The 288358-nt window shown below is 44.1% G+C and overlaps 6 protein-coding genes and 2 pseudogenes across 19 annotated transcripts; 2 read left to right on the forward strand and 6 right to left on the reverse strand.

Moving 5' to 3' along the window:
• Positions 1 to 4893: 4893 nt before the first annotated feature.
• LOC133250608 (zinc finger protein 709-like) lies at positions 4894 to 6157 on the forward strand (annotated as a pseudogene).
• A 4193-nt stretch (positions 6158 to 10350) lies between these two features.
• LOC133250606 (mucin-16-like) lies at positions 10351 to 132607 on the reverse strand. Of its 14 annotated transcripts, none has more exons than XM_061422028.1 (51): positions 132408 to 132603; positions 115933 to 118512; positions 111022 to 111114; positions 103052 to 103162; positions 93700 to 101652; positions 91640 to 91744; positions 81167 to 88813; positions 79394 to 79527; positions 79234 to 79301; positions 74802 to 74974; positions 71943 to 71978; positions 71662 to 71727; positions 69619 to 69749; positions 69455 to 69522; positions 68199 to 68371; positions 64842 to 64877; positions 64132 to 64197; positions 61370 to 61494; positions 61220 to 61287; positions 59105 to 59277; positions 56400 to 56435; positions 56112 to 56177; positions 51434 to 51558; positions 51186 to 51256; positions 49783 to 49955; positions 48233 to 48268; positions 46503 to 46627; positions 46282 to 46349; positions 45476 to 45648; positions 44241 to 44276; positions 40660 to 40784; positions 40501 to 40568; positions 39438 to 39610; positions 37726 to 37761; positions 34888 to 35012; positions 34727 to 34794; positions 31413 to 31585; positions 29543 to 29578; positions 28524 to 28589; positions 27079 to 27200; positions 26910 to 26977; positions 26580 to 26752; positions 24315 to 24445; positions 23535 to 23602; positions 22399 to 22547; positions 19523 to 19686; positions 18528 to 18595; positions 16922 to 17088; positions 14719 to 14760; positions 14406 to 14485; positions 10351 to 11120 (listed from the first exon to the last, which is right to left on the reverse strand). In XM_061422028.1, exons 1-51 carry the CDS (start codon positions 132487 to 132489, stop codon positions 11013 to 11015), a joined length of 23007 nt encoding a protein of 7668 aa, XP_061278012.1. In that variant the 5' UTR covers positions 132490 to 132603; the 3' UTR covers positions 10351 to 11012. The 14 variants fall into 14 exon arrangements, 13 of the variants coding, with proteins under 13 accessions (XP_061278012.1, XP_061278011.1, XP_061278010.1 ...); XM_061422027.1 differs by having other exon boundaries at positions 19523 to 19683; positions 26580 to 26797; XM_061422026.1 differs by having other exon boundaries at positions 26580 to 26797.
• Positions 132608 to 225875: 93268 nt separating this feature from the next.
• LOC133251961 (olfactory receptor 1M1) lies at positions 225876 to 226817 on the reverse strand. The gene has a single exon (XM_061424730.1). It carries the CDS (start codon positions 226815 to 226817, stop codon positions 225876 to 225878), a length of 942 nt encoding a protein of 313 aa, XP_061280714.1.
• Positions 226818 to 242362: 15545 nt separating this feature from the next.
• Positions 242363 to 243757, reverse strand: LOC133251879 (olfactory receptor 1M1-like; annotated as a pseudogene).
• An 11850-nt stretch (positions 243758 to 255607) lies between these two features.
• LOC133251962 (olfactory receptor 7G3-like) lies at positions 255608 to 256525 on the forward strand. The gene has a single exon (XM_061424731.1). It carries the CDS (start codon positions 255608 to 255610, stop codon positions 256523 to 256525), a length of 918 nt encoding a protein of 305 aa, XP_061280715.1.
• A 7393-nt stretch (positions 256526 to 263918) lies between these two features.
• Positions 263919 to 272991, reverse strand: LOC133251880 (olfactory receptor 7G1-like). The gene is made up of 3 exons (XM_061424630.1): positions 272671 to 272991; positions 269272 to 269276; positions 263919 to 264546 (listed from the first exon to the last, which is right to left on the reverse strand). Exons 1-3 carry the CDS (start codon positions 272989 to 272991, stop codon positions 263919 to 263921), a joined length of 954 nt encoding a protein of 317 aa, XP_061280614.1.
• A 6168-nt stretch (positions 272992 to 279159) lies between these two features.
• Positions 279160 to 280247, reverse strand: LOC133251963 (olfactory receptor 7G1-like). Its single transcript, XM_061424732.1, has one exon. The coding sequence runs from the start codon at positions 280245 to 280247 to the stop codon at positions 279309 to 279311; it is 939 nt and encodes a 312-aa protein (XP_061280716.1). The 3' UTR covers positions 279160 to 279308.
• Positions 280248 to 285961: 5714 nt separating this feature from the next.
• LOC133251881 (olfactory receptor 7G1-like) lies at positions 285962 to 286897 on the reverse strand. The gene has a single exon (XM_061424631.1). The coding sequence runs from the start codon at positions 286895 to 286897 to the stop codon at positions 285962 to 285964; it is 936 nt and encodes a 311-aa protein (XP_061280615.1).
• Between the last annotated feature and the right edge of the window lie 1461 nt (positions 286898 to 288358).

Raw genomic sequence — 288358 nt, forward strand, 5'->3', positions numbered from 1 at the left:
AAATGAAATTCCATGGTCCTTATGCCTTAGTTAAATTAGTGGTATGGTCCAGTACAAGTTAAAAAGGGCCTTTGAGGATTGAAAACTGTTGTTAGAAACCTTTAATTTGGGGATTATATAAATTTGCAATTATCCCCAGTGCTTCTACTTTGAACAGCCTCATTTGACCTGTTCTTAAGCCTAGAAAGAGTTACAGACACCTCACAGCGGAATGCCATGGTCTTGAGGCTGTTGTCCTACCAAGTAAACCCCTTATTCCCAGTCTCCAACGTTGTTGGAAATGACTGACTCCATCCACTCAGCAGCTGCTGAACATTCTGCTTTCACAGATTTGGCTAAGTCTGTTCTGTTCAGTGTCTATTTCAGCAGCCCCTCATCTGCATTTGGCCTTCTCCTCTGAAGGGACATGGATAGCTTTACTTGGTTACCCTGTGGGAACCTCAGCACCATTGCCACAGCACGCAGCCTCAGCGGGCAGGGTCTGTGCTGCATCCACTTCGGGCCATGAGCAGAGGGGTGCCGTGCCATTAATGACATCCCTTCTGAGGAAGTTCATTTGACATTTAGGACATACGATATTGAAAAAGGAGGGTTTTTAAAAAGTGGATGGGCATTGCTTCAAACATATGAGGCCTTTCCTCAAGCAACTTCACTTATATTGATATTTTTTATTTTCTCATAACCAGCAGTGCCAGGTAATCAGACAGGTTTCTGACCATAGGTAATATTTATGGGCTCCTTCCTCCAGAAAAACAAACAGACAAACATATGAGGCCTGCTGCTGCTGCTAAGTCGCTTCAGTCGTGTCCAACTCTGTGTGACCCCATGGACGGCAGCCTACCAGGCTCCCCTGTCCCTGGGATTCTCCAGGCAAGAACACTGGTGTGGGTTGCCATTTCCTTCTCCAATGCATGAAAGTGAAAAGTGAAAGGGAAGTCGCTCAGTTGTGTCTGACCCTCAGTGACCCCATGGACTGCAGCCTATCAGGCTCCTCCATCCATGGGATTTTCTAGGCAAGAGTACTGGAGTGGGGTGCCATTGGACATCCTTTAATGGATGCATTAAAAAAATAAATAAACAGAAGGCTTCCCCCTTCCTGATACCATGAAGAAATAGCAGTAGTCCCTCTCAGCACACACAACACTGTCTAGATTTCTTTGGTGTTTTGGAGGCAACAAATCCCTTGTTTACAAGTTTATTGGAGTGCATATGCTGTTACTTGCAAATTGGGCCACCTTGAACTGAAATCCCCTACTACAGAAGGCTCTAGGCTGTTTAATTTGCCTTACAAAAGGCACACCACAGGGCCTTCAGTACCTACCTCATATACCTCCTGGTTACCCATGATGCCTTACATTATAATTTCTGTCTCTCTTTTTTAAATTTTATGTATTTATTTTTGGCTGCACCGGGTCTACATTGCTGCATAAGTGGTTGTGGCAAATGGGGGTTACTGTCTAGTTGCAGTGGTCAGGCTTCTCATTGCAGTGCCTTCTCTTGTTGTGGAGCACAGGCTCAAGGGTGCGTAGGCTTCAGAAATTGTGGTGCAGGGGCTTAGTTACTCTGTGGCATGTGGAATCTTCCCAGACCAGGGATCAAACCTGTGTCCCTTGCATTGGCAGGCAGATTCTTAACCTACTGGACCACCTGAGAAGTCCTCTCTCTTATCTTAGTAATGATCACAAGATATTTATCAGTTTTATTAATCATGCCAGAGAACCAGAGAACCAACTCTCTAATTGCAGTGCACAGGCTTCTCACTGTGGTGGCTTCTCTCGTTTCAGAGCATGGGATCTAGGTGCATGGGCTTCCATAGTTGTGGCTCACGGGCTTAGTTACTCCATAGTATGTGGAGATTCCTGTTTTGGAGGAGTAAACCTTTTCATAGTCTATTGGGAGCATGTGATATCATCAGCTGAGGAATTCCTGTGCTCAGGGATTTAGCTGCTGTGTTGCATTTAGTCACTCAGTCGTGTCCAACTCTTTGTGACCTGGTGGACTGTAGCCTGCCAGGCTCCTCTGTCCATGGGATTTCCAGGCAAGAATACTGGAGTGGGTTGCCATTTCCTTCTCCAGGGGATTTTCCTGACCCAGGGTTTGAATCCAAGTCTCCTATGTCTCCTGCATTGCAGGTGGATTCTTTACCACTGAGCCATCAGGGAAGCCCAGGGATTGAGCTGTCATGCTTCTTTACTCCCTAGGGGAGCTTGGATGTAACTGTATGTAGGAAGGCAGCCTCTAGAGTGGCTACTCAGGAAACAGCTTCCTCCTGAATGGAAAATGATTTTTTGTTCTTTTGGAGGAAAGTACTGCTGACACCTTTATATGATGTATCACGGACAAATCCACCATCTGACCATTATGGACTGGAAGAAGCTCCCTTGCAATCTTCAGCTTCTTAACTTAAAAAAAAATTTGGCTGCATCGGGTCTCAGATGCAGCATGAGAGGCCCTTGTTGAGTCATGTGGGACACTTTGTTGCGGTGAATGGGCTCTCTTGTGGTGTTTGGGCTCCGGAGTACACAGGCTCAGTAGTTACAGTGTGAGCCCAGTTGCTTTGCAGCATGTGGGATCCTAGTTCCCTGACCAGGGATTGAACCCGCATCCCTTGCATTGGAAGACAGACTCTCAACCACTGGACCACCAGGGGAGTCTCACTGACTTTTGGAAAAGTGTCAGCAGGCCCCAGGAGAGATTGCTGTGGTTCTGTAGGAAAACACTTTTTTGGTATGTTGTTATCTCTGTGTGTGTACCAAAAATTGGCTGCAAACAGTCTTGATGTACACAAACATAGGGAGTTTATAATCTTAAGTTTTTATGCCTTCTTCCTCATGTCTGAGCTTGAAGTTACAAATAACTTTCTAACCTGTCAACTTGAACAGAGAGAAAAAGAAAGAACTGGGTTTGTGATAAATATTACACAAAGTAGAAGCTGTGCTTTTCTGCAAGAATATTTTCATTCTAAGTTGGCAGCATCTGATTACTTCTAAGGGCTTGGAATACTTTAGGACAAAATGGCCAGCTGGATCTTGTTAAAAGTTGGATGCCACAGGCCTCCTGAACTCTCATATTTGGAGATGGGAATAGAACGCTATGCTTTTATTCATTTTACCCTCATGCAGACTTGAGCCTCTCTCATGGAATGTATAAATGGTGGGTAGTAAAGAAGGAGAGGAAGGAGTTTTTCTCTCAAGAAGTGGGTGATCTTGAATTGATAATATTTGTTTCATTTGTATAGCATTTCTGTCATTTCTCAACATACTGTGGACCCTGCCACTAGATAGCAATAGATTTGTAATGCGGGGCTTCCCTGGTGGCTCAGCGGTAAAGAATCCGGCTGCCAAAGCAGGAGACACAAGTTTGATCTCTGATGCGGGAAGATCCCACATGCCTCGGAGCAGCTAAGCCCATGTGCCACCGCTGCTGAGCCCGTGTGCAGCAACTACTGAAGCCCATGGCCCTAGAAATGGGGCTCCACAAGAGAAGCCACCGCGGTGAGAAGCCCGAGCACTGCAACTAGAGAGCAGCCCCCACTTGCCACAGCTAGAGAAAAGCCCACACAGCAACGGAGACTTGCTGCTGCTACTGCTAAGTCGCTTCAGTTGTGTCCGACTCTGTGTGACCCCATAGACGGCGGCCCACCAGGCTCCTCCGTCCCTGGGATTCTCCAGGCAAGAACACTGGAGTGGGTTGCCATGTCCTTATCCAATGCATGAAAGGGAAAAATGAAAGTGAAGTTGCTCAGTCGCGTCCGACTCTTTTCGATCCCATGGTCTGCAGCCTTCCAGGCTCCTCCATCTATGGGATTTTCCAGGCAAGAGTACTGGAGTGGGGTGCCATCGCCTTAGTGTAGGCAAAAATAAATAAAACAGACTTGTAATGTGATCACAGTAAAACTATGTAAGTAGTTTTCACATGTTTATGATGCTGTTAAACTTATGAAGAAGCAAGCGTGGACAGAGAGTTTCTGATGAACAAGTCAAAAAATAAATGGGAAATAACAGAGTCATAAGTAACCCTCCTATAAGTGGAGTATGGATGTACAGGGCTGTCAGTCTCACTCATCCTATTGTACACATATTTGGGATGTTTTAGGACTCAGTGGTCTTTGAGGATGTGACTGTGAACTTCACCCTGGAAGAGTGGGCTTTACTGGATTTTTCACAGAAGAAACTCTACAGAGATGTGATGGGGGAAACATTTAGGAACCTGGCCTCAGTAGGTAAGGATGACAACTGACCTTCACCTTGTCAAAGGACAAGTTTTCTGCCCATCAGTATTTTTCTAAGAGGTGGAACGTGTAAAGGGAGGACATTGGTAAATAAATTAGGTATTGTCACAGCTTATTGTAGAACTAGAGTCTACTGATTTTTCTATAACTTCTAATACTTTGGAATAATTTTTATGTGTATTTTAGGAACAACATGGGAAGATCATGACATTGAAGATCAGTACAGAAATCAGGGGAGAAAACTAAGGTGAGTGGCATTCACAGGAGAAAGCAGTATTTCACATGAGAATTATGTTATTGTACCAGATTTTAAAAAGAAACAAGGTAACCCATGCTTCAAATGTATTGCTCCTCAAAATTTTCACTAAATTACTTTCTTATATATAATATAATGCGCAGTGTTTGCAAAATAGTTCACTTGTAAACAGTATTAATAAGCCCTATATGCAAATATCACCATTTTGGTGAGTTCTCTTGTGGAGTACTCGGTATATTCAATTTTGAACAATTCACACATGATAGAAAAAAACCTATGCTTTTGCTATAAATTGTAAAAGTGTAGTTGAAGCATTTTTAATAAATATAAAATCATTAACAAAGAGATCATTAATACTTCCTTCTTGTTTTTTTGCAGAAGTCAGAGGGGAGGGGGAATCTGAAGGTAAAGAGGATAGTCCCTGTGGAGAAAACATCAACCTTATTCCAAATCGCAATCCGAACAAGAAAACTCTTATCAGAGTAAGACCACGGGGACACAAAGTATGTAGAAAAGATCTCATGCATCGTTCTTCCCATAATAGGTCCACCAGAAGTCACATTGGACACAAGCCATATGAGTATCAGGAAAATGGAGAGAATAAATGCAATGTATGTGGGAAAGCCTTTAGTTACCTGCAGTGTTTTAAAAAACATTAAAATAAGTTACAGTGGAGGAAAAAACCTATAAATGTAAGAAATGTAGGAAAGCCTTCATATGGCTCAGAACTTTGCCTCTTATAAGTGTAAAAGCTGTGGGAAAACTTATAGTTTTTCAGCTTCACTTCAGATACATGAAAGAACCCACACTGGGGAGAAATCTTATAAATGTAAACATTGTGGAAAAGCCTATAGATATTATCAAGCTTTCCGAACACAAAAGAGGACTCACACAGGAGAAAAATCCTATGAATGTAGAAAATGCAGTAAAGCATTCAGTTGTCTCAGTTCACTCTGAATACAGGAAAAGACTCATACCAGAAAGAAACCTTATGACTGTAAACAATGTGGTAGAACCTCCAGATATTACCCCTCCTTCAAAACACAAGAGTTCACACAGGAGAGAAATCCTATGAATGTTAGTCATGTGGTAAGACTCAGTTCTAACACAAGTTTCCAAATACATAAAACAAATCACAATGGAGAAAAACCCTACCAATGAAAAACATGTGGTAATGCCTTCAGTTGTCCCAGTTCTTTTCGGAAACATCAAAGAATTCATACTGGGGAAAAACCTTATGAATGTAAGGAATGCGGAAAAGCCTTTAGAGCTGTTGTAAGCCTTCACGCGCACTTGATCACTCACACTGGAATTGGACCTTATAAGTGTAAGCAGTGTGGGAAAGTGTTACTGAGAGGGTAACAGGCAGGAAGGCCAGGGGTCTCCAAAGGGAGGAAATAGCCTGCAAGTGTCAGACATTTTTATCCCTCTTAAGTGGCAGGAGGAAACAAACTAGCGATTTTTTCCCCCTTTTTTATACACATTTAAAAGGTTTCTCTTAAAATACTGTGTTGCCATAATGACACCTGGTTTCACCTGAAGTTAACTATTCTCAAACCTTGAGATAACCAATGCATTTTTAATGGAAATGTTTGTCTTAAGCTATGCTAATGTGCTATGCATTTACCCCAAACTCTTGTCTTCAAGTCAATCCTGCCTAATGGGTCAGAACCTACTTGACAAACCAGTATGCTATACTCAGATATTGTTACCCTAATCTATGTAAGTGAAACTATTTGTATGGTAATCTGTCCTTCTGCAAGATTCAAGTTAATCATTTTATGGCTCAGGATGAACCATTTGGTGCCAAGATTATCCCCAAATGCATCTTATGGGTGAGGGGCCTGGTGCCATTCTGAGTTTTAAGACATTCCTTTCTTTCATTAACAGACTGCTGCTGCTGCTGCTGCTGCTAAGTCGCTTCAGTCATGTTGGACTCTGTGCGACCCCATAGACAGCAGCCCACCAGGCTTCCCCATCCCTGGGATTCTCCAGGCAAGAACACTGGAGTGGGTTGCCATTTCCTTCTCCAGTGTATGAAAATGAAAAGTGAAAGTGAAGTCGCTCAGTTGTGTCTGACTCTTAGCAACCCCATGGACTGCAGCCTACCAGGCTCCTCTGTCCATGGGATTTTCCAGGCAAGAGTACTGGAGTGGGGTGCATTGCCTTCTCCGAACAGACTGCTAGTGACTATATAACATCCAGCTGAAGACTAACAGGGGGGTACTCCCCTTCTGATGCCTATGTCAGAAGCTTTCTCTATCTCCTTTATACTTTAATAAAACTTTATTACACAAAGCTCTGAGTGATCAAGCCTCATCTCTGGCCCTGGATTAAATTCTTCTCTGGGGGCCAAAAATCCCGGTGTCTTTTTTTGTTCAACAACAACTTTTCATCTATTTCCCCCAGTTCATTTCAAATACACCAAAGAAGTCACACTGGAGAGAGACTTATGAATGTAAACGGTGTGGCAAAACCTTCAAGTGTTACCCCTCCTTTCAAAAACATGAAAACCCACACTGGAGAGGAACCCTATGAATATAGGGAGTGTGGAGGAGCTTTTAGCTGTTCAACCTCACTTTGAATACATGAAAGAAAACACACTGGAGAGAAACTCTATGAATGTAACCAGTGTGGAAAAACCTGCAGAGGTTATACTTCCTTAGAAATGCACAGAAGAATTCATATTCTACGAATGTAAACAATGGAAAGGCCCTTGGATGTTGTCAAAGTTTTCAAAGACATGAGAGCAATCACACTGGAGAAAAACCCTATGAATATAAAAAATGTCATAAAGTGTTCAGGTGTCCCAGTTATCTTTGAACATGTGAAAGAACTTACACTAGAGAAAAACCCTATGGATGTAAACAATGAGGTAAAGCCTACAGAGGATACAGTTCCTTACAAAACCATAAAAGGACTCACACAGGAGAGAAACCCTATGCATGTACAGAATGTGGAAAAACTTACAGGTGGCATCAGAGTTTTCGAAGACATGAGAGAACTCACACTGGAGAGAAACCCTATGAATGCAAAGAATGCGGGAAAACCTTCAATCATCCCACTTCCTTCCGAAGGCATGAAAGGACTCCCCTCATGGGGTAAAACCTTTTGACTGTAAAGAGTGTGGGAAAGACTTCAGTTGGTCTTCATAGTTAAATGTTAAAACTCCTACCATAAATAATTACAAATGTGAGTAACATGAGAACTCATAGCTTGATGAAAATTAATCTGGGTATAATGTTCCAGAGTGCCAAAGAATTGATGCTTTTGAACTGTGATGTTGGAGAAGACTCTCGGGAGTCCCTTGGACTGCAAGGAGATCCAACCTGTCCATTCTAAAGGAGATCAGTCCTGGGTGTTCATTGGAAGGACTGATGTTGAAGCTGAAACTCCAATACTTTGGCCACCTGATGCGAAGAGCTGACTCATTGGAAAAGGCCCTGATGCTGGGAAAGATTGAGGGCAGGAGAAGGGGATGACAGAGGATGAGATGGCTGGATGGCATCACTGACTCAATGGACATGGATTTGGGTGAACTCCGGGAGTTGGTGATGGACAGGGAGGCCTGGTGTGCTGCGGTTTGTGGGGTCACAAAGAGTTGGACATGACTGAGCAACTGAACTGAACTGAACTGAATGTTCCAGAAAACTTTCAACCACAAAAGAATTTTTTTAACAGGCTGTAAATATATTGGGTTTATCAAGCCTCTTTCTTAAATTACATCACTAGAGTGTGAGTTTCTACTAGTTAGTTTTATACATGAGTATTGGGGTTATATAATTCTGCAGGTCATCTTTCAACAGTAGTTGTTCAGTTCCTCATTCATGTCCAATTCTTTGCGACTGTAGCCCACTAGGCTCTTCTGTCCTTGGAATTTCCTAGGCAGGAATACTGGAGTGTGTTGCTCCAGGGGATCTTCCCGACCCAGCAATCGAACCTGTGTCTCCTGTGACTCCTGCACTGGCAGGTGTATTCTTTACCACTGGGCCACCCGGGAAGCCAGCCAACAGTAGTACATGAGATTAAAAAGTAGTGCTTTTCCTTTGAATCAGTTAATATTTTCTCTCTCCATCTGAAAGTCTATTGGATCCATGGGTGAATTGAAATGCATATCTGATGCATGTGTAGTCAGGTTTCATTTTTTATAATTTTATTCTGTATTAAGAAGCAACTGGAAAATGTGGTCATTTGTTGGGATATTCCTACAGGATATCTGGATTCTGGACAATTCCTGGATGTCTTTATAGTCTGTTTTCTGTGTTTTATCTTTAACAACAAAGCTCCTTTTTTGAGACTTTCATGTGAATAATTGTTTTTATGTTTGGACCTTTGCTTGTTGTCCTTCCTCTGACTGGTATTTGGTGAATAGATTTTGAGAAGAGAGACCTGTGATGGGACAGATATCTGATTCTCTGTGTATTGTTAGAAACAAAATTTTCTAGCATCCATCCTATTTATGGTTCTATGTTAGAATTCACTGATAGCCTTACTTGCCTGGGATTTGGAAAGCAGAAGCAAACAAGGCATTAGTCAGAGTTTGGAGGCACCATACATGAAGAGAGATGCCTATATATGGGCTTCCCTTGTGGCTCAGCCGGTAAAGAGTCCACCCGCAATGCGGGAGACCTGGGTTCAATCTCTGGGTTGGGAAGATCCCTTAGAGAAGGGAACGGATACCCACCCCAGTATTCTGGCCTGGAGAATTCCATAGACTCTATAGTCCATGGGGTCACATAGAGTTGGACACAACTGAGTGACTTTCACTTAAGGATACTATCTTTAGCCCATCATTTTGGATCCTTTGACCTTCCAATCAAGAGTACCTCAAAACCACCACCAGTGTTTGGTTTCCATTTTTGTAGAGCTGTAGGTTTCCATGATGTCTTCCTGATATCCACATCAAAGATCCATTGGAGTTGGGATTTTTCTGTCCGGCCTCTTGTGTCCACCAAGAAGCTACTTTGGATTTTACTGTTTGGGAGTATTGTCTGATTCTCGTTTTCTCTAGACTATATCCATTTAAAGTCTAAAGTGTTTAACAGACACCTTATGCTGTTAATGGTGCTAGCGAGTGTGTTTTCCTGATTCACCATGACATCTGCAGTGGTGCAGTAAAAAAACAAGGGAGTTTGTTTTGGCTGCCTTTGCCTGATCTTTTATTTATTTCTGAAAATAAACTCCTTCCTTGTGTTGGTGTGTCCTGTTCTTGTAGTTGACTATAATCTCTCACTATGTTTTAAATTATGTTTGTATGTAAGAAGTATGTGAGGTTTTTTGCCACAGGAATGCTTTGGTAGTTGTTTCATAGAAAGATTTTATTAACTATTCTCTAAACCATCATGTGCTAATAAACACTGTGTTTTTAATTTCTTGAGAGGTTATATGAAAATGACCCATTATAATTATCAATTTTCAGGTAAACTTTCTAATTTTCTTCCTTTGTTCACTATATTTTATGAGTCAAGATTATGTGCATATGAATCCAGGTGTTTTTTCTGCCAGGAAATTTTTCTTTTTTTTTTTTTTAGTTTTAATTTTGGTCATGTAGCTAATTTCTTAATTGTTCTTAATACCCAGAGGTTAAATCATGTGGGGTTTTTTTGTTTGTTTTTTGGCTGTGCTATAGAGCATGCAGGATCTTAGTTCCTGGACCAGGGATCGAACCTGGGCCTTCTGCACTGAGAGCATGTAGTCCTAGTCACTGGACCACCAGGCAAGCCTGGGATTTACAGTTTCTGAGAGTGAGGTATTAAACAGTAACAGAGAATCTACAGTATTAGCATCATGCCTGGGATGCTTTGAGCTGCATGTTGGGGAGTCTCTGCTTTAACCATTCAGTTAGATTCAGTGCAGAAAAAAATGAAAAAAGGGACTGTCTTTATTTTTTCTCTCAGATCTTTCCCCTGAGTTTTATTCATCTTTAAATTCGAAGTAGACTCTATCTCTCTAGAGTTTGCTGCCACTCTGGGATTCAGTCTTCCCAGACACCAAGACCCAGGGCTGACTGCAGAATCATGGCTGACCCACTCATTCCTCTTAGTCTATTTCCTACCTTAGAGGACCTGTGATGAAGGAAAGGAGTCAGTGAACATCCTGGTGAATCTGAACCTCAGAGAATAAAGTAGTTCACACGGAACTTGAGACTGCCAGGGCTTCGGGGAAGGGGGTGCAGAACATGGAGGAATAGAGATGGGGTGATGGCTGCCCAGGAGTCAAGGAGAGAGGTGTTCAGGGGGTGACTAGGAAGGTAAACCTCACTTAAGTGGGATGTCAATTTTGTTCTTTAGCCACGTCTGTGCCTATTTCACCAATCCTGGTGTCCCTGAGGGTGTGAACCCATCAGACAGAAGTTGCAGTTGTCTTCAGCGCAACGAAGGGGAGACCTTTTCTCTCAGTCCACTGTGAACCAGGTGGGGGCCAAGCCAAGAAAGGCCTGGAGGTTGTGTCCGACCAACGTGGTTTACTTCTGTTCCAGCCAACCTCCTCTGGAACCTGTCTGGGAAAAGGGGACTTGCGCAGGTCTCACTGCAGCTTCCTCAGGTCCAGATGTGGCAGGTAATAGCCCATGCTATCGGGCTGTAGCTGCTGAACCTCATAGTCTGCCTCCTTCTTCCGCTGGTGGACTCTGACCTGCGAGGGTGAACAGAGGGCTCAGAATGGACCAGTCGTCTAGCCAACTGTGGGAGGTTACAGGTGAAGGATACGGCCGCAACCACAGACACCTGCTGTGCCTGTGTTTTCTCTCAGCCTCTCCTTTTCCTGTCATTACCATAAATACCATAATTCTGCCATAGTATTATAAAATTTAGAACATTATTACTCAAATATTGCCATCACAGATGTCCTCATGAATATCTGGGGTACACAAAATTATTATGTATTATAAACTGTATATGATATTTTGAAAAAAAATGTTTAAAGTTTATTAGAATTAGACATCTTTCAAAGAATGAGAGTATGTAGTGGGGTTTTTTTGCCATTTACTTGAAATGTGATCAGTAATGTGCATGGTGGGTTCATTAGCTTTCAGCATCTGCTTGTAAATTTGGAATCAAATAACAGAAGGAATATATATTCCAAGTTATATATATATACATTTTAAATTATTGGATCATGGTGGTCTAGCTGCTAAGTCGTGTCTGACTCTTTCGACCCCATGGACTGTAGCCTGCCAGACTGCTCAGTCCGTGGTATTCTCCAGGCAAGAATACTGGAGTGGGTTGCCATTTCCTTCTCCAGGGGATCTTCCTGACCCAGGGATCGAACCTCAGTCTCCTGCATTGCGGGCAGATTCTTTACTGACTGAGCTACAAGGGAAGCCCCTTATTGGACCACAATTGTTCACAAATACTGGTTGTCTATATATTAGTTATTTTATCAGTCAGTTTTAGTAATATTAATACTGTCTTTAAAAATTTCCTGTACCTTTTTCATACTCTGATCATTTAGTAATATGTGACAGTACTTTGAAAAAATATTTATTTATGGCTGTGTTTTGTTACTGTGGTCTTTGTTACTATGCATGGGATTTCTCTAGTTGCGGTGAGTGGGAGTTAGGGCTGCTCTCTAATTGCAGTGCATGGGCTTCTCATTGCGGTGGCTTATCGTTGAAGCTCTTGAGCTCTAGAGCACAGACTGAGTAGTTGTGGTACATGGGCTTAGTTGCTCTGCGGCATCTGGGATCTTCCCTGACCAGGGGTTGGACCCATGTCCCCTGCATTGGCAGGCGGATTCTTAACCACTGGACCACCAGGAAAAGTCCTGCAGCATTACTTTTTTAATCAACTCACTTTACTAAAGAAAATAAAAATGCTGAATATTTTAGCTTTTGAACAAAATCATGTAAGCTTTTACATTATTATGAAAAATTGTATTATCCAATATTTTCTATTATTGTAAAGACTGTATAGACTCCAGAGAAGGTGATGGCACCCCACTCCAGTACTCTTGCCTGGAAAATCCCATGGATGGAGGAGCCTGATGGGCTGCTTTCACTTTTCACTGTCATGCATTGGAGAAGGAAATGGCAACCCACTCCAGTGTTCTTGCCTAGAGAATCCCAGGGACGGGGGAGCCTGGTGGGCTGCCGTCTATGGGGTCGTACAGAGTCCAACACGACTGAAGCTACTTAGCATATAGACTCCAGCTTCTAGTAATACATCATTGAGTGATTTGGACTAAATTTCTTATAAAGATAGGTAGAAAACTTAGATAGAATGAAAAAATGCCTATTTGAAACTTTTGGAGAACAAATAATGTTACTAGACTGGGATATATAAGATAATGGAGGCCCTGAGAAGGATCCTATTTGTAGGTAAACTGCATACATTTAAAGTGAATGATTTGATAAGTTTGGATTATAAACTTATTGAACCATTCCCTGTAATCAAAATTAGGAATGCTCATTATTCCCCCATTTTCCCTCATGTTCTTTTGTAATTCTTCCTCCCCTGCTATTTACAAACACATTCTTATTCCCAGACAACCACTGATCTGATTTCTATCCTCAGAGATTAATTAGTATTTTCCAGAGTTTGCTTATAAATGGAATCCTACAATAAGTATTCTTTTTCATCTAACTTCTTTCATTCAGCATATTCAAATTCAAATTATTTTGAGATTCATCATTGTATATGTTAATAATCCAGTATTATTGCTAAATAGTATTGAATTGTGTGAATATACCACACTTTGTTTACCCATTCACTTATTGATGGACTTCTTGGTTTGTTTTTTAGTTTTTGGCTAGCACCCCACTCCAGTACTCTTGCCTGGAAAATCCCATGGACGGAGGAGCCTGGTAGGCTGCAGTCCATGGGGTCGCTAAGGGTCGGACATGACTGAGCGACTTCACTTTCACGCATTGGAGAAGGAAATGGCAACCCACTCCAGTGTTCTTGCCTGGAGAATCCCAGGGACGGGGCAGCCTGGTGGGCTGCCGTCTATGGGGTCACACAGAGTTGGACACGACTGAGGTGACTTAGCAGCAGCAGCAGTGTAAATATTACTATGAACATTTGTGTACAAGTCTTTGTATAGATATGTGTTTTAATTTCTCTTAGACAAATTCCTAGGAGGGAATGGTTGCTCAGATATATGCAACTTTGAAAATTTATTTTTAATTGAAGTATAGTTGATTTACAATGTTGTGTTTGTTTCTGCTGTAGCAAAGTGACTTAGTTATACACACATATATACTTTAAAAATATTCTTTTTTATATTATGGTTTATCCCAGGATACTGGATATAGTTCCCTGTGTTAAAAAGTAGGATTTTGTTGTTTATCCATTCTATATGTAATACTGTGTGACTACTAACCCCAATGTGACATTTACTTATTTTTATTGTAATTGCTCTACAGTGCTATGTTACTTTCAGGCATGAGCAAAGTGAATCAACTACATGTATACATATATCCACTCTTTTTTAGATTTCCTTCCCATTTAGTGGAGAAGGGAATGGCAACCCACTCCAGTATTCTTGCCTGGAGAATTCCATGGACAGAGGAGCTTGGCGGGGCTACAGTCCATGGGGTCACAAAGAGTGGGACACGACTGAAGCAACTAACACTTTCACTTTCCCATTTAGGTCACCACAGAGCACCCAATGTAACTTTTAAAGATGCAGCCAAGCTATTTTCCACCAGCACTATAGGAGAGTTCCAGCTGCTTCATATCTTCACTGACACTTGTTAACGTCATTTTGATTTTAACCCTTCTCATGCATAATGGTATCTCATTATAACTTTCATTTACATTTCCCCAATGACAAATATTGTTAAGAAAAGGAAAAGGCAAACCCCTCACAGACTAAGAGAAAATATCTGCAAAACACATCCCTGCAGAGGACATATCCTTCTAATATATAAAAAGCTCTTACAACCTGATAGTAAGAGAACAACACCTCCTTGCTTACCAGGAAAAAGCTGATCAGGCCCATGATGAGCACCAGGAGTCCTGCCAGGCAGATGAGGATGATGGCCCAGAAGGGGAGGTCTGGGGAGACAAGTCCTGGTGTGAGACACCATCTATCATTCCTCCAGGGCCCTGCTTTTCCCTGCCCCCACGCTCCCCCGGCCCACCGACCCTGACTGTGCCTCAGAAATCCCAGTCTTGGGTTGACCAAGTTTCATCATCATCCAATACCCTGGGTATGTGGCTGTTTTCAATGAGGCAGAGAACCAGAATATTCCCTCTCCACCCTGGGCTACAGCATCTTTGAGGCTTACCAGAATTCTCAGTCACAACATCATTTCTGTTGGGAGAATACCCTGAAAGTGAATGAAATGGAGAATACATGTGAGTGTGTTTTACCCTTTTAAATAAAACTTTTCAAATATACAGACAAACAGAACCAAGTCATAAATATCCATCATCTAGAAGTAACAATATTTATTTCACACAGTTAAAACAATATTATTTGTTGTTTAGTCACTAAGTCGTGTCTGACTCTTTGTGATACCATGGACTGTAGCCCTCCAGGCTCCTATGGACAGAGAAGCCTGGTGGACTACAGTCCATGGGATTTTCTAGGCAAGAATACTGGAGTGCGTTGCCATTTCCTTCTCCAGGGGATCTTCCCCACCCAGGGATTGAACCTGTGTCTCTTCCATTGGCAGACAGATTCTTTACCACTAAGCTACCAAACAATATCATACCTAGTGTATAACTATTTGGCTTCCCAGGAAACGCTAGTGTAAAGAACCTGCCTGCCAATGCAGGAGATGGAAGTGATGGGGGTTTGATTCCTGCGTCAGGAAGATCCCTTGGAGAGGGGTACGACAACCCACTCCAGTATTCTTGGATGGAGAATCCCATTGATAGAGGAGCCTGGTGGGCTATAATCCACAGAGTCACAGAGTCGGACATGACTGACATGACTTAATAAGCACGCACGTATGTATAACTTATTAACACTTGCCACACTTGTTTCATCCCATAATTCCATTGAAATATTAAAGTCATGTCGACATAATGTTTCACCCCATTTTAGTTTGTATCACTGGAAAATGAGGATACTTTACTACATAATAACAAAGCCACAATCACACTACAAGAGTGTGATATTTCAAATCATACCTCTGGGAATGGATGGATGACTGGTGATGGACAGAACTATCTTATGCTAGTGAAGGGGAGAATGGGTCATAGGAGTTGACAAGACCATGGGCTCTCTCTAAATTTATAAATTCCTGCTCAAAAGCCTTCTGCCTATGAACACATTCACTCCCTTTTCCCTTTACTGAGTTTAATACTTATTTTCCAAGATTCACCTAGACTGTAATTTCCTCCAGGAAGCCTTCTGATTACCACTTCTAAGTGTGGATTGGTTCACATCAAATAATTCATTGTTTTCAACTGCCTATTCTTATTATTTCCAACTGTAACATAAACTATATGAGAAATGATTGGCACAGACTGGGGGAGGGTTGTAGGCCCCCCTTGCTGTACAACCTCTCCCTAGCCAAAATCTTTTTTCTTTTTAATTTTACTTATTTCTGATTTTAATTGAAGTATTCTTTTTAATTGGAGTAAAATTGCTTTACAATGTTGTATTAGTTTCTGCCTCACAACGAAATGAATCAACCATAAATATATGTATATGGCCCCCTCTCTCTTGGATCTTCCTTCCCATCTCTCCTCCCCAGGCAAATTCTTAAGATGTGCTGTGTGATATAAGCAGTGACAAGTGCCATTTTAAATTAAAATTAATTTTAATGAAGTAAAGTTTAAAAAAATCTGGTACTCTGTACTATTAAAATTCAGTAACCATAAAAGCCAGTCACAATAAGTGAAAGTGAAAGTCGCTCAGTTGTGTCTGACTCTGTGACTCCATGGCCTATACAGTCCATGGAATTCTCCAGGGCAGAATACAGGAGTGGGTAGCCTTTTCCTTCTCCAAGGGATCTTCCCAACCCAGGGATTGAACTCAGGTCTCCTGAATTGCGGGTGGATTCTTTACCAGCTGAGCCACCAGGGAAGTTCAAGAATACTGGAGTAGGTAGTCTACCCTACCCCTTCTCCAGCAGATCTTCCTGACCCGGGAATCAAACCAGGGTCTTCTGCATTGCAGGCAGATTCTTTACCAACTGAGCCATCAGGGAAGTCCTCAGTCACAATAACCATACTTCAAATATACTCAGGAGTCTCATGTGATGTATGCTCTGGGCAGCACAGGTATAGGACATTTCCATCATTAAGAAACTTCTACTGCATTATGCTGTCCAGGAGAGATGGCAAGTGTCTCCTGTGTCCCACTGGGTATTGTTTCTTCTCCCTCAGTGATGGGTAAAGTTTGGAAGACTGTGCCACCTCTGCCAGCCTGGGAAAGTTCAATGCTGACTCATCCTCAGGTCTCCAGACTCCCAGGAAAGCCCCTATGTGAGGAAGTTGGAAACCCTCACTCCTGCCCCCATGATCAGGGAGTCTTACCGTCCACAAGGAGACTGTTCCTGTCCAGGGTGAAATTCTGCAGCTGAGTACCATTCTTGGTCAGACGCAGGAATTCCTCATAGATGACAACTTGGTACGGACTCCGAGCCAAAAATGCGAAGTTACACTGAGCGTTTACCCCAGTGTGGTTGCTTGGAGAGACAGACCTGGAAGGACACCAGTATATGGAGTTCTACCCCCGTTCTAGGTTCTCTGCTGGCCCTGTCCAGGACAACTTTCTGCAATGATGTAAACATTTGTGTCTGCAGTATCCAGTCATTATTTGCCCCTTGTTACCAAGCACTTAAAATATGGCTACTGTGGGACTTCCCTGGTGGTCCAGTGGCTAAGACTCTGTGCTCCCAATGCAGGGGGCCTGAGTTCAATCCCGGGTCAGGGAATCAGATCCCATATGCCACAACTCAGAGTCTGCATGCCACAACTAAAACAGATTCCGCATGCTGCAATTAAGACACGGCAGTGGCTCAGATGGTGAGAATCTGCCTGCAATGTGGGAGACCCAGGTTCAGCCCCTGGGTCTGGAAGATCCCCTGGAGAAGGGAATGGCAACCCACTCCAGTATTCTTGCCCATGGAGAATTCCATGGACAGTCAAATAATAAATTTAAAAAAAAAAAAAAAGGGTGAATCTGCACATTATGAAAGCAAACCAGAAAGAAAGAAATCAAATTTGCCTCAAAAAGAAACATGACTAGTGTTAAGTGAGAAACTAAATGTCTCATTTTATTTAATTGGATTAATTTATAAATAAATAAGCACAACGAGAACATTTTGAAATGCTGGAGTAAGGACTCCCGAAAATCTGTAAAAGCAATGAGAACACTGGTAAACATGGCCAAAATCAACTTTTTCAGAAGTCTAGAAATTTACCAAAGGCTGGCAACAAGCCAAGCAGCATTCAGGTAAGAAAAAAATGTATCTTGGTAAACAGAGTCAATGTTATGGCATTATAGCTTGCACAGTTCTCATTCCACTCTCACAAGGGACTCAGTAACTGTGAAAGCCGGAAGGTTAGAACCAGTTGACTCATTAGCATGGATCTTCCTCATTCTTCCCTCACCCCCGCTAGCAAACAGTTTCCGTTCTCCCTCTAGGGATTTACTCTTCTGGACAATAGGCATTCCATTTTTATGAGAATCACATGCTGTGTGGTCTTTTGTGACTGATCTCTTTCATTAGAATAGTGTTCTTAAGAGGGAGATGAATATAGGCATAATTATGACTGATTTGCATTGTTATACAGCGGAAAACTGAAAGCATTAGTCGCTCAGTCGTGTCCAACTCCGCAAAACCTTGGACTGTAGCCTGCCAGGCTCCTCTGCCCATGGGATTTCCCAGGCAAGAATACTGGAGTGGGTTGCCATTTCCTCCTCCAGAGATCGAACGGGTGTCTCCTACAGCTCCTGCATTGCTAGGCAGATTCTTGACCACTGAGCCACCAGGGAAGCCCCAGTGTTTAGGTATCAGGTCTGTGTTCCTAGGGCTCTCTTCCATAACAGCTAGGAACTGAAAGACTGCAGCAGTGGGGACACTTCTAAAGGACAGTGCGAGTCTCCAAAGTGATCAGGTCCTGAGCTGGAACTCACCTGAATGCTGAAACTTCACAGTCAGAAAAATGAGTCTTGATGCTGCTGTTTCGGAAGAGCTGGTTGAGCTGAAAGATAGGGCAAAATTTCCTAGGTCAGAATCCATGACTCTGGCACTGGAGAATGCCAATTAGCCAATGAGTACACTGCCCCATTTATTTATTTTTCTGTTGGTCAAATGGTAAAGAATCTCCGCTGCCACTGCAGAGGGCACGGGTTCAATCCCTGGTCAGGGAACAGAGATCCTGCATGAGGCACAGTGCAACCAAGAAAACAAAAAATAAAAGAAAAACCAGCCCAGGTATGTACACCAAAGCATGTTCTGTTCCAGGATATTACTTGGGCTAGTAATTGAACTCGTCTATGGCTGTCTCTTCATTTGTCAAATGCGAATAAGAACCTATCTTTATGAACTATTAAAAAAAAAGAAGTCACCTTCTGGATAACCAACAAGGATCTACTGCATAGCACAGGGAAATACACATAATATTTTATAATAACCTACAATTGAAGATAATCTGAAGAAGGAGATATATATATATATATATATATATGAATTGCTATGCTGTATATCTGGAACTAACCCAATATTGTAAATCAACTATACTTCAATTAAAAAAATGTCCAGGGGACTTCCCCTGGTGGTCCAGTGGTTAAGAACTGCCTTCCAATGCAGGGGATACAGTTTTGATCCCTGGATGGGGAACTAAGATCCCATATGCTGCAGGGCAACAAAGCCCACAGGCTGCAACCGCTGAGCCCATGCACTCTGGAGCCCATGAGCCACAACTACAGACGTCTGTGTGCTACAATGAAGACCCAGCACCACCAAAATAAAATAAAAAATAAATAAAATTTAGAAATGTCCAGAGGCTAAACTGAAAAAAAATAAAGGTAAATGTGCACACTAAAATAAAAGGTCACCCTCTGACTCCTCGGTGTCCATAGGTCAGTCTCTGCAGAGGAACAGATTGGGCACAGAAGCCCATTCTTACCGCATCCTCAATATTTCTCTTGTTTGTCTGGTATTTGGGAGTGTCTGGCTGTTTCATGTCTTGAGAATAGAATAGGTTGGTGACAATGAAATTTAGCTGGACTTTCTGGAAACTGGGAGTGGTCGTTGGTTGGTCTGTGGGTAGGTGAATTGATGGCTCTGCTTCTAGAATAAAAGGAAAGTGAAAGTTCCCATTAGGGTAAGTTTTCAACAAAGAAGTCATTAGAGTCAGTCTACTTATTCCTGGCACTGTGGACTGAGCTAGGTTTTTAAAAGTGTGTAACAGGAACTTCTCTGGTCCCCGAGTGGTTAAAGATCTGCCTTGCAATGCAGGGGATGGGGATTTGACCCCTGGTAAGATCTCACATACCGTGGGGCAACGAAGCCCACTTGATGCAAAAGAGAAGCCAGTATGCTGCAACTAGAGAAAGCCTGCGTGTGCAGTGAAGACGACCCAGGGCAGCCCCGCCCCCGCCGCCAAAAAGAGTAGGCTATAATAAAAAAGAATGAAATAATACCATTTGCAGCAACATGGATGGCATAGAGATGATCATACTAAGTGAAGTAAGTCAAAAAAAGAAAGACAAATGCCATATGATACTACTTATATGTGGAATCTAAAATATGATATAAATCAACATATCTATTAAACAAAATCAGACTCACAGACATAGAAAACAGACTAGTAGCTGCCAAGGGGGAAGGAGATAGAGGAGGGAGGGAATGGAGTTTGGGATTAGCAGAGGCAAGCTATTATATATAAAATGGATAAACCGCAGGCCCTACTGTATAACAGGGAACTATTAATATATTCAATTGTCTGTGACAGACTCTAATGGAAAAGAATATGAAAAAGGAAAATACATATGTGTATATGTTCTTGTTGCTTAATCGCTATGTCATGTCCGATTCTTTTGCGATACCATGGACTGCAGCCTTTCCAGGCTCTTCTGTCCATGGGATATCCCAGGCAGGAATACAGGAGTGGGTTTTCATTTTCTTCTCCAGGGTCTTCCTAACCTGGGGATCAAACCCATGTCTCCTGCAATGGCAGGCAGATTCTTCATCACTGAGTCACCTGGAAAGCCCATATATAACTGAATCGTTTTACTGTATTGAAGAGGGTAACACAGCATTGTAAATCAACTGCACTTCAGGGAAATTTTTTTAAAAATTGGCTACTGAAGACCATCTGTCCACCTTGAGTCCATTCATCTGTCTGCCTGTCCAGCTGTCCACTAAGCATTGTGAGAGTTCACAAGGTTGGGGGGAAGAGGAGATTTCTCTGGAGCAGTTGGCAGGTGCTGACCATTCCAGTGGGCATCCATCATCTTTGCTGATCTAGGTCCCTAATATGTCTTTCTCCCCCTCCCCAATCATTGACCTGGTAGAGGAGAATCACCAGAGGACAAGCTTTCTAAAGTAGAACTCTGAGTGTGCCATGTTCCTCCCCAAACCATTCCAGTGCCCAGGAAAGTCTCTGCCCACATCTTTAGCCACAGTTGTCACCCATCTTATGTCAAGGTGTATGCTCCAGCCACACCAAACTCCTTATAGCCTCCTTCAATGACATGCTCTATCTTCTAGGTTACAGACACATGTGGCTCAACTCCCTATTTCTTCCCTTCAGCTAAGTCCTATTCTCCTTCAGATCTGTTTCTTCATCACTTCCTCTAGAAAACTTTCCAAGAGAAAGCGGTGTAATCCTTCTTTGGAATTCCCACAGACTTTCAAAATTCCTCTGTCATAGCAGCAATTACAATGTATCATCAGTGCCTATTTATTTTCATGATATATACATTTAATGAATAAATGAATGAATCAACCAATGTATGACTCATAACAGCCTAACAAGGAAACCCAGGATCCTTCCCATTTTGGGTTAGAAAAACTGACATGTGAAATAATCATTCTGTTGGTTACAATTGCTGGATTTTCTCTTCCTGTCTCCTGTTGGATGACATTGCCATGAGTCATCAGCATGGGCTTCCAGAAAGCCTCTCCTTTTTCCTCTGTAGCCTCTATCCATGTCGCTCATATCCAGAAGCCCTATCCTTCTTCATAAAACCATCTTTTGGACTTCCCTCATGGTCCAGTGGGTAAGATTCTGACTGCCAATGCAGGGACCCCTTGGTCTGGGAAGATCCCACATGCCGTGGGGCAACTAAGCCCGCGCACACATCACAACTACTGAGCCCATGCTCTGGAGCCTGACAGCTGCAACTACTGAAGTCCAGGTGCCTAGAGCATATGCTTTACAACGAGAGAAGCCACCACAAGGAGAAGCCTGCACATTGCCACTAAGAGTAGCCCCCGCTCGCTGCAACTAGAGAAAGCCCACTCAGCAATGAAGACCCAGCGCAGCCAAAAATAAATAAAATTTTTAAAAAGACTAAGAATATACAGTAGTCATGTACGGATGGAAGAATTGGACCATAAAGAACACTGAGCACCAAAGAATTGATGCTTTCGAACTGTGGTGCTGGAGAAGACTCTTGAGAGTCCTCTGGACAGCAAGGAAATCAAACCAGTCAACCCTACAGGAAATCAACCCTGAATATTCATTGGAAGAACTGATGCTGAAGCTGAAGCTCCAATACTTTGGCCACCTGATGCGAAGAGCTGACTCATTGGAAGAGACCCTGATGCTGGGAAAGATTGAGAGCAAGAGGAGAAGGGGGCAACAGAGGATGAGATGGTTGGATGGCATCACTGACTCAATGGACATGAGTTTGAGCAAACTCCGGGAGATGGTGAAGGATAGGGAAGCCTGAGGTCATAAAGAATCAGTTGGACATGACTTAGCGACTGAACAACAACAAAAGAATTTTTAAAAATACCTTTTCCAGCCATGACATATCCCCCTCTATGTCCCACCTGTCACATGCACATCTGTCAGCTGGTAGGTGGCACCCAGCCAGTGGGATGAGGCGTTCAGGGTCTTGTCTAGAAATACTTGCTTCACCATGCTGGAGTCCACTCTGGAGGAGAACTGGGCCTTGATGGTGACCGATATGGGATCCAACCTGGGAACAGAGACCATGGGATCTCAGCCAGCACCCAACACCAGCAGTGTGTCCTGAGTTCCTGCTTTGTAGACTCAAAGACCTAAGGGTAAGCACCGCAGTATCTGACTGCCTTCTTGCTCCAGGCAAGGGAAGAGACCCTGACCAAAAAGGGAAATGCTTCTAGGAGTTAGGAAGAGAAGCAATAACAGTAACAATAATGAATGTCTGTTGTGGACCTCTAAGAAGTGACTTCCACAGTCCTTCCCGGTCACTCTGGTAGAAGCTATAATTACAATCTGTTGTTTAGTCCTGTCCAACTCTTTGTGACCCCATGAACTGCAGCTCAATAGGCTCCTCTGTGGGATATTCCAAGCAAGAATACTGGAGTGGGTTGCCATGTCCTTCTCCAGGGGCTCTTCCTAACCCAGAGATTGAACCCAAGTCTCCTGCATTGGCAGGTGGATTCTTTACCACTGAGCCCCCAGGGAAGCCTATTTTTATCATTATCCCCATGTTAAAGACAAAGGAACTGAAATTACTAATTTTCAAAGTCAGCAGCATGTCCCATGATCCTCCCTCTCTCTAGTAGAGATGTCCTAGGCCTCTACTCATCCTTCAGAGATGTGAGTTCAAACCCAACTTCTGTGCCTCAGTTTTCCCATGCGAACGTGTGGGATGCACATATTGCATCTCTCATGCGAGAATGTTAAGAAAATGAAATGAGATGATCGTGCATGACAGTACTCAACAGGCAGCCTGGCCATGGTAAATATTATTAGATTACTATTAGCTGAAAGTTGAAGGAGGTGGGTGCAGGGAGATGGTGGGTCCATGAGGGTAAGCCTTTTCCTGTACCCCAAAGACCTATGGAAGGAGATGGTAAGCTGTCAGGGATGTGGGAAGAATGGGCACCATGTCAATGACTTCCAGTCCAAGGATGTGCCAGCCAGTGCTCAGAGCCTTGAGCTGCCATCTCAGCCAATGCTTTCAGTCTCCTCAACTTACGTCAAGTTGGTGACCAGGCAGGAGAGGAATACGCCTTGTAGCTGGCTGCTTCTGTAGAGTTTGGTGACCTAGAATAAAGGGGAGGGAGGCTGGGTGAGATGGAGGTCTCTTGGGGCTGGAGGGCGCCACTGGAGCCAGAGAGGAACAAACACAGGTCTTGAAGCAAGGGAGGCCTCAGTTCTGATCCTGGTTCTGCCCTTAACTCCATTGTGTGCCCTTAGGCACAATGTTCCCTTTTCTGAGCCTCAATTTTCCCATCTGAAAAGTGGGGCAGCCGCTAGGGTACCAACTCTGGAATCTGAAATAACCTAGAACATGTAGGTAAAGGGAAGAGTTGAAACAATCACTTAATAGATGCAGGGCAGGACTTGTCTGGTGGATAAGAATTCACCTGCCAATGCAAGGGATATGGATTCGATCCCCAGTTAGGGAAGATTGCATATGCTGCAGAGCAGCTAAGACTACGCCACAACTACTGAACCCGTGCTCTGGAGCCCAGGAGCCACAACTACTGAAGCCTGTACACCAAGAGCCTGTGCTCCACAACAAGAGAAGCCGCCGCAGTGAAAAGCCCGTGCACCATGACAATGAGTAACCCCCACCTGCCGCAACTAGAGAAAGCCCGAGTGCAGCGATGAAGACCTAGCACAACGAAAAATAAAATATAATAATAATAAACATGGAAGGGGAATAGCTTAGAAAAATAGATGCATGTCAGACTGAGGAATGAGAGGGGCACTCAGGGTAAGGAGAGATGGGAGGGGCGAGAAAGACCCCCACCTTGTCACTGATGTCCCACAGCAGGGCGATGTACTCTGATGATGTGGGGTCTTGGTTGCTGAGATTCCAGTTGATGATGTGGAAATTTAGCTGGTATTCCCTCTGGATAGATAAACTCTGGGGTGCATAGCCTGGAGCCACAGAGAGGAAGAAAAGACCGACAAAGACTCAACTTTTAGCATAGAGACATGTTGGCCCAGGGGACACCTTACCTACTACCATCATAATCAAAATCAGGTCCATGTGTTGGAGACCGTAGGGGTTCTTGAATGGAAAGTCACCCCATAGAGGAGGAAAACTGGAATTTTATAAGAAATCTCCTGAGCTGAGCTTTTCTGCTTGAGCTTATGCAGTTCCTGCTTCCTGGAATGCTCTTCCACCCTCCTCTTTTCCAGGAAAACTCCTATTCCTACTTCAGGAGCCCATTGAGATGGAGCTCAATAAGAGCAGGCACTCATCTGTCTTGTTCTTGTCATGTCCAGTGCCTAGTATAGTTTCAGGCACATAATATCCTCCTCCAGGAAGCACTCCTTGACTTGCCCTGCCTCTGCACTCCCATGGCACCCTGTTAATAATAGTGTCTCTGCCTTTTCTGTGTCCCCAAGTAGTATTTTTTTAAAGTTTATTTTATTGAAATGTAGTTGATTTAAAATATTGTGTTAACTTCTACTGTGCATGCGTGCGTGCTCAGTCGCCTCAGTCGTGTCTGACTTTTTGCGACCCTGTGAACTCTAGCCCACCAGGCTCCTCTGGCCATGGGATTCTCCAGGCAAGAATACTGGGTTGCCGTGCCCTCCTCCAGAGGATCATCCTGACCCAGGGATCGAACTCAGGTCTCCCGCATTGCAGGCAGATTCTTTACTGCTGAGCCACCAGGGAAGCCCAATTTCTGCTGTACAGCACAGTAATTCAGTTATATATATATCTTTCACATTCTTTTCTATTATGGTTTGTCCCAGGATATTGAATATAGTTCCCTGTGGTATAAACTAGGATCTTGTCGTTTACCCATTCGATATATGATAGTTTGCATCTGCGAACCAAACTCCCACTGGATCTCTCCCCCATTCCCCTCCCCTTGGCAACCGTAAGTCTGTCCCCTGGGAGTCTGTTTCTGTTTCATACATACTTTCATTTGTGTCCTATTTTAGATTTCACATATAAGTTATATCATATGGTATTTGCCTTTGTCTTTCTGACTTACCTTACTTGTGTCCCTAAGTAATCTTTAATTCCCTTGATTATGACTTTTTCAGGATTAGAACTTGTGTATTCTATCTCCATGCCCAGAATATGGCTTGGTACAGAATGGTCATGCATATGAGTTTGTTGAATGAATGAATGTGAATTGCAATGGATCCCCAAATATTAGGACTGAGATACTCAACTTGCATTTGTTCACTCATTCATTGGGTATTACAAGGTACCAACATATTAAGAATAGGATCCAGTGCCATGTTAAACAAACACTAATTCTGTAGAGTTTGAACCATTAAATAATTGCTGCAAAGTGTGATAAGTGTTGGGCTTCCTAGGTGGTGCTAGTCAAAGAACCCGCCTGCCAATGCATAAGAGCCCTGGGTTCAATCCCTGAGATGGGAAGATCCCCTGGAGGAGGGCATGGCAACCCACTCCAGTATTCTTGCCAGGAGAATCCCATGGACAGAAGAGCTTGGTGGGCTGCAGTCTATGGGGTTGCAAAGAGTCAGACGTGACTGAAGCAACTGAGCACGCATGCATGTGATAAGTGTTGGTTTGGTGCTCAGCTAGGAACAATGGGACCATGTCCAGCAGGGTTTCTCATCCTCAGAACCACTGAAATTTGAGGCTATATAATTCTTGGTGGTGAGGGTCTGCTGTGCATTGAAGGATATTGGTTACATTCTTGGCCTTTATCCACTAGATGCCAGGAGCACCCTCCCCTACTGTGGTAATCAAAAATGTCTCCAGACACTGCTGAGTATCTCTCAGTGGGGCAGAAATCACCTCCAGGTATGAACCACTGCCATGGAAGAACCTTGCATTGAACTTCAGTCCCAAGAGATCCCATGGGTTAGACATTTTGGTTTTGAATGAAAATTCATTGACATTCATTTGGTCAAAGAATGTCATGCTACTTTCCTGAACTGACAAGGAAGACCAATCCCATGGAGGTTTGGAAGGTGCTCCCCAGACAGAACTTGGGCTGACTTGTTCAAGAGGAAATAAAACAGAACAGGGACAAGTAGTGATCGCTGTTAATACAAATTCAGCATAAACACTCACCATTGATGAAGAGGCTGTCCTTGACCAAAGTGTAGAAGCCCAGCTGGGTGACACCATGGGTCAGTTGGCTCAGCTCCCAGTAAAGCTGCTCTATGTCCAGCCTGTGGCCCATGGGGTCAGGGTGGTAGGTGCAGACGACATACACGCTGGTGGCTGCACTATCCTTCTCAGGTCTAGGGAGAGGGAGGTGGGAACTCAAAAGACAAGTCTTGAAACCTCTGGGTGTGGGGCCCAGAAGAGGGAGAAGCAAATGAGAGGTCAGTGGGAAGACAGAGAGGGGTGGACACCAAAAGTGTTCTTTACTGGCAAATACTCAGGAAAAGGAATTACTTGAGGGAGATCAGTCTGCAACTTGAGTAGAAGGGGCCCAGGCTGCTCTTCTGGAACAAGGATCCAAGCTGGGGAGACAGGAGAAAGATGATGAGCAGAAAGGACAGGCACTGGGGCAGAGGATACATGGGAGTGATCCCACCAGTGGTTGCTGGGACCAGCATCTCACCAGGCGATGCAGGATCATCTTGGTGGAGTTGAACATGGCGAAACCACTGCTCATGTCTGATGAGTATGGAAGGTTGGTGATGGTGAAGTTAAGTGTGAGGGCCTTCAGGTTGTATCCCATAGCTGCGATAAGAGAGGGGGATAGATGGTTACCACTGAGAGCTGACCTGGAACCACATCAGAGTTCCATATTCATTGTAATTGGTTGTCTTCCAGTAGCACTACCACCCACCAAGTCAAAACCAGTGTTATCTGTTCAGCTCCTCCTCCCTCATCTCCAGTTAATACCAGTTGTACTTGCAGAACAGTTCCTGCATACATCCCCTCTCTCCATCCCTGTCGCAGCTCAGGTTTTATCTTCTCCGACCTGAACTGACACCCCAGCAGCCTCGCTGCATGCCCTTACTAACGGATGTTCTCTACACCGAACAGTAGAAGAAATTTTCTTAAATAAAAACCTGACTATTGTCACCACTGTTCTAGGACCACTTGTGGCTCCCTATGGCCTTCAGCACGAAGTTCAACTTTTTTGATCTGGCACTCAAAGTCCTTCTTAATCTGGTTCTTGCCAACCTTTTAGCTGAATGTGTCCATTTACTTCATCTACACCAGGGCTTCCCTGGTGGCTCAGACAGTAAAGAATCTGCCTGAAATGCAGGAAACCCAGGTTCAGTCCTTGAGTCTGGAATAACCCCTGGAGAAGGGATAGCTACCCACTCCAGTATTCTTGCCTGGAGAATTCCATGGACAGAGGAGCCTGGTGGGCTACAGTCCCTGGGGTCACAAAGAGTCAATGTGACTGAGCAACTAAGGGATCCATCTACTCCAGCTTAAGCTTTAAACTTCATGCAAACCAAATCCCTCTCAGTTCTCCCCATACGCTATGCTGTTTTTGACCACTGACATTTTTGCTCATGGAATCCCACCAGCCAGAAAAACTTCTCATTCCCTATTTGCCTGGATGGCTCTTACTTTTACTTAAAGACTCAGGTCATATGAAAGTTTCTCCAGAAACCCTTTCCCTTCTAAATACCAGTTGTACTTGCAGAACAGTTCCTGCATACATCCCCTCTCTCCATCCCTGTCACAGCTCAGGTTTTATCTTCTCTGACCTGAACTGACACCCCAGCAGCCTCACTGCATGCCCTTACTAACGGATGTTCTCTACACTGAACAGTAGAAGAAATTTTCTTAAATAAAAACCTGACTATTGTGCCAGGGGCCTTTCCCCAAGACATACATTATAACAGTCTGTTAGTCACAAGAGTGGGGGCTCCATGAGGGCCAGCATCAGACTGAATTGTTGGTATAATCTTTGAGATAAAAGCATGATTGCCCTAAAGCCAGAACTGCACACCCTGGCCTCCCAGCTCCTATGTTACAATTGGCCGGTGCATATGTGGGGCTGGAGAGCTTCTCTTGGGAAGGAAAAGGGGCCTCCGATACCTGTGGTGGATTCTGGTTGCACAGGTGATGGTGAAGTAGGAAGGAACGTGGTAGCTGGTGCAGGAGCTGTGGAAAGGGGAGGTATTAGGGAGGAACAGAGCCCACCCCCAGACTTGGAGAAGCCCCCCAGGCTCACCTGGGCTGTATAAATGGTTGTCCAAGCACAACCATTCATAGGTTTACCGTTAATGAGTGAGAGCAAAGGAATCATTGGGTAAGTAGAGGGATGAACAAACCTGTGAATGAAATGAACCCAAGAGAGTGGGTAAACAACAGAGAGACTGAACAAAGAGGACAGACAGATGGAAGGGCAGAAATATGGACAGATGGATGGGATACCTGGATGATCAGAAGAAGAATGGACAAAAGGAGGATCAAAGAGAAGGAAGGAAGGATAAACACAAGGAAGAAAAGTTGAGAGACAGATGGAAGTGCAGAAGGAAAGAAGGAAAAACAGGTGTATAGGCAGAAGGATGTTTGGATGGATGAATGGATAGATGGATGGATGGATGGATGGAAGGAAGAAAGGGAGGGAAGGGGGAAGGGAGGAAGAGGTCTGAGAGCAGGTATAACTGGGAGGATGGAAGAAAGGATTGGTGAAAAGATAGGTGAAGTGATCACTACAAGCGTGAATGGACCGATATGGCCAAACCGCTGAGTAGCCACTAGAGCTTGCACCTTGACACTATGACCCTTTCTGCCTCTCCTATAAAAGATTTTGTTATTAGGAGTCAGAGACTACAAGGTCATTATATAACCTCAGCCCTTATTACTGTAGGGAATGCTCATTCAATTTCTTCTTCCAACCCAGAAGGGTGTGGAAAATTTGGAAAGCCAATACCATGGCTGTGGGTCCCAAAAAGAGACCAAGGACTCATCATCCTTTCTCCCACTGACACTTTGTCCGCACTCAGGAGACGCAACCTGAGTTTGAGGCAAGCTCCCTTTGTCAGTGAGAAGAAAAGTTAGGTTCAAGACCACTGGAGGTTGAAATGGACAGTGGATGAAAAGATACCTACTTGTAGGAGGCTCATCTGGACCACGTTCATTATAACCTGGAAGCAAAAAAGCCACACGTTAAGGGGAGGTGGAGAAACAAGCCCGGGTATCCCTGCCTTTGTCCACATGGGGTTCCTTTCTGGATGCCATTCCTTCTGTACCAGGTGAGTATCCATGCATCTTCTAGGATCAGACTTAAATGTCATCTCCACAATTAAGGCTTTCCTGACCTTTGGATTAGAAATTAATTGTGGGACTTCCCTGGTGATCCAATGATTAAGACTCCATGCTTCCAATGCAGGGGGTGCTGGTTTGATTCCTGGTTGGGGAACCAAGATCCCACATATTGCACAGTATGGCCAAAAAGAAAAGAATAAAATGAGCGTCATAAAGGACCAGGATGTCTCCCTGCCTACCTGATGGGGCAATGGTGAAAAGAAAGTGTGTGTTGTCAAACTCTATTCCCAGGCCGGGGACAGACAAGGGAACCAGAGTATAATTTCAGTCAACTTCATCACAGCTGTGCACTGACCATCAGGGACCCCCTTAAGGGTCACCCTTTCAAATGCTGTTTCTTTCTGGATTTGAGGCTCATTCCCAGTGTGTCTGAAGCTTGGACCTCCTAGATGTTCAGAGTTCCTGCCTTCCTTCCTGGCTAGAGGCCCCATCCAAGAGAGAGGCCCATCTTGGTCAAAAGTGAGGAGTGGGACACAGGAAACTCTACTCAATACTCTGGAATGGTCTATATGGGAAAATAATTTTTTAAAAAGTGGACATATGTATATATATGTATAAATAAGCAAACTTTTTAATCATTCCAGTTGCACATTTAAATAAAATGATGGTGTTTTAAATCACTAAATAAAAGGAAGAAATAAAGGAGGTCAATGACTTAAAAAAAATTACCCCAAACTGATGTAGAATTTAGAATTAGATGCTATGTCATTTGTGAGTAGTGATGGTTTTGCTTCTTCCTTGCTGGTTTGTGTGTCTTTTGTTTCTTTTTCTTGTCTGATTGCTGTGGCCAGGAACTCCAGTGCTATGTTGGGTACAGGTGGTGAGGGTGGGCATCCTTGCGTTGTTTCTGGCACTGGGGGAAGGGCTTTCAGCCTTTCACCATTGACTGTGATGTTGGCTATAGGTTAGTCATAGATGGGTTTGCTGTGTTGGGATGTGTTCCCTCTGTACCCTTTGATGGGGTCTTCAGTTGTGAATGGGCGTTGAATTTTGTTGAGTGCCTTCTCTGCAGTTATGATCATGAATTGATCATGTGATTTTTATCCTTCCTTTGTTGGTATGTTATATTACATTGATTGACTTGTATATGTCGGACCATCTTTGTATTCCTGGAATTGATCTTATTTAAGCATGGTGTATTAAAAAAGAAAGTGAGAAGTGGGGAAAGGAAACAGATATGAGCTATTCTTTCTCTAAGTCTTCCCTAGAAAGATTTTTTTTTTTGTGGCCATGCCCCTCAGCATGTGGGATCTTAGTTCCCTGACCAGGGATGGAACCCATGACCCCTGTATTGGAAGCGTGGAGCCTTAACCACTGGACCACCAGGGAAGTCCCTAGAAAGATTCTTCTATGAGTTAAATGCATAGAATGGAGCATAATTTTGGATCCTGAAAATAGTCTTGTACCCTGACTCTGCCACTCTCAAGCCACACCCACTTGGAAATTACATAATCTTTCAGAACCTTGGTTTCTTTGCCTCTAAAATGGGTTTGATCAAGGACCAGGTTTGCAGGGTGGCTGTGTGAGTTCAGTGTGGAGTCAAGATTCACACCAGAGTCTGTCTCAAGGTTTCCCCTGGAGAACTGACTAGCTAATAGAGACTCTTCTGGAGTTAGGGTGTGGACCCAGTGAAGTGGACTGAGAACCACTCACCATTGAGGTACAGACTGTCCTTGTCCAGAGAATAGGGACCCAGCCGGGTGATGCCGTGGGTCTGTCTGCTCAGCTCATGGAACACCTGCTTGGCCAGCAGACCGGGGCCGCTGGGGGACTGCCGGTAGGTGCAGAGGATGTTCACACCTGTCTTGGCACCATTGTTCACAGACCTGCGGAAGGAGAGGTTGGCCTTTGGGAGATGCAGTCCACCTGGCACTTATTTATATGGTCACCACATATACCTCACTTTCTGTGTTCCAGCCTTTTGGAACCATTCTTAGTTTCTTCACCTAGTCATACTCTCTCACCCTAGGATCTTTGCACATGCAGTCCCTTCTGCCTGTAAGTTTCTCCCCTTCATTTTTTACTTATGTAATTTCTTGATCATCCTTCAGGTCGCCACTTACATACTTCATCCTCCTCCAAGAAGTCTCCCAGACTGGGTCAGCTTCCATTCAGGCTCCCACAATATCCCATGCTTGTCGAATCACAACCCTGGCTATCTTCTATGTGAGCATATGTTATTTGTCCCTATTCCCTCCGGATGGTGACCTCCATGAGGTCAGGGAAAGGACAGTCTAGTTCACTGTTGTCCTGTGGAGCCCCCCGTACCTAGCACACTGCCTGCTCTGTGTGAAAACACAAGTCCTGCTGAACGGATTTTCAAATATGGTTCATCCATACAGTGGGATGTTATCTGGCCTTAAAAAAGAAGGAAATTATGGCAAATGCTGAAGCACAGATGGACCTTGAGAACATTATGTTAAATGAATTAAGCCAGTCACACACACAAAAATACTGTATAATGTACAGTTTTATGAGGTACCCAGAGTCATCAAGTTCATAGAGACAAAATAGAATGGTGGTTGTCAACATTCAGGGGTAGATGGAAATGAAGAGCTGTTGTTTAATGTTTAATGGGGATAATTTCAGTTTTGTGAGTTCTGGAGCCTGTTTGCACAGCAATATGAATGTATGTAACACCACTGAGCTATATGGGCTTCCCTGGTGGCTGAGGAGTTAAGAATCCACCTGCCAGTGCAGGAGATGCAGGTTCAACCCCTGGTTTGGGAAGATCCCCGGAGAAGGAAATGGCAACCCACTCCAGTATTCTTGCCTAGGAAATCCCATGGGCAAAGGAACCTGGTGGGCTGCAGTCCATGGGGTCGCAAAAGAGTCGGACATGACTTATCAACTAAACAACAACGACTGAACTATACACTTAAAAATGGTTCAGATGTAAGTTTCATGTGATGTGTATTTTACAATTAAAAAAAATCAATTTGACATATGGTAGATATTCATTTAATAGGAACTTGGAGAAGGAAATGGCAACCCACTCCAGTGTTCTTGCCTGGAGAATCCCAGGGATGGGGGAGCCTGGCGGGCTGCCGTCTATGGGGTCGCACAGAGTCGGACACGACTGAAGCGACTTAGCAGCAACAGCTATGGTAGGGAGAGATTAGAAGGGTTTAGAGTTGTTTAGCCCCTGAATCCCTTGATCCTTGATGAGACCATTCCTACAAAGTGCGATACAATAGACCCTAAAAAAGGTTCTTGCAAAACCAGCACTTCAAAAATGCATGCATGTATACGTGGAATCGAGAGAGATGGTACTGATGAAGCTACTTGCAGGGCAGCAATGGAGATGCACACATAGACAACAGACGTAGAGTGGGAAGGAGAGGGTGGGATGACTGGAAAGAGTAGCGTGGAAACACACACATTACGATATGCAAAACAGATAGCCAGTGGAAATTTGCTGCATGACTCAGGGAGCTCAAACCAGTGCTCTGTGACTACCTAGAAGGGACATATGTATACCTATATACATATGTATACGTATACCTATGTATGTATACATATGTATATGTATACCTATGTATGGCTGATTCATGCTGATGTATGGCAGAAACCAGTGCAATATTGTAAAGCAATTATCCTTCAATTAAAAACCAACTTCTTAAAAAAAATGTATGCCTGCAGTGGCATTTACAGCTCCATAAATGCTGAGAACTAGGTGTCTAGTGCTAAAGAAAGACATGCTAAAAAAATGTTCTTGTGACAAGAAAAAAAATGTAATTATGTCTTGATGGGTGTTAACTAAATGTATTGTGGTAATAATTGTTTTACAATATACCAATATATCAAATCATTATGTTGTACACTTTATTAGTAATACAGTGCTATATATCAATTACAACTCAATAAAACTAGAAAAGATGAAAATAAAATGACACACAAAAGGAAAAAAGGAAAGAAAACATTCGTCTTCCTTAAAAGGACAGTATAAATTCATGTGTGTGTGTGTGTGTGTGCTAAGTCGCTTTAGTCGTGTCCGACTCTTTGAGACCCTATGGATCGCAGCCTGCCGGACTCCTCTGTCCATGGGATTTTCCAGGCAAGGATATTGGAGTAGGTTGCCATTTCCTGCTCCAGGGGATCTTCCCAACCCAGGGATTGAGCCTGTGTCTCCTGCTTGGCAGGAGGAGTCTTTACCACTGAGCCACCTGGAAAACTGCTCTCCCATTTCTATTTCTTTATGCTCTCACTGCCTTTGAAATCACCTTACTTAGATATTTATTCTGCTACTAGGTATCAGTTTTATTGACTAGATGTGGGCAGGTCTACTGCCTGCCACCCAGAGTACCACCTGCCTCAGAGGCTGTACCATCAGTGTCAGTTGAATGAAAATATGAATGAAAAGTACTTCACCCATACCAACAGGTCACAGACCGACCAGGAGAAGTGAGATTAACTGCTCAGTGGACACGGAGTTTCTGCTCAGGGTGATGAGAAGTTTTGGGAGTAGACAGTGATGATGTTAGCACACCATTGTGCATGTAATCAATAAGTGAATTGTACACTTAAAAATGGCCAAAAAGGCTAATTTTACATCTGTATTACTTATGTTATTGGGCTTCCCTGGTGGCTCAGTGGCAAAGAACCTGCCTGCCAAAGCACGAGACATGGGTTCCATCCCTGGGTTGGGAGGATCCCCTGGAGAAGGAAATGGCAACCCACTCTAGTAGTCTTGCCTGGAGAATCCCATGGACACAGGAGCCTGGAGGGCTATGGCCCATGAGGTCACAAAAGAGTTGGACATGACTTAGGGACTAAAACAATGATAACAACAACAAACAAAATTATGTTATCACAATTTTTAAAAATTAATAATGTAATGTGAAAAAAATGGATGTAGAATAGGACCCTCCAAGGATAGCCTGCTGCCTCTGGGAGCAGCTCCCACAGCCAGGAGTCCACGTCCTTAGGTGGCGTGCCAGTGGTGGGGATGGTGGGGGTGTTCTCACCTTAGGGAGATGACTCTGCAGCCCGCATACCGGGCACCCAGGCTGCTCCTCTGGAACAATGGGCTGAGCTGGAGAGAAAGGAGAGAGCCATTGGTGGTCACATGTGGGTGTCGGTCCACAGGAAGGGCACGATGGGGTGAACGGGAAAGGAGGCATCTCACCAGGTGCTGCATGAGGGTGTCTGTGATGTTGAACTTGTGGGAGCCTGGGTGACCCATGTCTGCAGAGTAGCGCAGGTTGTCGATGGTGAAGTTCAGCGTGAAGGGCTTCTCACTGACCTCCCCAGCTACAGTAGGTAGAGAGAGAGTCCAGGCTCACTGGGAGCTTGGGTCCCAGTGTCCACCCAGGTGGGGCTTCCAAGGGTCCTGTGTCTTCTTCCCAATCAACCTGAAGGTCACTTGCTGATGTGACAGCTCCAGCAACCATTGAGGGTTGGCTTAATGATTTGGGGACTCATTTTTTGCGCCCTTATGTAGGCGTGGAGGGCTCTGTAAAAACACTGGTGGCTTTGTCCTTTCCCAGGAGAAAAGGGCACTGATGACCTCAGACATCTGTCATAGTCTCTCTGCTCTCCAACTCTCTGTCTCTGTCTCTCTCTATGCACATATATTTATATTTAAATATAAATTTATAAGTGAATGTATACTATGTAAACATGTAGTTAATATATTATATATTATGTAATAGATAAATAAATATACATATCTTCCCATATATATGTGTGTGTGTGTGTGTGTGTGTGTATTTCTTTCTCTTTCTCCTCCCCTTACAGCCAGGTGTGCCAATCTTTTATGCATTGGTTAAAAAAACCCAACAGTCTAGCAGCTATAACCAACCTTTCAGCATCTCAGTGGACTGATGTGTAAGATAATATAATAATGACTCCTGCTTCAAAGGTTGTTATGAAGTTTCAACAAGTTAATTTTTGTAAGACATTTAAGCACAGTGCCTGGAACGGATGGATCAATAGTTGGGGTGACTTGTATACACCCCAAGAGGAGTAGAATAAAGGAATGTATGATGCAAGTGAGACGAGAGACCCCTTGACTTGACTCTAGACTAGATAAGCACAGCAGGAGCTAAGTGATTAAGCAAAAACTTTTCTCTGGGATAAAACTTTACTTCTCTCTCCTCCTTTCCCTCCACTCCTTTCTATGGATCACTACTTCCAGCTTTCCTTCTGCTCACCTTTCCTTCCATGTTTCTTCCCAAACATTTGTCCTTTCTTCTTCCTTCTATCCTTTCTTCCTTTTTTCCACCCACCTATCCATACACCTGTCCTTTTATCCTTCCTTTCTTCTATCCATCCACTTATCCATCCATCCACTCATCCATCCTTCTTTCCTACCTCACTCTTTCCCTTCCTTCTTCCCCTTCTTCTCTCCTTCTATGATCCTTCTGTCCTTCTTTCCTTCATTCCCTGCTTTCTTCCATCCATCTTTCCTTGCTTCCCCCTCCTTCAATCATTTCCTTTCTTCCATCCATCCATCCTTTCATTCCATTCATTCCTATTTCCCTCCTCACATCTGTTTATACATCCTCCCTCCTCCCCTTCACTTTCCCTTCTTCCATTCATCTTTCTGCCTTTCATCAGCTCATCCATCTTCTCTCTCTCTCTCCTTCCACTCATCACTTCTTTGATCAGTGACGGACCCAAGGACAGTTTGGGTGTGTTGAAATAACACACTCCTAAGGCAAGGGTGAGTTTCCCTGATGTGTTAATAGTAAAGAATCTGCCTGCCATGCAGGAGATGCAGGATACACGGATTTGATCCCTGGCTTGGGAAGATCCCCTGGAGGAGAAAATGACAATCCACTCTCATATTCTTGTCTGGAAAGTCTCATGGACAGAGGAGGCTGGCAGGCTACAGTCCACGGGGCACAAAAAGTTGGACATGACTTAGTGACTGAGAAAGACAAGGGCGGTAGATTCTTGAAAACCTACAAGGTCCTCATTACAGGATTTGCTGGGAATGCATTTTGGTGAACACCTATTATGTCTGGTCCATGAACTAGAACATAATAGGTGTGCACCAAAAATCAGCATGTCTTTTGAGATAAACTCACTATAAATAGCAAGAAATGACAACATGAGTTTTGGAATTGCATGAACTCTTGGTTTTCTTATTTATCTGCTGTGTAGCTTGGGATTCTGAGTCTAGTTTCCTCAACTGTAAAATGGAGCAAAATCACATGACTGTATGGAGAATTAAGGTATAGAGTGCATATACTTTAATGAATTGTCCCCCCATTCATATGTTGAAGTCCCAGTCTCAGTTCCTCAGAAGGTGACTGGAGACCTCCCTGGTGGTCCCGTGGCTAAGATTCCCAATGCGTGGGACCTGGGTTCGAGCCCTTGTCAGGGAACTAAGATCTCACATGCCAAAACTAGGAGTCTGCATGCTGCAACTAAAAAACGATCCTGCATATGCAACTTAAAAAAAGGTCCTGAATGCTACAACTAAAGATCCTGCATGCCATAACCAGCACCCGAAGCAGTCAAATAAATAAACAAAATATTAAAAAAAGAGTACTAGGGAGATGGTGTTAGGAGAATTAAAATGCAAGCCATATGAAGGTCAGAATATAGTGGGATAACACTTGTTTTTCAGTCACTCAATCATGTCCAACTCTTTGTGACCCCATGGACTGTAACCCACCAGGCTCCTCTGTCCATGGAATTCTCCAGCAAAGAACACTGGAGTGGGTTGCCATTTCCTTCTCCAGGGTGTATTTCTGACCCAGGGATTGACTTCACGAATCCTGCATTGCGGGCAGATTCTTTGCTGCTGAGCCACGAGGGAAGCCGGGTGGGAGAACATAAATGTGTCTAAAACCTCCTGGGCGGGAACTTCCCACCAGGAATCAGGAGAGAGAGAAGGGATAAAGTAGGGACCTTCCAGAAGCTTCCCTCATGTAGGACAGAGGGTGAAGGAGAAAAACTGCTTTCCAACCCCAAAGTGGAGGCGGGCCAGGAAATCCAGGCCAGGCATACTCACTGGTGGTAGTGGGGGCCAGGGCTGCATAGGTGTAACCTGCAGAGAGAAGATGAGAGAAGCTGAATCAGCATTGGGGTGAACATAAAAGATTAAGGGATATATGGTATTTATTCTTCTCTTTCAGACTGTCATATAGAATTAATTAAGTCAAAAAGAGTAAAACAAATATTGTATATAAACGCATATATGGGGAGTCTAGCAAATGGCCCTGATAAACCTATTTGCAGGGCAGGAATAGAGACAGAGACATAGAGAAAGGACACGTGGACACAGCGGGGAAGGACAGGGTGGGATGAATTGGGAGATTAGCATCGATGTCTATACACTGTGTGTGTGTGCTGAGTTGCTTCAGTCGCATCTGACTCTGTGTGACCCTATGGGCTGTAGCCTGCCAGGTTCCTCTGCCCATGGGATTCTCCAGGCAAGAATACTGGAGTGGGATGCCATGCCCTCCTCCAGGAGATCTTCCTGACTCAGGGATTGAACCCACATCTGTTATGTCTTCTGCATTGGCAGGCAGGTTCTTTACCACTAGCGCCACCTGAGAAGCCCTTATATACTCTGCTATGTGTGAAATAGCTAGCTAGCAAGCTCCGAGAGTTGGTGAGGGATAGGGAAGCCTGGAATGCTGCAGTCCACGGGGTTGCAAAGAGTCGGACATGACTGAGCAACTGAACTGGGAAGCTACTGTATAGCACAGGGAGTTCAACTCAGTGCTCTGTGATGACCTAGATGGGTGGGATGGGGGCAGGGTGAGAGGCTCAGGAAGGAGGAGGGGTATGTATGCTGACAGTTGATTCACACTGTTGTACAGCAGAAACTAACACAACATTGTAAAGCAATTATGTGCACGCATGCTCATTTATGTCTGACTCGTTGTGACCCCATGGACTGTAGCCTGCCAGGCCCCTCCAGGATTTTACAGCCTTCCAGGTCCCTCTGGGATTTGCCAGGCCTCTATGGGATTTTACAGGTGAGAATACTAAAGTTGGTTGCCATTCCCTTCTCCAGGGAATCTTCCTGACCCAGGGATCGAACGCTCTCTCCTGTATTTCCTGCACTGGCAGGCAGATTCTTTATCACTGAACCACCAGGGAAACCCCAATTAAAAAAAAAAAAATGAAGGAAGTTATTTCAAGGAAAAATTGAAAACATGTTATTGAGAATTTGAAGCATTTTAATGGATTAATGTCATTATTGCTATTAGAAAAATAAAATTAAGCAAAAGTAGTGGCTCAGATGGTAAAGAATCTGCCTGCAATACAGGAGATCTGGGTTCGATCCCTAGGTTGGGAAGATCCCCTGAAGAACCCACTCCAGTATTCTTGCCTGGAGAATTCCATGGACAGAGGAGCCTGGCAGGCTACAGTCCATGGAGTTGCAAAGAATCGGACATGTCTGAATGATAGACACTTTCACTTTCATACAAAAAATAAAATAAAAAATATTATACATTAAAAAAAAGATTAAAGAAGAGGGTGGATTTAGGGACCTAGTGGGGAAAGCAGAGAAGAAGAGGTGGTGGAGGGATGTTCAAGAAGAAGCAAGCAGGCAACAAGATTGGGCAGAACCAAGTTATTACTTCATCATAATGAAGACAACCCAGACCAGAAGGAGAAAAAGACGGATCAGAGCTCCCTTTAGAAGAATGAAAACAATGGCAACTCAAGTCCCCCTCCTCTTGATAGACCATGGCTATAACAGTCCCTCACCATTCACGTAGAGGCTATTTCGGTCCAAACTGAAGGAGCCCAGTTGGGTGATGTTGTCTGTCTCACGGCTCAGTTCCCAGTACAGCTGCTCTTTGTTCAGTGCGGGTCTTGCAGGGTCAGAGCGGAGGCTGCAGACTACATTCACTCCAGTGGCTGCTCCCCTCTTTTCGGGCCTAGAGAAGAAAAGATGTAGGAACGTGGAGTACTATGGAGGAGGCCATCTAGGTGTGAAAGGGAGGAGGCTAAGGGAGATGCTGAAGGCATTAGCTTGGAAGGCTGCAGGGGTTCTCCTAAGTGTCTTTCATCTGAGACCAGCCCCTAGCAACTCAGGACAGAAAATGTTTTAATTAGAAATTTGCAGGGGTGTTCCCTGGTGGTCCAGGGTTAGGACTTGGTGCTTTCACTGCCCTGCTTGGGTTCAATCCCTGGTGGAGGAACTAAAATCATGCATGCGATGTGACCAAAAAAAAAAAAAAAAAAAAGAGGAACTTCTCTGGTGATCCAGTGGTTAAGAATCTGCCTGCCAATGCAGAGGACATGGGTTTGATCCATGGTCTCGGAAGATCTCACATGCTGCAGAGCAACAAAGCCTGTGTGCCACGACTGCTGAAGCCAGCGCACCCTAGAGCCCGAGTTCCACAGCCAGAGAAGCCACCACAGAGAGAAGCCCATGCACCACAACTAGAGAGTAGCTAGCCACAACGAGAGAAAGCCTGCGCAGCAATGAAGACCCAGCAACGCCGAAAATAAATGAAAGCATAAATAAATAAATCGATTTCTTTAAAAAAAGGAATTTGCAGATAGGAATTTGCACTGATTATCCCACTTCTTCGCAGAGGACAGCTTTCATTTGAAACAAAATATCATACAGATTCTGTAAATAACAATGATGCCTTGTTTCCAAGCATGGAGCATAGTACCATCTGGGCATGAAGAAGGCATGAGGGGTTATGGTGGGCACTGGAGCTCAGTACTTCCAGGGACATGCCTAGCCACTGAGTCCAGCGCCCAGTGCAAGAGGGTCCACTGACCGGATGAATCATTCCATCTGAGGGAGTCTCACCTGAGCAACTCCAGCCTGCAGCCAGCATAGAGGGGGCCGACACTGGTCTTATTGAGCAAGACCCTGAGCTGATGGGGAAAGAGAGGGAGGTGAGCCGAAGGGACGAGAGGATACACAGGGACAAGGTGGACCTAACAGAGGCCGTCCAAGGGCTCTCACTCGGTGCTGTAAGATCCTTTCGGTGGTGCTGAACTTCAGAGAAGATGGGCGCCCCATGTCCTCCGAGTAGTGCACGTTGGTGATGGTGAAGTTCAGGGTGAAGGACACAAGGTGAAGGTCAGTGGCTGCAGTAGGGGAGGAAGAGAAGGATGTCCAGTTCGGGCCACAGTCATGGCCAAGGTTTCCTGGGAGACTGGGACTGACATATACACCCTGTGTGTGCTAAGTTGCTTCAGTCGTATCTAATTCTTTGAGACGCTATGGGCCGCAGCCCACCAGAATCCTCTGTTCATGGGATTCTCCACGTAAGAATACTGGAGTGGGTTGCCATGCCCTCCTCCAGGAGTTCTTCCTGACCTAGAGATCAGACCCACATCTCTCACATCTCCCTCATTGGCAGGCGGGTTCTTTACCACTAGGGCCACCTGGAAAGCCCATAATACACTACTGTGTATAAAATAGATAATTAATGAGAACCAACTGTACAGCAGAGGGAACTCTACTCAAGGCACCAGAAGCAGATTAAGGAAAGCTGTGGGCTTCTCAAGCTGAAGGAGAGAACATTCTGGAATTGCCAAGACATGAGGAACCTTCGTTCATTCATTCTGTGAGCACTTATTGAATACCTAGTGTGTGTGAGGTTCTGTGTTGGACTCTGCGTGCCCAAAGATGAATAGGGCATGGGACTTCCCTAGTGGTCTAGTTGTTAAGATTCCACACTACCGATGCAGGGGGACGGGGTTCAATCCCTGGTTAGGAAACTAGATCTGGTGTGCCACAACTGGGAGTTCACATGCTACAACTAAGACCTGATGCAGCCAAATAAATAAAATATTAAAAAAAAGATGAGTAGGGCAAAGTCTTTCATTGTGGCCAGTGGAGTGAGCAGGTCATTATGCTGCAGGGGAAGCTGGGGGTGGGGGATGGTGTGCAATTCCAGGATGGTCACCCAGCCAATGACTGGGAAAGATTCTTAGAGGAAGCATTATTTTAAGTGTAACCAAACCTATGAGTAAGAGTTAGGTGAATAGGAACAGAGCAGTGTTAAGCAGAGGGAGCAACGTGGCTATAGTCCTGGCAGGACGGCAGAACAATTACACTCAGAATGAAGTGCATTGGCCATGGGGGAGTGTAGGTGTGAGACTGGAGGGATCCTCTGAGCCCAGAAAACTGGGGCAGTGGTTATTCGGGACAAGGGTCTGGACTTGATTTGTAGACCAGATGGGGCCATCCAAAGATTGTCCACAAGAGAGGAATTAGGGCTCCCCTGATGGTCCAGTGGTTAAAAGTCCACCTGCCAATTCAGAGGACAGGAGTTTGATCCCTTGCCCAGGAAGACTCCACATGCCACAGAGCAAATAAGCCCATGCACCTCAATACTGAGCCTGTGTGCTGCAACTATAGAAGCCCGAGCACCTGAAGTCCGTGTTCCACAGCCACAGAAGTCACTACAGTGAGAAGCCTGTGCACCGCAACTAGAGAGGAGCCCCTGCTCGCTGCAACTAGATCCAGCCTGCAAGTGGCAGGGAAGGCCCAGCACAGCCAAAAATAAATAATAAAAGACAGGAATTATATGGACAGAGGCTCATTGGGAGGGACACTGCAGCTGCTGGGGGGAAAACTGTAGGAAGCCAGTGTGGAAATGACTGCAGTATCCAAATGCTGGTGGCCCAAAGAAAGATTAAGCAATGCAGATGCAGGGAAAGGAAAGACTCTCAAGACATTCCGAAAGGAGATGATTTTGTGATGGACGGATGTGGGTGGTGAGCAAGAGGGAGGGCCTAAGCTGGCACTCATGTCCCTACCTTTGGTGATGGGGAGAAGGAACAAGTTTGGGAGAGGATGATGATGTTAAGGGTCAGAGACCAAGAAGCCGTGTGATGTCTGGCAGCTGGGCGAACCCAGGGTTGGGAGCTGCTGTGTGGTTGGGACTGGACTCAGGGTTTAGATTCTGAACAACTGGACCCTAAGCAGCCAGATGGCCCTTAAGATCCATGGAAATGGATGTGTTCACTCAGGGAAGGTGAGTAAGCAATGAAGGAAGAAGTGATCTTGTGGGAATGATTTTGTAAAAATGCCTTGGGTACCAGTAAGAGCCTTTCTACCTGTAGGTTTGGAGGATGGAGCCAGAGAAGACACTAGGAAGAATGTGGAGGTCCAAGCAGAGGAAAAAGACACCAGAAATGAAATTGAGAGTGGTACATCTGTAAAGAAATAGTGGCAGTGGTGGTGGTTCTAGTTATTAAAATGTGCTTCTTTTCAGTTCAGTTCAGTCACTCAGTTGTGTCCAACTCTTTGTGACCCCATGAACCGCAGCACGCCAGGCCTCCCTGTCCATCACCAACTCCTGGAGTCCATCCAAACCCATGTCCATGGAGTCAGTGATGCCATCCAACCATCTCATCCTCTGTTGTCTCCTTCTCCTCCTGCCCTCAATCTTTCCCAGCATCAGGGTCTTTTCAAATGAGTCAGCTCTTCGCATCAGGTGGCCAAAGTATTGGAGCTTCAGCTTCAACATCAGTCCTTCCAATGAACACCCAGGACTGATCTCCTTTAGGATGGACTGGTTGGATCTCCTTGCAGTCCAAGGGACTCTCAAGAGTCTTCTCCAACACCACAGTTCAAAAGCATCAATTATTTGGTGCTCAGCCTTCTTCACAGTCCACTCTTACATCCATACATGACCACTGGAAAAACCATAGCCTTGACTAGATGGACCTTTGTTGACAAAGTAATGTCTCTGCTTTTCAATATGCTGTCAAGGTTGGTCATAACTTTCCTTCCTCTTTTAGCAGTGGATAAAGAAGATGTGTGTATACACACACACACACACACATAGGAATATTACTCATTCATGAAAAAGAGTGAAACAATGCCATTTGCAGTAACATGGATGGGCCTAGAGATTGTCACACAGAATGAAGTAAGTCAGACAGAGAAGGAGAAATATCATGACATCCATTACAGGTGGAATCTAAAGAGATATGATACAAATGAACTAACTTACAAAACAGAAAGAGACTCACAGACTTAGAGGATAAGCTTAATGGTTGCAGGGGTGAGGGGGAAGGATGGGGGAAGGGATAGTCAGGGAGTTTGGGATGGCCATGTACACTCTGCTATATTTAAAATGGATAACCCACAAGGACCTACTTGTATAGCACAGGGAACTCTGCTCAATGTTATGTGGCAGCCTGGATGGGAAGGGAGTTTGGGAGAGAATGGATACATGTATGTGTATGGCTGAGTCCCTTTGCTGTCCACCTGAAACTATCACAACATTGTTAATCGGCTATACTACAATACAAAATAAAAAGTTAAAAAAAGTAAAAACAAAGAAACAAAAATGTGTCCTTCTCTGCCCCGTGTAGCCTGCAGTCAGGGCACCATCCTCAGTTGTGTGTATCGGGGAGGGGAGGAGAGGTGACTCTTGCCACCTGCAATTCAGTCCACGTTTGCTACGCAGGTCCTCTGGGCCACTACCATCCAGAGGGCTGTAACAGGAGGGAAGGGTTGGCTGGTTAAACAACTCCTGTTTTTCAGGGGAAGGGAGGTGGTTATAGGCACATAGAAATACTCACTGTTGGCAGTGGTGGCTGAGGTCCAATGGGAGTAACCTGTAAAGAAGGGGTGAGACGATGAGAAAGGGGATGGAGAGACGTTTAATGAAGAGACAGCTTGGCCATTGGAGAGATGGCAGCTGGACCAATATGGCTCTGAGTCGTTAAAAGGAAGACCGTGTGCTCACCGGGAAGGGATCAAAGTCTACTACTGCCCTCGGTCTCCAGAGAGACAAAGGTGTGCTCTGTTGTTGTTTAGTCGATAAGTCATGTTGGACTCTTTGTGATCCCATAGACTGTAGCCGCCAGGCTCCTCTGTCTGTGGGATTTCTCAGTCAAGAATACTGGAGAGGGTTGCCATTTCTTCCTCCAGGGGGCCTTCCTGACCCAGGGATTGAAACCGAGTCTCCTGAATTGCAGATGGATTCTTTACCACTGAGCCACCTGGGAAGACCAAGGTGAGCCCTAAGCACTTTGAAACATGAGTCCGCAGTGGAAGTGCAGAACCCTTCTGCAGCAGAGCCCACCCAGTGGGGATGAAGAGACCCACCCCCAACATAGCCCCTCACCACTGATGGAGGCACTGTCATCACAGAAGCTGGGAGAAAACATCCCAAGTGCTTGGGTTGGGGACCTCATCATCTTGGGGAATCCAGGAAGGAAGGGGCTACACCTGGGACTTTGGTGGGTATTGGTCTCTGTTTTCCCAGGGTTGGAGGGAAATGGGGGTAGGGAGAGGAGGCAATGGGCTCCTGGACTCTTCTCTTCCCAAGGGCTGGGATTCAGACAGAGGGTTATAGAGACTTCTGAGGCCTCTTAATACTGCTAGGCATGGTGAGCTGAGTTTGGTGGTTGTATCCTACACATGTAGGGGGAGGAAGGGAGAAGAGGGGGAAAGATGAGTCAAAGTGAAGAAAGGATAGGGAGAATGTGGGGCCTCATGAAATGCAAACATAAAAAAAATTAAGGTGGTCTTCCCTGGTGGTCCAGTGGTTAAGAATTTGCCTGCCAATGCAGGGGTCATGGGTTCAATCCCTGGTCTAGGAAAATTCCACATGCTGAGGAGCAACTAAGTCCATGCACCACAACTACTGAAATCCACATGCTCTAGAACCCATGCTCCGCAACAAGAGAAGCCAGCACAATGAGAAGCCTACACCCCACAACAGAGAGTAGCCTCCTCACTGCAACTAGAGATTGCACGGCAACAAAACCCAGCAGAAACAAAATAAATAAAAAGGATGGCAGACCCTCACCATTGACGTAGAGACTGTCCTGGTCCAGGGAGTAGGGGCCCAGCTGGGTGACACCGTGTGTCAGTTGACTCAGCTCCCAATACAGCTGCTCTCTGTCCAGCCCAGGGCCCACTGGATCAGGGCGGTGGGTGCAGACAGCATCCACTCCAGTGGCCGCTCCATTCTTTTCAGGCCTGGGAAGAGCAGCAGGAGAGGAGGTTGACAGTAAATGGAAACTCTAGGAGTAAGGGAGGGTATCGAGATCTCTGGGGATAGGACAGGAAGGGGCCAGGGGAAATGGGAAGGCTGGTAGAGAGGTGAGAAGTCAGACTTAGATTTTCTGAGAGCACAGACTTCCAGCCAACCTGGGACTTTAAGCAGAGTTGGTGTTGGGGGGAGGAAGTATTTCAATTAAATTGCAAATCTGAAGCCTGCTTCTTTCTGGGATGGGGACAAGAGAGCTCACACTGGAGACAGATGAAGAGCTGGATAGGTGAACAGCTGGAATTTGGGATTAAAGCAGGTTAAGAAGGCATGTTTCTCTTGAGAGAAATCATCAGGATAGAATTGAAAACCTAAAGGAAATGCCCTCATTGGTCAAGGGGAGGAGAGGGGGGGAATTCAGAAGGATGACCAGGCTAGGGGCTCAATCCTGCTGATAGTCTGCAGAATCTGGGGCCTGTTGGGGGAAGTCCTTGGTCCTTAAGTCGGTGACTCCTGAATACCACCTCAGCTGAGGATACAGGGAAGACAGGAAGGAGGAAGGTCAAACTCCTTGGGTCTGGGAGCACTTGAGGCAGCTCTGGCTGCCAACGCCAAGGTCTCACCTGAGTGCTGTCAGTCTGCAGCCTGAGTACAGGTGGCCCACACGGGTGTTCTTGAACAAGAGTCTGAGCTATAGAGGAGGGAGAGGGAGAATAGGAAGTGTGAGGGTTGGGAGACGGGCAGATGTGATATGGGTGTGGCTGGCATCCGTGGGAGCAAGGGTGAGGTAGGTGGGGCTTGTGTTTGGTGGGCGGGGCAGGAGTGAAGTGGGCGGGGCTCTCACCAGGTCCTGCAGGACTCTCTCCGTGTTGTTGAACTTCCAGGAACCAGGGCGATGCATGTCTTCCACATAGAGCAAGTTATTGATGGTGAAGTTGAGGGTGAATGGCACCAGGGCAGGGCTGGCTACTGTAGTAGGAGTTTGCGAGAGATATCCACTGAGCTTACCCTATGCTCAATAAGCTGGGGCATGGGTCATCCCATGTACATGTCCTCAAAATTGGGGAGGGTCTTCCTCCAGCATGGGTAGTTTCCACAGGGAGATCCCAGACATCGCCCCCACTGGAAGCACTGGGGATAGTTGTGAAAAAGTGCACTAAAGAGTAAATATTGGGTTGGCCCAAAAGTTCCTTCGGGTCTGTCCATGTGCTATAACAGAAGAACCCAAACAATTTTGGGGCCAACCCAATATATCCATAGGCAGGATGCAAGCATATCTGACTCTTCAGTTAACTAAAATTCCAGACAGATGTCCTGTTTTTTTTTTTTTTTTTTGAGGTTTTTTTAAAGAAACAATTATTTTTCTGAGATTCATCTACTTATTGTTTTTAAAATTTTGTTTGAAGAAATGCTTGCATTGCATTTTTATGGGTAAGACCCTGTTGTAAGTACCTTCCTTACATTTTAACTCATTTACTTCTTGAGGCAAAACCTTTGGAGGGAGATAGTATTCTTATCCCCATTTTACAGATGTAAAAACTCAAGGGAGGTTAAGTAATTTGCCCCAAGCCATTTAATCTATAAATGGCAGAGCATAGAATGAATTCAGCTGTGTGGTCCAGGAATCTGTGCTCCTAACCCCTCCACTTAGGACCACTGGCAAGTCCCACCTGTAGTGACCACTCATTCTGGCCTGAGTGGTCAGTGGTGAGAACTCCTTCGGATGCCCTAGCTGATGAGTATCTAGAGATTCAAGCAAGCCAGAGATAATGATATCTCAGACTCTCAGTCGGGTCAATGGGTGGTATTGAAATCTACTCTGGGCCAGTTGGAGGCCAGGAATGGGAAGCTGGCCTCTGATCGAGCCAGAGTCTGCCTAAGTCCCTGACCAGGACCTGTGAGACAGCTATACTTGTAGCTCATGCTATTCCTTTCTTTTCTGGAAATAAAAACTAAATTCCCTGAAAGAACCAACTCTTCTCACCACCAAATCTCACCCATGATAATGCTAATTATAATTCAATATTTACTTGCACATTCACATCTTTAGTCTCTGTCTTTCATGTTGGAAGGCCATCTAAGACTAGCCCTTTCTATTCTCTTTGCTGCTGTATCACCGGGGCCTTTTACATAGTAAGTGCTAAATAAATACTTATCAAATGAATGAATGAATGAATGAGTATGATGATCTCCAATGACCAAGTGGCCAAGATCTTTGCAGGAAAAAAGTGCAGAGAGGAAGCTCCTACCTGTAGATACTGAGATGGGGGCCATAGAAGTCGCTGGGAAGATGGTAGAGGTCGTGGCAACTGAGAAGAAAACACAGCAAGGCAAATATAGCAGTAGAGAGGGCTTCTCTAATCAAGGAGGGCCCATCATGGAACCTTAAGATCCTTTTCCTGTTCAGCCTAAGGGCTGTACCGGGCTTGTCTTTTCCCAGCTGGAGAATGAAAGTAGGGAAAGTCCAGAGATTTTCTGGTTCCTTCCACCTCTGGGTACATGGACTAAGGATAACAGGGAGGAAGGATGGGCCCCAAAGCAATGGGACATTAGGGCCCACAAATTACTACTCACTGCTGGGGGTGGAGTTCAGGGCCTGATGGGTATAGCCTGCAGAAAGAGAAGGAGACAAAAGATCAAGGTATAAGGATGGTGGGGTGGGAGTGGCAAGAATCTGGGGCAAGAATTTGAGTTTCTATGAATCTATTTATTTAATAGATTTAATTTATTTAATACCCACTGGTAAAGAATCTGCCTGCCAAGCAGGAGACACAGGTTCAATCCCTGGGTCAGGAGGATCCCCTGGAGAAGAAAATGGCAACCCATTCCAGTATTCTTGCTTGGGAAATCCCATGGACAGAGGAGCCTGGAAGGCTACAGTCCATGGGGTTGCAAAACAGGTGGACATGACTTAGGGACTGAGTCACTATAACAGCGATTTATTTAAGTAGTGTTCATGGGGCACCCTCAAAGTGCAGACCGTATAGACAAACCTTAGAGAATGCAATGAAAACAGAGAGATTTTTAAATAGATTTTAAAAAAATGTGGACCACTTTTAAAGTCTTTTATTGAATTTGTTACAATATTGTTTCTGTCTTATGTTTTGGCTTTTTGGCCACAAGGCATGCAGGATCTTAGCTCCCTGACCAGGGGCCGAACCCTCACCCCCTGCATTAGAAGGTGAAGTCTTAACCATTGGATCAGCAGGACAGTCCTGGGGGGACTCTCTGAATCAGGTCATCTGTTGTTTATCCCTCTGCCATCTCTCCCCCTCACCCTCTCTGAGTGTCTGATCTCTCAATGTTTCTCCAGAAATGCTGTGAACGAGGGAACAAACCAAAGGTGCAGGCTGGTTTGAGACAAGCTCAAACCCTCCCCATACCGGGTAGGAGGACAGGTGATCTAAAATGTATGCCATGAGCCCAGGGCACGCGGTCTGCAGTGAGCCCCGCAAGGAACCAGGAGGAGGTCCTGAGTGTAGCTCATGGTATGGTGAACGGTGGGGAGGGGCAGTTAGTGCATCAGGGTTAAGGGAGATGTGGGGACCCAATATGAGTCAAGGATACTCTGGTGCAATAAAAGGGGTTTCAGGGGGTAGAGGCCATCAAGGATTCCCCATCAGCATCCTCTCATCAGGAGAGAAGGCCTTGAGGGTGGATTCAAGATTAAAAAAACCATGAGGGGCTTCCCTGGTGTCTCAGTGATACAGAATCCACCTGCCAGTGCAGGGGACATGGGTTCGACCCCAGGTCCAGGAAGATCCCACATGTTTTGGAGCAACTAAACCTGTGTGCCACAGCTATTGAGCCTGTGCTCTAAAGCCCGGGAGCCACTACTATTGAGCTCAAGTGCCGCAACTACTGAAGCCCGTGTGCCCTAGAGCCTGTGCTCTACAACAAGAGAAGCCACTGCAACGAGAAGCCTCAACTAGAGAGTAGCCCCCGCTCAACTCAACTTGAGAAAGCCCACAGAGCAAAGACCCAGCATAGGCAATAGATAAACATATTTTCTTTTTAAAAAAGAAGAAACCATGAAGCCAAGATCTGAATCAACACACCCAGAGCACACAGCCAAGCCTCTAAGGGCAAGACAGGGAGTGTGATCTCAAGTCTGAGCGGCTCACCATTGACGTAGAGACTGTCCTTGTCCAGGGTGTAGGGACCCAGCAGGGTGACACCATGGGTCAGGTGGCTCAACTCCCAGTACAGCTGCTCTCTGTCCAATCCAGGGCCTTTGGGGTCAGGGCGATGCATGCAGATGGCGTCCACTCTGGTGGCTGCGCCATCCTTCTCAGGCCTGTGTAAAAACCTCCATATAGTTGGTCCAACTAGCTCTCCATCTGTCCATCCTGCCTTCCCTCTCTTTGCCACCCCTAAGGCAGAAACCTCAGAAGCCTGAATTAACAAGAAAGCTGCTGGGATCACCCTCTGTGTTTTTTCAGTCTTCTAATTTTACTGAGACTTTCAATGGCTAAGTCAAAGATCTCTCTTGGTAAATGTCACATTGCACTTGAAAATATTTGGGTTATTTTCAAATATCTTTGGATATTGATTTCTAACATAATTCCACAGTGATAAGAGAACAGACTCTGTATGATTTCAATACCTTTAGGTTATGAAATTTTTGCACCTTGTTTTATGTCCCTGGATATGTTCCAGTGTCTCCCAGTATATAGTCTATGGGAATTTGAATAGAATTTGTATCCTACTGTTGTGTGAAAACTGTATAAATCTTAATATCACATTCCTATAGGTAATTATTCCCTGGAGAAGGGCATGTCAACCCACTCCAGTATTCTTGCCTGGAGAATCCCATGGACAGAGGAGCCTGGTGGGCTACAGTCTATGGGGTTGCAAAGAGTCAGAGACAACTGAAGTGACTTAGCACACACACACGCACATGTAATTACTATACCTACACCGTATATAATATAATATATACCGGGCTTCTCAGGTGACATTAGTGATAAAGAAGGTTTTTTATTATGTCTCCTGCCAGTGCAGTAGACATAAGAGGTGCAGGTTCAATCCCTGGGTGGGGAAGATCCCCTGGAGTAGAAAGTGGCAACCCCTCCAATATTCTTGCCTGAAAAATCCCATGGACAGAGAGCCTGGCAGGCTATAGTCCATGGGGTCACAGAGGGTCAGACACGACTGAGGGACTGAGCACACACCTTGCAAGGACGTAATGCAGGCAGTGGAGGCAGTGCTGTTTAAGGGCTAGGAGCTTGGCTCTAAACCTGAAATGCTGGGGTTGTTCTGTGTGACCTTCACAAATGACTTAATCCCTCTGAGCCTCAGTTTCTCCTTTTGTTCTTGCTTCCTGAGTGTAGGGAGAAGACTGATGATTAAATATAAAGTAGCAGCACACTGCCTTGGTCTTAGCACTTGTTAGTTGCTGGTGTTATTGTTGTTATTAATACTTAGTATCCATGAACAGTAGTCATTCTAAGCGTGAGTGAAGTCAGGGAGCTGGTAGATTATGGTCCCATTAACCTGTTGGCTGTGTTGTTGGGGAGGGTCTTACCTGAGCAAGGCTAGTCTGCAGCCCGAATAGAGGGATCCCAGACTGCTGCTATTCTTGAACATGTGTTTGAGCTATTAAAAAGGAGAAGGGAGTTGAGAAGGAACCGCTGAGAGAGGCCAGGAGGAGCTGGGATATAGGTGGACTAATAGGTTGGGTGGGTGGGGCTGGCACTAGTGGGCGGAGCTGGGGCAAAGTGGGTGGGACTAGTGTTAGTGGGTGAGGCTGGCATTGATGGGCAGGGCTCTCACCAGACCCTTCAGGATCAACTTGGTGGCGTTGAATTTCCAGGAGCCAGGGCGCTGCAGGTCCTCCTCGAAGGTTAGGTTGGTGATGGTGAAGTTGAGGGTGAAAGGCATCAGAAGAGGGACTCCTGCTGCAGCAGGGGAAGGAAAAAGACCACTCCTGAGTCAGACCTGGGCTGAGATCTAAGATAACTTCCAGGGACAGAAATGGAGGGCCCAGATCTGAGGAAGCAAAGATTCCTAGCTGGCAGGCCATCGTAGGACCAGAGACAGAGGCTAAATAAGGGGCAAAGCAAAATGCTGTTAAATGCAGTAGGGTGCACATTCCTTAGGATGACTATTATTTTTTTAAAAAAGAAAGAAAAAGAAATTTTGGGAATTCCCTGGCAGTCCAGTGGTTAGGACTCCACCTAGTCTTTCACTGCTGAAGGCCCAGGTTCAATTCCTGGTTAGGGAACTAAGGTTCGGCAAGCCATGCCGTGTTAAAAAAAGATACTGTTGGTGAGGATATGGAGAAATTGAATCCTTATGCATTGTTGGTGGAAAAGCTGGTGGCGTTGCTATAGAGAACAGTTTGGTGGTTCCTCATAAAGTTAATTCACTCCTAGGTATGTACACCCAAAGAACTGAAAACAGGGACTTGGAGACTTGAGAACAACTGTTCACAGCCGCAGCATTTACAGTAGCCAAAAAGTGGAAGAGACCTAAGTATCCATTAACAGATAAATGGATAAAGAAAACGTGGTATATACAATGGAATAGTATTCAGCTATAAAAGGAATTTAGGAAGTCAAGAGATACCTGGAGTAACAGGCAAATTTGGCCTTGAAGTACAAAATGAAGCAGGGCAAAGGCTAACAGAGCTTTGTCAAGAGAATGCACTGGTCATAGCAAACACCCTCTTCCAACAACATAAGAGATGATTCTACACATGGACATCACTAGATGGTCAATACCGAAATCAGATTGATTATATCCTTTGCAGCCAAAGATGGAGAAGCTCTATCTAGTCAGCAAAAACAAGACCAGGAGCTGATGTGGCTCAGATCATGAACACTTTATTGCCAAATTCAGACTTAAATTTAAGAAGGTAGGGAAAAACCACTAGACCATTCAAGTATAACCTAAATCAAATCCCTTATGATTATACAGTGGAAGTGACAAATAGATTCAAGGGATTAGATCTGATAGACAGAGTTCCTGAAGAACTATGGATGGAGGTTCATGACATTGTACAAGAGGCAGTGATCAAGACCATCCCCAAGAAAAAGAAATGCAAAAAGGCAAAATGGTTGTCTGAGGAGGCCTTACAAATAGCTGAGGAAAGAAGAGAAGTCAAAGGCAAAGGAGAAAAGGAAAGATATACCCATATGAATGCAAAGTTCCAAAGAATAGCACAATGAGATAAGAAAGCCTTCCTCAGTGATCAATGCAAAGAGATAGAGGGAAACAATAGAATGGGAAACACTGGAGATCTCTTCAAGAAATTTAGAGGTACCAAGGGAACATTTATGCAAAGATGGGCACAATAAAGGACAGAAATGGTATGGACCTAAAATAAGCAGAAGATATTAAGAAGAGGTGGCAAGAATACATAGAAGAACTGTACAAAAAAGATCATCATGACCCAGATAACCACGATGGTGTGATCACTCACCTAGAGCCAGACATCCTGAAATGTGAAGGCAAGTGGGCCTTAGGAAGAATCATTATGAACAAAGCTAGTGGAAGTGATGGAATTCCAGTTGAGCTATTTCAAATCCTAAAAGATGACACTGTTATAGTACTGCACTCAATATGCCAGCAAATTTGGTCAGCAGTGGTCACAGGAATGGAAAAGGTCAGTTTTCATTCCAATCCCAAAGAAAGGCAATGCCAAAGAATGCTTAAACTACCACACAATTGCACTCATCTCACACACTAGTAAAGTAATGCTCAAAATTCTCCAAGCCAGGCTTCAGCAGTATGTGAACCGTGAACTTCCAGATATTCAAGCTGGATTTAGAAAAGGCAGAGGAAGCAAAGATCAAATTGCCAACATCTGTTGGATCGTTGAAAAGGCAAGAAAGTTTCAGAAAAACATCTACTTCTCCTTTATTGACTATGCCAAAGCCTTTGACTGTGTGGATCACAACAAATTGTGGAAAATTCTTAAAGAGATGGGAGTACCAGACCACCTTACCTGCCTTCTGAGAAATCTGTATGCAGGTCAAGAAGCAACAGTTAGAACAGGACATGGAATAACAGATTGGTTCCAAATAGGAAAAGGAGTACATCAAGGCTGTATATCGTCACCCTGCTTATTTAACTTAAATGCAGAATTTATCATGTGAAATGCTGGGCTGGATGAAGCACAAGCTGGAATCAAGACTGCTGGGAGAAATATCAATAACCTCAGATATGCAGATGACACCACCCTTATGGAAGAAAGCTAAGAACTAAAGAGCCTCTTGATGAAAGTGAAAGAAGAGAATGAAAAAGCTGGCTTAAAACTCAACATTTAGATAACTAAGATCATGGCATCCAGTCCCATCACTTCATGGCAAATAAATGGGGAAACAATGGAAACAGTGACAGACTTGATTGTTTTGGGCTCCAAAATCACTGCAGATGGTGACTGCAGCCATGAAATTAAAAGACGCTTGCTCCTTGGAAGGAAAGCTATGACCAACCTAGATAGCATGTTAAAAAGCAGAGACATTATTTTGCCAACAAAGGTCTGTCTAGTCAAAGCTATAGTTTTTCCAGTGGTCATGTATGGATGTGCGAGTTGGACTATAAAGAAAGCTGAGCACCAAAGAATTGATGTTTTTCAGCTGTGGTGTTGGAGAAAACTCTTGTGAGTTCCTTGGACTGAAAGGAGATCCAGTCCATCCTAAAGGAAATCAGTCCTGAATATTCATTGGAAGGACTGATACTGAAGCTGAAGCTCCAATACTTTGGCCATCTGATACAAAGAACTGACTCACTGGAAAATACCCTGATGCTGGGAAAGACTGAAGGTGGGAGGGGAAGGGGACGACAGAGGATGAGATGGCTGATGGCATCACCGAATCGATGGACATGAGTTTGAAAAAGCTCTGGGAGTTGGTGATGGACAGGGGGGCCTGGCATGCTGCAGTCCATGGAGTTGCAGAGTCGGACACAACTGAGCGACTGAACTGAACTGAACTGATAAAAGGAATGAACTTGTTATACTTCTACAACATGGATGAATCTTAAAAACATTATGCTAAGTGAAATAAATCACACATGAAAAGACAAATACTGTATGATCCCCCTCACATAAAGTTACCTAGATTAAGTAAATTCACAGAGGCAGAAGAGAGAATAGAGGTTACCAGGGCTGGGCATGGGGGTTAAAGGGATTTAATGTTTAATGGGTTTGGAGTTTCTGTTTGGGATGCTGCAAATTTTCTGGAAATGCATGGTGGTGATGACTGTACAATATTGTGAATAAACACTTAAAAATGGTAAATTAAAAAAAATTTTTAATAGTAAATTCTATTGGTTCTATAGTAAATTCTCTCAGCCCCTCACCAGTCATGTGACCAGGGGCACGTTACTTAACTTGTCTGCCTATCTCCACTTCTTTATCTGTAAATGAGGAGAATTATGCATTGTAGAGAAATTATGAAGGTTAAGTGACCGTTAAAAGAGTCTGCACATTTCAAGGATATTATGCTGAATGAAAGGAGCCAATCCTCAAAGGTTACATGTACTTATATAACATTCTCAAAATAACAAAATTATAGAGGTGGAAAACAGATTAGTAGTTGCCAAGGGTTCGAGTGGGAAAGATTGTTGTTTGTCGTGTCTGACTGAGACCCCATGGACTGTAGTCCTCCAGGCTTCTCTGTCCTTGGGATTCTCCAGGCAAGAATACTAGAGTGGGTGGCCATTTCCTTCTCCAGGGAGCCTCCTGACCCCAGGATCAAACCCAGGTTTCCTGAATTGCAGGGAGATTCTTTACCGTCCATCACAAGGGAAGCCCTTAGAGGAGGGGGGAAGCCCTTAGAGGAGGGAAGCCCTTAGAAGACTAAAATCTTATTCCCTCTGCCTAGCACAGAACACATATGCAATAAATATTTGTCACACTAAAATCCTTGGTACTCCCTGTGGTAGGTGTTTTATGCACATTTTCTTTCTTTTTACATTAATTTTTTAATTGGCATATAGTTGATTTACTCACATTTTTATTTCACTTTCACAACGACTACCAAGTATTATTATTCTTACTTGGTGGGTGAGGAAACTGAGGCACTGAGAGGATAAGTAAATTACGCATGGTCATCAGAGCTGGATGGATGAAGAATTCATATTTCATGCCCTTGAGGAATTTAGAGCAGTGCAGGGGCAGCCCATGGTAGTTCTCATTGTTTCACGGCAGCTTGTCTCTGAAACCCAAGGGTCCTAGCTTTGAGGCTTCCTAGAAGGATCTGGGGGCTTTCCTGGTGGCTCACACAGTAAAGAATTCACCTGCAATGCAGGAGACCTGGGTTCGATCCTTGGGGTGGGAAAATCCCTGGAGGAAGTCATGGTCACCCACTCCATTCTTGCCTGGAGAATCCCATGGACAGAGGAGCCTGGTGGGCTACAGTCCATGGGGTCGCGAACAGTCAGACATGACTGAGTGACTAAGCACACACAGCAACAGAAAGATCTGGAGAAAGAAGTCACCTACCTGTGGAGCTAGGGAGGTGGGTTGGCACCATGGAGGTCCCTGGGAAGGTTGGGGAGGTCCCAGCAGCTGAGGAGAAATGGTCCGGAGTGAGAATAGGGATTCCAAGCGGTGCATGGATACCACCACATGTATCTTTCCAGTCCAATTGGAGCCACTGTACGTAGCGGGCATTGGATGAGACACCCGGGTCCTCCCACATCTCTACTCCCTGAGGCTCTGGAAGGAGGGGATCAGTGTTTGTCCACCAGGGGCCTGGAGCACAGGGTTATCAAGGTCTTGAGTACTCACCACTGGTGGTGGAGGCTGAGGTCCATTGGGTGTAACCTGCAATGAGAAACGGAGACAGGATTGGGATGCAAGCAGGAAAGAGATGGCCAAGATAGAGCTCAAGGACCAACACCTCCCACCCTCGACTGAGACTTCAAGTTGCAAAGCAACAGTTATGATTGAGGAACAACCGTATCTTGTTCTTAAAAGGCTTGTGACCCCGTGTGACCTCTTAAAAGGCTATAGACCACCAGGCTGAGAAATCAAAGATCCAATATATGTCTTCACGGGTTCACAATTTACTGTTGTTTTTTAATCACTAAGTCATGTCCAACTCTTTGCAACCCCATGGACTGTAGTCCACCAAGCTCCTCTGTCCGTGGGATTTCCCAGGCTAGAATATGAGAGTGAGTTGCCATTTCCTGCTCCAAGGGATCTTCCGGATAGAGATGTGTCTCCTGCCTTGGCAGGTGGATTCTTTACCACTCAGCCACAAGGGGAGCCCTTGCAATTTATTTGGGAAGATAAATACACTGACATTTCTAGAACATGGGCTCTAAATTTGTGCTTTTCTAGAGGAGATTTTGAGATATTGCCAGGGGGAAGATGAATGGCCAGACTCTTGGGTCCCCATTGGCTACAGGCAGATTGATAGTATCTTTCATCTTCTTTTTTTAAAATTTATTTATTTGGTTACACCAGGTCTTAGTTGTAGCATGTGGGATGAAGTTCCCTGTTAGGAGCAGAGTTAGTTGCTCTATTGTGTACAACTCTTTGCAATTCCCATGGACTGTAGCCAGCCAGGCTCTGCTGTCCATGGGATTCTCCAGGCAAGAATACTGCAGTGGGTTGCCATTTCCTTCTCCAGGGGGATCTTCCCAATCCAGAGATGGAAGCTGGGTCTCCTGCATTGCAGGCAGTTTCTTTAGCATCTGAGCCACCAGGAAAGTTTCCTGACCAAGGATCAAACCTGGGACACTTGCATTGGGAATGGAAGTTCTAAGTCTCTTTCATCTTCTGGAGAAAGGCTCTGTGCCTCAGACAAGTTTATAAATCAAAGTCCTGGAATGCAGGAATAGCCCATGGGCTTTCTTGAGTCATCAAGAGAGATTGCTCAAGTGGGAAATGATACACAGGATGGGTCCTGTGGCAAACTGGAGAATCCCATCCCTTCTGGGAGGGCAGAGCATCAGCTTCAACATGTGGTTACAAAAAGGACACTCAGATTTTGCCCATCTCTGACAGTGAAAGTATTTGATGAATGTCTGTCCTCTATTATGTCTAAGATGGAGAAAATGATTCTTTCTAGAGTTTTGATCATTAAATGGCAGGACTCATGGCATACAGTTAGAATGCAAAGGCAATCCATAAGTGATCTATGTGTATGTAGAAGGCATTTTAAAATTTTTATTTTATATTGGTGTGAAAATGTGAAGTCGCTCAGTCATGTCTGACTCTTTGTGACCCCTATACAGTCCATGGAATTCTCCAGGCCAGAATACTGGAGTGGATAGCCTTTCCCTTCTCCAGGGGATCTTCCCAACCCAGGAATCGAACCCAGGTCTCCCACATTGCAGGCGGATTCTTTACCAGCTGAGCCACCAGGGAAACCCATATGAGTGTAGTTGATTTGCAATGTTGTGTTGGTTTTGGGTGTGTAGTGGGGGTGATTCAGTTACACACACACACACATATATATATATCCACTCTTTTTTAGATTCTTTTCCCATGTGGGTCATTACAGAGTATTGAGTGGAGTTCACTGGGCTGTACAGTGGGTCCTTGTTGACTTTCTATTTTTTATATAGTAGTATGTGTATGTTAACTCCAGATTTCTAATTTATCCATCCTCCCCCTTTTTTTGCATAAGTGTTTAACTGGAAATTTTCTGTGTGCAAAATTTAATCCCTCTATATGAAACTTTTATCCCAATTTTACTGACAAAGAAACTGAGGCTTAGAGGGATTAAATAAATTATTCTAAGTCACAGGATTGAATTTATCCCAAATCTGTGGAGTTCCATTCCTTCTTTCACACCATCCTTTACCTTAGAACTACTCAGTCGTGTCAGACTCTTTTTGATCCCATGGACTATACAGTCAATGGAATTCTCCAGGCCAGAATACTGGAAGGGGTAGCCTTTCCCTTTTCCAGGGGATCTTCCCAACCCAGGGATCGAATCCAGGTCTCCCACATTGCAGGCAGATTCTTTACCAGCTGAACCACCAGGGAAGTCCAAGAATACTAGAGTGGGTCCTCTCCAGTTGATCTTCCTGACCCAGGAATTGAATCAGGGTCTCCTGCTTTGCAGGAAGATTCTTTACCAGCTGAGCTACCAGGGAAGCCCACTTAGAACTATTCATAAAAACCTAAGAAGGGCTTCCCAGGTGGCTCAGTGGTAAAGAATCTTCCTGCCAGTGCAGGAGATGAGGGTTCGATCCCTGGGTTGGGAAGATCCCTGGAGGAGGAAATGGAAACCCACTCCAATATTCTTGCCTGGGAAATCCTATGGACAAAGGAGCCTGGCAGGCTACGTACAGTCCATGGGGTTGCAAAGAGTCTGACACAACTTAGCAACTAAAATAGCAATAACGACCTAAGAAAGATAACACTGTTGGAAATAGCTGATATGCATTAAAACAAAAAACCTTTAAAATATGTTAACATTATTTAGACGGAATATTACATTGGTTTGTCATCTGAAAAAAAAAAGAAAAGATGCTCACCATTGACATAGAGGCTGTCCTTGTCCAAAGTGAAGGATCCCAGCTGGGTGACACCATGAGTCTCATGGCTCAGTTCCCGGTACAGCCTCTCTCGGTCTAGTTTAAGGCCCATGGGGTTAGGTCGGTGAGTACAGACAGCATCAACTCCAGTGGCTCTTCTGTTTTTTTCAGGCCTGGGTAGGGTAGGACACAGGCATAGGGAGGTGGGAATTCCAGAAAAGGGCACTGGAAAGCCTCACTGAGGGAAGGAACTGAGAAGGGAAAACTGGAATGGTTTTGGTGTTGAGGGAGAATTGGAAATGATTATGCCAGCCAAGGTCCCTGAACACAGAGGATGTAGCATCTAGAAATGCTGATATTTGTGCTAAGCTGGCACTCATAACAAGGCATCACACACCGTAACAACAAAAGCAGGACAGAGGGGTTGGAAGGAAGGAATCTGAGGGTTCAACAAGGTTAAAAAAGGCGATGTCAAATTCCTTAAATTCCAGCCTTGCCACTCAACTGCTGAGTGGCTTTGGCTAAGTCTCTCAACCTCTCTGTGGCTCAATTTTTTTCATTCATTAAATGAGGTAGTAGTATAGACCTCACAGTACTTAGCACTCAGCTCAATAAAGGCAGCCAAGTTTACTACATATTAATAGGGCCAGTGTTCTTGGTGAATGGACCCTGTGATGAGAGAGACTGAGTTTTTTGAAACAGTGAGGTCAAGCTGCCAGTCTAGGGTAGAGGTGAGATGGGGGACGGTATCGCAGAGCCAAAAATATCTCAGTGGATCAATGGAATCAGTGGAAATGGGAAGACCTAGAATCATGTCTGGAGGGCAAGAGTGACTATCTTTGGAGCTGGGGGCATTCCATTCTCTGACAAAAGGTCAGTGACTGGGAGATGTCACCCAAGGGAGTAGGGTACCCTGAGTATACATATGGGGTTTTCCACATGCTGAATTTACTCTCAGTACTTGAATATATAAAACGCTGTAGGGCTTCCCTGGTGGCTCAGGGGTAAGGAATCCGCCTGCTAATGCAGGAGACAAGGTTCGTTTGATCCCTGATACAGTAAGATTCCACATGCCGTGAAGCATCTAAGTCCGTGCACCACAACTACTGAGGCTGTGCTCCAGAGAGTAGCCCCCACTTACTACAACCAGAGAAAGCCCATACACAGCAACAAAGATCCAGCATAGCCAAAAATAAATAAATATAATTATTAAAAAAGATTGTGAATAATTTATTGCATGCATAGATATAATGATGCACCCTCTACAGCAAGCTTTCTTAACCTTGGCACCATGAACTTTTCAGGTCAGGCAATTCTTTACCTTCGGAGACTGTCCTCTGTATTGTAGGATATTTAGCAGCATCCCTGGCCTCATTCACTAGATGCCCTCACTAGTAACCTCCACTCTTGAATTGTGACAACCAAAAAAATGTCTTGGATTTCCCTGGTGGCACAGTGGATAGGAATCTGCCTGCTAATGCAGATCCCAGGGTTTGATCCCTGGTTTGGAAAGATTTCACCTATTGCAGGGCACCTAAACCTGTGGACTACAACTGCTGAGCCCTTGCTCTAGAGCCCAAGAGCCATTAACTACTGAGCCTGAGTGCTGCAACTGCTGAAGCCCTTGCACGTAGAGCCTGTGCTCCACAACAAGAGGAGCCACTTCAGTGAGAAGCCTTTGCACCACCATTAGTGAGTAGCCCCCACTCACCGCAACTAGAGAAAAGCCTGCACAGAACAACGAAGACCCAGCACAGCCAAAAAGAAATAAGTAAAATGATTTTTACAATGTCTCTAGATATTGCCAGATATCCCCTGGGAGTGAAATCACTCTTGGTTGAAACCTACTGCTCTCTAGTGGTGAAGCTGACATGACTATTTGGTTCCTTGATGAGTTCCAGAAGAAAGGTCTTTCTGAAAAGTTCTACCTTCTCTTCCTGGGAAGGAGAATCTAAGGATTTTGCATTTTCTGGTCAGAAACACAGTGTGAGGCAGGGTGAGAGCTGGTGGTCAGCTGGCCCTGGGATAGTGGGTATAAGTCGTGAGGCTCTAGGTCTTGGTCAGCACCCCACCCTCTTCCCCGCATTACCCGGGTGTCTACTCTGGCGTTCTCACCTGAGCAAGGTTAGTCGGCAGCCAGAATACAGGAGTTCAATACTGCTATTCTGGAACAAGGGTTTAAGCTGGGGATGAAAGAAAGGGAAGTGAGCATATGATGCTCAAGGGTCTGGGCAGGACGCAGGTAGGCACTGGAGGGGTTCTCACCAGGCGATTCAAGATCCTTTCCATGGTGTTGAATAGCTCAGATCCTGGGGGACTCATGTTGTCTGTGTAGTTCAGGTTGGTGATGGTGAAGTTGAGGGTGAAAGGCACCAGAGACGGGCTCATGCCTGCCGTGGGAAGGGAGAGAAGGGTTCATTACGACCTCTGGCTGGGATGGCTGTAAACGGTGGGTCCAGAGCTGTCACCTTAGCCTCAGCGTCCAGGGAGTCAGGCTTGAGATATCCAACCCGTGTCACCCTTGCATCCAGCCAGACTTAGAGAAGGCGAGGGGCCTCTGTACCGGAAGGACAATTTTAGCTGGAAAAAGAACCGCAACTCTTTTCAGCTTGATATGTTTGAAGATAAACAGCTATTAGATATTTCTGGGGGAGGAAGAGAAGCAAAGTCACTCGATCACCTCCAGCGGCAGAGACCTCCCATAGTCTCTGACTTCATCAAGAGAGACTGTGCAACTACTGAGTGGTCAAGACCGTCCCCCTCATGAAAGTGACCCTCCTTCTTTGTCAATAACCATCGTTGAAGAGTGCATGTTATTTTTTAGTCAATAGTTTCAAGCTGAAGTACAGTTATTTACAATGTTGTGTGAATTTCTGCTGTACAGCAAAGTGAAAAAGTTGAAGCCATGGTGGCTGAAACTTTCCCAAACTTCTTTAAAACATGCATTTTCAGATTCAGGAAATTTTATAAAATCCCAAAGAGGAGAAACTCAAGGAAAACCATGCTCAGATTCATCATGATCAAACCGTTGAACACCAAAGATGAAGAAGAAATTGTGGATACATCTAGAGACAAATGACAGCGTCAGTCATGGGGTGACTTGACTTATAGCACATGTTACATTTCAGACATGTTATATAAACAGTTAAGTTGATCAGGGTGGAGCAGTGAGGAAGCAGAAAGCATGCATCCTGCCTATAACGTGTAAAAAGTTTGCAGTGTCTTGACTTGCAAAACACAGAATTCCTGAAGGCAGAATTCAAATTACGAACCATAGTTTGTATCTCATAACTCTGGATTCACATTTGTATCTCCTTAACTCTGGATTAAGGTTCAAGGATGCTTACCCTCCGCCATGACCTGTATAGTCAAAGCTATGGTTTTGTCATGTATAGATGTGAGAGTTAGACCATAAAGAAGGCTGAGCACCAAAGAATTGATGTTTTCAAATTGTGGTGCTAGATAAGACTCTTGAGAGTCCCTTGGACAGCAAGGAGATGCTTGCGGAAACTCAAAACAGTCAATACTAAAGGAAATCAGTCCTGAATATTCATTGGAAGGACTGATACTGAAACTGAAGCTCCAGTACTTTGGCCACCTGATGAGAAGTGCTGACTCTTTGGAAAAGACCTTGATGCTGGGAAAGATTGAAGGCAGGAGGAGAAGCGGGCAACAGAGGATGAGATGGTTGGATGGCATTACTGGTTCAATGGACATGAGTTTGAGTAAACTCTGCGAGATAGTAAAGGACAGGGAAGCCTGGCGTGCTGCAGTCCATGGGGTTGCAAAGAGTCAGATACCACTTAGTGACTGAACAACAATTCTCACTCTGGGCATGATAAAGACCCAAAGACTCAAATTAAAAAAAAAAAAATCTTGGGCCTTTCCTGGTTTAAGAATCCACCTGTCAGTGTAGGGGACACAGGTTCGATCCCTGGTCTGCGAAGATTCCACATGCCTTGGAGCAACTAAGCCTGTGAGCCACAACTACTGAGCCCATGCACCTAGAGCTTTTACTTTGCTACAAGAGAAGCCACTGCAATGAGGAGCCATTCCACTGCAACACAAGAAAGCCCGCGTGCAGCAACGAAGATCCAGGGCAGTGAAAAAAAAAAAACCAAAACCAAAAACTTAAGGGCTGGGGTAAGACAGGTTTTATGGTATAAACCAAGTCCCTGTACCAGGTACCTGGAAATTCAGGAGCCCTCAGATGAGAATATGGAGCAAGAATCAACTCGAGACTAAGATCCTATTTTCTGGATGTTCAAATACAATCCACAAATTCGAACCTATACTGAGGTTGCTATATTCATCCAATCAATAAATATAAGGTGAATGCTGATCAGGGGTTAAGCTTCAGAGTGACAAATACACAAAGACTGAATAAAGCAAACTGGGGTAAATTCCATGCAAGAAATACTCAAGGTGATATAATAGAGAAAAACCCGTGAGCCAGGTATGGATTCAGGAGAAATGCTGTATCATTTAAGTGATTTTGGAAGGTCTTTCAGTGAAGGTGGTGATCAAGCTGAAATGTGAAAGTTAAATATGTTGCTAGGCATACCTCACGGAGAAGGCACTGGCACCCCACTCCAGTACTCTTGCCTGGAAAATCCCAGGGACGGAGGGGCCTGGTGGGCTGCAGTCCATGGGGTCGCTGAGTCAGACACGACTGAACAACTTCACTTTCACTTTTCACTTTCATGCATTGGAGAAGGAAATGGCAACCCACTCCAGTGTTCTTGCCTGGAGAATCCCAGGGACGGGGGAGCCTGGTGGGCTGCCGTCTATGGGGTCGCACAGAGTCGGACACGACTGAAGCAACCTACCTAGGCATACCTCATCTCCAGAAAGGGCTACTAAAGAGGCAAGGCAGAGGTTAGGACAGTAGAAGAACAGACAAGCCTCTGATGTGGCCAAAGCTTAGAAAGCGTGAGAGAAAATGTGGGACAGGATGAGGCTGGGTGGCCATTAGGGACCAGACAGTGCAGAGTTAAGTTTCCTAGGTCCCAGAGAGCAGGTCCTACCTGTAGAGCTGAGGATGGGGGACAGAGATGTGGAGGATTCCAGAGAGAATGTAGAAGTCACCGGAGCTGAGGAAAAAAATGGGGAAAATGATTGAGTTCCATCTGGAACAGATTGTAGAAGCAGAAATTTTTCATTGGAATTTGTATTTCTATCTTGATTTTTTATTTGATGTGGACCATTTTTGAAGTCTTTATTGAATTTGTTATAATATTGCTTCTGCTTTAGTATTTTGGTCATGAGGCATATGGGATCTTCTACAGGTGGCTCAGTGATAAAGAATCCACTTGCTAGTGCTGGAAACGCAGGAGATGCAGGTTCAGTCCTTGGGTTGGGAAGATCCTCTAGAGAAGGGCATGGCAACCCGCTCCAGTATCCCTGCCTGGAGAATCCCATGGACAGAGGTGCCTGTTGGGCTATAGTCCATGGGGTCACAAAGAGTTGGACACAACTGAGCAAGCATGCAGGCTCCCCGACCAGGGATCAAACCCACACCCTCTGCACTGGAGGCGAAGTCTTAACCACTGGACCAAGAGGGAAGTCCCTGAGTTTCTATCTCGACTCAGAACAAGAACTTGGGTAGGTTAGGAGCTGCTCTGAGGCTACGGCTGGGCATTTAGGGAGGAGGCATTGGGAATTTCTCTCTTGAAAGATGTGCTCTGGGGAATAAGGGTCCAGCGGGCATTGAAGAGACACAGTTTGAAATACTCACTGCTGGTGGTGGGCATCCAGTACTGACGGTTATAACCTGCAGAAATGGAGAAAAGAGTACAGAAGGACTGTTATGATGTTAAGGAGTTGGATGGCAGACCTAGAAATGAAATTAACAAATTCCCTGAGATCTGCGTGAACAATAATGGTTACATCTTATTCTGTGACCTGTGCCTTGTCCTTTGAAAATAACAACGAACATCCTTACTATTGTTATTGCTAAAGTGTTTTAAATTAATTTTTTATTGGAATATAGTTGCTTTACAATGTTGTGTTAGCTTTGACTGTATACAGATACAGAAAACAAACGTATAGATGTTGTTCAGTCACTAAGTTGTGTCTGACTCTCTGCAGCAGCATGGACTGGAGCACATTAGGCTTTCCTGTCCTTCACTATCTCCCAGAGTTTGCTCAGACACATGTCCATTAAGCCAGTAATGCCATCCAACCAATGTATGAACACCAAGGGGGAAAGGCAGAATGGGAGGAATTGGGAGATAGGGATTGACCTGTATGCACTATTGATACTATGTATAAAATAGATAACTAATAAGAACCTACTTTATAGCACAGAGAACTCTACTCAAGGTGCTTTCGTGACCTGAATGGGAAGGAAGTCCAAAAAGGAGGGGATATATGAATATGTATGGCTGATTCATTTTGCTGTACAGTAGAAATTATTGCCAAAACTAAAATGCATTAATAATATCTGGCTCTATGTATTGGGAATGCATCAGAAGTAATGCTAAACACTATAAAGATAATGGGGCAAATTTATGAATGAGTGTGTGTTCCAAGCCTTTGCTCTCTCAATCTCTAAAGACAATTTTGTCCTTGCTCTTTCACCTTCTCTGCCACTACAAAATTTTTATGATAGTATGGTCTTTTCTGGCTTAGTTTCTGTTTTTTTTTCTTTGAGTGTTGTGTGTGTGTGTGTGATGTAGAATTGACAAAATTGTGGCAGGTGGGGAGAGCGGTATGTGGTGATAAAGGTACAGTGAGTTGGAAGAAAGGGGATGCATGCAGTTCAAAATAGAGAAAATTTGGATCTGGGGTTGGGTAGTGAGAAAGAGGGAGAAGGCAATGGCACCCCACTCCAGTACTCTTGTCTGGAAAATCCCATGGACGGAGGAGCCTGGTAGGCTGCAGTCCATGGGGTCGCTAAGAGTTGGACACGACTGAGCGACTTCACTTTCACTTTTCACTTTCATGCATTGGAGAAGGAAATAGCAATCCACTCCAGTGTTCTTGCCTGGAGAATCCCAGGGATGGGGGAGTCTGGTAGGCTGCCGTCTATGGGGTCGCACAGAGTCGGATACGACTGAAAGTGATTAGCAGCAGAGGCAGCAGTGAGAAAGAGAATAGACTCAAAAGTCAGATGAAGGGTAGAAAGATTGGAGCCTGAAAGAAACTGGGGAAAAGAGAATTTCTTTTTTTTTTTCAATGATGATGCATTTTATTTTTTTAACTTTTTATTTTGTATTGCTGTATATTGGATTAACAATGTTATGATAGTTCCAGAAAAACAGTGAAGGGACTCAGCCATTCATATACATGTATCCATTCTCCCCCAAACTCCCCTCCCATCTAGCCTGCTACATAACATTGATCAGAGTTCCCTGTGCTATACAGTAGGTCCCTGTTGGTTATCCATTTTAAATATAGCAGTGTGTACATGTCCATCCCAAACTCCCTAGCTGTCCCTTTCACCCATCCTCTGACCCTACCCCGGCAACCATAAGTTCATTCTCTAAGTCTGTGAGTCGAGAAGAGAATTTTTTTATGATGTTCCCTCCATCATGGAATGCATGTCTCTGATACTCTCTGGGAGATGCGAGTGAAGGCTGGACTAAGGGGAGCTCCGTGATTTACTTGGATTGTTGCTAGATCATCTCATTTGATTGTCAGGACAATCCTGTGTGGTATGTGTGTTTAGTCCATTCTATAGATGGGGCCTTAGAGCCTGGAGAGGTCACATGGCTTGTCCAGCGTCACATAAAACAGAGGTCTGTCACTCATCAATCTCCATGCTATTAATATGCTTTCAGTTAGTCCCAATCCTGGAGTTAAACCTTCTATAGACACCACACAGGATGTGTTATTGTCAATCCAGTAAAATATATATTCCAAACCATATAGAAAGGACATTTCCAAGCTGACATAGAAGGGAAATAACTAATCAAGCATCAGGTTGGATTGCTGGCTAGAGATCATCAAACCCTCTCTCGTCCTGTCCTGACAGGCTTGCGCTGGATGGTCTACAGTGTTGCCTTGTGGTTCAGAACTTGGAATTTAGACTTAACCTTCCATTTGAGTCTTGACTCTCCCTTGCATTATGGATGGGTTATCTGGGGCAAATGATTTCCTGCCTGAATGCATGATGGCTGTCTGTAAAAATGAGTGGAATAAGTCACAGAGTTTGGGATAAAATAAATATGAGATCACATAAATAAAGTCCTTATCATAATTCCTGGCACAGAAGAAACTTTTGGTACGAATTAGCTACGGTTGCAGTTATTAGTCTTGGGGCACCGTGGCCACTGCTGCTGCGGTGCGTTGCATGCGTGCATGCTCCATCACGTTCTACTCTTTGCGACCCCATGGACTGTAGCCCACCAGGCTCCTCTGTCCATGGAATTTTCCAGGCAAGAATACTGGAGTGGGTTGCCATTTCCTCCTCCAGGGGACCTTCCCAACCCAGGAATCAAACTCGAATCTCCTGCATGGGCAGGCAGCGTCTTTACCACTGAGCTACCTGGGAAGCTCAGGTATATATTTCATTACATATCACAATTAATAAAGTGTGCAATAAGCGTAATGTGCTTGAATCAAACCATCCCCCCTCCACCTCCACTCTGCTTCGTGGGAAAATTTTCTTCCTCAAAACCAGTCCCAGGTGTCAAAAAGGCTGAGGACCACTGGTCAAGAGAGTTCTTCATGGTGGGGAGGCTGCCTTTTGCATTGTGGGATGTTTAGTAAGACCCTGATGCTGGGAAAGATTGAAGGCAGAAGGAGAAGAGGGCGACAGAGAATGAGATGGTTGGATGGTATCACCGATTCAATGGACATGAACTTGGGCAAACTCCAGAAGATGGTGGCGGACAGGAAAGCCTGGCCTGCGGCAGTCCTTTGGGTCGCGAAGAGTCAGACACGACTTGGCGACTGAACAAGAAATGTTTAGTAGCACTTCTGGCCTCTAACCACTAGATGTCACTAGCACCCCCCCAGTGATGACTTGAAAACTGTCTCCAGACATGGTCAAATATCCCCTGGGATGCAGAATCTTCCCAGGTTGAGAACTATTGGTATAGAGAGACATGGGACTGTAGGAAACCCTGGCTGCAACACGGACACTCACCATTGACATAGAGGCTGTTACTGTCCAGAGTGTATTTGCCCATCCTGGTGACACCATGAGTCAGCTGACTCAGCTCCCGGTACAACTTTTCTCTGTCCAGCCCAGGATGTGTGGGGTCAGGATGGTAGGTGCAGATGGCATCCACTCCAGTTGCTGCTCCATCCTTTTCAGTCCTAGGATGGCAGGAACAGAGGAATAGGGACATTCAGAGATGTGGGTGAGTTATATACTTTGTTCATCTTGAAATAGGCTGGGACCTGGGATGTAAGACTCTTTGATGCAGGGTTTGCACTTGGACAAATGTCTCCTCCAGCAATAAAGTATGAAGAAAATATAATGGGCTAAAAATAACTGAGTGTTTTTGTGCCTGTGCTCAGTTGCTCAGTTGTGTCTATTTGTGACCCCATGGATTGTAGCCTGCCAGGCACCTCTGTCCATGGGATTTCCCAGGCAAGAATACTGGAGTGGGTTGTCATTTCCTTCTTCAGGGGATCTTTTCCACCCAGGGATTGAACCCATGTCCCCTGCATCTCTTACATTGGCAGGCAGATTCTTTACCACTGCCCCAGCTGTTGGGGCAAATTATAGACAACAAAATACAAAGAGAACAAACAAAAAAAACCCAACCCAACTGTCACTTAACAAAAACAGGGGTTTGGGAGCAAAAATAGGATACTACGCATGCACCTTGCACACAGCACCACCAAATCGGTGGGCAGACCACCCAGGTCACCGCTCTGGCCTGACTCCCTGGAAGCACCCCTATCCTCAGCTCATATAGGGCCAGTTTGCTCCACCCCTCGGGGAGCAAACAAACAAGGGAACCCTTGCTTGCTCTCACCCCTTACTGCTTCCGCGGGAACTCCAATAAAGCCTTGCCTGAATTTCCTGTCTGGCATCTGATCAATTTCTGTTAAGGACAAGAACCCTGGTTGGTAACAGTCTCTCTCTTAATGAATCCTCCTGCCAATGCAGGAGACAGAGGAGGTGCAGATTCGATCCCTTGGTTGGGAAGATCCCCTGGAGGAGGAAACGGCAACCCATTCCAGTATTCTTGCCTGGAGACTCCCATGGACAGAGGGACCTGGCGGGTTACTGTCCATGGGATCTCAAAGAGTCTGATACGACTGAGCGACTAAACAACAGCTGCCCCGCCACATCATAAACCACAGGTCTTCCCCTCCAGGTGAGCTGGCCTGTAACAGTGCAGCCCTCAGGTTGTGTGTGTGTGTGGAGGTGGGGGAGCCTTGCCTTACCTGAGCAGGGTCAGTCTGCAGTTAGAGTAGAGTGGGCCGACACTGGTGTTCTTGAGCAGAGGACCAAGCTGAGGGGGAGGTGAGAGGGAGATGAGTGGGAGGAGCCAAGGTGCCGGGTGGGGTGAGGACAAGGCAGGCTAGCGCAGGGACTGAAGGGCTCTTACCAGGTGATTCAGAACCTTCTCAGTGAAGTTGAACTTCTCGGATCCTCGGTGCCCCATGTCTGGGGTATAGAACGGGTTGGTGACGGTGAAATTAAGGGTGAACGGCACCAGGGCTGGGCCCATATCTGCAACTGGAGGGAGAAAGAGAGAGAGGAGACCTGTCAGTCTTAGGTCTGAGCTGTTCAGGGCAGGGGCGTAGGAGGGACTAGTGGCATCTCTCTGGGCATCACTGTTCAGTAGGTGAGTCAGACTGAGATGGCCCACTGGGATACCCCCCACTGCTCAGTCAGCTAGAGGAGGAGAAGGGACCTTTGTCTTAGAGGTGTGACATCAACTTGAAAGGGAACCTCAACTCTCTTATCTCAGAGTGTCCAAAAGGTTGACATGTTGTGGGCTATTTTGTAGGAAGGAACAGGAGGTACCAAGACCTTTTGAGCTCAAGCTTTAGGCCACAAATACTTGAAAAAAGGTCAAGAAAATCAAAATAGCAGTAACTTTTTAAAATGTGCATTTTATATATTCTATTAATCCTAACTTATGGTTACCAGAGGGGGAAGGAGGGAGGGAAGAATAAACTGGAAGATTGAAATTGACATATATACACTGCTGCTAAGTCGCTTCAGTCATGTCCAACTCTGTGCGACCCCATAGACAGAAGCCCACCAGGCTCCTCTGTCCCTGGGATTCTCCAGTCAAGGACACTGGAGTGGGTTGCCATTTCCTTCTCCAATATATACACTATTATATATAAAATAGATCACTAATAAGGACCTGCTGTATATCACAGGGAACTCAACACTCTGTAATGACCTATATGGGTCATTATATAGTCTATATGGGAAAAGAATCTAAAAAGAGAGTGGATATAGATATATGTAGAACTTTGTTGTACACCTGAAACTAACACAACATATCCTAATAAAAATTGAAAAAAAAGTGCATCTTATATATTTCATGGACAAGTCTACATTTATTAAAATTTTTTTGAATGATTTGAAAAATTTTACACAGTTTTAAATTTGCAACTATTTCCATTTACAGGTATTACAAAATATTGGCTACATTCCCTGTGCTGTACAATACATACTTGACTCTATCTTACACCCAATAGTTTGTATCTCCCCCTCCCCACCTCTGTATCGCCCTTCCCCAACTCCCACTGATAACCACTACTTTCTTCTCTATACCTGTGAGTCAGCTTCTTTTTTATTATATTAACTAGTTTGTTGTATTTTTTTAGATTCCACATATAGGTGATATCATACAGTACTTGTCTTTCTCTGTCTGATTTATTTTACTAAGCGTAATGCCCTTCAAGTCCATCCAGGTTGCTAACAAATGGCAAAATTTCATTCTTGTTTAAGATGGAGTAGTATTCCATGGTGTGTGTGTGTGTGTGTGTGTGTGTGTGTGAGATCTTTATTGATTCATCTGTTGATGGACACTTAGGTTGCCTTCATAACTTGACAATTATAAACAGTGCTGTTCTGAACATTGGGAGTGCCGTGTCTTTTCAAATCAGTGTTTTTGTTTTCTTTGGCTATATATACCCGAGTTAAACTGCTGGATCATATAGTGCTTCTACTTCTAGTTTTTTGAGAAACCTCTATATACTGTTTTGCTCAGTGGCTACATCAATTTACATTCCCATTAACAGTGTACAAGGGTTCCCTTTCCTCCACATTCCTGGTAACAGAATAGCAGTAATTTCCAGGAAGGAACTGTTCATACAAATAGAATAGAGATCAGCTAGGGAAAAGCTATTTTCTAGGAGGTGGTGTCTGAGAAGAACATGCTGAGATGAGATCTGGAGAACAAGGAAGAACCAAGCACAGCTGAGTTCCTAGAACAGTAAGTTCCAAGAACAGTAAGGATGGATGGATGTTTGGGCCCTGCAGGAACAGAAATGAGGCTGGACTAGAGAGCAGGGTAGACAGTGGGATGGGCTGAGGCTGTGTGGGCATCAGAATCCAGACCATGCAAGAATCTATCAGCCATTGAATGAAGTTGAAGTTTCATGAGATCCAAAGATTAGATTCTTACCTGTAGAGCTAGGGATGGAAGTTGGAGATGCTGGAGGTCCTGGAGAGAAGGTGGAGGTCACTGGAGCTGAAAGAATAAAACTGTTGGGGCCTTTCATAAAGCTATGAGAGGTAACAGTGGTTGATGGAAACTTATATCTGTTCCTTGGCTTAACATGAGACTTCTGCTGGTCTGAGGCTATTGTGGGGCTGAGGATTTGGGGAATGGGGAATGGGAAAGGGAGCAGGTTTAGGGTGGAAGGGTCCCAGGGTCATGGAAACATTTGAGCCCTCATTACTCACTGCTGGTGGTGGGGATCCAGTACCGATGGTTGTAACCTGCAAGGAGAGGCAGAAAGAAAGCATAAGATGATGGGAGAACATTAAGAAAGGAGTGAAGTGTAGAACTAGAAACACAAACTTACAGACCTTACTGAGTATTTTCTTTGAGATTCACCAATAAATAATGATGGTTCTTCTTTTTTTTAAATTTTTTGGCCACACAGTGCAGCATGTGGGATCTTAGGGCCCTGACTACAGATCGAACCTGTGCCCCCTGCATTGGGAGGGCAGAGTCTTAATCACTTGACCACTTGGGAGGTCCTGATGGTTACTCTTTGTGAGTGAACTGCCTCTTACTCTGGTCCTTCTGATTAATTTCATCCTCATAACCATTAATCTCAAAGAAGACAATGATCAAACCACTCTCAGTTTTTTTGGGAATTTACCAGCTGCCTGGAATATTATCAACCTCACCAAATGAATGTGTTAGTCTCTCAGTCATGTCCAATTCTTTGCCACCTCATGGACCTGTCCATGGAATTTTCTAGGCAAGAAAACTGGAGTGGGTTGCCATTCCCTTCTCCAGGAGATCTTCCCAACCCAAGGATTGAACCCATGTCTCCTGCATAAGTAGATGGGTTCTTTACCACTGAACCACCCAAGAGGACCCTATCCACGATCTAGAACCATACTTATTCAAATCCTCTTTCCCCCATTTTCTCTTATTCTCCAACTTTATGCTCTCTGGCTGATCCCCAAGTCTCTCTTTCTCTCTCTTTCTGTCACTATCTCAATGGAGTGGGTTGCCATTCCCTTCTCCAGGGGGTCTTCCTGACCCAAGGGCTGAACCCGGGTCTCCCACATAGCAGGCATCTTCTTTACCATCTGAGCCACTGGAGCTTTATCAAATGAACAAGGACAACAATTTCCTGTGAGTGTTTTCAGCCTTGTTTTTGTTTCTTCATCCATGATATATAATTTTGACCTTGTGCTTTGAGTTTCTCCCACTCCCCAACTCTCCAAAGACAAAGCTTGAGCTTTGACAGCATAGTTCTTGGACTTCTGTGATGTTGGGATTGAGATAGTGAGAGAGAGGAAGAAAGAGAGAGACTTGGGGGTCAGTCAGAGAGTATAAAGTTGGAGAATAAGAGAAAATGAGGGAAAGAGGATTTGAATAAGTATGGTTCTGGATCATGGCTAGGATCCTCTTTGGTGACTCAATGGTTAAGAACCTGTCTGCCTATGCAGGAGACATGGGTTTGATCCCTGGGTAGGAAAGATCCCCAGAAGGAAATGGCAATCCACTCCAATATTCTTGCCTGGGAAATCCCATGGACAGAGGAACCTGGTGGGCTACAGTCCATGGAGTTGCAAATGAGTCGGAAATGACTTAGAGAATAAATAATAACAACAAAGAAATGTAACTGAAACTTATTTTGTATTTGATGGTTCGAATGGGTTTATTGAAATAAAACTCCTCTCTGAGACTGGGCCACATGGTGCCCAGTTAACTTGAATTATTCAGGTTTATCTCATTTGACCCTCACACTAATCTTAGATGACTTTAAAAAAGAACTTCACTCTAAAAAATGGACAAAAGTCTAGAGAGGTCATGACTTGCCCAGGGCCACAGAGTAAGTAAAAGGCAGGACCAGGGCTTAACTGAAGCAAGACCTGTAATTCACCAAAACCCACAGTAGTTAATTACTGCTTTTAGGTAATTCTTAAGGACTACTGAAATACAAAACAGATTTTAATCCAAGAAGAAAGACATTGTCCAAGTTGATATAATGAGGACATAATTAATTAGTTTAAATTGTCATATTAGAGGTCCTTTATTTTTTGAATATTTGTTTCTATTTACTTGTTTATTTGGCTGTGTTGGGGCTTAATTGTGTCACATGGGGTCTTTACTTGTGGCATGTGAACTCTTAAGTGCAGCATGTGGGATCGAGTTCCCTGACCAGGGATCAAACCTGGGTCCCCTGCATTGGGAGTGTGGAGTCTTAGCCACTGGATCACCAGGGAAGTCCCTAGAAGTCCTTTAATATGCTTTTCCATCCCAATATTTGAGCTTGGTATTTAGCTGGGTTAGTCTGGAGTGTAGCCTAGTAATTAGGCGGGCTTAGATTTTACAGTCAATTTAGGTTTGAGTCCCAATTCTACCAATTGTATTAGTTTGTCTGGTCTTGGAAAAATGGATTTCTCTTCCTGAGCCTTGTTTGTTCCTCTGTAAAATATACATAAAACTCCAAAAATATACATAAAACTCCAAAATATACATAAAAGTCCAAATATACATAAAACTCCATGTTGGGCAGTTTTACCAAGGCATAATACATACGCTCTAGAACATGGGTCCTTCAATATATACTAGCCTTTAGTACAGGTGTTATTGTAGGTATTGTTGCTAAGAGCATTATTGCAAAGGAATTTGTTGCTAAAAAACATTACTAACAGCTTTGTTGTTTATTTCTTAGGTGGGGTTTAGTTCCAGCAGAGCCTTGGAGAGTGAGTAAAGGACCACAAGCTGTTATTGGGAAAATAAAGACGTGAGGATTAGTCACTGCATTGCAAACTCATTGTTTCTCGGGGAAGAGTTAACCCCAGTGACTGCCGTGGGCTTGCTTTCTTCCTAGATGTCTGCGTGTTTCATTTGGGCTTCTGTGAAAGGTCATTGGAATGAAGAAGACTTTGGAGGGAATCTTTATTTCCAGATCTGAAAAGTTCCTTTTAAGTTGTTCTGAGGGGAGAGAATTGAGTCCCTATGGAAATTCTAGGTTGTTCCAGAACCATGAAAGTGGGTACAGAGAAATCACACTGCAAAGAGGCCCCATCTGGGGAGAGGGAGGAGACCCCAGCTAGCGCAGAGCTACTCACCATTGACATAGAGACTGTTCCTGTCCAGGGTGTAGTGGTCCAGCCGAGTGACACCCTGGGTCTGCTGGCTTAGTTCCCAATACAGACGTTCCGTGTCCAGCCTGAAGCCTGTGGGATCTGAGCGGTACGTGCAGACAGCATCCATCCTGGTGCTTGTTTCATCCTTATCAGCCCTGGGGAAGAAGGGACACAGGAACAGGAACATGAAGGACGCTTAAAGGTTGGATGCTCTTCACATTGCTTCCCCTTCAATTGTACTCCTTGGTTTTATTTTTTAAAAATTCTTTTTGGAGGATAGTTGGCTTACAATTTTGTGTTAGTTTCTGCTGTACAGCAAAGTGAATTAGTTAGACATGTATCCACTTCTTTTAAGATTCTTTTCCCATATAGACCTAGGCCATTAAAGAGTATTGAGCAGAGCTCCATGTGGTATAGAGTAGGCCCTTGCTAAGTTGCTAAGTCGCTTCAGTCGTATCCTACTGTGTGTGACCCCATAGACGGCAGCCCACCAGGCTCCCCCATCCCTGGGATTCTCCAGGCAAGAACACTGGAGTGGGTTGCCGTTTCCTTCTCCAATGCATGAAAATGAAAAGTGAAAGTGAAGTCACTTCAGTCGTGTCCGACTCTTATTGACCCCATGGACTGCAGCCCACCAGGCTCCTCCATCCATGGGATTTTTCAGGCAAGAGTACTGGAGTGGGGTGCCATTGCCTTCTCTGAGAGTAGGTCCTTAGTTGTTTATAAAAATGAGTTATCTGTTTTGTATAGAGTAGTGTGTATATATCAATCCCTATCTTCCAATTTATCCCTCCCTACACCTTACTTGCTGGTAACCATAAGTTTGTTCTCTACATCTGTAACTCTATTTGCATTTTGTAGATGTTTATTTTTACCCTTTTTAAGATCACGTCCCTGTTTTTTTTTTTTATTAATGAAGGCAATTTTTTTATTTGTCTAATTTTTCAGTAATGCTGAAATATATTAATATTTTATTTGTTTTCTGGCAATTTTTACTTCTATGAATTTTCTTTTTTTTATTCATTTTTATTTTTTAATTTTATTTTATTTTTAAACTTTACAATATTGTATTAGTTTTGCCAAATATCGAAATGAATCCACCACAGATATACATGTGTTCCCCATCCTGAACCTTCCTCCCTCCTCCCTCCCCATACCCTCCCTCTGGGTCGGCCCAGTGCACCAGCCCCAAGCATCCACTATCGTGCATCAAACCTGGACTGGCAACTCGTTTCATACATGATATTATACATGTTTCAATGCCATTCTCCCAAATCTTCCCACCCTCTCCCTCTCCCACAGAGTCCATAAGACTGTTCTATACATCAATGTCTCTTTTGCTGTCTCGTACACAGGGTTATTGTTACCATCTTTCTAAATTCCATATATATGCGTTAGTATACTGTATTGGTGTTTTTCTTTCTGGGTTACTTCACTCTGTATAATAGGCTCCAGTTTCATCCACCTCATTAGAACTGATTCAAATGTATTCTTTTTCATGGCTGAGTAATACTCCATTTATTTGTTTTATTTTATTGTTTTGGCTGTGCCAGGTCTTCATTGCGACATGTGTGGGCTCTAGTTCCCTGACCAGGGGTGGAACCCAGCCCCCCTGCATTGGGAGTGTGGAGTCTTAGCCACTGGACCACCAGAAAAGTCCCTGGGTCAGCACTCTTCCCTGGATTTCACCTGCTTTTTCTAACACATCTTTTTCCATCTTATGTGGGGCTCCAGATCCCTCCAGCTCCTAAGTGCAATACTCTGCAGGGCTACTCCTTAGCTCTATTTCTTCTTTTCATCCCCATTCTTTTTTTTAAGTTTTAATTTTTTAAATTAATTTTTATTGCAGTATAGCTGCTTTACAATGTTTGTTAGTTTCTACCGCAGAGAAAAGTGAATTAGCCGTATGTTTACATATACACCCTCCCTTTGGGACTTCCTTCTCATTCAGGTCACCAGAGTGCACTAAGTAGAGCTCCCTGTGCTATACAGCATGTTCCCATCAGTTGTCTATTTTATACATAGCAGATCAGTAGTGTATATAAGTCAATCATAATCTTCCAATTCCTTCCATCCCCCCTTCTGTCTTGGTATCCATTTATTTGTTCTTTACATCTGTGTCTCTATTTCTGTTTTGCAAATAAAATAATCTATACCATTTTTCTAGATTCCACATGTGTTAATTTACGATATTTGTTTTTTTCTTTCTGACTTATTCACTCTGTATGATGCTCTCAAGGTCCATCCACATGTCTGCAAATGACCCAATTTTGTCCCTTTTTATGGCTCAGTAATATCCTCATTCTTTTTATTAATTGATTCAAACTCATTGTTTCACCTACCAGCCCTTAATACACTCCCTGTCTACTCATGAAGGTAAATACAGATAGTGACCACTCCAGTAACCAGAGTCCTGCTTGGGCCCTGGGGTTGGGGATGTAAAAATCTTAGGGAGGACAACAGAGATTTCTAGGATAGGGAGCATGTGGAATTGTGGTGCTGAAAAAGACTCCTGAGAGTCCCTTGAACTGCAAGGTGATCAGACCAGTTAATTCTAAAGGAAATCAACCCTGAATATTCATTGGAAGGACAGATACCAAAGTTCCAATACTTTGGCCACCTGATGTGAAGAGCAGACTCACTGGAAAAAGACCCTGATGCTGGGAAAGTTGAAGGCAGGAGGAGAAGGGAGCAACAGAGGATGAGATGGTTAGATAGCATCACTGACTCAATGGACATAAATTTGAGCAAACTCCAGGAGATACTGAAGGACAGAGGAGCCTGGCATGCTGCAGTCCATGGGGTCCCAAAGAGTTGGACATGACTTAGCAACTGAACAGCAACAGCATGTGGAAGGGAAACCCAAGAGCATCATAGACCTTGGAGACTGTGAATGAATCACCCCATGGCTGGCTGTGACATGGTGTAACAACCTTCATGGAGCCTGAAAGGGGGGGATTTTATTTTCACATGGGCAAATCCAAAGGCTGAGGTCAACTCTTTGGGAACACATGTTGGGTGGGCAACCAAGTTTGAAGAAAAACAGAGAAAATGAGTTAAGAAGAAATAAAAGGAAAGATGGTTCAAAAATATCTTTGTCTTGTGGAAGCAACCTAGATGTCCATCAACAGATGAATGGATAATGAAGATGTGGTACATACAAACAATGAAATATTACTCAGCCATAAAAAGGAACAAAATTGGATCATTTGTAGTCATGTGGATGGACCTAGAGTCTGTCATACAGAATGAAGTAAGTCAGAAAGAGAAAAACAAATTATATTAATGCATATATATGGAATCTAGAAAAATGCCACAGATGAACCTATTTGCAGGGGAGGAATAGAGATGAAGATGTAGAGAAAGGACATGCGGACACAGGGGAGAAAGAGGACGGTAGGATGAATAGAGAGCATAGCACTGTTTCATACACTACCATGTGTGAAACAGATAGCTAGTGGGAAGCTACTGTATACCACAGGGAGCTCAGCTTGGTGTTCTTTGACAACCTAGAGGGGTGGGATGGGGGTTGGGGTGGGAGGGAGGCTCTAGAAGGAGGGAGTAGATGTATACATATAGCTGATTCACTCTGTTGTACAGCAGAAACTAACACAATATTGTAAAGCAATTGTGTGTTGAGTTGCTTGTGCATGTGTGTGTGCTAAATCGTTTCAGTTGTGTCTGACTCTTTGAGAACCTGCCAGGCCCCTCTGTCCATGGAATTTTCTAGGCAAGAATACTGGAGTGGGTTGCCATTTCCTACTCCAAAAGCAATTATACTCCAATTTAAAAATGTTATATATAAAAAGAACTAGTTCCATGAAAACATATTTTAAATAAATAAATAAAGGAAAAAAAAATCTTTGTCTTGAATTTAAGCTGACCCTTCAGTGATTCACCCAAAGCAGTGGCTTTTTCAGGAAGGAAGAAAGATCCCATTCCTCTCTTGTCTGGGAATTCTGCTTGGTATTATCCATGCACTTCAAAGTATTCCCATCACATGTCCCTATAGCATAGTACAGCAGTTCTCAAAGTGCAGCCCAGACTCCCCTAGAGTTCCTCAACCTTACAGGGCATCCACCAAGTGAAAAATATTTTCATAGTTATACTAAGATATTATTTTCACTTTTACTCTTTCAAGAGTATACAATGATTTTTTTCTCCAGAGGCCACAAGGTGAAATATTGTAAATATGGAATGCAGAAGCATATAGTCTGCTGTGTCTTCCACTAAAGCCAGATGGTAATATTGTGGAAAAATAGAAACGATGACCCCCTTCCTCATTATGCTTTTCTTTTGGCGGGGGGTGGGGGTAGGAGAAATATGGCTATTATTCATGCATTCTTCTTCTTCTTTAATCTTTTGGCCATGCCATGAAGCATGTGGGATCTTAGTTCCCTGGGAGACGTCTCACCTGAGCAAGGTCAGTCTACAGCTGGCGTACCGGGAACCAATGCTGCTGTTTCTGAACAAAGGCCTGAGCTGGAAAGAATGAGAGGGAGATGAGTGAGAGGGACAAGACAGCAGGCTGTTGGGAGGCCGAGGCAAGGTGGGCGTTGGTGTGGGTCTCTCACCAGCAGCTGCAGGTCTCTCTCAGTGTCTTTGAATATCTTAGAGTCCGAGTGTCCCAGGTCTTCTGTGTACTGCAAGTTGGTGATGGTGAAGTTGACAGTAAAAGGCATCAAGAAAGGAATTGCAGCTGCAATGGCTGGGAAAGTAAAATGAGGCCAGTTCCGAGTCAAGCCTGGGCTAAGGGCGGGAGCTAAGGCTCCGAGGGCACACCTTTATCCCACTGCCCACATCGGGGTCTGGCATAGGCTGTCCCACCTGGGACACCCCATGCAGCAGTCCTTGTCCAAGCTCCTCCCATATCAGCTGACCAACCATCCCAGTTTGCTTGGGATTACGTGGATTCTTAGGGCATCCCTGGTGGCTCAATGGTAAAGAACCTGCCTGCCAATGCAGGAGACACAGGTTCAATCCCTGGGGCGGGAAGATTCCCTGGAGGAGGATATGGCAATCCACTCCAGTATTCTTGCCTGGGAAATCTCATGGACAGAGGAGACTGGTGGGCTATAGTCCATGGGGTTGCGAAGAGTCAGACATGACTTAGTGACTACAAAAACAACAATATGTAGGTTCTTAGGATGCAGAATCGATCACCTTGTTCCCACTTCCCCTTTGCTCTTACCATTTCAGCATATACCAGCACCTGCATCTCTTTGTCTTAGGGGACTTAGGCCCAGGGACCATCCCTGTAGCAGTGATTCCTGGGAGTTGGTAGATAAATATCCTAGCTCCCTCCCCACCCAAGATAGGTTAATTCCACAGTTCATGTTCTGTGCATTCTCCTAGGGTCCCCCTCCAGCCTCCAGAACTGTGAGACAACAAATTTCTGTTGCTTAAGCCACTCAGTTTTTTGTACTTTGTGAAGGCAGGCCTAACAAGTAATTCACCAAATGACTTAACAATTTCTATTCTAGGTATATACCCAAAGGGAATGGAAAGAGGGACTCAGAGAGATCAGTGCACACCCAATTTCATAGCAGCATTATTCATCATAGCCAGAAGATGGACACAGCTTGAGTGTCCAACAGGTGACCGGACAAAATGTGGTCCATCTATACAAGTGGCTCAGTGGTAAAGAATCTGCCTGCCTCTGCAGAAGATGCGAGTTCAATCCTTGGGTCAAGAAGATCCCTGGAGAAGGAAATGGCAACCCACTCCAGTATTCTTGCCTGGAAAATCCCTTGGACAGAGGAGCCTGGAGTGCTGCAGTCCATGGGGTCTCAAAAGAATCTGACACGACTTAGTGACTAAACAGCAAAAGTCAACAGGAATGAAGTTCTGATAAACACTACAACATGGATGAACCTTGAAGATACCATGCTACACAAAACAAGCCAGACACAAAAGGAAACATACATTGTATGATCCCGCTTATATGAAATGCCTATAATAGGCAAATTCATATAGACCATGAATAGATTAGATGTTACCATGGGCTGGAAGGAGTGGGAAAGGGGGAATTTTTGCCTAATGAGTTCACAGACCCTGTTCAGGGTGATAAAAAATTTTGAAAACAGGTAGTGGAGATGTTTGCACAACAGTGTCAATGTAATTCATGCTGCTGAACTCTCCATTTACATATGATTGGTAAATGTATATACTATTTCATATATGCCCAGTTGCTTAGTCGTGTCCAATTCTTTGTAACTCTATGGACTATAGTCTGCCAGGCTCCTCTGCCTATGGGATTTTCCAGGCAAGAATACTGGAGTGGGTAATAATACTCCAATTATTTCATATATGTATATTTTTTATCACAATAAAAACATTATTCTTACTTGTTCCTGAAGTCACAGTCACAGAGGCCAAGGTGGATGTTCCAGGTGTGGTCACATGGGCAAAAGGACTTCCAGCCAGTGTGTTGAAGGTGGTTGTGGTCTCGGCCACAGTGGGGCCTGAACCTGTGGCAGCTAAATGAGTGGTCTCAACAGTGGTGGTTTTCAGGATAGTGGTTGTACTTAATTCTTCCACATGACTGGTTTTTGGTTGCATTGTGGTCTCTGATGGTCTCAAGGTCACAGTGTCCCCTGTCACATTTTTGGGAAATTCTGAGAGTTCAACTGAGGTTGCAGGTGGTGAGGTTTCTGTGTTCCCAGAAGTTACAGTATAAAGTTCAACGGTTGTTGCAGGGGTCCTGGAAGGCCCAAGACCACCAGGGGAAAGAGTCAGAGCAGGGAGACTTGTACTGGCCTTGGCTTCAGGACTGGTGGCCAGTAGACCTGTGGTCTCTGGTAAACCATGGGAAATAGCTGACACTCTAATAGCTGTGCTGAGTTCTGTCTCCTCAGTGGAGACTGAGGCTGTTTCTGCAGGAACACCAAGTGAAACAGTTGGATTTAGATCAACTCTGGCTGTCATGGTCACAGGTATGGTGAAGAGAGAGAATGTTTCTGGTGGACTGAGAGAAACAGTCTGAGATGGAAGAGCTGTACTAGTCTCCAACTCAGGCCAGATGGATGGTGAGGCTGTGGTTTCTGGTAAATGAGGAAAAACAGTTGAAGCAGGAGAATTTGTGCTTGTCTTTGCACTGGAAGAGGTGACTAATAAGGCTGTGGTTGCTGGTTCACCAGGAGAGAGAGTCAGAGGTAGAATAACCATGGTGGTGTCTGTCTCAGAGTTCACTGTATATGGTAAACTAGGGGAGACAGTTGTAGCTGGGACAGCTGAACTGGTTTCTGTCCTAGGTCTGGTGGCCGTTGAGGGTGCGGTGTCAGATTCACTATGGGAAATACTGGGGGTTGTCTTCAGAACAGTTGGGCTGGTCTCTTCAGGATGGGTGACACGTGAGACTGTTGTATCTGGCCTTCCAGGAGAAGCAATCAGAATTGGAACAGCTGAACTTGTTTCAGTCTGGGTGACCCCTGAGGCTGTAGTCTCTGGTTTCAGTGTGGAATTAGTCTGAGGTGGAGAAGTTGTACTGATCTGTGTCACGGAATTGGTAACCAGAGAAGTCACCAGCCCTGATACACCAGGTGAGACAGTTGTAGCTGGGACAGCTGAACTGGTTTCTGTCCCAGGACTGGTGGCTGTTGAAGTTGTGGTGTCTGATTCACTCTGGGAAACTTTGGAGGTTGTCCTGGGAACAGTTGGGCTGGTCTCTTCTGGATGGGTGACACGTGAGACTGTTGTATCTGGCCTTCCAGGAGAAGCAATCAGAATTGGAACAGCTGAACTTGTTTCAGTCTGGGTGACCCCTGAGGCTGTAGTCTCTGGTTTCAGTGTGGAATTAGTCTGAGGTGGAGAAGTTGTACTGATCTGTGTCACGGAATTGGTAACCAGAGAAGTCACCAGCCCTGATACACCAGGTGAGACAGTTGTAGCTGGGACAGCTGAACTTGTTTCTGTCCCAGGACTGGTGGCTGTTGAAGTTGTGGTGTCTGATTCACTCTGGGAAACTTTGGAGGTTGTCCTGGGAACAGTTGGACTGGTCTCTTCATGATGAATAACCAGTGAGACTGTTGTATCTGGCTTCCCATGGGAAACAGCCATAGTTGGAACAGCTGAACTGGTTTCTGCCTCAGGACTAGTGTTTGTTGAGGGTGTTGTGTTTGATTCACTATGGGAAACACTGAGGGTTGTCTTGGGAACAGTTAGCCTAGTCTCTTCAGGATGGGTGACAAATGAGACTGTTGTATCTGGCCTTCCAGGAGAAGCAATCAGAATTGGAACAGCTGAACTTGTTTCAGTCTGGGTGACCCCTGAGGCTGTAGTCTCTGGTTTCAGTGTGGAATTAGTCTGAGGTGGAGAAGTTGTACTGATCTGTGTCATGGAATTGGTAACCAGAGAAGTCACCAGCCCTGATACACCAGGTGAGACAGTTGTAGCTGGGACAGCTGAACTGGTTTCTGTCCCAGGACTGGTGGCTGTTGAAGTTGTAGTGTCTGATTCACTCTGGGAAACTTTGGAGGTTGTCCTGGGAACAGTTGAGCTGGTCTCTTCAGGATGGGTGACAAGTGAGACTGTTGTATCTGGCTTTCCAGGAGAAGCAATCAGAATTGGAACAGCTGAACTTGTTTCAGTCTGGGTGACCCCTGAGGCTGTAGTCTCTGGTTTCAGTGTGGAATTAGTCTGAGGTGGAGAAGTTGTACTGATCTGTGTCACGGAATTGGTAACCAGAGAAGTCACCAGCCCTGATACACCAGGTGAGACAGTTGTAGCTGGGACAGCTGAACTGGTTTCTGTCCCAGGACTGGTGGCTGTTGAAGTTGTGGTGTCTGATTCACTCTGGGAAACTTTGGAGGTTGTCCTGGGAACAGTTGGGCTGGTCTCTTCTGGATGGGTGACACGTGAGACTGTTGTATCTGGCCTTCCAGGAGAAGCAATCAGAATTGGAACAGCTGAACTTGTTTCAGTCTGGGTGACCCCTGAGGCTGTAGTCTCTGGTTTCAGTGTGGAATTAGTCTGAGGTGGAGAAGTTGTACTGATCTGTGTCACGGAATTGGTAACCAGAGAAGTCACCAGCCCTGATACACCAGGTGAGACAGTTGTAGCTGGGACAGCTGAACTTGTTTCTGTCCCAGGACTGGTGGCTGTTGAAGTTGTGGTGTCTGATTCACTCTGGGAAACTTTGGAGGTTGTCCTGGGAACAGTTGGACTGGTCTCTTCATGATGAATAACCAGTGAGACTGTTGTATCTGGCTTCCCATGGGAAACAGCCATAGTTGGAACAGCTGAACTGGTTTCTGCCTCAGGACTAGTGTTTGTTGAGGGTGTTGTGTTTGATTCACTATGGGAAACACTGAGGGTTGTCTTGGGAACAGTTAGCCTAGTCTCTTCAGGATGGGTGACAAATGAGACTGTTGTATCTGGCCTTCCAGGAGAAGCAATCAGAATTGGAACAGCTGAACTTGTTTCAGTCTGGGTGACCCCTGAGGCTGTAGTCTCTGGTTTCAGTGTGGAATTAGTCTGAGGTGGAGAAGTTGTACTGATCTGTGTCATGGAATTGGTAACCAGAGAAGTCACCAGCCCTGATACACCAGGTGAGACAGTTGTAGCTGGGACAGCTGAACTGGTTTCTGTCCCAGGACTGGTGGCTGTTGAAGTTGTGGTGTCTGATTCACTCTGGGAAACTTTGGAGGTTGTCCTGGGAACAGTTGAGCTGGTCTCTTCAGGATGGGTGACAAGTGAGACTGTTGTATCTGGCTTTCCAGGAGAAGCAATCAGAATTGGAACAGCTGAACTTGTTTCAGTCTGGGTGAGCCCTGAGGTTGTAGTCTCTGGTTTCAGTGTGGAATTAGTCTGAGGTGGAGAAGTTGTACTGATCTCTGTCACGGAGTTGGTAACCAGAGAAGTCACCAGCCCTGATACACCAGGTGAGACAGTTGTAGCTGGGACAGCTGAACTTGTTTCTGTCCCAGGACTGGTGGCTGTTGAAGTTGTGGTGTCTGATTTACTCTGGGAAACTTTGGAGGTTGTCCTGGGAACAGATGGACTGGTCTCTTCATGATGAATAACCAGTGAGACTGTTGTATCTGGCTTCCCAGCGGAAACAGTCATAGTTGAAATAGCTGAGCTTGTTTCTTTCCCAGAATGGGTGACCTCTGAGGCTGTTGTCTCTGGTTTGTGAGTAGAATCAGTCAGAGTTGGAAAAGTTGGAACAGCTGAACTGGCTTTTGTCTCAGAATGGGTGATCCATGAGGTTGTGGTCTTTGATTCATATAAGGAATCAGTCAGAGTTGGAAAAGTGGTACTGGTCTCTGCCTCAGAAATGGTAACCAGTGAGGTCACCATTCCTGGTATACTGGGTGAGACAGTCTTAGCTGGGACAGCTGAACTGACTTCTGCTGCAGGACTGGTAGTCATTGAGGGTGTGGTGTCCGATAAACCCTGGAAAACATTGGAGGTTGTCCTTGGAACAGTGTGGCTGGTATCTTTGGAATGGGTGACCAGTGAGACTGTTGTTTCTGGCTTCTTAGGGGAAACAGTCATAGTTAGAATAGCTGAATTTGTTTTTGTCCCAGAGTGGGTGACTGCTAAGGCTGTTGCCTCTGGTTTGTGTGTAGAATCAGTCACAGTTCTAAAAGTTGTACTGATCTCTGCTCTAGAACTAGTGATCAGAGAAGTCATAACATCTGGCACACTAGGGGAGATAGTTGTAGTTGGAATGGCTGAACTGGCTTTTGCCTCAGAACTTGTAGCCATTGAGGGTGTGATGTCTGATTTACTATGAGGAAAACTTGGAGTTGTTCTAGAAATAGGAGTATTGGTCTCCATAGAATGCATGACCCATGAGGCCGCTGTCTCTGGTTTATGTGAAGAATCAGTTGGAATTGTAAAAGCTGTACTTGTCTCTGTCCCAGAACTTGTGAAAAGTGAGGTCACCAACCTTGGCATAGTAGAGAAGACAACTGAAGTAGCTGAACTGGCCTGCATCTCAGGATGAGTGACCAATGAGGCTGTGGTCTTTGGCTCAAAGGGAGAAAGTGTCAGAGCTGGAATAACCATACTAGTTTTTGTCTCAGAACTGGTGGCTTGTGGGTTCACTATATGTGGTACACTAGTGGAAACAGGTGGAGTTGGACTAGCTGGACTGGCTTTTGGCTCAGAATGAGTCACCCATGAGGCTGTGGTTTCCACTTGACCTGGAGAAGCAGTCAGTGTTGGAAGAGTGGTACTAATTTCTTTCCGAGAACTAGTAACCAGAGAGGTCCCCAACTTGGATACACTAGGTGAGACAGTTGTAGCTGGGACTGGTGAACTAGATTCTGTCCAAGGACTGGTGGCTGTTGAGAATGTGGTGTCTGTTTCAGTATGGGAAACACTGGGGGTTGTCCTGGATAAAGTTGGACTTGTCTCTTCAGGATGGGTGGCCACTGAGACTGTTGTATTTGGCTTCCCAGGTGAAACAGTCATAGTTGGAACAGCTGGACTTGTTTCAGTCCCAGAGTGGATGATCCCTGAGGCTGTTGTCTCTGGTTTGTGTGTGGAATCAGTCAGAGTTGGAATAGTTGTACTAGCCTCTGCAACAGAACTGGTAATCAGTGAGGTCATCATCTCTGGCACACCAGGTGAGATAGTCATAGCTGGGACAGCTGAACTGCCTTCTGCCCCAGGACTAGTGGCTATTGAAGGTGTGGTGTCAAATTCACTCTGGGAAACATTGGGGGTTGTCCTGGGAATACTTCGGCTGGTCTCTTCAAGATGGGTAACCAGTGAGACTGTTGTATCTGGCTTCCCAGGGAGAATAGTCATAGTTGGAATTGCTGAACTTGCATCTTTCTCAGTATGGGTGACCCCTGATGCTGTTGTCTCTGATTTGTACATAGAATCAGTCACAGTTGTAAAAGTTGTACTGGTCTGTGCCACAGAATTGGTAACCTGTGAAGTCACTATCCCTGATACAGCAGGTGAGACAGTTGTAGCTGGGACAGCTGAACTGAATTCTTCCCCAGGACTTGTAGCCACTGAGAATGTGGTGTTTGATTTACTATGGGAAACACTGGAGGTTTTCCTGGGAACAGTTGAGCTGGTCTCTTCAGGGTGGGTAACCAAAGAGACTGTTGTATCTGACTTCTCAGGGAAAACAGTCATAGTTGGAACAGTTGAACTGACTTTTGTCTCAGAATGAGTGACCCATGAGGCTGTGGTCTTTGGTTCATGTAGGGAACCAGTCAGAGTTGGAGAAGTTGAACTAGTCTCTGCTGTGGAACTGGTAACTGGTGAGGTCACCATTCCTGATATGCCAGGTGAGACAGTTGTAGTTGGGACAGAACTGACTTTTGCTCCAAGACTGGTGACCACTGAGAGCATGGTATCTGATTCATTATGGGAAATAGGCATTGTCTTAGGAACAGTTGGGTCAGACTCTGGAGGCTGGGTGACCAAGGATACTGTTGACTCTAATTCATGCAGGAACCCAGTCGAAGTTGGAAAGGTTGTACTGGTGTCTGTCCCAGAACTAATAACCAGTGAGGTCACCGTCACTGGTTTGCTAGGTGAGATAGTCATCACTGGAGTGGCTGAACTGGCTTCTGCCCCTGGACTGGTGGTTGCTGAAGATGTGGTGTCTAATTCTCTAGGGGAAAAATTCAGAGTTGTTTTGGAATCAGGTGTGCTGGTCTCTGTGGAATGGAGCCATGAGGCTGTTGTATCTTGTTCATCAGGGGAGACAGTCAAAGTTGAAAAAATGGAAATGGCTTCTGTCCCATGATTGGTGACCAATGAGGCTGTTGTCTTTTGTTCATGTGGGAAACCAGTCATAGTTGGAAAAGTTGTGCTGGTCTTTGCCCCAGAAGTGGTGGTTGGTGAGATTTCCACCCTTGATACATCAGGGGAGACAGTTGGAGTTGGAACACTTAAATTGGCCCGTGTCCCAGGATGGGTAATCAAGGAGACTGTTGTTTCTGGCTTACCAGGGGAAACAGCCAGAGTTTGGTCAGCTGAGCTGGTCTCTGTCCCAGGACTAGCAACCAGTGAAGTCACCATCCCCAGTACTTCAGGGGAGACAGTTGGAGTTGGAACAGCTGTACTGACTTCTTTCCCAGAACTTGTAGTTGTTGGGGATGTGCTGTCTGATTCTCTAGGAGAAACATTCAAGATTGCCCTGGAAACAGTTGGACTGGTCTCTGCAGGATGGGTGACCCATGAGGTTGTGGTCTCTGGTTCATCTGAGGAAACAGTCAGAGTTGGAACAGCTGCACTGGTTGTCATGGGAACTACAGTGCTGGTTTCTGCCCCAGAACTAGGGACCAGTGAGGTTGCAGTCTCTGGTCCTCTACTGAAAATAGATGAGGTTGTCATGGGAACTACAGTGCTGGTCTCTGCCCCAGAACTAGGGACCAGTGAGGTTGCAGTCTCTGGTCCTCTACTGAAAATAGATGAGGTTGTCATGGGAACTACAGTGCTGGTTTCTGCCCCAGAACTAGGGACCAGTGAGGTTGCAGTCTCTGGTCCTCTACTGAAAATAGATGAGGTTGTCATGGGAACTACAGTGCTGGTTTCTGCCCCAGAACTAGGGACCAGTGAGGTTGCAGTCTCTGGTCCTCTACTGAAAATAGATGAGGTTGTCATGGGAACTACAGTGCTGGTCTCTGCCCCAGAACTAGTGACCAGTGAGGGTGTAGTCTCTGGTCCTCTACTGAAAATAGATGAGGTTGTCATGGGAACTACAGTGCTCATTTCTGCCCCAGAACTAGGGTCCAGTGAGGGTGTAGTCTCTGGTCCTCTACTGAAAATAGATGGGGTTGTCATAGGAACTGTGGTGCTGGTCTCATCTCCAGGTCTGGTGGTCAAAGAGGCTGTCATCTTTGGACTATCTGGGGTTGTGATGATCGTTCCTATTGTGCTTGTGCTGGCCTTTTTATCTGATGTCCTGAGGAGAGGCAGCATTCCTGAAGTGGGAGTAGACACTCTGGTAGTCACTGTCACTGTGGTCTTCAGAGCTGTGGCAGTGGTCTCTGTCCTCTCTGTCCCTCTTGTTGATAATCCTGTGAAGTGTAGGATGGACACAAAATTGGGACAACATGATTACTCTTTACTGGGTTGGCAATTGCTTATTTTGTCTCCATGTCAGGAAAGGGAGAGAAATGTCTCTGTCTGGTATGTGCTGAGATCCTTCTGGAACGGGAAAATGCCCTCACCTTACCTGGGGTTTCCCATGTGGTGCTAGTGGTAAAGAACCTGGCTGGCAATGCAGGAGATGTAAGAGATGCAGGTTTGATTCCTGGGCCCAGAAGATCCCCTGGAGAACAGCATGGCAACCCACTCCAGTATTCTTGCCTGGAGAATCCATTGGACAGATGACCCTGGTGGGTCCATGGGGTCGCAGAGTCGGTCATGACTGAATCGACTTAGCATGCATGTTCCTTGCCTGACTCACCTTGGGCTGCACCTCCTCCATGAATTCTTTTTATGTTGTTGTGGGTTTGTTTGAAAGTATTACATGTATAATATCATGTATGAAACGAGTTGCCAGTCCAGGTTCGATGCACGATACTGAATGCTTGGGGCTGGTGCACTGGGACGACCAGAGGGAGGGTATGGGGAGGGAGGAGGGAGGAGGGTTCAGGATGGGGAACACAGGTATACGTGTGGTGGATTCATTTTGATATTTGGCAAAACTAATACAATTATGTAAAGTTTAAAAATAAAATAAAATTTAAAAATAAATAAATAAATAAATAAAATACTGCAGCTGGGGAAAAAATCAGTTTCTGAGTTAATTATAAATATTAAGGGTGTGAAAATAAAAAAGAACAATGAAAAATTGAAAATGGAAACCAACTTAAGTTTTTTTTTTCCCCACTCAGGTAGAAATCAGAAAAATAACAGAAACAAAATTTAAAAACATAATGAAGCAAAACTCTCCTTAACAAAGAACCATGCACGTAAGATGAAAGAGCTCTCTGTAAGCCAAATAAATCAAATTGCTCTTTTTATTAAATATAGACAGAGGTGGCAGCTATGTTGCCCAAATTCCAGAGAGTATAAATAACTCAGGACCATATTGAAATAATCTCTAATCTAAAATGAGTGAAAGCAGAAAAAGGAAGAGAGGAAAGGTATGAAAATTAGATCACTGTTTTTTCTTTTTTTGACTGGGCCCTGTAGCTGTGGTTAAGATGTTGCACTTCCAACGCTGGGGATGCAGGTTTGATCACTGGTTGGGGAACTAAGATCCCACATGCTACATGGCACAGCCAAAATACTCCTAATGAGGACTTATTGTATAGCAGAGGGCATTCTAGTCCGTACTATATAATGGCCTATATGGAAAAAGAATCTGAAAAAGAGTGGATAGGGACTTCCCTGGTGGTCCAATGGCTAAGATTCCATGCTCCCAATGCAGAGGACCTGGGTTTGATCCCTAGTCAGGAACTAGATCCCAAATGCCACAACTAAGGTTAGCATGCTGCAACTAAGACCCAACACAGATAAATAAATAGTTTTTTAAAGAGTGGATCTATGTATGTGATACATGAAACATTCACTTTGCTGTATGAAGCTAACACAACATTGTAAACCAACTATTCTCCAATAAAAGTTGTAAAAAGTTACATCTTCATTATTTTGTTCCTTTGCTGTCTCCTCTACTGGACTGAGAGAGCTCCACGGATGCAATGCCAAAGTATTTTCATCTATGTATCCTTAGTTTATGTCACAGTCTCGAACACACAGTAAATTAATAATAAGCATTGTTAGAATTAAGTGAATATGTGAAGCTGACACATTCAACCTTGAACTAAACTCACTCAGCCATGTTAGGAGGGAAGGAAAAGTAGCATCTACCTGGTAACTACTTGACAAAGATCCAATTGGGACAGGGAAGCCTATTACAACTCCATATAATTCTTTGTCCAAAGAAACAGGGCTTCCCTGGTGGCCCAGTGGTGAAGAGTTCACCTGTCAGTGCAGGAGACACAAGTTCCATCCCTGATCTGGGAAGATCCCACATGCTGCGGAGCAATGAAGCCTTTGTGCCACAACTACTGAGCCTGTGCTCTAGAGCCCGGGAACCACAACTACTGAGACTCTATGCCCCAACTACTGAAGCCTGCATGCCCTAAAGCCAGTACTCCATTATAAGAGAAGCCACTGCAATGAGAAGCCCGAGAACCACAACTAGAGAGTATCCCTTGCTCTCTGCAACTAGAGAAAAGCGTGCACAGTAACAAAGACCCAACACAGCCAAAAATAAATGACTAAAAGAAAGGAGGCAAGAATATACAATAGATTAAAGACAATCTCTTTAACAAGTGGTGCTGGGAAAACTGGTCAACCACTTGTAAAAGAATGAAACTAGAACACTTTCTAACACCTTACACAAAAATAAACTCAAAATGGATTAAAGATCTAAATGTAAGACCAGAAACTATAAAACTCCTAGAGGAGAACATAGGCAAAACACTCTCCGACATACATCACAGCAGGATCCTCTATGACCCACCTCCCAGAATATTGGAAATAAAAGCAAAAATAAACAAATGGGACCTAATTAAACTTAAAAGCTTCTGCACAACAAAGGAAACTATTAGCAAGGTGAGAAGGCAGCCTTCGGAATGGGAGAAAATAATAGCAAATGAAGCAACAGACAAACAACTAATCTCAAAAATATACAAGCAACTCCTACAGCTCAACTCCAGAAAAATAAATGACCCAATCAAAAAATGGGCCAAAGAACTAAATAGACATTTCTCCAAAGAAGACATACAGAAAGAAAAAATTTAATTTTTTAAAAAAGAAACATTTCATCCTTCTCAAGCAAGAAATAAAAGCATAAGTCATATTATTGGGAAATAAAGTGTTGAACCTACCTGTAAGACTAGCAGATGTGGATGCCTGGGGAATATGGATGGTGGTGCCTCCATGGGCTGCTTTATTGGGTATCTTTGTGATATGCTTCACAATGTCATCAGTGCCTGTAGGAGAAGGTAGGGAAGAAACCTAAGGTAACTCATCTCTTCCAGAAGGAGAACATGATCTAAATGGATCCACTTAATTTGACTACACAACTCAATTCTTCTCAACCATCTGTATGGACTGGAACCAGGGCTATATGTCTTGAGTGGCCACACCCATTCATAGATCCATCCATTCACCCAGAGACTCAACCATCCATCTACCCCTATATCTACCCATTTATTCTTTCATCCATTCATCCTTTTATCCTTTCCTCCTACCATGCATCTTTCTTTTCATATTTCTGTCTTCTTTCTTTGCAACTTTTCATCCCTATTTCTTCAATCTTCATTTCCTTTGATCCTTCCTTCCACCCATCTTCCTTATTTTCATCCTTCCCACTATATATTCACCCTTCCTTCTATACACCCATCTTTTCTTCAATTGTCTCTCTCTTCATTCTCCCTTTCTTCCTTCCTCCCACCCAACCATAGTTCTACCTTTTTACCATTCTATTCATCGCTTGCTTTCTGAACACCCATGACTCAACTACCAAGTAATGTTTTAAGGATGCATCAATCCCATTCAGTGTGTTGAACTTGGTTGTGAATTGTTAAAGCTAGTTTGAGAAATAAATCACCCTCCTGTACATATTGCCTAGTGAACAAGTGCTGGAGTAGTTGGAGGGCCTCACTGGATTTGTGTCCAGACAAAATCTGTGGTTGAATTCAACTTAACCATGGAATGAAATCCCCCTAAGTTCCCTCCCTCATCTGCTGTTCTTTTGAATGTGGTATTTCTCCTCCTAGGTCTTAAGGTCCTCCCATATCCACAGATACTTTTTCCCTCAGTTTTCATTCACTCCTTTTTCTTTCCCTTGCTGATTCTGTTCTCAATATAGAAACAGGCTCAGTTTAAAGGGGGAATCTCTCCTTTTATTTATGTATTACTTTACCTGTCATTTCAGTCCTCTAAAACTCAGTGATGCTCCTAGAATCTTTGAGGACCACATGTTGTCAAAGAACTCACCTTATTTCCACTTGGCTCTTTGCAGCATTTGACAGAACTAACCATTACTTCTTAAAACTCTCCCTTCTGGCTTCTAGGAATCTCCTGCTTCTTCTACGTCTCTGACCATTCCCGCCTAGCCAAATGGTTAAGAGCATGGTTCCTAGTGCCATGCTTTTGCTTATACAGTCTGAGTTCTTACTACTTACCAGCTTTAATGATTTTGAACAAATTACTCAACCTCTCTCTATATCTCTATAACTCATTTGTAAACCGAGTTTATAATAATTCCTTCTCAAACGGTGTTCCAATGGGAATTAAACAACTTATTAGAATAGCATTTGACACAGAAGAAGTGTTCTATAAACATTTGTTGCTGTTATTATTATTGCTGTCCTTAGAATTAGCAATAATGTTAGAACATCCATCATGGTACTCTAATTACTCAACTGCTTGCTTACTTAGTTTTGTTTCCCCAATGCCCATCTCAGTGCCTGGAAATGAAAATAGATCAACATATAGTTTTTCTAAAGGAATTTCTGGTGCAGTAATAGACTCCTAGGGCTTCCCTGGTGGCTCAATGGTAAAGAATCCGCCTGCCAATGCAGGAGGCATGGGTTCAATCCCTGGGTCGGGAAGATCCCTTGGAAAAGAAAATGGCAACCCACTTGAGTATTCTTGCCTGGGAAATCCCATGGACAGAGGAGCCTAGTGGGTTACAGTCCATGGGGTCACAAAAAAGTTAGATGTGATTTAGCAACTAAACATCAACAAACAATCAGACTCCTGATTAATGCCATTTCCTTCTCCAGGGGATCTTCCTGACCCAGGAATTGAACCTGGGTCTCCCACATTGCAGGCAGATTCCTGACCATCTGAGCCACCAGGGAAGCCCAACTCCTTTTTTACCTCTCAGGAAAGAAGCCAGGCCCCAAATAATGAGAGTGTAGGAGCTGTGGGTCCTTACTTGTTGACTGTGTTGAGTGTGGAATAACTTGAAAAGAACTTGTCACTGTTCCCAAACCAACATTCCCTGTCATTCTAGTGTCCATAGTGGGTGGCAAAGATGTCCTGTATGGCTGGGTCCAAGTCTGCAGAGTACTGGTCATAACCAAGGGTGATTCACTCGTTCTTCTGCTCTCTGTGTCAAGGTTGGTGTCTACTGTGCTTGGGGTGGCTGGGGAGGAAGGAATCCAATGAGAAAGGGAGCTCATTGAAGGATCAGTGGTATGTAAGGTTGAAGAGGGGAATGGTGTTGAAGCCGAAGAAGATAGACCATTTGCAGTGGTAGACCTGGTATCCTCCTTGGGGTCTGATTCTGTCCTAGAAAATGGACCATCTGAGGAGGTAGCTGAGATGGCACCTGGAACTCCAGATGTGGCAAAGGAAGCCATGGCCTCTGATGCAGGAGATGTCAGTGTGTTAGCAAGAATGGTCTCAGCTGAAGACACCATATCTGTGTGTAGGTGATGAGTACTTGCTGATACAGGCATAGAAAGACTGGATTCTGGGAGAGTTACGCCAGCAGATCCTATTACGGAGGGAGAAGCATAAAAGCGCGTGACTGTTTTCACTGGAACGTCAGTATCCTGTGTAGACAGAGACTGAACTGGGGCTGATGATGTCACAGAAGAGGTAACATCCATCTTGGGACTCTTCAAACTATGGGTGGACAGAGCCAATGCAGGTGTGTTCGTGAGTGTGCTGGAGCCAAAACGCAGGGTCATACTTGTCTCCTTCAGTCCAGGTGTCAGATGGGAAAGTTTCTTGGTCTCAAATGTTGTGGTCTCAAAGGAGGAAGGCTTTAATGTGGAAAGAGTGATCCCATCCCTGGAGGAAGCAGGATATGTGATCCTGGAGGACTCAGAGAAATTTGAGCCAGAGGAACTAAGTTCATGGCCAGAACTGCTGGAACCCTCAGTGGTCATTGTGGTGTGCATGGAAGGAAGAATTTTCACTGTATCTGTGGAGAATTCAGAAGTGGAAAGTGTCTCCATGGTAGGACTACTCAAAGGTGGAGGTGAAGTGGTCACTGGTTTGAATATGGCATCCAATTTCTCTGTGGTATTCATGAGACCACTGGTGAGAAGTGAGGTCGCAGGGGTGGGAGAGGAGGGGCTCTTCCCTGGTACTATGGAGAACTGAGGGGAGGGTGACATCATGGCAGATGAATGCACTGAGGAAGATGGAGAGCTGGTTGATGTGTCCAAGGTAAGTGTGTCCTGTGATGTAGCCTCAGGGAGACCTCTCTGGCTGGTGATGGTCATTTCTGCAGATTCTGTGGTCATAGGGGATGTGGAGAGGTTGGTGATGATGCCTTCAGGGGTGTCTGGGGACACTGTGGATTGAGTGGGGCCAGGGATGAATGTGCTGCTGGAGGAGATGGGTTGTGTCTTAGAGAGCTCAGTAGTTGTATCAGTGGGCACTTTGGAAAGAAGAGTGATTTCCTCTGTGGTTGAACTGTTCTGCTGGATGGTGCTGGTCTCTCTAAGTTCAGGGCTCAGAGAGGATGTGGAGTCTGTCTCAATTGTCATAGTTTCAATAGAGTGAGGCATTGCTGTGGAAACAGCAGTCTCTCTAGAGGTGGCAAGAGAAATGAATGGAGACGTGACATCGGATGGCTCTGAGTCAGCTGGGGTAGAGGAATGAACTTCAGGTCCAGAACTTGTGTTGACCCCATGGGTCCTGGCTGTGCTTTTGGAAGGCTGAATCACCTCTGTACTTGAGGAGACTCCAGAAGTGGACAGTATCTCAATGGTGGAGCTGATGTTAATGGAAGGTGAACTGGTCACAGGTCTCAAGCCAGTGCCCAATGTGTCTGTGGTCTTCACCAGACCATGGGTAAGAAGTGAAGTCACAGGGGAAGGAGAGGAGGGGCTCCTCCCTGGTAATGTGGGAGACTCAGGGGAGGGTGATGTTATGGCAGATAAAGTCACTGGGGAAGATGGAGAGCTGGTTTCTTCCACAGAGGCAGGGCTTGTCCAAGACACATCCTGGGGACCCCTGCTCATGAGAGTGCTCATCTCTGAATGTGTAAAGCTCTGAGTCACAGCTGGGTGAGTCCCTGGCCCAGAGGCTTCAGTCACTGTGTTCAAGGTAAGTGTGCCCTGTGATGTAGCCTCAGGGAGACCTGTCTGGCTGGTAATGGTCATTTCTGCAGATTCTGTGGTCATAGGGGATGTGGAGAGGCTGGTGATGATGCCTTTAGGAGTGTCTGGGGACACCGTGGATTGAATGGTGCCAGGGCTGGAGATGCTGGTGGAGGAGATGGGTTGTGTCTTAGAGAGCTCAGTAGTTATATCAGTGGGCACTTTGGAAAGAAGAGTGATTTTCTCTGTGGTTGAACTGTTCTGCTGGATGGTGCTGGTCTTTCTAAGTTCAGGGCTCAGAGAGGATGTGGAGTCTGTCTCAATCATTATAGTTTCAGTAGAGCGAGGCACTGGTGTGGAAACAGGGTTCTCTCTAGAGCTGGAAGGAGTAACAATTTGAGATGTGACATCGGATGGCTCTGAGTCAGCTGGGGTAGAGGAATGAGCTTCATGTCCAGAACTTGTGTTGACTCCATGGGTCTCAGCTGTGTTTTCTGAAGGCTGAATCATCTCTGTACTTGTGGAGATTCCAGAAGTGGACAGTGTCTCAGTGGTGGAACTGATCTCAATTGAAGTTGAACTGGTCACAGATGCCAAGCCAGTGCCCAATATATCTGTAGCTTTCACCAGACCATGGGTGAAAAGTGAAGTCACAGGGGGAGGAGAGGAGGGGCTCCTCCCTGGTAATGTGGGAGACTCAGGGGAGGGTGATGTCATGGCAGATAAAGTCACTGGGGAAGATGGAGAGCTGGTTTCTTCCACAGAGGCAGGGCTTGTCCAAGACACATCCTGGGGACCCCTGCTCATGAGAGTGCTCATCTCTGAATGTGTAAAGCTCTGAGTCACAGCTGGGTGAGTCCCTGCCCCAGAGGCTTCAGTCACTGTGTTCAAGGTAAGTGTGCCCTGTGATGTAGCCTCAGGGAGACCTGTCTGGCTGGTGATGGTCATTTCTGCAGATTCTGTGGTCATAGGGGATGTGGAGAGGCTGGTGATGATGCCTTTAGGAGTGTCTGGGGACACTGTGGATTGAATGGTGCCAGGGCTGGAGATGCTGGTGGAGGAGATGGGTTGTGTCTTAGAGAGCTCAGTAGTTATATCAGTGGGCACTTTGGAAAGAAGAGTGATTTTCTCTGTGGTTGAACTGTTCTGCTGGATGGTGCTGGTCTTTCTAAGTTCAGGGCTCAGAGAGGATGTGGAGTCTGTCTCAATCATTGTAGTTTCAGTAGAGCGAGGCACTGGTGTGGAAACAGGGTTCTCTCTAGAGCTGGAAGGAGTAACAATTTGAGATGTGACATCGGATGGCTCTGAGTCAGCTGGGGTAGACGAATGAGCTTCATGTCCAGAACTTGTGTTGACTCCATGGGTCTCAGCTGTGTTTTCTGAAGGCTGAATCATCTCTGTACTTGTGGAGATTCCAGAAGTGGACAGTGTCTCAGTGGTGGAACTGATCTCAATTGAAGGTGAACTGGTCACAGATGCCAAGCCAGTGCCCAATATACCTGTAGCTTTCACCAGACCATGGGTGAAAAGTGAAGTCACAGGGGAAGGAGAGGAGGGGCTCCTCCCTGGTAATGTGGGAGACTCAGGGGAGGGTGATGTTATGGCAGATAAAGTCACTGGGGAAGATGGAGAGCTGGTTTCTTCCACAGAGGCAGGGCTTGTCCAAGACACATCCTGGGGACCCCTGTTCATGAGAGTGCTCATCTCTGAATGTGTAAAGCTCTGAGTCACAGCTGGGTGAGTCCCTGGCCCAGAGGCTTCGGTCACTGTGTTCAAGGTAAGTGTGCCCTGTGATGTAGCCTCAGAGGGACCTGTCTGGCTGGTGATGGTCATTTCTGCAGATTCAGTGGTCAGAGGGGAGGTAGAGAGGGTGGTGATGATGCCTTTAGGAGTGTCTGGGGACACTGTGGATTGAGTGAGGCCAGGGCTGGAGATGCTGGTGGAGGAAATGGGTTGTGTCTTAGAGAGCTCAGTAGTCATATCAGTGGGCACTTTGGAAAGAAGAGTGATTTTCTCTGTGGTTGAACTGTTCTGCTGGATGGTGCTGGTCTTTCTAAGTTCAGGGCTCAGAGAGGATGTGGAGTCTGTCTCAATCATTGTAGTTTCAGTAGAGCGAGGCACTGGTGTGGAAACAGGGTTCTCTCTAGAGCTGGAAGGAGTAACAATTTGAGATGTGACATCGGATGGCTCTGAGTCAGCTGGGGTAGACGAATGAGCTTCATGTCCAGAACTTGTGTTGACTCCATGGGTCTCAGCTGTGTTTTCTGAAGGCTGAATCATCTCTGTACTTGTGGAGATTCCAGAAGTGGACAGTGTCTCAGTGGTGGAGCTGATCTCGATTGAAGTTGAACTGGTCACAGATGCCAAGCCAGTACCCAATGTGTCTGTGGTCTTCACCAGACCATGGGTAAGAAGTGAAGTCACAGGGGGAGGAGAGGAGGGGCTCCTCCCTGGTAATGTGGGAGACTCAGGGGAGGGTGATGTCATGGCAGATAAAGTCACTGGGGAAGATGGAGAGCTGGTTTCTTCCACAGAGGCAGGGCTTGTCCAAGACACATCCTGGGGACCCCTGCTCATGAGAGTGCTCATCTCTGAATGTGTAAAGCTCTGAGTCACAGCTGGGTGAGTCCCTGCCCCAGAAGCTTTGGTCACTGTGTTCAAGGTAAGTGTGCCCTGTGATGTAGCCTCAGGGAGACCTGTCTGGCTGGTGATGGTCATTTCTGCCGATTCAGTGGTCAGAGGGGAGGTAGAGAGGCTGGTGATGATGCCTTTAGGAGTGTCTGGTGACAGGCTGGACTGAGTGGGGCCAGGGCTGGATGTGCTGGTGGAGGAGATGGGTTGTGTCTTAGAGAGCTCAGTAGTCATATCAGTGGGCACTTTGGAAAGAAGAGTGATTTTCTCTGTGGTTGAACTGTTCTGTGGGATGGCGCTTGTCTCGCTAAGTTCAGGGCTCAGAGAGGATGTAGAGTCTGTCTCAATCATCATTGTTTCAGTTGAGTGAGTAACTGATGTGGAAACAGTGGTCTCTCTAGAGGTGGAAAGAGTAACAACTGGAGATGTGACATCGGATGGCTGTGAGTCAGCTGGGGTAGAGGAATGAGCTTCATGTCCAGAACTTGTGTTGACCCCATGGGTCTCAGCTGTGTTTTTGGAAGGCTGAATCGCCTCTGTACTTGTGGAGACTCCAGAGGTGGACAGTATCTCAGTGGTGGAGCTGATCTCAATTGAAGTTGAACTGGTTCCAGGTCCCAAGCCAGTACCCAAAATGTCTGTGGTCTTCACCACACCATGGGTGAAACGTGAAGTCACAGGGGGAGGAGAGGAGGGGCTCCTCCCTGGTAATGTGGGAGACTCAGTGGAGGGTGATGTCACGGCAGATAAAGTCACTGGGGAAGATGGAGAGCTGGTCTCTTCCACAGAGGCAGGGCTTGTCCAAAACATCTTTTCAGCACCTGTGCTGTCTTCCATCTTTGTCACCTCAGTAACAGAACTAGTGTTCATATCAGGAAGGATAGTAGTTTTCTCTGTGGATGAGCTGGTTTCCTTGGAGGTGCTGGTTTCCCTCATTTCAAACATCAAGGAGGAACTTGTCTCAGCTTCAATTCTTGGAGTCTCAGAGAAGCTAGACATTGGGATGGAAACAGTGGTTTTCCCTATGGTGATGGCTGTATTCATTGGGAGTACAGTTTTGGATGGTTCTGAGTCAGTTGAGACAAAGGAATGTGATTTGTGTTCATCATCGGTGGTCCTCATATTGGTTACTGCTGTGTTTTTGGAAGGGTCTCTACTTAAGCTTTCCTCCTGATGAGTGCTGGTATCCCTCAGTCCAGCGGTCAAAGAGGATGTTGGCTCTGTCTCAATCTGTGCAGTTTTGGAAGAGTCTGGAGTTGATGTGGAGACATTGGTGTCTCTTATGGTAGAAGAGATAACCACTGCAGATGTGGCTTTGGGTGGCTCTGTGTTGGCTGAACTAGTGATCCCCGTATCAGTTACTGCTGTGATTCTTGAAGAATGAGTTGTTTCTGTATCACTGGTGGCTTCTGAAGAGGTTTGTATCTCCTGTGAGATGTTGTTCACACTTTCAAGTGTACTGGTCACAGGTTCCAAGCTTGTGCCCAAAACTTCTGTGGTTTTTCCCAAGTCAGAGGTAAGAACTGAGGTTGCGGGTACAGGAGAGAAGGTATTGTTCCCTTCCGGTATAGACAAATGTCCTGGATCTGCAGCAGCTGTGGTGGAAAGCTGGGTAGAACTCTTCTCTGCTTCCTTGCTAGCAAGATCTGGCCTCCTCAATAAAGTGACTTTAGGGCTACTTACTATTGTAGCAAGAATGATCCTACTTGTAATGTCCCCTGTGGAGGTTTCTGGCTGAGAGGTAGTTGTGCTGATCATGTTCTCCAAAGGGAGTTTGGAAGGAGTTGTGACCCCTTGATGAGCTGAGGTAGTGGTTATGGCTGATGACACAGAACTCCTGGTGACCCAGTCACGAGTGGACAGAGAATCAGGCAGAGGAGTGGATGGGAGGACCTTGGGGCTAATCTTTGTATCTGGATGGTCCATGGAAGCCATTGAGACATGCATGGCTTCCATTTGTCTTCTACTGGGAGTCCAACTGGTGCTTAAAATGTCAGCAAATGAGGTGCTCATCCTCTCAACAACAGAAGTTGAGAAGGGCACAGATGCAGTTTCATCTAAAGGACTAGATGTTCTTACACTTGTGCTGGCCTCTGTCTTTTCAGCTGAAGCATAGGAGGATGGGATGATTAGGCTGGTTCTGATGACAGTCACAAGGTCATGGAGGGTAGCCTCAGAGCCTGACTCAGTGCTTGATGCTAAGGATGAAGTTTTACCCATTGCAGAAATTGCTGTAGGAGAACTTGTGGCTTCCAAGCTTGAAGTCATGTTTGGGATGGTCCAGGGACCAAACGTTGAGGCTGGTGAAGCTGTGGATGGCCACATGAGTGGGTGCTCAAGAGCAGATGTGCTGGTCTCTGTGGCCAGGGTGCTGTCCATGGTGCCCACACTCTCCTTTGGCTTAGGCTTGGTAGTCAGGACTGAGTTGGTTTCCATGGTGGTGATACTTGGAGTGAGGGCTGTGGTTACATCCGTGGTGCTCACTGCTGCAGGAGATGAGGTCTGTGATAGTTGCCCAAGATCAGAGGCAACATCACTGGTCACTACACTTGTAATGGCCGCCAGCATCTTAGACGCCATTGAGGGGAATGTGACAGATGGTGAAGAGGTTGTTTTTCCTTCTGAGGCATTAGTGAGGCTGGTCATGGCTTGGCTTTCAGAGGTCAGAGTTGCCAATATGGTTGGTTCTATGGAGGTTTTAGGCAACATGTCTGTGGTCCCAGGAGATCCACCAAGAGTCAGGTCCCTCCCAGCTGTCTGCTCTGACCTCATTCCAGTTGTCCTTGGAATCTGAGTTGGGCTGCTTTGTGGACTAGTCCCTGTGGTGACTTTAGGAGCTGACCCTAGGGGGATAGAGGACACTGTGCCCGGTGACTTCTTGGTCCCTTCTGGAGTCCCAAGGTGAGTGTTGGTCCAGTCCTCAGATGGGGAGCCTGAGACCCATTCTGTAGTTGTGCCTCTTGCTGGTGACTTGGCTGCTGTCATGAATCCTGAGGGTGAGTGCAGGAGGCTGATGCGGCCACTCCCTGTGGCCATGGACTGAAGGGTACCTGGTTCCACAGTGCTCACCATAGGGAGAGCTGCTGTTGAAGTCTTCTGAGAATTTTCCAGAGTATACCTGGTCTCTGGGCTGATGCTAGGCTCCTGGGAGCTTATGATTTTCAAGGCTGTAGCCATTTCTGGGCTTCTTGTGGACATACCTGTGATTAGAAAGCGAGTTGGTAGGTGATATGCAAGCGATACAGAAAGGGTGTCCTCCTGGTTGACAATATAATTTGTTCCTTCCTGTGATTTCAATTCAAAATATTTCCTTCTTCTCCAGAAAAGAAAATATTTACCCTTTCCTACCACACTTCCAGAGTCTGGACACCAGGGAACATACTGACCATCCCAAAGTTGGATCAGAGTGGGTTGGGATTAGGGTGAGTGGGGTGAGGGCTTTGACTCATGTTGTTTGCTCAGAAGAAATTGTTACCTGGAACCCAGTGTACTGCATACCCTAAAAAGAAAGACTCTGTACAAGGAAGGGTGTGATGAATCTGGACTCTACGCATGCTAGAGACTTTCCCTACTCTGTTTTTACTTTCCTCCTTGGTGCCTGCTCTTGTTGAACCACTTTCAACCTACAACTTGCAGCCTCCTCTAGATGTCCTAAATCTTAGTTCACTGAAAGGCCATGTAAGGATTTCTATTTGAGAAGCAAGAGACTAGAAAGGCGACAGAATTCTTTTTCTTTACCTTCAACCTCTTTCAAATTCATCTGTCTCCCTGAACCCTTTTCCCATCCTTGAGGAGAAGGACATGTAACTGCCACAGGGGTGAGAAGCTCAATCTTCTAAGAGCACTCTTTCTGGGGACTACTTTTTCATATTATTCTCACTATGGTGGCATGGCCAAGGACCATGATCCCTTCTTCTACTGCAACAAAAGAAACCTATATTACCTTAAGTCTGTCTGTGTCCTCCCTATCAACACAAGATTCCAGTGATGATCTCTGATTTAGAAACAAAGTGGGCAGAGAACTGGCCCTGTGACATTTTCTGTTGCTGAATTGATTGGCTATTATTAAGAACAATACAAATAACTAAGGTGAAGCAATAAATGTGTTCCATGAATACAATCTCTAGGAAAAAAACAATCAACATCCTCAGAGGGGCAAAAAGTCAAAGAAATCAATTTCAAGCCTTGTCATTTTACTTCCTTAAACAATCCAACTTTTGACCCCAGAGATGAGGGGAAAGGACAGACATGGGATAGCCTTGAAGGAAATAGAGATGATGGGCTTCCCTGGTGGCTCAGTGGATAATAATCCATCTGCCAGGGCAAGAGACATGGGTTCAATCCCTGGTCTGGGAAGATCCCACACTCCTTGGAGTAACTAAGCCTGTGAGCCACAACTACTGAAGCCCTCATACTCCAGAGCCCATGCTCTGCAACAGGAGAAGCCACCTCAGTGAGAAGCCCATGTATCGCAAGTAGAGAGTAGCTCCTGCTCGCCACAACTCCAGAAAAGCCCATGTGTCAACAAAGACCCAGCACATCCAAAAATAAATAAATAAAATTATAAAAAAGAGAGGTAGAGATGGTGCTCCTACTTACCCACACTGATCGTAGTCATAAGAGATGCAGGATTACTGGTTGGCCGAGAGGCACCTCCATGTTCTCCTTGACTTGGCTCCCTGGTGATAGTGGCCACAGACTCATTTGGCCCTGAAGTAGAAGACAGAGGTGTCACCTTTGATTGCCTAAGAATATGGATCTGTGAGGACCATTCTCACTAGACACTGGATTAGCAATGCCTTCATTTATCTCTCAGAAGGGATTTAAAGAATAACTGTCTCTTTTACATTAAATCTTATATTAAATCAAACCCTCAAGATGGTCATAAGGGATGAAAAGCTTTTTGTTAATTGTGGGGACTTCTCATTTGATTGGTTTCAATAAAATAATTTTCTGACAAAAAAAGAAGATAATTTTTTCCTTTAAAAAAAATTATTGACGTATGTTCGATTTACAATGTTGTATTAATTTCTGTTATACAGCAAAGTTATTCAGTTATACATATTATATATTCCTTTTCACATTCTTTTCCATTATGCTTTATCACAGGGTATTGAATATCGTTTCCTGTGCTGTACAGTAGGACCGTGTTGTTTATCCATCCTATATATAGTAGTTTGTATCTGCTAATCCCAAACTCTCAATCCTTCCCTCCCCACCCCTGGCCCACTTGGCAACCACAGTCTGTTCTCTATGTCTTTAAGTCTGTTTCATAGGTATGCTCATTTGTGTTGTATTTTAGATTCCACATATAAGTGATATTATATGGTATTTGATAGCAAGTCTGTGCACGGAAATGAAAAATCCCGCATGCCTCAGTGAAGATCCCACATGCTGCTACTAAGACCCAACACAGCTAAATACATAAAAAAATTTTTAAGGTAGATTCTGCCTAGGAGGTATTAAAGGAGATCCCTGACAGCCATCTTCTCCCATTCAGTCACATCCACAAAAGCTTAGAATTCCAATGCAAAGGAATTGAGGGTTCTTACTTGTAAATGGGGTGAAATTGTCAAGGACTGGAGCAGATCTGAACTCTGCACCAGAGGAGCTCTCCTTGGTAAGTGTAGTCTCAGCTATGCCAGATATGGGGACCTTTGGTGGTTCATCCTTAGCCGCTGAAGTGGTGATGTACACAGTGGTCATCCCAGGGGTCCTGTCCTCTCCTGTAGCGGTGCTCAGGGCCCAGCAGGAATCTTTTGGGGATCCAGTACCTGGGAAAGTGTTGGTTTTCTGAGACTGAATGTTTGTGGATAATGTGACTGGTGTCAGCTCTGAAGCAGGAGGAAGTGACATGAGGACTGTGGGTTCCCGTGCTTCAGAGGAACTGGAGGAAGGTAAGATGAAGCTGGGAAAAGAGACTGGGGAAAAGAGAAATTTGGTTTCTTCTTTAGAGAAAAAGCTTCTCCATGATAGTGTCCCTGGACCTCTGCTCACAGGAGCAGTCATCTTAGTCATATCCAAGGGTATCCCTTCCCAGAAATCTGTGATTGTTTTGTCCAGAACAACTGCATCCCCAGGCTTCATCCTAGTGGGACCCGTTGATGTTGTAAAGGTAATATGTAAAGATTCCATTGTAAAACTGTTGGAAGAGGAGGTAGAACTGTTGACATTGGTTCCTTTGAAGATATTGGATATCCCCAAGGACTGAGCAGGGTCTGGGCTACACATTCTGTCCCGAGATGTGAACTCAGTCCTGGTGACATCAGTAGCAGCAGCACCATCCATCTGAGAAGGGATTGTGCTTCTCTCTATGGCTGAGCAGGTCTCCATTGGCCCAGAGGTTTCAGTGGAAACAGGTTCTTCCTGAGTCCCGGTAGACACAGGATAAGTGGAAAAAGTCTGAGACAGGTTGGTGGTCTCCACAGTGGACGTCGTAACCACTGAAGAAATGGTCTTGTGAGACCCTGAGTGTGCAAGGGCAGAGGAACATGGCTCAGAACCAGAACTGATAGCCTGATGAGTGGTCACTGCTGCGTCTGTCAAATGATTCATCTCTGTGTCTGGGGTGGTCTTGGAAATGGCCAGTCTATCAGGTGAACTACTGATTAGAATTGGAGATTTCTTGATCCCAGATTCCATGCTTGTGCCCACAAGCTCTGTGGTCTTCAGTGGTCCAGAAAAGTGAGAGAACTCCTTGATTGTCTCCAGGGAGATGGAAGAGACTGATGCTATTTCTGTGGTCAGTTGTGTGGTCAAAGATGTCTGTACTTCACTTCTAGAGATGGATGGATCTGTCATCTCCAATATAGGAGCCCCTAGGCTCTGTCCCTGGGCACTTGAATTGAGGGTTTGGGTTCTCACTGGAGATGTGATCTCTCCAGGAAGAGTCACTGAAACTGTGGACTTCTGTCTCGAAGATATAGAAGTCATTATGGGAGAAAGCACGGAGCTCTGCTCTGGCTCTCCACTGGTGAGCACAAGCTCTCCGGTGACGGACACTTCAGTGCTACTGACTGACTGTGGCAACGTGACCCCATCTGTCATGGTCCTTGGAGGGAATGGCAGCAATGAGACAGATGAGTTATCACTGGACCCTGAGGTGACTCCTTGAGATCTTGTGGTTCCAACATGAACTGAACCTATTATAGACGCTGAAGACACAGATCTTCTAGGGGCCAAATCCAAAATGGAGACATCAGGCATAAAGGCTGGAGGGGAGCCATTATGTCAGTCTGTGTGTTTGGCAGCTCAAGAGAAGTAATGAAAACAGGGAGGGCTGTTATATCAGATCCTTGGGGAGTTGAGTTTGTACCTGAAATCTCAGAGCGCTCACTTCCTGGTCATCAGGAAAAATTGCAGTGGGAGCAGATGTGCTTATGTTCCTTGGACTTAAGGCCTCTAGTCTTGTGCTGAGGTCAGTGATTTTTATCTGAACAAGGGGACTATAGAGCTCCCAGAATCATTCCAGTGAAAACTGAAGAATGATGGGTAGACCCTGTTGCTGTGGCCGTTGCTAAGGACGATGATGTTCTTCCTGTATTATTGACTTCAGGAAAATCATATAAGTGGCCAGCTGTGCCTGTGGAAGTCCATGGAGAAGCCCCTGGTGCTTGGGTGCTGGGTGGGGTTTTGAAGCCTCCTCTGTAGGGTAGGTATTAAAGGTGAAACTGACCTCACTCCCTTGGGGCTGGAGGTGATGACCTTCTGAGTGAGGTCCCCACCCTCGATTGTTAGCTCTGCAGGAAATGATGTCACAGAAAGGGCCCCAGGTGGAGATGTAGTTTCAATGATCTCCTGTCCTGTGATGGACTCAGACTTTGGCCCCATTGAAGAGAAGGTAGCCAGCAGTCTCTTGCAATACTGATAAAGCTGATAGTGGTTTCTGTGTGTTGATTTTATATCCTGCAACTTTACTGTAGTCATTGATTATTTCTAGTAATTTTCTGGTGGACTCTTTAGGGTTTTCTATGTAGAGGATCATGTCATCTGCAAATAGTGAGAGTTTTACTTCTTCTTTTCCAATTTGGATTCCTTTTATTTCTTTTTCTGCTCTGATTGCTGTGGCCAAAACTTCCAAAACTATGTTGAATAGTAATGGTGAAAGTGGGCACCCTTGTCTTGTTCCTGACTTTAGAGGAAATGCTTTCAATTTTTCACCATTGAGGATAATGTTTGCAGTGGGTTTGTCATATATAGCTTTTATTATGTTGAGGTATGTTCCTTCTATTCCTGCTTTCTGGAGAGTTTTTATCATAAATGGATGTTGAATTTTGTCAAAGGCTTTCTCTGCATCTATTGAGATAATCATATGGTTTTTATTTTTCAATTTGTTAATGTGGTGTATTACATTGATTGATTTGCGGATATTGAAGAATCCTTGCATCCCTGGGATAAAGCCCACTTGATCATGGTGTATGATCTTTTTAATGTGTTGTTGGATTCTGATTGCTAGAATTTTGTTAAGGATTTTTGCATCTATGTTCATCAGTGATATTGGCCTGTAGTTTTCTTTTTTTGTGGGATCTTTGTCAGGTTTTGGTATTAGGGTGATGGTGGCCTCATAGAATGAGTTTGGAAGTTTACCTTCCTCTGCAATTTTCTGGAAGAGTTTGAGCAGGATAGGTGTTAGCTCTTCTCTAAATTTTTGGTAGAATTCAGCTGTGAAGCCGTCTGGACCGGGGCTTTTGTTTGCTGGAAGATTTTTGATTACAGTTTCAATTTCCATGCTTGTGATGGGTCTGTTAAGATTTTCTATTTCTTCCTGGTCCAGTTTTGGAAAGTTGTACTTTTCTAAGAATTTGTCCATTTCTTCCACGTTGTCCATTTTATTGGCATATAATTGTTGATAATAGTCTCTTATGATCCTTTGTATTTCTGTGTTGTCTGTTGTGATCTCTCCATTTTCGTTTCTAATTTTGTTGATTTGATTTTTCTCCCTTTGTTTCTTGATGAGTCTGGCTAATGGTTTGTCAATTTTATTTATCCTTTCAAAGAACCAGCTTTTGGTTTTGTTGATTTTTGCTATGGTCTCTTTTGTTTCTTTTGCATTTATTTCTGCTCTAATTTTTAAGATTTCTTTCCTTCTACTAACCCTGGGGTTCTTCATTTCTTCCTTTTCTAGTTGCTTTAGGTGTAGAGTTAGGTTATTTATTTGACTTTTTTCTTGTTTCTTGAGGTGTGCCTGTATTGCTATGAACTTTCCCCTTAGGACTGCTTTTGGATCCTCTATGACCCACCTCCCAGAATATTGGAAATAAAAGCAAAAATAAACAAATGGGACCTAATTAACCTTAAAAGCTTCTGCACATCAAAGGAAACTATTAGCAAGGTGAAAAGACAGCCTTCAGAATGGGAGAAAATAATAGCAAATGAAGCAACCGACAAACAACTAATCTCAAAAATATACAAGCAACTCCTACAGCTCAACTCCAGAAAAATAAACGACCCAATCAAAAAATGGGCCAAAGAACTAAATAGACATTTCTCCAAAAAAGACATACAGATGGCTAACAAACACATGAAAAGATGCTCAACATCACTCATTATCAGAGAAATGCAAATCAAAACCACTATGAGGTACCATTTCACACCAGTCAGAATGGCTGCGATCCAAAAGTCTACAAATAATAAATGCTGGAGAGGGTGTGGAGAAAAGGGAACCCTCTTACACTGTTGGTGGGAATGCAAACTAGTACAGCCACTATGGAGAACAGTGTGGAGATTCCTTAAAAAACTGGAAATAGAACTGCCTTATGATCCAGCAACCCCACTGCTGGGCATACACACTGAGGAAACCAGAAGGGAAAGAGACACGTGTACCCCAATGTTCATCGCAGCACTGTTTATAATAGCCAAGACATGGAAGCAACCTAGATGTCCATCAGCAGATGAATGGATAAGAAAGCTGTGGTACATATACACAATGGAGTATTACTCAGCCATTAAAAAGAATACTTTTGAATCAGTTCTAATGAGGTGGATGAAACTGGAGCCTATTATACAGAGTGAAGTAAGCCAGAAGGAAAAACATAAATACAGTATTCTAACGCATATATATGGAATTTAGAAAGATGGTAACAATAACCCAGTGTACGAGACAACAAAAGAGACACTGATGTATAGAACAGTCTTATGGACTCTGTGGGAGAGGGAGAGGGTGGGAAGATTTGGGAGAATGGCATTGAAACATGTAAAATATCATGTAGGAAACGAGTTGCCAGTCCAGGTTCGATGCATGATGCTGGATGCTTGGGGCTGGTGCACTGGGACGGCCCAGAGGGATGGTATGGGGAGGGAGGAGGGAGGAGGGTTCGGGATGGGGAACACATGTATACCTGTGGCGGATTCATTTTGATATTTGGCAAAACTAATACAATTATGTAAATAAAATTGGAAGATTTAAAAAAATAAATAAATAAATAACAAGAACATAAAAAAAAAAAAAAAAAAAAGCAAAAAAAAGCTGATAGTGGTTGAGTCTTCTGGTCTACCAGAAATCCAAGGCTGAAATAATGTAGGCTCTGGAGGTGGTAATAGCTATGTCTGTATCTACAGAGGAGATGCTCAGTGTCAGGTCACTTCCAGCTGTCTGTTCTGACCTTGGGCTAGCAGAGGAATAAGCATCACCCACAGGTCTATGTATTATAGCTGCTATTTAGCTGTCATTGTCTTTTTACTCAGGGCAATGGAAGGAATGACTATGGAGCTGACCCATATCATGGTTCTGAGTTCAAATTTATCTGTCACTGAACCTTTGATTACTTTTTTTTTTTTTTTAGGGCACACTGCTCAGCATGTGGGACCTTGATTTCCTGACCAGGAATCAAACCCATGACCCTTGCAATGGAAGCGTGGAGTCTTAACCACTGGACTGCCAGGAAAGGCCCAACCTGGGGTTACTTTGGTGATCATAACAAAGCTGGTTGCAGAGTCTTGAAGGCTGGTGGGGCATGTGCTTAAAAGGGCATACATGTTCATTATGGTCCTTCCTATGGAGCCAAGCCATGTGAATAAGTCATTTCAATTGTCTTAAGAATCAGAATTGAGCTGACTCACTGAATATTCCCTATGAAACAAGGGAGGATATTGATCCTCTTTTTTAAACTTTTATTTCCTTCCTTATACTTTGAGTTTATTCTGTTCTTTTTCTTTATTTATTTAAATATTTTTTGGCTACGGTGGGTCTTCACTGCTGCGTGTAAGCATCCTCTAGTTGCAGCAAGCAGGGCCTGCTCTCTAGTTATGGTGCCTGGGCTTCTCACTGCAGTGACTTCTCTTGTGGAACATGAGCTCTAGAGTGTGTGGGCTTCAGGAGTTGTGGCACACAGGCTTAATTGCACCACAGTGTGTGAAATTTTCCCAGACCAGGGGTTGAACTTGTGTCCCCTGCCTTAGCTGGTTGATTTCTAACCACTGTACCCCCAAGGAAGTCCCCTTCTTCCTACATATTTTTATATGCTTTCACTTCTCTCATCAAAAAAGAACAGAAACCCTTTATCTTCTAGCACAGAGGGACATGTCAAATTATTATCGCATATTTACACTTTTATTAGAATTCCTTAGAACTGTAAACAATTGGACAACATATCAGGAAAAAAACATGGAACATCAACATCCTTTAAACTTGTACCACTTACATATTTACACATAAAGTTACTGTATATATAAAACATATTTTCAAAGATTCATGGGCTTGGGGATATTTAAAAGACACTATTGCCACATTTGAATATTTACTAAAAAAATTCCACAAAATAATTTCAAACATTAAGCTACTGCAAAGATACAGCAGATATAAAATAAAATGATAAAAGTATAAACTTTCAAGAATGTCCCAGACAAACTCTCAGTGAAGTTTTGCATCATTCTAAACATTTTAAGTGAATACCTCCTCTCAACTACAAGCCATGTATTGAAAGCTGTAACAGTGGACAAGAATTCTTTCACCTTCTGTTATAATCATCTTAGCAATGAATTGTCCTATAAAATAAACCTATGGCATCTCACTTTTATGTTTCCTGCTCATGGCAACCACTGATCTATCTTAGTGATAGTGCCTGTTTTAGGAAAGCCCTTCATACTTGTCCGCTGACTTGTAGAGTCACTATATTTATTCCTAAGTGGATGCAGTTGGCTCTTGCGGATATAAATTACCAAACAGAAGCAATTCATGTTAGAAGTCAGATTAGAAATCTCCCTAAAAATGAGTATCAATGGCCTCTGAGTACAAAAGTAGAAAGTTGTGATTATCTACTAGAATCTGGAACACAGACAATCAATTATCTTACTTTAAAGTGAAACTGTTAGTCACTCAAGCACGTCTGACTCTTTGCAACCCCATGGACTGTAGCCCACTAAGCTCCTCTGTCCATGGAATTCTCCAGGCAAGAATACTGGAGTGGGTTGCCATTTCCTACTCCAGAGGATCTTCCTGACTGAGGGATCAAACCTGCATCTCCTACATTGGCAGGCAGATTCTTTACTGCTCAGCCACCAGGGAAGCTTCTTACTCCAAAGACCAGGAGAAAAGACTCAAGCATTATGTACCAAAATATGATCATACATACTCAGACTGATGGTCTCCAGAGATGTGGAGCTACCCATTGGCTGCGTGGTGCCTCCAGGTTCCTTCAGATCCATGGTGGTGGTTGCCACTGACCCTGAGGGAGAAGGAGACAGAAGTGTTAGTCTCCCATCCCCTTAAGATGCACATCCACAGGAAATGCTCTTGCTAGATCCTGGCTCAGTATCTGAGCCTCATCTGCCTCTGAGAAGGCACTCTGGAAGGAATAATTCTCTTATTGGCATGAAATCAAACCCACAATATGACCTGCGTCTTAATTGTGGAAAATAGTGGGATTGCTGAATGTATTGGCCTCAAGCAAAAACATTTGGTGATAGTATGTCTCCATCACTTAAAAAAATATATTGAGGACTTCCCTGGTGGTGCGGTGGTTAAGAGTCTGTAATGCAACGCAGGGGACACAAGTCTGATCCCTGGTCTGGGAATTTCCCACATGTCATGGAGTGATTAAGTCCATGCATCACAACTACGGAGCCTGTGCTCTAAAGCCTGGGAGCTGCAACTACTGAAGCCTGCGTGCCTGGAGCCTGTGCTTCACAACAAGAGAAGCCAGCACAATGAGAAGCCCATACACCGCCACTAGAGAGTGGCCCCTGCTTGCCGCAACTAGAGAAAGCCAGTACACAGCAAGGAAGACCCAGCACAGCCCCAAATAAACAACTGAATAAGTAAAATAAAAACACTGGATTCTCCTTTATTCATTTATTTATGGCCACACATGTGGGATCCTAGTTTGCCAACCAGAGATTGAAACTGCACTCTTGGCTCAACTACTGGACAATCAGGGAAGTCCCTCCATCACTTATAATGTGTGAACTCACCATTGTTTAATTTTTCACTCCTATCGTTTGGACTCCACATAAGTAAAATCAGAATAATACCTGGAGTTATTTTATCTGGTTAGTTAATATATACAATTATTTCTTGATTACTCATTTTGTCATTTTCTTTTATCATTCTTTTATAATTATTATCACACACACTCTACCGCTGGGAAGGGAAAAGCTAGGCTCTGGCTGGAAGGACCTGAATCTGGGCTCAAGAATGGTAAAAGTGTCACTAGTTGCATACAGATAATAGAATAACCCGATGAGATAAGTGGAAACTGAAAGGGGAGGTGAAGGATACTGCGGAGACTTTGTAAGTGAGAGCAGAAGGAGATGGGGACAAAACATGGAGCTGGTTGCTTCTAGCAGAGCCGGGCGCAGGAGGTGAGGTGGTGTTTCTGGCATTCTCAGACTGGTATGTGAAGGCTGAAACTGGACGTGTTAGTTAATTAAAGGTGAGGTTCTGGGGGTGGGGATTTCTCTGGTGGTCCAGTGGCTAAGACTCAGAGCTCCCAATGCAGGGGTGCGTGGGTTTGGTCCCTGCTCAGGGAACTAGATCCCCCATGCTGCAACTAAGAGTTCGCATGCCGTAACCAGGAGTTCGCATGCTTCAACTAAGACAGAGCTCAGCCAAAGTAATAAATAAATAAAATAAAAATAAGGTAGACGCTAGGGGCAGAGACTCTCCCTTCTGACAACTCCATTGAGGGAATGAGGTGGAATACCCAGGAGGACCAGGGGTGTGCTTCCATAAACCAACACTTGTGGCGATATGCCTTGGTGATAAGGAAGTCATAAAAGGTAACTTGAGCTGTTCCCATTTACTAGTTTCAGTTTTATCCCTTAACATGCTACTGAAAAATGTGGTCTCTGTGACTTTGTAAATGAGAGCAGAAGGAGATGAGGACAAAACATGGAACTGGTTGCTTCTAGCAAAGCCAGGTGCGGGAGATGCTGCTGCTTCTGCTAAGTTGCTTCAGTCGTGTCCGACTCTGTGGGACCCCATAGACGGCAGCCCACCAGGCTCCACCGTCCCTGGGATTCTCCAGGCAAGAACACTGGAGTGGGTTGCCATTTCCTTTTCCAGTGCGTGAAAGTGAAAAGTGAAAGTGAGGTCGCTCAGTCGTGTCTGACTTAGCGACCCGGTGGACTATAGCCTACCAGGCTCTTCTGTCCATGGGATTTTCCAGGCAAGAGTACTGGAGTTGGGTGCCATTGCCTTCTCCGACAAGAGATGAGTGAATTGCAATTGTTTGTGGAGTCAGAGGTGGGCTGGTTCCAGTCCCAGAAAGTGTAATCCCACCAGGGGTCAAATGATAGAGTGCATCAGAAAATGTACCAGCTGGGAACTCCCTGGTGGTCCAGTGGTTAGGATTCTCACTTTCACTGCCGGGGATTGGAGGCTGGGTCCTTGGTTGGGGAAATAAGATCCTACAAGTCGGACCCATGGCAAAAAAAGGAAAGAAAGAAAAGAAAGAAAAAGGTGGTGCATATATACAATGGAATATTACTCAGTCATTAAAAATAATTAAATAATGTCATTTGAAATATCACATGACATCCCTTATATGTGGAATCTAAAAAGAAATGATTCAAATGAACTTACAAAACAGAGACTCACAAACTTAGAAAATGAACTTATGGTTGCCAGGGGGAAGGGAAGTTAAGGACATTGGGAAAGTCATGTACACACTGCTGTATTTAAAATGGATAACCAACAAAGAGCTATTGTACAACATATGGAACTCTGCTCAACGTTATGTGGCAGCCTGGATGGGAGGGGAGTTTGGGGGAGAATGGATACTTGTATATGTGTGGCTGAGTCCCTGCTGTCCACCTGAAACTATCACAACATTGTTTGTTAATCCAGCTATATCCCAATACAAAATGTTTTTGGTGTTAAAAAAATAAAAATTAAAAAATAAGTTAACAAAATGGATAACTAACAAGGACCTACTGTACAGCACAGGGAACTCTGCTCAATGTTACATGGCAGCCAGGAGGGGAGGGGAGTTTAGGAGAGAATGGACACGTATATGTATGGCTGAGTCCCTTCACTGTTCACCTTAAGCTATCACATTTTAGTTGGCTATATACCAATACAAAATGGGCTTCCCTGGTAACTCAGCTGGTAAAGAATCTGCCTGCAATGTGGGCCACCTGGGTTCGATCCCTGGGTTGGGAAGATTCCCTGGAGAAAGAAATGGCTACCCACTCCAGTATTCTGGCGTGGAGAATTCCATGGACTATTCCATGGGGTCACAAAGAGTCGGACATGACTGAGTGACTTTCACTTTCAATACAAAATAAAAAGTTCAAAAAAAAAGTAAAATTTAAAAAAAAGAAAATGTGCCAACCAATTGGCTTGAGGGCTGGAGCTAGAAGCACCCACTGACTGAAATGGAGACATTGAGTTTGGGACACTGCTCTTGGCCAAGAAAAATCTGTAGATGTCTCAGAGGGAGATGTGGTTCCCATGGGCAAGTGGCTTGTTCCCATCTTTCTTTCACACTCAGAGCCCCTTGTGGATTTTACACTGGTGGGAGCTAGAGAATGAACAGTGACTGGGCCACTTGTGTCTCTGCTGTGAGTGTGGCTATGGGTGCTTCCCTAAGAGAAGTCCTTTCCATGGAGGTTGCTGTTGGAGAAGTAAGTCTAGGAACCACCATGGAAGCAAAAAGAGAAAAGACAGAGGCTGAAATAGTGGTTGGTGCAAAACATCATCTTGAAAGTGTTGAAATGAAGTTGTTGAAATGAAATGGTTAGTCTCTCAGTCATGTCTAAGAGAAGTCCTTTCCATGGAGGTTGCTGTTGGAGAAGTAAGTCTAGGAACCACCATGGAAGCAAAGAGAGAAAAGGCAGAGGCTGAAATAGTGGTTGGTGCAAAACATCATCTTGAAAGTGTTGAAATGAAGTTGTTGAAATGAAATGGTTAGTCTCTCAGTCATGTCTGACTCTTTGTGACACCATGGACTGTAGCCTGCTAGGCTCCTCTGTCCATGGAATTCTCCAGGCAAGAATACTGGAGTGGGTTGCCATTCTCTTCTCCAGTGGATCATCCCAACTCAGGGATCGAACCTGCAAATACTGAGCCAGATACTGCAACCCATACACACTAGGGCCTGTGCTCCACAAAGAGAGAAGCCACAGCAATGAGAAGTGCAGGCACTGCTACTGGAGAGTAATGTCTGCTCTCCACAACTATTGAAGTGCCCTTGCAGCAACGAAGACCCAGCACAGTCAAAAATAAATACATAAATAAGATAATTAAATAAAAAACTAAACTGGTCTCTGGCCAGATTCTGTTTAGACATACAGTGAAATAAATAAAAGTGCCGTTGTTGGATATCACTACTGCAGAAGCAACGCAGAAGTCCTAGATGAGAAGGGCTGTCCTGGTGGAGTTTGTAACTGAGACACTGCTTGTGGCTCTGAGCTAACTCCCTAGGTGGGATGAAGAAATCTGAGTTGAATGTGTGCTGTGTGTTTCCATGGTGAGGAAGCTGTGGGTAGGGGGCAGAGGTGATGACCTAGGTGGTCATTAAACTGAAAGTAGAGGTCTCAGGTCGAGACATGGATAGATTCAAAATTTCCCTTGGTTTCCTCTCCGGTAGGTGGGGCTTCCCAGGTGGCTCAGTGGTAAAGAATCTGCTTGCTATTGTAGGAGACACAGGTTCGATCCCTGGGTCAGAAAGATCATTTGAAGAAGGAACTGGCAACCCATTCCAGTATTCTTTCCTGGAGAATCCCATAGACAGAGGAGCCTGGTGGGTACAGTCCATGGGATCACAAAAGAGTCGGACGTGACTCAGCGACTCAACAGTGTTAACAATAAATAGGTGGCTGTTGGTCTCTGCTGAGGAGGAAGGGGTGAAGAGAGAAAAGTGGATTTCTTTCGAGAAATATTGACAAGGTTGAGGGGATGAGGATCAGCTGACCCCTCTGAAGCCAAGGGGGTGAGTGTGGGGAGGGTGGGTGAACCTGTGATATCAAGAGAGATGCCAAGCCTGAGGACACATTTGTCCCTTTGCCTGATAGAGATGAGACAAACAGAGTGGAAGTCATACCTCTGACTCTTTCAGTACTTGTTTCTGCATTACTGAGTGTACTGGAGAGAGGGGAGGCCGAGTTGAGCTCTGTCTTTGCTGTGGTCTCAGAGGTCTCTGTGTGCACAGAGGAGGTGAACGTAAGATCTGAGGATGTGCCGAGCCCTGATGCTGTACCACCAGGAATTGAAGTGGACATCAGCAGAGGAGGGCTGGTGCTTTTCATGATATCTCCTGCAGGGCCGGTTTCAGGAGAGAAAAAATGATGTCTGGAGGTTGATGGAGTCAGACCCCAGCTGCTTGGCTCTCCAGAACCAGGATTCCCTGTAGATAAGACTTCTGGAATTGTGGAAGAAATCTTGCTTGATGTTGGGGTTGTCCCTGCTGGAGCACTTGAGCCAGGAGCCACTGTGATCACTGCTGTAGCCATAGACACTGGGGCACTGCTGATGGCTGGGGTCAAATGTGTAATAGTTTCAGAGGAAGTTGTGTCTCTGGTAGTTGGGTAGGTCATATCCTGGCTGGTCCTTGTGTCGCTGTCACCTGTCTGAGAGATCTCAGTGGGAGACACAAACTCCTCAGTGGTTTGTCTGGTTGCGGCTTCTAGGGTGGGTGTGTCTGAAGATGTTTCTCCAGGTGATGCCGTTTCAGTGAAGCTTGTGCTGGAGGTGTTGATATGGCCTGTCTCACTGGTCAGTGTTTCCTCTCCAGAACTTGTCTCTGTCCCCCAGGTGGACTGGGGTTCAGTTGAGGGTTCACTTGTACCTGCATTGGTCCATGATGCTTCTCCTGGGGTGCTGGAATCAAGTGTCCTGGAGATGTCTGAGCTCTCAGGGGCAGTTGTGCTGGGGCTGTGTCTTTCAGAAGTGGTGTGTGGTGTTCTGAGCTCCCATCCTGGATGGGATTTTGAGACCTGAATTGAGCTTGTCCCCCTGCCGTCCGCAGAACTGAAGCCTGGGGAGGGGGCTGAAGTGGTGGCTGAATTATTCTCCCGTCCAGGAGCAGAGGTCACAGATGGAGCCACAGGTGCAGTCAAAGGTTCTCTGGTATGTTGCTCAGTCATAGATGGATGAGTACTGGTCACCTCTGAGACAGAGGTGGTGGAAGGGGATGTAGTTTTCACTCCTGGAACCTGGGTGATGCCGAGGGTGGCCAGACCAGTGGAAACTTCTGAAACCAAGGTGCTGGCTGTTGTGATGGGAGGTGAGTCTGTGGCATCAGGGGATGTACTAGGGATGAGGACAGTCTTTGCTGTCCCTTCCCCTGAGGGAGATGGGTGGTCCAGAGGGAAAGTAGTGCCTCTGACTCTTTCAGCACTGGTTTCTGTATGACTTGATGTTCTGGAAAGAAGAAAAGCTGGGTTTGGCTCTGTCCTTCCTGTGCTCCCAGGGGTCTCTGTGTCCTTGGAGGAGGTGCCCATGTGGTCTGAAGATGGGCTGGACCGTGATCCTGTAGGATCAGTAATGGAGGCGGACAGGAGCAGAGGAACGCTGGTGGGGCTCATGAGGTCTCCTGGTGGGCTGGTGTCAGGAGAGGAGAAGTGATGCTCAGCATTGGATAGAGTCAGAACCTGGCTGGTTGCCTCCTTAGAATCTGGCTTCCCAGGCATTTTGGAAGAAGTCTTGCTTGATGTTGGGGTTGTCCCTCCTGGAGCACTTGAGCCAGGATCCAGCATGGTCACTGCTGTCAGCATGGACACAGGGGCAGAACCGAAGGCTGAAGTCAAACCTATAGCTGTTTCAGATGGAGCTGTGGCTCCTGTAGGTAGGGGTGCTGTATCCTGACTGATACCTGTGTCACTGTCACCTGTCCATGTGATCTCAGTGGAAGGTGTAATCTCCTCAGCCGTTGGGCCAGCTGTGGCTTCTAGGGTGGGTGTGTCTGAAGATGTTTCTCCAGGTGATGCTGTTTCAGGGAAGCTTGTGCTTGGCTCAGTGGACACAGAAACCACCCAGGTAGTAAGAGACGTGTGGATAGGGTCTGTGTCAGTGGTCACTGTTTCCTCTGTAGGACTTGTCTCTGTCCCCGAGGTGGACTGGAGTTCACTTGAGGGTTCACTTGTACCTGTGCCGGCCCACATTTCTTCTGATGAGGTGCTGGAATCTAGTGTCCTGGAGATGGCAGAGCTCCCGGGGGCAGTTGTGCTGGGGCTATACCCATCAGCAGTGGTGTCAGGACTTCTGAGCTCCCCTGCTGTGTGTGATGGAGAGACCTGAGTAGACCTTTCTTGCTGGCTGTCAACAGTGCTCAAATCTGAGGTGTTAGAGCTGGTACCCCAACTGTGTCTTTTTTCAGTAGCAGAGGTCTCAGGTGGAGATATAGAGGCACTCAAAGTTCCCTTGGTCTCATTTTCAGCCACTGTTGAATGGTTGATGGTGTTCTCTGGGACAAAGATGGTAGAAGGAGATGTAATTGTCACTTCTGAAACGCCGGAAAGGTTGATGTTCTCAGGACTCCTTTGTTCTCCAGAAGTTAAAGTACTGGTTTTGCTGATGCTGGTTGAATCTGTGGTCCCTGTGGGTCTAGAATTCTCCGGTGTGATGTGGGTGCTGCTGCCTGGTCTTGTCAAGGACTGGGTAGATGTAGTTGATGCAGTGGGGCCTGTGGGTTCAATTAGGGATGGGTCATTGTTATCTCTTGGTGTTCAAGTTTAAGACTAGTCCTCTGGAACTTCCCTGGTGGCTCAGTGGTAAAGAATCCACCTGCCAATGCAGGGGACACGGGTTCGATCCTTGGTTTTGGAAAGATCCCACATGCCGAGGGGCAGCTAAGCCTGTGTGCTACAACTACTGAGCCTGTGCTCTAGAACCCGTGTTCCACAGTGAGAAGCCCGAGCACAGCAAAGAAGAGTAGCCCCACTTTCTGCAACTAGAGAAAGCCCTCGAACAGCAACAAAGATCCAAATAAATTTTATTTATTTATTTTATAAATAAATAAAGATTTAAAAATAAATAAAATTTTAAAAGAAAAAAAAGTAGTCCTCTGAGTGGAGTTGGCTGCTACAAACCTACTTTGCTTTGCTTTGCATGCGTGCTCAGTCATATGAGACTCTTTGTGACTTCATGGACTGTAGCCCTCCAGGCTCCTCTATCCATGGGACCTTCCAGGCAAGAATACTGGAATGAGTTGCCATTTCCTCCTCCAACGAATCTTCCCAACCCAGGGATGGAACCCTGGTCTCCCACACTGCAGGTGAATTCTTTACCACTGTGCCATCTGGGAAGCCTACTACTGAGCTCCTGCAGTTTTATTTTGTGGTGTGAGATTTAGGTAGAATCTCTGGGCTCTGTTGGACAAAGCTGGGTCTGTGTGAACTGTTATATAGTAGGGGCTGGATGAAACATGGGCAACTCTTCTGAACAAGAATACATAAATTTGGGTGGAATGAACTGGGAGGTTGAGATTGACATATATACACTACTATGCATAAAACAGATGACTAATAAGAACCTACATATAGGCCAGGGAACCCTACTCAGTGCTCTGTGGTGACCTAAATGGGAAAGAAATCCAAAAAAGAGGGACTATATACAAGAAAGGTAGCCTCCAATCTGTTCTGGACTATCTTTGATTGGTTTGTGTGCTGTTATGTGAAAAATAGCTGATGATATGGTTAGATCTGGGCTTCCCTGTTGGTACAGTGGTAAAGAACCCACCTGCCAATGCAGGAAACACAGGTTTGATTCCCGGGTCAGAAAGATCCCGCCGGAGGAGGAAATGGCAACCCACTCCAGTATTCTTGGCCTGGGAGAATCCCCATGGACAGAGGAGCGTGGCAGGCTACACAGTCCATGGGGGTCTTGAAAAGGTTGGACACGACGGAGCGACTAAACAACAAATATATGTATGTATGTGCATAGCTGATGCACTTTGCTGTAGAGAAGAAACTAACATAAATTGTAATGCAGCTATATTGCAATAAAAAATTTTTAAAGAAAAGTAAATTTGGGCAGGAGAAAACAGGAGGGTGTTGCAACCACAGGAAGTTCTTGAAGATGAAAAGCTAACCATTTCTCAGTTCCCTTTCTGAAATCTTTCAATGGATCCTCACTGCCTACAGGATAGAGTTCCTTAGTGTGTCATGGTCCTTAATGATCCATCCCCTTGTGTCTCTAAAGTGGTGCCTCTCAACCCGTTGTGATTGTTCTTCCAGAGAACAGGTATTATCTATGCACTTTCAGTTGTCAAAGCTAGTGATCTTCTACTTCCATCTAGTGGTCAGAAGCTAGGGATGCTCCTAACAACTGTAATGCATAGCCCCTCCTGCAAAGAATTACCGGGCCTTAATCTCAATAGTGGGTCCCTGGTGGCTTAGAGGTAAAGAATCCTCCTGCCAATGCAGGAGATGCAGGAGACACAGATTCAAGCCCTGGGTCGTTAAGATACTCTGGACAATGGCTTGGCAATCCATTCCAGTATTCGTGCCTGGAAAATCCCATGGACAGAGGAGCCTGGTGGGCTACAGTCCACGGGGGTCACAGAGTTGGACACAATTGAGTGACTAAACTCAACAACATCAATAGTGCTGAGGGTGAGACTCTCTGCTCTGTCCTTATATCCCACAGAATCCGTCCTCTTATCTTCTTTAAACCATAGCTACGTTCTCACAGTTCCCCAGCCCAACAGCATAATTCTTCACTCATCTTTCCAATGATCACCATGCCCTTTACACAAATGAACACCTATTCATTAATTCAGCTTCTGTTACTGTATTCACTCTCCTCTCTTTACTGAATTGTCTTTTTTCTTTCTTTTTTAAATTGGCCTCACCTGCAGCTTGTGGGATCTCAGTTCCCCAACTAGGAATGGAACCCATACCCCCTGCATGGAGGGGAGTTGGAAGTGTGGAGTCTTAACCACTATTATTGTTGATGTGTCTTGACTCTTTTGCGACCCTATGGACTGTAGCCCATGAGACTCCTCTGTCCATGGGATTTCCCAAACAAGAGTACTATAACTGATTTAACTTTTATGCAGATTACATCATGTAAAATGCTGGGCTGGATGACTCACGAGGTAGAATCAAGATTCCTGGGAGAAATATCAACAACCTCAGATATGCAGATATACCACTCTAATGGAAGAAAACTAAGAGGAACGAAAGAGCCTCTTGATGAGGATGAAAGAGGAGAGTGAAAAGCTGGCTTAAAACTCAACATTCAAAAAACTAAGATCATGGCATCTGGTCCCATCACTTCATGGCAAATAGATGGGGAAAAAATGGAAACAGTGACAGACTTTATTTTCTTGGGCTCCAAAATCACTGTGGATGGTGACAGCAGCCAAGAAATTAAAATATGTTTGTTCCTTGGAAGAAAAGCTATGATAAACCTAGATAGCAGAGATCAAACCAGTCAATCCTAAAGGAAAACCAGCCCTGAATATTCACATCAGGTGGCCAAAGTATTGGAGTTTCAGTTTCAGCATCGGTCCTTCTGATGGGTATTCGGACTGATTTCCTTTAGGATAGATTGATTGGATCTCCTTGCAGTCCAAGGGACTCTCAAGAGTCTTCTTCAACACCACAGTTCAAAGGCATCTATTCTTCGCCACTCAGCTTTCTTTATAGTCCAACTCACATCCATACATGACTACTGGAAAAACCATAGCTCTGACTAAATGGACTTTTGTTGGCAAAAGGACTGATGCTGAAGCTGAAGTTCTAATACTTTGGCCACCTGATGGGAAGAGTGGACTCATTGGAAAAGACCTTGATGCTGGGAAAGATAGAGGGCAAAAGGAGAAGGGGGCAACAGAGGATGAGATGTTTGGATGGTATCATCGACTCAACAGACATGAGTTTGAGTAACCTTGGGGAGATGGTGATGGGCAGGGAAGCTGGGTTTGCAAATGGACACAACTTTGTGACTGAACAACAAATAACTGATTCATGTTGCTGTACACCTGAGACTAACACAATATTGTACAGGGTTGGCCAAAAAGTTCATCTGGTTTTTCTGTAACATCTCATGGAAAAATCTTTACAAACTTTGAGGGCAACCCAATAAGTCAACTACATGTGTGCTTAGTCACTCAGTTGTGTCCGACTCTTTTTGACCCCGTGGACTGGAGCCTGCCAGGTTCCTCTGTCCATGGGCTTTTTCGGGGAAGAATACTGGAGTGGGTTACTATGCATCAACTATACTCCAATAAATTTTTTTTTTAAAGTAACAGTTCTTTGTCTCTGAAGCATCCTCCAAAGCTCGTGTCCCAGATGAGCCATGCTTTCAGAGACACAACTGTGAAGAAAACAGAGACTCAAAAAAATAGGTTGAACATTGTCCCCAGGAATGTCCCAAAGCAGGACTCATGACAGGACTGGGGACTGAACCCTGGCTGAAGAAGCGGTATCTGTGGGTACCACTTGACACAAACCCAGAGGCTTCTTCAGAAGGCCCTGCGGCAATAGAGAAAGGGGTGCAAAGGGAGAGGTGGCAAGCTGAAGGCTTCTGTAAGAGCCTGGGGAGAGCTCAGCACTGAGCTGGTCCTGGGCCTCTCAAAGGAACCGCAACTGTTGGAGAGCTGCTTTGCTTGTCTTCCTGTCAGTGCTGCAGCACCCGAGCTTGGGTTCTGCTTTGGACAGAGCAGACGAACTAGCATCCCCTTAGGCTATCAGGACAGCTGTCATGACTAGGGAATGAGGCTGCAGACCAGTAAGTCTCATCAAGTGAGATTTTTTGCCTTTATTATTCATGCAACAAATATTTCCTGCATACCTACTATTTCCAGGTACTATGACAGGCTGCATTTGGCAATGTCTGGAGACACTTTGGGGATTCCCAGGTGGCTTCCCAGAGCAACTCAGCGGTACAGAATCTGCCTGCCAGTACATGAGACACAGGAGACTTGGCTTCCATCTCTGGGTCGGGAAGATCCCTGGGAGAAAGTAATGTCAACCCACTCCAGTATTCTTGCCTGGGAAATCCAATGGGCAGAGGAGCCTGGCGGGCTACAGTTGCAAAGTATCAGACCTGACTGAGCACGTACTCATGGAGCATTTTTGGTTGTCATGATTCGAGGGTCGGTTGCTATTGGTATCTTGTGGGTAGAGACTAGGGATGCCGCTTAATATCTTCCAATGCACAGGACAGTGCTCCCACAACAAGGAATGATCCAGACTCAGATATACTGACCTCTGTGCCCTCTGTGTGCGCTTGGTCTAAGCTTATAGCTGTTCCATAGAAAAAGCAGATAGGAACCCAATTTAGTGGGTTGTCAACAGCACCAAAAATGTAAGAGGATAACAGAATAAGGCATCAGGGCACACTGGGTGCAGCAGGGGTAAATGATTTTACAAAAGTATTTTTAGATACACACACACCTAAGCACAGAGCTGGTCACAATGTAAAATGTATTTCTTTTTCATTCCCTCATAGCTCAGTTGGTAAAGAATCTGCCTGCAATGCAGGAGTTAAAGTGAGTCTCTCAGTCATGTCCAGCTCTTTGCAATCCCCTGGACTATACAGTCCATGGAATTCTCCAGGCCAGAATACTGGAGTGGGTACTTGTTCCCTTCTCCAGAGGATCTTCCTAACCCAGGGATCCAACCCAGGTCTCCCTCATTGCAGGCAGATTCTTTACCAGCTGAGCCACAAGGGAAGCAATGCAGGAGACCCCGGTTTGATTCCTGGGTTGGGAAGATCCACTGGAGAAGAGATTAGGCTACCCACTCCAGTATTCTTGGGCTTTCCTTGTGGCTCAGCCGGTAAAGAATCCACCTGCAATGCGGGAGACCCGGATTTGATCCCTGGGTTGGAAGATCCCCTGGACAAGGGAAAGGATACCCACTCCAGTATTCTGGCCTGGAGGATTCCACGGGCAGAGGAGCCTAGTGGGCTATAGTCCATATATTCGCAAAGAGTCGGACACACAGAGCAACATGCACACACACACACACACACACCCTCTCCCTCTTAGACTTCCCTCCCACCCCACCTCCCATCCACCTTTCTAGATCATCCCAGAGCACCGAGCTGAACCTCCTGTGCTATACAGCAGCTTTCTACTAGCTAGCTATTTACACATGGTAGTATATATGTGGGTGCAGGTGTGCATGCTAAGTTGCATCAGTAGTGTCCGACTCTTTGTGACCCCATGGACTGTAGCCTGCCAAGCTCCTCTGTCCATGGGGATTCTCCAGGCAAAACTACTGGAGTGGGTTGCCATGCCCTCCTCCAGAGGATCTTCCTGACCCAGGGATCAAACCCAGGTCTCATGTCTTCTGCATGGGCAGGCAGGTTCTTTACCACTAGCGCCACCTGGGAAGCCCTGGTGTATATATGTCAATTCTAATCTCTCAATTCATCCCCCCTTCCCTTCCCCACAAAATGTCCATATGTCTGATCTCTATGTCTGCTTCTCTATTCCTGCCCTGCAAATAGATTCCTCACATTTTTTTTTAAGATTCCACATATACACATTAATATACAATATTTGTTTTTCTCTCTCTGACAGTTCACTCTGTCCTGCTGACTCTAGGTCCATCCACATCTCTACAGATGTATTTCTTATTATGGATCCCAGTCAGAAACTCTGCCAGATGTTCCTGCATCAGCTCATCCTCTGCCATCTAGCTTCGCCTGGCTTCCTTCCCCATCCCATCTCTTCTCTCACACTGGTGTCACTGGGAAGGGAGCTGGTGTCAGCATCTCTGGGCATTTACAGAGCCAGGCTGCCTGGAGGAGAGCTCCAGCTCTCCCACGGACCAGCGGCATGAGCTTGGGCAAGTCACATACACTAACAGCGCCTCCATTTCAGTTTCCTTATCTGCAACGTGGAAGTTATAAGAGTGCTTCATCAGGCCACTAAGAGGATTAAATGAATTAATCTATGTAAAGCGCTTAAAATAGTGTCTGGGACTTCCCTGGTGGTCCAGTGGTTAAGACTCTGCCTGCCAATGCCTGGGACACGGGTTCGATCCTTGGTCGGGGAGGATTCCATATGCCGTTGGGCAACTAAACCCGTGTGCCACACTACTGAACCCACACATCCTGGAGCTCGTGCTCCACAAGAGAAGCCACTGCAATGAAGCCCAGGCACCACAACTAGAGAGTAGCCCCCGCTTGCTGCAACCAGAGAAAGACTGTGCCCAGCTTTAAATAAATGCATTTATTAAATAAATAAAAAATCCCATTGTCTGGCATATATTGCTTTTGATTGCTGTATGAGTATAATTTGTCAAAATTCACCAAAGACAGTGGACTGGATGTGAATTAAAATTTAAAAACATAAAATAAAATAGAATAATAAAAATAATTGAAAAATATTATTTGTATCTTGGCTCATTTTAGCATAGCACTGATTGCTGTTATTATTATTATTAGTTATATAATATTATTATTCCCAGAGAAGTGGGAATCAGAATAAGAATCAATGATGGGGGGCTTCCCTGGTTGTCTGGTGATTAGGAATCCTGGTGCCAATGCAGGGGACACAGGTGAGGAAGTTCCCACAGGCCTCAGAGCAACTAAGCCTGTGTGTCACAACTACTGAAGCTCGCACATCTAGAGCCCGTACCCTGCAACAAGAGAAGGCACCGCAATGAGAAGCCCGAGCACCTCAACTAGAGAAAGCCCTTGAGCAGTGACAAAGACCCAGTGCAGCCAAAAATAAATAATAAAATTTAAAAAAAGGATCAGTGATGGGGAGCAGGGATCAGATTCACTGTATCTTGTTGCTTAGTTGCTAAGTCATGTCTGACTCTGGGACCCCATGGACTGCAGCATGCCAGGCTTCCCTGTCCTTCACCATCTCCTGGAGCTTGCTCAAACTTATGTCCATTGAGTCGGTGATGCAATCCAACCATCTCATCCTCTGTCGCCCTCTTTTCCTCCTGCCTTCAATCTTTCCCAGCATCAGGTTTTTTCCAATGAAATGGCTCTTCGCATCAGATGGCCAAAGCATTGGAATTTCAGCTTCAGCACCAGTCTTTCCAATGAATATTCAGTACTGATATCCTTTAGGATGGATGGTTTGGTCTCCTTGCTGTCCAAGGGACTCTCAAGAGTCTTCTCCGGCACCACGTTTCATAAGCATGCATTCTTTGGCACTCAGCCTTCTTTATGGCCCAGCTCTCTTGGGGAGTCCCAAAACTGGGTGCCCAAAGGACAGCTGTCCCAGAACAGACATTGCAAGCGGCTGGCTGGTCCAATGGAAATGAATGAGACTGGTCAGGATGGGTAGGGGACAGCCAGGCAGGATGCCCTGCTCAACTTCAGTGTCTGTTCCCTTGACTGTTGAGAGGTCTGGCTCCACGCATGTATGGGGCCACACCAGCCAGGGCAGGTCCTGGGATGTCTCCTCCAAGGCAAGGACCCAAGGTGGGGGCGCAAGGAGGTGAAGCCCAGCCCAGACAGCAGAGGAAATGCCAAGCCCAGCCCTACCCTCAGGAGGGGACTCAGGTAGTGCACTGAGTCCCTTGGTCCTACCCTGCCTTGCTGACCTACCCTGCACCCCCCAAGGGACTGCTGGTTGGGTAGGGGTCCTTTGGGGGTTTCAGCACCAACCGAAGTCCTACCTTCCCTGGGAGGAGAGATCTAAAGGCTCCTCTCCCTCCCTGAGAAAAGTGAGGACATGCTGTCAGAAGAGAAAGAAGAGGACCCATCAGGGCTTCCACGGTGGCTTAGTGGTAAACAATCCACCTGCCAATGTCAGGGACACAGGTTCAATCCCTGGTCTGGGAAGATCCCCAGGCTGGGGAGCAGCTAAGCCCGGGTGCCACAACCACTGAGCCTGTGCTCTAGAACCCAGGAGCCATAACTACTAAAGCCCATGCTCCTACAGCTTGTGCTCCACAACAAGAGAAGGCACTGCAGTGAGAAGTCTGCACACCACAACCAGAGAAGAGCTCTCGCAGCAACGAAGACCCAGCGTAGGTAAAAATAAAGAAATAATTTGTTTTTGTTTTTGTTTTTGTTTTTAAAGGAGAGTACCCCTCATAAGAAAAAAGAGCTTGTTTTGCTCTCTCCCTGTCTCACACACACTGTCCCACATACATATGCACACTTACACAAGTGCACACACACAGCCAGAACTCAAGTCCTGGTGTCCTGGATTTCAAGCTGGTCCTGCCCCGCTCACTCAACGGAACCTCAGTTTCCCCATTTTTAAAGCACAAATAACATCAGAGCCCACCTGCCTCTGGGTTGCACAGGGTTTTACTGGGGTGCATTAGTTCATTAACCCACAGGAGGCTTCCCCTCACCCTGCCCTACTGACGAGAGCAATCCACCCCAACACACTCCAGCACCCCAGATTCTCTGCCCAAAATCTCTTCTCTTTATCACCATTTTAGTACTTATGTGTGCCTAATTGCTTAGTCATGTCCAACTCGTTGCCACCCTTTGGACTGTAGGGTTCCAGGCTCTTCAGTCCATGGGATTCTCCAGGCAAGAATACTGGAGTGGGTTGCCATTTCCTTCTCCAGGGGATCTTCCTGACCCAGGAATCAAATCCTTATCTCCTGTGTGTCCTGCATTGCAGGCGGATTCCTTACTGACTGAGCCATCAGGGAAGCCGCTCTTAATACTTAAATGCATGATTTATTTACTGTTGATATGGGTTTTGATCTGTCTCCCCTGCCAGAATGTCAGCTCAGCAGGGATCTTTGTATGGCTCATAGCTGTATCCCCATCACCAGAACAATGCCTGGCACACAGTAGGTGCTCAAGAAATTGTCACTGAACAAATGAATGAATGAATGAATCACTGTGTAATAGTGTTGAGTAAGGAGGTGAGGACCTCCCCAATAGACTGAAGATGCACAGGGACCCTTAATGTGAGGGGAAGGAGGACCCCCTCCGACTGAGGAGAATGAAGACCCCCCTCTCTGGGGGAGACTGAGGACACCCCTAGAAACCAGACATGAAAGAGAAGGGTGAAAACTCCATCCAGGTGGGCTGGTGGGATGTAAAGTTGTTGCTTTTTAGTCACTAAGTTGTGTCCGACTCTTTGTGACCCCATGGACTGTAGCCCACTAGGCTCCTCTGTCCATAGGATTTCTCAAGCAAGAATATTGGAGTGGGTTGCCATGCCCTCCTCCAGGGAAACTTCCCAACCTAGGTATCGGACCCACATCTGTTGCATCTCCTGCATTGGCAGGTGGATTCTCTACCATCGTGCCACCCAGGAAGCCAGGATATTAGCCCCTAGACAGCTGAAGTGCATATGAAAGGAACAATTTCAGTGAATCCAGACTCTTGCATCTTCCTGTACTTGTGCCCGACTCTTTGCAACCCCATGGACTGCAGCCTCCCAGGCTTCTCTGTCCATGGGATTTTCCAGGCAATAGTACTGGAGTGGATTGCCATTCCCGTACTTAGAAAGGCACTAAATTCCTTAACTTGGGCTATCTGGTTTTCCTCCTGTATTTCTTTCTTTTTTTTTGGCTGTCCCTTGCAGCATGTGGGATCCTACTTCCCTGACCAGGGATGGATGGAACCCATACCCCCTACACTGGGAGTGTGGAGTCTCAACCCCTGGACCACCAGAGACCCTGGTTTTCTTTAATTAACATCATCTTTTGATGTTCAGACTACCTGCCCTTTGTTGCAAAACTTTTATATAACCTGGCTCCTCCCCTCGCCTCCTCGGAGCAGTTCTCTCAGGGTTACTTGAGATGCTGCCTCCTGGGCTTGAAGTCCTAAAAATTTCCACCAAATAAAACATAACTCTCAACTTTTAAGTTGTGAGTATTTTTTACATTGACAGAGGGGTGATGAAGGGCAGTTGCTGTCTACCCTGGGGGATGGGGATACCCAAGGGCCAGAAAAAGCCAAGAGAGGAGAAACACTCCTCAACCCTCAGTCTTTTCCAGGCAGAGGGTGAAGTACAGGGCTTAGGAATCATCCAGAAATGGGAGTTCGGATCCCTTCCCTCACTTGTTAAAATTTTTTTTTTAACCTGATGCAAAGAGCCAACTCATTGGAAAGACCCTGATGCTGGAAAATATTGAGGGTAATAGGAGAAGGGAGTGGCAGGGAACAGATGGTTGGATAGCATCATCGGCTCAGTGGACATGAAATTGAGCAAACTCTGGAAGACCGAAGAACAGGGAAGCCTGGTGTGCTGCAGTCCACGGGGTCACAAAGAGTTGGGCACGACTTAGTGACAGAACAACAAAACAGTTGCTTTACCTCACCATGCTAGTCACCACTGTACAGCAAAATGAGTCAGCTGTACATATACATATGTGTGCGTGCAAGCTAAGTCGCTTCAGTTGTGTCTGACTCTTAGCGACCCCATGGACTGTAGCCTGCCAGCCTCCTCTGTCCAGGGGATTCTTCAGGAAGAATACTGGAGTGGGTTGCCATTCCCTTCTCCAGGGGATCTTCCGGACCCAGGGATCAAACCCAGGTCTCCTGGGTTTCCTGCATTGGCAGGCGGCTTCTTTACCACCAGCGCAGCCTGGGAAGCCCATGCACATAGATGTATCTCCTCTTTTTTTGGATTTCCTTCCAATTTAGGTCACCACAGAGCCCTGAGTGCTTGCTGTGTGACTTTAAACAAAGGGCACAATCTCTCTGAGCCTGTTTTCTCTTTGGTAAAATGGGAGGCAATGTACCCCTACTCTCACCCATGCAAGCTTAATCCAGGGGTGAAAGCTCTGGCACATAGTAGGTCCACAATAGAAAATGATGATTACTGTGGTCCTCTGGGATCTTGTCAGGTTTCAGCCACACAGTCAAAGAGGGGAAAAGTACAGGATGCAGATGTAGAAGAAGATTCACCGGATGGGGTCTAGGGTGGAGGGAGAGGTGAGAGGGGAATGGATCTCCACCAGCTCTGGAATTTTAAAAATTACCCTTTAGTGAGATAGAAACTCAGAGAGGTTAGGCATCAGGCCCAAGGACACACAGCCTGTCAGCACCGGATTTACATTTTTTTTAGTCTCTGACCAGGAATCGAGGAAGTCTTTTCCAGAAATAAAGTGAAGAGTCCAGAAAGGTGTCTGAATTGACCTGCCAGGGGAACCCTCCCTGACAGGCTCCCTGTTTACTGTGGAATTGATAGGCAATTGGGGAGGGATGTCAACCCTTAGTCCAGGCAACCAGCCCTCCTTGGGGTGGGAGCAAAAGCCCGCTCCATTTACACGGCCCTGGGCATCTGACTCTGAGGAAGCCTCGGGGTCAAAAGCAGTTAAACAGCCTCTGTTTGTGGTGACATGCTCTGGGGACAGCTCAGGGGGACACGCCCCATCAGAGGTGGTGGAATTGTCTGGTACAAACCCGCCCACCATTCAGGCCATTGTGTGGGTGCCTTTCAGTGGCGTCCAACCGCAAAGCTTTTCCGGGGCCCAGAGCTGTCCTGGGTGACTCAGGGCTGGGGGCTGGGGCACCCTCTCCACCTGTTCCAGGAGCTGCAGAGAGTGAGGCTTGAGTTGGGGAGGGACTAGGAGGTGGCCCACCCACCCTGGGTGGCTTCCAGCCTGCTAGTGTCCGTGGCCTGAGCCCCTGAGAATGGGGGAAAAAGGATGCCCTCACCCTCACTCCCCTTCAGGCTCTAGAAGCTTCTGTTTTGCAGCCAAGCATTAAGGACAGTCCTTTCTCCTGGGAGGAGTAAATTAACAGATATTTAAGCAACTGGCACAGTGCAGGAGATGTGGGTTTGATTCCTGGGTTGGGAAGATCCCCTGAAGAAGGAAATGGCAAACCACTCTGGTATTCTTGTCTGGTAAATCCCATGGACAGTGGGGCCTGGTAGGCTATAGTCCATGGGGTCATAAAAGAATCAGACACGACTTAGTGATTAACAAACAACAACAGTGTAGATGGCAGTTTTCAGGTTATTTTGCACACCAGAGGACTTCCCTGGTGGCTCAGACAATAAAGAATCTGCCTACAATGCAGGAGACCTGGGTTCAATCCCTGGGTTGGGAAGTTCCCCTGGAGAAGGGAATGGCAACCCACTCCAGTATCCTTGCCTGGAGAATTTGGACACCAGAGTGGTTTGGCTGGAGAGCCTTAATTTCCTACCCAAGGGGTAAAACTGTGCGGGGGTCTGGAAGCCCTAGAGTGACACATGGAGAGTCTTGGACCTTCTTTTGGTAGAGAAGAGAGCCTGGTTCCTCTCCCCAGCACCAGGCTGGAGTCCCACCTCTTCCTGAGGCCAGTGGGCTTTCTCTGGTTAGCCAGGCCCAAGCTGACCTCCCAAATGACTAATAGACCTGTGAGGTCCTCCTTGGGGTCCAAGAACACACCTTCCTTAACCCTCACAAGCTGCCTTTCTGCTTTCACCCGTCCCCTCAGTATCCCCTGATCATGCAGCCCAAATTCGCTCACATCGCATCAAAGGACCCAAATACACCTTGCAGCTTCCTGTCTCCTGGCCTTTGCCCCCTCGGTTCTCCCTGCCAGGAGTGTCCTTTTCCTTCTTCCACTGACCTCGTCTGTAGAAATTCCAGCCAATCCAATACTGCCCTGCAGTTTTGGGGAAACTGCCCCTTCTCTGTACCCCTAAGGTGGCAAAGCTCTTGCTCAACTTTGTACCAAGAGAGACTGGGCACCCCTCTGTCTTGCCCACCAGCCTGGAGTTCCTGCAAGCCTGGGGCTGTGACTTGCTCATTTCCTATCTGAGAGCTGAGCACAGGTACTGAAATCAGAGGTGTCAATAAAACAACAAAAAAACAAAAAAATTGGAACTTCCCTGGCTGCCCAGTGCTTAAGACTCCAGGTTCCCAATGCAGGGGGCACGGGTTCGATCCCTGATCGGGGAACTAAGATTCCCAAACACTATGTGGCTCTGTCAGAAAATATAAAATAAAATAAAACTCATCATAAAAAAGAAACCAAAACCCAGATGGATAACCAATAAGGACCTACTGTACAGCACATGGAACTCTACTCTATATTCTGTGATAACCTTTAGGAGAAAAATCTAAAAAAAGAAGGAATATATGTACAAAAATTACTGAATCAGTTTGCTATACACCTGACACTAACACAACATTGCAAATCAACTATCTGCTTAGTCATTGAATCGTGTCTGACTTTTTGGGACCCCATGGACTGCAGCCAACCAGGCTCCTCTGTCCACGGGGATTCTCCAGGCAAGAATACTGAAGTGGGTTGCCATGCCCTCCTCCAGGGGATCTTCCCAATCCAGGGACTGAACCCAGGTCTCCCACATTGCAGGCAGATTCTTCACCATCTGAGCCACCAGGGAAGCCTATAAATCAACTATACTCCAATTAAAAAAAAAAAAAAAAAGCCCTAGGAAATGAACATGTCAGTGAGCCAGTGAAAGGAGGAATACTTGACCATCTCTAGTCCTGCAATATTTTATTCCCACTGTAGCCATTCTGTGATGTCTCCTCCAGTCAGCGTGGAAAACCAGCCCCACCTGGCTGACTGTGATGGAGGCCTTTGCCAAAGAAAGCAGAAGCCCTCCGGACTGCCCCCGAGGGGGCTCGGGAAGCCTGAGGCACCTGTCACATCTGTCCCTCTCTCCTCCAGGTATGTATCTGCCTCCTCCACTGACCCCAACCCAGCCCGGCTTACCTGGCCAGCAGGTGAGGAAGAGGCTCACGGTCAGAGCCACCAGGTGCCCTCGCCGATGGCGTCCTGGGTCTTTCCTGCCCATGCTCCTGCCCACCCTCCTGCCCACCTGCCTGGGCAGTGCTCCTCACACCCCGAACGAGCCCCAGTGACTGAACCCAGTCCAGCCCGGCCGGGCTCCTGGGAGGGTGATGAGGACACGCCTTGCTGAACTTCCCAAGAGGGGCAGGGCTTGCCCTAGGGGGAAGTAGTGGTTCTGTGGCTGGCAAAGGTCAGCTGGCTTTATTCAGCGCCCTCGTGATGACTAATGCCTGCAGACTGATACTGATACTGTGCAGGGCCCTGTGGGGCTCCTGGGCGCAAGCCCTTTCTGTGTCCCACACCTCCGTTTCTTTGATTATAGGAAACAAACCTTCATTCAGCCTTTAAGACCTTCCCTGAGTTCCAAGGGGCAGATTCAAGCAGTTGTTAATTAGCGAAGGGATGGAGTCTAAGACCAGGGAGAAACTAACAGTCAAGAGCAGCCTTGGGGCAAGGTCCTGATTCCCCATCAATGGATACACACAACATCTTTGAGCTCTTTTGCAGAAACTGAAAGCCTCTCCAGGTGGGAGAAGTTAATGATTAATAATGGTATGCTGCCCACAAGCATGTAGACCCCAGACCGTTGAACTTGAAGGTTGATGATGCTGAGTCCTACTTACCTCACCACTGACCCCTCAGAAGAATATCCACAAGCTGATCATGCCCTCTTTGAACAATTACTATAAAACCTCTCACTCCTGGTGGCTCAGCAATAAAGAATCCACCAGCCAATGCTGGAGATGCGCGCTCCATCTCTGGGTCATGAAGATCCCCTCGAGAAGGGCATGGCAACCCACTCCAGTATTCTTGCCTGGAGAATTCCATGGACAGAGGAGTCTGGGTGGCTATAGTCCATGGGGTTGCAAAACGTCAGACACAACTGACTAACACACAGCACAATCTTTCCCAAGAGAAAACACGTGGTTTTGAGGGCATGTGCCCGCTGTGTCCCCCTTTGCTTGGCAAAGCAATACAAATTTCCTTTTCTACTTCACCTGGAATTCGTCTCTGATATTTGATTCAGCACTGGTGTACAGAGAAGCTGAGATTTTGGCATCAATACCCTCTGTGAAGAGGGGCACATGGGACCTCCACACACCAGACGAAACCTGGCTCCTGAAAAGCCTGCTGCCAGACCAAGAGATGCCCTGAAGTGGCCGTCTGGCTGGGCTTAAAGGCAAACAGAGGTCTGGGCATAGATCTGCCCTAATCTTTCAAGGCCCCTGGTTTTACCTGGCTGACAACTTCCTGCTCAGGAGCTGACACTACCAGACTGAGCCGGGTGGACCCTCCCCGGGGGAGGCACGGCTGGCTCAAATGGTTTTGGAATGTGCGGGAGTGGACGGGAGATTGCATTCCCATGTGAGAACTCTCTGGCTGCTGGGGGAGTGGAGGGCTGGACTTGGTGTGCCCTTGGGGAGCCCTGCAGAACTGCCCTCTGCCACCCCTGGACCCCTCTAGGACCCACATGGCCAGCATGGAGGATGTAGCTAAGCCATTCGGCAGCCCCCAGGGGCAGAGAAGGCCAGGAGGGGCTGGGCTTGAAGGTTACTTATCACCCCAAGCCTGGATTGTTATAACAGCTGCCCCTTAAAAACTGCCTCTCCCCCACCATCTGCCAAACACAGACTGTGCCAGGGTGATCCTCTGTAGGTACATGATCCTCAGTGGCCCCCATGTGCCTGCCTCATCCAGAGGCTCAGGAGATCCCCATCCTCCTTCCTGGTCCACCCCTCAAGCCTCTCACAGCCAGACAGGTGGGTTTATCTTCTCATCCAGGGGATGACATAGGAAGGCACCTAGTGTGAAGGGGACAGGAGGGGCTACCCCACAAAACCTCACATCTCTCCTGCATCTGGTTGCTGTTGTTATTTAGATGCCCTGGTACCCAGAGCCAAACTCCATGGATCTGTAGCCAAGGCGAGCTTATCAGAACACTCCCACACCCAGCTCCTTCATGCTCAATGCAACTTCCTGCTAACCTGTTCTCCTCCCTTCTTGCCCTGATGATCTCAGTTCACCCATTCTCAGCTCAGACACACTCTGAGCCCTGAATACCCTTCAGGCATGCAGCCTGGCCAAGACGCACAAGCGATCAAGATGGGCTGACAGAAGCACTGTAGTGGCCCAGTGGCTAAGATTCCGAGCTCCCAATGCAGGGGGCCCTAGTTAGAGATCTCCGGTCAAGGAACTAGATCCCACATGCTGCAACTAAGACCTGACACAGTCAAATAAATAAATAACTGAGAAGTCAGTTGGAGATATCAGTCCCAGACTGGGAAGGGGCAGAGGATCAAGGAAGGCTTCCTGGAGGAGGTGCCATGTACACCAAGTCCTCAAGCTGGAGCCAGCTGGGCCAGGGTAGTTGGGGAGTGGAGAAAGGAGTGTTCTGGGGAGAAGACACAGCAATAGCAAAGACTGGAGGCAGCAGGAAGCCGGAAGTGAAGTCCGGCTTTTGTCCAAATCCTCTCCCTTGGTTGTCTGCCTGGGTACCCCCTCCCTTCCTTAAGAAAACAATCACAGAGAAACAGAGGCCAAGCCAGAGAGTCCAGTGGGAGATTACAGGGTTCGGTTCCCCCTGCCTCACAGCGGGGAAAATTGGGTACCAGAAAAACACCAGGACCAACAAGATCTGTGACAGAGGAGGACCAGACCCCAGACCCCAGACCCCGAGATTCTTCAAACTCGTCCTGATTTAGCAAATTATTTATTTATTTATTTTTGGCTGTGCTGGGTCTTCATTGCTCTGTGCCAGCTTTCTGTAGTTGCGGCAAGTGGGGTCTACTTTTCATTGCAGCGTGCGAGCTTCTCATTGCTGTGGCTTTTCTTGCTGTGGAGCAGTGGCTCTAGACACTCGGGTTTCAGTATTTGTGGTGCCTGGGCTTCGTTGCTCTGAGGCATGTGGACTCTTCCTGGACCAGGAATCAAACCCACGTCCCTTGCACTAGCAGGTGGATTCTCATCCACTGCACCTGCAGGGAAGTCCTGTTCAAACGATTTAAATCTTCTGTCTCTCCAGAACAGGACAACAAGCACTTCCGAGCACCATGTGGGAGTCCTCAGGGTCCTGGAGCTGCCCTGCTCTTGAAGGGGTGCACAAGGGTTTATAGGTTTAGGTTCACGGTGGGTAATCACAACTTTACTGTTTACTGAACACCTACTACATGCTGGGCATGGCTTCCAGTTGTCATCGAGACCCTGAAGCTAGGTGTCACTCCCACAGCAGTTCCCGAAAGTGGTTGCTACTCATTGGCCCCATTGCAGAGATGAGAATGCTGAGGCTTAGGGATTTGCCCCAAATCATGCATCTAGCACACCACAAAGCTAGGGCTTGAACTCTGTTTTGATGAAGAACAGTGCTTCTCACCTAAGGGCTATTCCCCTCCCCCCACTCTCCACTCCCTCCACTCCCTCCCCTCCCCTCCCCACTTTCAAGGTAGCTCAGTGGTAAAGAAACTGCCTGCCAATGCAGGAGACGCGGATTCCATCCTTGGGTCAGGAAGATCCCCTGGAGAAGAAAATGACAACGCACTCCAGGATTCTTGCTTGGGAAATCCTATGGACAGAGGAGCCTGTCGGGCTACAGTCAAAGGGGTCGCAAAGAGACCAACACGACTGAGTGACTGAACAACAATAAATAGTCATTTTTTGTTGTCACGAGGAAAAGAGGCGTTGCTACTGGCATCTAGTGGATGGAAAACACAAATGTTGGTTAATAGCCTATAGTGTGCACTGGACAATAAATTATCCAACCCCAAATGTCAACAGTGACACTGATTAAAAAACAACAGAACCAAAGCAGAAAGCAAAAAAGCCTGATCTAAAGCCACACTGTTGTCCAGTGGAACTTTCTGGATAATGTTCATTTTCTATTTGTTGGACAACAGGGTCATTCACCAGGAGCCACACGTGGCCACTGAGCACTTGAAATGTGGCTAATGTGACTGAGGAACTCAGTTTTTAATTTTGTTCAATCTGAATTAAAAACAATAATCTTCAGTTCAGTTATCAGAAAATTTATGAGTAGGTTGGAACAGCACAAATGCGTGCATTTTTCTTTTTTTTAATTTATTTTATTGAAATATAGTTGATTTACAATGTCTTGTTAATGTACTGTACAGTAAAGTGATTCAGATATATAGATAGTTAGATACACATATGTATACATAGAGAGCAGTAAACACATATATAGAGAGGTATACAAGGACTGTATGGGTATGGTCCATGGAATTCTCTAGGTCAGAATACTGGAGTGGGTAGCCGTTCCCTTCTTCAGGGGATCTTCCCAACCCAGGGATCAAACCAAAGTCTCCCACACTGCAGGCGGATTCTTTACCAAGCTGAGCCACAAGGGAAGCCCAGGTATACATACACACATATATGTGTATATTCATATATATATATATATATAAATGTATATTCAGATACATATATATGTATATTCAGATATATATATGTATATTCAGATATACATTCTTTTTAGTGTTCCTTTCCATTATGGTTTATCCCAAGATACTGAATATAGTTCCCTATGCCATACAGCAGGAATTTGTTGTTTATCCATTCTATATACAATATAACAGTTTGTATCTGCTAATCCCAATCTCCCAATGCACCCCTCCCCCACCCCTTCCCCTTGAGAACTACCAGTCTGTTTTCTATGTCTGTGTGTCTGTTTCTGTTTTGTAGACAAATTCATTTGTGTCATATTTTAGATTCCACATATAAGTGATACATAGTTTTTGTCTTTCTTTTTGATTTATTTCACTTAGTATGGTAATCTCTAGGTCAATCCATGTTGCTGCAAATTGCATTATTTCATCCTTTTTATGGGTGAGTAGTATTCCACTGTATATATGTACCACACCTTGATCCATTCAGCTGTTGATGGATCACTAAACTGTCTCCCCTAAGTTAGTGGTCCCTGCACTTGTGACAAGGATGGAGTGGGATCCATATTCCCCTCTCTGCCCCTGGTGATGTTTAACTATGTCAGCAGGACCACTTGGGAATGGGGAAAGATGACGGCAGGTCTCTGGATGCTCTTCTCTCACAGGTCTGCCTGCCTCTCTGTGAGCACGCACTGCAACTGTGGAGCCCAGGTGCTCTGGAGTCCATGTGCCACAAGTAAAATTGGTGCATCACAACAAAACATCTCACACGATGCCACAAAGATCCTGTGTGCCGCAACTAAGAGTCAACACAGCCAAATAAACAAATAATTTTTTTAAAGTTCTATAACTCACACAAGACTGTGCAGTGATGCAGTTTGAGTTTCCATTCATAATATGTTTAAGAACACGCAAGACTAACAGATGGGGATGGAAGTCAACGATGTTCTGAGGATGGAGACACTGTTTGGAAAAGGAGCATGAAGGAAACTTCTAGAGTAGCAGTTCTTAATTGAGGGCAATTATGCCCCCCAGGGGACATTTGGCACTGTCTGGGGGACATTCTGGGCTGTCCAAACTAAGACGCATTCTCAAAGAAGACATACAGGTGGTCAACAGGTACATAAAGGTGCTGAACATCACTAATCATCGGGAAAATGCAAAGCAAAACCATAAGGAGATGTCACCTCAACCTCTTACGATGGCTGTTATTGAAAAGACAAGAGATAGTTCATAGCAGTGCTGTTCACAGTAGCCAAGGCGTGGAAACAACCTAAACAACCATGAACAGAAGGACGGATAGAGAAGATGTGGTTCATGAATACAGTGGAATACTACTGAGCCATAAAAAAGAATGAAATAATGCCATTTGCAACAACATGGATAGAACTAGAGATTATACTAAGTGAAGTAAGCTAGACAAAGACAAATATTATATGCTATCCTTTTTATGTGGAATCTAAAAAAAATTACAAATGCACTTACATACAAAACAGAAAGAGACTCACAGAAAACAAACTTATGGCTATCAAAGCGGAAAGGAAGAGGGGCAGGGATAAATTAGGAGGTTGGTATTAATGTATACACACTACTATATATAACACAGATAACTAACAAAGATCTACTGTTTAGCTCTGGGAACTATACTCAGCATTTTGTAATAACCTATAAGGGAAATAACCTACAAGGAAAAAATAGTTTCCCTGATAGCTCAGACTGTAAAGAATCTATCTCTGAGGCAGGAGACCTGGGTTTGATCCCTGGATGGGGAAGATCCCCTGGAGAAGGAAATGGCAACCCATTCCAGTATTCTTGCCTGGAAAATCCCATGGACAGAGGAGCCTGGCAGGCTACAGTCCATGGGGTCACAAAGAGTCAGACTCGACTGAGCAACTTTCATAAGAGAAAATAATCTAAAAAAGAATACAAATATATATATATATGAATCACTGTTCTGTATAACTGAAACTAACATGATATTGTAAAATGATTATATTTTGATAAAAGATAAAGAGTTTAGCACCTTAAGATAATCATATATATAATATATATATACATGCATACACACACATATGTATGTATATATCAGATCAGATCAGATCAGTCTCTCAGTAGTGTCCGACTCTTTGCGACCCCATGAATTGCAGCACGCCTGCTATAAAAAAGAAGAGATAAAAAATGCTAGTGTGAATGTGGAGAAAATGGAATCCTCATGCACTGTCAGTGAGAATGTAAATTGGTGCATTAAAATATTTAATTTAAAATATTAAAAATACTTAATTTAAAATATTTAAAATAGAACTACCATAGAATCCAGCAATCTCACTTATGGGTATTTATCCAAAGGAAACAAAATCACTATCTCAGAGAAATATCTACACCTCCACTTTCATTGCACCATTATTCACAATAGCCAAGACAGGGAAACAACTGAAGTGTCCATCAATGGACGAATGGATTTAAAAAAGCATCACACACACAGTGGAGTATCATTCAGTCATAAACAGGGGAAATCTTGTCATTTGTGACACCATGGATGCACCTGAAGGGTATCAAGTTAAATGAAATGTCAGGCAGAGAGAGACAAGCACTGTATGATCTCACGTGAAATCTAAGCAAACCATATTCAATAATACAGAGAACAGGACTTCCCTTGTGGTCCAGTGGTTAAGACTCTGCCCTTCCACTGCAGGGGACATGGGTTCCACCCCTGGTCGGGAAAGTTCCACATGCTGTGTGGTGTGGTCAAAAACAACAACAACAACAAACAACTGAAATAAAACCAAGCAAAAAAAAAATAGAGAATAGATTGGTGGTTGTAAGAGATGGGGAATGCGGTGTGAAGGAAATGGGTGAACATAGTCAAAAGGTGCAAACATCCAAGAAACAAAGGACAAGTGAGAGGCGATGCGTGGGTTGTGACTGGGGTCAAGGTTAACACCCTGCAATGCACAAGAGAGCCCCTCCCAACAAAGAAATGTCCTGCTCCAAATGTCAGTGCAGTAGAGACTGAGAAACCATGTCTTTGCAGAAAGGAACGTTCTATACCTTGTGCGGGGCGAAGGTTATACGTAAGTAAAAACTCATTGAGTCATGCACTTATGACCAGGGCATTGTGCACTTTACAGGGTAGCTGTTATACCTCAACAAAAAGTCTTTTTTAGGGACTTCCCTGGTGCTTCAGTGGTTGACACTTAGCCTTCTTATTCAGGGGGGTGTGGGTTCGATACCTGGTAGGGGAGCTAACAGCCCACATGCCTCAAGGCAAAAAAACCCAAAATATTAAGAAAAAGACAAATAATGTTGCAACAAATTCAATAAAGACTTTTTAAAAAGTTTTTTTAACTTTAAAATTTAATTTTTATTTTCTATTGGAGTACAGTTGATCTGGGCTTCCCAGGTGGCACTAGTGGTAAAGAACCCACCTGCCAATGCAGGAGATGTAAGAGACCTGGGTTCGATCCCTGGGCTGGGAAGATCCCCTGGAGGAGGGCATGGCAATCCACTCCAGTATTCTTGCCTGGAAAATCCCGGGATCAGAGGAGCCTGGTGGGCTACAGTCCATAGGGTTGCAAAGATTTGGACAGGATTGAAGGCATTTAGCACACATGCACAATTGATTGACAATGTTGTGCTAGTTTCAAGTGTACAGCAAGTGATTCAGTTATACATATACATATACCTATTCTTTCAGGATTTGAAATAGCTCAGCTGGAATTCCATCACCTCCACTAACTAAGGCCCACTTGACTTCACATTCCAGGATGTCTGGCTCTAGGTGAGTGATCACACCATCGTGATTATCTTGGTCATGAAGCTCTTTTTTTGTACAGTTCTTCTGTGTATTCTTGCCACCTCTTCTTAATATCTTCTGCTTCTATTAGGTCCATACCATTTCTGTCCTTTATCGAGCCCATCTTTGCATGAAATGTTCCCTTGGTATCTCTAATTTTCTTGAAGAGATCTCTAGTCTTTCCCATTCTGTTGTTTTCCTCTATTTCTTTGCACTGATTGCTGAGGAAGGCTTTCATATCTCTTCTTGCTATTCTTTGGAACTCTGCATTCGGATGCTTATTTCTTTCCTTTTCTCCTTTGCTTTTTGCTTCTCTTCTTTACTCAGCTATTTGTAAGGCCTCCCCAGACAGCCGTTTTTCTTTTTTGCATTTCTTTTCCATGGGGATGGTCTTGATCCCTGTCTCCTGTACAATGTCACAAACCTCAGTCCATAATTCATCAGACACTCTATCTATCAGATCTAGTCCCTTAAATCTATTTCTCATTTCCACTGTATAATCATAAGGGATTTGATTTAGGCTGATGATGCTGTGAAAGTGCTGCACTCAATATGCCAGCAAATTTGGAAAACTCAGCAGTGGCCACAGGACTGGAAAAGGGCAGTTTTCATTCCAATCCCAAAGAAAGGCAATGCCAAACAATGCTCAAACTACCACACAATTGCAGTCATCTCACATGCTGGTAAAGTAATGCTCAAAATTCTCCAAGCCAGGCTTCAGCAATACATGAACCATGAACTTCCAGATGTTCAAGCTGGTTTTAGAAAAGGCAGAGAGACCAAAGATCAAATTGCCAACATCTGCTGGATCATGGAAAAAGCAAGAGAGTTGCAGAAAAACATCTATTTCTGCTTTATTGACTATGCCAAAGCCTTTGACTGTGTGGATCACAATAAACTGTGGAAAATTCTGAAAGAGATGGGAATACCAGACCACCTGACCTGCCTCTTGAGAAACCTATATGCAGGTCAGGAAGCAACAGTTAGAACTGGACATGGAACAACAGACTGGTTCCAAATAGGAAAAGGAGTATGTCAAGGCTGTATATTGTCACCCTGCTCATTTAACTTATATGCAGAGTATATCATGAGACACGCTGGGCTGGAAGAAACACAAGCTGGAATCAAGATGGCCGGGAGAAATATCAATAACCTCAGATATGCAGATGACCCCACCCTTATGGCAGAAACTGAAGAGGAACTAAAAAGCCTCTTGATGAAAGTGAAAGAGGAGAGTGAAAAAGTTGGCTTAAAGCTCAACATTCAGAAAACGAAGATCATGGCATCTGGTCCCATCACTTCATGGGAAATAGATGGGAAAACAGGGGAAACAGTGTCAGACTTTATTTTTTGGGGCTCGAAAATCACTGCAGATGGTGACTGCAGCCATGAAATTAAAAGACGCTTACTCCTTGGAAGGAAAGTTATGACCAACCTAGATAGCATATTCAAAAGCAGAGACATTACTTTGCCAACAAAGGTCTGTATAATCAAGGCTATGGTTTTTCCAGTGGTCATGTATGGATGTGAGAGTTGGACTGTGAAGAAAGCTGAGCCCCGAAGAATTGATGCTTTTGAACTGTGATGTTGGAGAAGACTCTTGAGAGTCCCTTGGACTGCAAGGAGATCCAACCAGTCCATTCTGAAGGAGATCAGCCCTGGGTGTTCTTTGGAAGGAATGATGCTAAAGCTAAAATTCCAACACTTTGGCCACCTCAGGCGAAGAGTTGACTCATTGGAAAAGACTCTGATGCTGGGAGGGATTGGGGGCAAGAGGAAAAGGGGACGACAGAGGATGAGATGGCTGGATGGCGTCACTGACTCGATGGACGTGAGTCTGAATGAACTCCAGGAGTTGGTGATGGACAGGGAGGCCTGGCGTGCTGCAGTTCATGGGGTCTCAAAGAGTCAGACATGACAGAGCGACTGAACTGAACTGAGGATACCTATTCTTTTTCAGATTCTTTTCCCTTATATGGTTATTATAGAATATAATGGAGTTCCCTGTTCTATGCAGTAGGGTCTTGTTGATTATCTATTTTATGTATAGTAGCCTGTATACATTAACCCAAATTTCTAATTTATCCCTCCCCACTTTTCCCCTCTGGTAAGTTTGTTTTTGAAATCTGAGTCTGTTTCCGCTTAGCAAATAAGTTCATTTGTATCATTATTTTTTAGATTCCCCATATAAGTGATATCACATAATATTTAAAATATTTTATATGCAATTGGCAGAGGGCAATGTTGAACCAAAGCCTGTCTGAATAATATTGGGTTGGCCAAAATGCTAGTTCTGGTTTTTCCATTAATACCTGAACAAACTTTTTGGCCAACCCACAGTTTTTCACCTGAACAGCAGTCACACGTTGCTCATCGACTCCCTGCTTGCCTTCCTCATCAAATTCCTCATCAAACCTCCACAGCCCTCAGGTCTGACTTCAACCATCTCTTAAGCCTTTTTCCGCCCCGCTCTTCTCTCCACCCTCTCTCTCTCTCTCTCTGATCTACCACACTGGTTTCCTTGCTGGGAGTTGCACATGTGAAAGCTGTGCAACCTCAGGGCCTTTGCACATGCTCTTTCACCTGCCTGACTCTCTACATAACTGGCACCTGCCCATCCCTTTAACCTCCACTGAGATATCACCTCCCCAGAGAAGTTTACTAGTCACCATCCCTGCCCCCCACACCCAACTGTTCTGCCTTATCCATCACTTGCCATCTCATCCTCCTCTTTTTTCTCCCCGCCCCATTCCCGGGATTCCCTGAGGGCTCAGACAGTAAAGAATCGGCCTGCAATGTAGGAGACCTGGGTTCAATCCCTGGGTCGGGAAGATCCCCTGGAGGAGGAAATGGCTACCCATTCTGGTATTCTTGCCTGGAGTATTTCATGGACAGAAGAGCCTGGCAGGCTACAGTCCATGGGGTCACAAAGAGTGGGACAGGCTGAAGAACTATCACATCACCCCCACTCCAATTTTCTAAACTATATTATCCATTTGTTTGCTTGTCTATTGTCTCCATTTGCTCCTGGTGGGCAGGGCTGAGTCTACCTTAGATATGGCTGTATCCACCCCGCTAAACCCTGGGTGGGACAAAATAAGCCCTCAAATATTCGTTGAATAAAAAAATAAAGTCCTAGGATTTCCTCAGTGGACTTGAGAAGGAAACTCTGTTCTATTTACTGTTTGAGGGCCTAGTAGCCTAGAAATCAGCCTTCTAGGGATGCCCCACGTGGAACCCAGTTCTGGACCACCCTTCACTTCCATCCTCAGAATATTCTATGTTATTCTTTTTTTACTATTATTATTTTTTAATTTTTTTTGCCTGTGCTGCCACAGCATGCAAGGGCTCTTAGTTCAGTTCCCCAGCAAGGGATCGAACCTAAACTCCTCGCAGTGGAAGCATAGAGTCTTAATCACTGGACCGCCAGGGAATCACCCACCCCTTCTACCTCATTCTTGCCTCTCTGCCCCCAGCCCCACCTGAGTTCAAGCCTTCGTCATCTCTGACTTTTTGAAATTTGGCCTCTTTACTCATGCTCTTCCTCCAGCTCCACTCACCCTGTTCCCCTCCACCCAGCCGACAGAATGACTTTCCAAAAATGCAAAATGGCCCATGCCCCACCCCTGGGCTGAATTCTTCAGTGGCTTCTCACTGCCCTCAAGTCCAAACTCTCCAGCCTGGCCCTTAAGGCTACTTCTGATCTGGGGCCAGCCCCCCACACCCACCACCCCATTCCCCTCCCTCCGCCCCTCTGCATCCACTTGAGCACTGTTTCCCCATGAACCAGTGCTTTAGTCATGCTCAGAGCATCCACCCACCCACTACCCCAGCATTTGGCTTGATTGCTCCCCTTCAAGCCTCTGCCCTGACTGTTCCTCTGCCAGGACTCCCCTCCCCACTTTCACCTGATACTTTCCTTCAAAGGCTTTGTTTATAGGTCCTGTGATTCATGAAGGGCTCCTCCCACCTCTCCCCCACCTCCGCCTCTCCTCAATGTTTAGCTCCTCTCCTGGTTATCAGAGATTCCTCCCTGAAAGAGCTTGACCCCATGAGCACACATCTATGTTTGTATCTCTGACAGTCCCAAGATCAGTGAATACTACAAAGGGTATCTGACACACAGAAAGTGTGCAAAAAAATAAAAATAAAATAAAGGAATTTGCTGACTGATTCATTCATTTACTTACCTATCACCAGGCACCAAGCACTGGACATAAATAAAGAGATGAATGAAACAGATCCACTGTACCTCCTCTGTGTTTTCTGTACCTCTCTGGTGCTTTGTTCCCTTCTCCCCACCCTTTTAAAGACATTTAGTATTATTATTTTATTTTTTGGCATAAGGGATCTTAGGTACCCAACCAGAGATTTTGAATAGGCGCCCCCCTACAGTGGAAGGGAGGAATCAACCACTGGGCCACCACCCACGTGCCTGCTGAATTGCTTAGTCGTGTCCCACTCTTTGCGACCCCATAGACTGTAGCCCACCAGGCTCCTCTGTACATGGGATTCTCCAGGCAAGAACACTGGAGAGGGTTGCCCTCCTCCAGGGGATCTTCCCAACCCAGGGATCGAACCGAAGTCTCTTACGTCTCCTGCATTGGCAGGCAGTTTCTTTACCACTAGGTCCACTTGGGAAGCCCATTGATGTTTAGAATCAGACAATCCCTTGCTGTGGCAGGGGGCTGTCCTGTGGGGGTGTTTGTAGGGTGTTTGTAGGTTTGTAGGGTGTTTAGCAGCATCCTTGATCCTTACCTACAAAATGCCAGCAGCCCCTCCCCAGTACTGACAGTCAAAATGGCTCTGGATATCACCAGCTGTCCTCTAGGGGCAAAGTGAAAGTGAAAGTTGCTCAGTTGTGTCCAACTCTTTGTGACCCCATGGACTATAGAGTCTGTGGAATTCTCCAGGCCAGAATACTGGAGTGAATAGCCTTTCCCTTCTCCAAGGAATCTTCCCAATCCAGGGATCAAACCCAGGTCACCCATATTGCAGGCAGATTCTTTACCAGTTGAGCCACCAGGGAAGCCCTAGGGGGTAAAATCACTCCTAATGGAGAACCTAATTGATTTATAGTAATATCAAAGAATCTCGCCCGAAGACAAAATCCAGTTATGAGGAAGAAAGAAAAGTAATTCCAAGTCCAGCCCAGTGGTTACAGCTTAGAGTTCACATAAAAATTCACTGAGTGATACACTTAGGATTTGTGGATTTTACTGAGCATAAATTATACTTCCATAAGAAGAATAACGGAGAAGGCAATGGCACCCCACTCCAGTACTCTTGCCTGGAAAATCCCATGGACAGAGGAGCCTGGAAGGCTGCAGTCCATGGGGTTGCTAAGAGTCAGACACAACTGAGCGTCTTCACTTTCACTTTCACTTTTCACTTTCATGCATTGGAGAAGGAAATGGCAACCCACTCCAGTGTTCTTGCCTGGAGAATCCCAGGGACAGGGGAGCCTGGTGGGCTGCCATCTATGGGGTCGCACAGAGTTGGACACGACTGAAGCGACTTAGCAGCAGCAGCAGCAAGAAGAATAAAAGAGAAGATAATGTGCTGTATCTCTGGGATGAGGCTGGTGATATTTTATAGCTCAATAGAAATTCGGGTTATACCAATGTATGTATTTGTTCAAAGTTAGCAAATTACACCTGAAGAAGGTGAAAGTGAAGTCACTCAGTCGTGTCTGACTCTTTGAGACCCTGTGGACTGTGCCCATGGGATTTTCCAGGCAAGAGTACTGGAGTGGGTTGCCATTTCCTTCTCTAGGGGATCTTCCTGACCCAGGGATCGAACCCCGGTCTCCCACATTGTAGGCAGATGCTTTACCATCTGAGCCACCACACCTGAGATCTATGCATTTCACTAAATGTAAATTAGATCTCAAAAGATAAAAATCTACACACAAATACTGAGCTTTAGTTAATACTCCACATGGTGAACTACTTGGAGGGTACTGATAATTCAACTTCTTTGGGATGCATCAAAATTAAGATGGTTAGATAAGATGGATAGAGGGATGAAGGAATGAATGGATGGATGGATGCTGGATAGATGGATGGATGGATAGATGGACAGATAGACAGATGTGTGATAAAGCAAGTATGCCAAAATGTGAAAGTAGAAACCAGTTGGTAGGTATATGAGAGTTCAAAGCAGGATTCTTTCAACTTTACTGTATGCTTGAAGTTTTCCAAAATAAGCTGTTGGAAAACAGTGCCTTGGGCTATGTATGATTTTGTGCATAAGTTTTCATTCCTTAAATAAGGAAAATATAATAGCCTCTATGGCTATAGGTTCAGATCCACCTCTGGCCAACCTGTGCCCTTTCTTCCTCTGAACCTGCTTTCTCTCCCAACTAGGGGTTGTGATTTATTGAGGCAGGGTTACGGGCATAAGCCCTGGAGTCAGACACATGGGGTTCACATCAGGACTTTACCACATCAAAAGTAAGTAGCCTTGGACAACGGCCTCACACTTTGTGCATCTCAAACTGGACAATGGCATTTGCAGCAACATGAATGGAGTTAGAGGTTGTCATACTAAGTGAAGTAAGCCAGAGAAAGACAAATAAATGATCTTTCTTATATCTAAATCTATAAAGAATCTAAAAAGAAGGATTCAAATTAGCTTATTTACAAAACAGGTAGAGACTCACAGACATAGAAAACAAACTTACAGAGAGTAGCACTGACATATATACGCTGCCATGTAAAGCAGACAGTGGGAAGCTTCTGCATAGCACAGCAGGCTCAGCTTAGTGTTCTGTGATGATCGAAAGGGGTGGGATGGGAAGGGTGGGAGGGAGGCTCAAGAAGGGGGGATATATGTATACATACGGCTGTTTCACAATGTTGTACAACTGAAATTAGCACAACCTTGTAAAGCAGCTATACTCCAGTAATAAAATAAAATTACAAAAAAAGAAAACAAGCTATGGTTATCTAAGAGGAAAGGGGGGAGGGGTAAAATAGGAGGTTGGGATTAACATATACACATTACTATATATAAAATGGGCTTCCTAGGCGGCACAGTGGTAAAGAATCTGCCTGCAAATGCAAGAGATGTAAGAGACTCGAGTTCGATTCCTGGGTTGGGCAGACTCCTGGAAGGAGTAAATGGCAACCCATTCCAGTATTCTCGCCTGGAGAATCCCCATGGACAGAGGAGCCTGGAGGGCTACAGTCCATGGGGCAGCAAGGAGTTGGACACGACTGAGCTACTGAGCATGAACACATATGTAAAATAGATAACCAACAAGGACCTACTGTATAGCATAGGGAACTACAGTCAATATAGTAACCGATATTATATTTGTAATCACCTATAAGTGATGGACAGGGAGGCCTGGCGTGCTGCGATTCATGGGGTCGCCAAGAGTCAGACACGACTGAGTGACTGAATTGAACTGACTGATAAGGGAAAAATGTAAACAAGAATTATATAACTGAATCACTGTGATGTACATCTGAAACCAACACAACATTGTAAAAAAACTATAAGTCAATTAAAAAAAAATGAATCAAGGGGTGAGGGAAAACACTGGGCAATAGCCGTATCTCTGTATTTCACAGCACTGCCGATGGGGCTGAAGGAGAAACCTGGTACGTGTGCAGCAAAACTAGTGATGACAAGAGGTGGCAGTGAGCACACTAACCTGGGAGTGTGGGTGAGACACCTCACTGCCATCCACCTGGGGGAGACCTTGAGAGACCTTAGAAAAGTAGAAGAGGATGGCAGGGAAGGGCAAAGCCAAGGGAATATTTTCTTGTAATTATTTACAATAAATAAATAATAAAATCTATTCATTCTCATTCCCCCTGGTGATGCAGCCTGAGAAATAGAGATTCCCAAGGCACATTTGCTCTTCTTCACTTGCAGATCTTGAAAGCAGGATTAAGATGCCTTCCAGGGACTTCCCTGGTGGTCCAGTGGTTATGACCCCATGCTTCCCCTGCAATGGGCATGAGTTCCATCGCTAGTCAGGGAACTAAGATCCCGATTGTCATGGGATAAGGTAAAAAAAAAAAAAAAAGACACCTTCTAGGACCTGCCATGGAGTTTCCAGCCCTCAGCTTAAGGGTTTATTTTACTAAGTCCCTCTACCCATATTTCCTGAATTGTGTGAAAGTGGAGGCAAAGAAGATTGAGGTTTCAAATGTGGGTGACTCTGAGGGCAGAATCCTCATGTTTATGGGTTAAATTGTGTCCTCCCCCCAAAAAAAGATATTAAAGTCCTCACCCGCCAGTGCCTGTGCATGGAACCTTATTTGGAATACGATCTTTCCAGATGATCAAGTTAAAATGAGATCATAAGGGTAATCTCTAATCCAATATGACTGTGTCCTTAAAAAAGGTGGAAACTTGGATACAGGTAGACATGCACAGGGAGAAGACACGTGAAGATGAAGGCAGAGGTCAGGGTGATGTATCTGTGAGACAAACAATGCCAGAAATTACCAGCAGGGACTTCTCTGGTGGTCAAGGGGTTAAGAATCCACCTGTTAATGCAGGAGATACAGGCTCCATCCCTGGTCTGGGAATATCCCACGTGCCGTGGGGCAACTAAGCCCGTGTGCCACAACTACTGAGCCCATGTGCTGCAAGTACTGAAGCCTGCAAGTAGAGCCCGTGCTCTGCAACAAGAGAAGCCACCGCAGTGAGGAGAAGCCGGTGTACCACAGCTAGAGAGTCACAGCTAGAGAAAACCCCAGGCAGCAGGGAAGACCCAGCGTAGCCAAAAAAAAAAAAAAAAAACATAAATAAATTTAAAAACAAGCTTTCCAGCAAACCACCATGATCTAGGAGAGAGGAATGGACCAAACTCTGCGCTAAAGCCATCAAATGAAGCCAACCCTGACAACACGTTGATCATGGACTTTCATCCTCCAGAACTCAGAGATAATCCATTTCTGTTGTCGAAGCCACTCAGCTTGTGATGTTCTATTACAGCAGCCCTAGGAAACAGATACACCTGTATCCAGTAACAAGGAAGCCAGCCCTGGGGCAGGAGGATAAAGGGGCAATGAGTCAGATCAAGCTGACCAGGTGTTTCCAGGGGCTGCTGCATGACAAGTACTGTGCCAGGTATGAGGATGTAGTTGTGTGCAAGGGTCACAGCCTCTGCCTGGAGGGAGCTTTAGAGTGACCCAAAGGTTGGGAAGATATTCTAGAGGAGGAAACGCCAACCCACTCCAGTATTCTTATCTGGAAAATTCCATGGACAGCGGAGCCTGGTGGGCTACAGTCCATGGGGTTGCAAAAGAGTCAGACACGACTGAGTGCATACACACACACACACACACACACACACACACACACACACACAAGGAGCCAAGCAGTAAGGAATAGTCCACAGCCACTGTGACTGCAGATGATTTACAAGGTGGGGATTTAATCTAATCTGGGAAGTTGGGGAAATGGGGTTGGGGAGGGTGGTATGGAGACATGAAGTGTGAGTAATACCAGAGGAACATTTAGACAGATGGGATAGCATGCCCCAAATCCAGAGATTAGAGTGAGCTGGGGCAGAAATTTGGGGAATGATAACCAGAGAGAACCTGGAGAGACAAGTGGTGGGACCAGAAGACAGTGGACACAGATGTGGCTGGCAAAATCATGCCCTCCCAAAGATGTCCATGCTTTCATCCCCAGCATGTGCAAATGGGACTTTCCATGGAAAAAGGCAGGGACCCTGATGCTGGGAAAGATTGAGCGCAGGAGGAGAAGCGGGCAGCAGAGGATGAGATGGTTGGAGGGCATCACCAACTCAATGGACATGAATTTGAGCAAACTCTGGGAGATAGTGAAGGACAGGAAAGCCTGGCGTGCTGCAGTCCATGGGATTGCAGAGTTAGACATGACTTAGCAACTGAACAACAATGGCAAAAGGGACTTTGTAAATGTGTTTAAGGATCTCCAGATGGAGACATGATCTTGGATTACCCAGGTGGCTCACAAGGGTCCTTATAAAAGGGAAGCAGAGGATTCCCTGGTGGTTCAGTGGCAAAGAATCCACTTGCCAATGCAGGAGACAAGGGTTCGATCCCTGGTCCAGAAAGATCTCACATGCTGTGGAGCAATTAAGCCTGTGTGCCACAACTACTGAGCCTATGTTCTAGAGCCTGGGAGCTGCAACTACTAAAGCCCGCATGCCCTAGAGCCTGTGCTCCACAACAAGAGAAGTCCCTGAAATGAGAAGCCTGCACACCGCACCTAGACAGTAGTCTGGCTTCCACAATTAGAGAAAAGTCCTTGCAGCAACAAAAACCCAGCACAGCCAAAAATAAATAAACAAAATAAAACTTCTTTAAAAAAAAAAGAGAGAGAGAGAGAGGCAGGAGGATCAAAGTCAGAGAAGGAGATGTGAGGAGGGAAGCAGATGTTGGAGAGTCAGAGAGAGATTTGAAGATGCTACGCTGCTGGGTTTTTTTTTTTTTTCTTTTTCTTTTTTGCTGCTCTGCGAGGCATGTGGGATCTTAGTTCCCCCAACCAGGGATCAAACTCGTGCCCCCAGCAGTGGATGCTTGGAGTCTTAACCACTGGACCTCCAGAGAAGCCCCACACTGCTGGTTTTGGAGACAGAGGTAGGAGCCATTAGCCAAGGAATGTGGACAATGTTCTTGAAACTGGAAAAAGCAAGGAAGAGATTCTCGATGAGAGCCTCCAAAAGAAATGCTACCCTGCTATCTTTTTAAAAAAAAATTATTTATTTATTTAATTGGAGGATAATTACTTAACAATATTGTGATGGTTTTTGCCATACATCAGTATGAATCAACTATAGGTATACATGTGTCCCCCACATCCTGAACCCCCCTCCTACCTCCCTGCCCACCCCATCTCTCCAGGTAGCCTGCATCACACACCAAATGCCCACTGGCTGTTTTACATATGGTGATGTATCTGTTTCAATGCTATTCTCTCAAATCATCCCACCCTCTCATTCTCCCACTGAGTCCAAAAGTCTGTTCTTTGTGTCTCTGTCTCCTTTGCTGACCTGCATGTAGGATCATCAGTACCATCTTTCTAGATTCCATATATACGTGTTTAATATATGATATTTGCCTTTCTCTGTCTGACTTACTTCACTCTGTTGTAATAGACTACAGATTCATCCACCTCATTAGAACTGACTCAAATGCATTCCTTTTTATAGATGAGTGATATTTCATCTATATGTGTACCACAACTTCCTTATCCATTCATCTGCTGATAGACATCTAGGTTGCTTCCATGTTCTAGCTATCGTAAACAGTGCTGCAATGAACATTGGGGTACATGTGTCCTTTTCAATTCTGCTTTTCTCAGGGTATATGCCCAGTATACGCTGGATATATGCCCAGTTTATACAGTTTTATTCCTGGTTTTTAAAGCAATTTCCACACTGTTTTCCAAGTGGTTGTGTCAGTTTCCATTCCCACCAACAGCGTAAGAGGGTTCCCTTTCCTCCACACTCTCTCCAGCATTTATTGTTTGCAAACTTTTTGATGATGGCCATTCTGACCAGTGGGAGATAATACCTCATTGTAGTTTTGATTTGCATTTCTCTAATAATGAGTTTGATAATATTTTGATGTTAACACAATGAGACCCATTTTCAGACCTTTGACCTCAGAACTCTAAGATAGCAAACTGGTTTTGTTTGAAGGCATTACTGTTTGTGGTCATTTGAGACAGCAGCCTTAGGAAACTAATACACCAAGGGACCAATCAGGAGGGACTTCACTGCGGAGGTTCAGAGAAGTAAGGCTGGTTCCCCACAGGCCGCATGGTGGGATGTCAACACCCAGGCTCCAAGAAATGGTTGCCAAATGACCATGTGAATAGGTGAATCAACAAACAATTTGGCATTCCTCATCACTACCATCACCACTTACTCTTTTTCTTGAGCACTTACAGTATATGTAGGCGCTTCCTGGCAGGATCTTGTTTTATTTCTTTAACCCCCACAACAAACTTAACAGTTATGCAATAGTTCCCCCTTTGTGCAGAGGTGGAAACTATGGCTCTGAGGAATCTCCTCACTCGATCAATCATCAGTGGAGGAGAGACAAAAGCAGGGTTTGAACTCAGGCAGGTCGGAGTCCAGAGCCTGCACGTGTATACTTCCGTGTGCATTGTTTCCAAGTCATTTTGTTTTAGCTTTTTATTGGAGTATAGCCGATGAACAATGTTGTGATAGTTTCAGGTGAACAGCGAAGGGACTCAACCATACATATACCCGTGTCCATTATCCCCCCAAACTCCCTTTCCACCTAGGCTGCCACATAACATTGAGCAGAGTTCCCTGAGCTGTACAGTAGGTCCTTGTTGCTGATCTATTTTAAATACAGCAGTGTGTGATGGATGAATATATTCACAAAACCATTCACAGCCCTGCAGCTGAGATGTCCTTCTCTTGGGACCCTCCTCAAGGAGATGATGGCACTGACATCTCTGGGAAGAAATCTTTGGGGAGTTCTTGGGCCCTGCAGGCAGGAATGGAGGGCAAAGGATCCACTTTGGAGAGGCTGGGACCTCTCGTAAGATCACTGAGGGATTCAGGAAAATTCAGTTTTAAAAGAAGAACTTCCCAAGAGGGGTCTTTACAATGGTGCCACAGTCACAGATTTTTAATTACATGCTTGGGTCTTGCCCAGCCTATAAGGACCTGATGTAACATTCCCCAGGCAGAGTCTTTCAGCCTTCATTTGCATGCCTCTAGTGATGGGGAGCTCACTACCTTACTCAACTCTTATGATTAATCATATTAACATATCAAAACTCTCATGATTAATCACGATGGCATACCTCTATTGGTCCAAATTCTGACCTCTAGAGCTCCAATATCTTCTTCTTTCTTCCAGTGTGAGATCCTTTGGGTTCTTGTCAGAGGCAGACTGGCAAAATAATGTATGTAAATGCCTACTTAGCTCTCTGCATTCATAATAAGGCCCAACATCACATGATGACTGAGCTAGTTGCAGTAGGCAACTTTCAAAGTTGGTCCTCCATAGAGAACAGAGGTTGTCAAGGAGGAGGGTGTTGGGAGAGGAATGGTGTGGGAGGTTGGGGTTAGCACATGTAAGCTTTTATATATAGAATGGATAAATGACAAGGTCCTAGTGTACAACACAGGGAACTACATGCAATATCCTGTGACAATGGAAAAGAATATAAAAAAGAATGGGGCTCCCCAGATGGCACTAGTGGTAAAGAACCTGCCTGCCAGTGCAGGAGATGAAAGGGACATGGGTTCGATCCCTGTGTCAGGACGATCCCCTGGAGGAGGGTATGGCAAACCACTCCATTATTCTTGCCTGGAGAATCCCATGAACCGAGGAGCCTGGTGGGCTATAGTCCATGGGGTCACAAAGAGTCAGACATGCCTGAAGTGACTTAGCACACATGCATGCATGCATATATATGTATAACTGAACCACTCTGCTGTACAGCAGATATTGACACTACATTGTAAATCAATTATATGTCAATAAGAAAAATAAAAAGCAAAGGTGGTCCTCAATGTTCCCTACTTTCCAACAGTCACACCCTTGTGGAATCCCCTCAGGTATGAGCTGGACTTAATGAATCAGCTCAAATGAATAGAATATGGCAAAAGGGATGGTATGTCACTTCATGAGATGTTACAGAAGACTGATGCTTTCATCTTGTCAGAGGTCTGTTGCCTTCCAGGCTTGCATGCATTAACGGAGCAAATAGCCACGTGGGAGAGGATCATGTGGCAAAGAACTGAGGGTGGTCTCTGGTCAAGAGCCAGCAAGAGGGATTTCCCTGGCAGTCCAGTGGTTAAGGCTTAGTCTCCAATGCAGGGGTTATGGATTCGATCCCTGGTGGAGGAGCTAAGATCCCACACGCTTCTTGGCCAAAAACCCAAAACATGAGATAGAAAGAATATCATTACAAATTCAATAAAGATATTAAAAATGGTCCACATCAAAAAAAGAAAAAAAGAAACTCAGAAGAAACTGGGGGTCCTTAATCCAACAGCCTCTGGGAATTGAATCCTGCCAGCAGTGCACTTGGAAGGCAAGTTCTTCCCCAGCGGAGCTTTGAGATGACTGAAGCCACAAATGTCACCTTGACTGCAGCTTGTGAGAGAAATTGAGGCAAATGACCCAGTTAAGCCCACCCAGATGGCTCCCCACAGAAACTGTGACATAGCAAATGTTGTTTTAAATTTTTACATTTTGGGCGGAATTTGTTACTCAGCAACAGATGACTAATACAAATGCCCCACCTAAGCTGGTGCCTGCCCACCCTCTTGACTTCATCTCACAGAACTCTTCTTATTCACAACACTCCAGGCACTCCAGCCCTCTTAAAGCCCCCCAGTCCCTTGAGACACATTCTCTCCTTAGAGCATTCACAAAGGCTGCTCCATCTGCCTGAAATGCCTTTCTCTTTGCAGGATCTCTCTTACCATTGAAACTTGGCTCAAATGTCACCTCTTCAGAGAGGCTTTCCCTGATCACTTTGTCTGAGGTCACCACCAATGCCTTGTTCACCCAGTTCTATGTTCACTTTTTTTTTTTAACACCCTTCTCGATTTTTTGCCTCCATGAGAGCAAGGGCCTTAATTGCTTTGCTTGCTGTGCATAGCTTCTGCTTGGCACCAGCGTAGCCACAAGGCTGGTGTGCTGGGCTATGCTCAGTCACGTCTGACTCTTTGTGACCCTAAGGACTGTAGCCCACCACACTCTTCTGTCCATGGGATTTCCAGGCAGGAATACCAGAGTGGGTTGCTATTTCCTCCTCCAGGGATCTTTCCAACCCAGGGATCAAACCCGTGTCTCCCATGTCTCCTGCATTGGCAGGAAGATTTTTTTACCACTGAGCCACCTGGGAAGCCCATGAGAACAGAGGCCTTGAGCATTTTGCTTTCTGTGCATCACTTGTGCTCAGCACCAGAATGGCCACAAAGCAGGCGCTCAATAAATATTTGCCAAACCAGTGAGCGAATGAAGCATGCCAATGAGACACGTTGGCTTGACGCTCTGAGCTAGAAAACAAAGCAGGGGAAGGAACTGGTGCCAAATTCATCCCCAGATGTCCAGCACTACCTTGTGCCCAGCTCTTGCCGGCTGGCCATGCAGGGGTCAGCCTGCATTTCCTCCATCATTAGCAGAGGCTGTGTGGCATTTCCCAGCTGCCAAGAGGACTCGCTTTGGTTGCAAAATTGGTCTAGTGACCGTCACGCCCTACTGACCTCTGTGGTCTCCTGGCCACACCTGTGGGTGTCAGCCAGCTCAGGTAGAACCATGACGGTTGCTAACCACAAGTGTCCACAAAAGCAGCTGGGCAGGGCTGTAAGGAAGGGTTCAGTGGGGCCAGACCAGGAGACCCCTGGCTAAAGTGCGCTGGCTGTCCTGAAATATACAAAGAACACATTCAGTCCCAGGGAGGTGGTGACTTAGAGGGTCCCTGGCCAATGGATTTAAGGAGCTCTCCTCTTGCAGTTGATGTCCATGAGCCAGACACTGTGCTAAGCCTTTGTCATATGTTATTACATGTTCTCAGACACCCAGAGGAGAGGCGTTGCTCTTACATCCACATTAATAGATGAAGATGTTGAGGGTCAGTGGGTTAAGAAATGTGTCCAGGGCTTCCCTAGTGGCTCAGTGGTAACAAAATCCACCTACCAATGCAGGAGGCTTGGGTTTGATCCCTAGTCCTGTAAGATCCCACATGCCATGGGGCAGTTAAGGCCATGCGCCACAACTTCTGATCCTCTGCTCTAGAGCCTGGAAGCTGCAACTACTGAGCCCGTCTCCATAACAAGAGAAGCCACTGCATTGAGAAGCCTTCACACCCCAACTAGGGATTAGCCCTGGATTGCCCCAAACAGAGAAAGTTTGAGCACAGCAACGAAGACTCAACACAAATAAATAAATAAATGAAATATTAAAAAAAAGAAACAGGTGGAAATAAAATGAATAATATATTCCAGAGCTTGGCAAACTTTGTAAAGGGATCGAGTAAGTATTTTAGCTTTCATAAGCTGTGCTCTTGTGGGCTCTGTTATATATTCCTATTTGTTCTGGATTTTGGCAGGGAGAGGAGGGAGCAGGTTAGGATTGTTTTGTTTGTTTTGTCCCAGCCCTTTAAGCATGCAAAAACCATTCTGAGCTTGAGGTCTGCACAAAGGAAGAGCCATAGGGTCTTTGTCCATGACCTGAAGGACTCAAGACGTAAATGGTAATCAGTTTTGAAATAATCAAAGGAGGAAGAAGAGGGGGAAAGAGGAGAAGGCAACTGAGGTGAGCAGAGAAAGAGTAGGTGGAAAGGGGAAGAAAGAAAGAGACTTGGGGCTTCCCTGGTAGTTCAGGGGTTAGGAATCTACCTGCCAGTGCAGGGGACATGGGTTCTATCCTGGTCTGGGAAAATCACACATGCCGCAGAGCAACTAAACCCATGCTCCACAGCTACTGAGCCTATGCTTTAGAGCCCGTGAGCTGTAGCTGCTGAAGCCCACATACCCTAAAGCCCATGCTCTGCAGCAAGAGAAGCCGTAGAAATGAGAAGCCCTTGTACTGCAACTAGAGAGTAGCTTCTGCTCACCACAACCAGAGAAAAGCCTGAGCAGCAGCAAAGACCAAGCACAGCCAAAGATAAATAAATAAATAAGAAGAAAGGAAGAGACTGTTAGGGGAAGCACACTGACTGAAACCGCCCACTCTGCCCAGGCACCATAATAACCATCTGCATGAGTTAAGACAAGAGGTCCTGGTAAGGAACATGGAACTAATAAGCCACCACAAACTGGAAGAGCTCGGGAAAGGTCAAAAGGAGACACCACGTGTCCTAGCACATCCCAGTATCCTTGCTGGCATCCATCTTGGCTGAACAAGGCATGCGCCACCAGGAAGGACTCTGAGTCAGAATCATGGGCCAAAGACAACGCGGAAACTAATCCCATTACCAGAAAACCCGAGGCTGCGAGCAGTTCTCCTGGGTTCCCTTATCCTACTGCTCTCTGCCTGGGTGCCCCTTGCCAATAAAGTCTCTTGCTTTGTCAGCACATGGGTCTCCTCAGACAACTCATTTCTGAGAGTTAGACAAGAACCTACTTTCGGGCCCTGGAAGGGGTCCCCCTTCCTGCAATAAGACTAGGAGGAAGGAGAAGAGACATCGGTTAGATCTTTTTGTCTTTCCCTCTCCTCCCCATCTCTCACCTTGCAGGTGAGCCCCTTCTCCTCCAGGTTCAATTTCAGTGCCTGATGAAAGGAACCCAGATTCTCTAACCCAGGTTAGACCCCCTTGCCAGGATCCCAGGTCCTTCTCCTCACCTCCAGCACATCGCACTCTATTCAGTTCAGTTGCTCAGTCGTGTCCAACTCTTTGCAATCTCATGGAGTACAGCATGCCAGGCTTCCCTGTTCTTCACCAACTCCTGGAGCTCATCACACTCTATTGGGACAACTTATTTGAAGTCTACCTTCACTGCTTGCCTCTGAGCTGTGTGATGCCTGGAAGGATCTGGCTGCAGTGACCTTGACCCTTGACATTAGGCACAACCTCAACATCTGTCAAACCAATGAACACAGGGACTTCCCTAGGGGTCCAGTGGCTAAGACTCAGCTCCCAATGCAGGGGTCCCAGGTTCGATCCCTGGTCAGAGAACTAGATCCCACATGCCGCAACTGAGAGTCCACATGCCACGACTAAAAAATGATCCTGCCTGCCGCAATGAAGATTGATGATCCTGAGTGCTACAACTAAGACCTGGCACAGCCAAATAAATGTATTTTTTTTAAAAAGAAAACAATGAATACAGAACCAAAGATGGTAAAACATTTGAATGACCAATGTCAACTTGGAAGATTAAAACAGCAAAAGGACTTACCATCTCTGATCTGTGAGTGGGAGGCTGGCGGGTGCCTCTGCTCTGAGTGAGGAGGGTGTGGCTGTTCAGGGGACCCTAGATTCACTGGGACCTTGGAGCCTCCCGGATCCCATCCTTGGTTTCTGGCGCCTGGCCGCTGGGAACTCAGAGAACCCAAGGAGACTGGGCTGGATGCTTCCCTTCTGATCAGCTTTCTCTCGTTCGTTTGTCTCTTGTCATCAGCGGAAGAATCACTCGTGTTTGTGACTCTGGACAGTGAGCGTGTCCCTGGAGGTCTCCCAAGGGAGACAGGCACGTCTGGGCACTGTTCCTCTGCAGAAGGCTGAGATGTGGGCACATGGTGATCACCTAGAATCCCCGTGGTTGCCTCTGGGCTAGGCGGTGCTCTGGTGCCTAGGTGAGTAATTCCTCCTGGAGAGAAGAGAGAGAGGAAAGAGGACAAGTGTTACCTCTTGGGTAGTTTAGAAAATCCTGAACCACAAATGCACTTTAAAAGAGGCATTTCTTGGGGGTGTGGAGAAAAGGGAACCCTCTTACACCATTGGTGGAAATGTAACTTGTTGCATCCACTATGGAGAAAAGTATGGAGGGTCATCAGAAAACTAAAAATAGAGTTGCCGTGTGATTCAGTAATCCCACTCCTGGACATATACCAGCACAAAATATAATTCAAAAAGATGCATGCACATTTATGCTCATACCAAGAGTATTCACAATAATCAAGACATAGAAACAACTTAGATGTCCATTGACAGAAAGATGAATAAAGAAGCTGTGGTACATAAATACAATGGGATACTACTTGGCCATTAAAAAATCCCAGAATGATGCCATTTGCAGCATTATTATGATGGACCTAGAGATTATCATAGTCAGTGAAGTAAGTCAGAAAGAAAAAGACAATTACCATATGATATCACTTACATGTGGAGTCTAAAATATGACACGAAATCTGTCTACAAAACAGAAACAGACTCACAGACAAAGAGAAGAGACTTGCGGTTGCTAAGAGGGAGGCCAGTGGGGAGGGAAGGACTGGGAGTTTGAGACTAGTAGATGCTAACTCTTATATGCAAAATGAATCAACAGCAAGATCCTACTGTACAGCACAGGGAACTGTATCCAATCTCCTGGGATAAACCATAATGGAAAAGAGTACAACAACAACAACAAAAAAGAATGTATATGGGTGAATAACTGAGTCCCTTTGCTGTACAGAAGAAATGAGCACAACACTGTTAATCAACTATATCTCAATTTAAAAAAATTTTAAAAAAGAGGCATTCTGGGCTTCCCTGGTGGCTCAGTGGTATAGAATCTGCCTGCCAATGCAGAGACATGGGTTTGATCCCTGGTCTGGGAAGATCGCACATACCAAGAAGCAACTAGGCCTGTGCACCGTAACTACTAAGATGTGCTCTAGAGCCTGAGAGCCACAGCTACTGAGCCCATGTGCCCTAGAGGCCGTGCTCTGCAGCAAGAGATGCCACTGCAATGAGAAGCCTGTGCACTACAATTAGAGTAGCCCCTGCTCACCACAACTAGAGTAAAGCCTGTGCAGCAACAAAGACCCAGCACAGCCAAAATAAAACTGGAGCTTATTATACAGAGTGAAGTAAGCCAGAAAGAAAAACACCAATACAGTATACTAACACATATATATGGAATTTAGAAAGATGGTAACAATAACCCTATGTACGAGACAGCAAAAGAGACACTGATGTATAGAACAGTCTTATGGACTCTGTGGGAGAGGGAGAGGGTGGGAAGATTTGGGAGAATGGCATTGAAACATGTAAAATATCATGTATGAAACGAGTTGCCAGTCCAGGTTCGATGCACGATACTGGATGCTTGGGGCTGGTGCACTGGGATGACCCAGAGGGATGGTGTGGGGAGGGAGAAGGGAGGAGGGTTCAGGATGGGGAACATATGTATGCCTGTGGTGGATTCATTTTGATATTTGGCAAAACTAATACAATTATGTAAAGTTTAAAAATAAAATAAAATTTAAAAAAAGAAAAAAAAAGTTATTATAAAATAAAAAAAATAACAGTGATGCAAAAAAATATATAAATTAAATAAATAGATTAAATATTTAAAATATATAATGTTATAATTATAATAATTATTATATTATTAATAATCATATTATTATATATAAAATATAAATAAATATAAATTATTTTAAGGAAGAAATGCATTTTTTAAAAAAGAGGAATTCCTCTATAGACATGCCCTGAATACCAAATACCCATCATTACCAATGAATTTTGCAAATAGCAGAAGCAGCCAGACTTGCAGCCCAATTCTGGAAGCTGTAATAATACAAATTTTTAAAATGGCAGCACTTTCTCAGTCTCCTCTTTGAAATTTAATCCACTTAGAAATCACGTGTTTAGATGCAGATTCTGATACAGTAGGTCCTGCTGAGATTCTTCATGTCTAACAAACCCCCAGATGCTGCTGTTGCTCCACAGTCCTTACAGAGATTTAAAACATGACTATTTGGGCAAAACTGATATTCAGTGACTTTGCTGGATGAATGAATGGATGAATGCCAAGGCAATCATTCGCTCTAAACAACTGCCAAGTCTCCTTTTTCTCTGTATCTGCTTTGCCCTTTAAAACGCATCCTCCTTACAGGTGTTTCTTAACTTTCCATCTCCAGGAATAGATCAAAATCTTGCCACAGTGAGCCAGGCTATATGATCTGGCTGCCTTCTATCTGCTTAGCTTTTTATACTGCTTACCTTCTCACTCTCAAGGCTCCCACAACTCTGGTAGCCAATGAGTCTTTCAAACTGCAGTGTTCCTTCTTACCGCAGGATGTTTGCACAGACCATTCTCTCTGTGCCCAAGTAACCCTTTCTCTCTTAATTATACATTATGTAGCTCATTTAGTGTCTGTCTTCCTACTGGAGTGAAAGCTTCAAGATGGGGACTGTATCCATTTTACTTACTGCTTGTCCTCAGAGCCCAAACAGTGGCTGGCAACAGACAGGCAAGCAGTAAATACTTTTTGAATGAACAAATACCTTGTATCTAAAAATTACAGTCAGACTTCTGTCTGTTTCTTATACTTTAACCTTTGTATTCCATTGCTTTTGCTCTGAGTTAAGAATGCTGCCTATAGCCTGAAATATGTAGGATATACCATTCTCAAGGCTGTGACCATCAAGGGTAAAACACTTTCACATTCATACAGAGATAAAAAGTTTCAGAACAGAGAATAGCATTTGTCTTGTGGGTTTACCGAAACATTATGACCTGATCTATGAGGACAGCTGCAAAAACAAAGGATTCCTATGCCAAGAAGTTTGCGGCAACCAATCCCGCCCCTCCCTCACCTTGCCTTTAAAAATGTTTTGCTGAAACCCTTCCAGGAGTCTGGGAGATCTTCAGAAGTGAGCTCCCTGACCAGCCCCACGCCCCCACCCAGTTCTCGTTGCTCAGGCCTGCAATAAACCTTTCTCTGTTTCAAACTCAGACCTTCCACATTCAAGAGCCCAAGCTTAGGCTGATGTTGATTTTGAAAGAAATTTCTTAGATGGATCATTGCAGTTGGGTCAAATGGGGTGCTGAGTGATGCCCAACGGATCATGTGCCCACAAAGACATTGGTACTATAAAAGCAACGTTGACTTTCAAGCTATTAATTCCTGTAACACCCCTGGCTACAAGCCAGGACTCAGGTTTCCATAGACGATGTCATTTAAGCTGGGTTTCTCAACCTTGCACCATGGATATTTTGAACATACTGGATAATTCTTTGTTATGAGGGGTTGTCCTGTGCATTATAAGATGCTCAGCAGCATCTCTGGCTTCTCCCTATGAGATGCCATGGCATCCACCCCTCTCCCCAGGTGTGTCTAGCAGAAATGTCTCCAGCCATTACCCAGTTTTCCCTAAGAGTCAGAATCACCCCAGCTTGACCCCAGTGGATTAAAGCTTGCTGATGGATGGTGGGCCTCTCCAATGAGAGATACAAGTTCCTTTCTCGTGGTCTGGCTTGATCCAGGAATTACATTTATACTACCTACAGCAGAGGGCTTCCCTGGTGGCTCAATGGTAAAGAAACTGCCTGCCAGGAGACTCAGGTTTGACTCCTGGGTCAGGAAAATCCTCTAGAGAAGGAAATGGCAACCCTCTCCAGTATTCTTGCCTGGGGAGTCCCATGGACAGAGAAGCCTGGAGGGCTATAGTCCTTGGGGCTGCAGAGTTGGACTGACCTTAGCAACTAAGAACGCACACACAACAGAGGTGTATAATATTTGAGGGGTCATGAATCCATTTGAGAACCTGATGAAATCTATTAATTCTCTGAGAAGGGATGCACAGATGCTCAAGCCCACTTCCTAAATATTCAGGAAGATTACTGAACATCTGAAGTCTACTAATGCCCTACTCAGGAGTTTATGGACTTCAGTCTAAAAAACCCTCATTAAAAAAAATTGGATAGCCAATGTATCTTTCAGGTATTTTTTCGTTAATATAGTATTTATGCATGAAGGGACCTTCTCTGGTGGCTCAGTTGGTTAAGAAATGGCCTGCAATGTGGGAGACCCAGGTTCGATCCCTGGGTCGGGAAGATCCCCTGGAGAAGAGCCTGGCAACCCACTCCAGGATTCTTGCCTGGAGAATCCCAAGAACTGAGGAGCCTGGCAGGTATGGTCCACAGGGTCACAAAGAGTCGGACAGGACTGAAGTGACTGAGTATTAACTATGCATTAGACTCCTCCACATTCCATGAAGAAAGAAATATAAAGCTACACACAGCAAATTAAGTTTTAAGTGAGGAGATCGGAGGGAAAGGAAAAATGAAGCAATGTCTAAAATCTTTGGTGCCTGGTTTTTAAGTTAATAAAGTGCCTTATATTAAGTCAACACTGGGTATATAACTGACTCAGATTGGATGTAAAGGGAAAAACGTAACCGGATCATATGTTCCATTGTTGTAAGGGAATTCCCCAAGATAGGGTCAATATTTTCCCTCTATTTTTTTTCTCTATCCCTTTCTCTTTTTCTTCAATAATGTCCTCAGAATACAAATAGGCTCACTAAGGACCCTGTGATTGAGCCCATAGAGAATTTGTTGAAATGGTTTTGTTACTGACTCTCTAATCAATAGAAACTGATGAGGCCAGTCAAGAAATTCAGGCAAGACTTCTCTGGTAGTCCAGTGGCTAAGACTCTGAGCTCCCAATGCAGGGGAACCACGTTCAACCCCTGGTCAGGGAACTAGATCCTGCTAAGAGTTCAAATGCCGAAACTAAAGGCCCCACATGCCACAGTGAAGATCAAAGAACTTGTGTGCTGTAACTAAGACCCAGTGCAGCCAAACAAATAAATAAAAATTAAAATTAAATATTAAAAAGCAGAGACATTACTTTGCTGACAAAAATCCGTCTAGTCAAAGCTGTGGTTTTTCCAGTAGTCAAGTATGGAAGTGAGAGTTGGACTACAAGGAAAGCTGAGAACCAAAGAATCTATGGTTTTGAACTGTGGTGTTGGAGGAGACTCTCAAGAGTCCCTTAGACTGCAAGGAGATCCAACCAGTCCATCCTAAAGGAAATCAGTCCTGAATATTCATTGAAAGGACTGATGCTGAAGCTGAAACTCCAACCCAATCCAGGATTCTTGCTGGGAGAATCCCAAGAACTGAGGAGCCTGCCAGGCTATGGTCCATAGGGTCAACGTCAAGAAATTCTTGACTGGTAAAATATCCACCTGGTAAAGAATTTCTTGACTGGCTCAGTTGGTAAAGGATCCGTCTGAACACTGGGCTTCCCTTGTGGCTCAGCTGGTAAAGAATCCGTCTGCAATGCAGGAAACCTGGGTTCGATCCCTGGGTTGGGAAGATCCTGTGAAGAAAGGAAAGACTACCCACTCCAGTATTCTGGCCTGGAGAATTCCATGGACTGTGTAGTCCACGGGTTCACAAAGAGTCGGACACCACTGAGCAACTTTCACTTTCCAGGAAGATTCCACGTGTGGAGGGGCAACTAAGCCCTCAGGCCCTAGTGTCCATGCTGTGCAACAAGCCACTACAGTCAGAAGCCTGCTCATACCACAACTAGAGAGTGGCGGCCCCCACTTGCTGCAACTAGAGAAAGACTGCACACAGCTAGAGAAAGCCCACACACAGCAACAAAGACCCACCACAATCAAAAATATAAATAAATGGAAATTAAAGTACCTGTTTTAAAACAAACAAAAAATTAAAAAAAGAAATTCAGGCAAGACTTTACTGGGACTTATGCTACAGATTGGGGGACAGGTTTCCTTGCTCAATCCTTGATGACAGAGAGAGCTGGTCCCTTATATGGAGGGACGGTAGGGGGTGGTTCCAGAGGTTGGGCCAGAGGGGTGGCTTGGGTGATCTGCCCACACCGCTGACGGTGTTGAATGCAGGGGGCATGCACAGGACCCTGCTTTTGCTCCCAGCTCCTCAGGAATGGCAGTTAGATTTTTTGGTCTTTTTGTATTTTGTTCATAACTTGCCCCAGCTGAGCATGGGTGCAATTATTTCTAGTCCCTTATAGTCTGGGATTCCCTGGTGGCTCAGTGGTAAAGAATCCACCTGCAATGCAGGAGACTCTCTGTGTTTGATCCCTGGGTCAAGAAGATCCCCTGGAGAAGGAAATGGCAACCCTCTCCAGTATTCTTGCCTGGGAAATCCCATGGACAGAACCTGGCAGCCTCAGTCCATGGGGTCACAGAAGAGTTGGTCACGACTTAGTGACTAAAACACCACCACCAGTGTCTTTGTATTCCATTGCTGGAGGACACCTTTGTCCAGGCCCAAGCACTGTAGCAAAGGGTCCCAGGTTCCAAGTTTCAGGTCCCGCCCTGTCTCAGTTTCAGCCCAGTCTAAAAAGTTTTTTTTTTTTTTTTTTAATACAGGAATTTCTAAAGGCTAGTTAGTAAATGCCAGCATGGATTTGAAAAGCTTTTTTGCCTGTTGCCTGCTACATAGCAGGATCTGTCTAAAGATCATTCTTATTACTTTATTATTATAATTGTCACAGCCGTTTAGTAAGGTGGGTGTTACCCTAAGACACCTTGTCGTTGTTTAGTTGCTCAGTCGTGTCTGACTCTTTTCGACTCCATGGACTGTAGCCCACCAGGTTCCTCTGTCCGTGGAATTCTCCAGGCAAGAATAATATAGTAGGTTGCCATTTCCTTCTCCAGGGGATCTTCCTAACCCAGGGATTGAATTCACATCTCCTGCATTAGCAGGAGCCTTCTTTACTGCTGAGGCATCAGGGAAGCCCCTTACAGGTAGGAAAACTGAGGCTCAAGGAGAAGTTGTGCTGGGGGGCGGTGTTCACAGAGCTGGCAAATGGCAGGGTGCTGTTTGTAACATAGTAATATTCTCAGGCCACCTGATGTGAAGAACTGACTCATTTGAAAAGAATCTGATGCTGGAAAAGATTCAAGGTAGGAGGAGAAGGGGATGGCAGAGGATGAGATGGTTGGATGGCATCACCAACTCAATGGACATGAGTTTGAGCAGGCTCTGAAAGTTGGTGATGGACTGGGAAGCCTGGTGTGCTGCAGTCCATGGGGTCGCAAAGAGTTGGACACACTGATCAACTGAACTGAACTGAGCTGAATATTCTCAGGAAAGTACGGTCATCGCAGATCAGTCTGGTACATTCCAGGAAACAAGATGACTCCAAACTGATGATATGTGAATATATGAAGAATAGATACAGTGTCCATCTCTCAGAGTTAGCTCGACTCATTTCCCTGCCACCAGAGGAAAATGTTTTTTTTAGACAGGTAATCATAGACCTCACAAAGTTCTGGCATGACACCCAAGGGGGAGGAAACAACAGGTGTGAGAGCTGGAATAAAATAACTTATTCTAGGACAAAGCATCTTGAGAGGGCTTGGCCCCTTTTGACGTGGGGCTGACTCACCACTTTTGTCTTCAGATGCGTGACCGGGGTCATGCACACATACCTGGGGAGGGGGAGGGTAGTGGGCTCAGCAGACACTGAGAAGCCTGATGTGAAATGGAAAGTTTGAAAAAGTTAAACATTGGAAGTACATTTCCAGGAAGACCATGCCCCCTACACACAGCCCCAGGTGCTTGAAAAAGTCATAGAGATGGGCCAGCTAATGTTCCCTGAAGGATAAGATCTGAAGTGAGCATCCTTGCCAATACTTGTGATCTCTGAGATCAGCCATTCTCAAGTGTGAAAGAGGAGGACTTTCCTGGTGGTCCGATGATTAAGACTCTGTGCTTCCATTGCAGGGGGTACAGGTTCGATTTGTGGTCAGGGAACTAAGGTCCTGAATGCTGTGAAGCCATAAATAAATAAAAATGAAAGTAAGTTTATTTAAAAATAACAAAGTGTGAAAGGATATCTCGCTGTGTTTTTTTTTTAAATATGGCTGTTCTGGGTCTTAGTTGCAGCACATGGGATCTAGTTGGGATCTAGTTCCCCGACCAGCGATGGATCCCAGGCTCCCTGCATTGACAGCACGGAGTCCTAGCCACTAGACCACCAGGGAAATCCCTCACTTTGGCTTTGATTTGCATTTTCCCAATGATTAATGATGTCCAGCACCTGTCAGTCATTCATTTGTCTTCTTTGGGTCATGTCTATTCAGTTCCTCTTTTTTTTTTTTTTCTGCTAGAGTAGAATCATTTTGGCTAAATGTTTTCAACACACACACACAAAGAAATTGTAATTATAAGATGTGATGGAGGTGTTAGCTAAACTCTGAGGGTGATCATTTTGCAATATATTAATGTATCAAATCACTACACTGTATGCCTTAAATGTATGCAGTGTTATATGTCCGCTGTAACTCAAGAAGCTAGAGGGGAAAAAAGAAAGAAAAAGAAAAGAAAAAATCTCAGGTGTGCAACTGAGAAATGGGAAACTCCTGGGGGGTGGGGGTGGGGTGTATTTTTCTCTAGAGCAAACTGAGACACACGGTGCTCCGAGGAGTAAATAGCCGAGCGTTGACCAAGTCTTTCTCCAGGGGCAGCTTGCAAGCCCCAGGCTGGGGTTAGAGGTGACAGTGAGTGAAACCCCTCAAGTTATCTAGGAGGCTCTCAGAATGGTCCCTTCTGTAGAAGAAAATCTGCCTTTTTCTTCCTAGAAGCTGTGGGCAGATAGGCCATGGAGACAGGCAAATTTGGGCTTTAAAATCAGTCAAATTTGAGCTGAAACCCTGGTCTCTCTCCTCGCCGAAATTCTACAGTTTTTACCAGGTCACCTAAAATCTAAGACTCAATTTCCTTATCTTTATTTTTTTTTTCATTTTTTTTTCACTCCTTTCTCTTCATTGAAGGAAATGGCCTACCCTCAGTCAGTTCAGTTCAGTTCAGTCGCTCAGTCGTGTCCGACTCTTTGCGACCCCATGAATCGCAGCACGCCAGGCCTCCCTGTCCATCACCAACTCCCGGAGTTCACCCAGACTCATGTCCATCGAGTCAGTGATGCCATCCAGCCATCTCATCCTCTGCCGTCCCCTTCTCCTCCTGCCCCTAATCCCTCCCAGCATCAGAGTCTTTCCCAATGATTCAACTCTTGGCATGAGGTGGCCAAAGTACTGGAGTTTCAGCTTTAGCATCAGTCCTTCCAAAGAAATCCCATACTGACAAACACTTTGGTTCAGTCCTCACTTTCTATCTTCTATTCTTTTTCTTTCTTTATCTTTAAAAAGAGGGGGACTTCCCTAGAAGTCCAGGGGTTAAGACTCTACACTTCCAATGTAGGGGGCACAAGTTCCACCCCTGGTCAGGGAACTAAGATCCCACATGCTGTGGGTCATGGCCAAAAATAAATAAATAAATAAATAAAAGTACCTATTCCCAAGCTCTCTTAAAAATATAAAAAGAATTAAAAACAGATAAAATGAGGATAATAAAAAGTGGAAACATTAAATTGCCATTCTTGTGGTTGAAAACCAATATTGACATTTCCCTGTGATTTGAGGTGTCTGTGGGGATTGACAGAGATCATTCACAAGGTCATTGCTCAATACAGCAAAATATTAGAATAGTTTGTTAATTATTTTTCAACATTTTATTTATTGTATTTAAATGTAATTAAAAATATACATAGTGAATTTGCTATCTTAACCTTTTTTAAGTGCACAGTTTATTGGTATTAAGCATATCCATATTATTGCACAACTATATCCACCATCCATCTTCAGAACTCTCTTCATTTTGCAAAACTGAAACTGTCCCCATTAAACACTAACTCCCCATGCCCCCTGTACCCCTCATGCTACTTAGAAAAAAAAATCTTTTCCTCATCTCCAGTTTCTGGTAACCACCCATCTATTCTCTGTTGCTATGAGTTCAGCTTTTGTTTTGTTTTTTAAAGATTATACAACTCAGGGAATTTGTGGTGGCCTGTGGTCAGGACTTCACACTTTTTTTTTTTTAGTTCTGGTCAGGGAACTAAGATCCCAAAAGCTGCACGTTGAGTGGAACAGCCCCCCCCCCAAAAAAAATCCACAACTCAACGGTAAGAAAACCAAACATTTCAATTGAAAAAATGGACAGAGGAACTGAATAGACATTTTTGCAAAGAAGATATACAAATGGCCAACAAGTATATTTAAAGGTGTTCAGGATCACTAATCACCAGGGAAGTGCCAATCAAAACCAAAGATGAGTTATGACTTCAAGCCTGGTAGATGGCTATTCTCAAACAGGCAAGCGATAACAAGTGTTAACGAAAATGTGGAGAAAAGGGAACCCTCTTGCACTGTTGGTGGGAATATCAATTGATACAGCCACTATGGAAAACAGTATGGCAGTTCCTCAAAAATTAAGAACTATAACTACCATAAGATCCAACAATCCCACATTTTGGATACATAGCCAAAGGAAATAAAATCAGTATTTGCTCAATTATTCCAGCTCGTGATAGATTGAATTTGCCTTCATTCAGGAGGAACTGGATCATCAGCAATCAGAGTAATTGAAGACTCACTGTCATTTATTTGGGGGGAGCAGGGAAAAAGGCCAAAGCTGCTAATTAATATTTTAATTGAAGTAGCTGTTTTACAATATTGTGTTAATTTCTACTGTACAGCAGAGAGATTCAGCTGTACATATATATAGTTTTTTAATATTCTTCTCCATTATGGTTTATCATAGATATTGAATATAGTTTCCTGTGCTATACAGTAAGACCTTGTTTTTTATTCTATGTACAATAATTTGCATCTGCTAACTTCAAATTCCTGCTCCATCTTCCCCTCACCTTCCCTCCCCATTGGCAACCATGGCTGTTTAATTTTTAGTTGGAAAGAACTAAAATTTACTTTACATCTCTGATGAGAAATTTGAAAAGTTGTGTCATGTAAATGGAAAATGTAAATGCAAGTGTCAATGTAAACAGAAAAAACACAAAATTATTTCTATCATAGGATCACAAGTATGTAAATGTTTTTGTAAAAAGAAATTATAAAGATAAGACACTCTCAAATACCCAAAGATATAAATCCCCACAAAAGAATAATATCAATAGGGAAGAACAGTCAATTGCATTTTTACAATGTGGTTATGATTTTTTCCCTTTCTTTTAGCTTTTATTTATTTTTTTAATTTATTTTTTCTTTTAGCTTTAAAATTTTCAGTTCCATAAACTCCTTGAAGGTGAGGATACCCTAGGTATAGATCAGAGTCTAGTGCTGTTTGCTAAATGAATAAATGAATCAGTTCACTCAGTATTCAGTACCTGTTTGCTGAGTGAATAATTGAAAATACTTTTAGTGTTGTCTAGTTGAACATAGACATATATTCTATAGGTGAAGAAAAATAGTCCAGATGAGCCTGTGTGATTGACCCAGAAAACTTTTCTTCCTCTTCTGAATTATATTGGCCATTTGTATGGAGTGAAAAAGCTCCTTATCTGAGAGTCCTGGGTCTTCTAACCTGTGTGACTTTAGAGAAGTGAAGATATTGTAAAATAATAAGAAAGTGATGAGTTTTGAGTATTGATTACTTTTAATATAACAACTATAATCATTTTAAATAATGGCTGTTTATCAACTTGCTTCCAAGGTTATGGAGAATTTCACAACAGTCTCTTGCTATCTGGTACCAACACTGCAAGAATTTTAATCTCATCTTTTCTGAGTGAGGTAGGAGATAGACGGGCCTCTGGACTGAGCAGCTGGGGTTTGTCAAGTGGAGTAAATTGGAGCTTCCTTTTCCCTAGACACTCCAAGCACAAAGTTAATGGCATGAGCTGAGTTCTGCTAGGGTAAAGAGATAAGAAGGCCACTTCTACCAATGCTGAGGTCAAAGAAAATTTCCCGACTGCAAATGGCAGGAAGGCTTCTTGGGGGTCAAAAAGGTAGGGGTTGTCATCCCATAATAGGTGTTGTCAAACTTCCTGTTAGCCTCTGCACTGGAATTCATCATGGCAAAAATATTGTGCACACAAATTGGGGACAGCCCTAGGACAGATCAGGTATAGAAAAAGAAGCAAGATAATTTGCCAGAGGAAAACAAAGACCTAGTAGAATTTCCCTATATAAATAATTTAACTGCCTCTTTACTGTGCTCTTCCTCATACGGGAGGACACCACGCCCTTGCCTTGCTTCTGTCTTAAATAAATCAACTCCTTCTCTGTGTGTTGCGCTGGGATAATAATAATAACCAACCTTGTACCTGTTTTAACAGTTTTTGCCTCCTGGAAACATTCTTGCTTTCAAACCAGACAAGAGCCTGGGCAACTTTGCTTCTAGCCTCTGGCCCCTGGTGGATTAGCTGCCAAGATTCCTGGTTTTCATCCATCAGGGAACTAAGGTCTCTCTTCAAGCCTGCTCACTGCTGTGTCTCTGAGATGAAGATCATGTCACATCACACACTCTCCCAGGGCTCATGGGATGCCCTCAATCACCACCCATTCACTCAGCATCCTCACATTCTAATGCCCGTTCTGCTACTGCTGTTAAGTTGCTGAGTCGTGTCTGACTCTTGTGACCCCATGGACTGTAGCCCACTCAGCTCCTCTGTCCATGGGATTTTCCAGGCAAGAACGTACTGGAGTAGGTTGCCATTTCCCCCTCAAGTGGATTTTCCCAACCCAGAGATTGGACCTGGGTCTCCTGCATTGGCAGGTGGATTCTTTACCACTGCGCCACCAGGATGGATCTATGTATGTGTATAACTGATTCGCTTTGCTGCACAGCACCAACTAACACAACATTACAAATGAAGTATACTCAGGTAGCGCTAGTGGTAAAGCACTGGCTTGCCAATGCAGAAGACATAAAAGATGCGGGTTCGATCCCTGGGTGGGGAAGATCCCCTGGAGGAGGGCACAGCAATCCATTCTAATATTCTCGCTGGGAGAATTCCATGGACAGAGAAGCTTGGTGGGCTATAGTCCACATGGTTGCAAAGAGTCGGACACAACTGAAGTAACTTAGCGCACACACACCAATAAAAATTAAAAAGAAAAGAGGAAAGAACAGTTGGTTCCAAAGCCAGTGCACTTAGACACTCTCATGGCCCTCAAATTCCTCAGACATCAGTAGGGGGAAATCTATGGGAAAGGGGAGGGGATATCTGAGGCTCAGAGACCCCTAACCCCACCCACCCTAGGAGGGAGGCCTTGCACTAAGATTGTCTGAACTGGAGAAAGCCAAGAGTTGAACAACACATTTGAACTTGTCTTTTCTCCCCGACAGATTGATGGCTAGGGCGGATCTTCTGCTTCCTCGTGTGGAGTCCTGTCACATAGCAAGAGGGAAATATTTGCAAACAAGTGGAAGAAAAAGTGAGGTGTGGAACAAAGCACAATTGTGTTTCTGGATGATTGTAAATGAAACTCTCTCTCTCTGAGTGCAGTTGGCCCCAGAGACAGAGCTGAGGCCACCACCCTGCTTCTAATGGGTGACTAATAGACTCACCACCCACCACTACAGGGACATCTGTATCAGCGGAAGTGTCCTCAGCTGGTTAGGCTGAAGAGACCTTCCCTGGGACTTCAGGGCTCAGCCTGTCAGGAAAATGAGAGAAGAGGAATGTCAGCTCTTTACCTGGGGAGTCTCCCTATTTAAAGTCACCCTCACCTTTCACTAAAGCCAAACTGACCTGTGGTCAGAGATAGTCACACCCAGATTCACTCACCCCAAATCTGCACTACTTGCCCAGACACAGCTGCTCACAGGTCCTCACCCCCAGTGGCATGCTGCCTTAGGGACACGTAGATACAGAAACATCCTTCCATGAGCTTTTCACTACAGGGATGGGTTTTCATCCTCTTAGAAACATATTAACTGTTATTTGTCTCTACTACTGCCTCTTTTCAAAGAAGCACATAACCAGAAAGTCTTCCCAGGTGGCTCAGTGGTAAAGAATCCACCTGCCAAGGCAGGAGATATGGGTTCGATCCCTGGGTCAGGGAGATCTCTGGAGAAGGGGATGGCAACCTACTCCAGTATTCTTGCCTGGGAAATCCCATGGACAGAGGAGCCATGACTACAGTCCATGGGATTGCAAAAGAGTCAGACATGACTTAGCGAATAAAAAACACAACCAGAAACAGACCAGCAGGGCTCCTCCGCAATTTTAAAATCTACCCTGCCAACCACAAGATGTCTGCACCCCATGTTAATCGTACCATTATTTACAATAGCCAAAATGTGGAAGAAACCTAGGTTTCCATTGATGGATGATGGATCAAGAAAAAATATATGTACACAATGGAATATTATGTGTTAGTTGCTTGGTAGTGTCCAACTCTTTGCGACACCATAGACTGTAGCCCACCAGGTTTCTCTGTCCATGGAATTCTCCAGGCAAGAATCCTGGAGTGGGTAGCCATTCCCTTCTCCAAGGGATCTTTCTGACCCAGGGATCAAACCCGGGTCTCCCACATTGCAGGAAGACTTTACTGTCTCAGCCACCAGGAAAGAAATGGAATATTATTCAGCCATAAGAAGAATAAAATCTTGCCATTTGCAACAACATGGATGGATTTTGAGGGCATTAGGCTAAGTGCAATAAGTCGGACAAAGATAAATATCATATGATCTCACTTATACGTGGAACTTAAAAACAAAACACAATAACTCAGAGATATAGAGAACAAACTGATAATTGCCAGAGGCAGGGAGTAGGAGATGGGCAAAATTGGCAAAAGGTACACTCTTCCAGTTATAAAAAGTCCTGTGAATGTAACGTACAGCACAGCGACTGTAGTTAATAACACTAGATTGTATTTTGAAAGTTGTTAAGAGACTAGATCCTAGAACTTCTCATCACAAGAAAAAAATTGTAATTGTGTATAGTTATGGGTGTTAACTGGGCTTCCCTAGTGGCTCAGACCATAAAGAGTCTGCCTGCAATGCAGGAGATCTGGGTTGGGAAGATTCCCTGGAGGAGGACAGGCAACCCAGTCCAGTATTCTTGCCTGAAGAATCCCATGGACAGAGGAGACTGGTGGGCTACAGTTCATAGGGTTGCAAAGAGTCAGACACGACTGAGTGACTAAGCACAGCATACGAGTGTTAACTATGCATTAACTTCTCATGGTGATCCTTTGCAATATATACAAATATTGAACCATTATGTTGTACACCTGAAACAAATATAATGTTATATGTCAACTAAGTTGCAATTAAAACTTTTTTTCAGAATAAGCAAGTTCTTATTCTCAAATATATTTACAGACATTCAGTCCCCTCAGCCAAACACACTTTTCTAACAGATTCTCCACACAGGCACCGAGAGCTCCCTGAATGTACACCCACAAATCTGCAACACCAGGAACTGACCCCCAGATGTTGAAAGACGTTCAGCCAAACAGCAGACTCACTCACCAACTCATCAGCACACTTTAACCACAAAGGAAACAGAGGGGGTGTATATTGACACATACCAGCTCAAGGACATACCTACACACACCCTGAATTCCCCACAGATATATCTAGAGGTTAGGGAGGAGACAAATATATATGAGACCAGGGCATTGACAGACAAGCAGGGAGTGTTCTGATACCTCTCAAGCCCTAGCAGTGACACTTAATTCATTTATTCATTCAACAAACATATATTGAGTGCTTCCTGTGCGAAAGGCACTGTTTTAAGCATTTAGGAAAGGTCAATGAACAAAACAGATTTTACACTGTTTTAAACATTTAGGAAAGATCAATGAATCAAAGCAAATATTCCTGTTTAGGAAGATGTCAAAATTAAAAAGTCCCGGGATATCTTGTACCAGAAAGTAAGGAAGGGTTCCAAGATTAATGGGGATAGGGACTTCCCCAGCTGCCCAGTGGTCAAGACTCCATGCTTCCAATGCAAGGGGCACGGGTTCAATCTCTTGTCAGGGAACTAAGATGCCCCATGTCATGTGGCTTAACCAAGAAAAAAAAATTAATGGGGACATATTGATAAGACAAAGGAGGCAGACTAGAAGAGCTCCCATTGGCCAAAGCTGAGATCATTTGAGCATCAGCAGAAGTGATGATAATAAGCAATGATACTCCATTGAATGCAATAAGATCAAGAGTTTATACCAACATAAATTAATAATGAATAATATCTAAATGAGGGAAAAGAGAAAATTTCCTCATAGTAGAATGGCAAGCAGCAAATGTAGAAGTGAGAGCTAGAAAACCAACATTTTGCAGCCATCGTAGGAATAACTGATTCAGCCAGAATCAAAAATGGAGTCTGTGACAGTTAAGCGCATGGGTCAATTTGACTTAAAGCCAGGAATGCCCACACATTTGGCCAACTTTATTTGGATATTTGGATAGTATATTGAGTATTTCTGGATATTTCTGTGAGGGTGGGTTTTTTTGTTTTTTGTTTTGATGATATTAAGACTTGAAATGGGCTTTCCAGATGTCTCAGTGGTAAAGAATCCACCTTCCAGTGCAGGAGACACAGTTCAATCCTTGGGTCAGGAAGATCCCCTGGAGGAGGAAATGGCAACTCACTCCAATATTCTTGCCTGGGAAATCCCATGGACAGAGGAGCCTGGCTGGCTACAGTCGCATCTCTTGCATTGCAGGTGGATTCTTTATCGCTGAACCACCTAGAAAGCCCTAAAATTAATATATTGAGGCTCTAACACTCAGTGTGATGGTATTTTGAGATGAGACCATTGGGATCCAGTTAGGATTAGATTAGGTCATGAGAGTGGGGTCCTCATCCTGGGATTAAGGGCCTTAAAGGCAGAGATTCTCTCTTCTCTATGAAGGCACAGAGGAAAGGGCTTATGACACCTCAGTGAGAGGCCAGCCAAGAAGACAGTCACCTACAACCCAAGGGAAAGGCACCAAACCGTCAGCACCTTGGTTTTGGACTTCCACCTCCAGGAGTACTCTTAATTGCTCAGTTGTGTCCGACTCTTTGTGACCCCATGGGCTGCAACCCACCAGGCTCCTCTGTCCATGGAATTCTCCAGGCAAGAATACTAGAGTGGGTTGCCATGGCCTTCTCCAGGGGATCTTCCAGACCCAGGGATCAAACCCAGGTCTCCCACATTACTGGCAGATTCTTTACTGTCTGAGCCACCTGGGAAGTCCAACCTCCTGAGTTATGAGAAAATAAATTATAATTGTTTAAGCCACCCAGTCCATTTTGTTCTGGCAGTCTGAGAAAACGAAGGCATTCAGATTCTCTATTGCCACTGAAAATTGCCTCTCCTCTCAGCCCCAAAGTCACAATTTTCTCCTGAGCACATGAAGCCATACTGGGACACAGCCAAGTGCTTCTTTCAAGGAGTGGTGAAATCCCAGATCTCAGTGTAAAGCCTGGCAGATAGAAGGTCTTTTAGCATTCTGAGACTCATTTCCAGAGTGATGGGGCTATGGGGTGGTGTCCCCTCACTCCAAGAAGAGATTCTCAGGCATCAGGTTTCGACTTGGTTCAGCTCAGTTCTGACACTATCTTTGCAGAGGTAGCATCAGGTTACTCAGGTTAAAAGTTCAGTCCTACAAGACTGCCCCACACTCACCCCACAAACACAGCTGTTATCTGTTCTTCTGATCAACAGGCTATAAATCAGAGGTTCCCACAATTTTCTTTTGGTATTTGATTAATTTGGAAGAAATGACTCACAGATATCAAAGAAACTATACTTATCGGATTACTGTTGTTGTTTAGTCATTAAGTCATGTCTGATTCTTTTGTGACCCCGTGGATTGTAGCCTGCCAAGCTCCTCTGTCCCTGGAATTTCCCAGGCAAGAAAACTGGAGTGGGTTGCCATTTCCTTCTCCAGGGGATCTTCACAACCCAGGGATTGAACCCCTATCTCCTGCGTTGGTAGGCAGATTCTTTATCATAGAGTCACCTGGGAAGCCCAACCAGATTATGAGTTTATTATAAAAAGATACAATTCAGGGACAGCCAGATGGAAGAGATAGAGGGCAAGGCATTGGGAAAGGATCGAACCTTCATGCCCTCTCCAAACTTCCCATTCTTTCCAAATATGCATTGACCTGGAAGCTCTCCAAACCCTGTGCTTTTGTGTTTTTATGGAGACTTCATTATATAGGCATGCTTGATTAAATCATTGACCATTGGCGATTGATTCAACCTCCAGCCTCTTTTCCTTCCCCTTCTAATGACAGGATTGGTTGGGTCTCCTAGCAACCAGCCCCCATCCTTAGATGAGGTCCAAAATTCACCTCATTAACGTAACAAAAGACAACTTGATCATTCTTGACATTCAGAAAACACCAAGGGTTTTAGGAGCTCTGTGCCAGAAACTGGGCGAAGACCAAATATATACTTATTATAAGTTATATATCACAGAAGGCTAGAGGGGTGATTGGCTGGTGACCAAGATTCTTTGCTTGATCAAACTTTATTTTTACTTTTCTAAAAAAATTTTTGGCCACCCCAACTGACTTTTGGGGATCTTAGTTTCCTGACTAGGAATTGAATCTGTGCCCTTGGCTTTAAAGCACAGAGTTCTAACCACTTGGTCACTAGGGAATTCCCAAGCTAGACCAAACTTTAGTCAGATTTCAGAAACTTCTCCTAGCTGCATCTGTGCACTTCCTGGTAAAGTTAAACTTTAGCAAGAACACTCCCGTACCCTGATCACTCTCAATAACTCATATTTAATATAGTAATAAATAATATCAACTATCCAGTTGGGCTTCTCAGGTGGTGCAGCAGTAAAGAACCTGCCTGCCAATGCAAGAAATTCAAGAGACATTGCAGTGGGCAATAGATGGGCTCCAGGTTGGTTGCATTTCCTGAGGCAAGAGATAGGTGGGCTCCAGTTGAGGAATTTACAACTGGCCCCCTGTTTGGTCTCGGAAATGGAAGTAACAGAAGAAACAGGGTAAATAGCCGATCTTTGTCTCTTCTAAACATCTCCAGTCAAAGCCTAAAGGAAATCAATCCTGAATATTTATTGGAAGGACTGACACTGAAGCTGAAGCTCTAATACTTTGGCCACCTGATGCGAAGAACCAACTCATTAGAAAAGACCCTGATGCTGGGAAAGATTGAGGGCAGGAGGAGAAGGGGATGACAGAGGACAAGATGGTTGGATGGCATCACCAACTCAATGGACATGAGTTTGAGCAAGCTCCGGGAGAAGGGGAAGGACAGGGAAGCCTGGGGTGCTGCAGTACACGGGGTTGCAAAGAGTCAGACAGGACTGAGTGACTGAACAACAACAACAACAAACATCTTTAGGGAATAATCATGGCAAGGACAAAGAGAGGCAAAAACCCTGTCTGAGTAAAGGATAAGGGAGATACTATACATGTGCACAAGGGCTCCTTGGAGTCAAAAGTCAGGGGATAATTTCAGGCCATAATGAGTCTTGCTCCTCCCAGAAGCCTTCACTTCAAGGTCCATCTTGGCTGAGGGGTACATGCACACCCCAGGGGAGGATCCCAGGGTAGGTCAGGTGTGGAAAAAGAAACCAGATAATTGATCTGAAGGAAGACAGCCCATAAGAACTGACCGATGTCAATGACTTATCTGCCTCTTTACTGTGCTCCTCCTCACTAGGGGAGGAGCACCTTTTCTCTGTGGGTGTGCGTCTCTGCCTTGCTTCTGTCTCAGCTAAAGAAACTGTTTCTCTGTGTGCTGGCCGACTTGTTGTTGTGCTATTTCTCTAATAATAAACTTTGTACCTCCATTTACTGTTTCTGCCTCCCTGATAAATGTGCTTTTCAGTGGGGGCAAAAATCCAGGGAAAATTGGCTAGGGTTCCTGGTTCTCATCCAGGCTATGCATGTTCAGTTCCTGGGCAGGAAATTAAGATTTCACTTCATGCCACTGCTCACTGCTGCCTCACTGAGATCAACACGGGTTTGATCTCAGGGTTAGGAAGATCCCCTGGAGGAGGAAACAGCAACCTGCTCTAGTATTCTTGCCTGGGAAATCTCATGGACAGAGGAACCAGGTGGGCTACAGTTCATGGGGTCTCAAAGAGCCGGAAATGACTGAGCACCACCTCCCCCCTTCCTACCCTCCCACACATCATCTAGTTGCTGCTGCTGCTGCTAAGTCGCTGCAGTCGTGTCCGACTCTGTGTGACCCCATAGATGGCAGCCCACCAGGCTGCCCCGTCCCTGGGATTCTCCAGGCAAGAACACTGGAGTCGGTTGCCATTTCCTTTTCTAGTGCATGAAAGTGAAAAGTGAAAGTGAAGTCGCTCAGTCAAGTCTGATTCTTAGCGACCCCATGGACTGCAGCCTACCAGGCTCCTCTGTCCTTGGGATTTTCCAGGCAAGAGTACTGGAGTAGGGTGCCATTGCCTTCTCTGATTATCTAGTTAGTTTCACCAAAATCCTCCTTATCTTTGATGCTTCTTAGTAATTTCTCATTCATTGATTCCCACCCTCCCAATCCTGCTTTTTAGCTATAGATTCCCACTTGCCCATGTTGTTTATGGAATTGATATCAAGCAGGACCTTGTGGGCCCCCTGGGCACAAGGCCTTTCTGTCCCCCATTTCTTTGATTAGAAGAACAGCTTTCACTAGGCCTCCATGAGTTTCCCTGAGTTCCAAGGGGGCAGATTCAAGCTGTTGTTAATTAGGGAAGGGAGGGGATGTGAGGCAGTCAAGAGCAGCCTTGGAACAAGGTCCTATTTCCCCATCAACAGATACACACAATATCTTTGAGCTATTTAAAAATACTGAAACCTCCTCCAGGTGGGAGAAGTTAATGATTAATGACAATCTGTTGCCCACAAGCATGGAGATCCCAGACCTGTCGGATCTCAAGGTTGATGATGCTGACTCCTGTTGCAATGAAAAGGAAAAAAGAAGAATGAATTTTTCTCTTTCCCTTTCCTGAGAACAAAGAATTATAAAGAAAACAGTGAGCAGGCCTGAACATTCCTAGCTTTTTCTACTTTTAACTGCTCCTAACTCTGAATGTCTGTAACTAAGTTTCCTTCTCTGCCCCTAACTCTGTGCTGCTGCTGCTGCTAAGTCGCGTCAGTTGTGTCCAACTCTGTGCGACCCCATAGACGGCAGCCCACCAGGCTCCTCTGCCCATGGGATTCTCCAGGCAAGAGTACTGGAGTGGGTTGCCTTCTCTGGCTCTAACTCTGTAGGAGCTAACTATTTTCCTTTGACTTTATGCTAAATACACCCCCCTATCAGCTGTTTATAATTATAACATCCTTCTCCTTGTAGTTACATATCAGAAGGAAGGCCACAGAGCCGCAGAACTGCCAGACTCAATTACTGGGTTACTGATGCCAGTTTATGACTGTCTTTGAAGCAATGCTAGAGGAAGAAATAAAGATCTTATCACTTTTGTTCCTCATCACCTACTCCTGACTGCAAGGCCTTGCCTTATATAAGCCTCTGCTGCTGCTGCTGCTAAGTCGCTTCAGTCGTGTCTGACTCTGTGCGACCCCATAGACGGCAGCCCACCAGGCCCCACTATCCCTGGGATTCTCCAGGCAAGAATACTGGAGTGGGTTGCCATTTCCTTCTCCGATGCATGAAAGTGAAAAGTGAAAGTGAAGTTGCTCAGTCGTGTCCGACCCTTAGCGACCCCATGGACTGCAGCCTACCAAGCTCCTCCATCCATGGGATTTTCCAGGCAAGAGTCCTGGAGTGGGGTGCCATTGCCTTCTCCAATATAAGCCCCTAGGCTCTCACAGATGGGGGTCACAGTTCTTGAGGCACGAGCCTACTGTGTTTCACTCTCCGTGGGCTGAGAATAAAAGCCACCTTTCGATTTCCTCCAAGCTCTGTCTCCGTGTTTTTCATTCAGCTTTGGTGGGCAGAGGCCAAGATTTCAACTGGCAACACTCCCATTTACCTCACCACCAACCCACCAGAAGAATGTTCAAGAACTGGTCATGCCCTCTTTGAACAATTATTATAAAACTTCTCTTCCTCAAAGGGAGCACACGGTTTTGAGGGCATGAGGCCATTGTGGCCCCTTTGCTGGGGAAGCTTTTCTACTTCATCCTAAGCTCTGTCTCCAAGATTTGATTTGGTACTGGTGTACAAAGAAGCTAAGCTTTTGGCATCAAAATTAAGCCCAATCTGTCTTCTCCAGTTGAGAATTCCATCACACTGATCCCTATACCTGATATTTCACCTTGAATAAAGTCTTTCTTACCATGTTTTAATAATGTCATTAAGCATTTTTTAAAACACTGGCAGAATAAATGAAGGTGAAGGTGAAGTTGCTCAGTCTTGTCCGACTCTTTGCGACCCCATGGACTGTAGCCTACCAGGCTTCTCCGTCCATGGGATTCTCCAGGCAAGAATTACTGGAGTGGTTTACTGTTGGGGGCCCGGCGTGAGGCACTCTGCCCATGGCAAAGGTCATGAGGAAGGAGGCTCGACATACGCAAAGGCGGGATTGAGCCTCAGGAGTCCCCCTGGAAATTCTCAAGCATCTACCCCCATAACCAGAGCCTGCCTACTTTGCTACTTTGTGCTCTCCCCTACACCTCTGACTTTAAGGGGGGCTGTCCCCCACCACCTCTTTCGGAGAAGGAGTTAACTTAGAGCTCCAGTTAATAATAATTCCTGGGCGTGATAGGAGTGTTTCAACCTACAAACTCCTCTGAAGGTTCTCTAGCCTGCCTGACAGGCTTGTCCGGCCACACGTGATTGCTCACAGCCTCCCAACCGTGAGAGGCACGAGATGCTTTAAACCTTCTAAAAACAGGTTCCTTACAAAAGTTAGAAAACCATTAGTATAAGTATAGTGGACTGATTAGAAATTGCTGGGCATACACACCGAGGAAACCAGAAGGGAAAGAGACACGTGTACCCCAATGTTCATCGCAGCACTGTTTATAATAGCCAGGACATGGAAGCAACCTAGATGTCCATCAGCAGATGAATGGATAAGAAAGCTGTGGTACATATACACAATGGAGTATTATTCAGCCATTAAAAAGAATACATCTGAATCAGTTCTAATGAGGTGGACGAAACTGGAGCCTATTATACAGAGTGAAGTAAGCCAGAAAGAAAAACACCAATACAGTATACTAACACATATATATGGAATTTAGAAAGATGGTAACAATAACCCTGTGTACGAAACAGCAAAAGAGACACTGATGTATAGATCAGTCTTATGGACTCTGTGGGAGAGGGAGAGGGTGGGAAGATTTGGGAGAATGGCATTGAAACATGTATAATATCATGTATGAAACGAGTCGCCAGTCCAGGTTCAATGCACGATACTGGATGCTTGGGGCTGGTGCACTGGGATGACCCAGACGGATGGTGTGGGGAGGGAGGAGGGAGGAGGGTTCAGGATGGGGAACACATGTATACATGTGGCGGATTCATTTTGATATTTGGCAAAACTAATACAATATTGTAAAGTTTAAAAAAAAAAAAAGGAATTGTATTGGTGAAGGGTTTTTCATTTGTTGAGCCAATGTTTGTTGCTAAGACTCCACATCCCCTGCCCTTACACACATTAATGAATATATAGAAGAAATAAGTATTAACCTTTGATATTAATCACGTTAGACCTTAGGCTAAGTAAATTCTTTCCTTAACTAATACCCACTACACCCTCACCTTATAGGAATGTAACTTTATTTGGGTGGCATCTGTTTTAAGAATAATCACCCTTGGAGAAAAAAGTGTTCTGGTTGACTGACCATTGTCACAAGGAGAGGGTCGTAAATTGTCAGCAGGCCCCCCTGGCCAGAAGATGATGCAACACCCCTAAGACCTCTGTATACATTTGTGTGAAGCACCTGACTTTAATAAAAGTCAGGACTGCTGTCCCCGCGTGACTCTTGTATAACATCTCAGTGTATAAAAACAGACTCTGGAAAATAAAGAATTGGGATCAGTCCCTCGAAATACTGGTCTCCCCATGTCTCTCTCTCTCTCTCAAACTCTGGCTGAGTCTCCATCTGGAGCACGGAACCCGCCATGCTTACTAATTATGCCTGGGCTTCTAAGATCCGACCAGGAAGGCCTCAGTGTCTCCTCTCCTTCGGGAGAATGGAAGGACGCCTGCGGCCTACGTAAGTGGTGCAAGATTCTTGTCTTGAAGTTTTATTTGTCTCCCGCGTAAACCAAGCTACTCAGCCTCTTTTCTCCACTGAATTTTCCTACTGAGCTATCCTCATTCTATTACTCTTTACATCTCTAATTAATGTCTAATTGAAGCTATTGTATCCTGATCCTCGCCGAAGCCGTCTCCCCTTCGAATACCCTGGATCAGCCGGGGCTGGACCCCGGCAGTTTACCATTTCCTTCTCCAGAGGATCTTCCCAACCTGGGGATCAAACCTGGGTCTCCCACATTGGAGGCAGACGCTTTAACCTCTGAGCCACCAGGGAAGCCCAGAATAAATGAAGGGAGGAACAAATGAATGAATGAGTAACCTTTCAAAAACAGGTGTGCCAGCCATTACCGTTACTAAGGGATGCTAAGCAGACTAGAGAGGTATACTGATGAATGGAAAGGAGAAACTAAAGCTCATAGTCAGCAATGAAAGTAGGTCTGGGAAAATCTGCCTGAGGGTAGGAGGGGAAGATACTGTGCCGCCTTCAAGGCAGTGCTGTTCTCTAGAAATATGAGCCACAAATGCAAGCCACAATGATAATTTAAAATCTCCTACTGTTAAAAGAAAAAAATATTCTAACAATTGTTAAAATGGTGAAGTGTGAGACTTCCCTGGTGGTCTAGTGGTTGAGTCCATCTTGCAATGCAGGGGATGAGGGTTCGATCCCTGGTCAGGGAACTAGGATCCCACAGTCTGTGGAGCAATTAAGCTTGTGTGCTGTCTTGACTAAAAAATATAGTCACAAACTGAAAGTAGAGAATTATTTTATTTGGTGGGAATGTTTAGGACTCTGAGCCTGCGAGACAGCATCTCTGTAGCTCTGAGAAAATTGCTCCAAGGAGGGAGGCGGGAAAGTCAGGCCAGTTTGCAACAAAGGGAGAAGACAGTCTGATCCTCAAAGATCCGGTATCAAGTGAAGGAATTTAGCATTTTATGTATGGGAAGATGTAAGCCTCTGGACTCACTGAATTCATTCCTTTCATATGCACCTCAGCTATCTGCTTCCTCATTCACCTTGCTTCTTGCATTCTCCCAGCTCCTCAGCAATCACCGTTGGGTGATGGCAGCATCTGCTGGATCACAGTTTTGGGAGCCCTCATTCACTTTTGGAGGCCAGAAATCATTGATGGCTGTGACATTGATTGATTAATATGTTGATTAATATGGCAGGAGATATTTTAATTTCACAGCTGCAACTGCTGAGCCTGTGTGCTCCGAGCCCTTGCGACACAACTACAAAGTCTGTGCACCGCAGCAAAAGATCCTGCATGGCACAGTGAAGATCCTGTGTGTTACAACTAAGACAGGAGGCAGCCAAATAAGCAAATAAGTATTTCTTTAAAAAAGAAAAAGAAATTGTGAGAGTAGATTTTTTTTTTTTTTAATGATGAGGACTACTTTATTTAAAACTGTTGCCATGGAAGAATTAAAAAAGAGGTGAGAGATCAGAGATCAAGATGAGATGGTTAGATGGCATCATCCACTCCACGAACAGGAATCTGAGCAAACTCCAGAAGAGAGTGGAGGACAGGGCAGCCTGGCATGCTGCAGTCCATGGGGTCTCAAAGAGTCGGACATGACATAGCGACTGAACAACAACAAAAAGAGAGGTCAGTGTTCACTCAGAATACAATTAGGAAAGCCAGTCAGTCAGTTCAGTCGCTCAGTCGTGTCTGACTCTTTGTGACCCCATGAACCGCAGCACACCAGGCCTCCCTGTCCGTCATCAACTCCCGGAGCCCACCCAAACCCATGTCCATTGAGTCAGTGATGCCATCCAGCCATCTCATCCTCTGTCGTCCCCTTCTCCTTCTGCCCTCAATCTTTCCCAGCATCAGGGTCTTTTCAAATGAGTCAGTTCTTCGCATCAGGTGGCCAAAGTATTGGAGTTTCAGCTTCAACAACAGGAACACCCAGGACTGATCTCCTTTAGGATGGGCTGGTTGGATCTCCTTGCAATCCAAGGGACTCTCAAGAGTTTTCTCCAACACCACAGTTCAAAAGCATCAACTCTTCGGGGCTCAGCTTTCTTTATAGTCCAACTCTCACGTCCATACATGACCACTGGAAAAACCATAGCCTTGACTAGACGGACCTTTGTTGGCAAAGTAATGTCTCTGCTTTTTAATGTGCTATCTAGGTTGTTCATTACTTTCCTTCCAAGGAGCAAGCGTCTTTTAATTTCATGGCTGCAATCACCATCCGCAATGATTTTGGAGCCCAGAAAAATAAAGTCTGACACTGTTTCCACTGTTTCCCCATCTATTTGCCATGAAGTGATGGGACTGGATGCCATTGTCAGGCGAGTGTATGCTCCTCTGTTCTGTCTCATCACAACAAAGATTTGGATTGATGGACCTTAAAGCCCTGAGTGTGTCACAGCTCTCGGGTCTTGGACAGACCATGTTATAGCTCTCAGGTCTCGAACGGACCGTGTTATAGCTCTTAGACAAATCAGTGTTACAGCTCAGTGTTACATCTCTATTTTATTTAGATAATAGCAGGAAAATCCATCCTCAAGACTTGACGGCATGTCAACCCAAAGACGCGAAAAGAAGAGCGCCCCAGCATGCGGGAGAGAGAGAGAAAGACCCCCAGCCCTTTGGCTCCTCTTTTTTATATGTTTTTTCTCCCCCTGGGCCTGCCCTATGTAAATTGGGCTAGCCAGGAGTGTTGTTTGTTCTATCTGAGGTCCTCACTCCGGTCCTCGGACCTTCCTGTGTTCTATTTTTGTGGCCTTTTCCCTTCCTTGTCTTTTAGCCACCACCATTCTGGATTCCTGTTTCCTATTCTAACTACCTAACACCATGACCTTACTTTTCTGAATGTTAAGCTTTAAGCCAACTTTTCACTCTCCTCTTTCACTTTCATCAAGAGGATTTTTAGTTCTTCTTTACTTTCTGCCATAAGGGTGGTGTCATCTGCATATCTGAGGTTATTGACATTTCTCCTGCTAATCTTGATTTCAGCTTGTGCTTCATCCAGCCCAGCGTTTCTCGTGATGTACTCTGCATATAAGTTAAATAAGCAGGGTGACAATATACAGCCTCGATGTACTCCTTTTCCTATTTGGAACCAGTCTATTGTTCCATGTCCAGTTCTAACTGTTGCTTCCTGACCTGTATACAGGTTTCTTGAGAGTCAGGTCAGGTGGTCTGGTATTCCCATCTCTTTCAAGTGGGGATTTATACCCAAGGAGACGGGTGAGGGGGGTCCATGCATGAAAAATCACTGAGGAGACGTCAAAGGTTGGGGGTTTCTTGTTTAACTGACTTACCAGGATTCTTGCTAAAGGTAGGTCAAAGATTCGGAGAAGGCAATGGCACCCCACTCCAGTACTCTTGCCTGGAAAATCCCATGGACGGAGGAGCCTGGTAGGCTGCAGTCCATGAGGTCGCTAAGAGTCGGACACGACTGAGTGACTTCACTTTCACTTTTCACTTTCATGCATAGGAGAAGGAAATGGCAACCCACTCCAGTGTTCTTGCCTGGAGAATCCCAGGGATGGGGCAGCCTGATGGGCTGCCATCTATGGGGTCGCACAGGGTTGGACACGACTGAAGCAACTTAACAGCAGTAGCAGCAGCAGGTCAAAGATTTGTACAACAAAAGTGAGGGATCAGGAAGTTGACCAGATATTCAGGAATGATCAGTTATATGGATGAGTGGATTCTTGATAAATCACCTTGGTCAGAGTTTTGCCAAGACTGGGCTAGGCAGCCTTAACAAGGATAGAATGGAAACAGAAAGCCAAGCTCAAGGTCTACTCAATAAGAAGACTCAGATAAGAATCCCCCTGCCAATGCAGGGGACAGAGGTTTGATTCCTGGGCTGGGAAGATCCCACTTGCTGGAGGGCAACTAGCACAGATATGCCGTAACTCTTGAGCCTGTGCTGTACAGCCCAGGAGCCACAACTACTGAGCCCACGTGCCACAAGAACTGAAGCCTCTGCATCTTAGAGCTTGTTCTCTGCAACAAGAGAAGTTACCACAATGAGAAGCCCACGTATCTCAGCTAGGGTGTAGGCCCTGCTCTCCACAACTAGAGAAAGCCCAGGCACAGCAATGAAGACCCAGCACAACCAAAAATAAAATAAATAAATTATTAAAAAAAAAAAAAAAGATGACTTAGGGACTTCCCTAATGGTCCAGTAGATAACACTCCCCACTCCCAATGCAGGAGACTGAAGTTCAAGCCCTCATCAGGGAACTAGATCCCACACACCATAGCTAAGAGTTTGAAGGCTGAAACTAAAGATCCCACGTGTTGCAACTAAGACCTGGAGCAGTCAAATAAATTAATTAATTAAAAAGACTCAAAAGAGCCTGACTAAAGTTTGCTTAAGGAGAGAACCTTTATCACTATCATCTATGCTTTAAAATAAAAGTATAAATGGGGACTTCCCTGGTGGTCCGGTGGCTAAGACTCTGTATTCCCAGTGCAGGGGGCCCAGGTTCCATGCCCAGTCAGGGAGCTAGATACCACAAGCCACAACTAAAAGTGGCTCCATGCCATAACTAAGACTCAGAGAAGCCAAAAAAATTAACAAATAAATAGTTTTAAAGGAGAAACAGATGATATTAGTTCTAACTATGTGTTTTATTGAACCCAACATTTTTGACTTATAATCAATGTTGAAAAACAGTAATGAGAAATCTTGCATTCTCTTATTCTATTCTATTGTTAAACTAAGCCTTCATCTTATGTTCATTTTGGACCAACTACATATCAAGTGCTCAGTAGCCATGGGAAACTAGCGGCTACCTTAGTGGACTGCACGTGGCAAAATAGATCCACGTTGCTGATGCAGCCACAAAAAACCACAAGATCCATCAGAGAGGAGCCCAGGGGTGCCAGGCAAGCTGTCAAGAGATGGAGAGAGAGAGAGAGAGAGAAAGCTGCTCCCACCAAGCTGAGAAGTTGGTTCAGGACTGGAAAGAAAGGATATTTCAATTTCAGAGACCTCAATCAAGGTACCCAGGTGGAAAACAGCCTTCACTCTAAGGACTAGATCGGTCATTTCCTCCCTCCAGGCAGGAGCTTGAACCCACCAACGGAAGACTTTAAGACAAGAGATACCAGAAATCCAGTGACTCTGTGATTCTATTTCCAATCCATCCGCTTCAAATACATTCCTGGCTGGTTTCATTCCACTTTTTTCCTGTTACTCAGATAAAAAGTTCTACCTGATATTCTATATTTTGCATCTTTTAAAAATATTTATTTATTTGGCTGTGCCAGGTCTTTGTCGTGGCCCGTGTGATCTTTAGTTGCAGCGTGTGAACTCTCAGTTATGGCATGCGGTATCTAGTTCCCTGACCAAGGATCGAACACCGGCCCCACGCACTGGGGGCACAGGAGTCTTAGTTACTGGACCACCAGGGAAGCCCTTGCATCTTTGTTTAATGTCCGTACCTGCTTCCAGAATTTCAGCTCCAGGAACAAGAAGATCGTGTCTGTTTCGTTGAACCAGAAAGAGGCTGTTAACTTGGATACATTTCTTATGTGCTCTGACTCAGTTAACTCATCTGGAAAATGCAGGTAAGCATGGCTACCACACTGTTGGGCTAGAGAGGGCATTACATGCATTAATATCTTCCTGTGCACGGCCCAACCATAATGAGCACTCAGTAAAGGGAAGCTGTAGTTATCTTTCTCACTTTCCAGACTCACTTCTGCCTCAGGGCCCTTGCACTTGTTCCCAACGCCTGGAACATCATTTTTTTTTTGCCAAATATCCACATTGTGGAGACCTATATCAAGGTCTTGGGCTTCCCAGGTGGTGCTAGTGGTAAAGAAACTGGCTGCCAATGCGAGTTAGATATAAGAGATGAGGGTTTGATCCCTGGGTCTGGAAGAACCCCTGGAGGAGGGCACAGCCACCCACTCTAGTAATCTTGCCTGGAGAATCCCATGGACACAGGAGCCTGGTGAGCTATAGTCCATAAGGTCACATAGACGCAGCTGAAGTGACTTAGTACACATGCACACATGTACACATGCACACCAAGGTCACAGGTGGAGCCCTGTATCAAGGTCATCTTCAGAACTGATGGAGTCCCGTAGCAACGAATGCCATGAACCCCCCAACCTAAACCAGCCAGCTCCCTGACTCTATATATATTAACCACTGTATAATGGGCTTCCCAGGTGGCACTAATGGTAAAGAATCCACCTGTCATTGTAGGAGACACAAGAGATGTGGATTAGATCCCTGGGTCGGGAAAATTCCCTGGAAAAGGAAATGGCAATCCACTCCAGTATTCTTGCCTGGAAAATTCCATAGGCAGAGGAGCCTGATGGGCTACAGTCCATGAGACTGCAATCAGATAGAACTGAACACACACACACACACACACACACACACGACTCTACAACATCCTAACCAATCACCTAATGCCACCGTCCCAGCAGGAATTTTGTCTTAAGGCTATAAAAATTGGCTATTGGCCCACGAAAGAGGTAGACTCTCCCTGAGCTGGCCTACTGTTCTAACATCATCTCCTGTTCTAACAAACTCTGTCCTCTTCTTGTTCTGTCTCATGCCTGGAAATTCTTTTCCATCCCACACACAGACCACGACATATATGACTCCATTCTCACCCCTGTGAGTCCTCCTTTCAGATGTCACCTCTTCAAGACCCACCCTTACCCCGCAATGCCTATCACCTACCATCTCTTCTCTTTCTTCTCACAGCATTAGTACCACAAGATGTGATACATTTCCTTGCTTCTTTGTCCCAGCCCTTTCTCAGCTCTAGGACAGCCCCTGCAAGGTCCATTTTGCTTATCACTGTATTTCCAGTGCGGTGCCTACCACACAGTAGGTGCTCAGTGAATGTAGGTGACATGAGTAAGTGATGGGAAAAACCTTCTTCTCAAATCCTTCTCGCCTGTCTTCTCTCTCCCCTTCACCTCAGACATATATTTCCCTTCCTTTTCTTCTTCTTGTATAGTCGCTAAGTCATGTCTGATTCTTTTGCCACTTCATGGACTGAAGCCCGCGAGCCTCCTCTGTCCACGGGGTTTTCTAGGCAAGAATACTGGATTGGGTTGTCACTTCCTTCTCCATGGGAGTCTTCCTGATCCAGGGATCAAACCCATGTCTACTGCATTGGCAGGCGGATTCTTTACCACTGAGTCACCTTCGAAGCCCTTCCCCTCCTCTTAGCCATCCCCCAACGTCCTCCCTTATCTTTCATCTCCTGCAGAAGAGGGATGTGGATCTGGAACCCCTGCCTCACCACCCCAGGACCTTCAGACCCTACCTTTGTCACCTTGGCAAAAGGTGTCTCTTGGCAAGTTGTGTCTCTTGGCAAGTTGTTTAATCCTTCTGAGCCTCGGTTACCTCAACTACCAAACCCACACAGGTAGAAATCCTGCTATCATATGGCTGTTGAGAGTATTAAGTGAGATTATTAATGTAAAGCTCTCAACACAATGAGTCACACTGTAAATATCAAGCCAATGGGGAAATGAACTATTGCAATAATAATTCTTATCTAAATACAATTAACAGTGACTTCCCTGGTGGTCCAGTGGCTCAGAATCCACGCTCCCAATGCAGGGAGTCTGGGTTCCATTCCTGGTCAGGCAACTAGATCTTACATGCCATAACTAAAGATTTTCCACATATTGCAGCAAATAGTGAAGATCCTGCATGTTGCAACCAAGGCCTGGTGCAGCCAAATAAATAAAAATAAATATGGCTAATAATTATAATGATGTATATAATCAGTAATCATAACAGCTATGCCATTTCAATTCTACCACCAGTCAGCTGTATGGGCTTCTCTGAGCCACAGTTTCTTCATCTGTAAAGTGGCAATGACGATAATAAAATCTTCCTCAAAACATTCTCATAAGGACTTTGTGAGAAAGACCATGGGCGATGGTTCCAGCACATGGTTTTGCTACATAGGTGTGGGCTGCTATTTTGACTAGCATGGGGGCTTCTCAGCTGGCACAGTGGTAAAGAATCTGTCTGCTAATACAAGAGATGAGGGTTTCATCCCTGGGTTGGGAAGATTCCCTGGAGAGGTGAAGGGTTAACCACTCCAGTATTCTTGCCTGAAGAATCCCTTAGACAGTGGAGTGAGGCAGGCTACAGTCCATGGGGTCGCAGAGTACAATGTGACTGAGTACACACACACACATTTTGACTGGTTTAAGCGAAAGGGCAGGCCGTCTCAAATTAGATGCTTTTTAAAGAACTACATTGCCCCCTAAAGGAAGCCTCCAAATCCTCAGGCTGGTGCTTATCGCAATTGAACAGTCTTGGACTGTATCCCAGTTATACCTGTGAATGTTGTTGACCTGTTGAATGAGCAAACGACAAAACCTCTCTGAGCTTCAGTTTCTTCATATGTAGTACAGAGTGGATAACATGTACTTTACAAATGAGGTACTTTATGAATGAAGATTTAAAGGAGATGGGAAGCTTATCTGGACTACGGAGGTCTAGTAACAATTATTATAGTAAAATAAATAATAATTTTTATGTTAATAATGGATGCTAATGTTATATATGTATATAATAGATTATATAATTATAATTATATAGAATACATTAAAAATAATATATAACGATACATAATTCACAGTACAATAAATAAAATGTTAATGTTTAAAAGATGTTAATTAATGTTATGTTATCATATAATTATAATAATAAGTTTGTAATATAATTCTATATAGTAATACATAATTGTATAATATGGGACTTTGCCTTCCAATGCAGGGAGTGCCAGTTCAATCCCTGATCAGGTAGCTAAGATCCCACATGTTTTGAGGCCGAAAAACCAAAACATAAAAACATAAAACAGAAACAATATTGTAACAAATTCGATAAAAACTTTAAAAATGATCCACATAAAAAAAAATCTTAAAAAAAAAAGTGGCTACTATGGCTTAGGCACTTAACTGTTATTTTTATCTGAAGTGAAAACTGAAAATCCCTCAGTCATGTCCGACTCTTTGCGACCCCATGGACTATACAGTCCATGGAATTCTCCAGGCCAGAATATTGGAGTGTGTAGCCTTTCCCTTCTCCAGAGGATCTTCCCAACCCAGGGATCAAACCCAGGTCTCCTGCATTGCAGGTGGATTCTTTGCCAGCTGAGCCACAAGGGAAGCCCAAGAATACTGGAGTGGGTAGCCTATCCCTTCTTCAGAGGATCTTCCCAACCCAGGAATTGAACCAGGTCTCCTGCATTGCAGGCAGATTCTTTACCAACTGAACTATCAGGGAAACCCTAAACAGAACTTCCAAAATCCGGGATTTTTGTTAAATCAAATAAAAACATTGACATGTGACTAGAGGCTATCATATTGAGAAGTACACTTTGGGACCCTTTCCTCAACTACCACACTTCACCTCCTGACATAGTGTCTGTGATTGAACAAACTGGCTGTAAGAAAAGCATTTTTTTTTTTTTTGGCTATGCTGCTCAGTTTACAGGGAATCTTAGTTCCCTGATAAGGGATTGAACTTGGGCCCCGGCAGTGAAAGCACCAAGTCCTAACCACTGGACCTCCAGGGAACTCCCAAAAGCAGGGATCCCCAACCTCCAGACCACAGACTGGTACTTCCAGTTACATGAGTGGCAGCGTTAGATTAGAAACAAAGTACACAACAAAGGTAATGAGCTTGAATCATCCTGAAACCATCCTCCCCATCCTCCCTGGCCCATGGGAAAATTGTCTTCCATGAAATCAGCCCCTAGTGCTGAAAAGGTTGGGAAGGGCTGCCCCCAAACATTCTTTATATAACAAATGCAGAGGAATAATCTTGACTTCTGTAAAGAAATACTTCTTCCTGTAGTCCTGGGAATATGAGACCCTCACTTCCCACTTGATTTGGAGATGCTAAGTCTTAGATTAATGTATCACCTTCTGCTAAATTTTATAAGAACCAGCAGTGCCACTGTGAAAAGGAGAATTGGGTCCCTCAACTCAGCATCTTGGAAGCAACAGCAACTGGTAGTGGCTGTTGTCCAGTCATTCAATCGTGTCCGACTCTCTGCGACCTCATGGACTGCAGCATGCCAGGCTTCCCTGTCCTTCACCATCTCCCAAACTCATGTCCATTGAGTCGATGATGCCATCCAACCATCTCAGCCTCTGTTGTCCCCTTCTCCTCCTGCAAGTGGTGGGGACTCTAGCAAATTGAAAACCTCCTCCTGCTCCATTTAAAGGAACAGTCATTGCTCTGCTTCTGCTGGGAGGTACCCCTATGATGGCTGAAACTTCAAACTTTAAAAAAGAAAGTTGGAAACCTGGAAACTTTATGAACTACTGGATTTTGAAACATCAAGGAATGAAAATATTTTTGAGACACTTTGCAGCAAAACAAACATGTCATCCTTGGGCTTGAGTCAAGCCCTAGGCCATCATTTCAAAACTTTTGGTTTTAATTCCCTGGTGGTTCAGTGGTTAGGACTCCCTGCTCTCACTGCTGAGAGTCCGGGTTCAATCCCACAAGCAGTGTGGCTTTTTATTTCAATGGATTGTTCTCCGTCTTTGCCATTCATTAAAATCTCCTGTGAAAGCTTGTTTTTTTTTTTTTTTAACAGTGTGAAAATTATCCTTAAAAAAAAAAGGAGTATAATTGCTTTACAATGCTGTGTTAGTTTCTGCTGTACAAAGTGAATCAACTATATGTATACATATATTCCCTCCCTCTTGAGCCTCCCTCCCACCTCCACCCCCCACCCCCCAACTAGGTCTTCACAGAGCACAGGGCTGAGTCCTGTGAAAGCTTTTTTTTTTTTAAAGAAAAATACCAATCTGGGGTGGAGTGGTGATGTAGAATTGTTTTGAAAGTTTCCAGGCATTCAGTATGCTTGAGCACCCTCAATTTGAATGCCTCATTTCAAATGCCGATTTGATCCTTCATGCAATAAACGTCTGTTGCATGTCCAAGTGCTCTGTTTTGTGATGAAGAGGAAGAGTTTAACTTTTATATAACTTCCTGCTCCTTCTGCCTCTGTAACTCAGCTTGCCCCTTGCAAAGTCTGGGTCACGTAGGTCATGTAGTCTCGGAAAGTGGAGAACTGGAGCTTATCTCACTTGCCCTTGTCCTGCTCTTTGCAATTGCCCAGCCCCTGCAAACCTGCTTAATCACGCCTGTCCATGTAAAGGTCAGGCATCTCCTTCCCCATCCTGACTGAGCAGGAAACCCCTGGGTTTAAACCAGCCTATTAACAGTCAGTATTGCCCACTGTAGTCTGTCTATAAAAACTCTGTAACCTCTTTGTTCTGGGCTCAGAGCTTGGAGTGTTAACTCCTCTGGGCCGCCGGTGTAATAAACCTGAGTTCTGCAACTCTCCGAGTGTGGTGCTTGCTTTCTCGAGTACTGGTTTCTGCAACAGTGACAGTGACAAAGCAGGCACTCGATAGATGGGACAGAAATGTTACAGCAGGCCGGGAGCTAGGGATGGGCAGAGAAAGGGGGTAGGGACCAGGTGGCAGGAAATCCCACCGGGAAACAGTGGGGTCCACAGGCAGACAAAGGAAAGCAGGAGCCTCCAGACTGACCGGAAACCACACATTTTGGGTGATTAGCATTTCCGCTCTGGAAGCGGACAAAGACAGGTGGGGAAAGGCAGGAATCTCCTGCATCTGAAAGTAACCTCTTGTTCATTATGCTCTCATTACAATACAATTGTTTGGGTTTCCCGGGTGGCTCAGAGGTAAAGAATCCGCCTGCCAATGCAGGAGATGCGGGTTCGAAGATCCCCTAGAGAAGAGAATAGCAACCCACTCCAGTCTTCTTGCCTGAGAAATCCCATGGACAGAGAAGCCTGGTGGGCTATGGTCCATGGGGTCACAAAGAGTCGGACACAACTTAGTGACTAAAACAACAATAAAATTAGCCTTGCAGACCAACAAGCGTGAGACGGCACGACACCTCTGATCTAAGCCAAATAAGGGCAAAAATCTCTCCTCCCGGTGGGAAAGTGGAGCTGGGATGAAAACCTGGGAAGATGACCCCCACACTCTTCCTTCCCCTTCATTTGTATGCTCCTCATACCTGCCTCTCCACCAAGAAAACCAGGGCAGCAACTCCTCACCTGTCTGCCCGCTCTCCCTCTGAACCGATACTTGCCTAAATACTTAATTTTCTTAACCTCCTTGTTTTCCTCAAATTCTTTCAACAAAGAAACAAACTTAAGTCCGCTGTGAACAGAAATGCAGAAAAACAGGCACCTAACTTTCTCTCTCTCTCCCCACCTCCTGCCTGCCATCTCTCTTTCTCTTTTTCTCACTTCATCTCTCCTCTTAGATCTTCCACTCCTCACATGTGTCACCCAGAGTAGAAGGTAGGAAGGGGAAGAGCATAAGCTCTCATTTACGCCCTTCTGTTCTCTCTTCATTTTCACTGACATTTAAGCTCTGAAACCGCTGGGAGGCCTGGAATCTATGAATGACTTCCTGGCAAGCCTTGGGGAGACTTGAGCAGAGCAGTTCTGACATTCTTTAATCCTCACCAAACAGGATCAGTCATGAGGCTTACAGCACAGAAGGAAACCTCCAGATAACTTCCTTCTGTGAGAACACAGAAGTAACCGTGGGGGAAGAAACAATAAAGCAATATTGATGGGGTGGGTGGGAGGTGTCCTCTGCTTTGCACTTTTATTTTTCTTTCAAAGATTGCAGAGAGCAAAAAAAAAAAAAAAAAAAGAGTTGGAACAAATAGAAACTTGAAGATAGAAATGTTCTGGCTTTGAGTCAAGGGCTGTGCTCTCTCCTGGGGCTGCTTGGAACTGAGTTAAAAAGAAACTTGGGGGACTTCGCTGTGGCTCAGATGGTAAAGAATCTGCCTGCAATGCAGGAGTTCCAGGTGTGGTCCCTGGATTGGGAAGATCCTCTGGAGAAGGGAATGGGACCTGGTGGGCTACAATCCATTGGATCAAAAATAGTCAGGCAAAGAGACATGACTAAGTGACTACTTGAGGGATTTCCCTGGTGGTCCAGTGGTTAAGATTCCATGCTTCCAATGCAGGGGGCACGGGTTCCATTCCTGGTCTGGAAACAAAATCCCACATACCACAGCTAGCCAAATAAATAAATAAAAATATTTTTAAAAATTAAAATGAAACTTGGTTTGAATGATTCCACTTCCTCAAAGACAGGCATGACCACGTTTACTTATCTCATTTCTCTCCCATTTGTTTTATCTGACATTTGAGCTCCGAAAGGGGCTTCCCCAGTGGCACTAGTGGTAAAGAATCCACCTGCCAATGCAGGAGATATAAGAGATGTGGGTGCGATCCCTGGGTTGGGAAGATCCCCTGAAGGAGGGCATGGTAACCCACTCCAGTATTCTTGCCTGGAAAATCCCATGGCCAGAGGAACCTGGCAGGTAGAGTCCATGGGGATCCATAGAGTCAGACACTGTTGAGCAGACATGCACGCAATGAGCTCTGAAGTAGGGAGCTTGGAGGCTGGCGAACTATGCTACCAGCCCCCAGCCAGGCTCTCTGTTTTGTTATAAGCCACATCTAGAGCTCAGAAAAGGCTTGTCACTTTTCTTCTCTGCTCAAAACCCTGCAGCCCATCTGTGTATCCATCCAATAAATATGTACTGTGTCTAGTGTAGGCTAAATTCTATGCTAGAACCTAAGGATTAAATTATTATTGCTATAATAACACCAAAACCTGCAAACACTTGTACACATAGTCTCTATTCAGTGTCCCCTTCATGTTCTAAGAGTTATTTATTTAACCCTTAATGGAACTCTGCTATGTTCCCCTTCTTATGGAGGAAGAAACAGAGGTTCCGAGAGTCACTATGCCACACATCTGAGCTGGAATTCCAATCTAGGCTGTGGGGCTCCATATGGGTGCCACTGTCATGAAACATATAGTCTAGGCAGGGAAACAATTATTCAGCAAAGTATTTTCAGGAATTTCAATGCTCTGGGGATTCTAAAACAGAGTATTTCCTGATTTCTTTTTCTAAGAGGAGCTGGTCACACTGTTAATGATGAAAAGGAGCCAGCCTTGGGGACAGCAACAGAGAGAATACTCGGGGAAGAGCAAATAGCAAATGCAAAGGCCCTGGGGCCCCAACTTATTCAGAAACAGCAGAGGCCAGTGTAGCTAGAGGAAGGGGCTAAAAGGCAGGGGGCAGAAAGCAGTGGTTTTAGGCCACATGGGGAGTAAGGATTTTACCCTGAGAAGAGGAGTCTGGGAGCATAAGCAGGGGAATGGGAGATGGGCTTTCAATCCCTCTTGGTCTTTATTCATGCCTCAATAGCCCTCACCACAGGCCCTTATCATTCTTGTTCCTATTAACACCCAGTTCTTGGACTTCCCTGGTGGTGCAACGGATGAGAATCAGCCTGTCAATGCAGGAGAAGGCACATAGAATCTTGTGGGTCCGGGAAGATTCTACATGACTCGGAGCCACTTAGTCCATGTGCCACAGCTACTGAAGCCTGAGCGTTCTAGAGTCTGTACTCCGCCACAAGAGAAGCCGCTGCGATGAGAAGCCTACACATGGCAACTAGTGAGTAGCTCTGCTCACCACAATTCAAGAAAGCCCACGTGCAGCAACGAAGATTGGCTCCTCTGTCCATGGAATTCTCCAGGCAAGAATACTGGAGTGAGTAGCCATTCCTTTCTCCAGGGGATCTTCCAGACCCAAGGATTGAACCCCGGTGTCCTTCACTGCAGGCAAATTCTTTACGGTCTGAGCCACCAGGAAAGCCCAAAGACAAAACTAAATAATCAAGCAAATAAAGATCCAGTTCTTGTGAATTCTTTGTAATCCTCTCAATAACAAAAAACCCCACCCCAACCTCTTCTCTCTGCTCCCTTTGACTCTACATCCAGGGCTTGTCTGTGAAAGGACAAATAAAAAAGAAAAATTAGACTTAAGTTTCCCAATCTCCCAGTTTCTGTGGGAGGGCAGGAGGCTAACTTTAGCCAGGGCCTTGCTCTAAGTTGCAAAACTACCTCCATCACAGAGAGTTGAGAAATTTGGTTTTGTTGTGAACAAAGCCAATTAGCCAACACCAATGGTCACTCCAATTCCCAGGGTGAATCTCAGATGACCTGGCTATGATAAATGGTGCTGTCAAGTCCTCTGATTTGAGGATGAATTATCCTTTATCTTGTAAATATGTGTGTAATAGGTTGTAGCAGCTCCGCTGTGGAAAAGGGTAAACTTTCTTTCCGTCTGGCAATCTCTCAGCAAATTGCCTGTGAAGCGCACCATATTAATGCTTGTAGTTTCATTGTTTTTAATTATATTTCCCCAACATGTGCATGTCACATCCTACTTTTTTTTTATAATTTACATAGCCAGTCTAAGAGTTCCAGGAAGTCTGAGATGGTTTAGTTTATTGTTATAATTTTATAGTGACATAGCAAACTCTTCTGGGCTTCCCCACTGGCTCAGCAGTTCAAGAATCCACCTGTAGTGTAGAAGACACAGGTTCAATCCCTGGGTTGGGAAGATCCCCTGGAGGAGGAAATGGCAACCCATTTCAGTATTCTTGCCTGGAGAATTCCAAGGACAGAGGAGCCTGGGGGGCTACAGTCTGTGGGGTTGCGCAGAGTTGGACAGGACTGAAGTGACTGAGTGCACACACACGGGGGACTATGCTATCAATTCTGGGTGTGAATCTTGTGTGGCCTGGACAAAGCATTCAACATCTGTGTGTCTGAGTTTCCCTTTTGGTAAATTAGAGCTACGAATAACACCACTTATTTCAGAGGGTTGTTACCAGGACTTATGGGGCAAAGGCTTAGCACAAATCCCAGCACAAAGCAAGTGATTTTAGTCTATAATAATCATCAGGACTTCTCTGATGGCTCAGATGGTAATCCGCCTGTGATGCAGGAGACCCAGGTTCAGTCCCTGGGTTGGGAAAACCCCCTGAAGAAGGGAATGGCTACCCACTCCAGTGTTCTTGACTGGAGAATCTCATGGACAAGGGAGCCTGGTGGGCTGCAGTTCTTGGGGTCGCAAAGAATTGGACATGACTGAGTGACTAACACACACACATAATCACCAGCATGCTTTCAGGACAGTTCATGCTCATTGAGTCAGCACCATGTCAAAACCAGGTGTTAATAACAAATGGTGTCCACATTCTCAATAAAAGCTAATATTTTGTCTTGTCTGGGGTGCAGACACTGGGTTTATTCCTTTTTATTTATTTATTTTTAAATTGTGGTAAGATCCATACAACATGAAATTTGCTGTCGATCTTTTTTAGGTACACAGTTCATGGCATTAAGTACATTCATGTAGCTGTGCAACCATTACCACCGTCCATCTCCAGGTGCATGCCATCTCCCCAAACTGAAACTCTGTCCCCATTAAACAGTAACTTTCCATCCTCCTCCCCTAGCCCCTGGCACCCACCATCCTGCCTTTTAATCTCTGTGAATTTGACTCTTCTATGAACCTCCTATAATTTGAATTATATAATATTTGTCCTTTCATGTCTGAATTATTTCACTCAGCATAATGTCCTCATGCTGTAGCCTGTGTCATAATTTTCTTCCTTTTACAGGACTAATATTCCATTCTGTATTTTGTACATTTTATTTTTAATTAATTTTTTAATTGAAGGATAATTGCTTTGCAGAATTTTCTGGTTTTCTGTCAAGCATCAACAAGAATCAGCCAGAGGTACACCCATGTCCCCTTCCTCCCGAACCTCCCTCCCACCTCCCTTCCCATCTCATCCCTCTAGATTGTTACAGAGCCCCTGTTTGAGTTCCCTGAGTGATACAGCACATTCCCATTGGCTACCTATTTTATATGGTGTTGTAAGTTTCTCTCTCCATACATCTCATGTTACTCTCTCCATACATCTCACCCTCTCCCTCCTCTCCTCCCCCCGTGTCCATAAGTCTGTTCTCTATGTCTATTTCTCCATTGCTGCCCTGCTAATATTTCACTCTGTATTTTATGCATTTTATACACATCCATTCATCTCATCTGTTAACAGACAGATGAGTTGGTTCCACCTTTTGAGTTGGTTCCACCTTTTGGATATTATGAATCATGTGCCATGGATTCCACCATCCAATTCCTGAGCTTGACCTGTCCTTCCAACACAGACTGCTTTTTACTCTTAGTCAATTTTGTCCAATAGCTTCCCAGAGCTGCAACTTTTTTTTTGGCTGTGCTGCAGGGCCTGTGGGATCCCAGTTCCCCGACCAGGGATTGAACTCATGTCCCCTGCATTGGAGGCAGTGAATCCCAACCACTGGACCACCAGAGAAGTCCCAGTTTGCATCTTCTGATCCTGCTTGATCCTTAGAATCCCCAGGTGATGTTTCCATTATTAAATTCACAGAGTACCAGGCATTGTTCTGCCAGCCTTTCAGAGCCTGTTGTTGGCATGCATACATTCTCAGTCATGTCTGACTCTTTGCAACCCCATGGGCTGTATCCTGCTGGGCTCCTGTATCCATGAGGTTTTTCAGGCAAGAATACTGGAGTGGATAGCCATTCCCTTCTCCAGGGGGTCATCCCAATCCAGGGATTGAACCCAAGTCTCCTGCATTGGCAGACGGAGTCTTTACCATCTGAGCCACCAGGGAAGTATTTTATATACAGTATTGTGTATATGTCAGTCCCAAACTCCAAGTTTATCCCTCCCTTCTTCCCTGGAAATTTGAGTTCAGTAAGTGGGAACCAAGAATCTGGATTTCAACACCTCTTTCCTACTCTCTACCCCCTCACACACAGGTATGATTTTTATGTGGGCAAGACCCTTAGAATCCTCAGGGGATGCTTTCATTATGAAACTCATAGAGTACCAGGCATTCTTCTGCCAGTGCCATGTCTCAGAGGAAGGCCTCTATGGGCTTTCTGGCTGGCATCGATTCATTGAGGTATTGGTTTTCATTTTCTGTTTTGTTTGCCGAGTTAAGATTGCTTCTGTTTATAAAGCAGACATTGACCCAGGCTGTAAAACAGTGAACCTCAAAATGTGGTTTCCTGGACTAATTTGACAGGTTGTATCAGCACCACCCCTTTGTGCCCATGTATTTGTTCTCTATGTCTTGTGTCTCTATTTCTGCTTTGCAAATGACATGGATGGACTTACAGAAAATTTTTAAAAAATATATATTTATTTATTTACTCTATTTTGGCTGTGCTGGGTCTTATTTGCTGCACATTGGCTTTCTCTAGTTCTGGTATGAGGGCTTTTCATTGTGGTGGCTTCCCTTGTGGTGGAGCACAGGCTTTAGGGAGCACGGGCTCTAGGGAGCACGGGCTTTAGTAGTTGCGGCATGTGGGCTCAGTAGCTGCAGCATGCAGTCTCAGTCGCTCCTGGGCACATGGGATCTTCTTGGACCAGGGATTGAACTGGTGTCCCTTGCATTCCAAGGTGGATTCTTAACCACTGGACCACCAGGGAAGCCCCATAAAATGTGTTTTAATAAGCCCTGTAGGTGATGTTGAGGTATCCTCCATCTGAGAACCACTGGATTAAAAGTTCCTACTTTATCTCACTTCACATCCCTCTGCAATGTGGGTATGGGGCTCATGAGTAGGCAGACTCCAACCTCACTCAGACATTCTTTGCCTTAAACCTCACCACCTGGGGCTGGGGTTCCTACTCCTTGACTCAGGTCAGGTCAATGCAAGACCCTTTCTGACAACAGGGATCATCTGTAACCCTACCTTCTTGGAGAAAGTTCCCTTCCCACAGCACACCCCCAGCTCAGCTACCCTTATTTCCTGACCCTTCTGTTATAAGGTGAATTGTCTCCCTTTGACATATGTCAAATTCCTATGGTGAAGTCCTAACCCTTAGTATACATCACACGGTGACATTATTTGGAAATAGGGTTGGTGCTGATGTAATTAGTTAAGTCACGATGAGGTCATGAGCTTTCCGGGTGGTGCTAATGGTAAAGAACCCGCCTGCCAATGCAGGAGATGTAAGAGATGTGGGTTCGATCCCTGGGTCAGGAAGATCTCCTGGAGGAGGGCATGCCAACCCACTCCAGTATTCTTGCCTGGAGAATCCCATGGACAGAGGAGACTGGCAGGCTACAGTCCATGGGGTCAGAAAGAGTTGGACATGACTGAAGTGACTTGGCATGCATGCATGAAGTCATGCTGTGGTAGGGTGGGTGTAACCAAGCAGAAACCTGTGAGGCCTTTTCAGAATAGACCCCTACCCATGTCCTCTGCTTGTCTTTTATCTGCAGAAAAACTTTAGTCAAAGAGTAAATTTAACCGGAGAAGTGAGAAAATGCAGAAGGAAAGGAAAACAGTCAGGCAAGACAAAATAATAATGCTTTAGCCACTGAACAAAGTCAAGGACCTTAAGTTCTTCCTCATAGACTATAGGCATTATTCTGAACTATGTCCTCTGAGCTGTTTTGCAGATACTGAAAGCCCCACCAGGTGGAGAGTTAACTGTCTGCTGCCCATGTGAATGTAGACCCCAGATCGGTTGGAACCAGAAGGCTGATGGTGCTGACCCCCAATTGTCTCATCACCAACCAATTAGAAGAATGTCTATGAACTGATCACATCCTGCTCCTTTAAGATTCCTCACTACTCCCTCCAGGGTGGGGCACACAGTCTTGAGGGTATTAGCCTGCTGTGGCCCCTTTGCCTAGCAAAGCAATAAAACTATTCTCTTCTGTGTCCTCAGACGCTCAGTCATGTTTGACTCATGTTGTGACCCCTTGGACTGTGGCCCACCAGGCTTCTCTGTCCATGGGGTTCTACCGGCAAGAATACCGAAGTGGGTAGCCATTACCTTCTCCAAGGGATCTTCCTGACCCAGGGATCAAACCCACATCTCTTACATTTCATGCATTAGCAGACAGATTCTCTTCTACTTCACCCAAAACTCTTTCTCCGAGATTTAATCCAATATCAGTGTACAGAAGTTGAATTTTGGCAACGTGGGTCTCTAATCCAATGTGACTGGCGACCTTATAGAAAGGAGAAACTTAGACACAGGCAGACACACACAGAACACCATGTGAAGATGAAGGCAGAGATCATAGTGAGGCTACCAGAAGCCAGGGAATGCCAAAGTTGCCAGCAAATCACCAGAAGCTAGGAGAGAGGCATGGAAAAGATTCCCTGGGACTTCCCTGGTGGTCCAGTGGTTAACAATCTGCCTTGCAGTGCTGGGGACATAGGTTAGTTCCCTGGTCAAGGAACTAAGATCCCATATAAAGTAAAAAGTGAAAGTGTTAGTTGCTCAGTTGTGTTCAATTCTTTGCAACCCCATGGACTATAGTCAGCCAGGCTCCTCTGTCCTTGGGATTCTCCAGGGAAGAATACTGGAGTGGGTAGCTGTTCCCTTCTCCAGGGGATCTCCCCGACCCAGGGATCAAACCCAGGTCTCCTGTATTGCAGGCAGATTCTTTACCATCTGAGCCACCAGGGAAGCTCCACGATCCTATATGCTATGGGTCAACCAAACCTGAGAGCCACAGCCAGAGAATCCATGAGTTGCACCGACGATCCTGTGTGCCACAAGTAAGACCTGAAGCAGCCAAGTAAAAAAATAAAATATTTTCTAAAAAAGATTCCCTTTCACAGCACTCAGAAGGAACGAACCCTGCAGACACCTTGCTCTCAGACTTCCAGCCTCCAGAACTCTGAGACTGTACATTTCTGTTGCTTAAGCCTCCAGTCAGTGGTACTTTGCTATTCGCTCCAGGAAATGAATGCAAACCCCTCATCTCTCCCTACTGTGCTTCTACTTTCCCTGTGAGTGCTGTAGCCCTGATGCATCATCAGAGCCTGCAGGGATACGTGGCAGGGACTCAACACATAAACTCCCTTTGAGTGACTGAGTGACCTTTCCAGGGGAGGCAGAAAGAACGTAGGACCGAGTTAAGGGACAGGAGTCTGGGAGTAATATTCCATTGTATATGTATTGGAACTGGATCCGCCTCTCCTGCTGTATGGCCCTGGGAAAACCCTGACTCTCGCTGAACCTCAGTTTTCTCCTCAATACAATGGAGTCTACAAGCAACTCACGCAGTTCAATATAAAAAAAACCAAATAACCCACTTTAAAAATGGGTGGAGATCCAAACAGACATTTCTCCAAGAAGATTTAGAGATGGCCAAAGACCACATGAAAAGATGCTCAACATCACTAATTATTAGAGAAATGCAAATCAAGCATGTAATGAGATATCACTTTACCCTGGTCAGAAGCCATCATCAAAAAAAATCTATAAACAATAAATACTGGAGAGAGTGTGGAGAAAAGGACCCCTCCTACACTGTTCGTGGAAATGTAAATTGGTACAGCCACTATGGAGAACAGTATGGAGGTTCCTTAAAAAACTAAAAATAGAACTACCATATGACCCAGCAATTTCACTCCTAGGCAAATATCTGGAGAAAACCATATTTCAAAGATACATGAACCCCAGTGTTCATTGCAGCATTGTTTACAATGGTCAAGACTTGGAAGCAATCTAAATGTGCATCAATAGAAGACTAGATAAAGAGGATGTGGTACATATATACAATGGAATATTACTCAGCCATAAAAAGAATGAAATAATGCCATTTGCAGCAGCATAGATGGATCTAGAGATTGTCACGCTGACTGAAGTAAGTCAGACAAAGAAAGATATACATGATATCGCTTATATGTGGAATCTAAAGAAAGGGTGCAGATGAACTTTTTTGCAAAACAGAAGTGGAGTCACAGATGTAGAAAACAAACTCATGGTTACCAGGGGATAAGGGAGAGTAGGGATAAATTGAGCTTCCCTGGTGGCTCAGATAGTAACGAATCCACCTGCAATGCAGGAGACCTGGGTTGGATCCCTAGATTGGGAGATCCCCTAGAGGAGGGCATGGCAACCCACATCAGCATTCTTGCCTGGAGAATCCCTGTGGACAGAGGAGCCTGGCGGGCTACAGTCCGTGGGGTCACAGAGAGTCAGACACGACTGAGCGACTAAGCGCAGGACAGCACAGGGTAAATTGGGAGACTGGAGTTGACATAAACACACTCCTATAAATAGAGCACAGGGACCTTTACTCAATGCTCTGAAATGGCCTATATAGGAAAAGAATCTTAAAAAATGTGGCTATATGTATATGTACAACTGATTCATTTTGCTGTACAGCAGAAACTAACACAACATTGTAAATCAATTATATGCCAATAAAAATTAAAACAAAAATGGGGCCATCAGATAAGCCAGTAAATCTAAGCTCCTTGTTATCATAAATCCTGCTTGCTGCCTCCCCTCAAGCCTGAGTACAAAATGTGGTTTCTTCTGGGTGCCAGGCAGAGAAGGTCCCGTCCACGCCCCTCTGCCCATCTGTGTGTGTGCTCCCCACTTCATAACAGTAATGGTCAGTGCTTACTGACCTTTTAAGTGTGCCAGCCATTGTCTCCATGACCCCATCAAATCCTCCCAACGTGCCCTTCGAGCTAAGTGCTGTTCTCATCATTGTGTCCATTTTGCATACAGGTAAAACTGAGCCTCAGAAGGCCAAGTCAAGTGGCTTCAGGAGTCACAGCCAGTGACTGGGCAAGGTGGGATTCAACCTCCAAACTCAGGCCTTCAGTGGCTGTGCTTCCCACCCCCAGCCAGACTGGACCCAGATTACAAGATAACTATTCAGAAGGCCTACAGGGGGCTTGGCATGGCCAAGGACAAATCTGTCAACAGTTCAAAGCATTTCACGTCCTCAAGGGGCTCATGAGCTAGAGGGGGAGATAGACAAAAAATGGAATCAATAACAGTGGAAAGTGAAGTCAGGTGGAGTGAAGGAAAATAAAGAGGAGAAGGGGAGGAGGAGTGGTCTCTGGGGGTGAGATGTTTAGAAACGTGGAAGAAGTGATAGTTGGGTGGTGACCAAGTTGGAAAGGTCAGTGCAGTGCAGCTGACCCTCAAAGCCATCCAGGAAGGACCCTAGGCTCTCAAACACCCATACCCCTTCCCCCACCAAGAAGACCAGCAAAGGCCCTTACCTGTGGGCAGCAGGTATCTCAGAGCCAGCAGCACCAGGAGCCACTGCCGGCCTCCAGGGGTGCCCTGCCATGGGAAGGCCATTCAAGGCATCAGGAAGATGTGGGGGGCCACTCCTTGGCCTTGGTGCAGCCTCTGAATCGAGCTCACAAACGTGTCTGGCACCTCCTCTCCAGGGCCAGGAGGCCAGGTGGCTGAGATCTGGCAGGTATCAAATATACCCAGTTGGTCTAATCCTGTGAGGCCGGACAGGGCTGGGAAAGTCCCCCTCGCCTGTTCCCAGGCCCCGATTGGCTCCCTGGGCCCTTGGTTCAGCCCTCCTGATTCTCAAGAAGACAGGGATCCATGAGCATGGAGAAGTCACCTGCCAGACTTGGCCATGAGTTTCAGGGAAAGACTCTACTAGACAGTCGTACCTCCCTGGCATGTTCCCCAGACCCAGGGCCACGTCACAATTTTCATGAGCCACAGGTACTTTTGCTTCTTTATTGGAAAAGACCCTGATGCTGGGGAAGATTGATGGCAGGAAGAGAAAAGGGTGACAAAGGATGAGATGGTTGGATGGTATCACCGAGTCAATCGACTTGAATTTGAGCATTCCAGAAAATAGTAAGGGACAGGCAAATGGCGTGCTGCAGTCCAAGGGGTTGCAAAGATTCAGACACGGCTTAGCAGCTGAACAACAGCAACGACGAGAGCATGGCCTCTTCTTAAGATTCTCAGAGCACACATTAACAGCTCACAAAGGAACAGACCCCTTAAATCCAGCACTTGCCAAACCTGTTTGGGCAAAGACTGGTTTTAAGAACAGAGAGGTTGAGTAAGTTACCAAAGTCACACAGCCAATTTCAACATAGGTCCGTCAGGTGCCACAGACCATGTATTTCATCACTGTCCTGAGCTGCTACTTTCCTGTTGGAACAGAGTCAGAGTGTGGACATCCTGTATGATCTCAGGCATCTTAATTTTTTTTTTCCTTTTTTGACCACACTGCACAACTTGTGGGATTTTTAGTTCCCTGACCAGGGATTGAACCTCAGCCCTTGGCAGTGAAAGTGCATAGTCTTCACCACTGGACTGCCAGAGAATTCACAGGCATCTTAAAATTTTTAAACCTCGGTTTCCTCACTCAGTTACATGGGGCTAATAATAGTACCTACCTTTTGGAGCTCCTGTGAGGCTCTTTCTAAAACTTTTAGAATAACTCAGGCTGCTCTAATAAGCACTAAGGCAAAGTACTCTTTAAACCCTGAGATGAGGATTTCCCTGCTGGTCCAGTGGTTAAGAATCTGCTTGTCAATGCAGGGGACACGAGTTTAATCCCTGGTCTGGGAAGATCCCTCATGTTGCAGGGCAACTAAGTCTGCATGCCAGAGCTACTGAGCCAGCACTCTAGAGCCCGCAAGCCACAACTACTGAAGCCCGAGTGCCTAGAGTCCGTGCTCTGCAACAAGAGAAGCCACCACAATGAGAAACCCCTGATCACCATAACTGGAAAAACCCTGAGTGCAGCAATGAATATCTGGTGCAGCAAAATATATATATATATATATATATATATATATATATATATATATATATACACACATAAATTAAAACAATAACAACAACAGCAAAACACAGATGAATAGTTCAGAAATACGTGTGGAGAAATATGAAGTGTTGGCTATGTGCTGGACTCAAGGCAAAGTCTTTTGTATGATGCTCCTCCTTCAAGCCTTATCAGACCACGTCATGTAGATCAGTGCTTCTCACACTTTTTTGTGCACATGAGTCACGTGGGGACCAGAATTCACTTGTTGTTGTTTTTGTTCAGTTGCTCAGTCGTGTCCGACTCTTTGCGATCCCATGGGTGGCAGCACGCCAGGCTTCCCTGTCCTTCACCATCTCCTGGAGTTTGGTGACACTCATTTTCATTGAGTCAGTGATGTCATTCAGCCATCTCATCCTCTGCCGTGCCCTTCTCCTCCTGCCTTCAATCTTTATCAGCATCAGGGTCTTTCTAATGAGTAGGCTCTTTGCATCAGGTGGCCAAAGTATTGGAGCTTCAGCATCAGTCCTTCCAAAGAATCTGCATTTCTGACAAGTTCTCTAGTGATACTGATGCCACTGGACCAAGGACGACACTTGAATTAGCCAGGAGTTATTCCCACTTTTCCTGAGAAGGCAATGGCACCCCACTCCAGGACTCTTGCCTGGAAAATCCCATGGATGGAGGAGCCTGGTGGGCTGCAGTCCATGGGGTCGCTAAGAGTCGGACACGACTGAGCGACTTCCCTTTCACTTTTCACTTTCATGCATTGGAGAAGGAAATGGCAACCCACTCCAGTGTTCTTGCCTGGAGAATCCCAGGGACGGGGGAGCCTGGTGGGCTTCCGTCAGTGGGGTCGCACAGGGTCGGACATGACTGAAGTGGCTTAGCAGCAGTAGCATTTCCATTTTTCAGAGGAGGCAAACTGAGGCATAGGGAGATTGAGTGGCTTGCCATAGCTCACAGAACCAGTGAGGGTCAGGGCTTTTATGGACACCAGGATCTGATTGCAGGGTCTCTTGACAGCTGCGGTCTGCAGACTTCCTGCCTGGAGTCTAATCAGGAAGGACCGCACAGCAGGCAGAAGAATTGCACCTTGTTTTGAAGGTTCCTTCTGAGGGAAGAAACCTCAGGGTAAGGATGAGATTCTAGAAAAAGCCCCTGATGGTCTTGATTTGGAAGGAGAGGTCCTGGGGGCAAAAGGGGACCAATGAAGGGCTGCTGGCATGAGTCAGGGAAACATAATTTGATTCATAGTGATGGGACCAGAACAGACACTAGGTGGGTGGAACAGAGTAGGCTAGGAGAGTGATGGATGACAGTGATGGTTGAGAGAGTAGAACAGGGGTCCAGGAGGGGAGTTCTGTGGTCCCCTGCTTCTCCTGGATCCAGGCCCACACAACCCTGGATGTGGTCACTTTGCCCAAGTTAAAAACTCTTAATGGTTTCTCATGGCCCCAGGACAGAGTCTGCTTCTTTAACTGGCAAATAAGACTGTGAAGGCAGGGGTGGCATGATTTAATGCTCTGCTATCACTGTCTTATAATTCTTCATCATTTTCAAACAAGCAATCTCTCTTTTCATTTTGCACTGGGTCCTTTCTATATATAATAGTTTGCACCTGCTAATCCCCAATTCCCAATCCTTCCCTCCCCCACTGCCCTTTCATCTCAGCAACCACAAGTCTGTTCTCTATGTCTGTGAGTCTGTTTCTGTTTCATAGATAGGTTGATTTGTGTCATATTTCAGATTTCACATGTAAGTGACATCATATGGCGTTTGTCTTTCCCTTTCTAATTTATGTCACTTAGTATGATAATCTCTAGTTACATCCACGTTGCTGCAACTGACACTATTTTGTTCTTTTTAATGGCTGAGTAATATTCCATTGTATATATGTACCACATCTTCTTTATCCATTTATCTGTTCATGGACATTTAGGTTGTTTCCATGTCTTAGCTATTGCAGCACCTATATGGGCTTCCCTGGTGGCTCAGGTGGTAAATAATTCTGCCTGCAGTATAGGAGACCTGGGTTCGATCCCTGAGTTGGGAAGACCCCATGGAGAAGGAAATGGAAACTCACTCCAGTATTTTTATCTGGGAAATCCCAAAGACCGAAAGGCCTGGTGGGCTGCAGTCCCTGGCACAAAGAGTCAGACATGACTGAGCAGCTAATACTTTTTACTTTCTTCTATATGCTTGCTGAATGAATAAATACACGAAAGAATTAATGGATAGATGGAAGAATGAAAAGATGAATGGATGAACATATTTGCTAATAATGGAGTTGACATGAGTGGGGCAAATCAGAGAGGGCCACCCAGAGGAGGCATTTGATTCCTTTGGGTTACAAATAGCCCCAGAGGGTCGTCTTTTCAAATACAGCATCAGGGGCAGGAGCGATCAGTGTTCTTTAACAGGGATGCTTTTTTTTTTTTTTTTTGGCTAAAGCAGACCCAGAGGGCAGAGAATCTGAGTCCTTTTAGCACACCAGGAAACTGTACTCCTTCTCCCTGTGGGGAATGCAGAAACCCTGCCCAGAAATGGAATTAGTAATTGAGCTGTTCCGTTGTCCCTGAATGGTGGCTCCATTGTCTCCTCCCACGTGACTAAGGAAAATGTGGAGGATGAGACAGGGGCCTGACACTGCTCAGCTCCTCAAGATATAAACACAGGGTCTGAGTCTGGGTCCAGCAGAACCAGGACTCCAGGGACAGGCTAAAAAAGAATGGATTTCTGGAATCTGGGTCTGTATCCCCCGGTTTAGGTGTATTTGCCACACACATCAACCCCCAAATAAGCACAGTGTTAAGTGTGAGGACTCTGGAGCCTGATGCCAAAGTTCAAATTTTGACCTGTCTCCCTCCTAGCCGTATGACTTTGGGCAAGTTATTCAACCTCTCTGGGCCTCCTGTCTCTTCACTTGTCAATGGATATGTCAGGCGAGTGTATGCTCCTCGGTTCTGTCTCATCACAACAAAGATTTGGAGTGACAGACATTAAAGCTCTCGGCGTGTCACAGCTCTCAGGTCCTGGACAGACCGTATTATAGCTCTTAGAAAATCAGTGTTACAGCTCCGTGTTACAGCTCTATTTTATTTAGATAATAACAGGAAAATCCATCCTGGAGGCATGAGGGCATGTTGACCCAAAGACGTGAAGAGAAGAGCTTCCCAGCGCACGGGAAAGAGAGAGAGAGAGAGAAAGTTTTGGCTCCTCTTTTTATGTTTATCTCTCCCTGAGCCTGTCCTATGTAAATTGGGCCAGCCAGGACTGTTTGTTTTACCCGAGGTCCTCACTCCGGTCCTTGGACCTTCCTTTGTTCTATTTTCGTGGGCTTTTCTCTTCCTTATCTTTTAGCCACCGCCATTCTGGACTCCTTTTCCTTATTCTAACTACCTAACAGATATAAAGAAACCATATCACAGAGGAACTGTGCAAAGTGGTTAGGACTGCCTGATGCACAGTAGGCCCTCTCTGTGAGTTTTTCTTTTTGAAATATTTTATTTGGGACTTCCCTGGTGGTCCAGTGGTTAAGAATCTGCCTTGCAAGGCAGGACACATGGATTTGACCTTGGTGGGGGAACTAAGATCCCACATGCTGCAGAGCAACTAAGCTGTGCACTGCAATAAAGGACACTGAATGATGCAACTAAGATCTGAGACAGCCAAATAAATAAATGCTTTTGAACTGTGGTGTTGGAGAAGACTCTTGAGAGTCCCTTGGACTGCAAGGAGATCCAACCAGTCCGTTCTAAACGAGATCAGCCCTGGGTGTTCTTTGGAAGGAATGATGCTAAAGCTGCAACTCCAGTACTTTGGCCACCTCATGCAAAGAGTTGACTCATTGGAAAAGACTCTGATGCTGGGAGGGATTGGGGGCAGGAGGAGAAGGGGACGACAGAGGATGAGATGGCTGGATGGCATCACCGACTCAATGGACATGAGTTTGAGTGAACTCTGGGAGATGGTGATGGACAGAGAGGCCTGGTGTGCTGCGATTCATGGGGTCACAAAGAGTTAGATACGACTGAGGGACTGAACTGAACTGATATATAATTTTTTATTATTACCTTTTTTTTTTCTTTGACCATGCCGTCAGGCATGTAGAATCTTAGTTCCCTGACCAAGGATTGAACTGGAAGGAGACACCGCGTGTCCATCCACTTCCCAGAATCCCTCTCGGTAGCATCCATCTTGGCTGAGTGATGTGTGCGCCACCAGGAAAGACTCTGAATTAGAATGATTGGCCAATGACCACCCGGAAACTAATCCCATCACCATAAAACCCGAGACTGCTAGCCACGGGGCAGAGCAGTTCTCCTGGGTTCCCTTACCCTACTGCTCTCCACCCAGGTGCCCTTTCCCAATAAAATCTCTTGCTTTGTCAGCACATGTGTCTCCTCGGACAATTCATTTCTGAGTGTTAGACAAGAGCCCAGTTTCGGGCCCTGGAAGGGGTCCACCTTCCTGCAACATTGTGAGTGAGTTTTAATAAATGCAAGAAGTTAAGTGGGAAACTTGAACCTGCCCTTTCTGCCCTTATTCCTGGGACTACAATTTGATTCTCATCATGTTGTAGCCACTCGTTCCGGGAAGTAAACTCACTCAGTAGGACAATGCAGATAGTGGAGTGCAGTTTATTATACTGGTGGACCCAAGGCAGTCTCCTCTTAGACAAGGACCCTGACCGACTTTTGTGAAACCTTATATGCCTTAAGTGTACTGCTCAAGCCCACATCCCCAAATTCCTTAAACCTAGCCTGGAAAATGTTAAAGGGAGATACAATCAGGTTAGAGCCATGATTCATAATCAGAAGGGTCAGCTGATTATACACTGTAGCCTACACCAATGGGTGCCATAAAGATGGCAAAAGTGATTGACTACATAGGGATTATTACATTCCTTTTGGCGATGGGAAATCTTGATATGGAATCTGGTGTTTATCATTCCGGGAGGCCAGTTCAGCCGTAGGTTTGTTATCCCCAGGCATATAGTCCAAAGCTCACTGAGAGTGCAAGATGGAGTTTCCTTCTTTTTCAAGGTGGAGTCAGCTTGGCCTGTTCCTTTCTTCCCTCAGTCACACCCAAAGGAATTCAGAGCCTAGTGAAAGCTCATTTTGCACACAAGAAAACTAATGCTCAGAGCTCATGGGCACAAGATTGTGAGTGCTGGTGTCTCCTGTCAACTTAAAAGGTATTCACAACCTCAAAGTTGAGAGTTATGTTTCAGTGGGAATTTTTAGGACTTCAAGCCCAAGATACAGCATTTCAAGTAACCCTGAGGAAACTGCTCCAAGGATGCGAGGAGAGGAGTGAGATTGCAACAAAGTGCAGGTAGTCTGAACAAGAAAAATTAAAATTAATTAAGGAAAACTGGGTCACAAAGAAGGTTGAGCACCAAAGAATCAATGCTTTCAGGTTGTGGTGACTCTTGAGAATCCCTTGGACTGCAAGGATTTCAAGCCAGTCAATTCTAAAGGAAACCAACCCTGGATATTCATTGGAAGGACTGATGCTGAGATCAAACTCCAATACTTTGGCCACCTGATGGGAAAAGCTGATTCATTGGAAAAGATCCTGATGCTGGGAAAGATTGAAGGGAAAAAGAGAAAGGGACAGCAGAGAATGAGATGAGCATCACCAACTCAATGGACTTGAATCTGAGCAAACTCCAGGAGATAGTGGAGAACAGAGAAGCCTGGCGTGCTGCAATCCATGGGGTCCCAAAGAATCAGACACGACTGAGCGACTGAACAACAACAACAAAACAACTCAGGAAATGTGCATCAGATACTGTTGTCTAGGTTCTTTAGAGAGAAGCTAAAGCAGACTTCCCTGCTGGCTCAGACGGTAAAACGTCTGTCTACAATGCGGCAGACCCGGGTTCGATCCCTGGGTTAGGAAGATCCCCTGGAGAAGGAAATGGCAATCCACTCCAGTACTATGGCCTGAAAAATCCCATGGACAGAGGAGCCTGGTAGGCTACAGTCCATGGGGTTCCAAAGAGTCGGACACTACTGAGCGACTTCACCTTTTCATTTTCAAAGCAGAGTATATAGGGGAAGGGCCTGTCCGGGTAAAACCCCATAGGGTCCTGCCTGTTTACACTCTCTCTATCCTATAGGGAAATGCTTCTTCTCTTTCCCCTCACTCTGTTTTGGGTTTTTCCTGGAGAACAGTCCTTAGATTTGCTAAAACCTGATAGTTCAGACTTATTCCTTGGACACTTTGGAGGATACCCTAGCTCCTTCACTGAACCCAAGGCCCTGAATAGAAAGCCTGTCCATAGTGAATGCTCACTGTTCTCTAGGTTTTCTGGGCACTGGAAACAAAAAGATGAATGGAACTCAGATTTCCCTGGCAGTATGGTGGTTAAGACCCTGCACTTCCAATGAAGGGGGCACGGATTGATTCCTATTTGGGGAACTAAGATCCTACTTGATGTGTGCTTTTTCCAAACCTCCCCACCTCAAACCCCTCTGTGATAGTTATACAACTCTGTAAATATACCAAAAATAATTGAATTGTGCAAGTAAAGCAAGTGAATTGTATGGTATATAAAATGTAACTCAATAATAATAATAATAATAATAATAATAATAAAAGCAGGCACAGATCTGCATATAAGACTGCTACTGCTGCTAAGTCACTTCAGTCGTGTCCGACTCTGTGTGACCCCATAGACGGCAGCCTTTGGGGCATCAGTGTCAGCTACTAAAGTCCATGTCTGCCCCTTTGGCTGATATGGGCCCACCTGGCTGGCTCTGACCCCAGGGTAACATCTCCATCCGTCCGGCCATTCACACTCCTATGCTGGTGACTCATGCCTTCCCCACTTCCACACCTTTTCATTGTTCTGCATCTCTCTGCTCCCCATACTCTCCCATACACTTTTTTTTTTCTGGGAAGTGCTCCAACTGTCGTGTGTGTGTGTGTGTGTGTGTGTGTGTGTGTGTGTGTTAGTTGCTCAGTCATGTCTGACCTTTTGCCACCCTGTAGACTGTGGCTGACCAGGCTTCTCTGTCCATGGGGTTCTCCAGGCAGGAATACTGGAGTGGGTTGCAGATTGTTTACCATCTGAGCCACCAGGGACAAATTGCCTTACCTTTAAAAACCTGCTCCTTGGGACTTCCCTGGAGGTCCTGTGGTTAAAACTCTGCCCTTCCTTCCACTGAAGGGAACGTGGGTTCAATCTCTGGTTGGGGAACCAAGATCCCACATGCTGCATGTTGTGGCCAACCAAACAAAACACAGCTGCTCGTTATTTATTCTTAGAGTGATTCCTTGTACATGCCAGGGTGCTCTCTCACCTCAGGGCTTGTGCACTGGTTGGCCTCTGTGTCTGGCCATAGGGTTCCCTACTGCATTTTTTTTTTTTTTACAGCTCAATCAGACATATCTTTTACTAAACAGACAGCAGATAGCACACCTCCGAGATGTGGCAGTGGGCCAGTCCCAAAGGAGTGGCCCTTCCTTCAGCTTTTTAAAAAAATTAATTTAATCTTTAAATAAAATGTTATTGAAGCTTCTCTCGTAGCTCAGTGGGTAAAAAATCTGCCTGCAGTGCAAGAGACCTGGGTTTGATTCCTGAGTCCAGAAGATTCCAAGGAGAAGGCAATGACAGCCCACTCCAGTGTTCTTGCCTTGACAATCCCATGGGCAGAGGAGCCTGCCAGGCTATGTCCATGGGGTCACAAATAGACACTTAGCAAATCACCACAATAGTCGATTTACAACGCTGTGTTAGTTTCTGCTGTACAGCAAAGTGAATCAGTTAATGCATATACATATATCCACTCTTTTTAAGATTCCTTCCCCATATAGGTTTTTTACAGAGTATTGAGCAAAGTTCCTCGTTCTATACAGTAGGTCCTTATTAGTTCTCTGTTTTATGTCGGAATGGATAAAGAAGATGTGGTACTTTTATACAGTGAAATATTACTCAGCCATAAAAGAGCAAAATACTGTCATTTGCGGCAGCATGGATGGACCTACAGATTTCATTTTAAGATGAAGTAAGTCAGAGAAAAATAGATATCATATAATATTGCTTACATGTGGAATCTTAGAGAAATGGTGCAACTGAACTTCTTTACCAAACAGAAATAGAGTTGTTAGGTAGTTAGAATAAGGAAAAGGAGTCCAGAATGGAGGTGGCTGAAAGATAAGAAGAGAAAAGCCCTCGAAAATAGAACAAAGGAAAGTCCGAGGACTGGAGTGAGGACCTCAGGTAAAACAAACAACACTCTTGGCTGGCCCAGTTTATGCAGGACAGGTCCAGGGAGAGATAAACATATAAAAGAGGAGCCAAAGCTCTCTCTTTCTCTCTCTGTTGAGCGCGCGTGTGCTGGGGCACTCTTCTCTTCGCGTATTTGGGTTGACATGCCCTCACACCTGGAAGATGGATTTTCCTGTTATTATCTAAATAAAATAGAGCTGTAACACAGAGCTGTAACACTGATTTGTCTAAGAGCTATAACATGGTCTGTTTGAGACCGGAGAGCTATAACACGGTCTGTCCAAGACCTGAGAGCTGTGACACGCCGAGGGCTTTGATGTCCGTCACTCCAAATCTTTGTTGTGGACGAGACAGAACCAAGGAGCATACACTTGCATGACAGAGTCATAGCTGTAAAAACAAATTTATAGTTACCAGGGAGGAAATGTGAAGGGGGGCGGGAGGGATAAATTAGAAGATTGGGATTTGACACTTAAAAGATAATAATTTATTAATTAATTTTTGGCTGTGCTTGGTCTTCCTAGGTGCACAGGCGGGCTTTCTCTAGTTGTGGTGAGCGGGGGTTACTCTCTAGTTGCGATGCATGGGTTTCTCTTGTTGCGGAGCGCAGGCTCTAGGCCATTGGGGTTCAGTAGTTGTGGTGCTGGGGCTTAGTTGCCCCAAGGCATGTGGGATCTTCCTGAACTTGTGTTCCCTGCATTGGCTGGGGGACTCTCAACCACTGGCCCACCAGGGAAGTCCCCTTCCTTCACTTTTTAAGGTCCTTAAATCAAATGCTACCTTCTCAGAGAGATCTTTCCTAACTTCAATTTAAAACTGCCATCCTATGTATAGCATGTTAGTTAATCATATAGTATTGACTGTAGTTCAGTTCAGTTCAGTCACTCAGTCGTGTCTGACTCTTTTCGACCCCATGGACTGCAGCACGCAGGCCTCCTTGTCCATTACCAACCCACGGAGCCTACTCAAACTTATGTCCATTGAGTCAGTGATGCCTTCCAACCACCTCATCCTCTGTCATCCCCTTCTCCTCCCACCTTCAATCTTTCCCAGCATCAGAGTTTTTTCCAATGAGTCAGTTCTTCACATCAGGTGGCCAAAGTATTGGAGTTTCAGCTTCAGCATTAGTCCTTCCAATGAATTTTCAGGACTGATTTCTTTTAGGATTGACTGGTTGGATCTTCTTGCAGTCCAAGGGACTCAACAGTCTTCTCCAACACCACAGTTCAAAAGCACCAATTTTTTGGTGCTCAGCTTTCTTTATAGTCCAGCTCTCACATCCATACATGACTACTGGAAAAACCATAGCTTTGACTAGATGGACCTTTGTTGGTAAAGTAATGTCTCTGCTTTTTAATATGCTGTCTAGGTTGGTCATAGTTTTTCTTTCAAGGAGCAAGTGTCTTTTAATTACATGGCTGCAGTCACCATCTGCAGTGATTTTGGAGCCCCACAAAATAAAGTCTGTCACTGTTTCCATTATTTCCCCATCTATTTGCCATGAAGTGATGGAACCAGATGCCATGATCTTAGTTTTCTCAATGTTGAGTTTCAAGCCAACTTTTTCACTCCCTTCTTTCACTTTCATCAAGAGGCTCTTTAGTTCTTCCCTTTCTGACGTAAGTGTGGTGTCATTTGAGTATCTGAGATTATTGATATTTCTCCTGGCAATCTTCTGCTTCATCCAGTTCAGCATTTTGCATTATGTACTCTGCATGTAAGTTAAATAAGTAGGGTGACAATATACAGCCTTGACATACTCCTTTCCCTATTTGGAACCAGTCTGTTGTTCCGTGTCCAGTTCTAACTGTTGCTTCTTGACTTGCATACAGATTTCTCAAGAGGCAGGTCAGGTGATTTGGTATTCCCATCTCTTTAAGAATTTTCCACAGTTTGTTGTGATCCACACAGTCAAAGTTAATACAGTATGAATACAGTATTGCATATTTGCAAGTTGCTTAGAAGTTCTCATCATAAGAAAAATAAATTCGTAACTATGTATGGTGACAGAAGTGAACTAGACTTATTTCAATCTTTTTGCAATATATACAGATGATGAATCATCATGTTGTATCCTTGAAACTGATAAGTCAATTATACCTCTATAAAGGTAATAATAATGAAAAATTAATCTTGTTTGTACAAAACTTCTATGTGAATGTTCACAATGGTATTACGCACAACAGGGAAAATGTGGAAACAACTCAGATGCCCATGAACTGATGAATGGATATACAAAATGTGGTCTCTTAAAACATATACCCCAAATATGTTTTTGTGTGTGTGTGTGTGTGTGTGTGTGTGTGGTTTAGTTGCTCATCCATGTCTGAGTCTTTGCAATCCCATGGACTGTAGCTGGCCAGGCTCCTCTGTCCATAGGATTTCCCAGGCAAGAATACTGGGGTGGGTTGCCATTTCCTCCTCCAGGGGATCTTCCTTGTCCAAGGATCCGAATGGTGTCTTCTACATTGGCAGGCAGATTCTTTACCCCTAAGCCACCAGGGAAAGTGTCCCCATAATCCACTGCTGTGTCAGTCTTGTCTCTTCACCTTCACTTTCTTCTTCAAATTCTGTCTTGTTCCCCATCCCTCAGATGAAGTGGGCCCTACATCCTGTCTTGTTCCAGGGTCTCCTCTAGACTTATACATGCTCATTTTTGTTTTATTATTCATTGTATCTTCCCTTATCTCTCTCCCACTGCCTCTCTCTCTGACTCTCTTCTTTCTCCCTCCCTAATTCCTTCCTCTCTCCCCTCCTGCCTCCCTCTCCCTGCCTGGGAAAGAACTGGGCCCTGTGGATCCTCCCTATTTGGACCCCAGACAGTGCTGGCCTGGGGTGTGGTCGGAAGAAAGGGCACAGATTCCTTGAATCCTGACGGTGGGTGGAATGGATGAGAAATTCAGAACACTTAAGGCTACTTTCCTAAAGTGCCCCAACTTGGGGAGCCTTTGGGGAAGCTGTGAGTTTGTGGCTCCCCTGTGGTGAAGTACCTGAGGCGGGGGTGGGGTAAGGACCCAGGATTTGCTAGCCTGTGCCTGGTACCAAAAAGGCATTACATGGAAACTTGGAAACTTTGGTTTCAAGGACTTGAGAGGAGAGAGACGTCTTAGGTATGTGTTTCTGCTGCCCCCGTGTGTCTCAATGTGGAACTGCATGAATTGAGTGTCTAGCCCAGCACCGAAGTCCAGCTTTGGAGAACAGCCATCCTCAACCTCCCATTACATTGTGGGTCAATTAGTCTGAAAAAACGCCTCTAGGAGGATGTCAAGGCATCAGGCAGCCTCTAAGGTGGCTATGAGCCCCAAATCCCTGTCCCCTGGTATTTACTCCGTGTATAATTCTCTTGCCTTGAATATGGGCTGGACATATGACTTGCTTCAGACAAATGGAATACAGCAAAGATGATAAAAACTCATTCTGATATTGGATTATAAAGATTGTCTGGTTGTACCTGCCTCCTCCTCATCTTCACTCATCCCTTCCCCCACCCTCTCCTTCCTTTTTCCCTCCCTCTCTCACTCTCTTTCTTTCTCTCTGTGTGTCTCTGTCTCTCGCCCTCTTTCTCTCTCTGCACTATGAAAAGGTTTATATGTCCAGGCACTCTTACCAATCAGCAGAGAACTGAGATCTGCTCGGTGTAAGACTGGAAAACAGATCCTCTATCCTCAGTCAAGGTATGAGATGACCAGTCTTTGCTAGCATCATTGTTGTTGTTGTTGTTTTGGCCACACTGTGTGGTTAGTTCCCTGGCCAGGAATTGAACCCACAACTTTCAGAGTAAAAGTGGGAGTCCTAACCACTGGACCGCTAGGGAATTCCCCTTTCTAGCATCTTGACTGCAACCTTATGAAAGACCCAGAACCAGTCACCCAGCTAAGCCACGCCCAGTTTTCTGACCTGACAAGACCATAAGATAATGACTGTTGGTTGTTTTAAGCTGAGTTCTATATTGGGTTGATAATACTTGCAGGATTTTATTCCAGGATTAAGAAGTGAACAAATCTAAATATATGTTTAAAAGCATGGGGTCTTCCCTGGTAAAGAATCTGTGGTAAAGAATCTGCCTGCCAATGCAGGAGACATGGGTTCAATCCTTGGTCCAGGAAGATTCTGCGTGTGATGGAGCAGCTAAGCCACAACTATTGAGCCTTCATTCTAGAGCCTGGAAACTGCAACTATTGAGCCCGTGTGCTGCAATTACTGAAGCCCCAGTGCCCTAGAGCCTATGCTCCTCAACAAGAGAAGCCAGTGCCCTACAACTAGAGCGTAGCCCCCGCTCACGACTAGAGAAAAGCCTGCACAGCAATGAAGACCCAGCACAGACAAAGATAAATAAGTAAATAATTACACGAAAAAAAAAGCATGGACAGCTCCTTACAACTTATTTAAATACTGGCTTATGTCTGACTTTGCACATGCAGTTCCCTTCTTTTGGCACACTGTTCCCATCTCCTTCACAGGAATACTTCCCTCTTGCCTGATTCAGCAGGACTCAGTTCAGAAGTCAACTTATAATAGAAACCGATTGCTCTCAGAAGTCCCCAGATTAAAATACCATCCCCATTTGTCTCTGTCACGTACCCTTCCTTGTGCCTTTGAAGTCCTTCTCACCTTTGGTAATTATCTGGCACAGAGATCATTTCTTTATTTATTGTTGTTTTCCCTGCTGAATGGGGAATGGTTGCTTTGCTTTCTATTGTTTAATTTCTTTTTAAAATTAATCTCAGTGAAATTAACTTTTTTTCTGTTGTGCCATCCTTGGTATGTTATCCTATGTATAGATGTGTGGGATTTGGGAAGTAGAGTACCACTTAAATTTTTTAGCACCTTCAGAGTCACTGCTCTTATATCAAGATGCAGCAGAGTTCCATCACCACTCCCCTCCCCCACCACAAAACTCCTTGTACTAAACCTCTGTAGTTATAGGAAAGGGCTTTGTTTTCTCTTTCTTGCTTGCCGCTTTACAGTCAGAGCTCATTTGTTGAATGACTGAATAAAACATATATCAATGCCAACAAATGTGGGAAGTTGATATTGTGAGGGCTATCAGGATGACTCTCTCCTGGAGTTGTGGCCTTAATTTCTTTTATCTCTCTCTCTTCTTAAGCAGGCTTCTCTTGTTGTGGAGTACAGGCTTTAGATGAGAACGTTCAGTAGTTGGAGCCCACGGGCTTAGTTGCTTCATGGTGTGTAGGATCCTCCTGAACCAGGGATCCAACTGTGTCCCCTGCATCAGCAGGTGGACTGCTAATCACTGGACAACCAGGGAAGTCCTATATACATTATTAAAATCTGGACCACTTCTAAAGTCTTTATTGAATTTGTTACAATATTGCTTCTGTTTTATGTTTTGTTTTTTGACTGTGAGGTATGTGGGGTCTGAGCTCCCCAACCAGGGATCGAACCTGCACCGCCTGCATTGGAAGGCGAAGACTTAACAGTTGGACCATGAGGGAAGTCCCCCATCTACATGTTTAACTGGAGTGTAGTTGATTCACAAAGTTGCATGAGTTTCAGGTGTACACCAGAGTGATTCAGCTACACATATACATGTATTCCTTTTCAGATTCTTTTCTCTTACAGGTTATTACAGACTATTGAATAGAGTTCCCTGTAGTATACAAAGGATTGTAACCTTGTTGGTATAATGGTGTGTATATGTTAATCCCAAACTCCTAATTTATCTTCCCTGCACTTTCCCTTTTGGTTAAGTTTGTATTCTGTGGTTGTGGGTCTATTGCTGTTTGTAAATAAATTCATTTGTGTGGATGTATATATACATATATATATACATATTTTAGATTTGTGCTCTTAACTTCTTTTTTGTTATAGCTTTCTAAAAATAATTTTATTTATTTATTTTTGGCTGGGCCAGGTCTTCTTTGCTTTGCAGGACTTCTCTAGTTGCAGCTAGCAGGGGCTACCTTTCGTTGCGGTTTACGGGCTTCTCACCGTGGTGGCTTCTCTTGTTGTAAAGCACAGGCTCTCGTGAGTGGCTTCAGTAGGCGGGGCCTGCAGGCTTTAGAGCATGGGCTCCGTAGTTGCGGTGCACTGGCTTAGTTGCTCTGGGCGTGGCATGCAGAATCTTCCTGAACCAGGGATTGAACCCGTGTCCCCTGCGTTGGCAGGTGGACTCCCATCCACTGCGCCTCAAAGAAGTCTGCTCTTAACTTCTTAACAAAAAGCAAGACAGAGATAGTTTGGCTGACAGAATCTTAAGACATTTTTATTGAGGCATGAATGAGGTATTCCTCATTGCACAGGAGGCGGAGGGAGGTAAGCAAGTGCTTCAGCTCAAACAGGATACAAAGGGAAAGGTTTGCACGAAATTCATGAGCCCCTGAGTTCTAATACTTTCCCGTCTCCGGTCATTCCAATCCTCTCTCAACCAGCACTGTAACGATTTGCATTCATATGGCAGGGGCATGAAGGGAAATTTCGAGGAGCGCTTGTGGACCAACTTTCACTTGATTTTTGGTTTTTCCAAAAAAGGACCAGACTGATGGGTTCCACCTCCTTCTCCAAACTCCAATATTCTTAAATTCTGGATTTTATTTACCAGAAAATGGAGGATTTCACTGTCTTTCCAGTCTACCACAGGGCCAGGTCTGGAAGTCTGTTGTTTCAACTGAAAAAGTTTAATACTCTTGAGAAGAAAGCAACAGTGATGATCCTTAAAGATGATTTATGGTGATACTCAGTCCTTATAACAGTGGAGTCATGTCCCCAGGAATAATAATACTTGTGCATTCAATCTATCTGCCTTCTTTAAACAAAAAATAAGTCCATCAAGTGACCTATATAAGCAATCCAGCTTTGAATGAGGTTGTGTCAAACTAATATGCCTTTCTCAAATGGTAATTTATTTAAAAAATTAAGATATTAGAATGCATAAAGAAATGTGGTACATATATACAGTGGAATATTACTCAGCCATAAGAGGAATGAAACTGGGTCATTTGCAGAGAGGTGGATGGACCTAGAAACCGTGGTACAGAATGAAGTAAATCAGAAAGAGAAAAACAAATATATCTTAATGAATATTTGTGGAATCTAGAAAAATAGTATAGATTAATTTATTTGCACAGCAGAAATAGAGACATGGATGTGCAGAACAAATGTGTGGACACCAAGGGGGAAAAGGGGGTGGTGGAATGAGAGATTAGAATTGATCCATATACACAATTGATACTATGTATAAAATAGACAGCTAATGAGAACAGACCGTATGGCATCTGTTCCCTCAATGCTCTGTGATGACCTAAATGGGAAGGAAGTCCAAGAAAGAGGGGATGTATGTATGCATAGCTGATTCACTTGCTGTGCAGGAAAAACTAACACAACATTGTAAAGCAACTATACTCCAATAAAAAAATTAAAACATTAAGTTGTTGAGTACAAGAGTGGGAGAAGGAGATAAAATTGTAGATGAGGTAGGCTTGGCCAGAGGTTGGTGGTTATGTGGCTGAGGGAAGAGGTGTATTGGGAGTTCATTAAACAATTATGCCAGCATTGTGTGTGTTAAAATTTTCTATTAGAAAAGGTTTAAATAAATAATTGAGAGATTGTAAAAAAAAAAGAAAGGAAAGCTACAGAAGCAAGTTAGATGTATGATTATGCAAAACCATTCTGCTTAAGATGGTGTCAGCTGCTTAGCATCATTTGAAAATTTCTGGCCCCATTCAAAGTCACCACTCTTTCCATTTTAGTTGTAAATCTCCGTATGAGAGGTGCAGTGCTAAAGAATCTGTCTGCCAATGTAGGAGACACACGAGACACGAGTTCAACCCCTGGGCCAGGAAGATCTTCTGGAGTGGAAACAGCAGTCCACTCCAGTATTCTTGCCTGGAAAATCTGATGGACAGAGGAGCCTGATAGGTTACAGTCCATGGGGTCACAAAGGGTCAAACACGACTGAGCACACACACACATGCACATACACTCCGTATGAGTATTAAGACTACTCCACGATAGACATAAATATAATGTATCGCCCTTTTAGGAACTTCAGAACGATGAAAAGAGCTCAGAGAAGCATGGTAAGATGGTAGAAATGTGCAATGAATAGCTCTCATTTCTGGTATCAGCTGTGTTACTACTTGTTGCAATGCATGGAATATGTAATGCAATACACGCATAGTATGTATTGAGAAGGAGACATACCACAGCTTTTTTCTGCTTTAGAGGTTCATCATTGAATTGACTAATAATCTCCTCTTTGTCTATGAAGATAAATGCCACAAATGACGGTTCTTCACTTTCTTAGTGTATGATCTGAATCTCTTTCTCCCTTGGGCCTTGCACAACTTTTATCTAACACAAGCCATCTTGCTCCCCAAGAAGACAGGCTAAGTGACAGGAAAGGTGGACAGCTCATTCAAAGTTGCTCCTTGATGTTGGTCCCTGCAAGTCAAATTAACTCTCTGGTTCTCAGGAGAAAGGCCATACTCTTAGCTTGGTCCTAAAGCCCTCAGGACCTCGCATTCCCCAAGTCATTCACCATAACTGGACTTCCACTTCACAAATGCATGTTTTTCTCTCTTTCACTTGCTCTGTCACCTTTTCACATGTTGGTTTTCTGAGGCACTCGTTCTCCAGTTTGGCCTGAATGATACCATCTTATACTTTGGGTTTTTGGCTCACCTCTCCCAGGAGACCTTCCCTGATTCTCCCTTCCATACTCTCTTGGATATTCCTACTATATCTTTCAGATGACACCACCCTTATGGCAGAAAGTGAAGAGGAACTAAAAAGCCTCTTGATGAAAGTGAAAGAGGAGAGTGAAAAAGTTGGCTTAAAGCTCAACATTCAGAAGACGAAGATCATGGCATCTTCACCATCTTCATGGTCCCATGACTTCATGGGAAATAGATGGGAAAACAGTGGAAACAGTGTCAGACTTTATTTTTTGGGGCTCCAAAATCACTGAAGATGGTGACTGCAGCCATGAAATTGAAAGACGCTTACTCCTTGGAAGGAAAGTTATGACCAACCTAGATAGCATATTTAAAAGCAGAGACATTACTTTGCCAACAAAGGTCTGTCTAGTCAAGGCTATGGTTTTTCCAGTGGTCATGTATGGATGTGAGAGTTGGAATGTGAAGAAAGCTGAGCGCCGAAGAATTGATGCTTTTGAACTGTGGTGTTGGAGAAGAGTCTTGAGAGTCCCTTGGACTGCAAGGAGATCCAACCAGTCCATTCTGAAGGAGATCAGCCCTGGGATTTCTTTGGAAGGAATGATGCTAAAGCTGAAACTCCAATACTTTGGCCACCTCATGCGAAGAGTTGACTCACTGGAAAAGACTCTGATGCTGAGAGGGATTGGGGGCAGGAGGAGAAGGGGATGACAGAGGATGAGATGGCTGGATGGCATCACTGACTCGATGGACGTGAGTCTGAGTGAACTCCGGGAATTGGTGATGGACAGGGAGGCCTGGCGTGCTGCGATTCACGGGGTTGCAAAGAGTTGGACATGACTGAGTGACTGAACTGAACTGAACTGATATTCCATTTTACTATAACTGTCAAAGAACTTCTCCAACTGTCAGCTATAAACTTCAAACTATAAGGATTTTTGTTGCTCCTGTTCATGACTCTATGTTCAGCATCTAACATCAAACCCAGGATACATACTCAATAAATATTTGTTGAGTGCTCACTGGTGGCTCAGTTGGTAAAGAACCCACCTGCAATGCAGGAGACACAGATTCAATCACTGAATCTGGAAGGTCCCCTGGAGAAGGAAATGGCAATCCACTCCAGTATTCTTGCCTGGGAAACCCCATTGACAGAGAAGCCTATCGGGCTACAGTCCACAGAGTCATGAAAGAGTTGGACATTACTGAGCAACAACACACCAAAGTAGATTCTGAACCAGAATGAATCCAATCTGCTAGAACTAGACTGATCCTTGTAGAAATACAGCATGAGACATGCCCCCAAAGGACACTTGGTGGTCCCAATAATTGAGAAAATAGTTACAGGGTTATCCTGAGCTTCTGCAATTCAAAATTTAAAGTGGTACTCTCCCAACCCATGCAATTCCAGATTTTTGCCCAAGGACCCAGCTGTTTACATCATAACTCCGTGGAAGCTTCCAGGTGTCCTGGTGGTCAGGAGGATGAGGTGATTTTTCTGTTGACCAGCTTCATCAGGGCCCCCTTCAGGTCTCTGTTCCTCAGGCTGTAGATAAAGGGGTTCAGCATGGGGGTGACGGCAGTGTACATCACAGCAGAGGCTTTCTCCTTCACGGCTGTGCGGACAGATGAAGGACACAGATAGACCCCAATGGTGGTCCCGTAGAAGAGTACAACCACGGAGAGGTGGGAGCTGCAGGTGGAAAAGGTTTTCTTCCTGCCTCCGGCAGAGGGCACCTTTACGATGGCCACAATGATGTGAGCATATGAGGCCAGAATGCAGATGAAAGGTGTGGCTATGACCATCCCTGCCACAATGAGCACAAAAATCTTGTTCACAGAGGTGTCAGTGCATGAAAGTCTGAGGAGCGGGGTGAGGTCACAGAAGTAGTGAGGCAACTCAATATTGCCACAGAAAACCAGACGGGCCATCAGGAGGATGTGGGTGAGGGAGATGAAGCCGGAAAACACCCACGGGCCTCCAACCAGCAGGCCACAGAGGCATGGGCTCATGATACTGGTATAGTGTAAGGGGTGACATATAGCCACAAACCTATCATAAGCCATCACGGCTATTAAGACACTGTCCATGATGCCAAAGAAATGGAAGAAGTACATTTGTGTCAGGCAGCAGGAATAAGAGATGGACTTGCTCTTGATTTGGATGCTCACCAGCATCTTGGGGACAGTGTCACTGGCCAGGCAGAAATCAACCAAGGAGAGATTGGCCAAGAAGAAGTACATGGGGGTGTGGAGGTGGGAGTCTGTGCTGATGGCCAGGATGATCAACAGGTTCCCCACTACGGTGACCACATACATGCAGAGAAACAGAGCAAAGAGGAGAGTCTCCTGTTCTGGCTTTTCTGAAAGTCCCAGGAGGATAAACTCAGAGGAGCTGGTTTGGTTGTCTGTTTCCATGGATATGATTCCTCTGGAACTATTGAAAGGGTGAAGTTACATGAATACTATTGAGATGATTCTGAAAGATTCGAAGAGATTACCTTCAATTTCCATGCATGCGTGTGTTCAGTCATGTACGACTCTTTGCAAGCCTCACCAGGTTCCTCTGTCCATGAGATTTCCCAGGCAAGAATACTGGAGTGGGTTGCCATTTCCTCCTCCGGGGATCCACCCTAAATTTCCAATCTGGACTAATTTTGTCAACTTGAACCACTGATGTAGTGTTTACATCTCTTATGTCAAGCTTTGGCTCAAGGTTGCTCCCTTGAATATCCCTGACTCATACAAAGACTGACAGTAAACCATGCGTGAACTCTGGCTGGGGAAACTACTAAAGGGTTTACTTCATGACACAACAAACTAAATCCAGAAAAAAGCATTATCTGAGAAGCAATGATCAGCCAAGAAATTGGTAGTAATGTAGAAAAAATCTGAACAAAGCATTGTTTTAAAATAGTAATAATACAGGCTTCCCTGGTAGCTCAGCTTGTAAAGAATCCATCTGCGATACATGAGACCCCAGTGCAATTCCTGGATGGGGAGGATCCCCTGGAGAAGGGATAGGCTACCCACTCCAGCATTCATAGGCTTTCCTGGTGGCTCAGATGGTAAAGAATCCTCTGCGATGCTGGAGACCTGGGTTCGATCCCTGGGTTAGGAAGATCCCCTGGAGGAGGGTGTGGCAACCCACTCCAGTATTCTTGCCTGGAGAATCCCCATAAATAAAGGAGCCTGTCTGGCTACAGTCCATGGGGTCGCAAAGAATAGGACACGACTGAGGGACTGAGCGCACACACAGCTTGTACCTGTGCTGTGCTCAGCTGTGTCCAACTCTTTCAGACCCCATGGATTGTAGCCAGCCAGGCTCCTCTGTCCATGGACTTCCCAGGCAAGAATACTGGAGTGGGTTGCCATTTTCTCCTCCAGGGGATCTTTCCAACCCAGGGGTCGAACTTGCATATCTTGCGTCTCCTGCATTGCAGGTGGATTCTTTACCAGGTGAGTCATTGGAAAAGCCCATGCATGTAAATAATGGGGATTAAAATACTATGAGACCTGGGATTTGCTTATCATAAAATAATATGAGACAAAATGGGGAATTAAAATTGTTGTAATGTTTTTGTGTTGAGTTGCAGGAAAATAGAAACAGTGAACATTTTGGACTTTCTACAAAAATACGCATGATTAAAGTTTAGGTGTAACTACTTAAATAATGGGTATAGAATATATAACTTTAAAATTATAGTAGGGATATGACAGGCTTGCCTGGTGGCTCAGCAATAAAGAATCCACCTGCCAATGCAGAAGATGAGGGTTGGATCCTTGGGTGGGACCCCAACTCTGATAAAACAAAAAATAACCTTCTTGGTAGAAGTCTCATGGTTTTCAGAATTGATTTCCAGACTTACAACTCCAGACTCCTAACTCCCAGACTTGAATTTCTGCCTGCCAACTCAATTTTTCTACCAGGATAATCTGCACGAATGTAGTGTTTCTCAGAAGGTAAAGAATCTGCCTACAATGCAGAAGACCTGGGTTCCATCCCTGGGTGGGAAAGATACCCTGGAAAAGGAAATGGCAACCCACTCCAATAGTCTTGCCTGGGAAAATCCCATGGACAGAGGAACCTGGCTGGCTACAGTCCATGGGGTCACAAAGAGTTGGACACCACTGAGCAACTAACACTCACTCAGTGTAGAAAGATGGAAGCACTGAGATAATTGGATTCAGACAGACCAGGATTCAAATTCTGGTTCCATTACTTAGTGACTATTAACCTCTCATGGTGGCTCAGTGGTAAAGAATCTACCTGTCAGTTCAGGAGACACGTGTTCAAAGCCTGGGTTGGGAAGATCCCCTGGAGAAGGAAATGGCAACCCACTCCAGTATGCTTGCCTGGGAAATCCCATAGGGTCGCAAAGAGCCAAACAAGACTGAGCCACTAATGCTAACCCCCTCCCCACCCCCCGCCCCCAGCCTCTCTAAACTTCATTTTCTGTATCTTTATCCTTAATAATACCCACCTGGATTTTCTTAGAAGATGAAGTGATGTAGCCCATGGAAGGTGACTGAAACGGTGCCCAACAATATAGTATGATCTCAGCCAACATTGGGCAGCATCATCTCAGGTTTAAGGAAGAGCTGTGAAAAGAGAAATACCTGGGTGTGATTCATGGGCTCACCGCTTACTGGCTAGGTGATCTTTATTTCTTTTTATTTTTTAAAATTGGAGCATAATTGCTTTACAGTGTTGTGCTAGTTTCTGCTCTACAACCATGTAAATCAGCTATAAGTATACATATATCCCCTCCCTCTTGAGTCTCCCTCCTACCCCCCTCCCTCCCACCCCTCTAGGTCTTCACAGAACACTAAACCGAGCTCCCTGTTCTATACAGCAGCTTCCCACTTGGCTAGGCGATCTTAAGTGAGTTACCTAACCACTAAAATCTCACTTTCTTGGTCAAAAGGGGATGAGAATAATGGTGTATAGATAATAGGCTTGCTCTGAGGATTAAATGAGATGTTGGTGTAAAAGTTTCACACAGTATCTGACAGAGAATAATATAATTATAAAAGCGGTGGTTTTCCTTTCTCTTTCTTCCTGGCAGACCAAGTTTATCATGCAAATATCAAAGTTTGTTTCTTTTCTGGTGACCTTATTTCCGTGAATAAAATCATCATCACTTCAGACACCTGTGATTGAAACTTTGACTTTTCCTCCCTTGTTACTTCCACTGCCAAAGCCAATCTGTCAGTGAGTTGCTACATCTACAAGCTGAACTGTCTATTCTTACAGTCGTCTTTCCATCTACCTCCTCCCATCAAGGCTCTTCTTCATTCTGGTTGTCAAGTATTAGTCTTGAATTAGTTCTCATGCATCCTTTCTGTCTCCTCCAAACCATCATGAAATCACTGATGGAATAACCTTCCTGATAAGTCAGAAAGAAAGAAACAAATATCATATATTAACTCATACATGTGGAATCTGGAAAAATGGTTTACAGATGAATCTATTTGCAAAGCAGAAATAGATACACAGGTATAGAGAGCAAATATATAGATACCAAGGGGGAAAAGGGGAGGGTGGGATGAATTGGGAGATCGGGATTGACATCCACAAGCTACTATGTATAGCACAGATAACTAACGAGAACCTACTGTATGGCACAGGGAACTCTACTCAATGCTCTTTGGTGACAGAGGGGATATATGTACACACAAAGCTGAATCATTTTGCTGTGCAGCAGAAACTAGCACACCATTGTAAAGGAACTAAACTCCAATTATAAAAAAGAATAATTCTGATCATATCACTTTTATTCACTTATTTATGCACTCACTGTCTTTCTTTCCCCCATAAACAATTATTGGTGGCTGCATTATGCCAGGATTTGAGGTGAGTAGACACAAATAGACACAAACCCCGTCCTCCAGACACTCTAAAGCAGGAACTGTGTGCCTTTGTTCATTTTTTAAAAATTTATTTTTAATTGGAGGATAATTGATTTACAATGTTATATTGATTTCTGCCATATGACAGCCTGAATCAGCCATTAAGTGTATATATTTTCCTTCCCTCTTTACCTCCCTCCCACTCCCCACACCATCCCAGCCCTCTAGGTCATCACAGAGCAGCTTCCTGTGCTATACAGCGGCTTCCCACTAACTATTTTACATATGGTAATGTATGTGTTTCAACACTATGCTGTCAATTTGTCCCACCCTCTCCTTCCCCTGCTGTGTCCGCAGATCTGTTCTCTATGCCTGTGTCTCTATTCCTGCTCTGTAAATAGATTTCTTTGTTCGTTTTTGTAGCCAACGTCTTAACTGGATATAAAAGATATATACCCCATCTTCAATAAATGCATAAATAAATAATGATCCTCTTTTTTTTTTATCGTCTCCTACAGTACCAGGCACTGTTCTACATTCTTTGTCAATTAGCTACTCAGAACAATGCAATGTTGGTAGGTCTGTTTCACACATAAGGAAATGGAGATGCAAGGAGATTAATAAAATCAAGTGGGGTTCCACAGAAAGTGAGTGGCGAACTAAGCCACGCAGTCTGAATATGGAGACTGTACTCTTTTTAAAAATTTATTTATTTATTTGGCTGCCTCAAGCCTTAATTGCAGTACTTGGAATTTTTGTTGCATCATATGGGATCTTTTGCTGAAGTGCGTGGACTCTCTAGTTGCCTCTCAGACTTAGTTGCTCCAAGGCATGTGGGATCTTACTGACCAGGAATCAAGGGATCAACCAGGGATCAAACCCAAGCTTCTGGCATTACAAGGCAGATTCTTTATCACTGGACCATCAGGGATGTCTCTAGAGCCTGTACTCTTAATCCCTTTAATTTAAAAAATCAAGAGTGAATTAGTGAATTTACAGTTGAATGAAGGAAACAAACTCAAGAAGCATTTATCAACTTATGCTGAAATGGGCAAATTATCCTGAGAATTGCAAGACTGCTTAGTATATGCAACTCCAAGGGCTTCAGAGACTCAGTGATGGAAAGAACTCAAACCTTCACCTACAAAAGTTTGGTGGGAACTCCTTTGTTCTTTGAGATACTCAAGCGAGCTTTGGAAATATCTGGTGCAGGTACTAAGAACTGTACTGAAAGTCACGGGCTTTGGAAAGGGCTTGGTGGCATCACATTTGGACTAAGTTGAACTAGGTAGCCAAGCGTGGCTATTGGATTCTGGGCTGGAAACTGTGTGTTGAATGGAGCCAAGTAGACTCTCCCAGTTCTCTGAGAACATAGCAGCTCTAATACCTGCTGGCATTCTCTCCAAGTTCTCTCTCTCTTTCTCCTCCTTCCTCCCTCTTTTATTGTCCCCAGATCCACTTACAGGGCTATCTTTCCTCTTCTTGACCTTATCACAGGGGCATGAGGCAAACATGGTTCCATTCCCTCCCTGCTGATGGACAATAAAGATGTTGGCTCTGCTTCCAGGAAAGGACAAAATGATGAAGTTAGATCAGAACAGAAAGATGTTCATAAAGGCAAAGGTATGCAGCCTCCTGGCCCAAAGAAGGAAAGCTGGGGTGGAGGATAAATTGTAGGAACGGAGGGAATATTTACGATTTCTGGGCCAATAATAAGTCAATTCCCAAGGCACCTTGTTAGATAAATTGTTCAAATTCACCTCTGTTCCCTGAATAGTTTGACTTCCTTGGGGGGCTGGAACATGGCAGTAAAAAGGTTGTATTGAGTATATTATGTCTTCAGGAGGCAACTTGGAGCAAGTTGTGTTTCCCAACTTGCTCTGCACCCTGTCCTCAGGGAACAAACTTTCCTAGTCTCCCAGACTCTGTCTCCCCAAGGCCCAGGGCTTCTCATAGAGGAAGTTTCCATTTTTCTTTGAAGTCAGTCTTCCTCATCACTCTAAGAATCAAAAACAGGGCTTTCCTGGTGGCTCAGTGGTAAAGAATCCACCTGCCAATGCAGGAGACACCGGTCTTCCTGGTCTGGAAAGATCCCACATGCCGCGGAGCAACTAAGCCTGTGAGCCACAACTATTGAGGTTGTGCTCTAGAGCCCAGGAGCCGCAGCTACTGAAGCCTGCATGCCCTAGAGCTTGTGCTCCACAATAAGAGAAGCAATGAGAAGCCTGCACACCACAATAGAGAGTAGCCCCTGCTTGCCACAACTAGACAAGAGCCCGCACAGCAATGAAGACTCAGCACAGCCAAAAATGAAAATAGCTCACTAAATAAAGGAGTTTCCCTGTAGCTCAGTCAGTAAAGAATCTGCCTGCAATGCCGGAGACCTGGGTTCGATGCCTGGGTCAGGAAGATCCCCTGGAGAAGGAAATGGCAACGCACTCCAGTATTTCTGCCTGGGGAGTCCCATGGACAGAGGAGCCTGGCAGGCTACAGTTCATGGGGTTGCAAAGAGTCAGACACTACTGAGTGACTAAACCTAAATAAAAATTTTAAAAAATCTTAAAAACATTTTATTTAAAACAATCAAGCAAAAAGTCTCTCTATATCCACACAGTGATGTAATACACAGATACAAGGCTGCTTCCAACACCGCTTAACCTCAAGAGGGAAACTCTGTAAAGACACCATTTCTCCCTTCCAGTTCTGCCAATGGAGGAAGCAGAATTTAACTTGATGGGCATACATAGAAAGGAGTTGACTGAATGGGTCTGCAGAAAGATCTTCGATCTGAATATTGGTCCCAAGATAGTATCAGTAGGTGTTTCTCCCTTTGCATTTTTAGGAATTCAGATTCATGAAATCTTTGTCAGATTTTTGGGTCTTGTGTCTACTTAATAAACATCCATATAACTGACTGGTACATTAAGTGCCAGTTTAAAAAAGCCTTTTGTTATAGAAATAACCAATTGCAGACAAAAGTAGATTCAGTTCAGTTCAGTTCAGTTGCTTAGTCATGTTCAACTCTTTGCGACCATAGCACTAAAAGATGATGTGAAAGTGCTACACTCAATATGTCAGCAAATATGGAAAACTCAGCAGTGGCCACAGGACTGGAAAAGGTCAGTTTTCATTCCAATCCCAAAGAAAGGCAATGCCAAAGAATGCTCAAACTACTACATAATTGTACTCATCTCACATGCTAGTAAAGTAATGCTCAAAATTCTCCAAGCCAGGCTTCAGCAGTATGTGAACCATGAACTTCCAGATGTTTAAGCTGGTTTTAGAAAAGGCAGAGGAACCAGAGATCAAATTGCCAACATCCGCTGGATCATGGAAAAAGCAAGAGAGTTCCAGAAAAAGATCTAATTCTGCTTTATTGACTATTCTAAAGCCTTTGACTGTGTGGATCACAATAAACTGTGGAAAATTCTGAAAGAGATGGGAATATCAGACCACCTGACCTGCTTCTTGAGAAACCTGTATGCAGGTCAGGAAGCAACAGTTAGAACTGGACATGGAACAACAGACTGATTCCAAATAGGAAAAGGAGTACGTCAAGGCTGTATATTGTCACCCTGCTTATTTAACTTCTATGCAGAGTACATCATGAGAAACGCTGGGCTGGAAGAAGCACAAGCTGGAATCAAGATTGCCGGGAGAAATATCAATAACCTCAGATATGGAGATGACACCACCCTTATGGCAGAAAGTGAAGAGGAACTAAAGAGCTTCTTGATGAAAGTGAAAGAGGAGAGTGAAAAAGTTGGCTTAAAGCTCAACATTCAGAAAACTAAGATCATGGTATCCGATCCCATCACTTCATGGCAAATAGATGGGGAAACAGTGGAAACAGAGGCTGACTATTTTTTTGGGCTCCAAAATCACTGCAAATGGTGATTGCAGCCATGAAATTAAAAGACGTTTACTCCTTGGAAGGAAAGTTATGACCAACCTAGACAGCATATTAAAAAGCAGAGACATTATTTTGCCAACAAAGGTCTGTCTAGTCAAGGCTATGGTTTTTCTAGTAGTCATGTATGGATGTGAGAGTTGGACTATAAAGAAAGCTGAGTGCAGAGGAATTGATGCTTTTGAACTGTGGTGTTGGAAAAGACTCTTGAGAGTCCCTTGGACTGCAAGGAGATCCAAGTAGTCCATCCTAAAGGAAATCAGTCCTGGGTGTTCATTGGAAGGACTGATGTTGAAGCTGAAACTCCAATACTTTGGCCACCTGATTTGAAGAGCTGACTTATTTGAAAAGACCCTAATGCTGGGAAAGATTGAGGGCAGGGAGAGAAGGGGATGACAGAGGATGAGATGGTTGGATGGCATCACCAACTCAATGGACATGAGTTTGGGTAAACTCTGGGAGCTGGTGACGGACAAGGAGGCCTGGTGTGCTGCGGTTCACGGGGTTGCCAAGAGTCGGACATGACAGAGCGCCTGAACTCTGAAGGTTGAGTTATATGATATTGTCAATACTCTGATTTTTGACCAAGAAAACTCTCAGTTTTTAACATGACTCGGCTTTATGTAATGAAACCCATGTATTCATCACACAGGTTCAGTGATTACCAATTAGAGTCTTGTTTCATCTGTATTCTATCTACTTTGACCTCTTCTCCAGGATTATTTCAGAGCAGATTTTATATATCACATGATTTCAGTACAACTCTAAAAAGACAAGTTCTTTTTAAAAGCATAAGCATAATCCCATTAGTGTACTTTAAAGTATTAATAATAATTATATTATCAAATTATAATTTTATTAAAATATAAAATATCCAATTAATACTCAAATTAACTGAATTGCCTCATGATTTTTTAATAATTTTCTCACATTAGAATCCAAATAATATCCCTATATTCCAATTGGTTGATAGCTGCTTAAAGTCCTTTCTAACCTATAGGATTTTTTTTTTTGTTTCCCCTCTTGTATGTGATTCTTGGAATTTATTTGATGAAGAAATGGTCTGGATTTTGCTGATTGCATTTGTGTGTTATTGTTTCAAATATGCTTCTTGTAAGTTATAATTATAAATTGATGTGTAGATCTAGATACTTGATCAAGTCCTGGGTTCATTTTTTGGGGAAAGGATACTTTATAGTGATGTTGTGGAGTGTCCTGAGGAGGTACATACTTTTTTTTTTCAGCTTTATTGACACATAATTGACTAATAAAATTGTAATATGTTTAAGTACACAAAGTGAAACTTCTTCACTTTGGTTCTTCACAGTGGTTAAGACAGCATGCTTCCAATGAAGGGGGCATGGGTTCGATTCCTGCTTAGGGAACTAAGATCCCATATGTCATGCAGTGTGGCCAAAAATAAATAAACAAGTAAAATAAGAATGAAAAGTTTGAATTAAAAAAAATACAGGAAGCAATAATTTTATATGCATATACGTTGTGAAGGGCTTTCCTAGTAGCTCGGCTGGTAAAGAATCCACCTGCAATACAGGAGACCTGGGTTCCATGCCATCCTCTGGAGGAGGGCATGGTAACCCACTCCAGTATTCTTGTCTGGAGAGTCCCCGTGGACAGAGGAACCTGGTGGTCTACAGTCTATGAGTGGTCAAAGAGTCTGTCATGACTGAAGACTAAGCACAGCATAGCACTGCACATTGTGAAAGGATTTCCACTACCAAGTTAATTAACATACCCATCACCTCACATATCCCCCCACCCTTTTCTTAGATTCTAAATGTAAATTATACCATGAAGTAGTTTTCTTTTTTCTCATTTCATTTAGCATAATGCCTTCCAGGTGCATTTTTTTGGGTCACAAATGGTAGGATTTCCTTCTTTTACAAGACTAAATAATGTTCTATTGGACATATATACACCACATTTTCTTTATCTTTTCATCTGTCTATGGGCACTCTTTTCATACCTTGACTATTGCAAATAATGCTGCAATAAACATGAAAATACTGAAATTTCCTTGAGATGGTTTCATTTCCTTTGGATGTATTCTCAGAAGTGGAATTTATGTATTATATGTTAGGTCTACTTTTCATCCTGAATTAGGGTCTGTGCTGGACTTCCGTTGTAAAGAATCTGCCTGCAAGGCGGGAGACCTGGGTTTGATTCCTGGGTTGGGAAGATCCCCTGGAGAAGGAAATGGCAACCCACTCCAGTAGTCTTGTCTGGAGAATCCCATGGACAGAGGAGGCTGGCGGGCTACGGTCTATGGGGTCGTAAGAGTCAGACATGACTTAGCAACTAAACCACCACACCACCAGGGTGTGTGCTACATCTAATGATTGACATCATCGTTTTTTAAATACAAATTTATTTATTTTAATTGGAGGCTAATTATTTTACAATATTGTATTGGTTTTGCCATTCTTCAACATGAATGCGCCATGGGTATCCATGTGTTCCCCATCCTGAACCCCCCTTCCACCTCCCTCCCCGTACCATCCCTCTGGGTCATCCCAGTGCACCAGCCCCAAGCATCCTGTATCCCGCATCAAACCTGGACTGACGTCATCTTTATACAAGGAAGGAGGGGTAGGTTTGAGGCACACAGACACACAGAGAAGGGTCATGTGAAGATAAACATTTAGGATTTATATAGCCCCAAGCTGAGGAACACCAAGGGTTTCCTGCTGCACTACTATTTTTCATAGCACCCGAAATTTTACATTTCCGCCAATAAAAGTTATTTTTTTCTCTTTGTGTGTTCTGTTTGGTTGTTTTCATCTGTTTGTTTTTATAACAGCCATCCTAATGGGTGTGAAATTTCATTGGGGTTGATTTGCATTTCATGTGGAGTGCCTTTTCACGTGCTTACTGATTATTTGTACATTCTCTTTGGAGAAATGTCTATTTAAGTCCTTGCCCCATCTTTAATTGAGTGTTTAGCTTGTTATTGTTGTTGACATGTAGGAATTCTTTATGTGTTCTAGATATTAATTCCTTAGTAGATCTATGGTTTACAAATGTCTTCTCCTATTCCATGAGCTGTCTTTTTATTTTGTTCATAGGGCCCTTTGACATTCAGAAGCTTTAAATTTTGTTAAAAATTTTTATTGGAGTATAGTTGGTTTACAATATCATGTAAGTTTCAAGTATACAGCAAAGTGAATCTTATATGTATGCATATATCCACTCCTTTTTTCATTCTTTTACCATGAAGGTCCTTACAGAGTACAGTTCCCTGTGTGATAGGTCCTTATTAGCTGTCTATTTTATATATAGTAGTGTATATATATCAATCCAAATCTTCCAGTTTATTCCCTGCCACTTATGCCCTGGTAACCATAAGTTTGATTTCTATATCTGTAACTTTATTTCTGTTTTGTGAATAAGTTCATTTGTACCTTTTTTCCCCCAAGATTTCACATATAAGCCATATCATACGATATTTGTCTTTATTGATCTGACCGACTTCACTAGGTACTGCAATCTCTACATCCATCCATGTTGCCGCAAATGACATTATTTCATTCTTTTTTATGACTGAGTAAAATTCCATTGTATATCATTGTATATATACCACAACTTCTTTAGTCCTCTGTTGAAGGACATTTAGGTTGACACCAGGGTCAATCTATTGTTAGTATATAGAAATGGAACTGATTTTCATGTACTGCTCTTATATCCTTCATGAACTGTATAGTTGTGCTGAATTTGTAAGTTCTAATAGGTTTTTTTGTGTGGCATCTTCAGGGTTTTTCACCTATAAGATTATGTCATCTATGAACAAACATCATTTTACTTTTTTCTTTCCCAATTTGGATGCCTTTCATTTCTTTTTCTTGTCTAATTGCTCTTTTTAAGAGTTCTAGTGCTATAGTGAAAGAAGTAGTAAAATCAGGCATTTTTGTTTTTTTCCTTACATTAGAGGAAAAGCTTTTGGTCTTTCATCATTGAGTATGGCAGGACTGATGCTGAAGCTGAAGGTCCTATACTTTGGCCACCTGATGTGAAGACCCAACTCATTGGAAAAGATCATGATACTGGGAAAGATTGAGGGCAGGAGGAGACAGGGGCAACAAAAAGTGAGATGGTTGGATGGCATCATTGTCTCAATGGACAAGAGTTTGAGCAAACTTAGGGAGATAGTGAAGGATAGGGAAGCCTGGCATGCTGCAGTCTATGGAGTCCAAAGAGTCGGACATGACTTAGTGACTGAACATTAAGGATGGGGTGGAGGTGGAGGGGGTCAGGATTGGGGACACGTGTACACCCATGGCTGATTCATGTGAATGTATGGCAAAAACCACTACAATATTGTAAAGTAATTAGCCTCCAATTAAAATAAATGAATTAATTTACAAGAAAAAAGAAAAAAAGAACAACAATCCCACTCATGACACCTTGATTACAGTCTATAAGAGAGCTTAAAGCAAAGTCATACTTGGTCCACAGAAATTAAGAAATAAAAATGTGTATTATTTTAGCTGAACTACATGGTGTACTTACAACACTTGCAGCATTTATCCAAGATTGAGGAAGGAAAGAAAAACTTAAATGAGAAGTACATAGAGGGACTTCCCTGGTGGCCCAGTGGTTAAGAATCCGCCTTCCAATGTAGGACTTATGGGTTCGATCCCTTGTCCGGGAGCTAAGATCCCACATGCCTTGCAGCCAAAAAATAAAAATGTGAAACAGAAGCAATATTGAAACAAATTCAATAAAGACTTCAAAAATGGTCCACATCAAGAAAACATCTAAAAAAGAAAAGAAAAAAAAGACACGGACAACTCCTAATCCAAACTTGTTTCTGACTGCATATTTAGCTTCCTTCATCTAGCACGCTGTCCTTGCATTATGGCTTTCATGTCCTTCTCACTATCAGTATTTGGTTAATTAAAATTTTTTTTTAAATTGTTATTTCCCCTGCTGCTGCTGCTGTGTGTGTGCTCAGCCAAGTCTGACTTTTTGTGACCCATGGACTACTGTAGCCCACCAGGCTCCTCTGTCCATGGAATTTTCCAGAGAAGAATACTGGAGTGGGTTGCCATTTCCTACTCCAGGGGATCTTTCTGTCCCAGGGATTGAATCCAAGTCTCTCTTCTCCTACATCGGCAGGCAGATTCTTTACCACTAGTGCCACCTGTGAAACTTGTTTGGGCTAGTAATGGTTGTTTTGTTTAATTTTATTTTTTTAAAGGAACGTCAGTAAACTGTGTTTTATTTTTAATGTTCAGAGCTTGGAATTTTATCCCATGTATACATTCATGATAATTGAAGGAAAGAGTACTATTTTAACATTTCTGGCCTCTAAAAGTCATTGCCCTACAATTAGAAGAAAAGAGTTGATAAGCTCTCATGCTGTCTTTTTGTAGACATGGGGAAAAACCTTTACTTTCTCTTGTTTAATGCTTTGTGCCCACTGCTAAGAAAAATAGCCATCATGGAATAGATATTTGGTAAATGTTTGTTGAATGAATGAATGAAGCATATATTGGGGTCAACAAATGATTGAAGTTGATATCAGAATGACGAACAAGACAAATCTCTCCCAGAGCTCTGATTTTTATTTATTAACAAGCAGAAAATATTCTGGAAATCTTAGGTTTTTCTTGGCTGATGGAACATCTCCTTCCATAGAGAAAAGGGTGGTTAAATCAGTGCTTTACCTCAAGTTGTATCTATCTGTATCAGAGAGAGAAATATTCATAAAGATTCTATGAGTTCCCATATTGTGATCATTTTTCCTTTTTTTAAAAAAAGGTATTTTTTAAAAAATGTGGACCATTTTTTAATGTTTTTATTGAATTTGTTACAATATTGCTTCAGTTTTATGTTTTGGTGTTTTGGCCATGAGGCATGTGGGATCTCAGTTCTCTGACCAAGGATTGAACCCACATCTCCTGCATTAGAAGGCGAAGTCCCAACCATCTGACTGCTGGGGAAATCCCTGTAATCACTTTCAAAGTCACTGGCAATTCAAACCCTCTCCCAGCCAACACTGTAGAATGGTAATTTCTATTCATGTGGCAAGAGAATAGAGGGGAGTTAGGAAGAAAGAGTGCTGTGGTTCAACTTTTGCCTGTGTTGTTTGTGTGTGTTTGTGTGTGTGTTATTCTAAAAGGGCATGGCCAGGGACTTCTCTGGTGGGCCAGTAGCAAAGACTCTATGCTCTCTCTGAGGGGGGTCTGGGTTTGATCCCTGCTTGGGGAACTAGATCCCACATGCCCCAACTAAGACCCAGCACAGTCAAATAAATACATAAATATTAAAAAAATAAATAAAAAGGCATGATCAGATCCATGAGTGCCCCATGGGCAAACTTTAGCGTTTTTAAATTTTGGATTTTATCCATTAGAATATTACCCACCAAGTGCATTTTCACTTTTCTCACATGTACCCTTACTAAGAGAGTACTAAGATGGGACTGCAGCAGGTCTGTTGATTCAACTGATACATTCTAATTTAATTTTCATGAAAGGAAAACACAGAGGCAAACTAGATGTAGGATTCTTTAAAGCCATTCTACTAAGGATGACATCAGATTCTTAGCACCTTTTGAAAACTTCTGACCTCTGCAAAGTCACTGTCTGCTTTACTTTAGTTGTAACGCTCCATATGCATAATAGGATTACTCTCTAATAAAGTGAGACTTAATGCTTTCATAGGAGATTTAGAGTGACTAGATGAGACATAGAAAAGAAACAAAGCGTAGTGTTAGGCACAAGATAAACTCATAATGAGTAGCTCTCATTTCTGGTTTGGGCTTCTCTGGTAACTCAGCTGGTAAAGAATCCGCCTGCAATGCAGGAGACCTGGGTTCAGTCCCTGGGTTGGGAAGATCCCCTGGAGCAGTGCATGGCAACCCATTCCAGTATTTTTGCCTGGAGAATCCCCTTCCCTGGACAGAGGAACCTGGCGGGTTACAGTCCATGGGGTTGCAAAGAGTCAGACGGGACTGAGCAACTAAGCAAAGCACAGCTCATTTCTGGTATAAGCAGTGTACCACTTGGATACATTCCACAGGCATATATGGCAATTGAGGCATGCCAAAGCTTCCCTCTGGTTTAGAGATTTATGATTCAGTTGACTGGTATTTTGCTCTTTGTCTATGAGATATACACCAAAAAATAGTATTTCCTCATTTCCTTAGGGCGTGGTCTGAATCTCTTTCTCCCTTGTGTCTTGCACAACTTTTATCCAGCACAAGCCTTCATGCTCCCCATGAAGACAGGATAGGAGTGGGAGGAAGGGGGCTGTACAACTCATCCCCATGCTCCCCGACTTTAGTCCTTGGAAGTCAAGTTAACTGGCTGGTTCTTTGGATTGGTCTTTGGACTGGTTCTTTAGGTTGATCCTAAAGCCCTCAGTACCTGGCACCTCCCACATCATTCAGCGTAACTGGACTTTTAACTTCACAAATGCATGCTTCACTCTTTCTCTTGCTTTCTTACCTTTCCACAAGTTGTTTTGTCTTTCTGAGACGTTCTTTCTCCTCATTTTGCCTGATCAACATATTCTCATCCTTTGGGTTTTTGGATCACCTCTCCTGGAAGACTTCCCCTAAATCTCCCTCAGACTCTGTTGTATGTTCCTATTGGATTCTATCCTTCCTCTCATGTTTATATTCCATTCTACTACAACTAAGTGTACAATATCCTCTCCCACACTCAGCTGTAAACTCCAGACTATTGGGATCTTATCTCTCCTGCTCATATTTCCATGAGCAGCATTTACATCCAGCCCAGAATATGTACTTAATAAATATTTGTTGAGTGTTCAATGGTTTCAAAACCAGGGTAAACCCAAGCTGGTAGGGCTACGCTGATCTTCTGGGTGATAGCATGAGGTTTACCTAAAAAACACCCTTTTTGGTTTCAGTATTGGAGAAAATGGGCTTCCCTGGTGGCTCAGTGGTTAAGAATCTGCCTGCAATGCAGGAGATGCAGGAGATGCAGGTTTGATCCCTGGGTAGGGAAGATCCCCTGGAGAAGGAAATGGCAACCCACTCCAATATTCTTGACAGAAAAATCCCACAGAAGGAGGAGCCTGGTGGGCTACAGTCCATGTTGTCACAAAGAGTCAGATGCCACTGAGTGCGTGCACGTGCACTCACACACACACACACACACTTGAGAAAATAGTTATAGGACCCTCCTGATGTTCCCTTTTAAACTTCTGCAATTCAAAATTCAGAATGGCTGCACTTCCAACTCTTGTAATTCCATACACTTGTCCAGGACCCTAGATTTTGAGGTCCTGCCCCTAGGAAGCTCCCAGATGACCTTGTGGTCATGAAGATGAGACAATTTTTTTTTCTCGTGAGATTCCTTAAGGCCCTCTTTAGGTCTCTGTTCCTCAAGTTGTAGATAAAGGGCTTCAGCATGGGGGTGACGGCAGTGTACATCACACCAGAGGCTTTCTCCTTCATGGCTGTGTAGACATATGAAGGACACAGACCCCAAAGGTAGTCATATAAAGGAGGGCAACCACAGAGAGGTGGGAGCTACAGGTGGAAAAGGTTTTCCTCCTGCCTTCTGCAGAGGGCAACTTCATGATAGCCACAATAATTTGAACGTAGGCAGCCAGAATGCAAATGAAAGGCATGGCTATGACCATCCCTATCACAATGAGCACAAAAATCTTGTTCACAGAGGTGTCAGTGCACGAAAGTCTGAAGAGCAGGGTGAGGTCACAGAAGTAGTGAGGCAACCCAGTATTGCCACAGAAAACCAGACGGGCCATCAGGAGGATGTGGGTGAGGGAGATGAAGCCAGAAAATACCCACGGGCCTCCAACCAGCAGGCCACAGAGGCGTGGGCTCATGATACTGGTATAGTGTAAGGGGTGACATATAGCCATGAACCTATCATAAGCCATCACGGCTATTAAGACACTGTCCATGATGCCAAAGAAATGAAAGAAGTACATTTGTGTCAGGCAGCAGGAATAAGAGATGGACTTGCTCTTGATTTGGATGCTCACCAGCATCTTGGGGACAGTGTCAGTGGCCAGGCAGAAATCAACCAAGGAGAGATTGGCCAAGAAGAAATACATGGGGGTGTGGAGGTGGAAGTCTGTGCTGATGGCCAGGATGATCAACAGGTTCCCCACTACAGTGACCACATACATGCAGAGAAACAGAGCAAAGAGGAGAGTCTCCTGTTCTGGCTTTTCTGAAAGTCCCAGGAGGATAAACTCAGAGGAGTTGGTTTGGTTGTCTGGTTCCATGGGTATGATTCTTCTGGAAGTATTGAAAAGGGAAAGTTACCTGAATGCTAGGACAATTATTCTGGCAGATTAAATAATTTTATTCCAAGTGTATTCAGTCAGTTCAGTTGCTCAGTTGTGTCTGACTCTTTGAGACCCCATGTACTGCAGCACACTAGGCTTCCCTGTCCATCACCAACTCCTGGAGCTTACTCAAACTCATATCCATTGAGTCGGTGATGCCATCCAACCATCTCATCCTCTGTTGTCCCCGTCTCCTCCCACCTTCAATCTTTTCCAGCATCAGGGTCTTTTCCAATGAGTTAGTTCTTTGAATCAAGTGGCCAAAGTACTGGAGTTTCAGCTTCAGCATTAGTCCCTCCAATAAATAGTCAGGACTTACTTCCTTTAGATGGACTGGTTGGATCTTCTTGGAGTCCAAGGGACTCTCAAGAGTCTTCTCCAATACCACAGTTCAAAAATATCAATTCTTCAACGTTCAGCTTTCTTTATAGGCTAACTCTCACATCCATACATGACTACTGGAAAAACCATAGCTTTGACTAGACAGACTTTGTTGGCAAAGTAATGTATCTTGCTTTTTAATATGCTGTCTAGATTGGTCATAGCATTTCTTTTGAGGAGCAAGCATCTTTTAATTTTATGGCTGCAGTCACCATCTGCAGTGATTTTGGAGCCCCCCAAAATAAAGTCTGCCACTGTTTCCACTGGTTCCCTATCTATTTGCCATGAAGTGATGGGACCAGATGCTATAATCTTAATTTTCTGAATGTTGAGTTTTAAGCCAACTTTTTCACTCTCTTCTTTCACTTTCATCAAGAGGCTCTTTAGTTCCTCTTCACTTTCTGCCATAAGGGTGGTGTCATCTGCATATCTGAGGTTATTGATATTTCTTCTGGCAATCTTGATTCCAGCTTGTGCTTCAATCAGCCCAGTGTTTCTCAAGATGTACTCTGCATAGAAGTTAAATAAGCAGGGTGACAATATACAGCCTTGACATACTCCTTTTCCTATTTGGAATCAGCCTGTTGTTCCATGCCCAGTTCTAACTGTTGCTTCCTGACCTGCATACAGGTTTCTCAAGAGGCAGGTCAGGTGGTCTGGTATTCCCATCTCTTTCAGAATTTTCCAGTTTGTTGTGATCCACATAGTCAAAGGCTTTGGCATAGTCAATAAAGCAGAAATAGATGTTTTTCTGGAACTCTCTTGCTATTTCGATGATCCAACAGATGTTGGCAATTTGCTCTTTGGATCCTTTGCCTTTTCTAAAACCAGCTTGAACACCTGGAAGTTCACGGTTCATGTACTGTTGAAACCTGGCTTGGAGAATTTTGAGCATTACTTTACTAGTGTGTGAGATGAATGCAATTGTGCGGTAGTTTGAACAGTCTTTGGTATTTCCTTTCTTTGTGATTGGAATGAAAACTGACCTTTACTATTTCCTTAATAGTATATACACAAACAGAACCAATGTTAAATAGGCCATACATAAAATTAGCCCTTAGTGTGTGCATTTGTAGGGTACATTCACCATAGTACCGCATGTACATATACAGGTAATATATATCTACCCGTATATGGAAACTACATTTTTGAGCTTAAATGTAGTATCAATTAGGAGAGGGGTAAAGCAATGCCTTTAAATATAGATTAAAAAAAAAAGAACTATAATACAATAACAATAAAAAATATGTTGAGGTAGGGTACTTGAAATTAATGTGAGCCAAGAAATGTTCAGGGAGAAGGTCAGTGTAAAGAATTATTCACAGCAAAAAGTTTTTCACTTCTGAGCCTTGCTCCTCAAGAATCTGAACTGCCCTGTGATCACATAAGAGTAAAAGAATTTGACTAATGAGGAGCTTTGGATATTGAACCCCCAAGAGACAGAGAGACTGCAAATAAGTCTGCCTTTGACCACCCCACTCAAAAGCCCTCCCAGGTCATGTGAAACACACCTGACGCTAGTCACAAGGACCATCATTTTTGCCCAGGAGCCCGGTGCTTCACTGTCTTTCTGTGCTACTTGAATGGACCCAGAGCTTCCATTTTTCCTCCTTCACATCCAGGGAAGAACTGAATGTCATCACTTAGTGTTGGCACCATGCGCTTTGGAGTCCTCTATTTCATGTTCTGCAAATAGGGACGGGCATTTGTTTAGCAGTCGATCTGGGGGCAGCTATGAGGTGAGTTCCTGAAGAAGATGAGCAGAGCTGGGTTACCTGGGAGGGGCTGCTAATGGCCCATCAATCTCCCTGGTCTATTTCCTTGTACCTTTGCACTTATGTGTGACTGTCTCTCATTCTGCTGATCTACTCTGATCCCAAAGTCCAGGGACTTTTTCCATCCTCAAGATTAATCTGCTTGCTCAACCTGAAGAATGTTCTAAACTTCTCTTACATGCCCTTTATTACTTTGTCAAGGGGCAGAGGGGTGCACCCAGCTTCTGCTTTCCTTCCCATTGCTGGCTCATGATACCACTTTATAGAAGAAAAGTTAGTATTGAAAATATTTCATGATTATGAATAATCTAAGAAAGAAGAGGTGGACAATGAAGCAGATCCCAGTCTACTGGTTTCTCTTTAGCAATGTATGAAATATCTTAAAGTGCAGAGCGCCATAGAATACATAAGCATCTATCCATGCTTCCAGGATTAGTAAAATTTTTGTTTTGTCATCAGAGCTCTTTTATTTATCTATTTTATTTTTGGCTGTGCTGGGTCTTTGTTGCTTCTTGGGCTTTTCTCTGGTTGCAGAAGCAGGGGCTATTGTCTAGTTGTGGGGCTTGGACTTCTTATTGCAGTGGCTTCTCTTATAGAGAATGGGCTTCAGGGTGCACAGGCTTTAACACTTCTGGTTCCTGGCTCTAGAGCACAGGCTCGATAGTTGTGGCGCACAGGCTTGGTTGCTCCTTGGCATGTGGCATCTTCCTGGACCAGTGATTGAACCCGTGTCTCCTGCCTGCTGCATTGGCAGGAAGATTCTTTACCACTGAGCCACCAGAGAAACCCCAGAGTTCTTTTATTAAATTAACAAAAATGTGAATAAATAGAATCTATCTTTTTTTAAAAATTTTATTTTATTTTTAAACTTTACATAATTTTATTAGTTTTGCCAAATATCAAATTGAATCCGCCACGTTCACTTTCATCCCCAGAGGCAACCACAATCTTGAATTTGGTTGTTCTCCATGTGTTATTTAAAATTGTTTTACACATTTCGTGTGTGTGTTTGGGTGTAAAAGGCAATAATGATAGTGCCCCACTATAGGAAAAAGGATAATTTAAATAGTGATGTAATAAGACATAGAAGCAAGGTAAGATAGTTAATGAACCAGAAAAAGCTGTACCAAGACATTAAACACTATTTTATTTTATTATTTTTTTTATTAAAGTTTTTTTTTTAATTTTTAAAAAAATTTTTTTTAAAATTTTATTTTATTTTTAAACTTTACATAATTGTATTAGTTTTGCCAAATATCAAAATGAATCCGCCACAGGCATACATGTGTTCCCCATCCTGAACCCTCCTCCCTCCTCCCTCCCCACACCATCCCTCTGGGTCGTCCCAGTGCACCAGCCCCAAGCATCCAGTATCGCGCATTGAACCTGGACTGGCAACTCGTTTCTTACATGATATTCTACATGTTTCAATGTCACTCTCCCAAATCTTCCCACCCTCTCCCTCTCCCACAGAGTCCATAAGACTGTTCTATACATCAGTGTCTCTTTTGCTGTCTCGTACACCAGGTTATTGTTACCATCTTTCTAAATTCCATATATATGCGTTAGTATACTGTATTTCTGTTTTTCCTTCTGGCTTACTTCACTCTGTATAATAGGCTCCTAAACACTATTTTAAAATGCGAAATTCCATGTACAATGTGTAAAGAGTAAATGCAGAACAAGAATATAATTTATGAGTACTTAGTCATCATATTAAAATCAGAGGAGAATAGTGAACACCAAGTTCATTATCATGATTCCCTTTGGGAATGAAAAATAATTGAGGATATGAAAAAAAAATTCTTTAAAATATCTACCTCAAATTATGGCAATATATTTTAACTTAGTGGTCCTTAGCGGGTGGACTTTGTTATCTGTACTTTTTTATGCTTGCAATGTTTCATAATAAGAATTGAACTTTTAATATTTTGTTATTTTAAAGCATTTAAATTGTATTGTGGTATAGATGTCTTTAGGGGCAAATTCTTTCTCTGAAGTTTTTATTTGGGTTGATATATCGAAGTCTAACTTATTCACTTTAATTGTGACATGTTTTATCATGTGTCCATGAGAAAGGAGCATTAATCACTGATGTCATTTGAATTATGCACTCCTTTTTCTCCGGGGTTTCCCTGGTGGCTCAGATGGTAAAGGGTCTGCCTGCAATTTGGAGATGTAGGTTTGATCCCTTGGTCAAGAAGATTCCCTGGAGTAGGAAATGGCAACCTACTCCAGGATTTTTGCCTGGAGAATTCCTGTTTCTCTATCTAAGCAAGATTCCCAACAGGAGTTTCAGCATATCCGTTTTTCCCTGAAAATTACAGTTATCATGCTAAAGATATTCTTCCTTTCTCCTCTCTTCCTTTGTCTTACTCTTCCAATTACTTTTCTTCTATAATAAACCATGCCTGGTGGTGCCACTTGTGTCCATTGCAGAAACAAATCACAATAAGTAATATTAAGAGTGTCTTGTATATAAAACACTGTACTTGTGACTTTTGTCTGCTCATCCTTCCTGCATTCCCGTAAGGTTTCATGATGGTTCTTATTGTCCAAATGGGATTGGGGCTTCTCCCACAGTTGAAAAAATTTCCTCGTTTACAGAGCAAGTGCTGGAGACATAATTAAACTCAGGAGCAACTGAGTCAAAATCTTTAGTGATGCTGTTACAGTTGCTGCTGCTTCTGCTGCTGCTGCTAAGTCGCTTCAGTCATGTCCGACTCTGTGCGACCCCATAGACGGCAGCCCACCAGGCTCCCCAGTCCCTGGGATTCCCCAGGCAAGAATACTGGAGTGGGTTGTCATTTCCTTCTCCAATGCATAAAATTAAAAATCAAAGTGAAGTCACTCAGTCGTGTCCGACTCTTAGTGACCCCATGGACTGCAGCCTACCAGGCTCCTCCGTCCATGGGATTTTCCAGGCAAGAGTACTGGAGTGGGGTGCCATTGCCTTCTCCAGTTACAGTTGCTAGCTTTTATAATTTAATGTTAAGAGCACATATTTTGTCATTGTTGAAGCAGAGTTTACCGAGGGCCAATCAGTTCCAAATATCAGTATCCTGATGAGCTATTCGAGGTTTTCCAGGTGGCTCAGCGGTAAAGAATCTGCTGGCCAGTTCAGGAGACATGGGTTCAATCCCTGGGTCAGGAAAATCCCTTGTAGAAGGAAATGGCAACCTACTCCAGTGTTTTGCCTGGGAAATCCCATGGACAGAGGAACCTGGAAGGCCAAAATCACAGAGTTGGACACAACTTAGTGACTAAACACAACAATTAAACTCAGAGTGAGTTTAGTTACAACAATGGAGCTATTCCTGTCATAAACTTTTTCTAAAACATTGGTTCACCAGAATATTTGACATAATCATTGATGCACCCAGGACACAGTCAAATACCTCTTGCATGTTTCAGGTGAACCAATGGTTATATTCTTAGGAACTCACCATAACACAGAAAGTTGGAATGCTCTTGAGTTGATCCTGATATATAAAGGATTGTTTTGGGAGCAAGTGGGCAAGGCTTCCTGACCTAGACATAGATGGGGCACTTACAGTCATAGAAGAAAGATGTTCTGAAGTGCCATACTAATTTTCCACATTTCTTTTCCTAATATTGTCAGTTTTTATACAACAGAGACAGATGTGCCCCCAACAAAAGCAATATGGAACCAATCATATTGCTGAGTTTGATTATTTCCGTGTGTATGCTCAGTCGTGTCTGACTCTTTGTGACCATGTGGGCTTTAACCGGCCAGGCTCCTCTGTCCATGGAATGTTCCAGGCAAGAATAATGGAGTAGCTTGCCATTTCCTACTCCAGGGGATCTTCCCGATCCAGGGATCAAACCCGGTTCTCCCACATTGCAGGCAGATTCTTTACTGTCTGAGCCACCAGGATGCCCAATTATTTCCATGAAAGTGAAAGTGTTAGTCACTCTGTCCTGTCTGACTCTTTTCAACCCCATCTGAACCACCAGGGAAGCCCCATAGTCTACCATAAAAAGAAGGAAATGAACGCAGGGACAGATCTCACTGGCTGGGCTACAATGGAAGGAAAAACAAAAAAGAAAAGGAGAAAGAGATTTACAAGTAATTGTCCATTAATGGAGATAACGGACATCTCTTAAACTTGTTAGTTTAAGATCTCCAGGGGATCTTCCCAACCCAGGGATTGAACCAGGGTCTCCTGCATTGCAGGCAAATTCTTTACCATCTAAGCAGCTATATGCATACATAAATCCCCTCCTTCTCGACCCTCTCCCACCACACCCATCCTATAGCATCCTTCTAGGTTATTACAGAGCACCGAGCTGAGCTCCCTGTGCTACACAGCCGGATCCCACTAGCCAGTTACTTTACACATTGTAGTGTATGAAACACATTGTAGTGTATGAATGCCAGCGCTACTCTCCCAATTCTTCCCGCCTTCCCCTTCCCCCACTGTGTCCACATGTCCTTTCTCTACATCTGCATTTCTATTCCTGTCCTTCAAATAGGTTCGTGTATACCATTTTTCTAGATTCCATACATGTGCATTAATATACAACATTTGTTTTTCTCTTTCTGACTTACTTCACTCTGTATAACAAGGTCTAAGTTCATCCACCTCACAGTAACTGACTCAAATTCATTCCTTTTTATGGCTGAATAATATTTCATTGTGCATATGTACTACAACTTCTTTATCCATTCATCTATTGATGGACATATAGGTTGCTTCCATGTCCTGGCTATTGTAAATAGTGCTGCATTAAACATTGGGGCACATGTGTCTTTTTTTAAATAATGGTTTTCTCTGGGTATACTGGGGCTTCCCAGGTGGCGCTAATGGTAAAGAACCCACCTGCCAATACAGGAGACATTAAGAGATGCAGGTTCGATCCCTGAGTCAGGAAGATCCCCTGGAGAAGAGCATGGCAACCCACCCACTCCAGTATTCTTGTCTGGAGAATCCCAAGGACAGAAGAGCCTGGTGCGCTACAGTTCATGGGGTCGCAGAGTCAGACACCACTGAAGTGACTTAGCACTCATGCATGCAGAGTATAATAAGCCATTTTACTGATATGTTAAGTTCCACAGTTATCAAAGTTTCCAGGTATCTGAATGTAGGATTCTCACTTTGCTCTTTCTATTTTAAGACTGATTGACAATTGTCTCCCTCTTCCTACTGTTGTTGTAGCAATTCTTCTGTCAAGCAGACTGGACACTTGTGTTGGGAGATTTTATCTTCCTCACTCCAGGACTGTGCTTTAACACGCCAACAGATTGTTGCTTTTTAGTTAATTTTGCCTTCATTTAAAAAATGCCATGCACTTTCTATTTCCTGCAATTCTTCTTTTTTGGAATATATAAGTAATCTCATCATATTATATGTTAAATACTCTTGGGAGAAAAGAGAGTCTCATTCACATAATAGCTTATGTTTTCAAGTAGCATATTCTTTTTTTTAAAGAATATTTATTTATTTTTGGGTACACTGAGTCTTCACTGCTGCACACAGCCTTTCTCTAGTCGCAGCAAGTAGGGGCTACTCTCTGTTGCTGTGCACAGGCTTCTCATTGTTGTTGGCTTCTCCTGTTGCAGGGCACAGATTCTAGAGCATGGGCTCTGTAGTTGTGGTGCACGGGCTTCGTTGCTCTGCAGCATGTGGGATCTTCCCAGACCAGGGATCGTACCCAAGTCCCCTGCATTGGCAGGTGGATTCTTAACCACTGGACTCCCAAAGTCCTCAAGTATCATATTCTAATCTTGATCTCAGGTTCTGAGTGTGGACTCTTTCCTGTTGCTGTCACATCTGGATACCACCCTTGTGGTCAGATGTTAGAAGAGTTTTAAAATCAGGGTAAGGATTTATTAGGTGGAAGTTTTCAAAGGCAAGTGATGGAATTTGGTCAACCCTTCCTGATACATAAATCTGTACTCCCCGATGCTTGCATCACCCAGTGGCAGGAGTTCAATTCTAGAGTCTGGAAACCTGAGTGCGAATCACTTCACCAGCTCTTGCTGGAGTGCCAAGTATTTTGCATCCATACCTCATACCGTCATCTCACTTTACCTTTATCTTTCCATGGGGCCATAGATAAACAGGAGGATGTTAGAAGAACCTGATTCATAGGTCAACAGAGAATAAAATTAGTTAGAACGACATATTGACAATGTACGAGATTTGCCATAGTACCTCCTTGCCAAGATTTGGTATTGATTCGTATCATTTTTTTTTTCATGTTTACCAATTTTGTGCTTAGTTGCTCAGTCACGTCAGACTCTTTGTGACCCTATGGGCTGTAGCCCTCGAGGCTCCTCTGTCCATGGAACTTTTGAGGCAAGAATACTGGAGCGGGTTGCCATTTCCTATTCTAAGGGATCTTTCCGACTTAGGGATCGAACCCACGTCTCTTGCATCTCTTGCACTGGCAGGTGGATTCTTTGCTACTAGTGTCACCTGGGAAGCCCCCTTACCAACTGTACTGAAGTATAGTTATAGTACATCACCCACTGTAAGCGTATGAGTCCATGATTTCAGTAAATTTATAGAGTTGTGCGATTATCAGCATAATCCGGTTTTAGAACATTTCCATCACTTGGAAAAAGCTCCCTCATTGCCTTTCACATTTAATGTTCACTCCCACCCTTACAGTTTGACCAATACTTTTCTGCTTTCTGTCTCTATAAACTTGTCTTATGGGGACATTTCATATAGATGGAATCACATAATATGTAGTTTTTTGTCTCTATCTTCTTTCACTTAGCATGAAAGGTTCCTGTTCATTCATAACATGTATCAGCAATTTGTCCCCTTTAACTGCTTCATGGTATTCCATTGTTAATGATATTCCATTGTATGGAAATACTTTTTTCCCCCTCCATTCTTCGGTTAATGGGCATTTGGATTCCTTCTACTTTTCACTACGGTGAATGATGTTATGAGCATTCGTATATGTAAATGTCTATGTGAACACATGTTTGCATTTCTCTTGGGTAAATGCTTAGGCATGAGACTGCTAAGTCATATAGTATTTGTTCTTAAATTTTTAAGAAATTTTTTGTGGCTGTACTATTTTGTATTCTCAGCAACTTCAGTTTCTCCACTTAGTAGTGTCTGCTTTATTATAATAATAATAATTAATATTATTAGAGTCTATCTAATGGGTGTCGTAGTGGCATCTCACTGAAGCTTCATTTGCATTTTCCTAATGACTGATATTCAGCACATTTTATGTAATTTTTTGACCATTCATGTATCTTTTTTTGAGAAACATCTATTAAGAATATTGTCCATTTTAAAAATTTGAGTTACTTGTCTTTATTATTCAGTTGTAAGAGTGCTTTAAATTTTTTAATATAAGCTCTTTATCAAACAGTTGCAGAAAGAATTCGTGAGAATGAGAAAAGTGCTGAAAAATATGCCTCACACTAGAACACTGTGCTGGTGGTAGTGTGAGCAGTTAATAATACATTTATTTCAGTGATACCTGTTAATGCCATTATTAACTACAATGCTTATAGCACAGTTTTGTGATAAGAATTCAATGAGGCATAAATGGAAAGGGAGAAGAAAGGATAGAATTTGATGACCATTGAAAAGGGAGTGGTTGAACTGAGTTTTGGACATGAATTCCCAGAGCACTGAGAGAACACAGATCAGTCAGGCCATCATTTTCCCCATTAAATGTGCTGGGTCTGCACGAGCACGTGAACGAGTTGATTTTCTAGTCCCGCATTGATCTGGGCTCCAGAAGACTGGTCTTCAAAGTAAAACCTAATCCAGCAACAACAACATTTAGAAATTTGTTAGAAAGGCAGATTTTGAGTCCCATGCCCAATCTTCTGAAATTCATATTCTGAATTTCATATTCTGGGGCCAGCAATATGGGTTTGGACAGACGCTCCAGTGGATTTTGATGCAAGAAACAGTTTGAAAAAAGAAAGGCAGATTTTGAGTTCCATGCCCAATCTTCTGAAATTCATATTCTGAATTTCATATTCTGGGGCCAGCAATATGGATTTGGACAGACGCTCCAGTGGATTTTGATGCAAGAAACAGTTTGAAAAACTCTACTCTAAAGCCCATGTTTAATATGCGTATGGTTTGTGTGTGTGTGTGTTATTTTATTTTTGGGCTTCCCAGGTGGCTCAGTTGGTAAAGAATCTGCCTGCAATGCAGGAGGCCTGGGTTCTATCCCTGTGTTGGGAAGATCTTCTGGAGAAGGGAAAGGCTACCCACTCCAGTATCCTGGCCTGAAGAATGCCATGGACTGTATAGCCCAAGGGATTCCAAAGAGTTGAACACGACTGAGTGATTTTCACTTCACTATTTTATTTTTAAAATTTTTATTAGGGACTCGTTTCATACATGATATTATACATGTTTCAATGCCATTCTCCCAAATCTCCCCACCCTCTCCCTCTCCCACAGAGTCCACAAGACTGATCTATACGAGTCGCCAGTCCAGGTTCGATGCACGATACTGGATGCTTGGGGCTGGTGCACTGGGATGACCCAGAGGGAGGGTATGGGGAGGGAGGAGGGAGGAGGGAGGAGGGTTCAGGATGGGGAACACAGGTATACCTGTGGCGGATTCATTTCGATATTTGGCAAAACTAATACAATATTGTAAAGTTTAAAAACAAAATAAAATAAAAAAATTGTATTGGGGTATAGCTGATTTACAATGTTGTGTTAGTTTCAGGAGGTGTACAGCAAAGTAAATTAGTTATACATATATTCATTCTTTTAAAAAATATTTATTTACTTATTTATTTTTGGCTGTACCAGGCCTTAGTTACAGCACACAGGCTTTAGTTATGTGGTGAGGGTTCCAGGGCGCGAGGACTCAGTAATTGTGGGGCATGGGCTCAGTAGTTGTGTCTTGGGGGCTTAATGATCCAAGGGCATATGGGATCTTAGTTCCCCAACAAGGGTTTGAACCCATGTCCTATGCATTGGAAGGTGGATTCTTCACCACTGGACCATCAAGCGGAGTCCCTATCCACTTTTTTTTTAGGATTCTTTTCCCATATAGTCATTACAGAGTACTGAGTAGAGTTTCCTGTGCTATACAGTAGATCCTTATTAGTTATCTATTTTTATGTATAAATATATATCATTTAGCTATCTATAAAATAGATACTAGTTTATATAAAATAATGTGTATATTCCTGGAGAAGGAAATGGCAACCCACTCCAGTATTCTTGCCTGGAGAACCTCATGAACAGAGAAGCCTGGAGGGTCCATGGGGTCACAAAGAGTTGGACATGACTTACGACTGAACAACAGTGTGTGTATGTCAGTCCCAGTCTCCCAATTTATCCCTCCATCCCCCTTCCCTATGCTTGATTTTGTTTTCCCTGCTTGCTGGTTGGAAGCTTTGGAGGATTCCCAAGGAATAAGCTATACATTGTTCCATATTTTATTTCTATTAGTTGGTACAATGTGGGAAAGAATAAATTAGTTTAGAGGGAGTACAGAGGACAGAAAGAAAAGAGGTTGAGAAAGTAAGACTAAAAGAGGGACAGAAGGTAAAGAAAAAGATGAAAAATATTTTCAGTTCAGTTTACAATGTAGATGTTATAGTGTTCTAAAAGAATGGGTTCTTGTACATCATTTATGTGTCCTATCACATGTATTTGTTCTTTTTTTAAAAAAATTTTAGTTTAAATTGGAGTATAGCCGATTAACAAACAATGTTGTGATAGTTTCAGGTGAACAGTGAAGATACTCAGCCATACATGCACATGTATCCATTTTCCCCCACACTCCCCTCCCATCCAGGCTGCCGCATAGCATTGAGCAGAGTTCCTTGTGCTATAGAGTAGGTCCTTGGTTATCCATTTTAAATATAGCAGTGTGTACCTGTCCATCCCAAAGTCCTTAACTATCCCTTCCCCCCAGCAATCATAAATTCGTTCTCTAGGTCTGTGAGTCTGTTTCTGTTTTCACGTTTTGTTTTTTTTTTTCTCATCAGACTCAGCCACAACATGGAAACCAAAAACCAAACAGATATAGCAGAATTTCTCCTCCTTGGTCTCTCAGAAGATCCAGAAGAGCAGCCCCTCCTCTTCGGTCTATTCCTGACCATATATCTGGTCACTGCGCTTGGCAACCTGCTCATCATGCTGGCCATTGGCTCTGACTCCCACCTCCACACCCCCATGTACTTCTTCCTCTCCCATCTGTCCTTCACTGACCTCTGTTTCAGCACCACCACAGTCCCCAAGATGCTTGTGAACATTGAAAGACGGAGCAAATCCATCAGTTACATAGGCTGCCTCACCCAGGTTTGTTTTGTCCTCTTATTTGCAGGCTTGGAAAACTTTCTCCTGGCAGCGATGGCCTGTGACCGCTATGTGGCCATCTGCCACACACTGAGGTACGTTGTCATCATGAACCCCCGCCTCTGTGGCCTGTTGATTCTACTCTCCCTGGTCATTAGCAGTGCAGATGCCCTGCTCCACACTCTGATGGTATTACGACTGTCCTTCTGCACAGAGCTGGAAATCCCCCATTTCTTCTGTGAACTGGATCAGGTCATCAAGCTGGCATGTTCTGATACCCTCATCAATAACATCCTGGTATATTTAGTGACTAGCATATTGGGTGGTGTTCCTCTCCTTGGCATTATCTTCTCTTACACTCAAATTGTCTCCTCCATTCTGAGAATGCCCTCAGCTGGTGGGAAATATAAAGCCTTTTCCACCTGTGGATCTCATCTCTCTGTGGTTTCCTTATTTTATGGGACAGCTTTTGGAGTGTACATTAGTTCTGCACTTACACACTCTTCCAAGGAGACAGCAATAGCCTCATTGATGTACACGGTGGTCCCTCCAATGTTGAACCCCTTCATCTACAGCCTGAGGAACAGAGACATGAAGCAAGCCTTGCGGAAACTTATCTGAGGAACATCTTTTGTAGTTGTGTCACCTACCTTGTACTTGGGCTCCAGTATGAGTCAACAAACAAGAATAATAGGTTGGACCAAATGCCTGACTCTTACTTCACCAAAGTGCTGCAGTGATGAAATTCCAAAATAACTAAAACAGTTCAATTTAGGCTTGAAAACTGACTTTGCTCTTCTCTAATATTGAGATGTTTAAAATGTGTGTGAACTTTTTGATTATGACTTTTTGGTCAGGTTCTATCAAATTAAAACCTGAATTAGGCATTCTTTCTATAGTGATACTGAGGGGAATGTTTTTAGGAGAATGGTTGGGATAGAAAGAGGACACTGATTACAAAATATTGTAATTATGTGAAGGGATGGATATGATCATTATTCTGGCTGCAGTAGTAATTTCATTAGGTTTATATATCAAATTATCATGTTAATTTCCATTGATTATCTGTTTTACATAGCCAGTGGAAATTAACAGGACAATTTGATATATATACCTAATGGAATTATAACATTGATATATGGCAGAAATGAAACCAATATTGTAATGCAATTATACTTCAATTAAAAATAAGGGTAATTTAACTTGTCATGTTAAACAACTCAAATGAATATATATTTTTTACTTACTTATTTTATTTTGGCCGCACTGGGTCTTCATTGCGGCCTATAGGCTTTCTCTGGTTGTGGAGCATGGAGCCAGTTGCCCTACTACCTGTGGGATCTTGGCTCTCCCAGCAAGAATTGAGCCTGTGTCCCATGAATTGGAAGGTGGATTCTTAACCACTGGACCACCAGGGACGTCCCAGTATGTATTTTTAAAAAGAGGTGGAGAGGAAAACATAGTGTCCTCTTAGCGTCTCGGGGTGAGACAATTAGTTAACATGAATTTGGGAAAAAAGAAGGAATTTATCAAACTAAAGTCCTTTTTTGTTTGTTTCCTTTCCTATGCAAAAGCTTTTAGTTTCTGGTAGCTTCCTTGTTTGTTTATTTCTTAAAGATTTTCTTTTTTTTTTTTTTACTCTCAGTTCAGTTCAGTTCAGTTCAGTTGCTCAGTCGTGTCTGACTCTTTGTGACCCCATGAATCGCAGCACGCCAGGCCTCCCTGTCCATCACCATCTCCCGGAGTTCACTCAAACTCACGTCCATCGAGTCGGTGATGCCATCCAGCCATCTCATCCTCTGTCGTCCCCTTCTCCTCCTGCCCCCAATCCCTCCCAGTAGCAGAGTCTTTTCCAATGAGTCAACTCTTTGCATGAGGTGGCCAAAGGACATAATTCAATCCAAAGTTCTCCAATGTGGAGAAAATGTATGTTGAATCTATTATGTGAAAATTGAGAAAAGGTGATAACAAAAGTCTAAAAAGGGAGTAGGAAGTCTGTGTATATTGACCACAGAGGAAAATCAGGTTGTGCTCTATAAAACTGAGGTGAGAAATTAAGAAACAGAAAACATTCAACAGTTCTAGAATTGCACCATGAAGGTTGAGTGTCAGAGAATTGATATATTTGAACTGTGGTGCTAGAGAAGACTCTTGAGAGTTCCTTGGACAGCAAGGAGATCAAATCAGTCAATCCTATAGGAAATCAACCCTGAATATTCATTGGCAGGACTGATGCTGAAGCTGAAGCTTCAATACTTTGACCACCTGATGTGAAGAGCTGACTCACTGGAAAAGACTATCAAAGATAGCAGCCCCTGCTCACTGCAACTAGAGAAAATCCACATGCAGCAAAGGAGACCCGAGCAGCAAAAAAAAAAAAAAAAAAATTTTAAAAAGAGGAAAAGATTGTCAGCCTTAAGAAGGAAAAAGGAAATTGAGCAAAGTTCACTTGGATACTTCAAATGCTTTTGTAGTTGTGGGATTTTAAACATTTTAATCTGTGCTAATTACTTAGCAGGGATCTTAGCCCCTGGTATAAAGGACTTGCTATTTAAGATGCTCACAACTGGATGAGAAAATGAGACCTTATATCTAGAATCTCTTACCTTCCCTACTACACACAAAACAGTGTATGAGATAAATACATGCACACTCTTTCCTGTCTAGCTGTAAGTCACATTTTTACTTGAAAGCTAATGAGAAAAGACCATACTATTTCAGATTTTATATGAACACTAGTAATTAATCTCCACAAATAGGTTATTAATTCTAGACTTATTTTTCTTTTCCTTTATTCTCTAGCTAGGTAGCCCAACGGGACCCATCCTGTCCTTCATTTCCAAGTTTTTATGACATATGCTAAGTTGCTTTAGTTGTGCCCAACTCTTTGTGACCCATGGACTACAGCCCGCCAGGCTCTACTGTCCATGGGATTCTCCAGGCAAGAATACTGGCATGGGTTGCCGTTTCTTTCTCTGGTTTTATGACATATATAGAATTAATTAATCCCCTGATACTCAGTAACTTGATCTGTTCTCTATTACCTTTATGTTTTGACACATCTTTCTCAGTTGTATAATTAGCACGTAACGTCAGGAAAATAAATATTGAAAATCAATCATGATAGTCAGATCTTCTTCCTCTTTTTCTGTTGGGCCCCATTACAGACTGGGTGGCTTGGGTACTGGCACCTGCAGGAGTCCCTGGTTTATGTGCCAGGATCAATTCAATGACACTTCCACTTTCTGTGTTAAGACCCGTGAGAATGTGCTTATTGATTGCCCAAAACAGGCAAGAGTTGATTCCCTAAATTCTAGTTGCTTCAATACATTTTTGCATTTTTCTTGAGAATCAATGGTTTTGAGAAAGTCTCCAAGGTGTGAACAGCTTATTAGTATACTAATGTTTAGAGATGAATGGACTTAGGCATATTTTCTTCATTAATGGGAAATTCTGCACCATGAACATGGAATCAGCACAAGTAACCATAACAACATCAATCCTCTGGGCTAAGACTTTGACTCAGACAGCCCTGAGCATAACTGCGCTGCAGCACTTGCCGTGTGAATAAGTATGACATGGTGAAGATCCCACATGCCACAACGGAGACCTGATGTAGCCAAATAAATGAATAAATACTTGTGGACACAGTCAGGGAAGAAGAGAGTGGGACAAATGGAGAAAGCATCATCAACATACATACACTACCATGTGTAAAACAGATGGCCAGTGAGAAGTTGCAGTATAACACGGAGCCCAGCCTGGTGCTCTGTGATGACCTAGAGAGGTGGTTTGGTGGGAAGGGAGAGAGGCTTAGGAGGAAGGGGACATTTGCATAACTATGGCTGATTTGCACTGTTGTACAGCAGAAAACCAATACAACATTGTAAAGCAATTTCCCTAATTGTATACCTATGGCTGATTCATGTGAATATTTGGCAGAAACCAACACAATTCCGTAAAAAATTATCCTTCAATTAGAAAATGAATAAATATAACAAAAGAAAAAATAATAAATTTTAAAATAAAATTTAAAAGAGAATGCATGTTGATGTATAGCAAAACCAACACAATATTGTAAAGTAAAAAAAAAATAATAAAAGAGAAATGAAATAATGCCATTTACAGTGACATGGATGGACCTAGAGACGGTCATTACCTAGAATTGTCATTATTGTTGTTGCTGTTAGTCATGCTGTTAGTCATGCTGTTAGTCATTCAGACTAAGTCATGTCTGAATCTTGGGACCCCATGGACCATCAGGCTCCCCTGTTCATGGGATTCTCCAGGCAAGAATACTGGAGTGGGTTGCCACGCCCTCCTCCAGGGGATCTTCCCAACCCAGGCATCGAACGCAGGTCTCCTGCATTGGCAGGCGGTTTCTTTACCACTGAGCCACTAGGAAAGCCCAGAGATTGTCATACTGAATGAAATAAGTCAGGCAGAGAATGACAGATACTGTATGGTATCACTGGTATGTAATAGAAAAAATACAACAGACAAGTTAATATAACTAAAAACAAGCAGACTCTGAGATATAGAGAACGAATTAGTGGTTACCAGCCGGGAGGGAGGGGCAATAGAGAGGTGGGGGGGATTGGTGGCCTAAACGATCGGGTATAATATAGACTACAGGGATGTATTTTGCAACATGCAGATTATAGTCAGCATTTTATAACAACTGTAAATAGTGCTTAACCTTCAAAATGTGTGGAAAATATAAAAATCACTCATTTACATTTTCTCATGCTATCAGCTCAGTTCAGTTCAGTCGCTCAGTCATGTCTGACTCTTTGCGACCCCATGAATCGCAGCACGCCAGGCCTCCCTGTCCATCACCAACTCCCTGAGTTCACTCAAACTCACGTCCATCGGGTCAGTGATGCCATCCAGCCATCTCATCCTCTGTCATCCCCTTCTCCTCCTGCCCCCAATCCCTCCCAGCATCAGAGTCTTTTCCAATGAGTCAACTCTTCGCATGAGGTGGCCAAAGTATTGGAGTTTCAGCTTTAGCGTCATAAAGTCTGACACTGTTTCCACCGTTTCCCCATCTATTTCCCATGAAGTGATGGGACCAGATGCCACGATTTTAATTTGCTGAATGTTGAGCTTTAAGCCAACTTTTTCACTCTCTTCTTTCACTTTCATCGAAAGGCTTTTTAGTTCCTCTTCACTTTCTGCCATAAGGGTGGTGTCATCTGCATATCTGAGGTTATTGATATTTCTCCCAGCAATCTTGATTCCAGCTTGTGCTTCTTCCAGCCCAGTGTTTCTCATGATGTACTCTGCATATAAGTTAAATAAGCGGGTGACAATATACAGCCTTCACATACTCCTTTTCCTATTTGGAACCAGTCTGTTGTTCCATGTCCAGTTCTAACTGTTGCTTCCTGACCTGCATATAGGTTTCTCAAGATGCAGGTCAGGTGGCCTGGTATTCCCATCTCTTTCAGAGTTTTCCACAGTTTATTGTGATCCACACAGTCAAAGGCTTTGGCATAGTCAATAAAGCAGAAATAGATGTTTTTCTAGAACTCTCTTGCTTTTTCCATGATCCAGCGGATGTTGGCAATTTGATCTCTGGTTCCTCTGCCTTTTCTAAAACCAGCTTGAACATCTGGAAGTTCACAGTTCACATATTGCTGAAGCCTGGCTTGGAGAATTTTGAGCATTACTTTACTAGTGTGTGAGATGAGTGCAATTATGCGGTAATTGAGCATTCTCTGGCATCAGCTTTCTTTAGGATTGGAATGAAAACTGACCTTTTCCAGTCCTGTGGCCACTTCTGAGTTTTGTAGTGATTTGTTTATGGCATAAATATGACTGGACAAAATAACACGGTTTAGTTTAGGAAGGATAGTGAGGGATGGAACAAGAAGAGGAGAGATGTAAAGAACAATCGTGAGATGATAAATTCTAATTTCAGGGAAGAATTCATGTTCTGAAATGACCACTATATCTTGCATATATATAGAAACAGAAAGAGGAAACAAATTTTAGTACATTTCATTCTGATTCACTAATGTCACTTCCCTACTTTTTCTCCTGTCTCACAATATCACAGTTTATTTCTTCTAGAAGCAAGGGGCATTTGCATTGGGACACACACATACACATGCATATAACCACAGATGCACACACATACTCATACATGTGTATTAAAACAGCTTAACACAATGCCAAGAGACACAATAAAGTTAAGACTGTAGTTGCCTCAGAATGGAAGGGCAGGAATGGAGGAAAATAAAAATGGAATATTGTCTCTATGCAAAATGTTTTGTTACTTTGAGAAGAGAACTGTTTCGCCTCTGCATATCCATATCCATTTTTAACCTTTTGATCTCCAGGGAAATTCTCATTTGATGATTATGTCTTCTGATAATTTACCCGCTTATTTTATTTCAAGGTGATTTTATTTTCTTATGCACAGGTAAAAAGAAAATGGAAGGAATCCTTGAGGCTTTGTTTTGTTGTTTAGTTGCTAAGTCGTGACCCCATGGACTGTAGCTGGGCTTCCCAGGTGGCGCTAGCAGTAAGAATTCACCTGCCAGTACAGGAGGCACAGGAGAGGCGGGTGTAAACCCTGGGTGGGGAAGATGTCCTGGAGGAGGAAATGGCAATCAGCTCCAGGATTCTTGCCTCGAGAACCTCATGGACAGAGGAACTTGGCAGGCTACAGTCCATAGGGTTTCAAAGAGTCAGACGTGACTGAAGTTACTCAGCAAACATGCACACACACATTATATTACTATATGATCCAGGAGTCCCACTCCTGGGTCTATATTTGGAGAAAAACATGGTTTATTCAGAAAATAAATTTTAGGTAGAGAATTAAGTATCTCCTTGTCAGTAGATACTTTAAATAAGTGAATTAAATTGTTTAATCTGAAGGACAGAGATTGGGAAAAAGATAAAAGAAACCTGATGTGAATATGTGTGATTTATAAGAGACTCACTGTAGATCCACAAACACAAATAGATTGCAAATGGAAGAATGGAAAAACGTAGGTAAATCATTACCAAAAGAGAGTTAATATAGTAATAATGTAGACTTTAAGTCAAAACTGTTAAACTAGACAAAGAAAGATAGATAGAAATAGGTAGCAGCCAGATAGGGATAAAATTGTTAATAATCAAGATTATAGAACAATTAGAGACATATACACACCAAACAATAGTGCCTCAAAATATGTGACGCAAACTTGACAGAAGTGAAGTGAGAAATCCAAATTTCTACACTAACACTTACAGATTTTAATGCAAATTTTCGGCAAAGGATAGTAACTCTGGATAAACAAAAAAAAGACACAGAGGGCTTACAAATGACTATAAACTAACAAAACCCAAGAGACACACAAACACTGTGCTGTGTGCTTAGTTGCTCAGTTGTGTCCGACTCTTTGCAAACACATGGACTTAGCCTGCTGGGCTCCTTTGTTCTTGGGCATTCTCCAGGCAAGAATACTGGAGTGGGATGCCACGCCCTTCTCCAGGGGATGTTCCCAACCCAGGGATTGAACCCAGGTCTCCCACATCACAGGCAGATTCTTTACTGTCTGAGACACCAGGAAAGCCCTGTATAAACACTACACTCAACAAAAGCAGAAAGAACAATCTTCTCCAGTGCACGTAGAACACTCTTTAGATAGTTTACATCTTAGGCCACAAAGCAAGTATCAATAAATTTGAAAATATTGAAATCATACAGTGTCATTTCTGACTACAGTGGTGTGAATCTAGAAATAAATGAGAATGTGTGTGTACATGCTAAATTGCTTCAGTTGTATCGAACTCTTTGAGGCCCCATGGACTATAGCCCACCAGTCTTCTCTGTCCATGGGATTCTCCAGCCAAGAATACTGGAGTGTGTTGCCATGGTCTTCTCCAGGGGATCTTCCTGACCCAGGGATCGAACCCTATCTCCTGCATTGAAGGCAGCTTCTTCACTGTCTGAGCCACCAGGGAAGCCCTATATAAGAGAATAACAACTAGAAAACACACAAATGTGTGGCAATTAAATAACACAGTCCTGAAAAGGCAATGGTATCTTACTGATGAGTTTTCTCAAAGCTTCCTTCATGTCCCTGTTCCTCAAACTATAGATGAAGGGGTTCATCATTTGAGGGACAACTGTATAAATCACTGAAGCCACTGCAGTCTGCCTGGAAGAATTGACAAGAGCAGAACTAATGTACACCCCCAAGCCTGTGCCATAGAATAAGGACACAACTGAGAGGTGAGAAACACAGGTGGAAAAAGCTTTATGCTTTCCACCCACTGATGACATTCTCGAAACTGAGGAGACAATTTGAGTATAGGAGAATATGATTCCACACACAGGAACACCACCAAATATACTAGTTGCCAAATATATCAGGATATTGTTAATGAGGGTATCAGAACATGCAAGCTTGATGACCTGAACAACTTCACAGAAGAAGAGAGGGATTTCCAGGTCTGTGCAAAAGGTCAGCTGCAACACCATCAGGCTGTGGAGCAGGGCATCCACGATGCTAATAAACAAGGAGAATAGAATCAGCCAACCACAAAGGCGAAAGTTCATGATGGCCATGTACCTCAGTGGGTGACGAATGGCCACATAGCGGTCATAGGCCATTATTGCAAGGAGAAAACTTTCCAAACTAGCAAACACCAGGACAAAGCAGAGCTGGGTGAGGCAGCCTGTGTAAGTGACGCTCTGATTCTGTGTTTGGATGTTCACCAGCATCTTTGGGATCGTGGTTGTGCTTAAACAGATATCAGTAAAGGACAGGTTGTAGAGAAAGAAGTACATGGGGGTGTGGAGGTGGGAGTCAGAGATGACAGCCATGATGATAAGCAAGTTTCCCAGAGTGGTAACCAGGTAAATGGACAAGAACAGAATGAAGTGGAGTGGCTGCAGTTCCAGATCCTTTGTCACTTCCATAAGAAGGAATTCTGAAACTCCTGTTTTGTTTCTGGGTCCCATGTTGTGGACAAATCTGGTAAGAAAGATGGAAACTGACAACACAATCAAATGTGGGTTTTATGCACCAGCAGGAAGCAAAACATTATCATGAGATGAGATGGAGATAAACAGAAGAATAAGAAACGTGTCTTCTGTATGCATATTATTTCTATACTTTCTTAAAAAACTGCGGCTGATATAGCAGAATGTCATCCATTGTTAATTCCCATAAGGGCTTAATGGGTAGTCACTATTCATACTGTATTTTAGAAATAATTTTATTTCTGTTTATTTTTGGCTGTGCTGGGTCTTCCTTGCTGCATGGGCTTTTCTCTAGTTGCAGCAGGAGGGGTCCACTCTCCAGTTGTGGTGCACAGGCTTCTCACTGTCGTGGCTTATCTTGTTGCAGAGCATGGGCTCTATGGTGTGTGGGCTCAGCAGCTGCGGCTCCAGGGCTCTGGAGCACAGGTTCAATAGTTGTGGTGCATGGAGCTTAGTAGTTCCACAGTGGGTGGGATCTACCTGTATCAGGGATCAAACCCATGTCTCCTGAGTAGGCAGAAAGATTCTTTACCATTGAAGCACCAAGAAAGCAACTATATTATTTATGCTACACTACTTGGTAATTTTATAGAGAGAAGCAGACTAAGGAGGCAACTGAACATTGTATCTCGATCCCCAGAGACCCCAGAGTCAAGCAACTGGAATAATACATAGGCGAGCATCTAAGCACACATGTCAGGAATCAGGAATGGGAAAATAAGGTGAACTTCACCAGACTTCCTGTCCACCCACTACCCACCACCACAAGATCGCAAGCTAACGTCAGACAATTTTATAACAGTCATCCTGTTTTAAGAGACGCAGATTTCAAATATAGCAATGTGTACATATCAATCCCAAAATGGGGTTCTTCCTTCCATTCTTCCCCACTGGCAACCAGAAGTTCGTTGTCTAAATCTGTGAGTCTATTTCTGTTTTGTAAATAACCAACAACATCCTTTTCATACTGTTCATGGGGTTCTCAAGGCAAGAATGCTGAAGTGGTTTGCCATTCCCTTCTCCATGGCACCACGTTTTGTCAGAACTCTCCACTGCAACCCATCCGAAGATATTAAGAAGAGGTGGCAAGAAGAGAGAGAAGAGCTATGCAAAAAAAAAAAAACAAAAAAACTTAATTTACCAAGATAAACTCAACATTCAGAAAATGAAGATCATGGCATCCGGTCCCATCACTTCATGGCAAATAGATGGGGAAACCATGGAAACAGGACAGACTTTATTTTCTTGGGCTCCAAAATTACTGCAGATGGTGACTGCAGCCATGAAATTAAAAGACACGCTCCTTGGAAGAAAAGCTATGCCAAACCTAAACAGCGTATTAAAAAGTAGAGACATTACTTTGCCAACAAAGGTCCATCTAGTGAAAGCTATGGTTTTTCCAGTAGTCATGTATGGATATGAGAGCTGGATTATAAAGAAAGCTGAGCACTGAAGAATTGATGATTTTGAACTGTGGTGTTGGAGAAGACTCTTGAGAGTCCCTTGGACATCAAGGAGATCAAAACAGTCAATCCTAAAGGAAATCAGTCCTGAATATTCATTGGAAGAACTGATGCTGAAGCTGAAACTCCAATACTTTGGCCACCTGATTCGAAGTGGCTCATTGGAAAAGACCCTGATGCTGGGAAAGATTGAAGGCAGGAGGAGGAGGGGATGACAGAGGATGAGATGGTTGGATGGCATCACCGACTCAACGGACATGGGTTTGAGAAATCTCCAGGAGATGGTGAAGGACAGGAAAGCCTGGCATGGAGTTGCACAGAGTCAGACATAACTGAGTGACTGAACAAGAATGAGGTCCTACAGTATAGCAAAGGGAACTCTGCTCAATGTTATGTGGCAGCCTGGATAGGAGGGGAGTTTGGGGTGGAGAATGGATACATGTATATGTATGGTTGAGTCCATTTGCTGTCCACCTGAAACTATCACAACAGTGTTAATCAGCTATACTCCAATATAAAATAAAATGGTAAAATAAGAGTTGTGGACTTCAACTCAAGAGGAAACAGTCTTGATTATGGGAGAGCATGAATACAATACTAGTAAATGAAAGGTGTTTGAATACTGGTGCAAAGTCTAAGGAAACATGAGACAAACATGACGGACAGTCAGGCAGGAAGCTTCTGGATAGCCTTGTTCTAATCATCTGATGCATGTTCTTTCATCACAGATAAACCATAGTGAGACACCTGTCCTCATTTCCAAACCTTACTGAGGGACATTAGGTTACCTGAGTGGCATCACAGTGGAATGGTGGTTGACATTTCTGCTGAGTGTTCCATCTGTATTCAGGAGGGGCAGAGGAACTGAGTGAGCCACCAGGCTCCTGGGCAAGAAGGGTCATCTATGGAAGGAGGCTCAGGTGTGTTACTGCTTTTCAGGGAAAGAACTGTTGAATGGGGCGGTCACAGGCAGAGCACAATCTCTGTACTCCCTAGAGGTTCAATTTCCAAAGCTCCTCATTAGTCAAGCAGTTTTATTATCACTGTGATCCCAGGACTGTCTAAACCCTTAGAAACCGAGGATACAATTCTATGATGCTATACTATACTATATATATATAATCTTATAATAAGTTATTTTATTATATTTTATATAATTAATTATAAAATATATGCTATATATTACACAAATAGCATATTTTAAAGCATAGTTGTTAGTGTAAAAAACAACACAAAAATTTCAGGGTTTATCTCTCCAAGAGTCATTAAATGTTTTCTGATCATAATCTTAACTGTGTGTATTTTACACAATTGAATTGCAATATATTCTCTGTGACAATCCTGTCTCTGATCAATTACTATATCACAACCACCTTTTCTAATTTATCAAAATGGCTTCAATATATATTAATAGTTTTCTTCACTTTCTGTCTCTATGTGTGCTCAGTCATGTCCAACTCTCTGCGACCCCATGGACTGTAGCTGGCCATGCTCCTCTGTCCATGGGATTATCAAGGCAAGAATACTAGAGTGGGTTGTCATTTCCTCCTCCAGGGGATCTTCCTGACCCTGAGACTGCACCCTCATCTCCTATGTCTCCTGCATAGCATGTGGAATCTTTACTGCTGAGCTATGGAGGAAGCCTTTAGCTGAATGGTGTGCTACAATAATTAAGACCTATTAAATTGGTACAGGTGTAAATATAAGACTTGTTGATGATAATATCAAGCCCAGAAAAAGACCAGAACATAAATGGACAGTTTATTCAGGGACATAAAAATGAATTTGGATCCTTATCTCCCATCAAGGCAAAACTAAATTCTAGAAAGAGTATTGTTTCAAATGTAAAAGCTAAAATGGTGAATCTCTCAGATTGAAGTAACCTTGGGTTTTATTAAAAAATATCTAGGGAGCACAAACCATTGTGGAAAGTATTGACAAATGCACTGCATTAAAACTAAGCACTTGGGTTCATCCCATCACTCCCCAAAAGCCTAAAAAAAATCCAAAAGTAATAAACACACGCAAAAAGAAATTTGCAGTACATACAACTTAAAATAATAACCTGGTGATACAAAGTCATGTGAATCAATTAGAAAAAGATAAGCCACTCAGGAGAAACACCACAAACAGAAACTTAACAGAAAGGAAATAAATATCTGAAAATTCTATCAATCATTTAATAATAAGATATACATGAATTATTAAATCATTTTCATACCCATTAGACTGTCAGTATTCTTGAAAATGTGTTGATGATGATATAGATCATCAGTAGTTTCCAATGTCAATCTTAAAGGAAACCAACCCTGAATATTCATTGAAACGACTGTTGCTGAAGCTGAAGCTCCAATATTTTGGTCACGTGATGCAAACAGCCAACTCATTGGAAAAGATCCAGATGCTGGGGAAGACTGAAGGCAGAATGAGAAGATGGTGTGGAGGTGAGATGACTGGATGGCATCACTGATATAATGAACTTGGGCAAACTCTGGGAGATGATGAGGGACAGGGAGGTCTGTCATGCTACAGTCCTTGGGGTCATGAAGAGTCGGACATGACTGGGAGGCTAAACAGCAACTTTTCAGTTCAGTTCAGTTTAGTTGCTCAGTTGTGTCTGTCTCTGTCGTCTCTGACAGATTTCCAATATTTGTATAAATTTGTTCAAAAGAAGACTTATTGTAACCACACAAAGGAGACTTGGTATCTCTCTCTTTTTTTTTTTTTTAATTTTTGCGAAAATGACTAGTTTTTAAAAGCTTTATAAATAAAATCTCTCCCTACCAAAAAACTGAGTTAAATTCAATCATCTTTTTTTTTCTTCTTTTTTTTTTCCAGTATGTTTTTAAATTTTTATTCCTTTATTGCTCATGTGTTCCCCATCCTGAACCCTCCTCCCTCCTCCCTCCCCATACCATCCCTCTGGGTCGTCCCAGTGCACGAGCCCCAAGCATCCAGCATCGTGCATTGAACCTGGACTGGCATCTCGTTTCATACATGACATTTCACATGTTTCAATGCCATTCTCCCAAATCTTCCCACCCTCTCCCTCTCCCACAGAGTCCATAAGACTGTTCTATACACCAGTGTCTCTTTTGCTGTCTCGTATACAGGGTTATCGTTACCATCTTTCTAAATTCCATATATATGCGTTAGTATACTGTATTGGTGTTTTTCCTTCTGGCTTACTTCACTCTGTATAATAGGTTCCAGTTTCATCCACCTCATTAGAACTGATTCAAATGTATTCTTTTTAATGGCTGAGTAATACTCCATTGTGTATATGAACCACAGCTTTCTTATCCATTCATCTGCTGATGGACATCTAGGTTGCTTCCATGTCCTGGCTATTATAAACAGTGCTTCGATGAACATTGGGGTACACGTGTCTCTTTCCCTTCTGGTTTCCTCAGTGTGTATGCCCAGCAGTGGGATTGCTGGATCATAAGGCAGTTCTATTTCCAGTTTTTTAAGGAATCTCCACACTGTTCTCCATAGTGGCTGTACTAGTTTGCATTCCCACCAACAGTGTAAGAGGGTTCCCTTTTCTCCACACCCTCTCCAGCATTTATTATTTGTAGACTTTTGGATCGCAGCCATTCTGACTGGTGTGAAATGGTATCTCACAGTGGTTTTGATTTGCATTTCTCTGATAATGAGTGATGTAATACCCAATATTTCCATCCCAATTACACAACACTCTCATTTACACCAGACACATATAAAGTACTATTCAAAATGATTTATTTATAACACCAGAAAACTAGTTACAAAGAAACAAAATTTCCAGCAGTATCAGAAAAAACATGTGTTTTGAAAAGATACTACATATGACTTACAAGTCCAGAGTATTGGAAATGAGTTCATTTCTGCTGCGTAAATACTATTTATTTTATTAAATGACACAGATTAGAAAAACAAGCTGATAATACAACACGAAGGAAAACTAACCTAATTGCTAAAGAAAGTAGTAAAAATATGTGAGAATAGTAAGTTTCCAAATTATGAATAAAAGCACATCATGGAACCCAATGATATTAGTTAATTTTATTGAGTGCTTTACTACATGTCAAGTTGTCCGAGGTGTTTTTAATGCTTGTGGGGGTGGGATTCAAAGGGGAATTGCACTGCATATAGTCAGGATTAGGCTCTCAAAATAAGCATTTTCTCCACCTTGAGGATGAGCTTCAGATGGGACATTTGATCCTATTCATGGTGAAGAGAATGAAGGGTGTATGTTGCAGATGACTCCATGCATTATTAAATATTAAGACACATAGGACTGAGTCAGTTTTCTGTTTCTGGTAAACATTTTGTGATATGATGCCTGCATGTGTTGCAGCCGTCTTGGCTCACAAGGGTAACTACTGCTCCCAGGTTAAAGACACCACCTGGAGGAGCAAATGACTTTTCTCTACATTCCCCAGTTCTGAAGCCTTTGTATTATAAGAGAGCATTGTTTTGGCACATTCGAATCAGGGTTACTTTATCTCAGTAAAGATGAAAGCTTCCTCACTGATCAAACTTGAAAGTCTTGTAATCATCCCTAACCACTGAGACAGCAACAATATAGCAATTACAGAGGTCAGAAAACTGAGTTGTGGTGGGTGTTGGTGTTGCCATGCACACATACAGTTTATCTGTGGTGGGTATCAGGAATGAGTGAGTTGGAATTTGCAAGAACAGCTCTCCACATGTTTTACAGCAGGCTTGACCATGGGATGCAGTTCTGTTGTTGTTCAGTCACTAAGTTGTGTCCGACTCTTTGTGACCCCACGAACTGAAGCACACCAGGCTCCTCTGGCCTTTACTGTCTCCAAAAGTTTGTTCAAATCTGTGTCCATTGAGTCAGTGAGCCTATCTAACCATTTCATCCTCTGCTGACCCCCTTCTCCTTTTGCCTTCAATCTTTCCCAGCATTCCAACTCCAGTGAGTCAGCTCTTCCCATCTGGTAGACAAAGCATTGGAGCTTCAACTTCAGCATCAGTCCTTCCAATGAATATTCAGGGTTGATTTCCTTTGGGATTGACTGCTTTGATCTCCTTGTAGTCCAAGGAACTCTCAAGAGTCTTTTCCAACACCACAGTTTGAGAGCATCAATTCTTCGGTATTCAGCCTTCTGTACGGTTCAAGTCTCATATCTGCACGTGACTGTTGGAAAAACCATTTGTTATCTTTCAGTCATTAAATCTTGTCTGACTCTGAGACATCATGGACTGCAGCATGCCAGGCTTCCCTGTCCTTCATATCTCCTAAAGTTTGCTCAAACTCATGTCCACTGAGTTGGTGAAAAAGCATAGCTTTGACTATATAGATCTTTCTCAGAACCAACCAAGAGATCAGGCAAAATCAAGGCTCTATGTCCACAAATTTATTAGATCCTCTCCCTGACATATCCAAATTTTCCACATTTCTTCTTTTGATGTTCCATTAATATCAGTATATCCCTTGTCTCCATTAGCTTCTTAAGGAGTGCATGGAGGAAAACAAGACTAGGAAATGGGACTCATTTGTGAAACATCACTGAGCCAAGCAAACAGGAAGTTGGGTTTCAACCTCAAGTTAAAATTCCCTTAGCCACTATGTTACCTAGTCATTTTAGAATAGTTGGTGGGACAAGAGTCAGGCTTTCTGGTTCACCTGACATTCTGTGACTCTGGTTCATTCTAGAAATGCCAGTACAAAGCACAAGAGACAATCACAGAAAAGAAGTCCTAACGATGAGTTTTCTCAGAGCTCCTTTCATGTCCCTGTTCCTCAGGCTATAAATGAAGGGGTTCATCATTTGAGGAACAACAGTGTACATCATTGAAAGCACGGCAGTGTTTTTGGAAGAGTTAGTAAGATCAGAACTAATATATACCCCAAAACCTGTCCCATAGAATAAGGACATAACTGAGAGGTGAGACCCACAGGTGGAAAACGCTTTATACTTTCCACTTGCTGATGGCATTCTCAAGACAGAGGACACTATCTGAATATAAGAGAAAATGATTCCACACACAGGAATACCCCCAAATATGCTAGTTGCCAAATATATCAGGATATTGTTAATGAGGGTATCAGAACATGCAAGCTTGATGACCTGAACAACTTCACAAAAGAAGAGGGGGATTTCCAGATCTGCGCAAAAGGTCAGCTGCAACACCATCAGACTGTGAAGAAGGGCAACCACGATGCTAATAAACAAGGAGAATAGAATCAGCTGGCCACAGAGGGGGAAGTTCATGATGGCCATGTACCTCAGTGGGTGACGAATGGCCACATACCGGTCATAGGCCATTACTGCGAGAAGACTATTTTCCCAACCAACAAAGACTAGGATGAAGCAGATCTGGGTGAGGCAGCCTGTATACGTGATGCTCTGATTCTGTGTTTGGATGTTCACTAGCATCTTTGGGATCGTAGTTGTGCTTAAACAGATGTCAGTAAAGGACAAGTTGTAGAGAAAGAAGTACATGGGGGTGTGGAGGTGGGAGTCAGAGATGACAGCCATGATGATGAGCAGGTTTCCCAGAATGGTAACCAGGTATATGAACAGGAACAGAATGAAGTGGAGTGGCTGCAGTTCCGGATCTTCTGTCACTTCCATAAGAAGGAATTCTAAAATTCCTGTTTTGTTTCTGGGTCCCATGTTGTGGAAAAATCTGGTGAGAAGGATGGAAACTGACAACATATCAAATGTGGGTTCTGCACTAGCAGGAGGATCACAAAAAGGCAAACACTATCTTGGGATGAGATGGAGACAGAGAAGAATAAGAAACATTCCTTCTGAATACATATTATTCCATTACTTTTTAAAAAAACTGAACCTGATACAGCAGATATCATCCATTGTTAATTCCCATAGGGGCTTAAGGGGTAGTCACTTTTCATAATACCCCAACTGTACTATTTAGATTATTTGAGACATTTGGTAATTTTCTAAAGAGAGACTAGGGAGGCAGCTGAATATTCTGTCTAGATTCCCCAGAGACCTCAGAGCCAGGAAATTGAAATAATACATAGGTATGTCAATAACCTTGATGTCCTTTGGACAGCAAGGAGATCAAACCAGTCAATCCTAAAGGGAATCAACCCTGAATATTCACTGGAAGGACTGATGCTGAAGCTGAAGGTCCAACATTTTAGCCACCTGATGTGAAGAGCCGACTCCTTGGAAAAGACTCTGATGCTGGGAAAGATTGAGGACGGGAGGAGAAGTGGGCAACAGAGGATAAGTTGGTTGGATACTATCACTGACTCAATGGAGATGAATTTGAGCCAACCTCAGGAGACAGTGAAGGACAGGGAAGCCTGGCCTGCTGCAGTCCATAGTGTAGCAAAGAGTTGGACACGACGTAGCGACTGAACAAAATTACAAATGTCAAGAATCGAATGAGAAGATAAGATAAACTTTACTGAACTTCCTGTCCACCCACCCCATACCCCAACAAGATTACAAATGAATGTTGGAAACATTTTAATAGTTATCCTATTTTAAGAAATGCAGATTTGAAGTAGAGTGTGTGTACATATTGATTCCAAACTCCCCTAACAGTCCCTTCCTCTCATTCTTCTGCCTTAGCAACCATAAGTGTGTTCTCTAAGTCTGTGAATCTGTTTCTGTTTTGTAAATAACCATAAGGTCCTACTGTGTACCATAGGGGCTCTGCTCAATGTTATGTGGCAGCCTAGATGGGAAGGGAGTTGTGGGAAGAGTGGATATATGTATATACATGACTGAGTCCCTTTGCCGTCCACCTTAAACGGTGACTACATTGTGTGTGTGTGCGTGTGGCCATGCTCAGTTGGGTCCAACTCTCTTATGACTCCATGGACTCTAGCCTGCCAGGCTCCCCTCTCCATGGGATTTTCCAGGCAAGAATACTAGAGTGGGTTGCCATTTCATTCTCCCAGATATCTTCCCAGCCCAGAGATGGAAACCATGTCTCTTGCGTCTGCTGCGTTGCAGGTGGATTCTTTACCACTGTGCCACCTGGGAAGCCCATTAGCCGGCTCTACTCCAGTGTAAAGTACAAAGTTCAAAAAAGGGAGATGCAGATTTCAACTCAAGAGGAAATGGTTTTGGTCATAATAGAGTGACTACAACATTAGTCAATGAGAGGCATTTGAGTACTGGTGCAAAGTGCAAGGAAACTTGAGAAGAAAATGAGAGACAGGCAGCAGGCCTGGAGTAGCTTATTTCTAATCATCTGATGTATATTCTTTCCTCATAGCTTCCTCTGGATAAGTATAGCTAGACATATGTCCTCATTTCCAAATCTTACTGAGGGACATTAGGTTACCTGAGTGGCATCACAGTGGAATGATGGTTAACATTTCTGTCAAGTGTTCCATACAGATCTGTATTCAGGAGGGGCAGAGGAACTGAGTGAGCCACCAGGCTCCAAGGCAAGAAGGGTCATCTATGGAAGGAGGCTCAGGTGTGTTACTGCTTTTCAGGGAAAGGACTGTTGAATGGGGCGGTCACAGGCAGAGCACAATCTCTGTACTCCCTAGAGGTTCAATTTCCAAAGCTCCTCATTAGTCAAGCAATTTTATTATCACTGTGATCCCAAGACTGTGCCAATCCTTAAAGACCAAGGATATAATTCTATAATGCTTAGTATATTATACTAATCTATACTATATATAATCCGTTAACATAATAAGCTATAATATTATATTTCATATATTATAATTACTTATAAAATAATACTATGTATTACACAAATAACATTTTAAAAACATGCCTGTTAATGTAAAAAAAAAACCCACAAAAATTTCAGGGTTTCACGTTTCCTGAATCTTAATCTAGACCATGTGGTTTTCACACAAATTTTATTCATTGCAATATATTCTCTATGAAAATACCATCTCTGATCAATTAGTATATCACTGCCATCTTTTCTAATTTATCAAAATAGCTTCAATATGTGTTAATAGTTTTCTTCACTTTCTGTCTCTGTGTGTGCTCAGTCATGTTCAACTCTTTGTGATCCCATGGACTGTAGCCTGCCAGGCTCCTCTGTCCATGGGATTAAGGCAAGAATAGTGGAGTGGGTTGCCATTTCCTCCTCCAGGGGATCTTCCTGAGCCAGAGATTGAATTTGGGTCTCCTGCATTGCAGGCAGATTCTTTACAACTGTGCCACCTGGGAAGCCCATTAATTGCCTCTACTCTGGTGTAAAATAAAAAGTTCAAAAAAGGGAGAACAGATTTCAACATCTGAGCCATCGAGGAAGTTCTTTAGCTGAATGGTTTGCTACAATAATTAAGACCTATAAAATTGGTACAGGAGTAAATATGACTTGCTGATGATAATGTAGAGTCCAGCCTAAGACCACACATAAATGGACAGTTTATTCAGGGATAGAAAAATGAATTTGGGTCTTTGCCTCATATCAAGGCAAAACTAAATTCCAGGAAAGGTTTGTTTCAAATATAAAAGCCAAAAGGATGAATCCCTCAGATTGAAGTAACCCTGGGATTTATAAAAAAACATCTGGGAGCACAAACCATTATGGAAGGTATTGACAAATGCACTCCACTAAAATTAAGCCCTTGCGTTCATACCCTGTTCCACCAAAAAAACCTAAAAAAAAAAAAAAAAGAAAAGATATCCAAAAGCAAAAACACATGTGAAAAAAATTGCAGTGCATTCAGGTGAAAATAATAACCTGGTGATACAAAGTCACATGGATCAATTAGAAAAAGGGAAGGAACTCAGGAGAAGTACCACAAGCAGAAATTTAACAGATAGGAAAGAAGTATATGAAGATAATATCAACCATTTAATAATAAGACACACATGAATTAATGAAATCACTTTTATACCCATTCAGTTCAGTTCATTCAGTTCAGTTGCTCAGTCGTGTCCGACTCTTTGCGACCCCATGAATCGCAGCATGTCAGGCCTCCCTGTCCATCACCAACTCCCAGAGTTCACTCAGACTCATGTCCATCGAGTTGGTGATGCCATCCAGCCATCTCATCCTCTGTCGTCCCCTTCTCCTCCTGCCCCCAATCCCTCCCAGCATCAGTCTTTTCCAATGAGTCAACTCTTCACGTGAGGTGGCCAAAGTACTGGAGTTTCAGCTTTAGCATCATTCCTTCCAAAGAACACCCAGGACTGATCTCCTTTAGAATGGACTGGTTGGATCTCCTGACAGTACAAAGGACTCTCAAGAGTCTTCTCCAAACCATAGTTCAAAAGCATCAATTCTTTGGTGCTCAGCCTTCTTCACAGTCCAACTCCCACATCCATACATGACCATAGGAAAAACCATAGCCTTGACTAGACGGACCTTTGTTGGCAAAGTAATGTCTCTGCTTTTGAATATGCTATCTAGGTTGGTCATAACTTTCCTTCCAAGGAGTAAGCGTCTTTTAATTTCATGGCTGCAGTCACCATCTGCAGTGATTTTGGAGCCCAAAAAAGAAAGTCTGACACTGTTTCCACTGTTTCCCCATCTATTTCCCATGCAGTGATGGGACCGGATGCCGTGATCTTCATTTTCTGAATGTGGAGCTTTATACCAACTTTTTCACTCTTCTCTTTCACTTTCATCAAGAGGCTTTTTAGTTCCTCTTCACTTTCTGCCATAAGAATGGTGTCATCTGCATATCTGAGGTTATTGATATTTCTCCCGGCAATCTTGATTCCAGCTGTGTTTCTTCCAGTCCAGCGTTTCTCATGATGTACTCTGCATATAAGTTAAATAGGCAGGGTGACAATATACAGCCTTGACGTACTCTTTTTCCTATTTGGAACCAGTCTGTTGTTCCATGTCCAGTTCTAACTGTTGCTTCCTGACCTGCATACAGATTTCTCAAGGGGCAGGTCAGGTGGTCTGGTACTCCCATCTCTTTCAGAATTTTCCACAGTTTACTGTGATCCACAGAGTCAAAGGCTTTGGCATAGTCAATAAAGCAGAAATAGATGCTTTTCTGGAACTCTCTTGCTTTTTCCATGATCCAGTGGATGTTGGCAATTTGATCTCTGGTTCCTCTGCCTTTTCTAAAACCAGCTTGAACATCTGGAAGTTCACGGTTCACATACTGCTGAAGCCTGGCTTGGGGAATTTTGAGCATTACTTTACTAGCATGTGAGATGAGTGCAATTGTGTGGTAGTTTGGGCATTCTTTGGCATTGTCTTTCTTTGGGATTGGAATGAAAACTACCCTTTTCCAGTCCTGTGTCCACTGCTGAGTTTTCCAAATTTGCTGGCATATTGAGTGCAGCACTTTCACAGCATCATCTTTCAGGATTTGAAAGAGCTCAACTGGAATTCCATCACCTCTACTAGCTTTGTTCATAGTGATGCTTTCTAAGGCCCACTTGACTTCACATTCCAGGATGTCTGGATCACAGGTCAGTGATCACATAATCACTATACCCATTAGACTGTCAGTATTCTTGAAAACATTGGTGATGAAATAGATCACTAGTACTTTCCAGTGTATACCTATTTGTTCAAAGAAAAACTTATTGGAACTACCCAAAGGAGACTTGATATCTCTAATACCCAATATTTCCATTCCAATTACAAAACACTCTCATTAATACCAGACACATATAAGACACTATTCAAAATGATTTATCTATAACACCAGAAAACTAGCTACAAACAAATGAATCTTCCAGCATCAGAAAGAACATATATTTTGGAAAAGATACAACATCCATGTACAAGTCCAGAGTATTGGAAATGAGTTCATTTTTGCTGCATAAATAATATTTATTTTATTATGTTACCCATCAGAAAAGCCAGCTGATAAATACAACATGAAAGAAAACAAAACTAACCTAATTGCTGAAGCAAGTGGTAAAAATATGCGAGACCAGTAAATTTATAAATTAGAATATAAGTACATTATGGAACACAACAGTACTTGTTAATTTTTCAAGGTGATTTGCATTTTTACTCTAGGGAGTACAAACCATTATGGAAAGTACTGACAAATCCACTGTATTAAAATTAAGCACTTGTGTTCATACCCTGCCCTCCCCCCCCAAAAAAAAAACTACAAAAGATATTCAAAAGCAATATCACATGTAAAAAGAAATATGCAGTGCATACAAATCTCCACATGTCTCACAGTAGGCTTGAGCCTGGGATGCAGTTCTGTTGTTGTTCAGCCACTAAGTCGTGTCTGACTCTTTGCAACCCCATGAATCGCAGCACACACGCCAGGCTCCTCTGTCCTTTACTGTCTCCTGAAGTTTGCTCAAATTAGTGTTCATTGAGTCAGTGATGCTATCTAACCATTTCATCCTCTGCCGACCCCTTCTCCTTTTTCCTTCAATATTTCTCAACATCCTAGCTCCAGTAAGTCAGTTCTTCCCATCAGGTGGCCAAAGTATTGAAGCTTCAGCTTCAGTATCAGCCCTTTCAGTGCATATTCAGGGTTTATTTCTTTAGGATTGATTGGTTAGATCTCCTTGCAATTCAAGATATTCTCAAGAGTCTTCTCCAACATCAGAGTTCGAAAGCATCAACTCTTTGGCATTCAGCCTTCCTTATGGTCCAATTCTCACATCTATACATGACTACTGGAAAACCATAGTTTTCACTATATGGACCTTTGTTGGCCCCAACCACAAGATCAGGCAAAATCAAGGTTCTTATGTCCACAAATCTATTAGATCCTCTCCCTGACATATCCAAATTTTCAACATTTCTTCTTTTGATGTTCCATTGATATCAGTATATTTCCTGCCTCCATTAGCTTCTTAAGGAGTGCATGGAGGAAAACAAGACTAGGAAATGGGACTCATTTGTGAAACATCACTGAGCCAAGAAAACAGGAAGTTGGTTTCAACCTCAAGTTAAAATTCCCTTAGCCATTATGTTACCTAGTCATTTTAGAATAAGTTGGTGGGACAAGAGTCAGGCTTTCTGGTTCACCTGGCATTCTGTGACTCTGGTTCATTCTAGAAATGCCAGTACAAAGCAGAAGAGACAATCACAGAAAAGAAGAAGTCCTAACGATGAGTTTCCTCAAGGCTTCTTTCATGTCCCTGTTCCTCAGGCTATAAATGAAGGGGTTCATCATTTGAGGAACAACAGTGTACATCATTGAAAGCACGGCAGTGTTTCTGGAAGAGTTAGTAAGAGCAGAACTAATGTACACCCCCAAACCTGTCCCATAGAATAAGGACACAACTGAGAGGTGAGACCCACAGGTGGAAAACGCTCTATACTTTCCACTTGCTGATGGCATTCTCAAGACAGAGGACACTATCTGAATATAAGAGAAAATGATTCCACACACAGGAATACCCCCAAATATGCTAGTTGCCAAATATATCAGGATATTGTTAATGAAGGTATCAGAACATGCAAGCTTGATGACCTGAACAACTTCACAGAAGAAGAGGGGGATTTCCAGATCTGTGCAAAAGGTCAGCTGCAACACCATCAGACTGTGAAGAAGGGCAACCACGATGCTAATAAACAAGGAGAATAGAATCAGCTGGCCACAGAGGGGGAAGTTCATGATGGCCATGTACCTCAGTGGGTGACGAATGGCCACATACCGGTCATAGGCCATTACTGCGAGAAGACTATTTTCCAAACCAACAAAGACTAGGATGAAGCAGAGCTGGGTGAGGCAGCCTGTATACGTGATGCTCTGATTCTGTGTTTGGATGTTCACTAGCATATTTGGGATCGTGGTTGTGCTTAAACAGATGTCAGTAAAGGACAAGTTGTACAGAAAGAAGTACATGGGGGTGTGGAGGTGGGAGTCAGAGATGACAGCCATGATGATGAGCAGGTTTCCCAGAATGGTAACTAGGTATATGAACAGGAACAGAATGAAGTGGAGTGGCTGCAGTTTCGGATCTTCTGTCACTTCCATAAGAAGGAATTCTAAAATTCCTGTTTTGTTTCTGGGTCCCATGTTGTGGAAAAATCTGGTGAGAAGGATGGAAACTGACAACATATCAAATGTGGGTTTTCTGCACTAGCAGGAGAATCACAAAAGGCAGACACTATCTTGGGATGAGATGGAGACAGAGAAGAATAAGAAACATTCCTTCTGTACACATATTATTCCGTTACTTTTTTAAAAAACTGAACCTGATAGTGGATATGATCCATTGTTGATTCCCATAGGGGCTATAAAAATGTAGTCACTTTTTATAATACACTAACTATACTATTTAGATTATTTGAGACATTTGGTAATTTTCTAAAGAGAGACTAGGGAGGCAGTTTTATATTCTGTCTAGATTCCCAGAGAACTCAGAGCCAGGAAACTGAAATAATACATAGGTATGTCAATAACCTTGATGTCCCTTGGACAGCAAGGAGATCAAACCAGTCAATCCTAAAGGGAATCAACCATGAATATTCACTGGAAGGACTGATGCTGAAGCTGAAGGTCCAACATTTTAGCCACCTGCTGTGAAGAGCCAACTCCTTGGAAAAGACTCTGATGCTGGGAAAGATAGAGGACGGGAGGAGAAGGGGGCAACAGAGGATAAGTTGGTTGGATATGATCACTGACTCAATGGACATGAATTTGAGCAAACCTCAGGAGACAGTGAAGGACAGGGAAGCCTGGCCTGCCGCAGTCCATAGTGTAGCAAAGAGTTGGAAACGACGTAACGACTGAACAATAATTACAAATGTCAAGAATCAAATGAGAAGATAAGATAAACTTTATTGAACTTCCTGTCCACCCACCCCATACCCCAACAAGATGGCAAATGAATGTTGGAAAAATTTTAAAGTGATCCTGTTTTAAGAAATGCAGATTTGAAGTAGAGTGTGTGTACATATTGATTCCAAACTCCCTAACAGTCCCTTCCTCTCATTCTTCTGCCTTAGCAAACATAAGTGTGTTCTCTAAGTCTGTGAATCTGTTTCTGTTTTGTAAATAACCATAAAGTCCTACTGTGTACCATAGGGGCTCTGCTCAATGTTATGTGGCAGCCTAGATGGGAAGGGAGTTGTGGGAAGAATGGATATATGTATATACATGACTGAGTCCCTTTGCCGTCCACCTTAAACGGTGACTACATTGTGTGTGTGTGCGTGTGGCCATGCTCAGTTGGGTCCAACTCTCTTATTAAGACTCCATGGACTCTAGCCTGCCAGGCTCCCCTCTCCATGGGATTTTCCAGGCAAGAATACTAGAGTGGGTTGCCATTTCATTCTCCCAGATATCTTCCCAGCCCAGAGATGGAAACCATGTCTCTTGCGTCTGCTGCGTTGCAGGTGGATTCTTTACCACTGTGCCACCTGGGAAGCCCATTAACCGGCTCTACTCCAGTATAAAGTACAAAGTTCAGAAAAGGGGGGTGCAGATTTCAACTCAAGAGGAAATGGTTTTGGTTATAGTAGAGAGTGACTACAACATTAGTCAATGAGAGGCATTTTAATACTGGTGCAAAGTACAAGGAAACTTGAGAAGAAAATGAGAGACAGGCAGGAGGCCTGGAGTAGCTCATTTCTAATCATCTGATGTATATTCTTTCCTCATAGCTTCCTTTGGATAAGTATAGCGAGACACCTGTCCTCATTTCCAAATCTTACTGAGGGACATTAGGTTACCTGAGTGGCATCACAGTGGAATGATGGTTAACATTTCTGTCAAGTGTTCCATACAGATCTGTATTCAGGAGAGGCAGAGGAACTGAGTGAGCCACCAGGCTCCAAGGCAAGAAGGGTCATCTATGGAAGGAGGCTCAGGTGTGTTACTGCTTTTCAGGGAAAGGACTGTTGATTGGGGCGGTCACAGGCAGAGCACAATCTCTGTACTCCCTAGAGGATCAATTTCCAAAGCTCCTCATTAGTCAAGCAATTTTATTATCACTGTGATCCCAGTACTGTGCCAATCCTTAAAGACCAAGGATATAATTCTATAATGCTTAGTATATTATACTAATCTATACTATATATAATCCTATAATATAATAAGCTATAATATTATGTTTTGTATATTATAATTACTTATAAAATATATGCTATGTATTACACAAGTAACATTTTAAAAACATACTTGTTTATATATATATATATATTTTTTTTTTTTAACTTACAACATTGTATTGGTTTTGTCATATATCAACATGAATCCGCCACAGGTATACACGTGTTCCCCATCCTGAACCCTCCTCCCTCCTCCCTCCCCGTACCATCCCTCTGGGTCGTTCCAGTGCACCAGCCCAAGCATCCAGTATGGTGCTCAAACCTGGACTGGTGACTCATTTCATATATGATATTATACATGTTTCAATGCCATTCTCCCAAATCATTCCACCCTCTCCCTCTCCCACAGAGTCCAAAAGACTGTTCTATACATCAGTGTCTCTTTTGCTGTCTCGTATAGAAGGTTATTGTTACCATCTTTCTAAATTCCATATATATGCATTAGTATACTGTATTGGTGTTTTTCTTTCTGGCTTACTTCACTCTGTATAATAGGCTCCAGTTTCACCCACCTCATTGGAACTGATTCAAATGTATTCTTTTTAATGGCTGAGTAATACTCCATTGTGTATATGTACCACAGCTTTCTTATCCATTCATCTGCTGATGGACATCTAGGTTGTTTCCATGTCCTGGCTATTATAAACAGTGCTGCGATGAACATTGGGGTACACGTGTCTCTTTCCCTTCTGGTTTCCTCAGTGTGTATGCCCAGCATTGGGATTGCTGGGTCATAAGGCAGTTCTATTTCCAGTTTTTAAAGGAATCTCCACACTGTTCTCCATAGTGGCTGTACTAGTTTGCATTCCCACCAGCAGTGTAAGAGGGTTCCCTTTTCTCCACACCCTCTCCAGCATTTATTATTTGTAGACTTTTGGATCGCAGCCATTCTGACTGGCATGAAATGGTACCTCATAGTGGTTTTGATTTGCATTTCTCTGATAATGAGTGATGTTGAGCATCTTTTCATGTGTTTGTTAGCCATCTGTATGCCTTCTTTGGAGAAATGTCTATTTAGTTCTTTAGTGCATTTTTTGATTGGGTCATGTAAAAAAAAAAACCACAAAAATTTCAGGGTTTCACGTTTCCTGAATCTTAATCTTGACCATGTGTTTTTCACACAAATTTTATTCATTGCAATATATTCTCTGTGACAATACCATCTCTGATCAATTAGTATATCATGGCCATCTTTTCTAATTTATCAAAATAGCTTCAATATGTATTAATAGTTTTCTTCACTTTCTGTCTCTGTGTGTGCTCAGTCATGTTCAACTCTTTGTGATCCAATGGACTGTAGCCTGCCAGGCTCCTCTGTCCATGGGATTAAGGCAAGAATAGTGGAGTGGGTTGCCATTTCCTCCTCCAGGGGATCTTCCTGAGCCAGAGATTGAACTTGGGTCTCCTGCATTGCAGGCAGATTCTTTACAACTGTGCCACCTGGGAAGCCCATTAATTGCCTCTACTCCAGTGTAAAATAAAAAGTTCAAAAAAGGGAGATGCAGATTTCAACATCTGAGCCATCAAGGAAGCTCTTTAGCTGAATGGTTTGCTACAATAATTAAGACCTATAAAATTGGTACAGGAGTAAATATGACTTGCTGATGATAATGTAGAGTCCAGCCTAAGACCACACATAAATGGACAGTTTATTCAGGGATAGAAAAATGAATTTGGATCTCTGCCTCACATCAAGGCAAAATTAAATTCCAGGAAGGGTTTGTTTCAAATATAAAAGCCAAAATGATGAATCCCTCAGATTGAAGTAACCCTGGGATTTATAAAATACATCTGGGAGCACAAACCATTATGGAAGGTATTGACAAATGCACTCCACTAAAATTAAGCCCTTACATTCATACCCTGTCCCCCCAAAAAAACCTAAAAAAAAAAAGATATCCAAAAGCAAAAACACATGTGAAAAAAACTGCAGTGCATTCAGGTGAAAATAATAACCTGGTAATACAAAGTCACATGGATCAATTATGAAAAGGGAAGGAACTCAGCAGAAGTACCACAAGCAGAAATTTAACAGATAGGAAAGAAGTATATGAAGGTAATATCAACCATTTAATAATAAGACACACGTGAATTAATGAAATCATTTTTATACCCATTAGACTGTCAGTATTTTTGAAAACATTTGTGATGAAATAGATCACTAGTACTTTCCAGTGTATGTCTATTTGTCCAAAGAAAAGCTTATTGGAACTACCCAAAGGAGACTTGATATCTCTAATACCCAGTATTTCCATCCCAATTACAAAACACTCTCATTAACACCAGAAACATATAAGACACTATTCAAAATGATTTATCTATAACACCAGAAAACTAGCTACAAAGAAATGAAACTTCCAGCATCAGGAAGAACATATATTTTGGAAAAGATACAGCATACATGTACAAGTCCAGAGTATTGGAAATGAGTTCATTTTTGCTGCATAAATAATATTTATTTTATTATGTGACACATCAGAAAAGGCAGCTGATAAATACAACATGAAAGAAAACAAAACTAACCTAATTGCTGAAGCAAGTGGTAAAAATATGCGAGACCAGTAGGTTTACAAATTAGAATATCAGCATATTATGGAACACAACAATACTAGTTAATTTTCCAAGGTGATTTGTATTTTTACTCTAGAGAGTACAAATCATTATGGAAAGTATTGACAAATGCACTGCATTAAAATTAAGCACTTGTGTTCACACCCTGCCCCCATAAAAAAACAAACTACAAAAGATATTCAAAAGCAATATCACATGTAAAAAGAAATATGCAGTGCATACAAATCTCCACATGTCTCACAGTAGGCTTGAGCCTGGGATGCAGTTCTGTTGTTGTTCATCACTAAGTCGTGTCTGACTCTTTGTGATCCCATGAATGGCAGCACGCACGCCAGGCTCCTCTGTCCTTTACTGTCTCCTGAAGTTTGCTCAAATTTGTGTCCATTGAGTCAGTGATGCTCTCTAACCATTTCATCCTCTGCCAACCCTTTCTCCTTTTTCCTTCAATATTTCCCAACATCATAGCTCCAGTAAGTCGGTTCTTCCCATCAGGTGGCCAAAGTATTGGAGCTTCAGCTTCAGTATCAGCCCTTTCAGTGCATATTCAGGGTTTATTTCTTTAGGATTGATTGGTTAGATCTCCTTGCAATTCAAGAGATTCTCAAGAGTCTTCTCCAACATCAGAGTTCGAAAGCATCAATTCTTTGGCATTAAGCTTTCCTTATGGTCCAATTCTCACATCTGTACATGACTACTGGAAAACCATAGTTTTCACTATATGGACCTTTTTTGGCCCCAACCATAAGATCGAGCTAAATCAAGGTTCTTACGTCCACAAATTTATTAGATCCTCTCCCTGACATATCCAAAATTTCCACATTTCTTTTTTTGATGTTCCAATGATATCAGTATATTTCCTGCCTCCATTAGCTTCTTAAGGAGTGCATGGAGGAAAACAGGACTAGGAAATGGGACTCATTTGTGAAACATCACTGAGCCAAGCAAACAGGAAGTTGGTTTCAACCTCAAGTTAAAATTCCCTTAGCCACTATGTTATCTAGTCATTTTAGAATAAGTTGGTGAGACAAGAGTCAGGCTTTCTGGTTCACCTGACATTCTGTGACTCTGGTTCATTCTAGAAATGCCAGTACAAAGCAGAAGAGACAATCACAGAAAAGGAGTCTTAACAATGAGTTTCCTCAAGGCTTCTTTCATGTCCCTATTCCTCAGGCTATAAATGAAGGGGTTCATCATTTGAGGAACAACAGTGTACATCATTGAAAGCACGGCAGTGTTTCTGGAAGAGTTAGTAAGAGCAAAACTAATGTTCACCCCCAAACCTGTCCCATAGAATAAGGACACAACTGAGAGGTGAGACCCACAGGTGGAAAACGCTTTATACTTTCCACTTGCTGATGGCATTCTCAAGACAGAGGACACTATCTGAATATAAGAGAAAATGATTCCACACACAGGAATACCCCCAAATATGCTAGTTGCCAAATATATCAGGATATTGTTAATGAAGGTATCAGAACATGCAAGCTTGATGACCTGAACAACTTCACAGAAGAAGAGGGGGATTTCCAGGTCTGTGCAGAAGGTCAGCTGTAACAGCATCAGAGTGTGGAGCAGGGCATCCATAATAATAATAAACAGGGTGAGTAAGATCACCAGCCCACAGAGGCGGGGGCTCATGATAACACTATATCTCAGTGGGTGACAAATGGCCACATACCGGTCATAGGCCATTACTGCAAGGAGAGAACTTTCCAAACTAGCAAACACCAGGACAAAGCAGATCTGCGTGAGGCAGCCTGTATAAGTGATGCTCTGATTCTGTGTTTGGATGTTCACTAGCATCTTTGGGATTGTGGTAGTGGTTAAACAGATGTCGTTAACAGACAGATTGGAGAGAAAGAAGTACATGGGGGTGTGGAGGTGGGAGTCAGAGCTGACGGCTAGGATGATGAGCAGATTTCCCAGGACTGTGACCAGATACATGGACAAGAAGAGGCTGAAAAGGAAGGACCGCAGCTTTGGATCCTCTGTCACTTCCATGAGAAGAAAATCTGAAGCATGTGTTTTATTCCTCTGTTCCATACTGTTGATAAATCTGATGGAAAAGGTGGAATGATAATACAATCAAACGTGTGTTTTCTAGACTAGAAGGAAGAGTGTCACCAGAAGCAAAAACATCTAAAGAATAAGGGAAGCAGATTGAAAGAGGGCAATTAAAAAGATGTGCCTGGGACTTCTCTGGCAGTCCAGTGGTTGAGACTCTGCCCTTCCAGTGCAGGGGGCATGGGTTCCATCCCTGTTAAGGGAGCTAAGATCCCCCATGCTGTGTGGTGTGGCAAAAAAAAAAAAAAAAAAAGTGCATCTTGTGTATGTGAATTATTCTGTTTCTTTAAAACCTTTTTTTCAGTTAAAAAAACCTTAAGCTGACATAGCAGCATCAACAAATGTTAATTCTGGAAAGGGTTAACAGGTGTCATTAAAAAATTACACTGTGTATATTGTTTTAGCTATTTAAAACCTGGCCATTTTATGACGAGAAACAGGGAGAGGCTGCTTGAACATTTTATCTGGATCCCCTGAGACCTCAGAGGCAGGCAATTGAGGTAATACACGGCTATGTCACGAACCAGCAATAGCATGATAAGGTGAGCTTTACCAATTTTCTTACCACAAGATTGCAAGTGAATGTTAGAGAATGATAACAGTCCACCTGATTTAAAAAAGACAGATTTCTCCTCAGAAAGAGATGCTCCTGGTCATAGTAGAGTGAGTACAATATGAGTAAATGAGAGATGCTTTAACATTGGTGCCACGTACAAAGAAACACGTGAAGAAGATGACTGACAGACAGGAGGACTGTGGGTGGCTTAGTTCTAAACCGTCTGATGTAGGTACTCTCCTCACAGCTTCCCTTGGATGAGCCTGTTGCATAATACCTGACTTCACGTCCAAACACTCACTGAGAGACGTTAGGATACCTGGCTGGCATCACAGTGGAATGATGCTCGATGTCTTCTTTGACTTGCCACATAGGAGATGTGTCCTCGGGAATGGCAGAAGGATTGAGTGAGACCAGAGCTCCTGGGCAAGAGGGATCACGGATGGGAGTAGGCTTAGGTGTGCTGTAACTTTTCACAGAAAGCATTGTTGAATGAGGTGGTCACAGGCAGTATACTGTCTCTGTATCCCTAGAGGTTCAATTTCCAAAGCTCCTCATTAGCCAAACAATTTGATTGTCACTGTGATCCCAGGGCAGTGCAAATCTGTAAAGGCCAAGACTCTGGAAAGGAGGAATCAGAGTAGCTGCTTTCCTGATCCTATGAGACCAGTTGTATACCTTGTAGTTTTTTCCATCTGAGTCTGCTCACCTCCTTTTCTAATTCTTTAAATATGAGCACATCATCGTTCTCTAATTGGATTCCAGTTTTCCTTTTTGCAATATGAGCAAAGGAATCTCTACCTAATTAGTTACATCACAAAGTCTAATACCAAGTTTATATGTGAAAATATAGTTATATATGTGCATATAATTAGTATATCTCT

Source organism: Bos javanicus, chromosome 7 (assembly GCF_032452875.1).
Source record: "Bos javanicus breed banteng chromosome 7, ARS-OSU_banteng_1.0, whole genome shotgun sequence".
Taxonomy (NCBI): Eukaryota; Metazoa; Chordata; class Mammalia; order Artiodactyla; family Bovidae; genus Bos; species Bos javanicus.

What these genes read in the sequence shown, in the direction of transcription:
- LOC133250606 (XM_061422024.1), bottom strand. Translation starts at nt 132,489, where the DNA reads ATGGGCAGGAAAGACCCAGGACGCCATCGGCGAGGGCACCTGGTGGCT. An exon ending in CACATCTGCTAGTCTTACAG is followed by an intron (nt 88,814 to 91,639) that starts GTAGGTTCAACA and finishes TACACTTCACAG; the next exon opens with GATTATCAACAAGAGGGACA. An exon ending in TGCAGACTGATCTCCCTCAA is followed by an intron (nt 26,753 to 26,909) that starts GTAATTCCTTTT and finishes CCCTCTCCCTAG; the next exon opens with ACCTGAGAAGGATAGTGCAG.
- LOC133251961 (XM_061424730.1), bottom strand. Translation starts at nt 226,817, where the DNA reads ATGGAAACAGACAACCAAACCAGCTCCTCTGAGTTTATCCTCCTGGGA.
- LOC133251962 (XM_061424731.1), top strand. Translation starts at nt 255,608, where the DNA reads ATGGAAACCAAAAACCAAACAGATATAGCAGAATTTCTCCTCCTTGGT.
- LOC133251880 (XM_061424630.1), bottom strand. Translation starts at nt 272,991, where the DNA reads ATGGGACCCAGAAACAAAACAGGAATTTTAGAATTCCTTCTTATGGAA.
- LOC133251963 (XM_061424732.1), bottom strand. Translation starts at nt 280,247, where the DNA reads ATGGGACCCAGAAACAAAACAGGAATTTTAGAATTCCTTCTTATGGAA.
- LOC133251881 (XM_061424631.1), bottom strand. Translation starts at nt 286,897, where the DNA reads ATGGAACAGAGGAATAAAACACATGCTTCAGATTTTCTTCTCATGGAA.